The following is a 233,325-nucleotide window of genomic DNA, read 5'->3' as shown; positions in this document are numbered from 1 at the left end:
GTCAGAAGCGTGCAGAGTGAAATAGAGTGGTGAGAGTACAGTTCCCTGTGGTGCTCCTGAACACCTGGTCAGACACATGACTCTTCAGTCTGAAACTGTGGTCTGTTTGTCAGGCAGTGATCCAGAAGACCTGTGTGGAGTTACGGGATAAATTAAATGAGGCTGGATTCTTTAAGGTAAATGCAACAAAGCTATACAGATGGAATCAGTCAGAATTACCACAGAAGATGGATAAATGCTTTTCATGCACCGTTTAATGGAAGCTCATAAAGGATAATATCCCTATGCTTTAAGTATGAGGTCCTAAAAATGTCTCAATAGACTTCTTCAAAGTTCCCAATAGATACAGTGCTATACAGAAGTGCATGGAAGCTTGTGCTTGTTCAAGGATAAGATTGTTATTTTGATGCTGTAATTTGGGAAACATTTCTCATGAGCAGCTCTATCAACGTTTCTCAAGTGTGTGAGAAAGAATGAAAGTGAAGCAATGTCGTATGATTTATATATTTTTTTGCACAACTAAAATCAATAAATCTATAATGTCTAGACAGAAACCACCAGTTTATCAAAAGAGAGTTTAGACATGGAAGAGAAGAATGGCAAAAAAGATTCAGTGGTCTTTCAAGACTTAAAGTAAATTCTAACAGAAAGCCAACCGTGGTGTGGTGACCAATTCAGATTTTCACTTGCTCCAAGAATAAAGTGATGTCGCATCATGTTCATATGACTGTAAGATTTATCAAAAGGCATTTGAACCAGAAGGTTAAATGGGCTTTAAAAGGACAAACAACCTGTGTGTGAATGTCTGATAATAAACCAGAGTTAGGATTATCCAAACCGTTTCTTCTTGCTAAACGCCAAAATGATGACAGAAAAAATATATTTGAAACTTTTGTTTTCAACTGTATATGTTTGATTGGTACAATAACTGGCATCCATTAAAATACAATTTGGAAGCTGAAGTGTTTCATAAAACAGAAAGCTCAAAGGAAGCACCAGAACATGTTCTGGCCTTGTGGACATCTTGTGTGACTGCAGCAATTTTAAACTGAAAACGATATTCTTCTATTTAGTGAAACTTACAAAGAATTTGGAAACGTTGAGATAAGAAAAGCTATACTGCTGTAATCACATTTCATGTCAAACATTTTAATGTTGCTTTGTGTCATTCAGATAGCACCTATTGTAAGAGTTTTGTCACACCAATCCATCTGTTGTATTTTTGAACCTGATTTAATGCATAATAATAGTTTGATGTGCTTGTTAACATTTCAGTTTTCTCTGCAGTGAAAATGAACTTTGAAGGTATTAAAGTGTCACAAAGGTTTCCTTTTTAATGAGAGAAACCGCTGAATGTCAACAATCGGTTGCAGCTTTAACACTCAGGAGAATACATACTTTTTAATACAAAACAAGAATTAATATGTTATCCGTCCCAGCGGGTCTCCATGCGCATCTGTTTGTCGCAGATCAGAGGGAATATCTTCATGTTAAATGATAAAGTGAGTTGTCTCTGTGGGGGAAACACGTTTTGTTAGCAGCACTGGGGAAGGGTTCAGTCAATTAACCTGCCGTCAGTCAACTGTACAGCTAGTGCTCTTTCCTCAACATTCTGTCATGGTCATGGTGAGCGGTGGCAGCTGTACCCTTGTGCTCTCTGTCCGTCACAACCTGAGCTCCCTTTGGCCGGGAGTGGCTCCCCCCAACGGTGTTTACCATTCATGGGCTGGAACCTCGGAAGCAACCACTGAGGTGATGGAGTGACTCCCTAAGCAACAATTCTCATCTACTGTATGCATCCAGGGAAGGGAATACAACAGCCATCTATGCATGACCTTATGATGGGAAATTGATTTTTCTATATGAACTTTAATCTAACTTTAAATCTAATGTATTATGCTTTCGGATTTGCTTCTGAATAGAGCATCAACAGAACAGTGGTCGCCATCATCGCCTCCTCCTGCAACAAACGTTGCATTGCATTGTAAACCAGAGCAGCCGCATTGTAATGCAAAATCCAATACAACAACAAGGATTAAAGCAGCTTAGATGGCTATTGACAACCTGTCCAATCAATGCATGTATAATTTTAGATCTCAGGTGGGCCAGGGACAAGTTGAGACATCATGCCACAACTGACCCAGTGGTCCCATGAAGGAGGAACATGGAGCAGATGTGGACTACTCCTTTCCTTCATTTCCTTGTGCAAGATCTTAAGGTGGTAACACCAATAATTATCATACTAATTTGCCTGTTTACTTGTTTATGAAAAAAGTCCCAGGGAAATAAAAAAGCACATTGTTCTGCAAGCAATCAAATGGTCATAACTGAAAGAAAGCAGCATTAATGCTTATAATCTTTTGCTGGAACAAGCTGGAGCAGCTCCATCTTCATCAGTCTGTTATTCTGTGCTTGGTAGAGTTTCTTTCTTTCTCATGGGCAAATTTATATCTACATCACATCAGCAGAGATGGAATTGAATATTTACCTTTTAATCTAACCACTGCTATAAATACACATTTGTATTGTTAGTGAAAAAAGAGAAAAATGGTAATTAAGCTGTAGGATATGTGATGAAAATACATCAGGTGTGTTTTTTACAGACTAGTGAACACACACATGGGCATGTTTGAACATGTTTCACAGCTCTTTTTCATTTCTTGTGTAAAAATAACTTTAAAGTGCATCGAGAAGGTAATAAGATATAACAACAGCTGTCACGACACCATCACATGCAAGCAACTGCAGTGGAATTTAAAACACGTTTTTAGATTTGTTTTTCTGATCATTACAAAAATAAACCAATACTAAAAAGGATTTTTGCAACAGAAGTTGAAACTACCGAGTGCTAATAAACAACAAAGGTTGTGAAGTGGGGAGCTGCAGGGTGCTGCAGCACATCCTAATGGATACCAGGGAGAATGCATATACTCTCATTTTACTTTGCATCATGACCACTGTCACTTATAGACTAAGCATACAATGTTAGTGTAATGCTGCCAAAAGTCAGAGATTCAGGGTTAAATGTCGGAGTAACATTTAACCATGAGTGCAAAGAGAGAGAGGCACACGAGTGACTAACAACTGGTGAACATGGTTCTGTGAAACTTTGGATCATGTGACTTTAGTTGATTATCATACATTTTTTGCAGCCATGTAGTGAGAAAAATGTACGCACTGAGCTGGAAGTTTCAAAACTATGTTTGAAGTAACTTCTCAAACTTTTAAGGCTGAGTTCTGCTTAAAGTAGCCCACTATCAAACAACAACAGTCATTGTTACTCAACTAGGTCCTGGACTTTTCCTCTTTCAAAAGGAAGTACTTTTTGCTGAAATAAAAATTAAGGGATTAATCTTCTGCTGCGCTATTTCGCATTTGGTGGCAGCTTGATAGATGTGTGTGAGAGCCTGCCAGTGCCAGCAGAGCTCCGACAGGTGGCCGAGCCGTGTTGGAGAGAGTTCTGGAAATCAGTGGATCCAAGCCAGCAGAGCTCCGCCAGACAAAGTGTCTGCAGCCAGGTGCTGTTGCTTCACCATGTCACCAGGGGTGCTGATTTGCTGAATCCCACAAAAAAATCAAACATGAAATATTACGCATAATGGAGGCCAATTTTCTTGTAGGGTGTTTTAACACCTGATAGTTTGGTAGACTGGATCAGGGACCAAAGTTGCAAGATTTGCTACATTTTTTTCTTTTTTGAAGGTTTTGTTGGCTCTAGTGCCCCCCCCCCCCCCTGGAAGTAGTTTGATGGGTAGGGGGGCAATGTGAGAGGGGGAAGACATGCAGCAAATGTCACCTGGCCGGGAATCAAACCTGTGGCCACCACCACGAGAACCAAGGCCTCAATACGTGGATTGTGCCCTGCCCCTGCGCCACCACATTTGCTACATTTTTACCTGCTGCTTTCACACTGCACTTTGTCAAATGAAAAACCCTTTGAAGGGAAAATAAACAAAAACCTCTGAAGAAAACAACTTCTGTCGTCATAAAAAGTAAAAAAAAATATATAAAAATGGAGAGGCACTGTAGCAGTGCTAGCTTTTGTTTTGCCTGTGTTTACCCAGAATGCCCTGTGCTATAGTCTGCTTCTGTACCTTTTGTGAACCGGACCTCCTTGGCAAAGGAACTAGAGTTTGGTTTAAGCGGACTAGTGTGAACTGGTGTGAATACACCCTGACTGACTTAACGCAAAAAGAATATTAAGAAGCAACTTAATATTAGGTATTACTGCTATGCCTTATGACAGCAAACTTTTTTCTGCATTGAGAAATTATAGATATTTTCACCTTTGGACTGGGAAAAAGGGCTGACAAGTCACAGATGTAGTGCAGAACTAAGCATTTAGCTGTGATAGATGTGATTTTTTATATTCTTTTGCTGTCTTACATGATTTACTGGCACTTAGTGTCAGTTAGACATCAAAACAATTTGAATGATAAATTCCCAACCTTATGTAAGCTATTATTAAAATGTTTCAAAAAGCTTCCCATTCACATACTCACATTACACAGGCCACTTAGGCATCAGCATTTAGTTGGAATTTAGTATCTGTCCATTTGACGAATGCAAGTCTTGTTGACTGCCTTTTATCTCCAGTTTGGTCTACATCTTCCGAGTAAAATACACAACCAGTGTCTTTCTGCCAGTTCTTCCTCAATCTTTTGTTTGTGTGCATCGTGTCTAGTTTTTCAACCAGCACATTCAATCTCACCACATGCACAAAAGACATACAAGAACAAAAGTTCAACAACCTTATACTGATTATACCTGAAGATATTCTTGGTAATGTAGTGAATCAATAAAACTGTCACAACTGCAGCCATTCATCACAACATAACCTTTGAAATCCTTGAACTACAAATGACTAATACTTTAAATACCACACATATAAAACTCAAGGGTTTTCAGCAACGGATTTCTTTAAAGAAATTTAATCTTTTGAGTAATTTATAGTTTGAGAAGACAATAATGTCAGAGACTTGACCGTTAGAGTAGTTTGAGAATGTCATGTCTGGCTAGAAACAATTTGACAGCATAAACCAATTAAACCGTCAACCGCCAGTGGCCACCATGACCTTCACAGACACGCTCTGACCAGTGGCGTTAATTTTCTGTCACAGTTTATTAGGCAGTAACATTCATCATTTAGGCAAATAGATTTAATCTGAAGGGGACATATAGTTCAAGCACACAGCCTTTCACAATCACTAGATTTTCTTTATTGAAAAGAAGACAAAAAAACCAGCAAGACTGCCGTTTCATTCTCAAAAGAACCTTGAAGAATGTCGAAGCAGAAAATATGCTGCTTGATCTAACCCAATCAGAGTGTGTGGTCTGGTTGTAATACTTGTAGTTGTCTTGGGCCTGAAAACTTTTCACAATACACAGCCGGATACATGGAGTTTGACCTGTGTCCGTTTGTCTGTCGATCCATGCACATCAGTCAGTCTGTCCCTAAAAAGAGGGAATATAGTCTTTCAGCTTCTGGGTCCACCTCTGGGTCTCCTCCCAACATATTAATATAGCTGAGGTTAGAGAGTTTGGGTTTTCCTAAAGCTAAAAGACAAACAGACATATTTATATTCCAATAAAACTTGACTCATTTAAATGTTAGGCTTGTGTTTTAAAGTTATGACATAAATTATGTAGAGTGAACATGTAAATCTGCATGGGTAAATACAAACTCCCCAATGTTCTTGTGTTTATGTTTATTTATATGATCTTTTATTGACTCTGGTGTGAAGGAAATACTCTGAGCATTTAAGAGAAACAAGGGCAGGTGAAGATAATCAGTTCATTTACTATGGCAAGCTGATTGGTTTGTTATATACATATATCTATCGATATATAAGTATGTTAATAATGGTGGAGTAATTGTGACTGAAATTTGATCAGCTTGTATGTCTTCTTAAAGGGACAGTACCTACCCAGTAAATATGACAGGGACAGATAACATGGCTCTCAGTGGGGAATGAGACAAGCTGAAATGTTAAGGAAGTCCTGAGAGAGAAATGTAATAGAGCATTGTGTGCTGGCTAAGAATGCACCGACTCCTACACACACACACACACACACACACACACACGCACACACACACACACACACACACACACGCCCACACACGCACGCATGCACACACGCACACACACACGCAAACAGGTAATGAAGCATTGTAGTTGGCTGAGCCTGGCTGAGGCTGATAACATCCCATTGTGCCTGATGGAGCACAATGGGCCATGTAAATAGAACCACACTGACTGTGCACAAAAGTCGAACATGATTATCATCATCCCAACACACCGACCTGCCCAAAAAGATGGATTGATGTACCTGGCGTTAGGCTGATAGATAATAGGGCACCCTGTAGAGAAGGAGGTCATAAAATGTCAGCATCTCAATATTGGCAATAAGCAATAAGCATCTCAAACAAGGCTGTTCAAGCACCTATTGTGAATATTCTAAAAAGAATATCTGAGAACATATGCAAAGCAAGAAAGGACCATCGAAATATTTAAAAAACCATCACAGAAGAAACATGCTGATTTGGACATTCCCCTTTCTAAAACCACTTGCTGGTAAAGAAGCATTTTTTTATCTTATCCATTACCATAAACAATTTTGTTCAAGACGCCTTTTCTTTGAAACATTTCACGGTGCTTGTGTTTAGAGGGTGTATTTTACGCGACTCGCTAATTAGCAAGAGTGTAGGTCAACAACTCAACCTGGTAAAACTCCCTTCTGTTTTCAACGACATACTCTTATTGTTAGCAGATAATTTCCTGCCAGCACAAATGAGAGTATGTTGCAACTTGATCAGCAACACAAATGATACTGAAGGGTTTATCTGAGCGAGCAGATGGAGAACAAACCCCAGAAACCAGCAGCTCATCAGCACACACTACGCGCCAAGATTGGACTGTTCCTGAGCAGCAGTAACTTTTTAAAAAATGATTATGCGGTCTAGTATGTTTGGAATGGTGGTTTTGTTTGCAGGAATAATGAAGTGATACTGATATGGCTTAGGGAAAAGAGAAATACAAGTAGTGGAAATGAATTCTAAGAGTCAATTAACCCAAGACAGATGGAGGTTGCAATGCAGTGGCTTCCAGACATTGACCAGTTTTGAATTTTGGATCTTGCACAAGTAACCCCAAGGAAGAATCTCTGCTTTTCATTAATGAAAAGGCTGGCACCAATTCCACTGAGATCATTTCAATTATATAAAATAAACCAGCAATTTTCGATTTAAAGGAAGGTTCAGCATATGCTGGAATTAAAAGCTAAATTGCAACAGAAAGAGAAGATTAGGAATTACACGATGCATTTGATAATGCTACTCACTCAGTTCTGAAACAGGACAAACCCGACTGTCATGCAGTGTGGCAAGAAAACGCCTTTAGAAAACGCCAACAGATTACTTACAGTTTTGCTTTTGTGCCACACTTAGATGAATCAGATAAACAACTATTTTATTAAGAAAATAAGATATGCAAACCAACCTAGCACTAAATGTAATTACCTCCTTTGTGTAATCACAAGCTGTCATAAACCACATCATTTTTGTTCAACTTCAGTAGCAGCAACCAGACTTGATCACTAGACATCTAAATATTACATAAATAGAATCTGACACATTGAAATAGGCTAAAGATTTAAAAAAGCAACACAGCACATCCTGATCTAATTCAGTTTAACTCACAAAACAATACCTCGATGATCCCCAAGCACAAAACCTGGAACATTTTGTAAGTTGTGCATATTCTTACATAACCCTTCCGCACCCCTCTGACAGTCAAACATGGTGTTGGTACCATGATGGTCTGGTTCTGCTCTTGAAGAAAAATGTCAGTTTGTGACCTTAAACTCAAGTGCACTTGGGTTACGCAGCAGGACAATGATCCGAAACAGAACAGCAAATCTCCCTCTGGGGAAAAGATTTATCGCCTTCTGAATTTGATTTACTTCACTCTCAAATCTCTATTGCTATAATACGTAGCAAAGGTCAGGCAGGATATCTTAATAACTTGGTATATAAACAACAAAAGCTTCAGAAGGCTTTATAAACGCCAAATTTCATCAGAAATTCATTGCATATGGGAAAAAGATGGTTCTATGTCAAAGCAAAAACGTAACTATACTAAAATAGACCAAGTCATCGTTGTTGATCAATGTTTAATCTCCTACTGTAAGCCTTGTTTACATTAGTGGAATAGTTATGAGTCATAATAATGGATGACATGTAAAATTACAGCCAGCATGAAACTTTCAAAAGCCTCTACAGAGACCAAGAATCTGAGAGTAAAACCCATCAAGGGGCGTTGGACTGAAGCATTTGACATTTACTGACCTTTATCTGCATTATGAGGAACTCATCAGGTCAGACAAGAGAAGATTGGAAATCAAACTGATCTTTAACATGGATTTAACTTAATCTGTCTTAGAGTTGAGTTTATCAAAACATTTATGGTAGATTTAATGACATTAAAATTTAGGAAATGATTAATCAACAACAAATAATTAAGTATTTTAATCAGCATGAATAACATATGAGAGAGAAATTGTGTTTAATTGTTGTCATGAATTCTTTCACTCCTCAGTTTGAGAATAATTTAATGACATAAAAATTACTTTAATGTAAAATAATTACCACAAACATAAAGTGTTGTGTATGCAAGTTAAAAGCAGAGTATGAACACGTCCAATGAAAGTTGATTTTTTTTCAGCAGATGATAAAATATCACAGATAACACAGATAACACAATGTCCAGGGTAAAAGACAAAAAGAAAAAAAGAAACATCACCAATAACTTCTCATGGACCATAATGACCACATCTGCCTTATTCTTACCATTTTATCTATAATGTGTCTATATAGACACACTGAAGGCAGGTTGATGTGGTCGTAGAGCCCAGATATGCTCATCCAGCCATGTTTTTGTTCCACACATAATCTTACACCGACTGTTTTTCCTGAAACATCCCTGCTACAAGGTGGGATGAAAGACAAACCAATTACGCACCAAGAGGCAGGAGTAAAACAGCACAAGTACTAGACAAGGAAAGCTGTTATTCGGTGTCCTTCCTCTTGTACTTGTCCAGTCAAGGATGTCCAAAGATCCTCACAACAATGTAACACAGTTACAAGTATTTCTTGCTGATTTCTTTGAGAAAATTATCTTCAAATCTAACATCAAAATATGAATGATACATATTTTGTACATAGTCTGATCATAACTGATTCTCAGAAAGTTTTTTCATTCAAATTCTTTTAGTTTTTTTTAAAGAAAATACAAGGCAAACACAATAAATAAAATAACTTGAATTGTTTGCATCTTGCATTCTCTATCTCAAAAGCTTCCAAATCTTTTCTTTTTATTTATAATGGAAATATTATAAAATGATTTGTGTTGACGTATAATCATGAATTTACCTTGATGAGTTACAAGGAGCCTGGCTTTGTTCTGCGTTCCCTCCCCAGTGTGAGTCTGGCCTTTCATAGCTTGCTGGATAGATTTGCATAGGGAAGTGATAGCGACATGCTACAAGCTCTAACCAGGCTAGAAGACAGGAACCAAAAAGAGGAGATGAACCAAATGGTTGTTAATTTTATAACTTTGTCCTGGTCCTGGAGTTACAGACCAAAGCTGCTTGCTTCAAAGCGGACATCTTTGTTCTGTAATTTCAATAAAACCTTTTTATGACTACTGGCCTTAAAACAAAAGGTGATCAGTATTCAACAGAGTGGAGTTTGGGCCACAGAGCCCACAGTAAGACAGTCATTGGGGGGTTTATGTAGTAGGAGACACAGACAAAGAAACTTCAGATCCCAGTGGGATTGCCTTTGGGCAACACTGTATGCATGTTTGATGCTTGAGTGGATCTCAAAGATATATCTAGCATTTTGATAAACTTTGGTTGATTTTAACTCATCGACTCTTCTGGAATGTGCTGCATCAGCGAACCTTAACTGGAGACATTAAAGTCTCCAACAATCAATAAATAAATATGTTTATCAATCTACAGCTAAATCAAAAAGTGAATATTATTTTAAAGTGTTTCTTTAACCCAAACTCAGCTTCAGCAATTTGTTTCTCAGCATCATCAAAGATGTGATGCTAGCTGTTTATTTTCTTGCTCAGTGAAAGTAAAAGCATGCAGTAGCTGTGAAACGTCTAGATTTAAAATTTGTTTTGGGATTTTTTTTTCTTCTATTTATTGGGTTTCTTAGCTGCTCTTTTTCATTTTGCAATAATCCATTAAACATCTTGTAAAGTTCATTTCACTTTTCATAGTTCCATAGGTATAAAGCTGTAAGTCATTAATTTTTTACAATCACATAACCTCAGATAGTGGCCTGCTTCTTGGTCCTTTTTATATCCAAAAAGCTCTGAAGTTTAATGATGATCTTTAGTTAAATAGAAGTCTCCCTGCATCTTTGCTCCACCAGGCCTCAGTGCTTTTCACTTAAATATCTGGTAGTAAAGAAATGTCGACGTGCGCAGACTGCCTCCTGTTTTCTGCTTCTTTCTCTGTTTTCTCTGCCCTTTCCAGTTTTGCTCACTAAGCTCAGCCAGTAAATACCACGTCCCCCTCTGTGGGCTCAATCCCTCTTAATACCCTGAAATCTTTAACAGCAGTGGACAGAAAAGCCCAGACAGAAATTGACCCTTTAGTTTGAAGGGACAGGACTTCACAGTGTGCCATAGCAACAATAAATGACGGTCATCAGGACATCAAAATGTGAAGATGTTACAAAAAGTCAGAAAAAAGCTAGGATGAAGGAACTTTGTTGTGTTTTTTTTTTTTTTTTTTTTTGCAAAACCATGCAGCACCTTCAAAAATCATTCATTCCCCTTTAGGAACACATTGACATGTCACAATCACAAATATAAACATATTTAATTGGAATTTTATGTGATACACTTAAACAATGTAGCACGCAACTGTGATTGAAAAGTCTTAAGTAAATACTTCAAAAAAGAAGCAGCAGGTTGGGAAATAATTTGATGTTCTCATGTTCAAAGACCCGTCTGGTCTTAATGCCTCGCTGACTGACATGTTTCAGTTTTTGTCTTGCTTAAACACATTTTGGTTCAATCTGGCAGATCATTAACTACTTCTAACGAACTCTGTGACAACTTGTTGAGCTTTTTTATTTCTTAAATGAGATCATTGCTATAATGAGGCATTCCAAGGATTTTAAACGGCAAAAATGTTCTGGATATACTTTTTACTTTTATACTTACTTTTATAGGTTTACTATTTTAAAATATATATAATCTTTTGTTATATTTAATTAGAATTTTGTTGCGACACAAATGTTTATAGTTATCATTAAGTTTATTGGTGGTGTGGTTTGGTTTTGGCACACACCTGCATCTGTCAACCTAAATGTCTAACGTTTTTTTTGTTTGCTTTGTTATGATCACCAACTCCATACTTACACACTTTTACTTAGGTGAGGGCTTTTCAACATTTGCAGTAATTGGTACATTAAGTGAAAAGCAGCACACCTTTTGTTTGCTGTAATCACACGTACATGTTAAGTGATGGCAGCATTTCAAAACAGATTTTTGAAAGTGTGCCAAAATATGCTAACAGTGTAAATTCTCCACAAAAAACGATTGCTGCAGAGCAGGTGGGGAATTGACAGAAGAACGTGGTGGATGCAGAAAGAAGATTAAAGGCCAAACTTTAAGTTTGGTTTTATGCATCGTTCATTCACTTCAAAGAGCCTTACATTTAAAACATAAAGATAACTGTAAAAAGGTAAACATTGCATAAAAAGCCAAAAGTATTAAAATGCTGATTTGAAAATTAGACTCAGTTTTTAATAAACAGTAGGTTTTTTTTCCATATTAAGGTCTTTAGCCTGATCTGGTTAGCTGATTCCTAACCTGGCATCATTTGGGACAAATACAAACATATTTACTTTTTTTAATTTTATTTATTTTTTAGATTTTATAGAATCTATTTTCAAATAACAAATGACACAAAGAAACATCCTAACAATCCCACCAACTTTTTTTGTCCCAATTAGGATGACCAATGGTGTCCAATGCAGAGCTGCAATCCAGTGAAACCTAGAGATAACTTTTTGATGCATTGCTTTTTCGCCATTCAAAATCATTACCAGTGCAGTTTGTATGCATATCACATCTTCTGATCAAGATGCAGCAAGAGTTACTGAGGGACGGCAGACGATCCGTGGTGTAAACACAAGACACCTGGTCGAACACAAGTGCTGTTAAAACAGAAAACAAAAACAAAGTTCTCCACAAAACAAGAAAGATGAAGAAGCAGAAATGCAGAACATCTCTATAAGTACATTTAAAAAGAGAAAAAACTCAGGAATGAGTGGGAACTGGTGAACATGGCTGCCAGCTCGTGTGGAGACAGAAGTAGAAATATCTAAGCAGTGCATCGTCACCGTGTGCTGTGATGTAGGCATCCTACAGGAAAGTCAGTAAGACCTCACAAAATTGTGAGAGCCTATAATAAAAGAGTACAATACTGTATGTTAGCTCAAAGTTTTTAACAAAATGCCTCTCAGGGAGTCTAAGTCATGAGCAGAGACACAGGGGGTAGACTGAGCAGTCCAGGTGGCTTGAATGAAAGTTTTAAAAAGGCTCCAATTATGAAACTTTCTTTCAAAACCACGTTGAGATGAAAGACAGTCATCTGGGGACTTTCTGCCTCTGTATTAATAAAATTACTTTTTCTCAGATCTTACAATTCTAAGTAGTAGCTCCATATAGAAAATTGCCTTTGAAAATGATTTCTGGCACGTTGTAATTATTCCTTACTTTAAATGTCTTATTTAATAGCTTCGCCACGGAAACCCAGTTCCTGAGGAAAAGTGAAGAATTACAATGTGTTTTCATGCCACCAGCTGATTATATTAACTATGCCTGTGATCCATTAGTTAAAAATAGAGCAGTTTATGTTTAGTTATGCCGGCACACCTCACTGATTATGTTTCATTAGTATGGTGGACAGTTTAAAGAGTTTGCTTCCAATTGTTTTACTGCATAAAGGTAAAGGATCTGATTATCTTACAATTGTTGCAAAAAATACAAACTTCAACTTGTTGCATTAGAAACATTCCCAATGTGAGTACAGGGAAACGATGTATTTAAAGAGTCACGGTTTAGTTTTTGTAAAAGAAATAATTCATTCAGGGTTAAAAGTGGAACTTCAGGTTTTAAAACTGGGTTCAAAAACACAAAGAGTGATGAAAATGTTACTTAGGCAAAAACAAATGTTCCCCAAACGCAGGCAAAACATTTACAGTTGTTCCATCCATCCATCCATCCATCCATTTTCTTCCGCTTATCCGGGGTCGGGTCGCGGGGGCAGCAGCTTCAGAAGGGAGGCCCAGACTTCCCTCTCCCCAGCCACTTCTTCCAGGTCCTCCGGGGGAATCCCAAGGCGTTCCCAGGCCAGCCGAGAGACGTAATCCCTCCAGCGTGTCCTGGGTCTTCCCCGAGGCCTCCTCCCGGTGGGACGTGCCCGGAACACCTCACCAGGGAGGCGTCCAGGAGGCATCCTTACCAGATGCCCGAGCCACCTCAACTGGCTCCTCTCGACGTGGAGGAGCAGCGGCTCTACTCTGAGTCCCTCCCGGATGACCGAGCTTCTCACCCTATCTCTAAGGGAGAGCCCAGCCACCCTGCGGAGGAAACTCATTTCGGCCGCTTGTACCCGTGATCTCGTTCTTTCGGTCATGACCCAAAGCTCATGACCATAGATGAGGGTGGGAACGTAGATCGACCGGTAAATCGAGAGCTTCGCTTTTTGGCTCAGCTCTCTCTTCACCACGACGGACCGGTACAGCGCCCGCTTCACAGTAGACGCTGCCCCAATCCGCCTGTCGATCTCCCGTTCCCTTCTTCCCTCATTCGTGAACAAGATCCCCAGATACTTAAACTCCTCCACTTGAGGCAGGTTCCACAGTTGTTCCATTGTCTTAAAAACTCCACTGGACATCAAACACAAATGAAAAGATAAAACTTAGATTATGAAAATAAATATAGAAAGCAAAAACAAGAAGATGAGATGGAAACAATGAAAATAAATATCAAAAAAAGCATGTTAAAAAAAAGAAAAATATCTGAAAGTGGACCACACATGACAGGGTGCTGCTGAATGTGCCTCTTGTCACAAGCGGGAAACAAATCCACACCATTTATGGAAAATCTGAAAAAAATATCCATATTCATGACGGGGGAGAAGAAAGGTTTCTGACTGTGTGCAACTATGTGTGCAGGACATGCGATATGACTGTTCCTGATATAAGGCTGACATTTCAGTCATCACCAGGGGGGGGGAATTCATGAGGAGCAAGGCCAGCACAGCCCTGGACAGTCTCAAAGCTTTCCGCATGAATGCAGAGCTTTGCATAATTATGGAGCAAGAAGTGTGTATCTTTTTGTCTGACAGTGCTGGCGGGAGTTGGCACAACTCGAGGAGAAGGGCATGCACTTTCTTTTAAGGAAGTTATCATCACATTTTGTGATGTTGTGCTCAGAAATACCTGATGTGAGACAGTCAGTGTTTCATCCAGCAGGGAAATGCTGGTCTCTGCACGTTTAAAACGGCTGAGCTGATCCAGTGCACAGAATTGCATGGTGCTGTGCAGATTTTGACTTTGATGGGGATTCGAAATGTTTTCCGTCAATACATGTCAGAAACTTACATTCGCTCATCAAGGGAGTGACTTTGTGGTTTTTGATGGTAAATTTGAAAAGCGTTTTTTTTTTCCAGGTTGGGACGATAGTACAACAGGATACGTCTATTTACTGTCTAATGGATCTCCGGAAAACAAGATGGAAAACTGTTGAGTTACGGCCAAACGTTTTGGAATTGACACAAATTTGATGTGGCATTATATTTACTTTTTACAGGTTTCTACCGTTTAAATTTTAACGGTTTAAGTGCTTAAATACATACAAATACCTCATATTTGCAGTGATTACTCTTGTTCAGAACTTTCTGATCCCGAGTTTCATGATGACTGATGTTAACCCATTCCTGTCCACATTGTATTGACTACAGAGTTTTTCATTTAGATAATATTCTGATTTTTTACGCCAGGGGTCCAAAAATGTCAATCTTTAGATTTCTAAGAGCTTATTGTCTGATTTTTAATTCTTTCAATCATGGTAAATAAAGTTGGAAAATGCACACATCATCTAGCTTCTTTTGAACTCTTTATTGGTTGTGTTCTTTGCCAAGGTTCCAGGCAAATCCGCTCTTAGTTAAAAATAAACCACCAACATGGAATGCATCACAATGTGTTCTCGTAGGCATGGCAGAGCTCATTATTGCACAAGATGACAATGATTTTCTTCACTTTTCATCCCATTTTATCACGGATTGCTGGCTACTTAGAGTGATTTCTGAAATCCATTTTGACAGATTTGCATCTGCTTCTGCAATGACAATATTGAATAAAAGTAAACTTGACACATGACAAGCTAATAAAGCTTTTTGCAATTATTAATTTGCATCTAATTCCTCTGCACCATAAATCTTAAAACATTGTAAATTGACCTCACAAACTGAAGTTTCAATGTTTGTGGAACCCTTACCTTGTGTTACTGCCAAAGCTTTTGCTAATGACTCGAGTGGTTCAACAAAGCTAAATGTAATAAATTGGTCTTAAGCTATTTTTTTCAGCATTTTTAAATATATTTGAAATTAAATCAATTGCTTTCTGCTCCATTTGTAGTCCAATCCTTGCATTTTTCAAAGTAATATATTTCTGAAGCTATTAAACCCTGATCTGCAATTAATTCAGTCATAAAAATAGAAGTTTAAAGTTAAGAGATGAATCATTTTTTAGCTTCAAACAAGTTTTAAAAACCAAAGTCTGCCTTTGCTGATAGAAGGTGAACATATAAAACTCCAAATAGAGATTTTAGTCTGTTTGGTATCTGCTAGGACACTGAAGGTGAAAGTTTGAACCCCTTCAGCAGGATGGGAAGACTAACAGTGACAAGCAAAGCTAGCTGCTTCACCTAAGATCAATGCTTTGTAATCCAGGATGCTCACATGCATTAATGATTTCTACACCTCTTAAAACTTCTTCTTCTTCTTCCGTCATCCTCTTAATCTCTGATACAACCCATTCCTCACCACTGTTTATTCAACTTCCTGAAGAATAAAAATTCCAATAGGCCGTACGGAGACAGTTTGGCGGCCAAAGTGATGAAGTCAGCCTCCCACAGTGCTCTGATCAGTGCTCTGATAGAAACATGTTCTCCTTGACAAAAAATAAAAAAAATAATGCAAGGTCACTAAAAAGTTTGAAATCATTACCAACCAGGAAGTGAGAAGTGCATTAACAGAAACCAAAAGTAATGTGGCTGCCAATATTTCAGTGAAAATTGCTGCCAAGTTCAGAGTACCTCCTGTATATTCACAAAAATCCATTTGCCACTCCTAACATTTATAACTGTAAATGGGTAGTGGGATGTATTGCATCGAACATTAAATGTGAAACCAGTAAAGCAGAAAGAGGATTCTGAAAAAAAGGTTGCCTTCTATGCAACTAGTGCAGCGAAAAAAGGTAATATCGCCCTCTCCATTCTGGGGAAATTGAAATTTCCTTTGCAGTAAGATTAATCTTGACAATGCTCCTCAATGTAACGTTTGGCACATGAATAAAGTTGACATCTTAATGTTTTTAAATATTAACAACAGTGACTGGGCGCTGTTATAAGTGAAGGACGGATCATAACAAGCCGCTGCAGACATATGTTCTCATGAGGAACAGTGAAGGAACCGTTACCTGGGTGAGCAAAGTCAAAAAAGAAACACAGGTTCATTTTTTATAACTACTGAATCCATCTCTCCTCAGGCAGAGTCTACCACAAAGACTGAAGAAAGGAACTATAAATCAATTTAAATTCAAATAAATCTGAAAAATGTTTTACATATAGAAATATTTCAACTACAAATAATCAGAAGTATTTAATTTTCCAACCAAAATCTCTCAACCTTGGTTTCTACTTACTGCATTATTGACCAGGTCATCCAACAAACCAACACAATGTTTCAACATACAGCAGATAATTCTTAACATTTTGATCAGCAGGACTGTAAAAAAAACAGCAACAAAAAAAAAGCCGCTTTTTGTTTTGCTGATTTTACCAGCTGCAATGTAAAGAGGAGGTTGGAAAATCAAAGTGAACAAAACAGGCTGGTGGAGTGAGAAAAGGAAGCCACACTTTTAGGACAAAAGAGTCATTTTCTTTGCTTTAAGAAATATTCAGTTATTGGAAAAATACATTTTTTATCGTTTGAAAAAGTAGACTAAACCAATTTATCATATGGAAATGGAGAAAGAAATAAAACCTTTAAAAACTGCTGATGATGATAATTATGAGAGTAGTTTCAAACTATTTAAACTTGATAATTCTCCATAGAGAAATACGTTATCACACAAGCAGACAACATTCGAGACAACTGCTTCCACATGAAGTTGTCCTGTGTAACAAACTGTTGCATATCATGCTAAATCATGAATCACTGTACAGTAGCAGCAGGGCTGGGGCTCAGTTGGCAGAGACACGTCTGGTAAGATACAAGACTTGGAGTATGATTCTTATAAGCAGACAAGACCAGAGTAGTGGTCAGTGATGGAAAAAAACACCATCAAGTTTGGACAAAAGCAAACAGCATGCTAACACAAACCAGCTGTCAAGCATGGTGGTGGGGAGGTCATCCATTTGGTGTGTTTTGCAGAATATTTTGTATTCTGTTAACCAACAAATTCTACAGTGAAAGTTTAGGCCGTTTCTCTGACTTTTTCCATTCAGAATTTGGTCTTTAACAGGACAGTGATCTCAAACACACCAACAAATCTACAACAGAAAAGCTGGAAAGCAAACGAATCAAAGTGCTGCAGTGGAAGAGTACGAGTCCAGAAACACTGCAGAGCTCAACCTGATTGATGGTGACTTCTTCACAATGCTGCTAAATGTGTTTCTACAAGCAGTGATATGGAGGGAGAGAGGTTCTTTTTCTTTCATGGCCATTTTGAACCTTTTCTTTTCTGATGAGTGTAGGTACTGTAAAAGGTTGGAAATACTGCAGTGGAATTGGAGTGGGCCATAAAGTGAATGTGACTTATTACTCATTCTGTCCATTCACTCATATTGCTCAATTCGATGTGTTATTGCAGATATTGGTGTCAATAAATTGGATGTTTTATGCTCCGTGGAGCAGATAGGCCAATGTTTATGTAAAAGCAATCATTTGACTGCAACATTTTTAGAGTGTGAAGTTTTTGTCATTTTTTTACTCAGTTATGGATTTCTCAAAGAGATGGAAAAACAAACTGCTGAATTTCATTATTTTATTTTGTCCTCACGCGGAAAGTAATTGCAACAACACGATGCCGTTCCTTCACTTCATCTGTATGTGCTTCTTACAACAAAAAAAATTAAATCAACAGAAAGAAATTAAGATCAGAGTATTGTGCTGAATTTAACATGAAGGTGTTGACACTCAAAGTTTTGAAGTTAGTTAGCAGAGTGAGCAGCTATAGCTTTTTGTTCATGTTGTTCCCTCTATCGCTTAGAAATCCAGATCTTTAATTCATTAAATATTAAACCTTTGGGGATTACAGACCATTTTCATGCAAATAAAAAGGTTTTCAGAGAAGATCTCTAACATCTAAACAAAGCATTGCTGAAATGAAGTGAAACTGAAAGCTGTTTTGTCCCCAAATGGATTAGCAGCAGGGCAGTGGGAGCAATTCGTCTTGATCTCATGAGATTTCTAATGTATTTACATATTTTACGTCTGAAAATGATAGTTTATTTCCACAGACGTCTGAATCACTTAGCAGTTATTTTTAGCCGTGCAAACGATTTACTCTTTCAAGAACACAACATATTTAGTGATTAATAAAAAATTTTGCCCAGAACTGTTATTATACGGAGAATGGATTGCACATTATTAGGACGTCCTACTTACATCATAGTAAGTTCCTAAAAATGACTGCGATTTAAGAAAAATCCAGTTTTCTTATTCAAATTTCTATTTTTCAATTTCCTTTAAAATGTATGACTGACACATTGCTTCTGTTACTGGGAATGCTCTGGACACCAACTGCGCATAACTATGACTGAGTACTATTAGCTTTGTTCTGCATGAAAGCTGAAATAAGACTTGGGTCCTTCCTTAACTAGAGTTCAAAATATTCAGGTGGTACATCTCTGCTTTTCAGTGTGATGAAACGCCTCACAGGTTCTCAAAGGATCCTTTTCAAATTCAGAGTCAATCAGGGAGAAAATGAAAAATCTCACTGGGCTGTATTATTTATACATAGAGACTTTGCTTTTTCATGTGATCAGCATTTGGCTCTCATTATGCATTCGAACTTTTTATTGTATTTCTTTGCAATATCAGTCCTGGGAAACTGTACATCCACAACAGTGGACTGTTTATTCCGACCATTTTATAAAATGAAAACAAGTACATATTTATGAAGCTGAAGGCACATGACATGCGGTTTTTAAAGTTTTATAAAACAAAAGATTTTTAAAAAACGTGTGGCATTGATTTGCATTAAATCGCCTTCAGTCACATCTAGAGACTAAATTGTGTCCATTTTTCTCAAACTCAGTGAGATTGGAAGGCGAGTGTTTGCAAACATCAATTTTAAACTTTTGCCACATATTCTGCATTGGATTGATGACTGAAGTCTTATTAGATTAATGTCTGGTGAACTGAACAATGTTATACAAAATTTATATAAGGTAAAGAGCCTGAACATAACTGTATGTTATAATATTCTTTGTTTAAAAAACTAACAAAAGCCATGTATTTCATTCCTCTTCTGTACTTGGTGTGTGACAAACTGGGGACACTGAATACATTAGGAAGGCACTGTGACTTTCCTTTAATGTCTTAATTCATCCCTATTTCTTTCCTGGCTCAGCTGTGTTCAACAAAACTTTTTATATTTTATTTTACTTTTATGTGAAGCAACTTTAACTGACACTTTCATGAAGGTGAATTATCACAGCAATTCGTTTTATGGATTTGTCTTCCTGGACATGCACTTGATGATTGGAAAACAATGGAGGTGACAAAAGAAAAAAAAACAGAGTTTTGTAGGACTACATATTCATGCAGGAGGGTGTTAAATTTTTATCATAAAAGAAGGAGCCATCTGCAGACACTTAGAAGGTTTAATTATGTGGCGTTATACACCTTTATGCTTTGCTTCAAATGAGCTCTACTTTAATAAACCTTTTCACACCGTAGACACCAGTCGGACAGCTCAAATGAGGTCAACAAGGACACTCTAAATCATTTTTTTAGATTCACTTTATATATCCACTTCTCATAATCATGGAAATCCAAAGACTAGAGAAATATAGCTTGTTTTATCCTCTCACTGACCTTAAAGTGTCTTTACCAGTAAAGACCTAGAAAGGACACCTTTGGACTTCAAAGTGCATCGTTCATTCATTCACTCACCAGAACCACTGGTGATTTAAATGGGTCAGAAACTTTAAGCCAAGTGTCAGGCCTCGAAAGAAGGAAATGATACACTGAAATATCTTTATTAAACATATTCCTTGCTATCCTTCAGATCATGAATACAAGTTTACGAGAATAAATAATTACACAAGATATGATTTGGAATGGAGATAAACTCATTGAGTTGATTTTGGATAAATCTTAAGACAGAATCTCCATCCTAGTAGAGATGACTAAAATATACACCAGTTCTTTCTGATCCGATGCTGTTCAGAAAGAAGGGGCAAAATTAAAACTAGTTTAAGACTGAGAATAACAATTAGTAAGTGTTTAAAAATTCACAGGTTTACAATGCAAAGCCGTAGTGATGATAAAATATTATTTTGAGAAAGTAAATGTCATGTGCCTGATCAAAAATCAATAACCTATTGGACAATTTATTCTTTTGATCTGTTTTTATTGTAAAAAGAGAATCTTTGCAGATATATCTTAATATCCTAAATCAAATTACAGATTCTGTAAAAAAAAAAAAAACAATATAGTATGATAGACAGCTTCAAGAAAAGAAGTTTGGTTTTAGTCTGATATATTTTAAGTACTTTTAGAGAGTTTAAGCTGTGGACTCAGAAGAAAAGCCCAGACATTCCTTATCTAAGCAGTAACCGCCGGGATCCCTGCAGACATCACCAAGTACTTCCTGCCAAGATGGTTTCATCTAATCCCAACATGCCTTGGTTCTGCCCCCAGCTCTCCTGCTAAAGCCCACCTGCTAAATGCCTTCCAGAGAGGCATTTGATCCCAAATTCACCATATTTAGATCTGTTAAACACAAATATGTTAGTGTGCTGCGCTCACCTAAAGTTGAGGCCACAAACCCTGAAGCTCTTCAGACATGGTGGTGAAGTTTGCTCCATCTCTACAATAACAGTTCTTTCAGACAATATGCTTTCAGACTTGATCTGAGAAATCCAAGAAAATGTGACAAAAAGTCTCACATAAACACTCCACTGGCAGATTAAGTCATGTGGGAGAATGGAGAAAATGGCATACTTATCCTAGTAAATTTCTGCACATTGGTACTTTGTCAAAATTAATAAAGAGAAATGTCTTCAAAATATCCAAGCATTGAGACTTTAGTGACTCGGTGATCATCTTCTAAACTGTTCCTTTTTCCCCATGAAGGGGGAAAAAAACTCGTCTGTCTCTTCAATATCAATTCACACCGAGTCAAACAGCCTGAAGAGTTAGTGATGTCCAACACGCTCTGCCTCTGGGGAGAAGTTAGACACGATGAAGGAACGTAGGAAAAGCAAACTGCACATCACCAAAGCAGTGTGGAAATCTGACAGCAGGGATGGTTGAGAATAATCTTGTTTTATCCTCAACAACCATGAACAGAAGGATGGTCGATGCACCACGGGCTGTGCTCCACAGATTAAAACAGTCTTTTATTGCCTGGGGTGATCAACACAAACAAAATGTGAGCACAACGCACCATGAGAGCAGAATTTTATGGCAAGTTTCTAAAGGCATGGTTGGTATCATCCTAGAGGAAAGAATGCTGCAAGTCAATGACTCCATCCACTCTGCTGGGTTTCCTTGGAAGTTTTTAACTCTTTTGAATAATAAACTGAACTTTACTGAATTGTTTGAAAACTGGGAACAATTCGGACTATATGCAAATTATTCAGAATCTCTTTGTGTGAATAGACTGAATTAACTTTTGTCTTGTAAAGCGCCTTGAGACGTCATAATAAATGTTTTTACACTCACTAAAAAATAAATAATAACAGTGCAAAGTATTGAGCAGAACATAATTGTTCCAAGGTGATACAAGGTTGCAAATAAATTAGAAAATTGTGCAACGACAAGGCATTCAACTCCCTATAATCTGAAGTTGCAAAATCAAATCAATACAGCAAATTGAATTCAGCAGTCACCTAAAAGTAGTAAGTAGAATAATAGATTCTGTTTTATATAAACTTACAAGTCCAGATGTTCTGTGAAGATCTCAGAGAACAAACAGCAGGAGGAAGATCGAAGAAACACAGTTGTGAAGAAGTTTATTCTTCACAAGTTTAAACTTCACAAGTTTAAACTTGTGAAGTTTATTGTGTTTTTTTCTTCACAATATTTCAAGCCTTGAATGTTTCACAGAGTTCTGCTAAATCCATCATCTGAAAATGACAAATATGAAATTGCATTTGGATGATGTGACAGGTCCTGAAAAGTTTTAGAGCGAATCGAAGCCACATTTTTGTGTTTGCAGGATAATCAGTAAAAAAGATTTATTTATTTTTATTTTTATTTTTTTAAAGTCCTATGCACCTCACGTTACTGTCTGTGTTCATGATGTAGTGGTTAATTGCCCTTCTGGAAACGGATCCTCTGAAACGCATCACTGGAGAACTTTAACTATACATGAACGTATCTGTTGGCAGATAAAAGCAGTGATTCTTCTGCACTGCATACAGTGAAATATCTCCATCATATTCTGCTCAGCTACATTCAGGACCTGACTTTGGGGGCTTTGAAGGAAATTTTGAGAAAAAGAAAGAAGGAGGAGGGAGAAAAAGTGCAGCGTGGCCTGCAGCCAGAATCCGGTTGTCTTTAGAGATGAAGGAGACATTTTCCCTCTGAGATCCACATAGAAGAACGGCTCAGATGCTCAAAGAGCTTATGCAGTAAAACACTACCTTTAGATGAACTGTCATTGCTTTCAGGGGTTGTCAGCTGACAGGATTATTACAGAGGACTCAAACTATTTGTGATGTCTTTATACTTTATGACAGATATATCTGAAATATTAAATAAAGCTGGACTTGTGTGAATCTCTTCTAGATCTATAGGTTGCTTCAAATTGTAACTTTTAATATTCTTTAGCTATATAACAGAAGTGATGTCATAGGGAAAATAACCCATAAAGATAATTGACACTTATAATTTTAATAATGGACTTTGCAGAGGGACATGGTGGATCAGAAGGAATAATGAGTCATATCCACACGGTTACACCCCTATTTAGTTTTATTATTTTCAGATTTGCAAATCTTATGAAATGTCCAGCCATGTGACCAAGAAAAAAAATATATATTACATATTTATCTATATGAGACTGCTTCCTCTCTGTTTTGGACATCTTAACAAAACCATTTTTTAGCTATTTTACAAAACCGCGATATCACATTGTCTTTAAATAAGGAGTTCAAGTTTGATCAAAAGTGTTCAAAAACATTTTTAATCATGAAGAAAATGGCAGCTTAACAACTGCCACTCAAACTCAAAAGTAAATGACAGTAACAGTAAATGACAAAGAGATATAAAGGTCATCATGGGGAAAGGTTATCAACTATAAAGTGGGACCACCACCAAAAATAATCTGCAAAACGGTGAATTTTCTGTAAATAATTAGGAGCTACGTTGCACAGAAGATTTTGCGAACAAAGTTTGTGAATACTGAACCGTGAATATGCAGGATCCTCTGCATAAGCAGTCTTGCAAACATTTAAAAAAAACAATTGCTGTTTTTTTCCTTTTTTACCAGAGATCCTATGTAAGCAGTGATTCTAGGACGAGAAAAATTGCATAGAAAATAATCATCACTAGTAAATGCACATACCCAAATATTCCTCCAAAAATCAAAGTTCTTAGTTTGTTGATTCCATGAATCCAGAAATAAATAGTCTGTAAAAAATACTGTCTGAAGAAGAAATTATGACTCAGAAAGTCTTAACTTTCCAAACTCTCTGACTTCAATCTGACAGGGTTGCCCCATAGGTGCCTGGTTTTGTGATAACTTCAGTAATAAACTATTTAGTAGCAGCTCAGTCGTTTGCGTCTTCATAAAAAAGTTGCACAGTGCTGCCCAGTTTATTGCTATGGTATTTGGGTCATAATATCCAGCTTGTATGGGTAATTATTGTTGCTCAGGTCAGTTTCTATTTTCTGACCTGCAATCAGAAGGCAGTCAGTACGTGAGTGAGAACTATTACAGCTCAAAAATCAAACCTTTAAGGGAAATGGAGTGCAACTGTATATGAATATGGATCTCAGCTACAGGCCAAAAAAAGCAATAATGTGCTGAAAGTTTCTTGGAAAATAAAAGTTAAACTATTAAAAGCTTCAATCATAATCACGCAATATCGTTAAACTTTGTTGTAGACACAACAGTTTGGGAATTTGAAGGTCCAATGATTGTAAGTCAGAGTGCGATGGATTTTGTTTTTTCTAAACACTAACAGAAAAAATTCAGTGCGGAAGATTGTAGATGTTAGCTGCTGCAGAGCTAAGACACGCAAGTTCATATTTTACTTTTGTCTCCATTGACAAATATATTAAAATGTTTAATTAATCTATAATAAAGTACTTAATCCACTATTATGTCATGGTTCATATCTAAAATTAGTGCACAATGCAAACAATACTTAATAAACTGTAACTAATTGTTACGGTATAACAATTAGAAGCTGGTAGATTGAGTGATATACAGCCTGGTGAAGACTAACCATATTGCACAATATCCTGTTAGAAAAGTTTATATAAATAAATAAATATCCCTGACACACAGGAAAGGTTATTTGAAGGGGAAAAAACAAAGTCTGAGAAAGGATTCATATAACCTGCATTTCTAATGAAGCAGAAAAAGAACTAAAACACAATTTAAACCTGGTGAAAATGCTCTGCATATCATATTTTCAAGTTTTCCAATGCTGGTTGTTAAAGAGTCCAAGAGTGGGTGGCAACTTGTACCGATCATTTTCAGCAGCAAAATGGAAATTAATAATAGGCAAACAGAAAAAGTATAAATATGCATGGTACCATTATACTTTATTTAAGATGTTGCATAAAGAAAAAAACACCAGAGGCAAATTGATTAACTCGCACATATCCTGTGGTAATTTATCAGACTTTTACTCTTGAACATAACTAATTTATTCAGTTCAAGTCATGCTGGTTCCAGTAATACTGTAACTGCTGCTAAAATAAAGACAGTGGTAACAAATCACACAGTTTAATTTCCTCCAGGTGCCTTTAAATTAAAGGGGTGGCCTTTACTGAACCACCACCAACATGTGCTCACATAGAAAACAAGCAAAAGCACATTAGGAATAATAATCACTTTTTATTAAAGTTACTAACTTGAGTCCTCACCATACAAAACAAATGTTCTTCTTTTTTAGTTAAAAAAAATCAGTTTCTATGTTTTGAGCAAAGTCATTAAAGAATCATCAAAAATGTTATTTTTCATTACATAATGTAAATGGGTTACATAAAAAATGACATCTACATAAAATTCAAAATATATACTGTATATGCTGTAACTTATTTTTTAATTACCATCAACTTGTCCAGAAAGTACATGTGGAAATGAGCAATTTTTTTGCAGCAACCTGGTTCCATGCATCTTCCCTTTGAAAAGGTCAATGAAATGCTTCACATTGTCCCTGTACAAAGTAAAAAAAGGTCTGAAGGTCTTCTCCTTGTGGAAAGCAATAAAATATTAAATGTTAAAGGAATTTCATAGGCACTACAAATGCCATAGGACACATATTTCCATTCAGATTGTAAAGTATATTAAAGACTTAAAAATCTTTGCAATCTTTAAGGAAAATTTACCTCAAGCCAAATATTAAAACATTTTCAGAGACCCAATCAAAATTATGAAAATATCTAAATGAAGAAACCCTGGAGTGTTTATCCTTGTGAGTTTAAAATTCACCTGTGCATAACATAAACGGCAGATGAAGTTAAAATTAGACATTTACAATTTCCTCAAATAATTACTTTCCTAAGCTCCTATGGTAGGTTATGAAACACACGGGGTTCATTCTCAGTCCAGAGTAAGAAAGAGAAACTCTCCTTCCTGGAATTTGCTGCACTCTTCCCCACTTTAGGGTTTCATTTAGGTCTCATTATTCAAACTATGCATCACCTTTGGATATGGGTTTCATTTTATAATAGCATAACAATAAACCACACAACTGCTCAACCGTGTTGGGACAAACTGGAATGTCATCCAGGAGATCCTCCTTAGTTCTCTACATCAGTGTCCGGCTGAACCAGTGCTTCATTGGATGGCTAAAAACAAATCCCAGCATGCACTGGAATCATATAAAAGCTCTCTGGTTGGTTCAAAGGAACTATTATACAACATCTCTAGTGCTTCACATTAGATTTTTGATTAATTTCTTTTCTTTTGACAATTCTAAAATAACTGTCAGCGCTCTGTGTTTCACAATGACATCCAGTCTAAAGTGAGGAGGAAAAATACAGCGTCTAGAATCAAAGCACACATCATAAACTTTTCAATATCCAACATTTGTCCTGGAGGGATTTCAGTACAAATTTTCTGCAAAGGTCCAGCACTTCAAGCTGAACCTTTGTGTTCCTCTCATCGACAGTCAGGGCAGCTCCATTTGAGCACCTCTTGCTGCTGCCAAGCACAGCAAGTCAGCACAGATGGTATCACGAATACTGTTTAAAGTCATCATTCACTTTATTGTTGGGGCTGCCTGTCTGGGAGAGGTTGCCACATCAACTTCTCTCTGTCTTGCTCTGGACTCTAAAAAAGTTAAGCGTGTTTCTCTGCTGGCTTCCAACAGCCTGCTCAGTATGCTGCACCATGAGTGAAGGTCGGCATTCAGTAGGAGATTCCCTACAGTTCTGCGAGATATCAACCCTCTATGTGGTCAGCAGAAATAATATTATGTCCATCAGCAGCTGCCGAGAGGAGTCTCACAATGAGGAATGTCACAAGGAAAATCCTCAGTTTCTTTTTCTTTTATCCAAATACAATACCAAATCCAGCTTATGCTTTCGTACTCCTGCTTTACTGTAAAAAGTTTTACATCTTTGCCTGTGATTTCCTTGGGAAAATACATGGATTATCTACTTAAACTTGAATTAACCTTAGGTGTCTTTGTAACTAAAAACTGTAATAGGAACTTTCTTATGGTGCCACATGAGAGGTAAAGCAGCAGCCTAAGAAGTGTGATATTAAAGTGCAACTCGGAGATAATCCTCACCATGAAGTGATGATTCGTCTGGATGTGGAGCTTAAGGAAGAAAAGAGGAGGAGGGCTGGAGGGTCTTCATATGATTTTAAACCTGTGGCAAAAGGAACTAAAACTTTTCTGCAATTTAGCTTCCTTGCTGTTTACTTCATAACCAATATCTTTGTAATTTCTGTTTAAACCAAGAAATAAAATAAACTAAACTGCATGTGAAAGACAAACTCCTATCTGACGACTGATTAATGAACAGAAAGTGGAAGGAAAATGTTCTCTACTTGGGATCTCAGTTTTTGACCTGCAGTCAGAGCACAAACATGCAAATTGAAATTCTTTCTTTTTACTGACTGTTATGCAGAACATGTTTCTAGATCTATGTTTGTAAATAGATTATATAGCAAAATAAAGCTTAAAACTTTTATCTGAAAAAGAAATGAAAAGTTTCAGTCTACTATGTGTTGAGATGTAGCCTGTAATCCAGAAACCTGTCAAATAAAACAGAAATATTTATTGAAGAAAAATGCTAAAGTGCTGGAGTGCTGGAAACTACTTTTTGACATCAATTGTTCATTGTTTGTGTGATTATAGGGAAGCATCTTTACAGTCCCAAAGGTGACACAAAGTGAGTTATTGAACCACAGTTTAATTTCCTCCAGGTCCCTGTTCCCTTCTTTACCAATCCAGCCTCTCTCTTTAATCCCTGACATAATAAATAGATTCAGAGTGAACTTTAAAAAGAAGAATGCAGAAAGCAGAGAGACAGAGACAGAGGCAGAGCAAGAGGAGGAGAAAAGGAAACATCCAATACAACAAACATATTTCTCCCAGACCCAATCCTCTAGCTGTCCAGGGAACAAATAGCATAAATTACAGATATAAATCTACAATGTTCCAATACAGAGAAATTCAGAGGGCAACCATCTTTGCCTCCACCATTATTAACCAGAGAAATGATCATGAATGTACATACAGTACGAGCACAAGATAAGTTTGGACCCATTCATTTTGACTCAACAGCCAAAAGTTTTGCCTCATATTTTCCTAGTAGCTTACAAAGATCATTTTTGGGGGATAATCTAATTGCTCCCGTTGGGAATGTGGGGAAATCAAACATGCTAAATCTCTTTGCATTAGTTCTCAAAGAGCTTTAGAGCTGTTTTTTTTCCCTCAAAGTGCTGGATTCTTAAGTATCACAAGACAAGTTTTTATTACAACATCCATTAATACCACTGTCACAGTGTCATCATCAGCAATGCCAATGCTGGAAGCTGTAGGTGGAAGCTTGTAACTACCTTCCTAAACGGTTTCCACAATGAAAATAATATAAGGGAAAAGTACCAATCCCACCACTTTTAAAGTAATGAATCATGGGAGTTTTAAACAGATTAATTACCTGAAGCAGCTAGCCGTGTAACAGTGCTAATGCTCGCTAGAACATTAGTAGGAGCGAGCCAGAGTTCATTTTCATTTTATTTCCAACATCTCTGGTGCACTACTAAACCTGACAAGGGTTTGCAACGCCTCTTAGAATATTTAAGTATTATAAATCAAAATCTACTGCAATGAAGGTCATTTAAAAAAACATTTTTTTAACCAGTGTGGGGCAAGACACGAAATATAAATAATAAATAATAATAATAATAATAATAATAATAATAATAATAATAATAATAATAATAATAATAATAATAAATAGAACAAAAATAATTAAAGCAGAGCTACAAACTGCATCCAATATTTAATGGCAACTTGATTTGTAATTGTGGAAGTTGAGACTAGATATGTTTTGAATTTCAACCCAGTTTTTTCGGCACAAACAAAAGCAACTGGCCAGCTGATCTAACATTGTTTGTGAAACATAAGGATGATGCAACTCAGGAAGGGACAGAGCAGTAAGACTATTAACACATTTAAAAGCCAATAAAACAGTTTTAAAGTAAATTATTTGGCACACAATTAGCCAGATGAGGTAAGATAGAACAGCGGAGATACGTTTGTGTTTGTGTGAACCTGAATAAAGGTCAAGCAGCAGCAGCATTCTGGACGGCATGGAAGTGAGGCATGAATTGACCCAGAATTAAGTGAACTGCAGTAATCCGATCAAGGTGTGATAAAACACTGGATTATTATCTCCAGGTCAGGTTTTACAATTGAAAGAAACTTTTCTGCAAAACACTGTTGTCTGATAAATATACCATCAATGTTACTATAAGAATTCTTTAACATTCCTAAAAAGACATAAAGGTATTCCTTGCATAGAATTTGTGTTGGTAATTAGTAAAATAGAGAGGAAATAAAAATATTTGCTCAGCTCATCTTTAAATTAGTTTAGTGTTTGATGACCCAAGTAATAATTATGTTCTTCTAGGAGCCTCAGCTGCAAACAGCTTATACAGCACCAGCTATGCAAAGCTCTGGCTTCACATATTTGTGGACTGCAACCGTACTTAAAGATTCATTTGTCACTGTATGCACCAACATTAACCTCTTTTACAACACAGTTCATTCATAAACCCTCAAACAGGAGCAATTTTTCAGGGCTGCCTGTGGTTATCCATAATCCACCAACAAGGTTGCCAAAATCCTGCTCAAAGCTGAGCTTTCAAAAAAATAAATAAAAATCAAGGCAGCATGGAGGAATCAAAAGAGGTGCAGAGTGGGGCTAAGCATTGTTCATAAAATAAGAGTCAGAAGATTTGTAAATGCATAAACACATCAGTGATATAAACTGCTCAAAACAATAAAGGGAACACTTAAACAACACAATATAACTCCAAGTAAATCAAACTTCTGTGAAATCAAACTGTCCACTTAGGAAGCAACACTGATTGACCACGGGGACCCTCGTCGGGTCAATCAGTGTTGCTTCCTAAGTGGACAGTTTGATTTCACAGAAGTTTGATTTACTTGGAGTTATATTGTGTTGTTTAAGTGTTCCCTTTATTTTTTTGAGCAGTGTATTATACCTTCAGTTTTGCTCCATTTCCAAGCATAAATGCTGGTAAAAGAGCAGCTTCTGGATGAAGTCCAGTGGTCTCTTATGTAGACCATCTGTAAGTGGCACAACACACTTTTGAGTCACAAAACTCTTTCAGTCTTTAATAAATCAGCTGATTTGGGACGGCCAGTATGTGAGTCAGGGGTGTAGCAGCAAGACATCAAGTTGTCACTTCAAAGTCTGATGAAGGCTCTGCTGCTGTTTAACTGTCTAATGAGGAGAAGATTATCCAAAGATTATCCAAAACGTTTTATGAACAATTCTTCTTTGCACAACAATCTCCAGAGTAGACCCCAAAAAGAACCAACCTTCTTTATCAGGGAGTCTTTTTAAACCACTGGCTCTTATGTTGCTACCCCAACAGATGATGGCAGAAGAGAGTGAAGACAGTTCTGTCTTCACAGCAGGTTTATAGAAGTCATGTCCAGTCTGCTGTCCTTGTCAGAACTGAGGTAATCAGCTTCTTGTTCTACTCTGATACACCCTGCAACTGTGGTCATAAGACTCAGTCTTGTGATGAAGTCAGAAGTGTATGCAGCGAAAAAGAAAGGTACGAGTACACATCCTTATGGTGGCCCTGTGCTGCTGATCAGCTGGTTACACACATGAGCCTACAGTCGTAATCTGTTTGTAGTCATCCACATGCAAGACGCGGCAAAATATTGTGACATTTAGCCTGTTTTTCTTTTTCACATTTATTGCATAAATAATTTGACTTAAATATAAAGTTGTGAAACAAAAAGTTCTATTTTGTGTGGACAGTAACATCTGGCACTATGCATTACCCCATTACTGCACATTCAGAAGTCCTAATGCTTCATTGCTGCTCTGCGTTACTCCATTCATTTTCTGATCGTTCTCAGGGAATTGATTTATTAACTTTCCCTGTGCCAACAAAAGGCAACAGGTAAATTCCATATTTATTAGGATGAAAATTAAATATAAGGTGCTTGCTTGTATGCTACTTTTTCATTCTATTAAATAAATGTAATTTGAAGTAAAACTTTTCCTTTGTACCTAATTTGTAATAGGCTTGTGGGAAGGCAGCTGTTACCTTTTGGACGACATCCAGCAACTATACAAGCAAGGACTAATGTGTGTTTACTTAGATGTTTTTCCTTCGGTTGTTTCCTCTCTTGAGGGAATAAAGTGTGTTGGTGATATAAATAGTCACACTAGGAGAAAACACCGAGTTGAACTTGAGAATAATACAACAAAAACAAATGACGTCTCCTTCTATCTTGGACCCACAGTGATGCTGCTGATGAGCTGCATTCAGCCCATACAGCATGAACCCAGATTCAGCAAGAAAAACGGAGAAAAGAAGTAGCAGCAGAAGGTAAGGTAAGGGAGACAGGAAAAAACTGGGTCATGCTTGAAGTGGTTATGTTGGTGTATTGCACCACCATCAACCGTCTCTGCACTGAATAATTTACAAAAGCAACACCGTTAACACGTAACTAATGACTCTTCCCAAATTTGCAAGCTAGAACACAATGTGAACCTTCTCCCTAAAACCCAGACAAATGAATCTGACACATTGAAAACCTCCAACTAGACACCCGCACGTAACCTCAGTTCTCAACATTTTAAACTGACCGCTGAGGCACCCAAACAGAGATTGATCAGTTCTGAAAGCATCAAGGAGGAGACAATGGCGCAGAGTTTCCATTACTGGACTCCTAATCCGGTTACAAGTATATGCTCTTAATGGGGGTGAGCTGCAAGAGTTTTGTGTGAATGGGAGGTTATCCATCATGAATACACCTCTGTGCAGCCAAGAGGACAGCGGGGAAGGTTAATGTAAGCCCAGATCCGAATAAAGCTCACATCTAATCAGAATTCAAATCTCCAGTGATGGTCTTTATTCTGACTTTGTCGAGAAGCGAGATGTGTTCAGACTCCAGCGAGACGGCTGGCCTAACACCTTGCTGCAGCATCTTAAGCTTTTCCTTCCACAGTAACAGAAAAGTGAGGTGATGCTTACTGACACATTTCAATACACAAATCAAAAATATCTACAGGGGCAATCTTATGTATTTTTCAGGGATATAGTGCCATTCTGTAGCACAGTTAATAACTATGTTAATTTCAGTTATAAAAATATGTAATCGTTAAAATTTGGTTTTGTATTTTAACGCCTTGAAACTTGACCTCTGTTTCTTTACAAACTCCAGCTCTTTCTGAAACTTCGCCTTCAGGAAGTCATCACAACATGGCTCCTCTAAATCTCTAGCAAGGTTTTCACCAGCGTTGAACTGAAGAGCAGGTTGTATGATGAGCTCAGCAGGTGAGCAATTCCACCAGGTGTTTGCTAATTGCTGATGGCTAGTCTGAAGGGGCTGTTAGGGGGAGGGGCAGGAGGGCTGATCTTTGAGGAGGAAGCTCAGAAGTTTGAAATATGCAACTCCAAGGAGGAGCTAATACTGATGCAATATTTATCCCATGCAAGTAATATTTACTGATCATAACTTAAAATAAAGAATCGTTTCAAACGACATTACCTCGATGTCCTTTTAAGTCATCGAGGTATTACATGAAAATCATTAGATGTTTTTTACGGTCACAACTCCCTTGCGCACCAAAAGGACCTGGCACACACTTCAAAAATGAACAAAAGACAAAAATACAATCATGTGACCTACTGAGAGTTCTTACCTGTTTAATGCCCTGAAGCTATACACTGTGATGTGAACGTTTCAATAAGAGCATAAATGCTGTACAACTATTACCTGAAAACATGATGTCCCATATTTTTCACCCAATTTTTGCTGTGTATGTGGTGACCTTCTTTTGCTTATATCAGTGTCGGATCATGATTTTTCTTTATGTTGTGCATGATGAAAATATCAGTAATTTTATAAGCAAACAAAGTGTGACTGAAATATTTGCATCTTTCCAAGCCATGAGTTCTGATGTTCAAGCTTGAAATGCTTTCCTAATTGACAAAAAAAAAAAAAATCTCTCTAAAATGTTGCATCTGTAACAATAATTAAACTGTGCAATAATTTTTCCGTTCTTTGCACAATATTATTACGACTACGGGTCTTGTAATGTTGCAAATTAATGTTGTTTACAGTGTAATAATTTCGATGCTTTACTCTCCCACTCTCCTGAAACAGTCCACATATTTTACTAATCCATTCTTTGTTCCAGTCCATGAAAAAAAGAGACTTTTTCCAAAACTGAATAATGCTTTTATCTCTTCTGCATTGCAGACACAAACCTTCAAGCACCTTACCAGACGTGTTTGGTTATTGCAGCCGATCCAGCATTAAACATATACTGATACATAAATTGCTTGTGTTAAAGTCTCATATGTTTGTAATTTGCTAAGGCTGATAAAAGATTCATTTAGGAGTCAAAAAACCGAGGAGTGATGGCGGAAAAGTAAAACTGCACTAAAGAGAAATGACAGCCATAATGAGACCCCACGCCTTCCCACTGCTTCAGCACACATGATGCAGAGGAAATTTGATGCATTCACCAGCTCCACATAAATATGAAAATCTGAAGTGGGAACGGCATTAGAAAGATCTCACCATTAAAATTCAACCAGCATGACATGATTTCCGAGCATGGAGATGTTGCAATGTTTCTGAAAGCCTCCTCAGCGGTATAAAAATGATCGCTCACTGCTTTGATTTGCCCTAAGACATAAGCTTTATGAAAATAAACGGTGTATCTTTGAACCTAAATCATGGTAGAACGCTGCCTATTGAACTCGAGACTATTTTAGTTGCATTTTCCCGAGGTGATGTAAACAAATGTGCTATTTGTGAGCGTTGCTCCCTTGTGGGGTTTTTTGAACACTGACATGAACCCACATACAAATGTGCTGCATGCTGCTTTTATTAAACAAGAACTCCAGCCAAAGGCACCACTTGCTCTATTAATTGTGATAAATGACTCCCACTTTTAACTCCCTTCCACCTAATATTATGATGCTTCATATTCTGATGAGCAACAACATATCTGTCAGGCAACTGGGCGAAGAGAAATCAAATAAACCGAGTGCAAATTCTTGAGCCTGTATTAAGTCAAAATTTCTAAACAATTTTAAATAAAATAGATTCCCAGGTAATTTCACCTATATAACGTTTTTTTTAAAATTGCTTATATGCACAGTTAACAAATCTGTGTTCTAAATGTCAAAAATTGAGCAAATATAATATTAGAAAGTAGGATGTGTGTTGAAAGGAAGCGATAGGACAGGTGAGACATGCAAAGGAAAATCAATGTGGCAGCTTTTGATTCTGTGTCTCCATTGTGTTTGGACATCAAGCTGTTTGGCAGGTTTTGGATAAATGCTAAGATCTATATGGAGCATAATATATTTGTCTCTTGTTAACAATTACACATGCTTTACAGGATTCTAATATGCATTAAGAATAACATTATAATCTTAATGCATTTTTGTCATAATAAATGTGTCAGATATGTATTTTTTTTTTTTTTTACATGAACTACAAACAGGTTAAATTCAAAAAAGCAGTTTTCAAATGATGATTTTATTTCACCCAAATCAAACTGGTCCTGTGTGACAAAGTAATTGGCCATTGTTAAATTGTGAATTAACTGTCATTAACCACATTTTTCGGATGGATTTCATTTTCCACTCTGAGGGCTGATTACTGCCAGACCTGAAGAATTAAGGGATCACTTAAATATAACCTTTCAGAAAACATGAAGAGGCTTTTAAAGAACCAAAGAGAAACAAAGTCATTGACCTCAATCAGTCTTAAAAGGCTCACAAGGAAATGTTGAAGGCTGTGGGACTCCAGGGATCTGCAGTGGGACTGTCAACACGAGAGAACAGTACTGAGCCTTACCTAGAGTGGTCAGTATGTCAAAAGCACAAGAGTGCACTTATGACTCACCCACACCTCCTCTAATAACCTTTATACTGACAAGAAAAAGTAGAACTGTTTGAAATGTGCATGTCCTGTAACATCTGGTGCAAAGCACAACATTTCAGAAAAAGAACGTCATACTGTCAAGCATGGTGGTGGTACTGTGATGCTGTGGGCTACTTTGTTGCTGTGAGAACTGAATGATTTGTTTAACTCATGGAACCAGGAATTATGCTCCCTTGTAGAAGATATTAAAGGAGAATGTTGCCTAGTTCATAAGTTTAAGCTCAGATGCACTTATACAGTGAGACAGTGATATCAATTACACCAGGAAGCCCCATTAGGAATGAACAAATAAAATACGAATAAAAAGTAAACTATGGTTGGGGGATGATGTAAAGGTCAATCTTCATCTGAGAGGCAGTAGTAGACAAGTGTTCATTCTTAAAAACCTCAAATGTGGCTGAATTCAAACAATTTGGTACGAAGGAGTAGGCCAAAAATCCTTTACAGTGAGTTATGTAAAGGACATCGTCCAAGCCTGATGGAGGCATCATCAACCTGGGAGGCCCAGCTAGTTAGCATAACAATTCAACTATACAAAACTAGCAAATAATTAGTTAATATCCATTTCCAGACATTTTTCCAGTTAGACAATAAATGTAAATCTCTAGTCATTTCATATTTGCCAAAACAGATTTTTTTTTTTTTTATTATTTTTGAACAACTTTTGGTATGACAGTTTAGCACAAGTCTCTGTATCTCATAACTACCTGACTTGACAACCATCAGTCAAAGTCTGACAGACCACTTTCACAGATGAGCTGCTTTAGACCCAATTTAAATCCTGCTGAGCCATCAAATTAGTTCATCTAGCAGAATATATAACATACCTGCTCAGCACTGCTTTGCTTTGTCTAAGTCACTGCACAACAGCAATTCAAACAGTTGGAAGCACAAAAGTATAAACTTGATCTAAACCATATAAAATCCTGTGTCCAACTTTTCAGATTTCTGTTCATGGAAAACATAAAAATGTTTTGGGTGTGCAAACTTTTGCAAGGTAATGCGTTCAATAGGCCATTCTGCACATTAAAACTACATCTCTGATCGTCCAATTGTATTGTTTATGTTTAACTAGATTGTGAAAAAAACTCCGTTTGTGGAAGGAGTTGAAGAGAAATTAGGTTTTTAAATGGCTTTGGTTAGCTATTATTTAGCATAGTGTGGTGCAACTTACTAAAACATTCTCTTTCATACAAATATTTCATGACATTAATTCATCAACCCTGCTGTTTTCTTGTGCAGAAAGCATAAAATAGTGCCGTGTCCTTGGTAACCGAAATGAAAATATGTAGGATGGTTTTTAAACACATCATATAATCATACATCTACCATTCAATAAGAAAATACATACTGTGTTATTAGTTTATTAAGCAGTCAATCCCATCCACGTGAAACTGAAAATGTCTTAGTCACACAGAGAAATTATTCTGAAAGGATGCATCAGCTTCTGAACATGGCATGAAAAAGGCCCTTTAAGGCTGATTAATGCATTAACAAATTTCTGGGTAAACCCATTTGGGACTTGTAAAGTTGTTGCTTAGCTCTTCATTAACAGGGCCTCTGACTGTACCATGAATCACTGCCGTCAAAATGTCTTCTGCTATCAGCCCACAGTGGTGTAATGCGTGACAGCTGTGTGCAAGTATTCATGAGCAGAGCTCACCGGGGCCTGAGGTTACCTCTATGTTGGGTCATTTTTTAGGAGCAGAACGAATCAACATGACCTGATAAGGAGAAAAAGCTATTTCAGGTTTGGATATGAACCCTTCCTTTGATCAGCAGCTGCTATCAGCGCAGCATCCAGTGTACGTTTGCTCAGCGGCGTAGGGAAAGTGCGGCTCCCGCTGGACCTGCGAGCTCACAAGACAACTTCCTGAGGCAAAACAAACATCTTTATTTTTTTTTCTTTTTAAAGTTGTCCCCATCTCAGCCTCACTTCAACATCAAATGTTGGAGTTATCCTCCACCCTGAAATTCAAAACATCTGCCTCCAGTTGTGTGCCCTTTAATTCCCACAGGAGCTCAGCTAAAAGCAAAACAAGAACTGTCTCCTCTAATAAAGAAGAGTCGGTGAGCCCTCTATGATCTCTCGCTGCACTCTTGTCAGTCATAGCTCTGTCATGGTCTTCTTTGAGGAGAAAATGAAAGAAGATGAGACAGCAGAGAAAAGGGATAAAAAGAAAACAGAATTTCATGTGGGCATGTGGGTTAAAGGAAAAACTTTTTTTTCCCCCTCACATGGTTATATGTCCATTTTATGTCTTTAATCTTTTAAAGTTCAGTGGGATAAGAAACTCTTGAAGCCAGTCAAGATAAAACTATTGCCGTTTCATGTGAAATGGCTGAAGAAGGTAAATATTCAGTTTTCTTCATCTATTAAGTCAAACCATTTTACCTTAGTTCTCCTCCCCTTTCAATATTTTATTTAATCCTTAACTGATCTTGTGGCTACAGAAACCTTGCAGAGTATTAGGATGCATTGTTCTTTCAGCATTGTACTGACTCTGTCCAACAATACAGCTCAGTTAATAGCAGACTGACTTTCTGCTTTGCAAACTGCATAACTATTGATTTTGACACTTCGCTGTTCAGAAATCCTTTAAGCAATTGTGTTGAAGACTTCTGCAAATACACCAATCAGACATAACATTGTGGCCACTGACAGATGAAGAGAATAACAATGATTATCTCTTCAACTAAGCACCTGCTAGTGGGGGGGATATACTCAGACACTTTAGCCAGTTAGAACTCAATTTGCTTAATTGTCTAGTTGCAGTGATGACAACTGAGTTTAAACTGAGCATCAGGATAAGGTAAACAAGGGGTTAAAGTGACTTTGATTGACTGGCCTTGATGATAGAGAAGCAATAGCAGCTGAAATATGTACCCACTACTAACATAAGCTGTATGATGTCTTGTAGAACACAACACATTGAACCTCAACACAGAAGACCACACCACATCCAACTATCACAATGAGAAACACGACCTGGTCCAACGAGTCCAAATTCAGCTTCAGTTTTCAATTGGTAGGATTAGATATTGGTGTAGGCAAAATGAAAACATGGATCAATCCTGCCTGGAACCAACAGTTCATGCTGATGACATGTTCTTGACATACTTTGGGACTCTTAGTACAAACTGACATCATTTAAAGATCTCTTCCTGCCCAAGTATTGTTGGGAACCAGAATGGGCCCATCTTTTGCTGCTCCCTTCCAGCAGGATGATGAACCTTGTTACAAAGTTCAGATCATCTCACACTAAACATAACGAAGAGTTCACAACACCCCAGTGGCTTCCACAGATATCAGTCCAACAGAGTGCTACGGGGCTGTGGTGCAACAGGAGATGCACATGGATGTACAGCTCACAAATCTGCAGCAACTGCATAATGCAACCAAACTAGCATGGATGAAAACTCTGAGGAATGTTCTGATGGCTTGTAAATTTGACTCAATGAGTTACAGGCAGATCTAAATGTTAATGTGTTGGAACCTGACAGGGTCATCAATTCTGTCCTGATCCAGCAGATAAACTGGAACTCAGGTTTTCAAAGTAGTAAACGATGAGTCTGATGGAAACATGCCAGAAAACAGTCTTTAGTAACCGTCTGTTGCTGCGTAGCTGAACATGTGATGAAGATTATTTCCTGATAGTTGTTGTGTCTTTCAGTAGGAAGGGTGCTGCTAAAGGAAAATGGTTTGAGAACTTTGAGGTGTAGACCTGGGAGCCAAATTTCACAGATCTAAATCAAAGAGTCACTTGAAACTCCAGCATGTGCTACAGCTATGTGCAAACAACCTCTCTTAATATCCTTCCCTGTGAAAATTTGATAGATCCTAGTGCCACACATACTACAGCAAACCATTAGGGGTCTAGTGCAGTCCATTCCTTGATGACATATGAATGTTATGGGGTGAAAAGGTGAAGCAGTACACTGTTAAAAAGGTAGCTCTCATGTTGTTCACTGTATAATCCATAACTGCTGCTTGGACAGGCAGTCTGGAGACCACACATAATTCCACATCACATTTCTAATGGCTGAAAACACAGAGTGTTGAAAACATCTGAACAAAACAGAGTTTTCTTCCTCCAAACAACACTGTACAACATCTCTTCCAACAGCCAATGTGTCAGCCTCCAGTCCAGTGCAATCATTTTCAGTTGGACAAAAAAAAATGGGCCCAGAAGGACAGCATGGTTCTGTTCAGTAACAGTTCAGACAGGCAGGTGATGTTGAGGAGTTCAGGTGAGAAATGACAACTAGGTGCTGTAGAAAACGAACACAGCCAATGTGAGACTGCTCTTTAAAGAAACTCAGCGTCAGCTCAGCCATTAACAAGATGAATAATTAACCCGTGTCGTGTACCTCCAAGTTGAGTTCCTTTCACTGCTGACATTTCATTTGATTCAAACTGAATGTTCTTAATGGACCCTTCACCGGCGGAGCCACGACCTGCAGATGACTAGTTTGAATTCTTGGTTTTCCAAGAGAGCTCATACTCAGGGGGGCGGGGGGGAGAATGGATGCCTGATTCAGAAGCTGCAATGAATTCAGGTGAAAACATCAATGGCTTAAAGTCAAAGCTTAATGTACTCCACTCTCCATTCAGTGCAGGTGTGAATCATCTACCACCCTGAGAGCCGATTGGAAGGAAAACAAAGTGAAGTAAAACCTGAGTGATAAACTTTACAATTACTCAACTGTCAAGACACAGACAAGCTTGTAATGTTATGCTTTTGTTTTAAATTGTGATGCAGTTTATTCTCATAAGCCTGGAAAACGTGGACAACTGTGAATCAGCTTTAGAACCTGCAGTAAGGGCTCGTCTATGTACATACATGCCAAATGTAGGAGTTAAATATTTTTACCTATAGCAACATACACAATTTGTGGTTGAAACTTTCAGGCATCTTATCCAATATGTCCCTTATTTCAGTCTGGACATTTGTCCAGAGGACAGTAGGAAAACAGTGATGTACAACTGACACCTAGTGGCTAAAATGAGTACAGCAGTAATCAAAAGCCAGCAGCTGTGTATTGAGATTTCCACAAACTTCATTTCACTGGATATAGATTTAGATCTTGTAGTAAAACTGTGGATCTGGAAAAAGAAAAAAAGGAAATCGACATTTCACACAGAAAATCAAGTTAAGCCTGGAAATTTGTAGCAATGTTGTCGTTGCATCAAACAAAGGCCAATTTTAGATTAGACAAACGCATCGATCCATAAAATGAAATGAAGCTACAGGATTTATTTGGAGCTTTAGCCGCTTTCTTCAGGTGTTGTTGAGACAGAAAAAACACCCAGCCAATGTTCTTGCAGATGAGCAGAGAAATGAACAAATTAATCACAATGTCTACTTCTGTATTGAACAGGTTTAATAATTATCACAACAGATTCAAATCAACAGTCCGGTTCTAAGAGAAATGTGTCAACACAAAGTTAAAACAAATTTAACTTTAAAACTTACCCTAAACACAGAATTCCCTTACACATTGTAGGTTATTATGGATATGTATAGTAGTGAATACACTGATATATAAGACCCATTGTTCTGTTAATATTGCAAATACATTCTCAAAAAATTTAAATACTGGTTCTACATACCACATATAGTCTGTCTTGTTGGATTTTAAAGCAACAAGATTATTGAGACTATTCTCTGTTCCGCAATAATTTTTAAGTCATTTTATTGCCCGCAAACAAGCGCAATACATTTTTGCTCGCAGTATTTCTTGTGAAATGTGTTAATCAAAATTCCAATATACCACCCAACCAGAAGCGTTCTTGTATTATGAAACCTGTCTGGCCGACAAAAGCAAAACGCAGACGTTTAAGTGTGGTGGCCGCTGATGCAACACAATCCCTCAACCTGCAATCCCCCTCTGACGAACTCTGTCCCCTCCACAAGAACACCCAGATGCGACTAGCTGGATTACAATGTCACATTAAGAACCGTTGCAGTATGACATTCAGCAAAGGCTTCAGTTTTTTACCTCAACAGAATGTCTTATGGCAGGAACAATTTTTCATCATCGAATAGCAGCAGAAAAATTATTGCAAACAAAGCTGGAAACCCTCAAGCTTTAGACTTCCTGATGTTTCCCTCAAGTTGTTCATGTTGTCCAGAACTTCAGACACGTCGCTGTGAATCAAGCTTTCGACGGTCTGCCAATGAGTACAAGGGATGGGATGAGTGTAGGGTGAAAAACAAAATCCACCAAAAAACAGCTGCACTTCCATACTGACCATTCACAAAAGAAATATTTTAAAACGTTTTGGAAGTGATCTTTATCTCACCTGTGCAACATGGTGGTCCGGTTGCCTAGCAATCTGTCGTATGAACCACTCAGACAGCAGGTTTTAGATAAACGGAGTCTCTAAACCAGAAAGAAAGTAAGTATTGATGAAGCCTGAAAAACAAAGTTAACTTCCAACAGGATTTGGAGTTACAGCAATAAAAAAGCAAAAAAAAAAAAAAAAAAAAACACTTTATCAATGCTATTAAATGGGAGATGATTATTCTGTCCGATTGTTTTCACTCAAAATACTATGACTAAAAACTACTTATGACAAGATACTGACATGATTAAGGTTTGGTTTCAATTTGGTTGAAAGATTCATCAATTTTTGCATAATTAAAAGAAAACATTGCAATGTTTTAAGGGATGAAGGCTCCATGTACATCACTCCAGTCTTTAGCTCCCTACAGATTCTCTCACTGATTCAAAGTATAACTCCGTCACTTCCAATTACAATCAACATTTTGCTGAAAAAATAGATTTTATAAACCTCTACCAGGGTTACAAATACATTTATGCTTTGTTGCTTTCCATTTTTCACAAATAAACAATGCATCTACTGACTGTACTGGATTATAATTTTACTTTGTCTAAATAGATCTAAAATGTGTTAGATTTACAGAAACTGAGAACGAGATGAGCTGTTACCAACATGAAGGCCTCAAAATGCCTGTTTGCTTAATTATAACAAATAAAACAGAACAACTTCCAAATATAAATTTGGTGGATGGAATTATACACAAAGGAAAAAAAGCATCTTAAGATATTTTTGCAAAAAATAAAAATAAATCTGAGCAACAAAATGTAATAAAAGTGTCTTCATGCTTACCAGCATTAAAACTCTAACCCAGACTATAAAGGACACTTGATGAACTAAAAGCGTTCCATCCCACAGTTACTTCTTCGATTTCCTGGGGGGAAAAAACAGCAATGAGATCAGATAGAAAGAAATGAACTATGACACCACAACCTAAAAGATGCCATTTTCTATTTTTCTCCCACAGAGAGGCGACTCAGATGGCCCCTGTGCACAATGGGTGTCAACACATTGTGTCAGGACAGGCCTGCCGTGCCACTGCAACAGCAACCTGGGTAATGGTGCAACTCATCACTGCCACCTCCAGAGGGATACTCAAGACACAGAGACACTTTGGATATCAGAACATTTTCATTCATCCAAAAATTAAAACATCAACAAAAAACAAACAAAAAATCAAACACAATCAACTATACCGATTTTTAACTGGAGAGTGATTTGATGCTTTCCAGAATTTAAAGCTGCACATTTGTAAAAAGTGTTTTCATTAAGAAGTTGAAGAAAATTGGTCTCAAGGCCTTCAGTTTTTCTGAGCCACAAATAAGTACTCATTGATAAGTTGATTTAATTTGCATCATGAATTGCATCTGTAACACTTCGAAATTGAAAAAGAAAAAATTGTTGAAACAGCTCATTTGACTAACACTTCCACATGGTTAAACATTTTATTACCTTCCTAAAATAATGATCCAAGTCGTTTTCAGCCAAAAGTGACTTTTTGTTTGTTTGTCTGAATATTTAAGGAAGATGAGGATTTACAAAAACCAATTGGCTGTAATATAAACAGGAACCGTAAATAACAGACAGAACATGTATTTTAAAAGAATGTACAGCTCCTATAAACTTGAGAAAATGTGGAGATTAAGGATCCTACTATAAAGTAACATAGCTGAATATTCGCCATTAATTTTTGGGAATGGCACATCGAAGCTCTAAAGAAAACAAAGTGACTGGAGGCACACTGGCTCACTTCAGAGTCTTGAGGATGTTACACACTTCATCCTTTAGTGTTGCCTCTCCGGTATAAAGAGAATATTTAACTCCTACAGACCTTTAGAGACGAAGACGTTCCAGTTCAAGTCTGCAGAGCCGAGCCTTTGAATCTTCACAGGATTTTTCCTTTCGCTTCCCGACTCTACACTCCATAAAAACAGGAAGAAATCAGGCTCAATAGATTAAAAGATGTTCCAAGAAAATGTACAAAAAAACAATAAATTAGTTTAGCTCAGTGTAACATATTAAAAGTACTTTAAATGATATGTCAAAAAAAATGCTTGAGGAAGATGCCAAACACATTCGTTAAATAAGATCCCTGTTAAAAATGTATATACACAGGATCATTATGTTTATATGCTTTTCTTTAGTTTACATTAATTCTATGTGAAACGAGAAAAAACTGCCAGAGGCTACAGAGTGAGAAACCCATTATTCTAAGAGCTTTACAGAAAAATAAGAAAATAAATTGTGCAAATTGTTTCAAGTTAAACATGTAAAGATACTGAAGAGTAAAAACACTTAAGAGTTCCTTCTGAGATGGGAAAAGAAAAATCCCTTTCCTTAAACCTCTGGGGGAAGCGTACAGCAGCACTTTGAAGCTTCGGTCTCTGACAAAAACAGCTTACCACAAAACACTATGCAAGTGAAGGAAAAAAGGCTTTCTGTAATGGATGCTTAGGCCCACAGAGAGCCCTGATCTCAACAACAATAAATCAGGCTGGGAGTAGACAACGAGACAGAAGCAAGAGATACTTAAAGCACAACTGAGCAACCATTCTTTATAATTAATCAATCACGTGAATAAATTATGACAAAACTTATCAAGGAAACATGTTTAATTGTTTATACATCTTTTGTTTCTCTTTATGGATGGGGGTGTAGTCAGATGGCCCCAGCGCACATTTCGTCTCCTCATCTCGGATCGGATTGGGACGAGCATGCCACTGCAGCAAACACCCCAACTGATTAGTGCAACTCATCACTCTCACACCCACCATCCCGCTGATTTCATCTTGTACTAAGGAGAATTTGAGCCCATTTTGTTTGTACCTTGAACTCCATTTTAAGCCGACTGGACGCTTCATCCATTCAGCGCAATCCACCATGACTGCTACTAAACACTTTTCTTACTCCAGAGACCAGTTTCTTGTAATTAGTTGCATCTGTGAACAAATAAAACAAGCAGGTCAGCTAATGACAATGAACAGAGTGGAAGGGTTTAATAATTAATGTCACACAACAAAGTCTGATTAGGGAGGTTAAATATCCGCTAAATTAATAGGTCAGAAACTTACAAAAGATTATAAAACACGAGGTAGCCGAATTAGCTTAAGCGCTAGCACTCTAATGAAGGCAAACGTTTACTTCAAAATAACAGTTCTTGCCCAAAACCTACTTAAGTTTAAGATATATACATTATCTTAAATCTACGAGTCTATTAACGTCATACTGCAACTTTGAAGCTTAAAAAACGGGAAATTTACCTGCTTTATCAGTACAGCGTCCTTCTTTCGTTTTAAACCACATGGCTAATCGGTTCAAACCAGCTCGAGCCTTCTTCGCCTTTGTGTAACAAAGCGTGTGGCAAGCAACTTTTAGATGAATTACCGCCACCTAGCGGAAAGAAGCCTGAATCAGAAGGCGTATTAACCATGCATCGTTGCTGTTGTTCGCTTTCCCTTAAAATCCAGGCACATATTTGAAGACGGATTGCCTTAAATCACCCAACTACAAGCCGTTCACCATGTTGTGTTATGTTCTTTTATTGGACCGTTAAGTTTTCAAACTCTCACCAAAATCCCGTTGGTTCGCCGTCTTGCTCGCGAGAATACGTAATTTTTCTGTTTCTTTGAGCACCTAACTTTTTATATCGCAACTAGATAAAACGTCGTGAAACTTTCCAATAACGTAATTTTACCCACAAATATCTTATTATGCATATTTTCTTACAATATGCAACATTTAGTGCAACATTATATTTTCTTCAATTCAATATCAAAATATTCTACCATTTGAAACTGCATCAAATTTTAATCTATTCTAATCTCTTGGAACCGACATGTGAATATGTTTGTTTATCTTCTTTAAATATGTATAGAATTTGATTGCGTCGAATGATATCTATTTCCAGCAAAATCAGTAAATAAGTAATCCAAGAACTTTATAAATATTTGCTGCTTTTATTCTCTCACTTATGTGATATCAAAATGAAAGCAAGCGTGGAAACATTACATACTTCTCAAATGAAGTAATATGTACGACAATTTAACCCTAAAAAATAGAAAATGTTTTCATTTGCATCAGCTCAATTTGCTGGAGGGCTGAATGTAGTTGGAGGCCACAAAAAATTATTCTGCAAATTTCAGTGTAACTTTTCTTCTGCTTTTTATACTTTGTTTTATATTATACCAGGCAGAGATCAACAACCCATATAATGTAAATACTTTTTTTTTCTTTTACATGATGGCATTTTAAAATGCCATTTTTGTGACAAAAAAATAGGACATTTAGTCTCCATTTCTGAGATTTCTCCTGTATTATTCAACTGAAAAACAAGGCTCCTGTGAGGTAAGACTATTAGGAAGACACAGCCTTCTACAATTCCACAGATTTCTGAACTGAAAGGCATTTTAAGACTTCAGTTCTACGCTGATGAAGTTTTGCTTTTGACATAATTAGTCACAACCATGTTGAGAAGTATAATCCATTTTCTTTTTTCGTTTTATTGCAGATTTACCAATATTTACATAAATTTATTCTTTTAATGCCAAGTTTACATTTTTAGAGATCCAGAATAAATTTAGAGTATATTTTCATTAGACCATAATGCGACTTTGACCAAACCTAGATGTTTTCCTTTAGATGAAAATGGCTTTACCTTTCAAACCTACTTCATAGTTATGGAGAACATGACATACTAACAGATGCTATTTGTTATTCTTTAAAACATTGATGTTTATATTCTTCACTGCACCACAGAATGCATTTAAAACTGTCATTTTGTAACATTCACACAACAAATAAGACTGTTTTGATCTTGTCTAACTTGACTTTATCTAATGTAATAATTGAAAAGTATTGAAAATCCTCCTATAGCTTGTTCGAACATTTTGCCTTTGAATAGATTTTTTTCATTAAATTGTAGATGACATACGTTCCTTTAAATAAAGATGAGGCAATAACAGTTTTTTTTATCCAACCCTCACTGCATTTTAACAGTAGTGTGTTGACTTTTCATTTAAAATAGTTTTAAAAATACAGAACTTATAAAGATACAAAACCTGTTTTTATTCGTTTTAGGTTTTAGAGTAAAATCACTCATTTCTTCAATGAAAATTGCCTCACAATAAGTAGTAATATATATAAGTGAAACTTCCAACTTTGTACAAGTCCTCTCCATATTCATAGATTGTGTGTTACTTAAAAAAATAGAAACAACAAAAGCAATAATTTTGAAATCTAACGCAAAATGACTGGAAGAGAAATTTTGCACATTGTGTCCTGTTTTGGAAATTTATGGCATTCAAATGGAGGATTCTGGCAAAAGCCCACATTCTTATTGGATTTATAAATGCACACTCCTAGATCTTATATTTTAAGAGTCTCTCTGGAAGGTTAAAGAGCCGCATATTTCTGTAGAGCCACTAACAGCCTAGTTATAGAATCTACTTTGCAATGCAGGACAGTTCCTTTACGAAATTACTTCAAAATTATAGCTGATCGTGTTCTCTCTTCATTTCTGAAGAAATAAACCCAATGTAAAAAATGTAGTAGAAAAACTGAAAAGATGAGCGAGTCAAATGTTTCACTGAAATGCAAATGCCATTTTATATTAAAAGATAGCAAAGGAATAATTCACTATATCACACAACACAGCTTGTTAGTACTGCCAGGGAAATACATATACAGTCTTTTCATATTTACACATAAAGGACAACCAAAAAAAAAAAGTCATAAATACCTCTTTTTGTTAACTTTACAACAACTATATGTGACCAGTATTTCATAAGATAAAAGAGCACTATTAAATAACTGGCACCTTCCCTATCATTTACAAAGCTTAAAAACACAGTGGTTAAAATAATCCAGCAAAAACAGCAACAACAACAAAAAAAACTTTTTTCTCTCCAGTGAGTAAAATTAATACAAGTCTAAAAACGGTCATGAAATCCCTTTTTACAAAAGACTTTACAAATCCATTAACACAATATAAACAGAAACATTTGCTTCAATCCACATGGTAAAATATGTACAGTTTCTAGCATTTCCTGCAGCAGAGTTGGAGAGACTGTGAGCCGGGATGACTTAATACTGGGTCGTCACGATGCTCCAAAGGCTCCTACTGTCAACTAATCCTTAGAGACTGTAGTTATGTAGCTGCCAAGACCCTCTTCCATTGGCCTCAGTGCTAAGTCTAGCAGCAAATCAGCAAGATGCTGAGCTTGTAGCAGATACTTCAAAATACACGGCTCTATTATGTCTAAAAGATATATTTGTCTGTATAGTGATATAGGATTAAGTACTGCATTTAAACAGCAAAGACTGTAGTCTAACGTTAAAGCAATACCCAAAAACTGATTGGTAGAGAAATGAGAATCCTCACTGAGGAGGTGGGACTTACAGGCTGCACCGTTTGTTGGTGGCTCCTTTAAGGTTACAAACTGATAAACTCAGGTTGTCATTTTACCAAGCAACATTTCACCAAGCAAATACTTTCGTGCCAGATTTCTGACCCACTTGCATCTAAAATGTAAGCCAAGAACGCAGAAAGCCAAATCGAACTGTGATCAAGTTGCTGAAAAGAGCTTTAATATGATCATTTCCATACAGACATGGGAATACTGTGTAAAAACCAATGTATAATACATTTAAAATGGAAACATAAACAGAATTCTGAGGAGTTTGTTTTATCCTGCTAAAAAGTGAAGTACTGAATTAGTTAATATTAAAGAGCTTTACATTCTAAAAGTAAGTGCTACTAAAAGGTAATATTTAACCGTATAGAAAACCTCAGCAGAAATATTGCTCTTTTTTGGGGGAAGATCAAAGAATGATATGCTGAATGAGAATGACGAAGCTGTATTCAGATATTTGCATCTATCTGAAAGGCTAGGCAGCTCAGAAAAATGTCATCAACATTTTAATCAATACGATATCAAATATAAAACTGAAGGAGAAAGATTAAAGTGTTTCACTCTCAGGATTTTGCATCTTCAAAGCTTATTTTTCTATGTTCGAGGAAAAAAAAAAACATGTTCTGAAATATAAACTAAAAGACTTTCAGCTACGTTTGCAGAAAATGCGTAGACCATCTGAGAGTAGATCGCTTTTTTCCTGTTTGGAGGCTTTATGAGAATCAGGAGAAAATATCTGGAGTGAGGTTTCCAACCCTCAACAGCGAGTTTGTAAAGTAAGCGCAGAAAACAAAACAAAACAAAAATCTGTCCAAGAGTTTTCATGAATCTCAAATGCAAAGTGAAGGCGGAGAGGGAAGCATGGAGACCGTGTGAAGTCTCGCCCTTTGGCACCGTCATAAAACAAAAGTCCTGCTGCACAAACTGCTCACACAACACTCATCAAAAACCCACTCAAGTAAAAAAAAAAAAAGAAAAGGTTTATAAATAGAGTTCATATAGACATGACTGGCATCCGAGTGAGAACTGTTGTTGAATGAAATATGTAGCTTTAGTTTTGTCCCAAAAACAGTTCCAAAAAGTAGACGTGAGGTACACAGAGAAGCGTTCGTCTTGTTGAGTTTCCGTCCTTTAAATCGGCTCCAGGTAGTTTCAGTGTCTCTGTTTACATCCTCCCAGGAGTCTTTTGCTTTCTCGCACCGGCATGCTCCTTTAGTTTATCGCTCTGCCTGGAGGAAGTGGCACCGGGAGTTCTGCTGCTCGGTGTGTACGTGTTTAACCAGGACGGAGCTCCACTTTCAAAGATGTGTGTCTAACCGGGTTCATATGAACTATTACTTTACATTTGCTTCAGTTAATCTTTGAATCTGTACCAGCTTTGAACAAAGGTGTCTGCATATGTGTGTGTGTGTGTGATGAATAGTTGAGATGAAGCACAGAGGGAGTTTCTCTCACACTTCGCTCTCGGTGGAGGGTTTGCGTATGGAGGCCCAGCCGGTGTCGGGCAGGCTGTGCTGGGCGTGGCGCTGCGGGGTGATGGCTGAGGGGGTCAGTGTGGTTATGGAGGAGCACTCGGACGCCTCCTCCTGCAGGAGCTGCTCCGTCTCGCCGTCGTCGAGCGAGGCGCTGCTGGTCTGCAGGGACACGGTGTCCGTGCGCATGCAGGTGTGCAGGCCGCCTCGGGACGGCTTGATCTGTTTCAGGTCGTCCCAGTAAAGCTCCTCGCTGGACAGGAGGCACACACCCTCCACTATGCGGATCTTCTCCTTCGTGTAGCCTCCATCCACTCCACCCTGGATGAGGAGACACACTTTTGATGAAAACTGGTTGCCATAGCGCCTTCAAAGAAGCATCCTGCCCTTATATTTATGCAGTCATGAAGTCAAGGAGAAATGTTGGGTTTTCATTTTGATATAATTTTTTAGTTTTTGTGTTATTTACACCTATCCAAAAACAGGCAATTCTACTTCAAATTAAAATGTGTAACATTATGAAATACTTAATCTTCAACATGTTAAAAGCGCATTTTACTAGTTGGATTAATCAAAAAGCAGGCAGTTTATCACTCCAATACAAAATATAACAGGACTAATGGCTTAAAGCTGCAGTACGTGATCTTTATAAATTTTATTTTTTTACACATTTGTTAAAACTTTCACTGTCTTTACAGTACAATATTAGACGGATAGAAAAGGTTGAGCTCCTCCACCTCCTCAATGTGCCTATTGCAGTCTGAAGGAATACACTGCTTCTGGTCAAAACAACCAATCAGAACCAGGAGGAAAGTCTGAGTGCTGTCAATCAAACTTGTGAATATGTTGCTAAATGTGCTAATGGAGAAACCACTGAAACAGGAGATTTTTTTTATCTGCCATCATCAATGGCCATGCGTACTAGCATTAGTATACACCACATGTTCTACTGACGGGGAGAAGCTATATCATAGCACAGACCAAGGGGAAGGTGAGAAGGCGCACACAAGCCTGATTGACAGCGCTAAGACCATCCTCCTGGCTCTGATTGGTTGTTTATAGTTAGAACTGGGAGAAACCACAGAAGCATGATTTTTTTTCACAGATTTGTCTCACGCCATACTGTCATGACATAGTGACAGTTTCAACAAATGACAAAATATATCTTTTATAAAAATGATACACTGCAGATTGAAGGAGGCTATTGTTTTTAGTAATGATGCTTGTCCTTCTGTTAGTTTTTACCTTTCATATTAAGGTGCTACATGTTTAAGCTGTGTATTTTGCAACTGGACAATCTAAACTGAACAGTGAGATCTTGAGGAGATTCTTTTGCATGCTTCATAGAGCATTTGTATCCATTCAGCCATGTTTTATCTATGCACTATTAAGCTTAAAAACTGCACAAAAGAGGTGTTAGCAATATTTGGATAGTAGTTTTCATGCAGCAACAACCTAAGAAAAACAATCTAAAACCACTGGGACACCACTCCTTCATGCTGTGCAGCTACCTCTCCTTGGGACAAGTGGGTCAAAAGATAAAGGGGGAGAGAGAGTTGTAGGGATGAGAGAGCTGCAGCGGTGAAGAAAAGAAATGGGATAAGATGAACACTGGTGTCTGTGGCCTGTAAAAACCACAAGCTGCAACATTCAGAGAGAACAATCTGAACAGGAACATCAACGCTATCCCCAAAAATTCATTAGTCGTCCTTACAATGACTCCCCTGTTAGCATGGCCTTTACCTCTTTCTTATATCGAAGCTGGTTGTATATCGGAGGCTTCTGCGATGTTTCGATTTTGACCTCTTGTGTGGATGTCCGGTAGGAGGGGTTACTGTAGGTCAGATTGCTCACACCGGGTTCAGCAAATTTAGACTTTTTGTGTCTGTCGGTCCAGAAAAAATAATTGTCAAGTGTCAACATTATCTTTAGTTTAAGTGTATGCCTGGGTGGAGCAATAAGTGGGATACTGACCTGTAAATGATAAAAGCAGCAATCAGGATCAGAATGGCCAGGATGGTGAGAACCCCACCAATCACATAGCTGATATGAAGTCCTTCTCCTACATGTCATCAAATGAAAAATGCAAACATTTTACATCAGCACTGAGGCGTTTTATTGTTTAGCTACAAATTAAGTGATTTGCCTTTTTTTGTAATTTATAATTAAATAACAATGATAGAGTACATTTTCTACACAACAGATTAGCAGATTTCCTCAGTTCAATATTTTTTTTTCTTTGCAGTTAGCAACATTTGTGTCAAAGAAATTCTAAGGGATTTTTGGAAAAGATTAAAAAGACAAACAAATAAATTAGATTATAGGACAGAAAGAAACAGTTAACTTAATGCTAGAACCAGTAATGTGTCTCCCTGTAGGAAATATAAAAACTGTTTGAACTTTTTAAAAATACATATTTAGTATCACTGACAGAAAAACACAAGTATGATTTTTAGTTTATAGCCAGTCTGCAAAGATCAAAAGTATGTTTTGTTGTGTTCTCACCGTGAGGGGCTGTCACCACTGTGTTCAAGCAGCCTCCAGCGTTTAAATCCTTGTCAGTGCAGCTGAGGAAAATAAGAAGAAAGCCCAGCTTGTCATAATCCTGTCTCGTCACAAAAAAGGGTAATGAAGACATCTGTGGTGGTTTTTTTCTTTGGAAACCTTTCACGACTGTGTTTCAGCTTTGTAACTTTTATTACATCCTTAACGGGATGGTGACAATTCCCCAAGCACTTAAAAAAAGAAGCAGCTCTTTTAGACTCAGACCAGTGATAGCTCCTTACTACACATCAGAACGTTCAGTGTGGACCAGATGCTGCTCTTATCAATTCATTTCTCCTGAACTTAATTACATAGCTCCGATTCCCAACTAATGTCATTTCAAAGCTCTTTAAAGGAGAAACTGGTTCAATTAGCGTCAATATGCAATACAGTCAAATTGATGCAACTGAATCCAGAGCTAATGTGACTTGGTTTTTATAAGTATACATGCTATGCTGACATTCCTACTGTTCTGTCTTTCAGAACATTATGTGGAAAGTCATCATTTCCAAGCAGTCATACTTGCTAAGCGAGGGTCCCCTGTGCGGCGGGTCTGTCGGTCTGTTGGGAATCTTTTTGGGAACAGGAGTGCTGCTGGCACCTTTGGTAGGAGACGTGGGGATGTAACCTGCAACTGAAGCAACAAATGCACATAAGAATGGGAGTATGCAGAAACACACTGGAACTCATGTCTTCATTTTTTGGCTATTTAATTAACATAACCTGCATTTTGAACTGTTTGCATCTTGTTGTGATGATTGGCCAAAAATACCTTTCTGTCAAAATATTATGAACATATGTTCATGTCAAAACATTCCATGTTTTTCATGACTCAGATTTTAAAACTGCTCTTCCCTTTTTTTGACATTTTTAAAGTAATAACTAGAGATGTGCCGATCAGGTTTTCTTCTGCCGATTCCGATCACCCACGGCCAATCACCGATACCGATCACAAAAATGATTTTTTTAATCAAAAGCACTACCAGTTACATTATGTGGAAAAAGGAACCATGAATTCACCTTAATTTAGACAAAAACTTGTTTTTAATAACTTTTTCCAAGAAAAAAAAAACAGGCATTCTGCAAATTGTACTGCTATCAGTAATACCATCTATTACAGACTGAAAACATATGGAGGCTCTGAAGAGGCTAAATAATGCAAAGAGCCAAAATAAAACCTCTCAACATTGCCAAAAAAATTAAAGTATAAAACGTAACATTCAAAGGCAAATACAGGATCCATTACAATAAACAATCCTGAGTTACTGAATGAAAACTTCCTGATAGCATGGCGGCTAGCTGATTACTGCTAGTTCTGAGTGGCTGTTTCTGACTGAGCTGAGTAATTATGCAGAACAGGGAGGAGAACAGCAGAACAGCAAAAGTTTTAATACGTATGTAAAATGTATTTTTTAGGTTAGATGCTGCAGCTTTAAGCAGAGGTTCGGTGTGAGAGTCACTACCAGGTGGAGCAGAAGCGGCGCTCCGTCTGTGAAATATTACTACCTGTAGCGTAGCAGCGGTTCAACAGTGAGAGCAGAACCAGCGTCTTACATCGCAGCTCGAAGACTTAAATAATTTTGCGGGTTATTTGTTTAGCTTTCTGACCATCATGCTAATCCGGGTGTGTTTGTAGCTGTGCGCTGCTTTACCTGCTATCTGATAGCTCTATGTGTCTTTTTTACTGCAGTGAGCCTCGATGTAGCCAAACTCAGTCTAGTATGGCATTATTTTATGTCGTATTAAATTCGTCATGTTGATGCATTTTGACATGCTTCAATTTTCCGCCGCAACACGTAAACTTCCCCATTCACTCAGTGCGTTATAGTTCCACATCGCTTAGGATTTGTTGCTGCGCGTTTGCGCAGTGTGAAGGAAAGAGGAGACCAGCTGCACAGGCAGGTGATCGGTATCGGCAATAAGAGACCCTGATCGCCGCTCACTGATCATACACTTTTTCACGGAAATCGGCCGATTATGATCGGTGGCCAATCGATCAACACACCTCTAGTAATAATGCAAAAAAATCATTAGGAATCAAGACTATAAGATGGATGGAGACTTTTAAATAGTGAGACACAAAATAAAGGCTGACAGTCTATTCTCTTCATTCTTCTTTGTCAATACATACTTTTCATATTGCTATGATGATGGCTAAATTGATCAGTCTCGGACTTTGTCTTGTTGCTCCATCCCTACAGCTGGATCTGGTTGCTTTGCAGTTTTGGAAAAAACTTTTTTTTTTTTTATTGAAAAAAAGAATGAGGAATAATTAAAATCAGTGCTGAAGTTTTAAAGCAGCACAGAAAACGGCTGTAATTAATAATTAATAGCTGTCTCGTGTTTTTGTTGACCAAAATTGTGAATAAGGAAATCCTAACAAACAGTATTATGCCTTGGTGACTGTAGTTTAGCTGAGGTCTCTATGAAATGGAAACAGTGGACACTAACCCGTAGAGCAGGGTCGCCCATCTGGTTCGTCTGGGCAGGCACAAACAAAACTGTTGGTCTTAGCGAAGCAGAGGTGAGAGCAGCCTCCGTTATTTGCTCCACACAGGTTAGTACCTAACGGTCAGGAAGGAGAACAAGAGGCATGAAAGAATTGGACTTTATTATGAAAAAAAAAAAAAGTATTCTTTTTGACCAGTAGATGGCACTCCATTACTGTTATAGTTTCTGCTGCTTCACCACTTTAAACAAACCAACTGAGTAGAAAGCGGGTTTTGGTGTCTTCCTCTGAATCAGGAGAAATTCCTTACCTGTCTGCCTGTGTGGAGATACCACTATAATGTCCATCAGGCCCTCCACATTGGCCAGCACAGTCTCCTTATTGCGGCCAGTGTGTTTATCCACTCGCTGGATGGACTTAGTCTGCCAGTCCGTCCAGTAGATCCAGCGGTCTTGCTGCGAGAGTCGGGAGAAAGGAGTTAGAGGGGAGGACACCGGCTTCGACTGGGGAAACGGGGGAGAAGAAGAGAGGAGGAAAAACACAGACAAGGAGCAAGGGGGGTGAGAGGAAGAAAGGGAAGGTAAAGGGGGGGAGAGAGGGAGGGAGAGAGAGAGAGGAGGAAGAAAAATGAGTGGAAGGAAAGTAGACGAAATGGTTAAGTTGAATGAGTTCGCTATGAGGACGGAGAGGCAACAATGAGAATCACACGGTGAGCCGATGAGTCAAAGAGAGCAGGTGAGTGGAGGAGGCAGCCATGAGGGAGGGTCAGCCCTGTGATTCACAGCCGAGCTGAGGGGGCGCGAGGGTTAAGGCGTCTACCTGTGTAAGGGCGAAAGGATGCGACACGGGACTAACGAGGACCTGACGCAGCTTTCCGTTCAGGTCCGAACTCTCGATCCTGTCCAAGTGGGCGTCCACCCAGTAGATCCTGGGAAGGAAGTCAAAGAGCCATTAGGAACAACATGGTTCACTCCTGCTACAAAAACAAACTACAACACAGCTACACTGCATCACCAAACGTATTCACACTATAAATGTTATGAACACTTTCTAAACCAAAAGTTTTTTTTTTCCTGACTTGATTTATTAGGTCTAATCATTAATCTGACATCATTAGCAGGCTTCAGCATCATCTTTTTACAGATTTATAAAATAGGCTACACACAAAGCTCAAAAACCAGATCAATGCACAACGTTCACTTTCTCCCTATCATATCCCTCTGTCTAACAGGAGCAATGATGAAGCGGTAATTAGTATTATTTAACTAGCCTGTCAGTGGTCAAATTATATGCTGCTCAATGCAACTGACAAAACTATTTGCAGCAGCACAATAAGTTAATAGGTGAATCATTAATGCTTCTGTCTTCAGTTTCATTTGCACACTAATAAACGTCCTTTCCAGCTGGGTGAGATTTAGTCTCCAAGCTGTAAATCAAATAAACTAAAACTTTATCGTATCACGACATCAATGAAATGAAAGTATTTCAGCTGTTGGCTTCAAACCTTCTAGTGTCGTAGTCCAGAGTAAGACCGTTGGGCCATCCCAGGTCCGTGTTGATTAGAACTTTTCGGTCAGAGCCATCGAGATGGGATCGCTCAATCTTCGCAATGTGCCCCCAATCCGTCCAGAAGAGAAACCTGCAGGCACAAGGTAGAAACTTCATATTGTCATAAAGTTACATTAAAAAAAGCTGTAAAAATATAATGCAGTAAACTGTTATTCTTGTCATTTCTTTGTATTAATAAGGCAGCTGTTCACTTCCACTTTTTCCACGGACAGAACATTTTACAGTGTGCTACAGCACGAGGTCAAAGTTAGTTATTTTTTGCTGTGGTATGACCATTTTGTTTGCTTACTCACAATCACTTCCTGACCATCTTGGAACGCATAATCAATGCTCTTAAACAGTCAGTGACTGCCCCCTTCTGGCCAAATTATATATGCTAAAAAATGAATCTAAAAACTAGTCCAACTCGGCTGCCATGTCAGACATTTGGCCCAATGAGGTGAGCGAACCTTCAGACAAAAAAGTATGTCAGGATAGTATAGTTATAAGTTATTATTACATCATTGTTGTGAGATTTTTATAGCATTTTGTTTGACTAAATATGTCTCCAAGTTGTGACATTCATACTACTATACATTTCCAAATAAAACTCTTAGTTTACATATATGGCAGTATATCTAAACTGTAAAAATAAATGCTTACGCATAATTTTTCTAACAATTTGTAACATCTTATGGCATCAAAACACGTGATGGGATCACATGAAAAAGTAGCAACGTCAATATCAAAAGCATAGTCATGGCTAACAGGTGAAACCTAAGATTTTCATTTGAAAACGAAGCCTAGGCAAGTCTCCACTCTCACCCTTTGCTTGGGAACACGGCAATGGCTCGTGGTTCGTCCAAACTGTTGTTGACCAGGACTTTGCGGCATGTCCCGTCCAGGCGGGCCACCTCAATGGTGTTCCGCCCGGTATCAGTCCAGTACATGTTTCTGGCCACCCAGTCCACAGCCAGTCCATCTGTGGTTTTCAGGCCCTGACTGATGACTGTTTCCATGCCACTGCCATCCAGATTAGCCCTCCTAAAGACAATAAAAAAGTTATTTTCAGAGAACGATAATGAGTAAAGTTATAGTAACACGGCTCACTTCTCCATTTAGTTACCAGTTTGTTGTTAAATGAGCAAAAAAGTCATAGAAATTTTAATTTAAAGTGAGATATAATGTTTTTTTTAAACAGACCTAAGTGCATTTTTCACCTGATAACATCCAGAGTAACATCTGTGTAGTAAAGCTTTCCATCAACGCTGTCATAGTCCAGTGAGATGACATTGTGCAGCTCAGGAACTGCCACGTGCACGTCGGTGTGGTCGCTGGTGTCCAGGGAGATTCTGCGCACGCTGATGCGGTTGGAGAAGAGCAGGTACGTCTCCGGGGAGTCGTCACAAGACCTGCCGTCTCCTTTGAGCTGAATGCCCGTAGGGCACGCACAGGAAGTGCCGTTAGGACGAGGCAGGCAGAGGTGTGTGCAGCCTCCATTCCTTCGTGCACATTTATTAAAACCTAAAAAAAAAAAAAGACAGAAGGTTGAGAACAAAGGTATAATGACTCAGATGTACAACATAACATGCATGCTTCCATCTTTCCTACTAATTTACTTATGCAAATTCCAAACTTTTCCAGACAGAAAAAAGTACATTTTTAGACCATTTTGAAAGTTTAGGTACAAAATTCACTATGAATTTGCTGCAGAGTTTTTCTTTAAGATGTTTTAAACAACCTGAGTCAAAAACTGTAGGCTATAACAAAATGAAGGATGGATGTAGCTGAAATGATTTATAGTATTGGTCGTGATGAATCGATTATTGAAATAATTGTTAACTAATTTAGTAATTGATAATTTGTTGAGTATACAGACTCAAAAAAGGTTATTTGCTGAAAGATTTTGCATTTATGATAATAAAAAAAATTAAGAAAATCTATATTGTTGCAGTTTAGTCAATAAAGTGTATATTATATCATCTAAAAATATATATATTTATTTGCATATTTTAATGTATTTCTAATATTGTATAAAAAGTTTTAAATTATTAAATAAAAATCTGCAGAATTTGTATCCAATTACTTGTCAGAACAGTTAATTACTTAAATAATAGTTAGTTGCAGCTTTAGTTGGATGATCGATAAATAGATGGATGAGTAAATGTTGGTCAGATTGATTGGTAAAACCGATGGAGATGGAAATTCTTCCTGTGAGCTAAAATACACAAACTCTTCCAAAAATAGGAAATGATTTCACATCTCATCCTCAGTCTCACCTAGTGGTCTGTCTCTGTCCACAGCCTGGATGTCCATCAGGCCAGGCAGATTTGCTCTCACAGTAATGGTGTTGCCGCCGGTGTTCTTATCGGCTCGCTGGATGCTGCGGCTCTGCCAGTCCGTCCAGTATATATGAGAGCCCAGAAGGGTCAAACCATAGGGGTGTTGGACGGGAGTCACAAGGGTGCGTCGATTTTGCCCATTCAGGTCAGCTGCCTCAATGCGCTGCAGTGAGATGACGGATCATCATTATGATATCGTTATTTTCATTTTAAGACATCAGAAATGTGACCTGTGTGGCAAAACCATTACATTATATGATTTGTACAGAAAAGATCAATGCCATTAGCACTGACCTCAGTGTGAGCGTCGGCCCACAGTAACTGGGACCCGGCCGTGTCCACAGCCAGACCGTTGGGCCAACCCAGGTTGTTACTTATGAGGACCACACGGTCCGACCCGTCCATAGCTGAGCGCTCCAGCTTGGCATGCTCTCCCCAGTCCGTCCAGTACATGTAACTGGAAAGCAAGCAGCAAAGAAAAAACAGAAAGTAGGTAGGTAAGAAAACATTAAAAGTGAACATTGAAATCACAATCAGATTCCAACAGCAAGTGCAGAACAGTGTAGCTGTCTCACCCCATCTCGTGATAAAGGGCTATGGCTCTGGGACTGTCGAGGTTCTGCCACACAAGAACTTTTCTCATTGACCCGTCCAGGTTGGCCACTTCAATACGGTTGATTCCAGTGTCGGTCCAGTAAATCTTCCTGCCAACAGCGTCCAACGCCAGTCCATCCGTCGTCATCAAGCCTGCGGAGAGACGAAGGTGCCGTAACCACATGACGGAGTGGAGATGCACTGTAATGTGTGCTGTCTGCATACCTGTAGATATGATGTCTTCATGGGCTGATCCATTAATGTTGGCTCTGCTGATTTTCTTTAGTGTGCTGTCAGACCAGTAGACTTTACCTACAACAGACAACACATGAAAATACTCACATTTCTGCACCACTCAGTCTGATAATTAGGTATTTAGAAAACATCGGAGGGCTCACAAACCTTCTTTGGGGTCAACACCAATAGCAATAGTGTTTTTCATTGAGCTATTGACAGCCAGAACCACATCAGCAAAATATGGAATGTCAAGAGAAACCATCCTGATGTCCGTCCGCCGAGCAAAGATAAGGAAGCTACTCATGCCTGTACACACATGCATCAACAGTTTTGTTATAAAAACAGGCGACACAGTTTTTTAAAGTCACACATGCTGAAAAAAATATACATTTATGAGACATTTTGTTGTTTTTATTTGCTTTCTTTTTACAAATATACTTTGCATACAATAGCTTATGAATTTATGAAACAGTATCAGCCTGTTGCAATCAATCAATTAATCACATGATAAATTAAAAGGATCTTGATAGTTTCCATTTGCATCATTGGTAGGAAGAGGGAAGCCCTAGAAAAACAAAGACTGAGAGACAAAAGTCCTGAACCTGAACCTATTTTTGAATACTTATTATTTCTCAGTGAATATGCCAACTGGAGCTCCTCTTGCTATATCACCTGTTTAAATATTTTTAGAATGTAACCAGAAGGTTTTCCGTACCAGGTGTGCAGGTCTTCCCGTCGCTCTGTAGATTGATCCCTGTGGGACAGGAGCAGCTGGAGGCTTTGGGAGCAGGCGCCAGGAGACAGAGGTGGCTGCATCCTCCGTTATTCACTGCACACGGATTATTCACTACACAAAGACACACAGACAGGCTCTGAGCACCCAAAGACCTACTGCTAATGTATGCTCAACAGAGAAAGAATTCAGTGGCAATTTTAATCAAAACAAAGTGAGGCGAGAAAACAGAATAAAATCTGTTACAATGTCAAGAGGGAACACTAAAATAAAAGAATTGAGAACCTAAAAATAATTTGCCACAAAACATAAAAAAAAAAAAAAAAAATATTATATATATATACTTTTTTTTATTTGTTTTTGCCCCAGGAAACAAACAAACGAAGTGCCAATATGCAAAAAAAATAAAAAATAAAATAAAAATCCTTCATTTAGTGGGGAAGTCAAGCAATTTAAATTAATTTAAGAACTCACATGGAAAATTTTGCACCAGGATTGAAACTTGGAACATTTTTAAAAATATCTCACATATGCTCTCCAAATCTAATTCTAACAGATAAACAAATATTAATCATAAGCTGTAGCTCCAATGCCTAACAAACCCTGTAACACAGTTTCAATTTAGACACTTTTCCAGCAGTAGTTATTACTGAGGTAAAATAATAAAATCACTCAATGGCATCGTATAAAGACTTGTCTACATGTCCAGGTTTCACAGACTGACCGGTTTCCCGGTGCCGATGGAACATGTGAATATCCATAAGATTTTCCAGATTTTCAGCCAGCGTGTGGCGCTCCAAGCCAGTGAGTTTATCAGCACTCTGGATGCTCTTGGACAGCCAGTCAGTCCAGTACAGCTTGTCTTTGTGCACAGTGAGCCCGAAAGGGTGAGGCAGCTGACTGCCTATCAAAACCTAAAAACATAATATTGAAGTTATTGAGATTTAACAGGCTAAATAAGTTTTCAATAATGCTATTTTCTAGAAAAGTAAGCATATGTTACCTGTCTGTCAGAACCATCAAAGTTGCCATATTCAATAGTTTTCATGCCTGCATCGGCCCAGTACAAGCGTTTGGTCTCGTAGTCGATGGCGAGTCCATTGGGCCACGTCAGATTGGACGAGATTATGACAATCCGATTGGAGGCGTCCATTCCTGCACGCTCAATCTTTGGGTTGGCTCCCCAGTCGGTCCAGTACATGAAGCTAACCAGACAACAAAATATTCAGTATGCGCACGTAATATCTGAGCTAAAATAAAACATTTCATAACATGATTAATGTTCTTACCCTCCCGTTGGGTCGACCACTATGTCTCTGGGTCGGTCCAAGTTCTCCCAGATCAACACAGTCCGCATGCTGCCGTCGGCATTGGAAACTTCGATACGATCCGTACCTGGCATCAAAAGTAAAACAGTTATGTTCTCTTGCAATGCACCATAATACTACTTATTCTACATTATTACGTGAGAAATATTCTGCTACTTGAGGCATTTTACCAGCATCAGTCCAATAAAGTTTGTTGGTCACCCAGTCAATTGCCAAGCCTGCAGGGCTTTCCAGGCTTGTATCCACCACCACCTGCAAAAAGGGAAAACTAGTTTGATTTTTTTTCTTCTTGCTACACATTTTTATATCAAAACTATAGTCTTTCCGAATTCACATTCAGTTTTATAGCCAATTTTTGAAGTGCCCACTAATAACTTTTGCTGATATTTTGACGGTGGTCAAAATATCAGCACATATGGACTGACATATAACTAGATGATGAACATAAAATCATGTATATTCTAGTGGCAGATGTCCAAATAGATGGGTGGGAGGTTGTATGAACAAATTAAATAAAAAGACGGCTGACCAAAGAGATCCACAGATGGATGCCTGTAACCCTCTTCTTGTCCGACAGATTTAAAATCCAACAGCATTAAATATATATGTTATCCTTCAGGTAAAATAAAATCTTGTGAATATATTGGGCTTATCTTCTAAGGAACAAAACCACTTGATGTAATTTCATGACACCTCCAGCAGATGGAAGTATTGCATAAATTTAATAGAATCATCTTCTGCAGCTGCTCTCACCGACTGCATTGTTGAAAGGAAGAGTCACATTTAGAGTTCAGTCAGACTGGAAATGTCACTGACCTCCTGGTTGGTACCATTCCACAGCGCTCTGTTAATGGAGTCTGTGGTGACGTCCGTCCAGTAAATGTAGCCATCTTTGTCGTCCCAGTCCACCGCCACGGCGTTGCGCACGTCGGCCAGGGGGATGACATCATCGGACATGTCCTCGGTATCGAAGCTGATTCGTCGGATGTCCGTCCTTCGGGCAAAAAGCAGGAACTTGTCAAGACCTGATTAAAGACCAAAGGTCTTCTGTCAGTCCTCTAGGTTTAACAATGAGGTCAACAATAAAACAACAACAACAGCATTACCACAGACATCAAGCAGCTCTTAAAAGGAACATTTAATTAAACAAACTTATTAGCATCACAACATAATTACAGAGGAATGACCTACATTAAAAGCTAGGGGTTGTGTAAGAATATGACATGAGATGTTTCTCATTCAACTTGTGAAATTAGCTAATAGAAAAAAAAAAGATGAATTATAAGCTTATAAAAGTAAGATTTATTTTCGGTCAGCAGTTATGAGACTACATTGAAATGTAAAATGCTTATTACATATTGAATAAGGTAGATATCTTATTATCTGGATGCTCATTTGTCCTCTAAAATTTCATTTCTCGAAGCAGCACACACCTCAGCTCTCGGGTTGATCCAATTATGTGACTGTTACATTATTACCTCTTCTAATTTAGCTGCCCAGCATGGACTGTTTTATTATAAAACTGTCAGGGAGCAGAGGCTGCAAAAGACCAAATCAAATATTTTACATCGTTTGTCACCTTCTTTAGGATTATATTTTTTCTGGGTAATAAATCTGTCAACAACACAAATCAGTTTTATGTTTGATAAATGTAGGTTTTGGTGACAAAAATAGCTACTGATAAAATATCAGTTCATGTGAAGTACATTCTATAATTATTGGTTGAATTATGTCATATACATTTCTGATGGTATTATCTACAGGTGGGCGATATGTCTTGAAATTATCATAATATTTTGTGGAACAGTTGTGATGACTATTAAACTGACAATAACCATTTATTACATCTTTTTTAGGCAACTGTGTGACTGTGAGTCACAGCAATTATAGCCTATAAATACAAATACCAAGAAGAAATGAGCATTTTCTTCTTTAGCACATTAAGTCACACTTCTTCACATAAAGAAGTGTGACTTAAATCACTAAGCTGCTCACAGTAACTGCATTTTCAATGTCACTGGTATTTATTGATGCGATCAGGATCCAAGTAATCGTGGTGATTTGTTTTTGTACATATAACTTATTTTTTAATATGGGCCAGGTTTTCCTAATATTTAACTGTCCTTAAATTAAAGTCTAGCTTTCTCAGCATTTCTAGTGAAAGATTATGCTGCTGTAACAAAGAATACGAAGCTCTGCAGTTGGAAATTGACTCACTGTCAGCACAGTTGTTGCTGTCCACTTTTTTGAAGCCGGTGGGACAGGCGCACGTGTAGGTCTTGTTGCTGGGGAGACACAGGTGGCTGCAGCCTCCATTGTTGGATCCACAGCGGTTTCTGCCACCTTCAGGACAAGAAGTCACACAGAGCTCATGTTATAGTTGGTTTGTGAAATTTGACAGAGGCCATATTTGCAAACCTTTGACTCTGTCCTCACAGTTTTCCATAGTATTCTAATTGATACAAATAAACTTGTAGTCAAAAATCAAACGGCATACTTTGGAAAACTTCCTTTGTGTTTCACCCAAAGTACCATAACCAAAGAACTTAGAATGTCAGGTCCTTTTAGAATGAAGGTGAGTGTTTGGATTTTACTGGAACGCCACACTGTCTGCCCTTTACTTGGTCTTTAAGCTCCACAGCAACATGAGCTCAGATGACTGACAGAACATCATCTAAAACAAAAACACCAGTGCCTGACCTCCCTCTGGCACTGCAGAGGCAGCTCACAGTTCATTTTAGAGTCAGACGGTAACAGTGCTGTTAACAGTACAAACACAAAAACTTTCTCTTGGCTGCATGTCAAGTGCAACATGGTTTGCTGTCAAAGAATACAAGCTTTTACTGTCATTTTAATAAAACCTTCGCAGCTCACAACATAATCTAATACTACTGCAGCAGATTATTCTGTTGTCTGTGTAAGGAAAGCTTTCTCATCCGCACGGTAATACCTCAAGAATTGTACCTGTGTACTGCTGATGCTTATATTATTTCAATATTGTCATTTTCTGAAAGCCACAAGTGACTTACCAATATTGATGTCGAAAAAACCTTTTCCATCATAACTTATTATGCTTTTAAATAAAGGAAAAAATACTGTCATGGGATATAAAAGACCGATTATAACTTTTATTAAAACTTTAAAATCTTGAAAGATGCATAAATCACAGTCAGTCTTTCCATGGCTCTTTGGAGAGAAAAAGTAATGGGGGAAAATAAACCACTTTTCTAACTTAGTCACGTTGTCTAAAATAAAAAGGCACAACCATATGCCGATGACGATGTAATGTCTCCGCACCATCTGGGAGGCTAACACTCCCTGACTGCAAACAGAAAGCACCATTTTCTTAACCAAATAACTTCTTAGTGAGAATATATCAAAAGGATGTTTGCCCATTTGTTGCCAACACAGAAAAAGGCTACGTCTGCAACAAAGATCATCTATGAAAGAAAGATCCATGGAACAAGGAGAGAGAACAGATTCCTCCCAATCTCTCTGTTCGAAACACATTTTACCTGGGATTATTCAACAACTAGAATGTTGGATTTGATGGAAGGACAAAACACTTTATGCAATGGCTGTGACAGAAAGTTTTGTGACCGAGTCAACAATCAGATCACTGACACAATTGCGGGTGTGGTTTGCAAGCATATGAATGTCCCGTAATAAAATGTTTTATTTTACAGGGATGTTTACTTTTTATGTTTCCTTTGTCCGCATAAGCAGATTTATTTATTGAATAAATTACCAACTGCTTTCTCCAAATGTTATTCCTGAACATTTAGCTTTGATAACATGACGCCAAGGCAAGATTGCTCCGCCCACGCAGAAGTGTAATGCAGGTAGAGTCTGACAGAAACGGTTAAAAGGCAAAGGTAGTAAAGATCACTGAAATGTTACCTGAGGCATTCGGTCAGACATTTTTTGGCAAGACTTTTTTTTCACCAGACAACATTGAGGAAAAGAAGACAAGCAAAAAAAAAAAAAAAAAAAAAAAGTCATACGTCTTGTTCGTAAAGTTATTTATGGGAAACCACAAAGAAATTGATGTCAAAGCCCAAAGGTCTGATCTTAAAGGATTCCACATAAGGAGCGCTAAACTGCTTTTGCAAAAAATGAACGTTTCACACGAGCCTGTAAATTCAACTCCGTTTGAATGGAATAAACTTTAATCTGGGTAAATCGTATCTTAACCTTTAAGTGTCTTTTTGGGCCATGTTGCCAAGGGAAACTAAACAGACTTGATGGTATCTTAAGCATATTGTTGTATGCTTATTATATTGTAGTAACCTTTACTATTAAAACACAGATATGTGCAGGAAAGTCAGACATTCACTGCATGGAGAAATCGAATAGAGTAACAATGCTGGTCAGAATTGGAGCAAATTCTGCAAAGGTTGATCGTAATGCTTGTGGAAAAAAGCCACAGAGATTTTAAATCTGTGGGTGTGGGGTGTTCATTTGTTAGGTCTCTAACCTAGTGCTCTCACATGACGCCATTGTTGAGTTGTTGCTTTTCAGCAGATAAACAATCATACATCTTCAGGAATTCAAATTCAGCTTAGAGTTTCCTTCTACTTATGCTCTTGGCTTCTTTGTGCCCTTCATTGCATTTCTAAGCTGTTTGATATATTTCTCAATTGTTAATATGGAAGCTAATTTAACTTGCCATTGGCAGGTTGCCACTGGCAATCTGTACCTTAAAACCAGCAGAGGGGGGTGTCCTAGTTTTGAGTCTCATTAATAAATCTAACATCTCTTCAAGCTGTAGGTTGTTACAAAGATACAGATTGTTCATATTGCGAATGTGTAAACTAACAAATATATAAAACTTGACCTCAATGGATTGTAGAACATGACAGACGGCCTAACATAAAATTTAATTGGATGTGTTTTGCAATTTCTTATTGTTTACCATTTCAGAACTGCCATTTCAGATTGCAACTAGTGCAAATCACAAACTGTCCATCATCTTTAAGTTGAACAGGTTTTATCAATGCTAACACCACCTTCATTAACTGATTTCACCTCCATGTATTTCACTATGCCACCTGTTAGAAGGAAGTCATGCAAATATTCTTCTGCTCAAGTTGTGTACTGACCTGCAGGCTGCCTTTGCGGGTGAAGGGTGTGGATGTCCATGGGAAAGTGGAGTTTATTGCGGATAACCTCCTGGTTTTTGCCTGTGAATTTGTTGGCACTGTTGATGCTCTTGGTGTGCCAGTCAGTCCAGTACAAACTGTCCTCAAAAACTGTGATGGCAAATGGATGCGGAAGGCCTAAACAGAGAAAGATTAGGTGAAAAAATGCTAGTAAACAAAGCAACAACAATCAAAGCTCATTTTTCTAATAAAAAGTACATTTTTTGTGAAAAGTTGCACATAAATGTGCAAAAAGATCGACGTCAAATTTCGCACCTTCTTAATGAGCAAAAATAATGACTTGTGTTGGCTTAGTACACAACAAACAAACTGAACGATGCTACAATTGGTTCCATCTATAAAAATACTCCCCTATTCAGTGCCGTGGTTTTGACTGATGTCATGCTGTCTGTATATAAAACTGCTTTCAATTACTTAGCCTCTCATCTGGCCAATAGCTGGTTTTGTTGTGGCCAATCAATCCAAAAACCAAGGGCATTGCATAATCTGACTTCTCTGTCCAAAATCTGACTGTAAGATCAAAGGCAACGCTTAAACTGAAGACAATAAGACAAATAATGGCCAGTTCATTTCTAAGTCTGCCAGTGCAAATTTTGATGGAAGATCTTAATCTCAACAGTAATAAATTCCAGATTTTCACCACAGTCTTCAAGACATGCATATATTTTATTTGGGTTTCGATCATGAACAGTTACCCATGTTATTTAGGTTAGATGATGGTCTATGTGCTGGTTAAGGCATGTAAGCCACCAGTTTTTCAACTCCATTTTGGTTTAACATACAGCTGCTTGGAAGCTAGTTATTGCTGAAAGAAATCCTAGAAATGAGGAAAAGGATGCTCCAGCCAGATAAGGCAAAATGTAACATTTTGGTAAACACACAACATAGTATATGTGGAGGAAAAGTAACACTCCCCGTCACCCTGGAAACACAATCCTCACTGTGAAAAAGTGATACAAGAGTCATGCTGTGAGATGCTTTTTTTTTCCTCAGCAAGGGGAGGAAAGATGGTCAGAGTTGAAGGAAAGGTAAATGGAGTTAAACATGGGAATCCTCTATTTAGCTGCAATTTATTCAGATTAAAGCAGTGGCTTCCATTCTACACGTAAGTAACTCTAGATGCACAGCCAGAGACACAAAAATGGCTTAGTCAAAGTCCTTAGGTTTGGAACACGGTTATAATTGTTTTAGGTTTTTGATCATGGTTTAGTTTTATTTCGTTGTGACTTTTTGTTTGTCTAATTCGGTTATTTTTAATTAGTTCTTAGAATGTGTTTGCTAGTTTATATTAGTCATATATTTAGTTTTAGTTTTGCTTTTATTAGGTTTTGGTTTTTTCATACTTTGGTTAATTTTTAGGTGCAGAATTCAAAAAGGTCAAAAGTGTTGAATCTCAGCAGAAAATGTATTAAATTATTGTTGAACAATTAACTGACTAGTATTTTCTACCAACTTTTGCCGTCGTCATTTTGCAGACTACAGTAAGTGCGTAAACACAAAAACGAAGGACTTATTTATATAACTTCAGTATGTTTTAGGTTTAAAAACACACAATATAGTTCCATATAGCTCCAGTTATTTCAGATTAATTAACATTAAAAAAAGTTTTCTCAATTTCATTTTATTTAGTTAGTTTTAGTTAACTCTGATAAAAGTGTCTGGGAATCAGCTAAATAAATCTTAAAATCGCTTTTTGCCTGCTGCAATATTTGTCTCAGAGCCCTTGAAAAATTCAAAATTGAAGATTCTTGCAGTCACTTTTTCTAATTACACAAATGTCTGAGCGAGACACGGACCAGAGGAGGGAGGTATCCCAGAAAACGTGTCAACTACTCAGGACTCTTGTGCCATGCTGGTTCAGTTTGAATGAATTTTTTCTCCTCCATCCTAATCCTTCTGCAGAACTGTAGCTGAAAAAGCAGTTGGATGGGATTGCTGAATGGATGGAAAAAGTGATTTCTGCTTCACAGAGCGGCTGCGGTGATTGAGGCGGGCATGCTGGTGCTTAGCTTTTCAAAACACCACGGCTAGTTTAATGACAGTGTTTTACGACACAACATAAATGTCAATTGCTAAATGGCCAAAGTAGGAGGAAGACTGGAATGATAATGAGCAACAAGAACCAAAGTGACTGCGTGTACTCGAGTGTAAACTCAGCAAAACAACAGTTTCATTGTTTCAGTCGGCATGCTTTGCAAGGTACAAACTTATTTACCCAACAATACAGATGAATGTACGTAATTTAGCTACAAATTAATACAAATTACTTTTGCTTCTGAGGTCTCAAACTTTTTACAGTCTTTATAATTAAAAATGCCCCCCAGCCTCCTGGATCCTGAAGCGATTCTGATAAAAATGTGTGTATTTTCTGGTCTTATTGCAGCGTAACGGAGACAACATGTGCACCCTCTTTGCTCCTCCCAAGTCATCGACATCAATGATGGCGCCTGGTTTCGACACGGTCACCTTCTTCCTTATCCTCTTCACACCCTGCTTTTCCGGGACAGCTGGAGGAGCAGCTGCAGGCGGACAGGGGCATCAAACGCTCCAGCAAGTCTTCACAGATATGTCACCTTTAACCTACATGAGGCACATTCCTGTCCTCAAACGCCTCAACAAAATCTGTCGCACTTTGTTTCAAGAGCTCATCAGAAACACAGCGTCGCCTCCAGCTGGACAGAAAGATGGTAGAAAAGGGCTGGAGTCGTTTTTGTTGAATTTTTCATTTGTGGATTTCATTTCGCTTTGAGATGAATTTCCTCTGATGTGAAGTAGCTTAATCAAAAGGAATTTTGATAGGAGAGAGATCCACAGCCTGCTGCTCTGCTCGTATTCCCCAATGTATCATAACAAATTATGTCTTGGTTTTAGCCTCATTTTACTTACAAAATGGGAAATGAAGAAGCAAAAATGGCACCAAAAATGTGACAAAAGCAGAGTAGTGACATCTGCAGTAGGTTTTCACACATTACTGGCAAACGTGTGAATAGTATTTTTTAATTTATTTACATTTTTGAGTGTTGCAAAACTTGGTAATCCATGACATGTTTCTCTATGGTATAAATGTGACATAATAATCTCGAGTCCCTCTTCAAAATGACAATATATAAAAACATGTTTTGGATTGGAACTGTGGTAAACGAGGCATGTTGGGTGACCACATATCCAGAACCATTTGATGTCCACCAGCTGACCAGTGGGAGTCAGAGCTGTCATGTTAGGAATTTTTTCTGTCCGAACTTCACAAACAAAAACGTGAGTAGTTCCTTATCAACCACCGGAACCTGACGTTACATGAGATGGTAGATCCATGATGCTGTGGGCCTGTGACTCATTCAAAACCCCAAAGATGCTTGATAAACAGCTTCGCATAACAAGCCTTTTGTAATATCGCAGTATTGTAAATTACAATCTGGAGACTTGCACCAGAAAACTGAAAATATGTCATCAATAAGTGTGTAAACAGGATGATGATCATCCTTACCAATAAAATTAACCATTCCTCAGCGCTGGAATGGATTTTCTAAAATATTACAGTGAAAAACTAGGGTGCATTTATAAAAGATGATCTTATCTTCTAGAGAGTTGGAGAAAAGAAAAGCTGGGAAATAATTAAGGAGTGAGTTATTCTTCTGTTCTGCCATAGTTCCTTTAGGTTTTTATAGTTAAGTTTTAGACACCGACAGCCTTAGGTTACATCTTAAGCTTATGCTATGTGCATGGATTAATCCTGAATTAAATACTAAGAACTGTTCAGGTATTGTGCATTCACAAAATAATAAATAAATGACATAAAAGTATACATTTGAGGGAAAACATTTAGAAGTCATGAACATTTCCCTAAATCTACGTCAGTCAGCCGGTTATTGTGCAGGAGACAGTTTTGTGAAACCACAGCTGGACGTATTTGCTCTCTGGCTGAGCTACTGTATGATCATGACAATGCACAAAAATAACTAAATTAATTAATAAACACTCCCACAGACTTGCGGAGACAACCAGACTGTCCTTCCTGTCCCTCCACCTCCAGCTGAACAGGTGTGCAGGCCGGATAGCGCCACCATCCGTGACACACACCACAGGGGGCTGGCCCACATCCAGCCAGCTCCCTCACACACACAAACACACACGCAAGCCCACATGCACATCTATAGGTGCAGGGGGATGAGTGCTCGTTAACATTCCTGGGCACAGCAGCTCAGAGTGCAACACACCCTCTTGCGCACACGCGCACACACACAAAAAAAAAAAACGTCCCATTTGTCCTGTGTGTTGTCTGAGCAAACACAAGCTGTGGAGGAAGGACAGGGCCAATTACAGCCTTTTATCCTCAGAGCACACATCATTAAGAAGAGCTCACAGGAATGATGCCCTGCACACACACCCACATCACACATTCCCCCTGTCCTCTTTCTTCCCACTGTTTAACACCCTGATCATCACTGATGGGCTTCCACCATCTTTCCACTTCATCAGAAAAACACTCCAAAGTTTAGAGGCCATTCTGGCAGACAAAAGTTAATGCCCACACTTCAGATTTCTTTGTGGAGTATAACTCACAAATTGATCCATTCGCACGTTGCGTGGACGGATTTCATGACAGATTTGTAAATTGTGTCTACACAGGGCTGTAACACTATTAAAGACAAATTGGTTTCTTGGATGAGTTCCTCCTGATAAAACCCAAGATAGTTATGTTTTTGTTCCAACATGCGAGTCTCCCAAAAACCCTTCTGGAGCTCGACTAATGGATTTTGTTTAAGAGAGAACAAACTTTTACTAATACAAATTGGACTTTAAGTTAGTCACATTTTGGCAGTAAGAGTTTACAAAGCAGAAGTTGGAAAGACAACATTTCTCCACTCCTTAAAGTACAAATGATTGAGTTCTGGCCACTTTATTGGTCAATTTAAGTATCAGAGTTAAGCTCCCCAATGCAGAACAGATATAACGTTATGTCTTAGGTATAGGTACTTATTGTATCATTTCTCATGAAAATTATTTAATATTGTCTTCATATATTTTATTACTGATGTTAAATTTAAAAAAATAACTGAGAATTCAGAAATATTATTTTTGTTATTTTCTCCACTATTTTGTTCCAAAAGAGCCACAATAAATGTCAGTCAGTTCAAAAATATGATTAAATGCAGTCATTGTGTGCAGGTTAGTGATACAAATCACACTTCTGAAAGTAAAAGTCATCCAGAAGGAGCTCATTTCAAGTGGGACTGTTCATCACAAACAATATTTGTGTTTGTGGTTTTGTGAATGCTGCACCTACAGCCCTGAAAAAGAAATGATAAATAGCTTTTTACTCATTTTTGTTGTTACCACAATAGTACCAAAGAAATATTGCAATATAATATGTGTCAACTATGAATTCCTGACTGTCTTTTCAATGGAACATAATTTCCTGGAACCATCTCTTCTACCTAGGCTGTGTTTTATTTTGTGCGTTTCCACTGAGGGGGCCAAAAATTGAGCTGCTTACGTAGAATACCTCCCCTAACTTTGAGCAGCTCCCACCGCTGGACTGCCACTGTGTTCTGGGGACACAATGTCCAACCACCGCAACAGCACAGTCCAGAATGTGATTCGGATCCTATTAAAACTGCATTAATCGACGATTGTTTCATGGCGTCGACGGTCCGCAGTTCCAAGATTTATAAAACGAAACGGGATCAGAAAGTGACAAATCCAATCTGATCTCCACCTAAAAGCTCTTTTTGTGCATTTCTCTTGAAAAGAAGAGTGGCTGTCCAGTTCGGTGCCATTACTCCCAGTTCCAGCATCACTGTTGAATTCAATGGTTTCACTAACAACCTACTGTGATCAGAGTGTTCTGCCTGGCTGCTTCTTTGCCAGCCGAGAAACACTGAACACAAACACACCGGGGAACCACCAATACTATCATAAAAACCTGAGAAACAAACATGTCTGTTTTCTTCTATTCTGGCTCAAGTGTGTGTGTGCGTGTGCGTGTGTGTGTGTGAGAATGAGTGTGAGTGGCTTTCTAAAAACCCGATCTGTACTTTGATGTACATCAGCACATTTCTCAGCAGGGAGCAGCAACATGAACAGAGGCATGCACTTTGCTCTTTGTTCTTATTTATGCTTTTTGTGCCTGTGCATATCACTGGTGGACACATGCATGCTCTTTAAGGGAAATACGGCACTAATTAACTCCTCATGGAGAAGTGCAGCAGTGCTACATCATCTGTGAATGTGTGTATGTGTGCTTCTTTGCATCCGAGTGACATTATTTATGAGAATTGAGGGGGGACCTGAACTCTGGCCTGACCCCTTTTCTACCTTGTAATCAGATTTAAATTAAATAAAAATAGATCTCTTTTAAGATTCTTGGAGAAAAAACTAAAAGAATGTGGAGTATAAAGGTAAATCTTTCCAAAGAAAACAGGGAACGGTTTCTACAAAAAGACAGTAACATGATCTCTGTAGAATGTTTTCCTGCATTGCTTTTATTTTGAATTAATTTAAGCACAAATTGCAAATTAGAAACACTTTGCATGTTGCTTTAAATTAACTTGCTATTTGACTATATTTAAAATAGTGTAAAAGATGCAAGGTTTCTTTTGCATATTGTTTTTTTTTCTTCAACCATGCTGAACCATGAATCCAGAATCGAGTTATGAACTGAAGTATGGCTTGTGCTTATGGTCACAACCCTGGCATTACTTCATGTAATCACACCGTCAGCTTAAAGTGTGTCAATAAGTATTTATAGATGTGTGTTTCCTCTGAACATTCATTCATTTGTAACAGCAGAATAATTCTTTATGTTTGAAATAGAGACATGAGAAAAATAATATTGTTCTCTGCTGAAAAACAACAGAGCAGGTTTTACAAGAAGTAGTTTTAGTTTTTAAACTGTATTCTTTTTTTGTTAACTTCTTAGTAGTTCAAAACCTAATATTAGGATATGTTTTGATGAGTAATTATTCTCAACTCATGAAGATAAATATGTGTCTGCCTTTTTTGAATGAGAGGTTCTCTTTTCTTTCCCATTTTCAAAATTGGCTCAGAGAATCAGTCACATCATATTTATACCTCAAGGAAGCAGAAAGAAAAAAAAAAAGAATTACAACTTGGAAGATTCTAGAAACTTGGGATTAATTTTTAAAAAATGCTAAATGTGCCAATAATCGTGGTACTGGTGATTTTGTAGCCCTTGTTTTAAGAGGGGATTTTTTTTCCTACTGTGTAAAATGTACAAAAACCAAATGTTTATTCCCTTCTTTTCTACTTTACTACTGAAATAAAACATTAATTTATTTTATATATCTTTGGCAAGTGTGTCACCATCTTCAGATCATAGAAACTGCACACAACCTGTGCTATAATATTTCAGGGGGTTTTATGAATCAGGTCTAGTCAGCCATAAAAATGTGTCGTCATCAAGCAAAGTAAAAAAAAAAAAAGAAGCATTCAACGTCTCCTTCAGTCTCGCAAATAAATGCCAGTATTCTACTTTTCACTCTGGATCTGAACTCGTCCTTACATCATCCGAAGCCTGAAAAAACAAACGCCGGCTCGGTTTACCTTGGCTGATCACGGCTTTGCGGTTGCGTCCATCCAGGTCCGCTCTCTCGATGACGTGATGCTTGGCGTCCACCCAGTATATGCGGCGGCTGGCGTAGTCGATGGTGAGGCCGTTGGGCCAGAACAGGTGTGTGTCTGCGATGACCCGGCGGTTCGAGCCGTCCATGTTGGCGTACTCGATGCGTGGCGTGTTCCCCCAGTCCGTCCAGTAAATCTTACTGAAGGGGAAAATGGGACACTCGTGGTGAGTTTCGTGCTTGTACAGCTGAAGCTGGCATACAACAGATTGCTGTCAGGATTTCAGACGCAGCAGATGTCTTGATTTACCAAACAAGTTTTCTTTGCCTCCAACATTTACGTCCTCCTCACCGTCACTCATCTGTTATGTGTAACCTCAGAAACTTTTTCCCCCCTCATTTGTTAATTACCCTATGCTAATGAGCTCTCTAATATGCCGCACGAGTTTTCCACTTTTAAATTTCACTGGGGCTTTTTAGGAAACTTTCTCCTGCCACCGCACAACATGAAACCAGGCAGGAGGACACAGTTAGCTGCTGCTGCTCCTTTTGTGAAATACTTGTTCCACACAGATGCTCGCCTGTGGGTAATGCCGTGCTGCCAAACTTTAATCGCTGCTCTGCTGCTGCTGCGCTACAACTGGGACATGTCCAGAGGGGATATGCATATATGAATGTGTGTGGATTTGAAAGCATCTGGGGTGAATTATGAAGTGTGTGTCGACTCGTACCCCTCGATGGGGTGCAACGCAATGGCTCTGGGCTTCTCCATATTCTGCCACAGCAACACTTTTCGGTGCGTCCCGTCCAGATTGGCCACTTCAATGCGGGACGTCCCGGAGTCCGTCCAGTAAAGCTTATCGTGGATCCAGTCTATAGCCAATCCCCCTAAAGCAGAGGAAAACAAGTCGTTTTACCTAATTAAAATGATTCAGTTGGATTCTGTGGAAATATCTTGGCAACCACACATCCTGTGAATAAAACTAAACTGTAGATTAAAATTACAGGCCTCTTTTTTATTGAGCATGTAGTTTATGTTATTGGTAGCTGAGCAAATAGAATTAGTATTTTTACCCACTGCATCAGTATGACGAGGACTGGACAATATGGTTAAAAAACTTATGACATAAGCTCTTCATTTCAGTAGGTATAGATAACCGTTGATCTTTATTGTTTTTTTTTTTTCTTTTAAATATCTGAAATCTGCCAAACTGGTCGTGTGACCGCTCCTGTCTTATCGACAGCTTTTACTTCACCCTGTTTCTTATTTGTAAGCAGTTATGAGGCACGAAACTGAAACTGATGCTGTGCAAGTAATTCAACAGGTTGTTGCTAGGTAACCAAAGAGTGAGTGAGTTGCTAGGTAACCAAAGAGCATGTGCTTAGCTCACCATGAGAGGATGAGCAGCAAAAGCCTTTCCTCTGTATACATCTCCCAGAATGCTGTGTTGTTCTGTATCAGAGTTCAATGACTATTCTATCTATTGAATATTGAATACTCTATCAGGCGTATTGTTTATTGATATTGATCACGGGTATATTGCGATATATATTATTGTTGATTTATTGTCCAGCCCTAAATATGACTTTGATGAAACAGACTGTCTGATCCCCATGGTGTGAATGCAACTTAACATTAAATTGCAATCATATATGATAAAAATTTTCTTAAAAAGCCGAGTTCCTAAGGGGGAAGTAGAAGACTGCATCAGAGATCGATAGAAATAAATGTGACTGTACTACAGAATCATAATGAGGCCTGATGTAGAGTAAAGGAAAAAGCTAAAGTTTATTTGGCTCAGCTCCAAAATGAATAAGGTGATGGATGGAAGGGAAGATGCAGGGCTGAGTATCGTCAGACAGAGAGAAGCAGAGTTGAATAAATTGGATAAAAGATGAATGATGCTGCTGTCCCTAAGGTGAACCCCATTAGCTGCCACACCCACCTGGGCTCTCCAGACCAGTGGAGATGACCTCCTCCACATTGGAGCCGTTGAGGTTGGCCTTCATGATGCGGTCAAGCGTCACGTCCGACCAGAAGACGAGCTCTCGGCTGTGATGGAAGTCCAGTGCGATGGCGTTTTCCAGGTTGTTGAGCAGGAGGGTGTATTCTGAGCGGTGCGGCAAAACTTGTCGGATGTCAATGCGGTTTGCAAACAACAGCACTGGCTCTGGACCTGAAGAAAAGTTCGTAGCCAAAAGAGAATAAAACACTTAGGATGCTTTTAATAACAGCAGGAAATAATTTCAGCTGAGCTGAGGGTATGAGTTGTGGCAGCTGCCTGGCAGGCGCTCCTGACCCAGGTTTAACTCTAATCTGCAGCAGATTGATGGCTTGCTGCAGTAGACCTGCACTCTACCTCTGGAGCACGGCTAAATCGTCCTCAGAAGCCCCAGAATGAGACAGAGCCCCCGGAGCAGCTCAGTGGATAAAGTTACAACTTAAGAAAAGTGGAACCTCTGTGCAACCAAACTTTTATTGGAGGTCAAGCCTTGAGGAGTCTCCGGTGATACGTCAGGGGAGAAAAGCAGAGTAGTGATTTTTTACCCAGAGCTTTGCAGCTGCGCTTATCAGGCCGAAGCTCGTAGCCGTGGACACAGCGGCACAGGAAACTCCCCTCCGTGTTGGTACAGCCCTGGCTACAGTAACCCTCTTCCGCACACTCATCCACATCTGGAAAAAACCACAGAAGGAAATATTGACTGTGGCAATAATTTCCTTTAGGGTTAAAAATAAATGGAAGAGATAAATTGCCAGAAATAAGTTCAAGGAACAAAATAATCTAACAGTTTTATAACAATTGAGCTGGAGATTTGAATTAATTTATTTCAAGCATCTAATCTTTTGACTTCAGGAGAAGTTTCTACTCTTGGAAAACTCCATGATAAGAAAATGACAGATTAATATGACCACATCTTAAAGTTGCTGGACATTTCCTGGACTGCGCTTGCATGATGCGGATGTTCCGTTGCATGACATGCTCCTGCTAATGTCTTCATTTTATTCAGTTTTTTTTTTGGGAAGCAGTAGCTGCATTTCCATCCCAAATGTGTAAAAAACTTTAACAATCTGCTGTTTGTTGGAGCACAACTGTGATGAAAAAACACAATTTTGTAATTGCAGTGTTTCCATTAAAAAAGAAATTTAATCAAATAGGTTTGTTCATATAAATCATTAAAAACCGTCATCCTCCAACTACTTCCTGTTGTTGTCTTCTGCGTCTTTTCCGCCAGTAGCAACATCTGGTTGTTGATCCTGTAACTCGTGCGATGCACAAAAAGTGCTTCCATTGCAGTTTTGTGAAATAGACCAATTTCAATAAAGCCAAAAAAGCAAATCATCTTGGCGCTAAAACATTTGATCAAAAAACAAGAGATTTCCGAAATGTCCATGTTTCAATTAAGGGAATTTATTTTTGAAAAGTCAAATTGCTCTATTATACAGTCAATGGAAACGCAGCTACCAAAACATCTAAAACATGCCGTACTCTGGATTTTGAGTTCAGTCACAATAACATCTTTCATTTTAGTCATTTGGTTCTGAATATACATCTACTGTTATTTTCAACCAGACCAGATTCAGTTACAATGCCTGGTGCACAAACAGCTAACATAGCCCAGTCAGCATGGTATTGTATATATTCCTTCTGATTCAGTTTCTCGGAAAAGAAAAATGACATTTTCAACCATTTACTTATCAGTTGTGCTGGACTTTCCCCAAGATTCTCTTGAGGATATAAATGAAGATTTCATAAGTGGGAGGTAAGAGCGGCACCTCATGCAGATTAATGTTGGCTTGATGTCACCCCCAGGAAGTCAGTGAAGACAACACATAGCACTTGGCAAGTTGTCATAAATATTAACACCCTTGCTCACTCACTTTCACCAGCAAACTCTGTCACATTGTAATCCACGCCCCCGGTGCCCCACACACCACACACACACACACACAAAGACAGCAATACCCTGGCAGGATTTGTTGTCGTCGGTCAGTCGGTATCCGTTGTGACAGGTGCACTGGACCAGTCCTCTGACCATCTGACACTTCTGTAAGCAGCCTCCATTATTCTGGTTACAGTTGCCCTCACTGGAGCGCGGCCCTACAGGAAGTGCAGAAAGATTACAAGGACATAAACACAGCTTGCTGATTCAGTAAAAATGTGAAAAGCATCTGGCACATTTGATGTTGGACCTGGAAATACTTTTATGAGTGAGGCGTGAGGTTACTGAACGTTATCAACACAAGCAGAACATTCTCCTTCAGAAATGTATTTAAACATTACTGAAGCCACATATAGGACTCTGCCGACACCGTGACCTTTCTTTCATTACGAGAGTCTCAATCTCACCTTTGCTTGAGCCTCTTAAGATCCGAGTTTTTTCAGTGGCAAAAATATTTTCAACAGAATCAGCTGACTTCTGGTCTTAGGCCAACTCCAGACTGCTTGGAAGACTAAAATCTGGTAGATCATGAATGGTTTTGAAGAGGCTCCAAGTAGGTGGTGAGAAAACTATTGTTGCTCGACATTTCATAGCCAAGAAAAAAACTAAATGATGTTTCTTTCTCTTAACCAAACACTTAAACTTTTAAAGGTAAAGATATTGCAGTAACCTCCAATATCTTTAAGGAAATTCCATGTGAGCAAACCATCTAGAGCAGACGAAAGTACTAATGTTGGAGGTCGTTGAGGTATTAATGTGGTGTGGACAGGGCCTTACGTTTATTTGAGAAAAAAGGTTTCAAAACAGAATAAAAGACACGGCAGAGGGACAACTTTCCAGGTTAAGAGGAAAACATTTTCATAGGAAACTGATAATCAGAAAACATCCATTATGTAAAATGAAGTGACTAAGAAATTACGGAGTAAGCACTGAACCTAATGTGGTGAATTCATGACTAATTGCAATAAAAGGTGTTGATTTTCTTGAAACACTTACTGCAGTCGTGGTGTGGGTGTTCATCTGTCCCGTCACCGCAGTCGTTGACCTCGTTACACACTTTTCTCTGTCCGATGCAACGGCCATTCCCACACTGGAACTGATCAGGAGCACATGGAGGACTGTCTGCAAGGAGGTGTGAAAATACAGACCATAAGGTACGAGTCACTGTTTTTAGTAGACATCTATTGTTTGTAGTTCCTTTAAAATACGGGGATCTTAGTTCATATTGTTATTTTCTGTACAGTTTTAATATTTCAAAGAGGATGGCACAACTACAGAGTGAAAGGGAACTTTTCAAATTGCCTGATTCCCCCATCAGGATGTCATTTCGCCCTGCAGAGGTCATTCATTTCCTTCAGGTGTGTTGGGAATGCATCTAAAAGCTGCAGGATCTGGATCAGATCTGGTCTCCTGGTTTACAATTTTCTCCTAAGATTTATTTATTTACTTTTTTTAAATAAAAAGAGTTTCTAAGAGTGAGAAAGTCTTTTTGTGCTTTTTCACAATACTTGTAAATTGTTCAAAGAGCGTCTCGAGGAACATAGTGTTCATCTTACATCAACACGAAGTCAAAACAATCAGACTGTTTTCTAGAAACAACTGCACTTCTCATCCAAAAGAAGAAAAAAAACAGGGATTTTCTCAGTACAGGATGACTCTTCACAGCCGTTGTCATGACTACATTTTAAAGTGAAGATTATATTTAGCCTCTAAAACCAAGATAACTACAAGTCTTACCAGTTTTCTCACACCCTTCTTCATCACTCCGATCCGTGCAGTCGTCCTCGCCATCACATCGCCATGACAACCGCACACAACGTCCAGTACCACACCGGAACTGGTCAGCTGTACACATTGACGAAGCTACAGGGGAAAATAAAACAAACAAAAAAAAAACAACTAAATATTTGTAGAGTATTTCTAACAGAATTTATCGATGACCTTTAGGATCAGCGGATTCTTACTGCAGTTCTTTTCGTCCGACTGGTCGTCACAGTCGTATTCGCCATCACATCTCCAGCCGGAGTTGATGCACATGCCGCTACTGCACATGAATTCAACTGATCTGCAGGGCTGATGGGAAGCTGTACAAATACAAACAGAGAGTTTAGCTCTAAGAGCAAGTCCTAAAAAGAAACAATATTCAGGTTATTAAGGTTAAGATTAAATATTATGTTTTTTTTTAGACTAAAGATTATGGTCAAAGACATAAACTTCTTTCAGAACGAGCTTCATCAAACTACCAGTGGAGAATGCAATCTGATCAGCAATAACAATATGTTTCATTATATTTTCAGAGATGCCCATCTCATTCCCAATAAGAAAAACTTCTTGGTTGACTGGCTGAATTAAAGGATTTCAAATGTAAAATGCCGAGGTTATTAGTAATCAGAGGCTTAATCAAACATTTTCAAAAAATGAATGAAAATACCAGTTTTAACTTTAATTTTTACTAATTCAGGACCTTTATATTGTGGTTGGGCTTGCTTGTGCGTTTTCTTCTTGTTAGGATGGATAAATCTAAAGGGTCCAAACGTCACGGGGTTTATTCAAATTAATTATTATATGTACATAATTTAAAATAATTTATGTACATATGATTTAGAAAGGCTTCCCATGAGGTTTCCTTTTATTAGGTTATTAAAAATGGACTTGTAGAGACGCCTTATCCTCATGCTGCCTCTGAATTTAATCCTTCAGTTTCATAGTTTAAAAGTAATTTCTAAAACCAGCAATATTTCCTCCTCGCCATCATTAATTATTCCCGTTTAATCTGTCTGTTTGCATGATTATCTGAAAGCAGATACTGGCTGTTCAAACTTTAAATCTCTCTCCATCTTGCTACATGCGATGAGATCAAAGTGAAGCCCAAAATGGCAGCAAGAAAAGGATGTAGGTGGATGAAAAGATTAAAGCTGAATCAAACGTAAGCATCTTACATCCTCAGCGTGTGTGAGCTTGTGTGTGTGAGTACGCCTTTGACATGTTTCCTCTTGACAGCAGGAGTGAGCTCCCATCGAAGCGTCAGCGAGAGCGCGATGGAAGGGGAACGAAATGACAAGCAAGGAAATGTAGAGGAAAAAAAACTGATGTGGAGCTTGAAGCTACCGTGTGCACGCCTATCAGCTGGGCAGGAGAAGAGAAGGATGATCAAAACAGCAGGTGGTTTTCCCCGCAGAGAAACCAGCAGACAGAGACGGAGATGGAAAAGTGAGTGAATCAGTGTGGGACGCCGAGGAGAAACACACGGACGCCCACTCGTACGCCCAAAGAGCCATCCGCAACTTTCTCCCTCACTGACAAACACACAACTCGCAAACAATTCCAAGTTCATGTGCTCAGCGATGAAGCCAAAAGCTGTCCCCATGTGGTAATGATGCATGCAAGTTGGGGTATTTTTGAGAATATCGATGTGTGTGTGTGTGTGTGTGTGTGTGTGTGTGTGTGTGTGTGTGAAGATTCACATGAGCCAAAAGAAGAGGAGAGAGAGAAGGAGAGCAAGAGGGAGAGAGAGAGAGACTTCTCCTCTAACAAAGCACCCTTCATGTGTCTGGAGAGTGGATGCCAAGGAATGCTGTCTGAGGATGGGCTGTCTTATGCCTCTGAGGAATGCCTCCTCTGAGGGTGTCAGTGTGTGAAAGAGGGGGAGTGTGTCCACAAAATATGAAACAGAATTCACTGGAAGCCCCCCCACATGGATGAATATGGGCCAGAAATAAATGCAACTAAAATAATGTGGACAGATTGAGAGTGAAGGACAGCAGAAAATTAGCAGAGAGAGGTCAGAGCGAATGTCAGGACCTACAATCTGCAAGCAGGATGCTGAAATGTTGTTCAACAATTTGAAATGTTTGTTTTTCTTTTACATTTCTGTAAACCTCAGAATTTCCTTCTGGATTATGTTTCATTACAGACGTTTCTGATTCCTCAAAGATTTTCACACAATGCTCCATAACTGTGTCTTTAAAAGATGTGATACACCAAATGGACATCTTTTCTAAGAAATGTCTTTTTTTGTGTCTTTTACTGTCAAACATTGCTAATCCAGCATTTCATAAGTATTCACACCCATGGGTTTCTATTTGTTGAATAACTTTTCATTGATTTTTGCTGTTTGTTTCTACCATTTATTTTGGGATATCAGCTCCCGTTTGCCTCTGCGGATCCTCTCCATCCCACTCCGTTTGGATTGGCAGCGTTTGAAAGCTGACATTTTCAGTTGCATTGAACTCTGGGCTTTGGTTAGGCCGTTCACATGTGGAGATTTTCACATGCTTGACCTGCCGATCAACAGCCTGAGCTGATCCGGGGATTTCTGGCTGATTTATGTACCTCTACTGATGAGTGATCAAATAGCAGTGAGAAACCTTGAACCTGTGGTTATCATGCTGAAGATAAACTCATCAAAGGCATGGAACCGCCTGTGTTTGAGTGTGTGTATGCATGAGATAAGGTGGAGCAACATGAAACAAGAGTGAATAAGAGGAGCATAGAATATCCCACATGGGAGATCAAGGACAGAGAGCAACAGAAATTTCTGTAGGAGGATTTTTTTCTCTCTGTAGGAAGGAGAATAAACTGACTATGACTGACAATTTAGAAGCTAACTGCATTGCAAACATGTGTTCTTACTTTTACGTCACGAGAATTGATATGCTTCAGTATGCAAAAACATGCAAAAAAGCAGTAGCAGTTGTCAGATGTTTTAAAGCAGATCTTGGAAACCCCAACTACAGAACGGACTTTGAACGAATGCACCTCGTCGTCCTTCTGTCTCTCTGCTACGCTTTAGCTCAAACTTCAAGGTCCTTCCCTTAAGAGCAGCCTCTTCATGCAAATGCAGGCTAATAATTATTGCAACCAAATAAGTGCCACTGAACCACTTTACGCACAACACTTAAAATGGCCCTTTGCGAGTTATTGGGATGTTATTAGTTTGGGGTTTCAAAGAGTCCCTTGGAACTTGTTCTTGTCCCATCACTGCATTTGGAACAGGCTTCCTGCTGATTGAAATAACAGCGCATAAATAAATAAATAAATAAATAAATAAATAAATAAATAAATAAATAAATAAATAACATGGGATGTTGCATTTCGTCTTTATTAAAGAGACATAGCACCCGGAGGCAGTAGCTGTTTTTTAATTTGAGAGTGGGACTGTGAGCAACTGGCACACTGCAGCAGGAAATAATCACATCAGATCAACAACCTACAGGAGACATCAGAAGCTTAAAGCAAGAAGAGAATAACATGGCTGTCTTACTATAAAAAACAAAATCACTATTTACTTATAGATCAGAACTAGAGATCAATTAATTGAACTAGAGATCATTTAGGTGTTTCAATGCATGTTTATAATCAAGTTTCCTCTAACAAATCTGATTTCAGTGGATTTTTAAATGACAGGCCTCTACATAGCCACAAAAGAAGCTGCTGAGGTAATTCTGTTGCTTTAAATCACGTGTTTTGGAGCAAAGAAACATCAAACAAGCACGATGGTGCGCCTTAAGGGCCAGGTTTGTGGAAAATACCCCATCAGGACACGCACTGTTGATCTCTCATCCTGCTCTGATATTTTGCAGAAGGCCACCACACACAGCACATTACAATAGTGTATGTCAAGCTGATTCTGGGCCCAAGAGGGCCCTGAATAAATCCCAATAAAACCCTGAAGAGGACCTAGACATGTTGAAGTAGCTGTTATTGGCCCTTGAATCCACTTGTGCACCTCCTGTGGTAGAACAACGCTTATGCAGCCATCAAAAGAAGTGTGCTCTGGCCTTTGACTGCCAGAGAAGTCAAAGGCCCTCAAAGGCTACTGCTTTTTTGACATCTGATGTTACCAAGTGTCCAGGATAATTTGGATCAAGTTAGTTTAATTCACACATGGCATTCAAATCTACCCTATCCACTCAGTGTTCAAAACGACCATCAGCAAGTCTGGTAAGTTGTTTAATCACAAACACATTGAGTCAACTTCAGTAAATTCTTCTGTAGATATTAGCATTGTTGAGATTCACAAATGTTACATTTTGTTGAATTATTTCAGACACCCGACTCAATTATGGCAGTATTATGTATTTTTTTGGGCACATACTGCCATTTTATCACAATTAAGTGACTATGTTAACTTCTTATATATAAATGACATAAAAGAAATCTGACTTCATAATTTAACATCTTGAAATTGGTGTTAAATTATGTCTGTTTAAAAACTTTTGCTGAACCCACAAGCAAGTCTCTTGTTTTACCGGTCTATTTACATTCCGTCCCTCACCAAAGTTAAGATTTAGAGAAAAACTAGAGTTAGCCTCAAGTATTAGTCTAAAGTAAATCAAATGTGCCCCAAATGGTGCGTCGTTATAAATGAGTAACGACACCGGTGCCGGTGAACTCACAGCAGTCCGACTCGTCTGACCAGTCTCCACAGTCGTCATCTCCGTCGCAGTGGTAGATATCCAGGATACAGCGGCCATATGCACACTGGAACTCCTCCACGCTGCAGGTGGCCGTCATCACATCTGAGGCTGCAGCAGCACAAAACAGCATGTAAAACAGATGCTGGGAAAGGCGCTGCAGCAGTTGGCTGTCTACAACTCTTTGAAGCTATGACTCTATTCGGCTAGCAACTAAAGATGAAATGTAGGAGAATCATACATCTCTATTGGCCTGTTAAACTTTTTGTTATGCATTGCATAAAGTTTTTAGTATTGGATCACAGACGGCCACAAAACAAAAATCTCTGCCTCCTATGTAGGCTTTCAAAGGGTCGGCCATTTCCCAGACAATTTCCCTGAAAAGTCAGATTTTTGAAACTGGCAACCTTACAATTGAATAATGGGATTTCCTGGATAATTGACTGAACACTTGAAGTAATTAAGCGATGGAATGAAACAATTTAATCTGATTAATTAGAAGCTTCATAATGAATTAATCACAGCTCATCTTTTAATCTCCCCTTCATGTGCTTTTTCAATTCAGCTTTTCGTTCAACAATATTGAGTAAAATATTGCTGTCAAGACCCAATCCAGTCAACATATAAATAAAAAAAAAAATCATTTTTATTCAGACTTGTAAAGCCAAGCTTCTGCATTTTAGCCCAAGCTTCTCAAGCTGCAGCCTCTTCCAGGATCCTGTCAGCATCCTACAAATCCCCTTCCTCAAGAGTCTTGGATTTGTGTTCTGACAGTACTCCCAAACATTCCAGCTTATTCTCCCAAAATTTGTAAAATTACATCAATCCCCATTGAAGGTTTCCAACTGTGAAAATTTATTGCATTTGTGCAGTATTTTTATGTCCCAAGAAATATGTTATTATAAATCCCGAATCAAAAGGGAGCCAGTATGTCTCTGCACGTTTGGTGATGAACTGGAGAGCTTTAAGGGAACTAGCATCAAAAGTGCACCACAGTGGTCGGGCCTGCAGGGTACAAATGCATGCTCTAGTTTCTCTGCATAGGTTCAGATCAAGATTTGCCCAAGTTTTTAGAGTTTGCAGAAGGAAGAAGAAAATTTAAAAGACTAGTTTGATAAGTTAGTTGAAAGTAGGGGTGGGCTATAGCAGTCCACATCTTCACAGCAGTGAATCCTTAGTTAAAAGCAAATGTTTTGGTCAAATTTGACAATATAATTCCTGACAGGGACACACAAAGCTATGGTAAGGCTGCTAAAAGGGATGATTTGGTTTTTATTACAATAAAAATACCAAAATAAAAAGTTGTTAGTCGTCTTCATGTTTCCAGTAAAAAGACTAAAAGCTAAACAACTGATTTTTTAATCACATCAGTAAATAAATCTGGTTCTCATCAGTGTGGGAGTAGACATTGTTATTTTGACGATTATATCCAAAACACGAGACCTTATCCAAGTAGTAGTGCAGAACCTCATATATAAAAACCTCCCATGCTTATGTCAGTTTCTATGTTTTCCTTCTACCACGTCAGTCTCTAGTTGAAAGGTTATTCCTCACAGTTAAATCTACAAAATTATTTATTCATTAATTTCATTACTTACGGCAATTTTCCTCATCTGATCCGTCCTTACAGTCCGTGTCTCCATCACAGTACCAGTGCTCAGCGATGCAACTTCCATCTGTGCACCGGAACTCTTTGTCTGAACATTTGCGCATATCTGAAATGAAAAACAACATATGTTACAGACGAAGGCTGCACAAACTGATTTCTGCTTGTTTTACAACACACCAACACGGAGGACTCACCGCACTGCTCGTCACTGTTGTCACCACAATCATTGTCGCCGTCACAGTGCCAGAGGCTGCGGATGCAGTAGCCATTTTGGCACTGGAACTCATCCTCTTCGCATTCTCTGGGAGCTGCATGAAGGAAAGAAACACTTTAAAAAGAATAAAAATACAGATACAGTGTTCTGCTGACAAATAGCTAAAACCTCTGCCTCTTTTGTACGATTCAGAGGAAAGCAGAGAAAATACATTTTGTCCCCCAAAACTGATCTGGGGTTCCAAAGGAGGGCATTTAGCTGATCAAACACAGAGCTAGAATGACTTTCAATGAAAGTTAATCTCAAATAGTTTGAAAAGAAAAATAAATGGACTATCTTCAAAGTCACTGACCTTTAAAATATTATTGATAAAGAATTATTCCTGGATTATCGACAAACGCGGTACGGAAAAACTGAATTCAATATTCAAAAAGCTGAAAAAACTGATATAGATCATTTTGAACAGACTAATCTAATTGCACACCAACCAAGAAAAACGGTGATAATGGGATGACAAGAGTGTTCTTTAAAAGGAAAAAGTTTACATAAGGATAATTAGATTATAGTGTCAGGTGAGCAGTGTTACTTGCCTTAAAAAAGGAAAACAAACCAAAGGGTCGCTTCTGAACAGACAACAGATGCGTCAGCAAATCACAACCCTCTTCATCTGTGGAAGTCGTCTCCTATCAAGCTATATCTATATTTCAAGCTTTAGCTGCCTTTGGTATCAGTGAGGCTTTCAAGAGTTGGAGGAAGCACAGAAGTAGCAGTAATTTCTACAATAGTCGAGACATTTATGATTCATTTAGGCTCCAACTCAAACAGGAGGACTTTAGCAGAGACCAGGAAGGTTTAAGATATTCTAAGAAAGTTGCTCCGTTTTATCTTTTACATTTGGTTTGACTTTTTTCATTCTGGCTTCATTTCTCCCCCTGATCCCTGTACAAAACAGTGAGGAATCTGTGATGTGTGTTTTTGTGCACAAGGTAAACGGATCTAATTTTAAAACTTGATAATTTACAATATGAATTACTCTTCTCTTGGATAACCTATAGATGATGATTTAAGATCCAACGATGGAGCAAAATGGGAAATGCAACAAAGCACAATGCCTACATGCTCTATACATTAAATAGTCTAACCTATGGCATCACATTACTGCCAAACACCCTGAGGAGCTTATTAAGCAATAACCACAGGGCATTCATTAATCAGTAGAGTGCAAATCCTTGATTGGGGGGGATTCCTATTTATGTGTGGCCCCTGAACTGAGTTTTTTGCCACTAAAATGGTAAAACACACTCACTCCAGTAAAACTCCATTTGCTCTGTGTGTTGAGGGCAGATCAGTCGACTGAGCTACGACCCTCAACAAATACAGCAACTAAACACAAAGTGAGCACAATTTTCTGGCGACAGAATACCGATGAGGGCGTGTTTTATGACTCATCATGTTGCGTACATTGTTGTTCGAAAAGGAGCCATGAGCTCAGTGTATCAGTACATCAATTATCAAAAGTCCTGTACTCAATGAGAAATCTGGTTTCAATTTCAAGCCACTTTGAATGACCAACCAATTAACAGAAACTCTACCAGTCTGTTTACTTCTCTTGATCAATCATGCTAAATGTGAGGAAGACATTTTCCAGGTAATAGGTTAAATTTAATCCACAATGAAACACTTAGGAAGGAATTATTATATCCTCCTGACTACCAGGAAAAGAAAATATTGTCCAATCACCATTTTTTTTAAATCCCACAGACTTTGTAAGGTAATAAAAGGTTTTATGCACTTACTTTGTCTCTTCCCATGAAATGTGTTATTACTGATGAATGCCATCTTTATGAATTAGAAAAAGGTACGTACAAAAGTCCCACCCCTTCACATGTGGTATCATTGAAAAGCCCTAATATTCAAGTTTAGAAATATCCTCTACAGAGGACAAAAATGAACTACTGGTAGTCAGGAGGATATTAGTGATTTCCATTGCTGATCTTCTTGCCACTGATTAAGTTTCTAAAATCACTGCTGCCACAATCAATGGCGACCCCCAGCTGTGGGCACGACGGGAGCCAAGTTAACAGGTTCATCAAGGAAAACCAGTGATGGATGGCAACCAGAAGGTAATCTTTTATTTAACACCACTGTGTGTGCATAAGAGACAGACTGACGCAGAGTCGAAGAGGCAAAACCAGCAGGATGCCAAAAGATTGGAGGAGCAAACTGGGAGGAGAAAGTTCTACTGCAATCCTGTTCCATGTTTCATTTTATCCTCTGGTGCAACACAACATTGTGCTAGCAGACCTGAGAAGCACTGATGCACCGGACTTTTGAGCTCAAAGACATAACAGGAGGGCAGAAAGCCAAACACATGCTAATATTTTATTTATGTGTCCCTACGCATAATATAATGTGGATTATGTCTTCATGTTGTACAATGGTTTAATCACAACCAAGCAACATAAGTCATATTTGTTAATAGTACCAAATATGACAATGTGCAATATTTTTGTTATCTCAAATAATTTTATTTACAACAAGAAAATACTCAAATTTAGTTACAATTTAAAGACAGGTAAAAAAGCTTTTAGTTTTAGTTAAGTGTATACATTTTAGGCTTTTATTTTGTGTTTTTTTATTTGAGTTTCACTTGTTTAAGTTACACTTCATTTTTATAATTTTTTAACTTAAACATATTTTGTCAAACAAAGTCAGGCCAACATAGCAAATGAATAAACTTATATACTTCACTACTAGGTTAATGTAATATTGCATCTTTTTAGTATTGTGTGATCTTAAGATATTTACTTTTACCCATGTAATTTCTGGTTCCAAATAATCAAAAAATGAAATTGTTAAAAAATTCAACTTTGCAGCTGGTGTGTGCCGTCTTGCCTTAAAAATCAAAGCAAGTTAAAATAGCATGTAGAGAAGAAGAGAAGCAGTGAAACATTCCCCTAGATAAATACAATTGTTTCAGGATCTTGGTGCGCAAAAGATGTTTGAAATAACTTGTATTATTTATTACATGTGACAGATGTTACACGACATTGGAGATTCTGTTTTTGTTTTACATGATAGACTATTTTTTGTAAATCCCTTTCAGTTATTTTAAGCAAAGGTTCAGCAAGATGATGGAGAGAAATTCATGTTCAAGGCAGAGGAAAGAAAAGAAAAGGCAGGTGCATTTATATGCTTTGTGGATCTTACAAGGTCTGTCATAATTAATGTTTTTGTTTGCTTTCTATTAAAATCCTTTAGGTACTCTGACACTTTTATTGAAAATCAAATGCTGCATATATTGGGAGCCATTTACACATAATAAAAACAGGTAGTAGTATCAATACTTACTATCAAAGCTACCGTGGGTTCAGACATTTTCAGGATTTCCTTGCAGCTAATAATTATGAACGTCAAGTAAACATTCTGCAAGAAATTGCTCTTTCTTGATTTGCGCTTTACATTAAACCTGGCCGACACCAACCCCTGTCCTTTATTAAAAATAAATACATTTCAAAGCACAGACGGCCTTGGGTGGGTCCAAATTAAAATTTCATTTCCTCAACACAATTGACAAATGCTCTCATTTGATCTATTATTCAGGATGCGAGACAACAATTGATTTGCTCCTTCTTCTGTCTTTTCCATCATCCCTCTCCTCCGTCCATGAGGTAAACAGAGAGAGGTCAAAGGTCAACAAACCCTGGAGACGCTCATCACTCACACAGCAGCCAAACGTCAAAGGGCAAAGGCCACTGGGAGTCGTTACAAGGCCCCCCAACATGTGTGTGTATGTCATGAAATAGTGTTTTTTCTTTTCCTTTGTGAATTGCCTTTTCAAACTTCATGAATCCAGAATATCTCACGTAGGAACACACACCTCAACACAGAAACAACACACCTCAGACACAGGTTTTTGTCTGGAATCTTGAAAACTGCTTTATCTCCAGCCAAGCGTGGAGGATCGTCTCCCCGTCTCTAAATAATGAAATAAAGCCGATTCGTTGTGGAGAGGGGAGAGCAAAAATAAGGGGGGAATTTACTGGGCATGAGGATGAAAAATTCATAGCCAGCCTTGCCAGGAGCAGACAGACCCCCCATCAGGAAGTGATTCAGTGTCTGGCGGCAGATACAGTATGTGGGTCAGGAGATATCGCTGGATGATGGATAAGAAACAGCTTTCAGAGGACAAAGAGGCAGCCTGTACCTGCCGTAGAAAAACAAGAAGTATTGCAGAAAACACTCAGTGACAGCTGTGTCTGCTGGCTTGTCTAAGAGGTTTCATTTTTACTCTTAATGGCCGAAGCTGCTTTTTAATTAAAGACAAGTTAATCCCCCCTTCCATTCTGACAAAAGATGACAAAGTAAACCAATTTGTGCAATTCTCAGGTTAAACATAAATGACTGGCTCTGAATCAGATCAAACAAGGGTCAAAGTAAAACATAAATGCAAACATTATGCTGCTTTGGAGTTCATTTCAGGTGTTTTTGGTAACCAGAGAATAAATCCTAATGACGCTGATGATCTCTGAGTGTTTGTTAAGTGCTCTTTATCAGGTCAAAATGTCACCATGTCACTCCAGAGTAAATCAAACACAAAACGCTTCATTATTTTGCTTAATGGCTTCTTCCAGCAGCACCCACCAGCAGGCTCTTGGGTTACAGCCACAGCAGTCACAACTGACCTAATGGCTTCAGCTCTGAAAAGCCACCTCCTCATTTAAGATTTTGTGATCTTCTCAAATTCCACGTTGTCGTAAGTAAGTAAGACAAATTGCTCTGAGCTTGTAGACAGGAGCCTCAGGCAGCCGCTGCCAGTTAACTCCCATTGCACATAGTCCTGGATTCAGCATTAGCTCAAAGAAAAGCAAAGACGGGTTGAATAAGAAGTGGTCTAATAGGGAGAGGCACGGGCAACTGAAACTATTGAGATTTGAACATATAAAAGAACAAACTCAAAATTAAATGTCTAGAGAGACTTGTGCATAAATTGATTCTACCCTCTACCCTTTTGTATATCAACTGTTCCTTATTCATTTGGGCATGAATAAAGTTCATGATGTGGGTCATTGTAGATAGAAAAAACTGAGTAAATTTCTCAAAAATGTTCTTGAAAAAAACTTGTAAATTATCTCCACCATTTAACCATCCAGTAAATGATTGAATATGATAATTACAAAGCATTCAATATATCATCCAATACCTGTTGTGTGCCAGGATTACTGGCAGCAAAACCACACAGCATTAAGCTGCCACCACCTTGGTGCAATAAGCTACTGTGCTTCTAGGTACAGAAAAATGTTCAACAATATTGAATCCAGTCTTGAACCTTATTTGTGATCCCATAGCTGGAGTTAATAGTCCAGATGTTTCTTGGTAGGATTTGGCTGCAAATGTTTTTATTAATGTTTTATCATTTCTAGAAATTTTCTTGAAATATTTTGGAAGATGTCTGCCTTCTCAAAAGAATCCTAACAAAGATGGAAATGTAGCAGCACACATTGGCCAGGCAGCGATGCACTGATACATAAATACCCGTCTCAGAAATAGACAGTGCTGACTTCACCCATTGGGTCCACTTTTGCTTGGCTGACAGCTGGGGGATATTTTGGTGTAGCCTTACACACAGACACACACACACACACGTACACAAAACACACACCATGTCAAAATGGAAACAGAATAAGGACTTGTTTTTAGAAGTATTGTCTGTTCAGTGATAAACTGCTGGATTTGCACCAATAAGTAATAAAACATACATTTTAGTATGCATGCCTGTCCTAAGCATTTGTCCACTTCAATAAATCCCTCCTTTGCACTCAAGAGTGTTAAAAAAGTTAGTATGAATCTGTGACTAAACATGGAGTCAACAGTAGGCAAAAGCAGCACGAGGCGAGTGTTGTCGCTGAAGAGGATCTGTACTCACGGCAGTCTTGTTCGTCTGAGTCGTCTTCGCAGTCGTTGTCTCCATCGCAAACCCAGGAGCGACGGATACATTTCCCGTTGTCACAGTGGAAGTCTAGCGGTGAGCAAGTGGGGAGCACTGCAGACACACAAGTACAGAAGACCAGACTGTTAGCAAGGCGCGAACAAACAGTCCAGGAGAGAAGGCACAGATGGAGCTAAATGCAGTAAGATTATGGAAGAAAACCTTGAGACTTTAACGCAAGTTCACCTTCTATCAGGACAAGCAGCTTAAGAGATGAAATAGAATATTCAGGTCAAACTTATTCATGTGTTAGCATCGCTCTTTCAAAGTCTAAACTTATTCCCAACTGAGAATCTGTGGCGGTACTTGGACACTTGCTGATCACAGATTCTCTTCATCTGACCTGAATAGGTTTGTGAAACTTTGCAAAGACAAATTGGCAACTATTCTCTGTTTGGCAAATGTACAAAAATAGTCAAGACATAACCAAAAGGACTGAAATCACAACACAAGGTGCATCTACAAAGTACTGACTCAGAACATATAGAAACCACGTTTAAAATTTCCAATCTGACAAAAAAATCTGAAATCTGAAACACGTTATGTGGTTCCATCTAGTATGAATTTGAGATTTGTCGTTGTAAACAACATAATTACTGCTTAAGATCACATTCTTCTTTATTGACTGAAACAAACCCATTTTTAGAGGGAAAATATCAATGGCGACAACCACTCAGTCAGGAGCCTTATTTGGCCACTGGCTGCCTTGGTTGGTGTCAAACTTTGACACCAACAGTCTAAATGCAGTCAGGTTCATTCTGCCTGACCTCAGCTCTTTCAGAACCAAAGTCTGAACTGGACCCATGCAATCTTCACCTTTTTTTAAACGCAGCGCGCTCAGCTCAGCGCATTCCTCCCTAACTTCGTATCCGCTCGAAGTGCAGCTACTCGCCATCTAAGCTGACCCCAAATGACTGGCCCTTTGTCATTTGCAGACAGAGCTAATTAAATTACAGGCCAGAGAGGGACAGAGAAACAGGGAGGGGAGGAGGAGAGGAGCAACAACCCCCCTTTACAGTAGACTCTCACTTGCCTGTCGATTACTGATATGAAATATTGACCAAGCGACACAGACTATATGAAAAATGTATGATGTCATGCAGACAGTTAACCAGCGAGGCAGACAGGCGGGGCCGAATTAACTGTATGTGAGTGTAGGTGTGTGTGTGTGTGTGTGTGTGTGTGTGTTAGGTTGAGGCTCTGGTTTTCAGGAACAATAAAGCCCCACTGACCCACATAACCCTGAAGGGATATGACATCAGTACCAGAGAACCAAATGAATCAGATGTAACCAAAGAACTTCCGTCTGGAAGTTTCTCTTTTATTTACAACAAAGATCCGAGTCACCTACAGAAATATTGGGTTAAAGATGCCTGTCTAATGGCCACACTGACACTTTAGCTAAGCATGCGTGAAATTATATTTCTGCAGCCTTTCTTTACTTCCCGGCAGCTCGAGGATTAATTTCATTACTAAAGGTTAACCATTAGTAATCTGAACTACGACAGCCAAGGTTTATTCAGCTACAAGAGTTAGTGGGTGGCTTCTCTCAGGTAGACTTTCAAAAACTGCACATCCCTTTCAAGAGTTTGTATCTTAAAATTGTGTCGAAATGTCCCAAGTAAGTAGTTTAGTGAAAAAGGTGATTAGATTAAGGTGTTATCTGAATTTAATTCGTTACATTCACTTTGATCAGAGAGACTTTGATTTTCCAGACAGGGGTCGTTGTAGGACGATGGAAACCCGTTTGCCGTCTGTCCTTTAGGGTTAGTCTTTGGCTGTCAGATTAATCTCAGTTTCATCAACATGAACAAGATTAGTCAGTTATCTGAAGTCAAGCATCGACTGCTCATAACCTCTCAGGAAAATCCTCCTTCAAACTAATCTAAACTGCCTCTGAGAGTTAAACGTTTTACTAACCAACACAGGGGATGCACGGACCACGATATTCATAATACAAACCGTCATTGCCAGCATTAAATGGTGACTTAAATAAAGATATTGTCTCTCCACCTCATTTAAACTCTGAGTTCAATAGAAATCAAACACAGGCATAATCATAAATTTTCTGTTTGATTAAAAACCATCACTTTCAAGGAAGCTTTTGTCTCTTGCTTCTTATGGTATAGAAGTAGAAAAAGATGGAAAACAGTCAGAAAAACGGAATTGGCTGGTTACGCCTTAATTAAAATTGAATTTATCAAGAAATGTTTGATCAGTGTATCTCTAGTTTTTTTTGGTGGGGGGAAAGTGATACACAGTCTAGTTTGTTTCAAACAAAATCACTACAGTTGAAAACTATCTGGCTATAATATTTCATTTCAATCATATTTGACTGCAAAATAAAAATAAATTATTTTTACCAGTTAGTTGAACAATTTACTACAATTTTAAGATTTTCACCTTAAACTACAGGCAAATAGTCTAAGTTAGGGGTGTGTGTGTGCGTGTGTTTGTTTAAAATGTGCCAGGAATTTAGATGCTAAAGCTTAAATATTTGATCAACTGGATTAACCTCCTTTCACAAAATGGTGAAAATGTGTTTAAATATTTAATACAACAAATATTTTAAGCATATAATTCAGACTACATTTACCTTTTCACAATTAAATGTCAAAATTATTTTGTGGGTTTTACTTAATGCATTACAGTAAAATGTTCTTCCCAGGTATATATCGGGAAAAAAAAATCCTTTTGAAAAGCTCGACATAATAAATTTCAGAGTTGCTGGGAGTTCTTCCCAGAGACGCTAGTAGAACTCCAAAACACGTAAAATTTGCTGATTTATGATCCTCTGCAGAATTTCTGCTGAGATGCTGAGAGCATTCTCTAAGCCTGAGAGTGAAGTCGCAACACTTACGCTCAACTCTGGATAAACTGAAGGCGTTCACAACGTTTTGGATGTACGTCGGACTCGACGTCAGCAATGTGACGCCCTTAGCCAACAAAACCTGGGAAATGCAGAAACTCGGTATTCCAATAAATAATTCAGCTTATCTGCAGAAGAGAGTGCCGAGGTAATAAGCACAGACAGAGCTACTTCTACAAATATACGTACAAAAATGTTGCTGCAGGCTCAGAATCATCCAGAGCAAAACTGCTTAAGCACAAGCTGAGCGATGAAGAGATGCAAAGGATATAAATATTTCACTAATTCAGATCCAGGAAGTGTTTGGGTTGTTCAGGGTATCAGGTGGATCAGAGAGAAGCAAACTGGAAGGCCAGTGACGTCTCTGGGTGCTTTGATCTCCTTTATCGCACAGATTCTGGTCAGCTCAGCGCTGCTCTTCTCACTACCGGCGCATTCCTTTACTTCTGAGACACACACATAAATCTCACTCACCAGAGCCATCCAAGCACTAATATTATCCTCTGTTTGCTGCCCAGTACATCCAGCAATGCCTTTACACTCCTACACACTCCACCTGCCTTGTTTTTTTTTAACCAAATTTACCCACATATTTAACAGAACATGCCGACTAATATTAAGGAACAATCTTTACAGCCTCAGATGAAGAATTAACATCAACATTAATGATGAATTTTCACAGCTGGTGTACAAACATAGAGCTCTGCTCCACTTCCTGCCCACGATTCTCAGTTAATCAGACAGCCAAAATCAAAAGCAGTTGTTCTAGTTCATTAGCAATAATCAATAAATTGTATTATAAATTAAAACAAGCTCAATAATTTCTGTTTGCATGATTTATCATTTTTCTTTTTTCTCTAAAAACTGGATGATGGAAGTCTTCAGATTGGTGCTTTGGTTTCAAGTAGCTTTTTTCTTACAGAGACTTCAGTGTCCATTTTCTTTGTTATATTTTTTTATTCATCTTGGATATTTAAAATGTCTTACAGTTTCAGTGTTAAATGTTCACTAGAATTTAAAACTTGTTGATCTTTGAGAATGTCTCATTACTTTTATGTTACTTGAAATGGTCTCAAAATAAATCATTTATCATAGTAACTTCTAGGACAACTGACCGTCCAGCAAAACCTGTTACTGTGACAGGCCTGCTTCACGGTTTAGGATGACGCTCTGAAGTGATGCGGTAACACAAACATACAAAATGTTTTTATTTTTTGTCTCGTCACACTCCGAGGCCTTTCCCAAACACTTCCTGTGAACAATTATCCCCCGAGAGCTGCTGGGTTTACATGTGTCAGAACACACACACAGACAGCCTAAAAACACACTGACCTTCACCGGTGGGTTTTTCTCATCTGAGCTCCAGAATTCCCACATGCATTCCATGGCATTTCCCACAGAAACAGGCGCAGACACCTGCAAGTCCCATCATCACAAGGCTCTCTTATCTGATACACACACGGCACACCCAGCGAGGAAAACCGGACAGACCCTGGAGAAGCCGGGATTTACTTGGTTATTAATGTCAATTGTGCAGGCAGAAATAATTAACCATGACTGCAAATTTACAACCAAGTAGTTATGCAGAAATAAATGCACAAAGCCTGTGCAAACTTAAATTACCATTTAAGTTTTCTTAAGTGAGAAGAATGGCACCAGGTGTGGTCTCTTGTGTCGCTGTGTCCCAGTATCTACGTTGTAGCAAGTCATTACTTGAGCTACTGTCTGCAACTCATCTTAACCCTTTTCACTACGCCGTTGCGGCTCATTGGATTTTATCTTTTGATCATTTGTTTGGAGACTCAGGAGACAGTTGTGAGTGAAAGCTTCATCAGATCAGCATCTTTTTTTAAATACTCAACTAGCTGGTATGAAAAAAAAAAAAATCAAAAATACCCAAAACTTCAATAATTCTTAATTATCATCAACTCTTCAATAATTTCACTGAAATTTGAGCAAAAATTGCACAGGATTCTGAGGGGATGTAGGGAGAAGAAATGCTTTAGTGCAGGATGCTTCTCCTGCACAAACCTGGGAGGCATCAACCTGGACAACCAGGTTGGTGGCATCAACTAACTCACTGAATCCTCACTGACTACCTAGAAACCACCTAGAAGGACTCTCAATTATTTGCCGATTTTAGCTGTTAGAGGACGGTTGTGGTCCCTTAAGACCCGCAAATACCGGGAGCCACTGTATTATTTTTTTTATACATTTTTCAAAGCTGATAGCACATCAGTGAAGGAATAAGGACTTATGGTTTTGTAAAGTCTAGTATTTCCTTAAAGCATGGTTAGAAACATTTCTGAACAAGGAGTGAATCTGGCAGTTTTCCTCCAGCATAAATACTAACATCCAGGATAAACAACCTCTGCTGCACTTTTAGTGGTTTCTGCAACCTCTTGGGTACCATTTCATTTCAAGATTCTATATTACATCGCAATGGTTTCAATTTTATAGACCCAATTTCTTGTTTTTGAAATATGTTTGAAAAATAAAAAAAATCAATAGACTCTGCAACCAGAAGGAAGTTTATTTATTTTAGGTTTATTAACTCTTCTAGTTTTTCTTCATAGATTCAGATTTTTGTGTGTTTTTGGCACAAGTACATTGCTATGTGCTTTAACTTCTTCATTCGTCACTTTCAAAATCAACTAATTCAGATTTCTGCAAGTTTCCTGTTATGCGCATTACAGTCTGGATAAGGAAGCACATGTTCGATGCACATATGCTTGAGCCTGTCGGTCTTTAGGAAGATGAATGTGCTCATCTCTAAGTGGCCTCGAACAGCAGAGTTAATGGCCTCGCCTTTACTACAGAGCAGCTGAATCAAGTGACTCTAATGGGACCAATATATCTGCCTAGGCGTCGTTTAGCGCCCTGGCGAGGAGGATGGAAAGATGGACGGATCAGAGACGGTGAGAAGTAGATAAAAATAACAGATGCGACTTCAGGGGATGAAAAGAGATCTTCGAATATAAAAAGTAGTAATGTGTTCACAATGTTGGAGAATTAAATTAAAAAAGGAAGCTTTCTAATTATACAGATGCAAAAATGCAGGTAAAGGCACTTTTAGCAAAAAGTAGATTATATGTAGTCAATTTCTAACTGGGAAACTAAAAACACAATAAATGCTTGAATATTTTTTGATTAAGACTGCAAGAGTTTAAAAAGAAAAAAAAAAAGAATCAAAGTATTTCCCTCATTTCACCTCAAACTCAAACTAATCCTCTCTATCCCTCCATTCCCTTTCAGTTTCTTTTCTTCCACTCCCTTCTTACTTCCCTCTCATAGTTGATCTGGACAGAGGTGGCTTATCTGATCCTGTGCAGCTCTGGTCAGTAGCCAGCACATATTTCGCCCCGTCAGAGTGAAGGGGTTGTGCCTGCAGAGTTTTTCTTGGCGCTGTGTCCAGCAGCAGCTTTGCGACAGGCTCTCTTCATCGTCTTTCACATCAACGATAGGCAGAGCATTTGCTCTGCTTTAGCCATTACTCCACCGCCATTGATGTTTAATAATACCAGTGTAATTACATTAGGCAGCTTTTGAAAGGCTAACATTCACATTTGTTTAATCTTTTATCCTTTGGTCTAAAAACAACAACAAAAATATACAACAATAAAATAGTTAAAGTTAATCATTTAGATGCCACCGTGACTCCATAAAGTGAAACCAACAGCTCACATAAAGCCCCACCATTACCAACATTGTAAAAACAATAAGTTTTAACAGTCAATTCCTGGTACAGTTAACAAAAACAGCTTGGCCGACCTCAAAAACTAATGTTCTTACATCCTTTTATAAGATCTAAAGAACCTCGGATCTGAAAAGGATGTCACACCCAAGCGGAGCATGTTTTAGATTCAGAGAGACGGTGACATAAAATGAGATTGATGGTTATATTTATTATGAACAGCTGTTAAAAGTTTACAGCCCACTGTAGCAAAATGAGGCTTTTAAATGGGATCAGAATCAGATTCAGGAAAATATGGTCATTGCCGTTTAGAAAATGGAAAATTAGTGTTTGTTTGAAAACAAAGGAAAAGAAAATACAGCTGTTTGATCTTGTTTGGGTGTTTCTTGCACATGAGAACTCAAGTCAAAGACGACCAAAAACAGTAAAGGCAACTCAAACTCCTATATTCTTTGTATAATTCAAACTCTACAGTGCAACAATGTGACCACATATTTGGCAGGATACTATATTTCAAGTGTAACACCAGCTGTAATTTGATAGCATATTTGGTCATTTGGATGGACTTTGTCTGCCATTCCTGTCCAAATCTGAATTTCATCATGTATCACTGTAAGGTGTGCTGGGCAGCTTTAATGTGGCATAAACCTGTTTAATGCGACACGTTTGTGCCTTTAATTATTTGTGCTTCTAAATAGTTACAAGCACAAGCCTGCTGTTTTGTGTTGTTGACTAATATAACTTAATATGTGAGTAATGCAGGGACTAAAAGGAAAACAAGAAAAAGTTAACAATCTGCTTGTTACACCTTATTAAAAGTTTAATGAATTCTGAAATGTAATAATTTTTTCTCCAGAACCCCTCAATCTGAAATATTAGCAACAGAATGATCTCCCCAAGAAGCACTCTGACGGTGGTGACGGATTAAGGTTATAGGATTTACTTGTTGCCATGACAAATTTCTGCTGAGGGACTTAAACAAGTAGCACTTAAGTGCTGTCATCTACAGAACCCACCCACACTAAATGACAGTAAATACTCTGATCATGACATTATTAGACTATTAGGATTGTATGTCAAAGCTGAAATTAAGTCATTTGTTCAACAATAACTTCCCGTGATAGTGCAAACCCACCTACAGACGATGATCGACACATAATACCGACAGTATTGTCCCATTATTGGGCAAGAACAATTAAGTTTTATGTATAAAATTGATCCAATCTCATCCCGACTGCAGCTAGAGATAAAAGTTATATCTTAATTTTAAAAGTTGGATTAATTATCTTCTCAGTTCTTTTCAACTATTTTCTTTTCTTTTTCTTTTTTTAAATATTCTTTTAAGATCCTTAGTAAATTATGACCAAACAGGATCAAACTCAAAAACACAATCAGAGGCGATTATCTGTTTTTGTTTCAAATGTTTGCTAATCTATTCAAGAATGCAGAAGATGTCCTTTTGTGTGAGCATAACTATCCCTGAGCCAACTGGAGCTGAAAATACCGAATCTGTGTTCAAGTTCAGCTTTGATTTAATACAAAAGGACAAGTCAAGAAGAGCTCAAGCAAATAATAAAACAGGCAAACAAACGTCAACTGTGGCAAACTAAACCCGATTTAACTAAAGCAAACACAGCTGTGGTTATCCGTCTTGTTGCGAGACATCAGATGAATGAGCTGGCCTTCTTCAGAGTTCGGCAAAGCCAACGTATTAATCTGCGTCATGGCAGTATACAGGTTCATTTAGTCACAACAAAAAGGAGCTCCACTGCTGCTAAAACAGAAAATCCACAAACCTGTCAGTGGAGGAAGAACGCAGACACATCTGCAATTTATGGGTGGATTGGCTGTTTTAAAAACTCTCTTTTTATTTCTTCACCAAAACAAAACTTATATTTTTAGAAAGGCAGTCATCTTTTTTGTTTGTTTGTTTGTTATTTAATAAAATGTGGCTAATTAGCAGCACATAACTGGTAACCCCCACCAAAGTTACGTGTTCTCCCTAAACTCTAGCCACAACCCCACATGCTGTGTGTTTACAGCCAGTCGTCTGGCTTTTCAATTATATCAGTGTTGTCAAAGTAAACGGGAAACACTTTCTGCCCCTCACAGGCAGCCTGCATGTCTTTTCAGGGCATATTTGGAAACAAATGGGTACATTTAGAGATATAACTGACGGTGTTGACATGGTTTTGATGCCACTAAACCCAATAAAATGTGGATGAAATGTCCATCTCTAAATCTGCTTAAGTAACCAATAGGAACTTATGACACATGAACTAAAAGTGTCAGAATGTGTTTTCCAATCACATAGTGCCATTTTATAGCACAATCAAGTAATTATGTCACCTTAAGTGGTCATAAATATGCAGTTTATATCAAATATAACTTAAAAGAAATGTGACTTTGCAACTTGATGCCATGAAATTAGCCTCTGTCTCTTTAAGAAGCTCACAATCTTTCCGATACTCCGCCTTAAGTAGGTCATCACAACAATTCTACTCCATTACCCCGTTTACAACCATTCTTAGAAGCATTGGACAGAGAGATAGTCCGCATAATAAGTTTAGCAGATATGAAGTTCCACCAGGTGTTTGTCAATTCCTACTGCCGCTAGTCTGAAGGGGTTGATAAGGCGTAAGGGAGTGGTACTCTGTGAGGCAGAAACTTGGCTGCAAGTACTTAGGTGGCCTGGAATAGGAATAACATTATGACATGGCATGAAGCCAAAAAAAGTCACTTTTACTTTTAAAGTAGCTGATGCTGATTTATTTGATTAGAAATATTTCTGATCATAAAAAACATGAGCAGTCATGGTGTGGAAACTTCAATGACAGCATCCATGGTGTTAAGCCAATGCTTTTAAAGCCGGTGAGCTCCAGAAGACATGTCTGTAAAACAGCTGAGCGGGGGCTCTCCACCTGGGTGGACAGCCCAGTGAAATAAGTTTATCTGGCATTACTCAAAGTTCACAGCAGCCTTTATCTGGAAAGCTTTGCTTAGTATTGGCTTTAATAGATCTAATAAATATTTCTTCAGATATTGTGGTGAAGTCTGTATCAAAGTAAAACCCATATGGTGTCCAGATCACTCCTAACTTTTAAAACCAAAATATCCTAATTTAGAAGCAATAGGAACAATTGTTGGCTTTAAGATTTAGAGAAAAGTAATTAGATCATGATTTACATCTTGTGTAATTATCCTGGTACTGTGGAAGCACTTTTTTTACTCAAGGTAGGGAAAAAAATGCATACAGCTCATGTTTATTTCTCAGTGGGATATAAAAAGATTGTATTTACTGTATGCCGCAGTTTCAGTTTTATTTACTTAGATCTTATTCGAAACCTACTCAGGTATATAACTGCATTGATTAAGGCAGAAACGTCTGGCCAAGACAAAAAACTCCTGGTCCTGCTTTTGTGTTTGTCACTTTGTCCTCCATCAACCCCTCGTGTCCTCTTCTATGTGAACAAGCGTGCCCAAGCTAATTTAGTGAGAAGGAAGTAAATATTTAGGAAGGAGGCGGAGGAAAGCACTGAGCAACCTTTAGATGGGGAAACAGACGGGGGAGGATTATGCTAATGTGTCCAAACAACTACGTTGAAGGTTGCAACAAAAAGAGAAACAACCAAAGAGGAGAAAGAGGCAAGAGAAAGGACAGATGAAAAGGAGGAAGAAATTCAAGCACACAGTGTGAAATAAATGAGAAAGTCTGGGGGAAGAAGAAAAGCGAGTTGGTTGTTCGGGTTTCCTGTGGTCCAGGGGCAAAGAAGAGAGGGATGCAAGGGCAGAGGGAGGAAAAGATGAAGCAACACATGGAGAAGGAGCGAATGGGGTCCTAATCTTCTCCGCTCCTGCTTTTAGATCAGCTGAGCTCCTGTGGTCCCAGCTGCTTCCTGATTGGCTGCCACAGAGCAGGATGGCGGATTAAAGGACAGAGGGGGTATGCTTCTTTTCTGGTGGTTCACATTGGAGTGTGAACCTGTGAGAGTCCATTTTAACGCTGGTCATTCTCTCCTAATGCATCTAAACGTCTGAATGCTTTTATTTAGGTTTTTGTTTGGTTTCTCCCATGAACACAAGACATTGTCAGGTGCCAATGTTCAGATGATTTGAAAAAACAAATATCACTTGCCAAGTCCTTGCCATGTTTCTGTCTCTGCATACTAAGTGTATGAAGTTCATAGCTACATCTAAGAAAATCTTCAGTTACAAATCTAATTCAGATTTCACAGCTAAGTGGTGAAAATTTGTGAGCTTTCAGAACGTTTGCAGTTACCATGTCCAAACCAAAGTAAGTCAGCATTTCAAACAGGTTTCTATCATTCCTGTGTTACACCCAACAAGTCCTGCTTTCACCTCACTGAAGTCCAGAGGTGCATCTCAGCAGAGTACTCACAACGGCAGAAAATATCCCCGTTTACCTGAGAGCTGTTTATCTGACTTCAATACACACTCATTTCCCAAAGCTCACGGACGTCTGTGAGCCGACAGAAAACCAAACCTCACATGGTGCTTTTAAAAATCACAGAAGACGGAGAGTTTCCTCTTCCGTTTCATCTCATTTCCACCCAGTTCAAGTCCTGCTGGGCAGAAAGCATCTGAGGTCATCCCTGATTAAATTATCCTACCCAATGTAGAAATGGACACACACATTAAGTATACAAGTGGCGGAAATAATTAATCAGATTAATCGTGATTAATCTGACTTTTATTTAAAATCATCTTCAACAAAGCAAGTAAATGATTCAATGTTAATTCGAGTATACAAACTCAAAAAAGGCCATTTGGTGGAAAAAAAACAAAAAAGACATTCATAGAAGTAATAAGGCTAAAAACTGTACAAAAATTATTGCATTTAAGACAAAGAGCACTTTTGTCTGTAAATATGTTTTAACCAAAACTCATAAAGTGACATAGTTTTAGCTTCAACTTATTCGCATTTTTTAACCAATTAATCTATTAATGATCAGAATAAGCAAATTCACCAACTATTAAAATAATTGTTATAAAAAAAGATCCTTATGTTTCAGAAATTGAAAAGCACAGTAAAATAAATAAAAGGATGAACTGATGGATGTGCTGCAAGGAAAGAGAAGGTGAAACATCAGCAAATAAAGTGCCTTATCTGTATCTGTTGCTCTCACCAGTTTTTTTTTTTTTTTTTTTTTTTACATCTGTCTGGATAGATTAATTGCACCAACTTAAAATGCATCACTATGGGGATATGAGTACACCCATTTTGCCCCAGAAGCTATTTCTGACTGCACTGGAAGCAGATGCAACCAAAATTATATCCAACAGAGTCGGTGCTGCAACATCTGACCTGCAGAATGTTGCAAACATGCAGCAAGTCTGGGCTTACACCAAAAGATCCTGACATGAAAAACGTATGAACCGGGCCCAGGATGTTGCTAAGCCCCTCTGGGACAGATCATCAGACCACGGGAGTTTTTCCTACCAAAAAAAAAGATGTTGTGTGATAAACTGCTGCCGGTGCTTGTTTGATCCACGCACCATTTCCTTCTTCACAAACACCAGAACCCCAGAAAAACTCTGTAGTCTAAGAGTTGGCTCTATTGCAGCACCAACTCTTATAAAGACCTGCAAAAAAGAAATACTCTTAATATGAAGGGGTTGAGAGTTTAAGAACAGCATTTTACCAAAATGACATGAATTTCATGTTCATAAAATCCTGTAATTTTCACTTTAGATCTGCTCAAGTTTATTCTATTCAGTTTATTTGAATGGAGCCAATTCACAACAAATGTCACCTCAAGAAACCGTTCTAGAAAAAACATCCAATTTATACAGTATATCGAGGTCAGTTCAGAAATACTCATTAATTATATACATTCCAATTTGATCCTCATTGTTATAAAGTGCAAAAAATGCTAAATTAGTTTACAAAGCCAGTTGATAAAAAGTTACATTTAGTCACTAATGTCACAGTAACCCCTCAATTTGAGCAAGCATGTGGTGGCAATGGGAATGACTCGGAACCGAGCCCAGATTGAATCACCACCTACTGGACTGACTGTTTGAAAAGATGGACCAGAGACGTAAAAACAGAAACACAGAACACTGAAGCAGTGGTTCTGGGATATTAAAGAAAACATACAGAGTTATTTATAGCTGCAGTTTTAGCAGCTTTTCTGAGACACAGAGTTAAACAGAAGATCTGATCATAGCTGAGATTTTGCAATAGGTTCTTAAATTGCCTTGTTAAGTAGAGAGACATGATTAGACACAAAGTGTCTCTCACCTTTAATAAGACACCATAAAATGATCTGCAGGACTTTATCAGTCAATGGCTCCCTCCAACAAAGTGACAGTTAAACAGAAACAGGACAGCAGTGTAGAAGTGTGTGTCTTATAAAGAGACACACCTTGAACTTTAAAAAAAGCCAGATTATTATTGAAGTGATATAAACTCACATTCCCTTAACAGGATGGAATTTGATTTGGTCAATGTGAAGAAATAATCCTGGCTTACAGTGTTTTCTACTGAATTCATTCCCAACTTTGTTCCAAACCATTGTTTATATTTCAATATCATCAGGTATTTGACTTATCCTGCTGTAAATGCTCAGTTCTCCCTCATTTGTACTGCTTATGGTATTCAGAGATTAGCTGGACAAGATAGTGAAGCTTTCACAAACACAAAATGTTGTTTAAAGCAGCAAAAAAAAAGATGATAAGAGAAATCTGTTTGCAGGGATGGTGAGAAAGACATTTGTGATTTATGGAGTTGCCTTCCACATACTCAGAATACAGCAATCCTTTACCGGATGAGGCGTTTGACGTGGCGTACTGCACTAGCTTCTATGGCTGTAGAAAATCATTCCAGTTCTGTTACAGAACTGTCTTTAGCACCAGTCTTGGTTAAATAAAAGGAGCAGCATTACCAACCAATACTAATCAATCCTTGGGGAGGTTACAGCAACAAACTTCACCCTTCCAGCAAGAGAGGCAATGTTTACGGCTTTCTGGTGTGAGGTAAGCAGCTGATCACACTTCTGCAGTCCTGTCTTCCGTCCACGCAGATGTACAGGCCAAAGAGCTGACAGTCTAAATCCAAATAAGTGCCGATTCAAACCAAGATTCCTCACTATGTCTTCTGAATACAGGACAGCGAGATAAAAAGATGAAGAATTCATCTGATCTTATCCAAGCCCATGCTCCCATAAGTCCTCCTTCAACCCAAAACAACAGTTTGAGCAAGAACAGAATAAGGACAGTGGTGAAACATTTAGCTGAGAGCACTAACCATTACATGAACCAGACAACGTTCTGTCCTTCATCACTCTCATTCCACTTCCCCGCGCCTCACAGGCCTCACCATGATTTCATAAGATAACCAGACACACGCAAGCAGCATGCAGTCTTCATTCTCCTTATGGAGGTTTATGGATGTGGTGCATACTGCCAAGAACATAAACATGTCCTCCTCTAATTAAGAAAAGCTTCAAAGCAAAGCAAAGCTCATGTGCTTGGCCAGCCGTCAAATATAAAAAGGCCCTCCTGTATGCCATCCAGCTGTATTTGTAGAAAAAAAATATAATGTAAAGATGGCAAGGCCTTAAATTTTTGATGAACTGCATGAGTTATGTCTTCAATAAATTTAATCAAAACTAATTAGTCTCTTGTCCTTCAGGTGTGCAGCCCAGTTACAAGAGTTTTGACTAGGGAGGCGAAGAAATCCAAACACTTCGATTAACTTTGTGTTGTTATAAATATGTGAATCATTTCAGAAACCGGAATGTTTAATGAGGTGCTCACATTTCATAGTTTTTCAATTTGTTTATCTTGGTTGATCTTTATATCCCTAAATACCAAAGCGAACTCTGGATTGTTGGAACAAGCTGAGAAAGTAAACACAAAAAGTCTGACGGGGTTTCAGACGGTCTACAGTGTTCAGGCACACATCTTTCAGATCAAATGTATTTTTAATGGCACTATGGTGGGTACCATAGATTTTACAAAATTAGATGAAAAATTTCACTGAAATACAGAGATACCTCACACTTTTATACACAGTATATCCACCTATTTAAAAGCAAACTTCAATCTTCTCCATCTTAAATCTGTAACACTGAGATTATTCAATTCTGGACTGAAGTATTGTAAAGCACAGGTCATTTTGATATCTTCAAGTTTTCAAGACTTAAAAAAAGCTGTGAATTGCAGTTTAAAACCTCACACAGATCCAGTTTGAAACTCTGATCTCAGGACGTCTAGATGCCAAAAAAGCTGCAAAGTCAACTAAAAATATCTTAACATGTTTATATGAGAGTTCATTGCAAAAAACAAAAAAAAATCTAGTTGAGATGTGGTAATTGAAAGATGAAATGATGCACATTAAATATAAAACAGAAAGAATAAAGTTATTGTTTAAACATTGTGACTGTCTTTGTGTTTGAGATGAATAAGAAATGAAGTCTGGAAACAATACATCTTCCCATGATGGAGAATAGAAGAAAGTTCAACAGAGATGTTTTGATTTTAATTCTCTAACTTCAACAAACCAGCTTCAGAAGCAACATAATCGGCCATCATTGGTTAACTTATGGCTCCATTCAAACACCACTGATCTACCAACTAACATACTTCATGTTTATTTGGATTTTGCTCAAGTTGAAATAGAAAAAAATATAATTTTGTATTTAGTTTAAGTCAACCGTAAATAATTATTTTAACTGCAATACTGTCAAAGTGTCGCAAACAGTATAACCCAGAGCTAACACATTTCCTCCATAATACTAAAGGTCAGCAAGAATTTAAAGCTAAAAAAAATTGTTTTCTTTTCCTCCTTTATACAACAATAAAAGGATTGCAGCCAAGATGCACACCCTGGAAACACATCGGTATGGACCCTTAAGTTTAAATCGTCTGCCTGAAAGGGTAAATTTATGGCCATCAAGCAAAGCTCTCTGCAGCCAGTGTGGTCCAGTACAAACAGGGCCGACGGTACAGGAGGTTTACGGGGAGAACACATGGCTGTAAAGTCCATTTCCTCCTCACCCACCAGGAGCTCTGAGAGAGATGGAGTATGCTAATGATCACTGTTCCAGATCACTATACTTAAAGTACATTTGCACACACACACGCGCGCGCGCACACACACAACATGATGAAGATTTTTAAATAGTCCTCGTAGTCCCTCATCACCCTTTTTTTCCAATCCATCTTCGGTCTCTCTACAGCTATGAAATTTTATCTGGTAGAACACAAACACAAACACACACACACACAAACCACATCTTTAAACTGCACTATTTCCACATGATTTCCACATTGTAATTAGATCGCTTCATAAAGACGGTCAGCCTTTGCTCCCATCCTCCCCACTTCCACACACACACACAAACACACGCATTCCTGCTCTCTGTTTCAAGACAGTTGTACTCTGTCTGGAAATTGGTAAATTGGTATAAATGATAAACATATTAAAGTTCAAAAAAAGTCTGGATGCCACACACTACACTGCCTCAATTCAGCAGAAAAGACACGGCCCTCTGTGCTTCCCTGTGTGTGTTCATTGTGATTGGATATTCTCACGGTCACACAACTTTACCGATCAGCCTTGAGGAGAATCACTCTCCATCCTCTGAACTGAAGCTGCACCTCTGAAAATTCAATTCTTCCATGTTTTTACAGAACCTTCCTGAAAACCATAAAATTTAACTCTTCACTTTTACGATTGGACTCGGTTAACTCAATCAGTGTGATAGAAGCCGTTTCCTCAAAAATACTCACTTTTCTGTGCTCTGCGATGTTTTCGCAGTGAACCGCACAAGCAATTTCTTTCATTTTCAGAATGCAAAAGGAAATTAATTTAACCTTTTTTTTAAAATCTGCAAATATACACAAGCTCAGTTAAAATGTTATTCATGAATTCAAAGATTTTAGTCGGAAATTGTATTTTCTTGTTTATACCGTCCACAAAAAATTTAATTCCATACCTAAAACATGCTTAGGTGTGTTTGTTTAGATCTATTTATTTGAAATATTTCCATTCTGGAGCATGAAGCTATTTCATAGAAAATTTATAAAATTATTGTTTCCACTTTTGTCTTTGTTGTTTGTTGGCATGTCAAAGTTTTGGTCTTTTGAAGGTTCTATCTCATTTCTTTTTCTATCCTCAGTTCCCCAAGTTTGGAGTAAAACAGACTTCAAATCACTTCATTCACTTCAAATTAATCCTTAACAAATGTTGCGTTCAAAGCCAAGAAACCTCCAATACTCACAATCTACTTAACAAGAAAAAAAGAACACCTGAAAGCCAATAAAAGAAGAATGTTTAATAGTTTTACTGAGTAAATTGAGCATTAAAATGGAAACTACTAATGGTCCCAGGCTAAACGAGCTCAAGATTTTGTTCATGGAAAAAAATGTTTATATATAGCTTGGACTCGAAGGAGTTATCACTAATTTCTTCAATTGTTTGTTGGCAAGCATAACTTGCTGAAGATTTTTTTTTTCTTTTCAGTTTTACAATTGTAACAATGAATGTAATAAATTCTGATGGGTATACTGCTGTGATCAAACAGCATTACTGAGAAACAGAATGAATGCCTTCGACATGAGGGCTGCTGTTACAAGATTGACTGGAGTCGTCCAAGCGAGTGATCGTCCGACCACGGAGCGATAAAGCAGGGAATCGATCTTACAGTACTAATGGATTAGGAAGGTCTAGGTAGATGCCCCGATATCTGTCAGCTGCTTCCATGTGTCTCTTTAAATAAGTAACGCACTGCAAATCAATACGTGGCAATCGGACTCACTAAACATTCAACTGGCCTGAGATCAATAACACTTAGCATTCCCTCTGCTAAATCCTAACAAGCTTAATATGACAGAAGAAGAGTGATGGAGAGAGAATACTGATCTGCAAACTTCTGAGAGGTCGAGGAAGTGCCCAACAAAAAAGGGCAGCATCTACCCATCTGCTCAAAGAGCGAGCAGCGACGAGAACAAAAAAGGCCCTCGCATCGACGTTTCCCATCGATACACAGAAGAGCAAAAGAAGAGCACCGGAGATCTCCTCCACTTGACAAACTGACATGCTCTGCAAGAAAATACTCCCGTCTGCCTCCGCTGCCAAGACTCCCCTCCAGCCAAAATTTATCTGGTGCCAGAAGTCACTCAAGCATTTGTTTTGTGTGCGTTTTGTGCATCCACAATCTCCCTTAGAAATCGTACCTTCCAAACCAGTCAGTGTTTTACTGGGGAAAGATTGGATCAATATCAGGTCAATTTCCATATTTTTGTTAATGTTTTTTTAATATACTATGTAAAAAAACGACTGAGCACATTTTCATATGCACAGCAAATTTAAAACGTTGCCAAGAACAGCCAAGTCTAGGCAGTCTTGAGGTAGTTTAATGCCTTGCTCAAAGGCCCAGTACATAATGTTCCAAAGAAAAACGCAGGTCGCGTCGTAAATATTTCACATTTAATTTAAAATTATACCAAATATCTCAAGTAAATTTAGCATTAAAAACAGAACTGGGGTTCCTATAATTTCCATTTTATTGTTTATTTGCATAGTGATCAAAATTTGCCTGGTACCAAACAATAATATAAAAAGCTTTGATCATCAGATTTATTTCGACAAAATCTTCCACATGCACTTTAATATGCAGATATTCAAAGCATTTGTTACAAAAAAAAAAAAATTTTGAGCTAGAGTTTTTGCGTTTTTAACAGCTGGACTAAAATCATGATCTGGGTTTAGTGTAAGCAGAAGCAATACAAGAAAGGAAGCTTCAATTTAGCACCTAGAACCCACAACTGTGACAACTAGTTCCAGATTTGTGATGTACAACATTCCTACCAGTAAAATTATCTGGAAATATTAGTTTCATCTGTTTGTTTCTGACAAAATTACACTGGGAATGTGCCACTAATCAACTGATCTGCCAAAAAACAAACAGGACAAACTGATCCATCTATGAAGTATCTGTCCAATACTTTGTCAAAACGTCCTGTACGTTCTGTTCTAACGATGATCAAAATAAATACAGAATTCATTTTAACACAATAAAACTAGCCAACACCAATTAATCAGATTTTTGTTGCATTTCAGTCCAATATATAATCATCTCATCCTACTTTTGATATTTTATGCTTAGGGTGCTGCAGCAAGGGCTGCAAGAGAGAGAGAGAGAGAGAGAGCCCAGAATATTGCAAATACATCATCATTGTAAGATTATTGTGTGCAATATTCACATCATAAAGGACTGTTTGGAGAGCAATAATTGTTGGCCAAGACATTCCAAGTGTTATGAACATGTATTTTACACAGTAATGTAACATTTAGCCAGTTGGACATGGTCTCATGGCAGCAGATGTTCATACAGGACATAAATGACACTCCCCGAAATAAAGCGCACAGAGCGAAAAAGCAGACATGAGAAAGAGAGGAAAGAGGAAATTAGGCGTACGCCAAGACTTAAGACTTAAGTTGAACCCATTTAGAAGAGAAAGTTGGACCACAAGCAAAAACTCACTGCATCCGTCCTCGTCGCTGTGGTCTCCGCAATCATTGTCTCCGTCACACTGCCACTGGGCCGGAATGCAGGTACACTCCCCGAACGCGCTGACCGCACACGTGAAGTGGTTCCTCCCGCACGAACAGTCAGCACTGCCCTGAATACCTGCAAAAGACCAGAAATAAAGGTTACAGTTCATGCGACATGAACAGGAGATACGAATCGTTTGCTTTAGTCATAATTTCTAAACAGTTTGACTCTGTTCTACAAACCATAATGAGTGAAACAAAGGAGTTGCAGAAAGCATCAGACGTCAAAGATGTTTAAAGTTACAAGATGGCAGTAAATCTCAATAATATTGTAAAAATTGATTTTTACCCTCCTCTCCCCATACGACATGTTTTTATCTGAAGCAGTAAACAATTTAATAACTCTGCAGAGGTTCATAACATCCTGATTTATGACATCTGCAGTTAGAAATTTCTGAAGAAAATCACAGATGTTTTTATGAATTGATGCTTTCTAGCAAAAAACATTTATATTTCTCCAAAGGTGCAAGACCTTATCTGGTAAATGGACAGATGAGCAACAATTTCTTGCCTTAATTAATTTATTCGTCATAAAGAAATGATCAAATATAGAATTTTTTTTCTTTTCTGATCTAGCATAAAATTAGATTTATGTTGGTAAAGAAGTGTCTTTAGAGTGTGTTGTTTTTCAGGGAGCCGCACCATAAGTAATAAACGTAAGCATTAAATGTTAACACTTAAGTCTTCAACGTAAGTGTAAAAGAAAAGAGTTTGGTTTTATTTGAATTAGAGATGTAATGAGAGATCTTGCAATATTAAAAAAACAATATTTGTCAGTCTGTCCCACAACGGACTGTCCAACTGTGATTGAATCCCAACTATCCAATCACAGTCAGGATGTGACATCATCATAAAAACAGGTGGACGCTCCTGTTTTTATGCTCCTGTTTTTCACTTTCTTAAGTTTAGAAAGTGATGCTTCACACTTGACAGTCTGATGAAACTCTTATTTTGAAGATAAGGATGTTCTCAAGTTGCCGATACAAACTTTTAGAAGCATTGCCCAACAACAACACTGAAGCAGAAGGCACCTTCCACTGATCTGCTACGCAACACTGCAGAAAAAAATAACTGACAGACACCACATGAATTAACTGTCAGCACTGTGACATAAACAGTGTGACAATACATGTGGATGCTGCAGATGCTTTTCCAGATGATGTGCCTTCTGAGACAAGATGAAAAGCAGCACTTGGTGATTTACAGACTTTTTTCCCCATCTTAAGCTTAATCATTGCAAAACAAAAACAGAAATGTAGGACAAAACGGATGGCTTACAGTGACATAAGTGACAATTATTAATGAGCTTTGAGTGTTGCAAATTTATAAACTAAATCAGACTGCAAGTCACTGACATGGCCAATAAATGATCAATGAATATAAATGATCAATGAGTAAAACAAAGCGTAAAACCTAAAAGTTCTTTCTAGTGTGCAACATCAGGAGGATTCTGCTTTTAGGTAATCTAGTTTTAGATGTATTTTCATTTTTAATGCTTGAGATTTTATGTATAGTTTGTCAATAGAACTGTATTTGTCAAAAGTAAAGAGTGAAAAATCCTGAAAAATCTGTCAAATTCAGCGTATGCGCCATTTCCATGTGCAGCAAATCTATAAAAAAAACAGCAATTGTGTAATAAGCAATAAACATCCTATGGTATACCAGTTTTGTATGTGCAGAAATTGAACAGCTTCCCCCGAAATGATAAAAAAGCCAAATGCACACCGATGGTTCTCCAACACTTAGCCACAGCAACAAAAACAACAACAACAAAAAAAAAAACACCACATGATCACACACATCACAGCAATGCTAGACCATGAGATGGAACAAATAAAAGTTTCCCCGTTTTGCTCTCACTTTGAAGTCCATTAATGGCCATCTGTGTGTGTTTGAGTGTCAGTTTAGCTGAAACTGGCCGGCCACAACCCAAAGTTCTTGGAGCATGTGTGTGTGTGTGTGTGTGTGTGTGTGTGTGTCTGTGTGTGTGTGTGTGTGCGTGTGTGGTTCCTGGCCTCTTCACAAAGGCATCAGTCAACCCAGGAGGGCCTGGCAGGGAGAGCTCAGTAAGCTTCAGATCCCTCCCACAGCACTAAATTAATGGCCTCTTTCTATTCATTTCCCTCTCTCCGTCTCTTTCTCCTCTTTCCACCATCCTTTCTTCACATTTGCCCCCCACCCCCTAAGTTGCCTCCCTTCTTTTCTCCACTCCCCCCCTCTTCCCGTCCCCTTGTTTCCAGAGTTCCCCACTAATGGGAGTGAAACGGGGATGGCGTCATCGGAGTCTTCCTGTCTTTAAACTTGTCTTTCTAATTTTCTAGCACAGTCTGTAATTCCTCAAGTCTCCGACCCTCGGGCCGTGGCGTTTACCTCGTGAGAGACAACAGAGGACTAAGAGACAGCACTAACGTCTCCAACAAGTTTTTGGCATTTGTCAGCACAGCCTGTTTAGCTTAGACCGTAGAGTAGTAAGCTCTGCTCAATTTGTAACGTTGAGCTAAGTGCGTGTGGGTTTCATAGCGCTAAATTAGAGTCTGTGAGATGGAGCAGAAGTCTTGTCAACATGAAGCCACATCACATGACTTGCATTTGTCAGACATGCTTTAAAAAGCAGAGGTCACTAGGTCTGACCAGAACCAAAGAAACCTACGGAGCCCAGCAGGAAGCCACCAACCACACCGTGCAAAAAACGTACATTAATTATTCTAAAGCGGTATGGAATCATTGTGGCGATATTACAGGATGCCACCTGCCAGAGGGAAAACTCTAAACACTTTCAACAGAGAAAATTGAAGGATGAAGCACTGGTTTTCCCCACAGCTATAGTGGGAGGTAGAGTTAATGATTCTTAAAAGTAAAAAAAAATAAAACAACCAACAAAACTAACAGACGAGTCACAAGCACAACAGCATCAGAGAAAATCAGAGGTGATTCAATCCAATTTTTTTATCACAATGTCAGAATTTAAAGGACAGCCGATAGAACTTCTAAATCAAATCATCAAATGTTCAATGACATCCACATAAAAGCAGGTTGTGGAAGACCCACAGTGCTTCAGAAACACATAAATACAATTTCAAAGTCGGCCTTCTATCACCTGACCAACATTTCCAGGTTTAAAGGACTAACGTCCCAAAGAAGGTCTTGAGGAACTCATCCATGCGTTTATCTTTAGTCAAACTGATTACTGCAACAGTGTCTGCCGAAAAGGTCAATCAGACAGCTGCAGCTGAACCAGAACGTTCTGCTCACATTCTCGCCGTTTTGTGGAAAATAGAAAAAAATTGAAGTTGCAAAAGAAAAGAAAAGTGGCAAATTGTCAGAAACTGTGACATCATGGTTCGGTCTTGAGACTTTATTAGAAATAATTACAAGTAATACAATTAGAAATCAAAAAATTCTAAAAGGACCAGAATATTATCTGCCACGACCGATAATGGGAGAAGAAAATTAACACAGGAAGCAAAAACAGACAGTTTGGGCATACATTTATAGTTTCCTAAACCAGACAGACATACCTTTATCTTTATTAACGATAACTAAAAAAAAAAAAAAAAAAAAAAACAACTACTGAGAAAGCAAAGGGAAGATTATCAGCACGCAATAGATTGTTACGCAAGGCTGCAGACACACAGACTCTGCAGCAGCCAGACCCGGCAGCCCAGCGCCTTTGGAGAGCGCCAGCGTGACAAGCCTCTGATGCATCACAAAGATAACAGATCACAAGCGAGGCTTTTTTCGTAGACACAGGAGGTCACTTTGTGCTGTAAATGCAGGTCTAGCAACAAACTATCGAAATATCAAAACACCGTTCACGTGAAACATGAACAGAAGAATTGCCTCAGCTGTTTGTTCACTGATGCGATGTTTGGATTTTCTTTTAACAAAAGAAGGTGAGCTGGGAGAACTGAAAGTAAGGATCAGAGACAAAGGCCCAAGGTACGGCATCAACACCGTATCTTTTTGAAGTTGTGTTTTTTCCTTGTCCAGTTTCAAAACGGTGCTAAGAGAAACAATTCCTCTTATGAATTTATTTTATCTTTACCTTTTTGTTCTGCTTACATGGTCCAGATCATTGAACAAGTTTCAATATCAGACAGTCTGAGTCGATACAAATGCATCTTTCAAGTTACGTCATTATAAAGGGTAGCAGACTAAATAAACCAACCTGGCACAATAAAAACTTGCTCCCTAAATCTAATTCTGTAAGTGGCTGTGCAAAGCTTGGCAGCACTAACTGCCATCAAGCATTCGTGGCAATTACCAACAAATATTTTGCCTTTTTGTGAAGGAATGCTGTTCGACTTTGCAGAATTCCTCAAGTCAGCCATTCTGGAGGGTTAAAGCATAAATTGTTTGATTAAGGGCAAGTCACAGCATCTCAACCAGGTTATGTTCAGACTCATCCTGGTCCTCTCCAAACCTGCACATTGTTTTTGAGGGTTGCTTGAGCAACTAAGAGGTGGACTTGCTGGTGTTTTATGGACATTAATCATCCTCATAAAGTAACAACCAGATACTGTTCTTCAGGATGTTATGGCAGAAATTCATGATTTCCTAATTATAATGAATGAATTTGTTTCTCATTCTTTTCTGATTTTCTTTAACTGGGGTTTGCCTTGTTGTTCTTCATTAAAGTTTTATCCCACGTTATCGTGTCAGACGGGTTCTATTTAAGGAAGTTCTTGATTCTACACATCTGACTGTAATCAAGTATTTCCGTGGCTAAAAATGTAACCAAAAGTTACATAAATCATGGCAGTTGATGATTTATGCAGCAAGTGTGGCAAATATGTGCCAAGTTGGTTTGAATGGCTAGTTTACCTTTAGCAAAAAAAATTAATAAAATAAAATATCTTTGAAAAAATGCTTTCTGTTTTGACTGGCTATTTTGTTCCATACTAAAAGTCATTTGATTTCAGGAATTAAATAGATTGTGTTTGATTTTAAATCACCAAAGAAGTTGTTTTTTTTTTTTTTTTTTACTAGTGAGTAACGTTATGCCACCTGAATGCCAAGCGAGTTTAGAAAAACGCTGACAGAAAACATTTGGTTTCAAAAAGAAATAAGCACCAAGGAGGTGGGCTGACAGCAACCCCAGTGATATATTACACTAATTTCTCCAAATCCCTCCTCTGCAGAGCCCAACAGCTGGACAGTAAGGCCCAATGCTCACTTTCAGTAATTTGCTAATGCTCACTGAATCAAAAACACATAAGAGTGAGTTTGCATGTTTGAGACTTGGTGTGTCTTTATCTGCTGTGTGCAGTCACGCTTTAAGTTCAAGACAGCATCCAGAGGTGAAAAAGAAAGCACAGACCACCAATGATCACTCACTTCTCCTTCTCAACACCCTAAACTGTCCGACCAGGCCTGGTGTGAAACAAGACAGGTGGTCTCCCAAAGGTTAATGCAAAAGATGAACCCACAAACCCAAACTGACATCACATTTAAACCTGACCCACCGACAGGAAGAGCCAGAGTTCTTTGACTGAGACCAGCCTGGAGCTGCCACGACGTAGGAGAGCTAACCAAATGCTATTCAAGGTCTGTTCCAGCATTTCTTTATTTGCTCTGGCTAAATGGTTAAATAATAAGTGTTAAGAGTTGAAGAGGGAGCAAGGAGGCCAAAAAACACAATGGTAACCCAGCCCAGAGAGCGGGTGGCCACACGCTTTAAATGATGTCAAAAGGCTGCCAGTTAATTAGGCATGGACCTCCCGTGAGACTACCTGGAGGGTCGGCGCTGCGTCTCCCCGACAGCGTGTCAGAAGACTGCTGTAAAAAGGTGATAAGAGGGAAATTTCAGCATCAGGGACAATGAGAAGGCAATGACAGGAGCACGGAAGGAATGAGTCAACCCTTTTGTCTGTCCTCCATCCTCTGCTGGCATTGAGCTGTAAAGGCGTAGCTTCAGAGAGAGACAGCTGCATCTCAGCGTGTCAGCAACTGCTTGGCCCTCACTGTCCCCAACCTGCTGCATTCAGCCTCACAGCACAGCGTTGCGCAGCGCTGCACACCGAGAATGGACACAACTGGCGTCCCGCGTCTCTGTCGGCCAACAGTGTTCAACATTCGTCACTTATCGCAGCGTGAGTGTGCTGGCAAAGTGCGGCGGATGGCCGAGCACGTCGACAGGAAGGCTGCTCACCTGCAGTAACCGTCACTCACAAACCATAATGAGCCTGTGAAATTCTGTGTTTCAGATTTCTCAGCCAGAGACCAATGACAGAATTCACACAAGATTTCCATTGTCGTTTTTTAGGAATAGATTTTGCAAAACAGCACAGGCACCTCAAAGAAACAAAGCATTTCATTTGGAGGTTTCATAAGAATCAAGCAATGGAAATCACAGCAAAGCAGAAGAGATGAAACAGCACTGGGGATGACCCGATACAAACCATATGCCTCTTACAGGTGTTGAAGTTTGCACAGTGTTAAGTAGAATGTTTACTTTGGGAGAAACATCTAATTTAGAACTGTACAACTGGTTGTCTAAAATTATTTTTGAAAAAAAGATGTTCTGAGACAGTGGTAATGTGGAATAAATGAACATGTAGATGAGGAATTGATTGTTTTGAGCTCTACTTCTTCCACCAAAGGCAAATAAACGTGACGTTTATTCATCTGTTCAGATCTGCTTTGCTATTTGAGGGGCTTTCCAGAAACCAAATTTGTTTTGTTTTTTTGGAAACAGTTGTTCAAAGTATGCACAACCTAGATATCTGTATCGACTAAGATATTAAGAAGTGTATGCTTCAAGATCAGTGATAGGATTCCGTCATATCATTCTCCTGCTGCCTTGTAGCATCACAGTGATGCCCCTCCCCCACCTGCTGCTGCTTACTGCTGGTTAGTTGGCTGAGATAATGCTACAAAGTCAAATTTCACAGTTTAGAAAAATTAGTTGTACGTTCACACAAACATGGATGGTCATGCTATGAAACCTGAAGATACTCGTTTTTCTTCTCCGTTTTAAATTAAAAATGAAATCAAGTTACACATTTTTGGCTTAAACTTGCCATGAAACTCAAAATCAACAGTGTGATCATCTAATTTTGGCCCAGGCCAAAATCAGAAGTATAAAACAGCTCTTAAGCATTCACTCATCTATACAAATGAGTAAAAGCACATGGACATGTTTTATAAGAACAAAGCAGAAGTTCTTAAAGTATTTGTAACCATTAGGTTTTAAATAAATGTGGCAGAGTAGAAAACTGCTTTGAGTTCTTCAGATATTATGTAGACCCAGGGTATTGCTCATTATAACACCTGCAAGCTGATTCCGACACCCACATTTTCCAGTAACTAAATTCCTTGTGGTTGCGATGTCTGGAGGTTAGGCTGACCTAACAACAAAGTATCAGCCTAACGCACTTAGGAGCTAAACAGCTCATCCTTCCTGCCAGCCCCCCTCCTCTGCACCGGCTCATCTCCACCTATTAATTTAGCCAGTGAAGGTTAAGCCACCCTGATGTGATGAGCCAGAAACCACAGTGACACATGTTGAGGTTCACCGAAGGAAAAAAATTAATAAATAGAAGACACGACTTTGAATAGAAAAAAAACAACTTAAAACTTTAAAGAGCACATAAACAAAGAACCAGTCAAACGAGTTTAGAGCTGATACCAAATCTTCAAAGGACTGTAAAAATAAATTCCATTGCTGCCTTGCCATGACAACCTCCTCCCTCCTGGTGTGCTCCGTTGTGTACACACACACACACACACGCACGCAAACACACCAGCGTCCGATATTTGAAGGAGTCGATCCAGCAGCAGGGTTCTTTTCACGCCTGCTCATCTCAGACTTTCATTAAAACTTCAGCCTTATCACACTGCAGGACTCAATCACTTCCTAACAACATAACTCAGCAAGAGAACATGACCGTGTGCGCGTGTGTGTGTGTGTGTTGCTGGCTTGCCTTTTAAGGCCAGAGCATAGCAACACTTCTTTAACCACAATGAAAACCGATTCACGTTGCTTGATTAACTCAAGTAATGACAAACACCTTTAAACAGATCAGTGACTATTAACCCAAGTCCAAGTCAGAGGCCTGAGAGCAGATGCTTTTTTATTCACTTGAAATAAACCAAAAGAACATAATTACGCACATGGCGATGTATCATTATCTTGCTGCTGAGGGTTATAAATTAAAGACCAATAAACAGGAGTTGTATACAAGTTAACATTCATACACACACACACGCACGCACACACACACTTTGTTGTCCACAGCCAGAGCCGCCATCTCTCTGAAGTCACTTCAAAGATAGCAGTAAGTTGGCCTGAGTTGACTGAATGGTTGCTGGACAAACATGTGGATCGGCAACCAGAACAGAAATACACAAGAGGGAGAAAAAAAATTACAACTCTCAAACTTGCAGCTTTCCGAAATGTTTATACAAGGGGGGGGGATGAAGGCGGGAGAGGTGCAAACATGCACCACTAAAACGTTTTATTTTCCTCTGCCGTCAGCCTTTTGTGATGACTCTGGCAGCTGCCCACTGTACTTTTGTGGCTCTGGGACTTCCATGTGTGCCTCTATGTAATATGCCCAACTTGAATGACACAATAAATACTATGCATTTATAATCTAAAGGGTAAAAATGCACAAAGTAGATGCATCATAACTGCTTCCATTTGTGCTCCCAGAGTAAGGCTGGGAGTCGATCAAAGGAAAGGCTGGCTGGTCAGTTGTGATGCAGATAATGACGGTTCAACACAGGCAAGAAAGATGAAGAGTCATAAGCCAGTTTGGGAGAGTGGTAGTGGTGGTTCTATGGAGAGTGAGTGAGAAAGAAAATGTTCAGAAAGGAATCAGAGTTGTGTTGGGTGGGCAAAGAGACCCTTTATATGAACCACTGAGATGAAGAGGCTGCTTCTGGGGGGGAATAAAAAACAGCAGAGTATTAGAACACTAACAAACAGCTAAGCATTGAAATTTTAACAGAACTCTTTACATATCCTCCAGATTTACACATCTTTACTGATGAAGTGTCACTGCAGATCTGCGAGGAACCTGAGACATTTGGAGCATAAATCCATGTATTGGTTTTGGTGCGTATGGGATTGTTTATGTGTGTGGGTGGGTGTCTGTGTGCAAGAGGGTGCATGCATGCATGCGTCAAACCCCACAATGTAAACACAGCAGAGCTCTGAGCTCTGCCTCTGGCTGTGAACATTAGACTTGCTGCACAATGTGCTGAGTGAGCACTTGGTGTCCGAGCTCTCTCTAATCCACAGATTGACTCTTTGGCCAATCGACTCCCCAACACACACACACACAAGCAGAGACATGCGCATACAACTTTCCACCATCCTGGATTTAAACCCCAAATTCCACCAGCCGAGGCCTCTGTTCGGGGCCAGAGCTTCCTCAGCTTAGTGTTTTCATTCACAGAACAGCTCACATCCAGATCAGACGCAGCTTTCAAGTTGCTCGTGTCATTTTTGGGCTGATAGAGATCATTTCTTAAGATTATAAATAACTAAAATTCTTTTTTTTTTTTACTTTGTATTCATTTAACAGTTGATAATACAATAAATGTGGTGAAGGATTCTTGACAGAGGCAGGACTAGACCTGTTGCAATAAACAATAAATCAATTAATCACAAAATAAATTAAAACAAGCTCAATTTCCATTTCCATGATTTATCATTTTACTCTTTTTTTTCTCTTTTCTTTCTCTTCCAAAACTTTTTTTGAAGGACAATTTTGCATGCAGTGGTGTCACAGTTGATTTTATTTGTCGTTTCTGTTGTTCCGTTTATTTATTTTGGATATTTCAAATGACTCCCATTTCCAGTGTTAAATGTTCATTAAAATGTAGTTTATTGATCCCTGTGAACATGATCTGGCATTATTATTATACCATCATATCACCTGAAAAATGATCTCAAAACAACATTATTGTTAATCGCAATAACTTCTGGGACAATTCATCATCAAACACAATTTGTTGTCATGACCAGCCTATCGTACTTTTGAATACAACTGAAAATCAAGGGATTACAATATTATCACTATTCTATCGAATAACTGAAAATGTCCCTAACCTCTGATTGTTTTGTAAATGTAGGTAGATAAAGAATATAATCAATGTGATAACGTCACTGGAAGGAGCTCCAATAGTAGCAACAACAAGAGTGGAAGGTGTTGTATTTCTATTGGTTATTTAAAATCCCTAGACCCTTTTGGCATCCTTCTGGCCATTCATAAATCCCACGTGGAGACAGAGATATCCCCCACAGCTGAGTTTTCAAATTAAAGCAAGCGGTGCAGGACGGCAGGAGGTGCCATGTAGTATCAATGTCAGAAAACCTGGCAGAAGTTTCCCCGTATCACCGATTTCAAAACTATAATAGTATCTCACCTTCTCACTCTTCTCATAAGACATAATTTGAGTCCTGTTCACAGCTTTTAAATCTTGCTGCTGGATGTTTGTCGTACCTACACCCCTCCTCTGACCAGCAAAACGGGCTTGCCCCTATGCAAGTTAGTTGATGCGGGCGTTTTACTTCCTCGCCTGATGAGTCAGGCTGACTTCTACGCTTTTTGTCACTTTAGAGAACACAAGGAAAAGGCAAAAGGTTGTCTTAACCCTGCCTCCAAGTAGCTTTCCCACATACTTTATTCAAAAGCAGCACTGTGCTCTGTGATCGAAACACTACACATTTAATTTGCTGTGTCAATTGTGATTTGATATACAGTACAGCTCGACTAGCAAGGTGTACCTAATAAAATGGCTAGTGCGTCTAACCATTTTCCAAAAATCCTCAACCAAAGCCTAATAATATAATTCCCTAATACCATAATTCTCAAGAAAAACAGGAACAGTGGTCCAGAGCAGGTCTCATATGCCAGAGGAGTATCAGTCGTGTAATTTAGTCCATGTCTGTGAAGGTGAACCCACAGTGAAGGGATAAGTGTAATAAGAGGAGATTATTCCATGCGGGCAAGCAGTAACTCACTTTATGGGTTTTGACTGGTTGAGGAGAGCAGGCACTGGGGTCCAGCTCTGTAATATCCAGTTATTAACTGACACAGCATGCTCCACAGTTTTAGCCTTCCCTGGTTCAGCACAGGACTCCCAATGCTGTTAACATGTGGAATTTAGGGTAAAAACTGAGCTTATAACTTTCAGATGTCTAAGACAGAGAATGCCAGTTCCACAACATTGACCCGTTATTTTTTTTGGTTTTGTTTTGCTTTACATCAGTCTTGCAGCCAACGGTTAAAATGACCCAACTGTGTAAAGTGGGCACTAGCAGAAACATGTAAAAACATACTCAAGTCTGCCAATTTCTAATTGGTGTTGAAAAGCTTTTAGAAGTAGAAGTCTTACAAGTAAAGAACAAGATGTGGCCATCCAACAAAATTTAAAGGCAGTAAGATTTTTACAACCATCGTAATCGTAGCAAATTCGGAAAAAAACATGCACTCCTCGGGGTGGAATAAAAAGAAAAAAACTAAGAAAAATACTACTACTACTAATGAATATCTGAACTGCTTATTCTTGCAACCTCATTTTTTGTTTTCTTTTCCCCCCTCAGTACGACCCTAAATCTCCGCTGTAGCTCAGACATGGACAACCTGTGATCTTAAAATCCTGACCGAAATTAGTAAAAATGTGATTTCTTTTAGAAAAATAAACACCACAACGTCATGGGAGACAGAAATAAGAAAGAAAAAGTTGTTTTTATTCTACCACTAGAAAGCAGAACTCCCCGAGAAAAAGCCAGATCGGTGCACATCTGAAAATCAGTCACACATTCCAGACCATCCCACATGGAAAAGATCAAATTCTCAAAATTTTTTAATCAAAGTTTTGTGATTGTTCGGGGAACAGCTTTGACACATACACAATCTTGTAACTACTTTATTTTCTGTTTGACTCCAAATTTAGCAGTTAACCAACAAAATTTTGTTCTTTTATGGTTAGAGTTTCTTTCTTTCAATATTAGAATAGGGAAAAATCTGTATCAGTATGTCAGACCACAAACAAAACCACAAACTAGTCATTAAAATCTGATCAGTGGTTCTCTGGAAAAATGTGTAAAAAATGCTATCCTAATTCAAGACGAACAATTGCATTTTATTTTATGTCAAATTAAAAAAACCGGAAGAACTATTGCCATGGACGTCTTCTAAGAACACATTAGCAAAAAAAAAAAAAAAAAAACAGGATAACATTTGCATTGTAAAATTATAAAAATCTGAGACAGCCACCCTGGTCCCCTACATAACAAAATCCTGGAGCATTCCTGTGATAGTGGGAGGGGAGAGGTTTTCAGGGCGTTGGGGGTGGAGAGATGTTAAATTGGTGACTTGGAAGACATAGCTTTCCAGAAACGAAGCGGACAACCTGTGGTTGGGGTTGAATTCCTTCTCTCTCTGGCTCCTTTTAGAAAGAGAGGAGAAAACTGCAAACACAGACCCTTCCATTCAGAGTAATTTATCCCTACGGCCAGGCCTTCTTTACCGGCTGCAATAGCCCCCTTCCGGGGCTGCCCAGCGGGACGTCTGCGAGTGGCGTGTGAAACTCTCCCGTCTCCTTCAACTCTAAAGGAGAGGATGAACAATGGCCCTCGCCAGGCAGTGGCTCTGAACAATCCCTTCCCCTGCTTCACTCTGCCTTACTTTCCTTATCCCGAAAACCAACCACAAGCTATTCCTGTAAAACCTACATTCGCTCACCCATCCAATGCTTCCCATCATATTCAACAGTTTCTTTTTAATCCCCTTTTCCCCCCTTTTCATAAATCTCTACAAGACTTTCCATCAGTGTTTGTTGGCTTCAACGTTCCTCAAGTTTCCTTGAGACAGAAAGATTAACATTTTGGTTCAAAATAGAAAACAAGAAGGGAATAAAAGTTTTCAAGATCCTCAGGGCCTCATTTTACCGTGCAAATGATCAAAAGATCACCATACATCAGCCCAACCTTGCCTAAAAGGGGCCAAACAGACACTAGATGAACTGTTATTGATTTGAATGGTAGCATTTTAGTCAGGGTCGAAAATGCAAATTACTTTGATGTAGTGTATCTGCAACATTGGTACAAAAGAGTAAAAATACATATTCTTATTTTTGACAGTGAGACAGCTTTATGTCATTTCTATAAAGTTCACCAGACATTTATGCCCCAGGCAGATTGTTCAGAGAAATCTGTTCATATGGCAGGTTCAAATGGCGACCGATTGGCTTTAACTGAGAAACAGGCAAAATATGACTCAAAAAAAAAAATATATATATATATATATATTTTTTTTTAAATGGTTCTGCTATCCTCTGTGGGAGTCATCACTGGAGGGAAAAGAGATGTGGACAGATTCCATGTCGGAGGAACTTAAGAAACAATCTCAAGAAGCCATTTTTCCCCTCAGCCATTCACCAGCGACTCCTACAGAGCTATTGAGCATTCACGCAGCACCTCCACATCCTCGACAAGCGCAACAAAAAGTGTTTTAAAGCAACACTCCCTGCAGTTCCCACACTATTTCACCTGTCAAACGCTTACAAAACAGTCAAGGGCCCAATTCTCCTCAGGGGTGCTACAGCACACCTCTTGCCAGCCTTAGCCCCACTAAAGATGTTGTTACTCCTCTTAAAGAATAAACTATAAATCTTACCCACCTACCATCGTGAGGAACAAATCTGTGCATCAAGCTCAAGCTCCAGAGCGTATTTTCACCTTCACACACATTACCAAAAGACAAAAAAAAGGCAAAAAATGTGAAGAAAGCATTTCCTCTTGGAGAAGGATTCCAAGAGCAGGAGGATGAGTCATCTTGGGAATTATGCAGGGGAAGTCAACAGAGACCAAATGTCTGTTTGAGGTAGCAGATAAGAAAAAATGCAAGGAGAAGATAGAGCCAAGATGTGATGTGTTGTGTAAAACCTCTACAGCTAGAGTTTAAATATAGGAACCAGAATGGTGCACAAAATTCTTGTGTCTTGAAAATTTTATGTTTTTTCCTTGCTTGCATCTGAAGCATCTCATGCACAACAGCAGTTTCCAAAAATTCATAGCCATACCCATCATATTATATCCAATACTTGTCTGTTTTACATACAGATTTGTTTGAATTAAGGTGTAAAAATAGGACCAACTTCTAACTTGGGTAGCAGCAGCCATTTATCTCCCTTCTGTAAGAAATTATAGATAAATGCTCAGTAATTTAACAGTTTTCTAAGTAGGAACCAAATCAAAACTCCCACTAAACATACTTTTTCTCCAATTTTCCCCTGTGTGTGTGTAGGTTGGAGAGGTACAGCTTCACTTAGGCTAATTATAGACCATCTCCAAAGTCTCTAGTTTGGTTGCTATGGTGCACAAAATTTATCGCCTGTGTCTGATGACTCTTGGATATTACAAAAAATAAAAAAGGATACATATAGCATGCTTCACAAAAGTTGGCACCCCTTGGAAAAGATCTGTATAATAGCCTTAAAGAAATGGTTGTTATGGAGACTTGATGACCCGGAGATGCCAGTGTTGGCTAATGTTTTCTACAGGAAAGTTTATTTGCATCTGGCTTAAAAATCCTCCATAAAATGAAGTCCTCCGTTGGTCTCATTTACAAATACATGTGTTTTTTATATTTTTTATTATGTTTACAGATGAGGGCAAGCCTAAGAGAGCATTTACATTTCCTGACATATGAAGATCAATGAATGTTTGCAAAAATATGAACGTAAATTTTCCTTATTTTCCCATTTATAGAAGTGACTAGGAGACGTGGGCTTGTTTAAATAAGTGGATCAAAATAAAAGAGTTTTTCAGTGATATTAATCTACTGCATAAGGAAAGCTTTCCATGGGTGTCAATATCTGTGGAGGCGACTGTGCAATATTTGAAGCTGATATTGTTAAATGTCTGCAAATGAGGCACTTATGAGCTTCTGTCCCCTAATGTAGTTACTGATGTGTGCTTGGCTACACTGAAACACAAGTAAGATCAAACATGAGATGTTTTTTTTTTTTATCTCTCTACTTGCTGACTCTGCTTTCCATAACCATCTATAGACATAACAGAAATACAAAATAAGATAAGCTGCAAAAAGGATAGAGTTACGCATTCCCTCTGGGTGAGGAACAATTATCCTGAAGGATAATAACTCTTAATGGATCATCAAATGCCAGAAGGAGGTGGAAACATGACACTCAGCAAAGTCTAATTTGTAGACGCGGCAATCACTGAATTAAAAAACAATTTTCTAGTTAAGCTGCCCACCTTGATCAACTTGTAAGCCAAAAAACAATTAAGATTGTGCTTATGTGCTTATGTTTGTCAGATTTTCAGTCCCAATCCATTATCTGTTTCAATTCTCTCTGCAATAACATTCTCATTTTAGACTCTCATAAAGCGAAAATCCGGATGTAACTGAATGAATGTTAATTTGGCCCAAGGCATTTCAGAGAATAAAGACATCAATCCTAATGTAGCCACAACCCAACCCAACACCCCCCCACACACACACACACCAAATAACCCATGTGAGACAGCAGAGTGTGACAGAGTCATTAGTTTCATCAGCATTAAAAAAATGAAGCTCTCCATTTTACAAAAAGAGTTATAATTTGTGCCGAGAACCTGGCTGTTAAAAACAAATCCAATGGGATGGAAGAGGGAATAATAACAATCACAACTTTAAAAAAAATTCCAATGTGGCATTTATTTGTAGTAGTAAAACAATAGAGTTGCACAAAATGATGCAATCAAGTGACAATACACATTTATTGCTCCTTCCGAGTATAATTAACTGTTTGATAAGGCTCCAGTAGTTGGTTCTACTGTTTACTATCACATACACAACATCACATAAAACTTATTCTTCATTTGTTATGAAAATAAAAAGGGCATATTACACAACCTTCCTTTTTAAAATGGCTAATAATAAGAACATAGGCAAACTATTGTATGTTTTGTAATGCAAGTTGAGCAAGAAACTGTACCAGGCTTTTCACTATTTTAATGCACCACAAAGTATTTCACTCTAAGCTTAATGTGAAAGGCTAAAATTCCTTCACACATATCTACCCCAACTTGTTACTGCGCACTGCCAACCAGCTGGATGAAAGTCACACTTTTTTCTCACCAAGAAGGAAAATACTGAAGTGGCAAAATTTGACACATGTCTGCATTCTTATTTTACAGACATGTCTGTTTTATGTCTTTTTCCCCAAGTATGCATGTAAGCAGTTTTTAGGCACACTGTGCAAGAAATTGGTGTATTTGAAAGGCCACATGACGTAGATGATAACCACACAATGCAAGAAAGGTTCAAAGTAGGCGTCCATGCATCAAGTTGTTTTTTCCCTTTTCTATTACTCACTGAAGCTTTCCCCTGTTCTTTCTTTCCAATATGTGTGTGTGTGTGTGTGTGCGTGTGCGTGTGTGTGTGTGTGTCAAAACAGGATGTAATTTTACCTGAAGTGTATAAAGAACTGTGCACAGCTGCAGGTGGAGGCTCTAATTGTCTGTCTTGCAGCAACACAACCTTCACAAAGCTTCAGGCCTTCGAAATAAAACGTTTAAAGACAAAGATCGATCGTTCTCATTTTTTAACAGTTTTCTCTTTTTTTTTTTTTTACTCTTTAAAAAACATTTTAAAGAACAAATGGTCAGATGACCACTTGAAAAGTAGAGCGATTTAATTCTATATTTGTCCTTGGGTCTATGAATCAAGATGAAATTGCACAAGAAATGCTGTTTCTATAAATATAATTATACATTTCGGCATCTGGAGCAATTTGTATTCCTTTTCTGTTTAAAAAAAGATATATTTAAGATTTTGTTTATATTTATTCTGGGTGGTTAAAGATCTTAGTAACTTACTGTTTACATGCATGTCAACTTCTCAGTCAGCACATCCTTGATTTGAATAACTTTGTCTCAATGTTGTTCTTAGGGTCATTGAACAAGTTGACTCAAAAAGTGACATGGCCTGAATCATTTTCCCCAAGCTATCTGTTAATATTTTTACCGTACATTCATGTCGTTGTCCAGCTTTTCGTCCCAGTGATCCCTTATTCCTTTTCACTAAGCCACGTTCCTCAGCTTCAACAAATCCAGCCGTTCTGATTTAAGCCCAGTTTGATTAAAAGACCCAACCTGCATGGGCCACTTTGACAAAACACACATGCTAAAGCGCTATGCGGGAAGGATGATAAGAGCTCAGACTGTAAAAAACACAGACGATAGGCTGCCTGAGGTCAGATCATAATGTCGGGCCTGCTAAGACCTGCCTGCTGGCAAAAAAATAAATAAAATAAAAAAGACAAAAGGAAGCACAGAAACGTAACCTACAGAGCTGCTGTGCTGCCATCAGTGAGCTGAACATGCCTAAATTAATTTGATGAGTCAAACTGTTACAATCCGCTTATGGTTCCATAAAAGACACACAAAAAAACTTCTCAATTCATCTTTAAGCTGTCAGCTATCTAACAATACCAGAGCTGTACTGCTTGGAAAAAAAAATCAAAATGACCTTCAGAAATGTCAGAGGAATAAAACCTTTAATGATTAAAGAACTTTTGGGTAAATCATTGGCAGCTTTGCACGGCGGTACTCTTTGAAGGTGCCTGAATGCTTTACAACACAGCTTTAGTGAATCCACTTACATCCGTAGCGCTGACAATCACAGGGACAACAGTGACTGCTTACACGTACTAAAGTTTAATTTTAAGCAGGTGTGTGAAATCATCAAACTATCCTTTAAAGACAAAATCTGCACAATCAGTTCATCAGTTGGAAAACAAAAGGCACAAAGCTTTCTTTCTAAGCATGTCCTCTCAGACTCTGAGATGCAGCCCATTTAAGATAAAATAAAAGGGGGGGAAGCACAAGATAAGGGCTGAAAGAGTTGCAAACCCCCTTTGCTTTAAAAAAAAAGTGGAATGTGGAGCAGAAAGAGTAGCAGCAAGAGAGAAACGTTGCCACTGATAGAATATTCTAGACTTTGATTAAAGGATCAGAGCAAATCCAGTGTCTTGCTTTTTATTCTTCTGCTTTTATGCTACCAGCTCCCATCCTCGTCATTTTTATGTAACATAGGGAGCGAATGAAGAGGAGGCACGCACATTTTGCAAAAGAAATCTTTTGATAATTCAACAATGAGCTGGGAGATCTGATTTATTCAATGTCGCAGCATCTGGAGGAGCTGAACGGAGGAGGATAGCAGCAATAAAGACGGTAAGACGAGGATGGTGACGTGAGCAAACTTGCTTTCTCTCTGAGATGGTGCCATTTCCGCTCTGACAAGGTTTTCCTGAGATTTTCTTTATTTTCCCTCTAATGGCGGCTTTGATACAAAGATCTGTAATCTTCATCAGTGTCAAAGCAGACAAAACCATCCATCTCTCTGCAGTCTGTTGAAGAACATGCGTCTTTATGAACAACCCTAATCAGACCTGCAGAGGGCAAAACTCAAACATTTCAAAAATACAGTGAGGCCGACCTCCAAATGGGGGAAAAAAAAACATTTAATGATTAGAAAACAGAGTAAATCATTCACTGCTTTAAATGACCAAACACACTCAAACAGAATAAATCACTAACAGTGAACATGGAGCAGTGGAAGAAAGAGAGGAAGGTCTTTTTCAGTTTTCTTTTTAAAATCCCTGCTAGTAAAATGAAATGGCTTTGAGGCTCATTAGGAGTCTGGATTCAGCTGATGTCCCACCCCTTACCAAAACACAAAACATAGTTTGTTCTCATTAAAGTTAAAGACATGCATGGACAGTAAAAAACATTAAAGATTCAAGATGAAAATTAAAATGCTCTCTCTTTTTGCCTTTTATTGCATTTACTGGGATTCTGATTCAATTAAGAGGTTTGAAGACGTAAGGCACGACCGCCAAGAGATTTGGAGGAGAAGCACACTAAGAAATAATCCTGTAAATTTACAGCCATTTCTAAGAGAAGCAGCTGAGGATCCACATAAGGGTGTGAGCAACGATGTAAAGGTAAAATTGTAAATGAAGAAAAAATAAATATTTAATTTAAGGTGACTCTAAACAACAGTAACATCAAACATGAACAACAACTGAATACAGAAAGCAGAAAGAACAGGCCCCAGAAAGAAAAAAGTGTAACTGCTAATAAGAAATGCTAAAGACCATTTGAAAATTTCAACTCCTGACTTTACTTGCGTCTTCCTTTGAAAATAGAAGTAAAATCATATTTTACAGAGACTCACACAGACTGAGAAAAAAATCTCACAATTTCTATATCTTCTTAATGCATATTGAACTTCCAGAACAGAATCGGCTTAAATCAGTATCGGCTGGTCAAAGCTTTACAAAAACTGCCAACTGGAAACCGGACTAAAAAGTCAAACACAAGTGCATCTCTTTGGAGTGAAAACGGCTTAATTTGTTGCGTCTATTTGACAATAAATGCACACAACTGTGTAAGCTTGTTTCTGGAGTCCTGTTATTTTGTCATGTCAGCTTCACACAGGAATGAGAACAGCAGCTGCTCCACAGACCAGTAAAACGAATCCACCTTAAATCAGTTTCAGATCCAATGATTGCAAGCTTTGCAGATATTTTGAAGGGACAACTTGACCTTAAAACGCATCATTAAATCTTAAACATGTGAAAATATGGGTAAATTCAGGGAACAATGTGGCGTCAGAAGTTTGAGCGGGAGGAAAGGCTGCAGGGTGCTCAGCTGGCTAACGGGTATCACACTGTAATCTGGCTCAGATACTTAACATGTGGATTAAGCAAATTAGGCTGAGGCCTCTTTGGCTGTCCACACACTTCACCACTGAGCTGAGAGCAATTAGCCAATTACAGCGTTTGTGGTGAAACACACACACCCGCGCACACACACACCTCTTACACATAAGAGGCCCTGTAACATGTTCTCCCTCGCATATCTTGCACTCACAAAATCATCTTTTGCAGGACACACTCATGCAGTTTAAGTCTATCCCATTACAAGAGCCCCCATGCCCAGTTTGCCGGCTGAAAAGACCAATTTGTTTATTCCTGTGGGGATTATGGGGACGGGGGAGGGGGTGAAACGCATCTAAGAGAGAACAGGGGCCCCTCTCCAAAAGCTCTTTAATTACTGCTCCTCTTAGCTCCCTCTACACCCACCCCACTCCCACCACACATCCTCAACCGGCGATGTCTCAACCACTATGAACTTGAGAGTTAACTCCATGGCCACTTTCAGGATGTGCAGATGTCTGTGTGAGAATAATACAGACTGAAAGAAGAGGGGAGAGATCAATAGCCCAGTTCCCTAGCAGGGTGATACTTTCTCCCTTCTGCTTCCAACAAGACATTAAAGTCCTGCAGGTCTGAACTGGGACAATACAACCATCATCCATCTGATTCTTACTGCAACAAAACATCACCTGCACCTGTGCCAAGACAGCAATATCTCTTCATTAATTTTATGAGAACATTGTTTTTGTTTAAGTAAGGTTCTTCCAAGCTAAATCTACGCAACAAAGTGGAGCAACTTCATTCATCAATGCAGTTTTTCCTCCTCCATCGAGACTCATGCGACTTGCATGGAATAAAGATGCAAGCATAGCTTTTCTAGCCGCATGCTGTTTCTTAGTTCTTATTTTTTACGAGTTGAGTGCAAAGTACGCCTTGCCCCAGTGATCGCTCATCACCTTGACAACCAAAAAGTGACGGTATTCTCTGTCCGAAATCAAATTGAATGAAATGTGACATTTACCAGAATATGACCAAATCTAGTAGATAATTAGAACCGATATGTATGCAAATTAATTCAAGTCTAAATACAGATGTCCTGTCCTCAAAGTATTATTAGACTGTTACTGTATGCAACACTTAAGACATTATTAATATTAAACCACTAGATCAGTGGTTCTTAACCTGGGTTCGATCGAACCCCAGGGGTTCAGTGAGTCGGTCTCAGGGGTTCGGCGGAGCCTCTGCCGCGGAGGTAAAGATACACTTGTGTAAAGTCGTGATGACGCCCCGCTTTGCCATCACTAGCTGCAGAGGATCACGTTACATTGCTTAGCCAATCAGAGGATCACGTTACATTGCTTAGCCAATCAGAGCTGCGGAGGAGCACTGATTGAAGGAGTTCCACTCTCAGCATGGATTTGAGCTTGTGTCTTTCAGCAAAACTTACCATTTTTACCTAATTCTATAGTCTATATCTGCTCCTTAGTCGCATCTTTTCGGGGTTGCTACTGCCTCTAGTGGTGTGGGAGTGGTAACACAGCTAATATAATTAGATTACTAAATCAGAATACTGCAAAGTATTTTGTGTCCCGGGTTCGGTGAATGCGCATATGCAACTGGGGGGTTCGGTACCTCAAAAAAGGTTAAGAACCACTGCACTAGAGTCTTATTTAATGATGAGATCAAATTTTAGCTGCATCTGTTATTGGTCATTGCATTTACCGCGACATGATGTTATTTCACAAATAACATTTTTTACCTCAAAAAAATATATATATATATAATTTCTGAAAGGGTGTTGAAAGCTTACAAGCGTCAAGCAGAAACCTTCCACAGCCACCATGTTTCATAGGCTTGACAGCAACATTCACTGCTGTGACATGTAAGAGAAATGTGAATAAGCACAACGTGATTTTTGGTGAGCTGTTGATCACCAGGTGATGTAATCATGAATTATATACATCATACAGGCCTGAATGAGTTTGTGAGCACCATTATATCAAAAAGTGATATGTTTCTGACTGACTGAGCTTTTGATGAAGCAATAAACAGTATATGTGACCAAAGAACCTGGAAAAAGATGACAAAAAAAATGTACTTGAGTAACAAACATGCTTTTCAAAGAGCGACCCAGGGGTCCTTTGTGACAACCTGACCACAATTCAAGAATGGAGTGGGTTGATGCAGATCAGCAATTTTTAGGGTGAAATTTTCTTCAAGTAATAATAATGATAAAAATCTTGGGGCTAATGTTTTATTAATCACATTTCTGTTTTCAATTTATCTTTGCAGGAAATAGAATCCCAAACATCCCATGGCCCTCTCCTTGATTAAAGTCTGAACAAGGCAAACGTTGACCTTATCCCAATGTTGTTGCAAAGCCTACATGAAAAGCTTATTTTAGCCCAGAAAACAAAAATAATTAATTTGAAAATGTACAAATCTCATGCCTGCATCTCGACATGGTGATCACACAAGACCCTTTTTATGTTTTGAATAAACAATAAGTTACAGATTCCTTTTCTACAATAAATATGCTTCTTTTGATTACAATTACATGAGTAGAAAACAGAAGCACTTTATTTTTAATTTAAAAAATTAAATAAAAAAGTGGCCCACAGGCACTCATAGCTAAATAATTCTGGCCTTCAAGGCAGAAAATTGTAGACACTACTGATTAAGATTTTTAAGATTTAGAGTTTTATCACATCTGTTGAACAATAAAAAAAGTTGGTCGAGTCTTATTTTTTCCAGTTTTGGCAAACGATTACATAAATTTGCAACAACCTCCTTGCTGGCTTTATGCAGCTACCACAAAGCCCAGTGGGGATCGTCAGGTTCCAAACAAAAGCCCCCAGGAAGCCTGGATCACCGTTCGACATGTTTGAGAAACACTGGCAGAACTCTTTCTCCCTTTTGTGTTCTCATTTCTTTCTGCATTTTACTCACTTTTCCTCCTTTTTATCTGAACCCCCCACAAACACCAGCAGCTTCGCCTATTCACGTCTTTGGATGTTCAGAAGGGAGTGAAAAAAAAAAGTCTGTTACCAGCAGAAATGAGATGAGGGGAAACAGAAGGTAGCGGGAAAAGGGGGGTTGATGATTGATTAGAGGCAGAGGAAAAATAGTGGAGTTTCAAATGAATTACAGAGGCAGCTAGAGATGACTATTCACGCTCATTAAAAGACAGTTTTTCTAGGCATCCTTCACAAACACTTAAAGACAAAAGATTGACCCTGGTTAGAGGAACTCTGAAATACAGAGCAGTTTTGTTTTGAAGCGTTTCATCTAAACATCTCCTGGATCACCACAAAACACTTTTGATGCTGCCATCATATAATTGCCTTTCACTTGACTCCTAATAACTTGAAAGAACCTGGGGCATATAATTGAGAATTTTTTAAAAGACTAAAGGGACATCAGGCATAAAAACAACCTCTGAAGGCAACATTCAAACTGGTGTTGATGGCCTAGTGTTGCAAAATGACATTTATATGCCAATTCTTACCTTTGAGGGCAATTCTAAGGTTTATAAACCCTCTTGAAGAAAAGGCTAAATATGCACCGTGTGTGGGAAACATTGTGTCCCCATCTTCAATACATGGCAACCAGTAGTCCGAACTACCCAATGCCAGTGTGCCCTGTCCATTCATGATGGAATGAAAACAGGTGGTACAGTGGCTCCAGACGCATGGGAATGCATGTTACCATCAACACCGAGGGATTATGGCGTGCAGAACAAACTGTACCAAAAGCCGCATCTCATTTCCTTTACCAAAATCATGGTCATGCATATACGTTTCCCCAACTGTCTGTTTTACATTTTTAGAACGATACGGATAAAAACCTGGAAAACTTGGTTTTTTGATGTCTTTTGTGTAGAAACTTTTAAACAATGGTTTCTGTAATTGCTATGAAGGGAAATAAACAAGCTCCAGAGGAACTTTGTAGTAAAAAAGGAAAGAAGGAAAAATTACAACTTATGTTCAATCTTAATTCCTAGAAACTGGAAAAATATTTCTGGTATTTAAAGTATTTTGAAATTAAAATATTGCAAAAAATGGTACATAAAAAAGTTTTAATTTTTAATATGGTACACATTTTCATAATTCCCAATCATCTTTAGCGTTTTTCAACATAGCATTTCACTACTCATCATCTTTCATCTCAAAAGAAAGACTAAAGTATTACAACATGCACTGTATCCCCCCCCCTAATATACAGACATATGGTGGCGTCCGGCTCAAAGAAAACCCATCCGACTCTGAGACTTGAGACTATTTGCTTCTTAAGTTACAAGACAGACGATTGTTTAAGCAGAGCTCCACTCCAACCAGCCCCGGCTATAAATCTGGGCTGATTTAGACTGTAAAGACATTTTCCTGGATGAGGCCAAGGCTACAGGGATTCAATGAGATTTGATGGGGTCTGACGGTATGACCAGAGTTTAGCCTCAAGAAGATGAGAAGTGAAAGGCAGTTAGCAAGAAACCCAATGTCTACTGTGCGTTTAAGAGGAAACCTCAGCTAACAGAGTATTAAATGCAGTTAAGATACTGAAATTGAGTCTTTTCTATTGTTAATTTTGGAAAAAATAGGATACTATTTTTTGTAGTTTAGTTGTCATTTTTATTCATGCATATTTCAAAATGAATCCACAGTCGAGTTAGCCAGTGAAAATCTGATGCTCATTTGTCTTAATTGAGATATTTTTTCCCCTGATTCACCAGCGCTCACGTTATGAAACAGTATTCCAGTTCCATTTGTTAAACTTCCCACTTCTGCCATCTATGCAGTTTAAAACATTCTAATTATAGAATGACCTAATAAAACGCAGCGTTTTGGATCTCATCCAAGTCAAGGAGATAAACAACAGGATCATCACTGAACCCACGGAGTCAAAGGCTTGGAACTGATCTTCACTTACTTGTTTACCATTTCTTTTAGAATCATTCCCATTTTGGGGGAAAATTGAGAAAAGAACTTTACATAGTATGTTACCACTAAACAGTCTGCCTTATGGATAACAGTCCAGACATATTTCAGACAACAATCCAAGCAGAAGACCATTTCAAGGGTTATTGTATCATAAATAGTAACAGTGAGTTTTATTCATTCTCTAAACTATTTTTGTTTTTTTAATGTATTTTCATTGAAATGGACCAAAATGTTGAACACATATTTTAACCACCTGCAGCACAGATGAGACAATAGCAAACTGAATTACAGTCACCTTCCAGAATTATTTCAAGACAGACTTGACTGGACGTTGTGGCTGAAACGTGTCACAATATAAGCATTTTATTTCAGTCAATATTGATAATTGTTGATTAGCTTTTTGTTTTAAATATCTGAAGCACTGCCAAACTGGTTACATGGCCTTTCCTGTTTTATCCAGTTTTCACTCCACTCCATTTATTTTTAAGCAGTTATGAGACATGGTGGCAAAATCTTAAACTGTTGCTGGCAAGTTACTCAACAGGTTGTTGCTAGGTAACCAAAGAGTGACTGAGGTAGTTGATCCCACCCACCTTGTCTAGCTCACCATGAAGAGTTGAATTCAGAGATTATGTATATTGAATCTAAGAGACATGTTATCTATTGATGTTGCTCATATGTCTATTGTGGTATATATTGTTATTGATTTATTGTTCAGTCTTAACTGGAACTAACTTTCAATGGGTCGAAATAAAAATTTCTCCAAGTCATCTATTTGGGACCAACTGACTTACCTCAATTTCACCAAACTTCGAAGTCATAATTAGTGCATGTCTCTGCATTTTGAAATGGTAAATATAAACAGCTATAAGTAACCTGCTTGAATGAGTTAACACATCTTAATAATTTGAAAGAACCTGATGGAATTTGATTGTTTTGGACTAAATATGGAGTCACAACATTAATTCTTTATAAATATGTATCTACTGGCTATAGATGTGTGAAACTGTAAGCTCTTTGTATCTGGAGAGAGCATCAGGGCAGCTACAGAGCTGGTGAACGTTCTTCGAGGAGTTTTGGGATCAATAGGCCTGCCAAGAAGCATTAGTCCTCCAAGCCCACAGAGCCCGTCTCTGGACACAAGAGCACAGGGACTTTAACTCTGATCTTATTTATGCGCACACAAAAGAAAGCACAAGGGTTCTTTTGGTGGGGCCTGTTCAAACAGAAGGCCGATGTGGATGGGTCTTTAAGGGGGCCGGCCCGCATTGACTCTGGGGAAGGGAGAGCGGCTGACAGGTCAGTCTTAAAGCCTTTAAAAAAATGGGGCCCGGATCAGGGGAACCAAAGGAGGGGAGCACGATGGAGCTTCAGCCTCTCCCTCTGCTCCCCAGAGACCAAAGCAGCCCTAGAGACAATAAGTCTGTGCCGTGGAGCTAAGAGGAGCCAAGAGTGAGAGTCTGGGCTCAGGGGAAGTTAAGCCAGGGCGGCAGGCAGTTGACGCACAGGGGCACGACTGATGGGGAAAGGCTCTGGCTTTGCCCAGCTGTCACCCAGCTATCAGTCCAACGCTAAGGCCTACATGGATCTGTGTTCCACTGGATAAAAGAAAAGTGTTAAATCAAACCGCAATCCAGCCCCTTTCAAGGCTGGCAAGACGGCCACTGATTTCGGGGGGATGAAGGGCAAAAGATCAAAGCCCTCAGGAGAGGAACACAACAGCTCCATCCAGCTGGACGCTTCCCTCCTGTCATCTCAGAGTGGGGGTGCTGACGAGGGAGTGCTTTGCAAGGCAGGGTAGGGGGTTCAGCATCATAAACTGCAAACCAGCAGGCACTTGGCTGGATAGCATGTGTGTAAGCGTCTATGTGTGTGCCGTTAATGTGTAGGGGGATGGCTAAAGTCAGAATTGTCACAGTGAGCAGAACTGCAGATCTATCACAGTTGTCGTTCTTTAGCAGTGAAGTGGATAAAAAAATCTGGGGGCAAAACAAGATTAAGTGGAAAAATGGCAAAGGAGTCAAAGTGAGACAGATGAAAACTATAAAACCCATGTTGTATGTCTTCTGTATGTAAAAAAACACATGCCACGCAAGTATGTGCATGCATATTTCAGTGACATGTTAATGCAAAAGTTTTAAAAATCTCAGACAAAATTTGCCCAGTTGCTCCATTTATGGCTGCCACAACCCAACAATGACCCTTCACCCCAAATCCAATGACCTGGAAGTTACGTCCATTTGGGGAAGCCATTTCCTGACTCTATAAAAAGAGGCAGCGGAACTGAAAGAGACGGAGTGCGAAAATGGAGGGGCAGAATCATTAACTGCTAGTACAATGGCCAGAGCTGTGTTTGGGTCCAGCCCCGTGTTTTGGAGAGGTCAAACTCAGCAGATCTGAGGGCTGAAATTGAATTGGCACGGAGGATGAAGAAAAAAAACAAAAAAAAACACAACCCGTTGACAAGCCTACAGGCCGAGGCAGAGAAAGTCTATAAACAGCTGGCTGCTCACAAACAACAAAGAGAAGAAAGTGCCATGGGTTCTTTTTGGTTTTCCAGCAAGTTAAAAACAGAGTCAAGCTGAAACAGCCTGCAGCGCCGTGAAAAGTGTGCATGATGATACTGGCAGGTAAGGCAGGCTAATCCAAGTAAAGACAAAAAAACATAGGTCATTGCATAACCATCAATTGTTTCCCAGTCATAACCCTCTCATCCACGTCTTTGCCTTCAACCCACTGAAGGTCAGCTACAGTTGCACAGCTCAACATCAGTTCCCATGAGATCAAGACATTTTGGAGGCAGAGGCTCTGATCAGAGTGCGACAGTCTGGCTTTGTTGGCCCTGACAAAGAACAGATGAAGAACTTGACGTTCATCTGTTCAGCAAACGTCACATTAAAGGCCAAACAACCAAACTTCAGTGAGAAAGCGCGAGTCTGGAAAACCTCTAGTTGGTTTTTCATCACAATGTAAACTGCAGCCCAAATCTGCAGAATACTCGATCCAAAGTCCACTTCGCTAGATAACATTCATGCAGCTCAATCAACAATGTCGCCTCAATGTCTGTAGACACTAAAGATTGGTGCTTGCCAATAGTTAAGATTAGCCTTTGGGGAAAGTCAACAGTGTGATAAAAAAAGTAGGTGTGGGTCGGAAGTACATAAGTAATAAAATGCTTGAAAAGAGAGTCTGCAAAGGGGAGAGTTTATATGATTGTTTACATTTGGTGGTAAAGGAAAATTACTTTTCCCCATCTTTAACTTGGCATTTTAGGTTTTCCCTTAGCCATTTGCATATGGAAATAAAACACCACAGTGGCTGATGATAAAGTTACTGCGGTGTTATATATCTGAATAAGAAATCAATTTCCACATAAAAAGGCATCGGATAGAAAGTGCATTTCTATGTCAAGCACCCTCTCAGCAGAATGAATCAGTTACACATTCTTCGCTCAACCTCCTCTCATCAAGCCCACACTGTGAGATACAGATGCACATGAAGAGCCAAAAAAGGGATGAGTATATTTAGCATCTCCCCCTTTTGATGTTCTCCCCTACTCCTCCCCTCTGCCTCCATCTCTCCTTCTCAATCCACTCCTTTCCAGTGGCACTGCTCTGCAGATAAGAAAGTGCTTCGCTCTCCCAAAGGAGTGGAAATATCTGCAAGGGCATTGTAAACACAGTAAACAGGGCACAACACCATTAAGTCGCACATGACTCATGAGTGGCACAGAAATCCACGGGATGCTGCTTTCAACGAGAGCTGCGAACTTGAGAAAAAAAAAAAAATCTAAGGAAATTCAATCAAGAATGTGAAGCCTATTCAGAGGTGTCTCTGCTTTCATGTCAAATTAAGTCCATCAATAATTTCTACAGAGAACATTTTGTTGCTACTCTTTGTTCTCGCTGACCTGTGAGTACTTTCTGGAATATGACAAGACTGCACATCATCGGTAAAATAAAATCTCCAAAGGTCAAACTGAGTCACTGGAAACACAAAAGCAATGAGACAAATAAAGAACTGATGGTGTACTATGGAGCTGAAAAATATTTCTTTGTCCAGATGGCTTTCCTTTAAGCTGCAATAAAAAACTCCACACATGCAATTCAATGACATTTGAAACATAAGTCACATGGCCTTTTGTCCTTCGGTTTTCAAAGGATAATTTTATTGATTAAAGCAAAAAATGTTTTCTTAAGCAACATATGTGGAAATATAACTCAGGAAAAAAAAAATCACTTAAATAGAACCCATCAGACAACAGAAAGTAATTATGGAAAGACAGGAACATCTATCTGTCCGAAAAAGGTTTACAAGCCACTTCGAAGGCTTGGAATAGTGGTGATCGTTTTTCTAGAACAACGCAAATTATAGATAATTGAAAAAGTTTTCTGTCATCTTTTTTAAAACCACCTGACTGATGGTTCTTTTAAAAATACAATGAATGCAAAAAAAACAACAAAAAAAACATGAGAAACTAAACCAAGCAAATACATGCATGCAATTTCATACAGCGAGTGAACCTAATTTCTGGTGAAAATATATAGACTTTAGATAACTTTTCAACTACTACCACACTTTAGATTTTATTTTTCTACACTTTAAAATTTGCATAACCACGTAAAAACTACTTTTTACGTCCTGCTGTTGTAAACTCATGCTGGGTTCATGACCCTCACATAATTAGCCACGTTTGAAGTGAATTTTAACAAATTATGATGGTTCAAAAGTGCATCATGTGTTAAGTCTATGCTCTGCGGCCTGCAGCTATACTGAATGGTGGCTCTGTTACAAAACAGTTTCAAGCGCTGTCTGACTGATACAGAGGAGCACGGGATCAGCTCACCATTTTGCCTGGATATTGTTCTCGTAAAACTTAAAGGGGCTTTTCGTCATTTGGTTTCTTGTTGGCTCAAGATAAGTTTCCAAAGCATACACTTGCGGCACAAACAAAACCGACTAAGATTTGTTAATTGATTCAAGGTTTTACAACTAAATATTCAAAAAGTGTAGAGTTTGTATTCAGCCTCCCTGGCTTTAGAGAAGCAAGTCTTACAGTCTACAAGTCTTTGGAGGTATGTTTCCATCAACCTTCCACATATAGATGGCTTCAATTAGCTGATTAGAGATAAAGTGTATGAAAATCAATATATTTTAAATATATATTTTAGGCACAGACCTACAACTGTATTTATGTCTAGACTTTGACTAACCCATTCTTGATCTGAACCTTTCCAGTGAAGCTCTGGCTGTACGTTTCAGGTGTTTTTGCTGCTGAAGTAAACTTCTGTCACAGTTTCAACTATTTTTTTTCTCTTCTGGTTTTGCCCTGTATTTAGCTGCATTCATCTCTCCATCCACTCTGACCAGCTTTCCTGCATCTGCTGAAGAAACACAACCTCTCCATGCTTCCACCTTAATATGGGGATTGTGTGTTCAAGATATTATCCTTACTGCATTTTTCAAGTAGGGATAAAAACTTAATTGTAGTCTTGTTCTTGCATAAAGGCCAGATTTGTGGAGTGGAGGACAAATAGTTGTCTTGTCAACAGGTTCTCCAATCATACTTTTACTTCTCTGCCCATTTCTCTTAGAAAATCGTCTTCCACATGTTTGTAATATTTTATGGCCAAATGCTGCTTTAAACATTAAGCTTTTCTTTGTCTGGTGCTTTTTTTTCCTTACGATTTTTTCAGTCCATCTAATATTCTCCAGCAAACCTCTGAGGTCAATTTCTGCAGTTGGTTGTATTTAGCTCTGTGAATGTCTGACCTCAGCTCTTTTTCCCATGTAAAAAGTGAAATTAAAGCCATCTATCATTTCAGTTCTTTTTCAGTAAAAGGTTGACAGGATATGAATACTTTTGAGACACGCAGTCCATATTGAAAAACATGCCAGCTGTTTCACGGCATCAGAAGGAAAATGACGACGGTCACATCCATCCACCCGTTACCCCAGCTATAACTCCTTTCCTGAATGCAAACAAGAGTTCAGAAGCAGTTCAAGGGTAAGGGGGTAGATGTGTTTGCATTCCAAAGCTGCTTCCATGCTGCCTAAATAGCCAGACAGGTGTTTGTGTATCCTGAATGCACATGACCTCTGCGCCCTCCTCCGAGGCGCAACAAGTCACCTGATGCGAGGAGGGGGGTGAGCGCTTTCAAAAAGAGCAGTGAAGGAGTGTAGTGATGAACACACACACTCCTCAGCTAAGAATAGTCTTCATAAAAAGCCCTGCTGATGAGAGGAGGAGGTGGGACAGGGTGCTGACACTCTACACCCGTCACTGAGAGAAAGGTTGGGGGAGTTTCCAAGTTGGTTGCCATATCTGACCTTCAGTTTTCAGAGGAAAACACTAGAATGGTGCTTCAGATTTATTTCCAATAGATGTAGCTCCAAGTTGGTTTGAATTTCTCTTTAAAAGACACAGAATAAACAAACTGTCCAATCTAAAAAAAAAAAAGAAAGTTAAGTCAATAAAATACTTAAAAGACTGACTTAATATGCTTATTAGACTTAGAGGGGCCATAAAATCTGAAACGCACACATAATTCTAAGTGTATTTACAGATACTCACAGCACTGTTAAGAAGTGAGGGGAAGCAAACAGCAGAACAAAGCCGGGCTGCGCAGCGCAGAGCAGAGCAGAGCCGGCTGGACTGCCAGGTCCTACTCATGAATCAATTTTGCTCAGCCAAAGTGCCAACATTAAATCCAATTAGACACCGGCTGGCACCAATCACTTTGATGACAGCGTCTAACTTAACCCTCAGGGAAAGACAGCAGTGCCAGTGGTGCCAGCTTCAAGAGCGTCAGAAAAAGAGGAAGAGGATCAGCACAGGAAGATGCCTTTGTACTTCCTTTGAAGTGCATGTGTGCATTTGTTGCAATCAACAGGGTCAGTTGAGTCGCTACCCATGCTCAGTGTGTGTGTGTTGGGTTGGTGGCACGCTGCCAGAGGCTCATATCAGAGTACAGCATGATAGGCTGTTACAGGCGCCAGCTGAACCCTTTTTTATTTCTGACTTCTGCCGCAACTGCCGGGCAACTTGACAGCATCCTGGCAACTGTCTGACATAGATACACACACCCGCGACATAAAGGCACACACAACTGAAGGAAACCAAATGCATGGAGCATGAAAGAGACACATTTAAGCTCCAACACCTGTCAGGGATTTACTATGACTGACTATGAAAGTACAAGAGGGAGACACCTCTGATATCAGGAAGTCGTGAGTCATGACCTCTCCTTTCCTGCTCTCAAATGAAAACTCATCTCTCATTCAGCCCATCTACTAAATAAGTAGTGAATTACTGCATTGCTCCTGACAGATGACCCTCAACTGGATGCACAGCAAGAAGAGAGGCAAGGAGGGGTTAGAAAAATCTATTCATGCCTAACTATGACCCTAAAGGTAAGCATATTGTCGATGTGAATAATGGAAGGGCATGAGGAGGAGGAAAAGCCTTGAGCCTCTTTAACCGCTCTCTTAAATGAGCCCACACAGCTTTCTGGTTGAATAAATAACATCTGAAGCAACTACACTTAATAAGAGTGTGTCCCACCCTTGTCTCTGACTGCCAAGGTTAGAGCAATCAATCTGATACAGCAATGCAGAAAGATGGGTAGTCAGAAAGGCCGTTAAATTATACAGAAAAAGAGCCATAATCACTGAATCAATGCGGTGTAAACAAAACAAAAAAATGCAGATACCAGCTGCATTTCCATTACAAATGAGAGAAAATCTTTGTTTTTTGTTTTTGTTTTTTTGGACAAGCAAAACTATTTCTACTAATGTTGAAAATTCTATTTCGGCATTGCAGTGTTTCAATTAAATACAAATGCAATTAAAATCACACGTGAATTCTTCAAGCAATGTCATTAAAAAAACAAGCCGCGATCCTACAATCCAATTGAGTAAGCCATTTTATAAAAGAGAAATTATCAATATTCTGGTTTCTAGATGTGCAAAGGAAACTTGTCATAACTGAAACGAAACGCAAATCTGTCAGTGAATGATTTTAAAGCCATTTATCAGTTCCTTCTGACTTCACAAATATGAGTAATACAACTTTTTGAGATTTCAGAATAATGATTTGAGACGTTCAATTCTAAATAAAGTTTTATAACTCTTTAATAGCGCGGAAAGCGATTATATTGCGACGATGCAATAAATGATTGTACATGACAAAGGAATATGAATGAAAGGGCCTTTTAAAGAATCGGGTCAGGGCCTTTTAACAGCCTAACCTGGTGCTCCAACCCACATCCTGGCTTTCAGACCTGGGTCGGATTAAACCTCTCTCCAGATTTCCTCTCCCTCCCAGGCCAACACCTGGATAAGATCTACAAGCGGCACCAGCCATCCATGTCTGGACAAAAACATTAATGCATGTTCCCTCCTAATCACTTTCAAACTCAGCCAACAGGCTGCTTCAAATGCAGCAGGGATTTGTTCCTTTGTTGCATCTGAGCAACACTGAACCGGGGCATGATTTACAATTATTGATGAAGTTTATCCAAGAGTCAGCAACAAAATAATCCCTTTAATGCAGAAGTAGTGTGGTACTCTGTTTAAGAAAACCACAACGCCCCCCACACCCCATCAATTACAATAATTGTGTCCAAATGGAATTATACTGTCCCCTATACATAAAAATAAAAAAGAGGTGAGCATCTTTCAGAGTAACCTCTGTGGGCCAGTGCTGAACTAAATCAGGTTCTCTAAAATAAATTAGAATTAGGGCGATGTGAAGCAGCGGACATTGCGCAGCATAGTTGGATTAATCTCCAGTTGGCCAATGCAATAACTTAAGTAGGTGCTTCTTAGAATAGAAACCTCATGGATCAAGCACCAAGCAACAAAAGAGGAAAATCATGCTGACCTAATTAATGCAGGCTCTTAGTGGAATATTTTTGTTGCCAGCTTCGATTCACGTCTGACCATGGAGATGAGTCTCCTGGTTCCTTTTGTGGAGTTATGTTGTCGATATCATTGTCTTCAGTTTTGCCTCTGGGTCTGAAGAATAAATCTGGCCTCTGGGAGTGGCTGCAACAGTCCTGAGGCAAAGTCACCGAGGCACTCATTATTCATCCTCTTTACCTTGTTACTCTCTATGCTCTTTCATTGACCCTCCTGTTTTCTTACCATTTAAAAAAAGAATGAAACTTTGTCTCTTAAATGCTAAAATGTTGCTTTTGTCTGTTGCTTTAATAAGTGTGCACCTCCTTTGCTTTTTTAAGACCCATGTGATCCAATTCACATCCAGCTCAACAGGTTTATAACAAAAGACTCAAAGAAAATGCTGCACCAAAGTTGTTTGGGTGAGAGGCTGTTGCAATGCAGAGGAAATCATCTGTACATCAGCTTCTTTATACGTGATGCATTTATGAATCCCTGAACCTTAATATTAGCTCTGCATATTTAACGTTTTTAAATGTTTGAACCACAGACATATTTGTCTCCGCTTTTCATCCACCAAATTCAGTGGGTCTACTCTGAACTCATCCTTCTCTTAAACAGTATCAATATATTTCACATGTTGTTGTATCCACATAAACACTTCAACCGCTTCTCCATATACAAGACATGGAGAGGGGAATTAGCTTGTTGTAGTTTGGTTTGTATGCAAACATTTAAAGTTCAGTTGTACAAGTCAGTGGCAGGTTTCCAAAGTGTTTTAGTTGTGTTCCATGTGAACCACAACTGAATCACATCTGAATTTTCTCATCGTCAAGTTGGCAAGTTGTGCAGAAATCTAATAAACCATTATTTTAAAAATTAGGTCTGATCAAGGATAACTATTTACGCAAAACTATTAAGAACATTTTAGCAGATATCGATATCCAATATTTTATATATAATACCCAACACCTTGTTGTGTTTCATTTAAGCTCCCATAATGCTGCGCTGCATCACTATCACTCTCACATGACCAAACAAAAAAGATCTTCCTACCACCAACTATGCATCACTTGAAATTCTAGCGCCAAAAAGTAAAAAGATTTCTATTTACTATCCAGCCTGATTCTTACCGCCTGGTCCACTTTTAAGTCCGGTCAAATAAAACACCTGTAAAGCTTTGGGTTTTGCCATATGCATCGGCTCGCTATGGATAAGACTACAAAATATTAGAACATCTTACAATGGTGAGAACATTAGTAAATATTGTAATAACTACATCAATTGCAATAAGTTCTAATTTTCTTATTCCTTCTCCATCTCATCTGTGCTTCCAATGTCATTTGTGTCCAGTTTGAGAACCTGCTGCCTTGAGATGGTCCAACCGGCTATTACATTACATTAGCATGTAAAATGCAAGTTTATAATACATTAGACAACAATTATTGCAGTCAATGCAGTCCTTTGCGAAATAAATATTGCACAAACTGATAGTGTGATGACCGTATGCTTTCCAGCTCTAGCTGGGACTCAGAGGATCATCCAGCCCAGGTTTTCTGTGGCCGCGCTCAGACAGTGACAAGACCTCCACTCAAAGGGTGATGCCAGACATACAGAGAAAAACAAATTAGTCAGATTATATGCACAATAACAACAAAACCAAAGTTTATTTTTCAAAAATCTGAATCTGCCAAAAGTTGTTGTTTTCTTAATATGGATCATTTTTCTCTCAAGAATGAACAGGACACAAAAACTGCAATGACATCCCGGTGTGAAATCAATTCATTCTTTCCTCCTCCTGTCTTTTGAGCAGATGGCATTCAATTCACCACTTTATGAATTGAATGGCATCTGCGGTTGAAGTGACAACTATACATCTCTGCATGTAACATTGTGGCTTAAAGTGAGCATTCAAATTCAACAGCATGGACATAAAAGATAATTTGTTTTTAAATGTGTGGCCCCACTTCATGTTTAGTTTTAAAATCACTTCTGAGTTCAGGTCTAATATCAGTTTATCAATTGTTTGATCTGCTACTTATAATAAATTTAAAACCATAAATGTGTGGTTTTATGGTATTGACTCTTGATAATTGCACTGCAAATAGTGTATTCAACCAAACCTGGGTCACTATCGGGCTCAGAGCTCAAATCTATTCTGAAGGTGCCATTATGAAACACTGAGTGGGAGCTGTAGTATTATACATAGCTGCCTGTGTGTAGGCCAGCTCTTTAATCAGTGACTGTAATTGCTGGGATGGACTTTGAACCACAGACATATTTGTCTCCGCTTTTCATCCATGGCTAAACAACGAAAGGGAGGGAGGCAGCAGCGAGCGCCCGGGCCCGGCCATGCACGGCTCCAGTCCCGGTCCCTGCGAGCAGCCAAGCATGGAGGAGGAATAGAGGGGTCACAAACAGAAGAAAGAGTTTTGGCTGAGAATGGGACGAAAAGCTGGAGATGTGGAATGGAGGGGGTGGAGAAAAACAGAAAGGAAAAAGATTTAAAAAAGCGAGGAAGAAAAAGGCGGCGAAAGGAGAGGACATGATGGTACACAAGTCCCCCAGTGGCAGATTGAGAGCTCTGAGAAGGCCAAACAGGAGTCTCTTCTGAATACTAAAACCTTTCATGGAGGCAACACTGCAACACAGACACAACTCCAAAACATCTCCTTTGAGGCGCCGCAATATACGAGGCTTTCAACCGCTTGTTCCAGAGTTGGTCTAATTGGGAGCCGAGGCAATACAAGGAGGGCTTAGGGAGGTGGGAGCAGAGGAGCTAAGGAGAAGAAGAGAGGCAAGGAGGGGTGCTTGATTTAAGAGGCCATTGTTTCAACAAGTACATTCTGCCTCCCTCTCCTTTCTCCTCATGGCCTCCCCTTCAGATGCCCACACTCCACAGAGTCAAAAGGCGGCGTTTAGCCCCTCTGAGCGAAGAGGAGCTGGGCTTGTTTTGACACTTTGTCCTCCTTGGCTTCTGTGAAAAGGCCCCGCTTCTATGGGACACTCAAGTTCATTAGAAAGTACAGCGCTTTCAGCTGCTTCCCCATTCCAGCTCCAGGCCTCAATGGGGCCTCCAAAGCTCCTCGCTGTTTGTTTAATAAAGACCCCCACAACCACCACCTTCATTTCCCTCATTGCAGAAGTAGCTGAGTTACAGCCTCCTGGGTCTGGGGAGACTGATCGAGGATAATGTAGAGAAAATAACAGGGGGGAAGAATTAGCTCAAATGGCCCGTTTTATGATCTTCATGACCATTTCCCTTTCAGTTTGTGCTTATTGCTCATAACAGCAATTATTATTCCAAGAGAGTTGAGAAGTATGTAAAAAGTGTAATAAAATCAAAGCAAAGGCAAAAGCATAATAGCACCCAGTCAAAAGTCGTTGAAAAGCGACAACGTCACAGGAAATCCAAAAGTTAAGGACTGGGATTACACAGTGGCTTAATCAACTATGCACAATTAAATGTGGAAAACTTCACAAAAACTTTAAAATTTAACAAGGGAAGTGTAAACTGTACGTATCAAAGTATGAAAGATCCGTAGGTTTTCTGACACCAAGGGATGAAATATGCCGTTTTCAAGCATAAATAGACATTATAGAAGAAATAGCACAGAAAAGTGCTTCACCTGCAACATAGCAGTGAAACTCTGAATCTGGAGTGTGTATGTGGAGAGTCAGGTTTCTGCTCTCACACTTTCAGGTGACATCAATGCACGTCAGTAAGAGATGACACTCTAGAAGGGCAGAATATAAAAAAAAACCCACGGAAGGCTCAGCTGCCCCACTGTGGCCCGATCTAAATGTAAATCACTATGTGAGTAAAAAGTAGGAAGACTTCATACAGCTGTAGTTTGTTACATTGTCCATTAGAAATGCATCATATTATCAGTTTACTATAAAAACCAAGTTGAACATTGAATGTTTGAGAGTTTATCCAGAGGCTGTTGAGGGAGTCCTTTCCATGCTGCTCTAAAAACACGAGTTTAAGGCAGAATTTAGTAGAAGGCTAATATTTTAAAAGGCCAAACACATCTTGAGTAATTAATAAGTAGATTTCAGTGAGCCCATTGAGAACATGTGTCAAGCACAAGAAGACCGGAAGCTACATGCCTCGCATGAAAGTACTTATATTATGAAGTGAAAAGAAACAGTGACAAAAACATAAAAATAGAAAATACTGCATTACCCGAGTAGCTCATTTTTGAAGTTAGATATGTCAGAAGTTTGATGCATCATCTTAGCATAATGCAATATAGCAAAAGGTAATATTAGCCATTGTTTTGGCTAAGTTTAAGTTGTTAAGATCAGCATCCAACAGTGTGTCAGAAAACAGGACTGGCAAAACATAGCGATAACCAGTTAGCTTAGCGATGCCAAATGTATTTTTTTTAAGAAAAATAAAGTTTCCAAACTCTTGTAAACAATGGCAATCAGACACAAAAAGAGAAGATAAAAATTCACATCATGTACAAATCACAAACCCAAATCTAGATGAGTAAACAGAGAAATTATGAAGACGATCAGTCTGTCATAAAGAAGCACAAGCGGAATGAGAGGATTCATATAATTCATCACAAAACCATGTCCCCTCTGCTTTCATCATCTGTCTTAAAAGAAGAGTAGTTTATTGTATTTTTGGACATTACCACATAATCAAGTGGATCTATAGATTAAATCTTTGGCAGCCTGATACATATCCTCTTTGCTATCTGATAGGCCTATGGGTGTAGTCCATCAATAAAATTTCACATTTTATTTAAAAACCATCCTGTACTTTTTTTAATGCTGACTTTTTCAAATCTCACCATGCTGACTCTACTGGTTTTCGCTAAAATAGTTATCGTTTTCTGTGAGTTCTTTGCAAACAGCATCATTTATTGTGATAGAGACAATTTACTAACACTTTTGTAGATTTGAAGCGATATTTGTTTGAACGAAAAAAAAAAATCCTGATTTTGTTAGCAAAACAATAAAGAAGATGCAATGCCATCTACAGGCTTTAAAAACGTGTACATTTTTGCGGCAACATAATGAATACATTACGTTTAATTGATACGTTGTTGTACGTAGGAATGCTGAACTACACATGGGTCCAATTATAGCAAAAAGTTTCCAGTTATCCTCCCCAACGTTGTCATCAGCATTGCCAAACATGTGAGAGGCACTGTAACCTTTGGACGTCAGAGTCACATTCAGGAATCCGTTCTGTGGGCATGAGATTATGTTTCGGCGATGTGAATTCAACTCCACGGTGCAGCAGCTTACCTCCTACTGGTTTCAACAGCCAGGGGGACATCAGATCTTCAGCAGGTGCTTCCCTGCAGTTGTAGAACCCCAGTGAGGTGTGGGAGGAAAACGTGACACTGATCTAACACACTTCTTTCAGCTGTTGTATCAAAGAGTGCAATGCACCAAAAAAAATTGTATTAGAGTGTAGCTTAACAATGGATTCAAACTAAATTGTAGCTTGTCTTTTATGTTATTTTTTTCTAAAACATTCAGACCCAATAGATTCGTTTCTATAGTTTGCGTGAACACAACAAGGACAATTCATTTCATGCTACTGCGCACACAGACGGTTATTTAATTTACTGCTCGAGACTCACAAGTGTGCTGGTAAGCAAGTGCAGAAATCTAAGAGTGTGTGGGGTCTCTTTCAAATCATATCACATTCTAATCTTATCTGGAGCTGGAGATGGAAGCTGTGAGTGTGTGTTCCTAACCCTGGCCTGTGGCTGTGCAGGCCGTTTGTGCATGCTGGTATGTTGAAAGCCTTCATTCAGTCACCTTTTGGAGGTAATCTGGGAGACAGCTGCAAGCCCCCATGTGAAACCCTCCCACAGATGAACAGAGAAGGTGGCCAGGCTGGTTTGAGAAGGCATCTGGACTGATATAAAAGAAAAAGGAGATAAACCTCTGAATGCAAAACAAAAACCACTAAAGAAGGTAGGAACGGCTATGTGAAAAATATATTCAGAAATTTGGCATTGATTTTGCAGAGACAGCATGACTGGGTTAAAATGAACAAAAAATGGAAAGTGATTTAAAAAGTTTTTTTTAGTAAGGCAGAACCCATTTTATGTTATTAGGAGAGAATTAAATTATTTTTTTTATAATTATTATGAACTGGATTTATGTTTGGATCTTAACCAGGCCAGTTCTTTGTAATGTTAAAACATAAATATGCTTTGTGATGTGAATCACTGGTTAAATTCATCTGAGCAAAAGCGTTTGCAACAAATGTATTCCATGCTTCCACGATAATTAATCTGCAAAAACAGAAGTTAACATTGTCAAGATGTCTCCCTGCCAAACCTAAAACTGCTATGAGACAAGGGCTCACTTTTCTTGTATTGTTTTATTCAATATTTTAAAGGCAATTTGACATTTATCACACATTAATAAGATGTTTTAAATCTCTTACTGCACCATTTAAACCTGTGAAAGCATACTAAAACTAAAACCATGACCTAAATAATTAGCAGATTGAAGTAGTTCCTTAGTCAAAGTCATCAACTATGTTTAAAACCAGAGTGTGGTGGAATCCTGAGCAAAGGCCAGTTGGGTAAATGTTATATAAATAGACTACTGACTTCAAACTTGGGATAGAGCCCTTTCCCACATCAATAGTTTTCATTTGCCACGTCGGTCTGCTTGCTTTATTTCTCCCTCTTTTCCTCCCCCTGTGCTCATACTCGCCATAAGAATGTATCACGACTTCTAACACCGGCGGGCTGAAGTAGGACGACCTTCTTTTCCTCGCCAGTTGCCATGGTGAATTGTGTGTAGCATCAGAGCTCCATTGAGGATTCTATGAGTCACAATACTCCCAATTCAGATGACAAAAAAAAATAAAAAAAATGAAAACTCAGTTGACTCATATCAGCTGTTCTGAACCCCAAACACAGCCCTTACCACATCTTAAGGTTTATCAAATGAGAGTTAGCCTCACACATTGTTAAATATTTTCATTGGGACGGCTCTAAAATTGGTCTGACTCATTCTTTTGATGCCTTTTTTTGGCAAGTTCACAACTGTTTCATGCTTAGCAGCAGTTGTGAGCTACTTAAATCCAGATTATCATTTACTTAGAGAAAGGAGAGGACATCTTTATGCATGTGCCATATTAATTCAGCGTTGGTGGGCTTAGGACGACTCTTCTGTAGACAAACAAAAAGAGAGCAACAGCTCTGACATCAATTAGCAGAAAAAAGCCTCATCCCCTGCCTTCAACGAGGCTCCGCTAATAGCAGTCTGTTTGCAAGCTGCCACCCAATCGAGTAAAAACCATATATGCACACACAAACCCATTTTGTCCATAACCTCCTCAGAGTGTACTGAATTAAGCTTTATCCAATTAATGAAGAAACATGTCTTTCTCTGGCTGCAGCTATTTGAATCTTGAACTTTCAGCAAATCTGCTTCTGTCAACACTCGACAATCAGGGATGAGAACAAAGGCGTTAACGGAAAACAGTGCAAGCAGATTTAGCAAATGTTGCTTCTCTGTTGCCTTTAATGGGAAGAGCAAGTCTCTCCGCATACTCCATGAATGGACCAAGACCACTAAACATTTTAAGCAGCTTTAATCTACTCGTGCCTATTTGCAAAAGCTCATTAGAAGTGGTGAGTTTTTTTGTTTTTTTTTTAAATGTCAGAAAAATTACGTTTGTAAGATTTAGCAGACGGCAATTTATCACTCAAGAACAGAGTCGGTAGTGCTGAGAGCGCATTTCCAAAACGAGAGTTTATTTATATCTTTCTGTAAGCAATAAATGTGCTGAAGTGAATTAGTGTAGAAAAAAACAGGGAAGAATTATTTACCAAAGATTTGAGGTATGGATTGTCCACTTAGGAGTATTATTTTAGACTCGTAAATGAAAAAAAGCTGCTGTGCTGGGATAGAGAGAGAAAATTCATATTCCACCTCACTACTTATGAAAGGTAGCACGAAGGACTGCCAAAGCAAAACAGGATGAGAGCACAGAGCTTGGCAACCACAGACAATCTGGTAACTTTGTTTGGAATATTACAGTTTTAAGTTGCTCTTCTGTGATTAGGGGGAAAGAAAGGCAGTTCAGATAAAATGTTATTCATCGTTCCAAAACAATAGGCACATCACAGGCTCTACGTCGAACTTGAATTAAGAAAAAACAAGGTACAGTGTGATCCTAGCCGTCTATTGCATTGAATCAGTTCCTTGATAACAATTCAGGTTAACAGGAGTTAAACAGCAGCAGGCGTGACCCTGTTTGCTAAAAACACAGAGTATCTGCAAATACCAAAAACAGAGAAGTCTTATGAAGTCCTCGCTTCTTAATTATTAACATGCTTATCAAGATAAGCCCGTTAATTAATGTTCTTAACAGATGATCCAAAGCCACTCGTATAGCTGCAAGAGTAAGTTTAATTAATAAACTTATTCTCAAACAAAAACTGACTTCAATTAGCAAAAAAAAACAAATAAACAAAAAAACTATGATACCCTCTCTGACACTGCTGTTTATTTCTCTATAGTGAACTCTGACCCGCTTCCCTCTCACAACTAAGGAACAGCATGATGCTGCCAGCACCGTGTTTCATCTGCTGTGATATCAGGGTTATTAGTTTGCTCACAACACGTCTAAAGCTTCTCCTGTTGCACTCCACTACCAATAAAGCTAATATGTCTAACAGTACTGAGACCTCTTGCTGTTTTAAAGCAGGTTATCTGAGAATGTTCATATTCACATTTCATTTGATTACGAAAACAAGTTGCCTTCCTTCTGAATGATAAAAAAAGAGAACAAGTTTTGTCTCTATGAACATAATCACACTGAATGCACATTTTAAATCAGAGCTACATAATAAAATTAGATTGCACTGGTACAAAAGAGTCAGATGGACATTCATTTACAAAAACTAATTGTAGACAGTTACTCCCCAAAACAATAACAAAAAAAGTTGAGTATGCTGCAAATTGCCCTCATCTCTCAGTTCAAACAATAGCCATTCAAACACTTCTGTCATAAAAACATTATCTTTGTCCTCAAATACGATCCTGTGATGTCTTTATTTCAAGCTGAGACAACAAAGAGAATAAGTGGCTTATTTTTTTACGACTAAAACCACACTGGGGACGGAAAGAGGCCCTTTATCTCAACAATCCCCTGATCGTCCTCTTGCAGATATGCCCCCGTTTTATGGAATGTCCCAGGTGAAGCTTTCCTCTTTAGTCACAAAGTGAGGAGATGCCCTAATGAACAATTAAGTTACTATGGATCTCTACCTGAGTGTGTCCTTCAAAATGCCTTTGTGTCCCTGCTCCCCCCTCCACTGGTGTGCTCAGACAGCGAGTCTCCAGACCTGCTTATCTTTCTGTCCTCCACAGCAGGCCCCCGCTGAGACGGAGAACCAGAGTTTATTACAGTTTCCAATAATCTGCAACCCCCAAGGAGCTCAGAATGACAGTACTTGGTGTGGAAAAAGGACAGGACTCCATTTCACTACCAATCCTCTGATGGGCCACCAATATGATGCATGACCACTAGTAAACTACAAGAATTATGGCAAATCTTTGCTTTTTTTATTATTATTCAACCGAAGCTAAATTTTTAAATAAACTCTGACTCTGAAGCGAATTGTGTTGTTGGGTTTACACGTTCAGAGACTTTCATGCACAACATTGACCGTCATGCGCACCTCTGGCCACCACCTCTGGGAGCATCAGCGACCTTCCACATAACCGTAGCCAGAGCAACCAATGAACTAAATTTCAGGTTATCCAGGGAAAAACTAATCCTGTGACTCCCCAGAGGAGTCACTTTCATTTGTTGTCCCTGGAGAGACTTTTAAAAATACACAGTAACTTACTTTTGACAAGGATTAAGGATCTTAACATTTTAAATTTCCTTTCCAATTACCTTGGAAGGCACAAGAACTAATGACAAATGTGTATTTTCATCTTGTTTGTAACTAGCCTGAGGAGGATGATAAAATTAAACTTTGGCAAGCATTTCTACTGGTGGCTCATCTATGTTACAATGAGAACAATTGTTCTCCAAAGTACAAGCTGATGGTGGTTAACTTTGTTTGTCTGTTTGCTGTGTGCACTGAAAGCTGACATCTGTGACAGATATTAGAGCAGTGAGCATAATTGAAATACGCCCTGGGGCCGCAGATTCATGTTCTGAAACCAGAAACAATCCAGAAGAAGAAAGCACGCCCAGGGGTCTCTGACAGAGAAAGCCTGACTTGCAGAGTGATGGCCAGGTGATTTAGAGGAACACGAGGAGGGTAGAGGTCTGAGGTCTGACATTTATCCATCAGAGAATGTTAGAGGGAGAGCGGGGGTGGAAATCAAGTAATCATAGTTACCTCCACTGCTACCTTGGAGGTGCAATTCCATCCCTTCTGAAGAGACACACAAAGCACAGCGGGGGTATCGGGTGGCCTGTTCCCCCGTCCTCTGGCGTAAGCAACAGCCTGGCCAATGCCAACCTAACCATCAAGACTAGAAGAGGGTACAGAACATTTATACCCTCCCAACACAGGAGCTTAAGTCTTACACATCCCAATAAATCTGGGCTTTTTTCACCTCTTAAGCCCCCTAAAACTCCTTAACATAGGCTAGGAAGCCAGAATGAAAGGTGAACACGCACATGTGCCAAAACAATCAGATTCAAAAAAAAGAGAAAGGAAAAACTTGTTTTATAGAAACTAGCCATAGCTACAACCTCCAGGTCAACATATCCCCATGAGAGAGAAATACTGTGCCCTAGATGGATCTGCACCAAAAACAATACAAAGAGTGTAACAAATCTCTCTGTGGACTGGGTTAGTCATAAATGTCAACCTTGCAACACTATTAATATCAACACAATTACTCTGAGGATACTTTATTAAATGTGGCTTGGAGCATTTCTGCAAGACAAAGTCATAAATTTACATTCTGAAGCTTGCTGTGTATGCACAACCATGCCTGGATGTTCAGGAAAAAAAAAAAAAAACACTGGTGTGAGACTGTTTTAGACCGTGTATCGTCAGGGGACTAATCAATCCAAAGAGAGGGTATAGCAAGCAGGAAAGGGCACAGCAGGTGGAAGCAACCTGAACCAAAGATCAAACTTCAGTCTGCCCTCTCCAAGCCACTTAGCTTGAAACTTAATTCTACAAGGACAAGATGTTGCATCTTGTTCACTCCAACAGTCAGTCAATATCTAGTGTAGTTATAGGTGCAAAAACTACAAATCAAGTATTTTTTTTCCTCATTCAATTTACATCATCAAATGCAAGTTAAGGGTCGTAGAGTGAGTTGGTACCTTGTTCTTCCGTTTTTGACCTTACCAAAAGGTTTTCGATCAGTTTCTTGCCGTTTACCAGCAATTACGACAAATCTTTTACAGAAAAAGCTGCAAAAAGACGTCAAAGAACATGTTATGCAAAGATGGTCTTATTTCACTTATGTCTCTGTTTAGGACACCGAGTTTAGGCCAAATATCCAATTCCAGGACTCTTAGATCAGGAAGAGAGAAAGGAGATATTTTGTATTTAAATTAACATTTCTGTTTTTCTTTTGTGTTACATCTTATTCTACAGTTCAAGCATTATTGTGTAAATTGTACCTTTTACACCTTTTGTAAGATATCAAAACTAATTTCTGACATGCTTTCTTGAAAATGCAAAGCATGGAATGTCTTCTTTGGGACAAACACCTGGCACTCCAATCAATAGCCGATCAGTGAATGAACAGGGGCCCCTGTGGGAATCACAGGAGAGGGTGAGGAGAAGCACCGTCCCACAGCACACCATTAAACTGTGTAACACACTTGCCAACATGCCATTAGTCCAACTCAGCCTATTACTGCAAGGCCAGTGGACTTGGCTGAGAAAGCATTTTGACCTCACACACATATTAGTCATGAACACCACACAAACACACACACACAAACAAACACAGTTAAATAAATTATAGCTTCAGGCTATGTCCAGTCAAATGGAACCAGCAGCTGACTTTAATGTTGCCATTTAGAAAAGGCAACTCTAAAATTATGGTATTACTCTTGTTTTTCATCCTTTAAGCCAAACAACATTTTTCCTTTTTATTAAGTTAAATACTTAGAAAGTACCTCACGCTGTAGAAAACAGATGATCAGCGTGAATAAGTTGGCCAGAAACATGGCAAACTTCAAGATCATAATTTTAAAATTAAAGGTGAACACCATCTATCTGCGGTCATCACATAAACAGAGACATTCACTGTAGCTATACAATTTATCCTCCACTTAAAATGCCAGCGGTGACCTATCGCAATCAGAGACAACAGACAAAGACGTGTTTGATACATGACACACGCCCGGCAGACTTAATTGCTTTATGACAGAACAAGACTATAATCAAACCAGCACGGCTCCCAGCCCCAGATAACGAGGGGTTGGTGTGTGCGTGTGTGCGTTTGGGGAGCGGGACATTAATAACTACATTTGAAAAAAAAAAGATGAAAAGCCCAACTATTAATAGGATGTGGCTCATCCATCGTACCTTTTGTTTCCAGTTGAGATATTGACTCCTATCTGGGTGACATTTTGAAGACGGTGTTCTGGTGACATTTAGGAGATGTCACATTTGCTCCAACCTCCTTTTGAGATCTAACCAGATAATTACAGGTGTAATTTTGGCTTGGCTGTCAGGTAAATCTTCATGATGTGTCAGAGAGCACGGCACCGGGCATCCATGTGTATAATAATGCTAAGCCCGGTCTCTATGTGTGTGTGTGTGTGTGTGTGTGTGTGTGTGTGTGTGTGTTTGGGAAAAGCAGTGAGTCCTCGCATTCCAGCGGCTGTTCTAACATGTTGTAAACACAAGGTGTTGGAGAAACATTGGACAAGGGGTGGTGGAAAACCCTCATACTTCTGACAAGTGCTACTAAAGGGGGTTGGGGCACAAGATCTAAGCTATCAGAGATAAACACATCTCTCCACCTGCAATGAAAGCACAAAAGGTTTATGAGAGATTAATCTCATGAGTCCCCCCCCCTTTTCCCTGGGAGAGGGTACTCAAAGTAGTGCTCAGAACTTTCTAGCTCATAGAAAACACACAAAAACAATGTGAAAATCTTGGACTTCCTGCATCTGACGCCTCATTTCCAGCATCTATGAAAGTAAGTCAAGCAAAGGCATTCTGCCCGATTTAGGAAGGGATAATTTATTCCTACATCAGCTTGTGCTGGTAAAAATCAGCCTCGGGACGAAGATCTGACAGCACACTGGCATACGCACACACCTCCCATGCTGGAGTAGACTGGATGCAGATTCCACACACCAGAAACTCGTTTTATCAAAATATAATGCGCTCAAATGCGGGAAATTCTGCGCAAAACTTGGAATGTACTGTTGTGGTCTAGCATTGGGCTACAGCGCTGGCACAATCAAATGCAAAAAGATTACAATAAATCAAAGTGTTGAAGCTAACAAAAAAAAAAATGAATGCATTTTGCAAGTCATATTAACATTCATACACAAAACTGAAAGTCTATAATCTGACCTGCGCATTTTTGGTTGTGAAAATACCTTGTAAAGGGAGAAATCAAACACATTTCACCAACCCAGTGTCCCCAGTACGGGAAGAAGTTAAGTGTTGTTGGATCTAATTATCTGAAAGTGCCACAAACAGTCCAATTCACAGTTTTAAAAATATTCATTTCTGTCCACCTCTTCCAAAACACGCTCACATGCAGTTTGAAGCCCGCGTCGCTGCGTCGCCTCTCGGACTCTCTTACCTGGACTCTGGCTGAGGAACAAAGTTGCCAGGACGCCCCACAGCACCGCGGCCAGCTGCATCTTGCACCCCACTTTTCTCTCGCTCTTCTCCGGGCTTCTCGACCCCCTGCTTCCCCCTCTTCTCCCTTTATTCTGTCCCCCCTCAACACAAACAAATACCGACGGGCTTCTTTCACAAGAAGACGCTCCCCCGGCTCTCACCCTAACCTCTTGGCATGACTGACTTTTTCTCCCCGTCTGTCTCCTCGACCTCCTCCGCCTCCTCCTCTCTAGTGATAAAGCAACAAAACCGGGATTAAAAAGTTAACTCTGAGAGGAGCGGCGCGGCCACGGTCTCCAGCATGTTGTGCACTCGTTCCCGACGGTGTGGATACCAATAGGAGCCGAGGGCTGTACCACCATGGAGCCGGGAGGGTAGTTGAACTAGCTAATGAAGTAAATGAGAGCTAACATTGTAATACATCAACAGCAGTAGGGAGTGGTTAACTTTAGAAAGCTGTGAAATAAGGGAATATATATGAAAGTGGTTTAGTGTCGTGTTTTTCTAAGTCATGTCTCATTTCATGCCTGTCTGTGTTCCCCTGTCCCTTACAAAATGGGCTCGTCCAAAATCTCTGCTCTTGTGTCATTTGTTAAATTACGTCTTTTAAAACGCTGGTGGTTCGCAGAAAGCACAGCAGAGCATCAGAGGCATAAATAAACAGCCTGTCTGCTCTGCAAACTTCTTCTCTTACTTTCTTTGGTTTTTTGCACAATGAAGGTTGAAAAGGAGAAGAAGTGGAGCATAAAAAACTTTTTTGTTCTCACGTAAGTAAATGGAGGCAAATGACAGAGTGGCGGTTTTTATAGTGGAGAATAATGACTAGAAGATGAGGTCATTACACAGTCATTCATCCCGCAAATTTACACAAAACTACCAAAGGGATCTGGTGGTAATATTAAAATCTAATTAATTCCAACAACGTTGCCATGCATGGCTTGCTTTCCTAGAATCGCACAACTTCCCTTTGAATGAGAATGACATAACTGTATCACAAGTTTATGCCTGGCAGTGAAGGCCGAAAAGATCCTGCTTTATAACAAAGACAAAAAGGTAGACCCAAATATGGTGGTACTGATCTTTACTTTTCACCCTTAAAAAACTACAAGTTTACTCATATAGTCTTTGTCCAGTCAGCATTTGTTTGATTATCTGAAACATGTAAGTGACAAAAAAGCAAAAACAGAACAACTTCTCTCCCTGCTCCTGCTGTGCACACACTGTAAAAGTTAAGAGCTGTAATTAAGACCATTTCTGGGTTGGAGCACGAATTAAATAGTTGTCTGGAAATTAACTGATTTATTTTTTGTCTTTTAGCAGAAATACTTCCACAAAAAATTTAAATATCTATCCATGTGAAATGTAAAATTGTCTTACAAATAGCATGTTTTTTTTTTACCAGCCCTGTTTTCTAAGAGTTATGTGGTCGATGGCTTTGAGCAGGAAGGGTCTCCTGTAGTGGTCTGCATTACAGCACATCCAAACCAACTTCTGACTGAAGACACTCTGTTGTTGTATAACATCCTCATGAAGAGTTTGCTCAGAGTTGTTCATAAGGTTCTTCATTTTACGAAGAATTTTTCTTTGCACAATGATCTCCAGATGTTCCAGAACCAACTCTCTCTTTTTGTCAGGTTGTTTGACCTTTTTAAATTCCTGGCTCTGATTCTGCTGCCCCAGCAGGAGAAAAGAGCAGCATAGATTACACTCTCCACAACAGACATGCAGAAGATTATGCAGCATTTTTCTGCCACCACTGAATAACCTAAGGTTACAATCTGCTCTGTCCCTGCTTGAAGGAGGCTTTAGTGTTGCATCTCCATGCAGTCTGTTGTCCAGGTGAACGCTCAGGCATTTATCCTCCACTACCTGCACTTCTAGTGTTTGACCCAATCCTGTGTCTCTTGAATTATAAAATCATCTCTTTTTTTGATCACATTCGGTATAAGACGTTTTTTCAAGAAGGGTTAGCGGTTAATTTAATTAAAGCTACTGTTCAAAGGTCTGGGATAATAACTGCAACCATACAGTACATCCATCCATCCATCCATTTTCTTGCACCATTGTCCCTTAGTGAGGTTGGGAGGGTTTGCTGGTGCCTCTCCAGCGAACATTTCGGGTGAGAGGCAGGGTTCACCCTGGACAGGTCGCCAGTCTGTCGCAGGGCAATACAGAGACACACAGGACACACAACCATGCACACACACACTCACACCTAGGGGCAATTTAGACAGACCAATTAACCTGACAGTCATGTTTTTGGACTGTGGGAGGAAACCGGAGTACCCGGAGAAAACCCACGCATGCACAGGGAGAACATGCAAACTCCATGCAGAAAGGCCGGGGCCCGGAATCGAACCCAGAACCTTCTTGCTCTACCAACTACAGTACATTCATGTTTTATTCATTCAGTGTTGTTACACCAACCTTTATCAGATTTTGAAATTAGGCTTTTTCTTTATCCACTTTAACAAAAGATAATTTAAGGAGAGTGGAATTAAATAACTGTATATTTCCTCCAACAAACAAAATCATATTTCCATTTATTTTACTTTACCTTTTTTTTTTGTCACATTTCTCAAAACAATAAACTGTCTTAGAAAAACATCTCTGGGCATTTGTCAAAATAACGGTGCATATCTACAGCATGGTAACCATGAGTAAAAACTGCACTGTTTATAATACACACACCAAAGTCTACTTATTCCTACTTATTCTTTTCGGTGTAAATGGAGCTGCAGAGCCCACTATCTAATTATAGGGGAGCTTTAGTTGGGACAGGAGCTTCCACGTTCCTAAACAGGCCATCATCATTCCGCACACGCCTTTCCTCCACTTTCCTGTGGAGCGTCCATCGGAGAATTACATTTCATCCCAACAGAAGTGGTTTGTGCCATCATGTACTCCAGATTTGATGCGGAGCATTCTGACAAACAAAGCCGTGGCCAAAGGGCTGTAATTATCCTCAGCTGAATAAAAAGAGCAATTGTTGATTGAGATTGATTGTTTTTGCTTTGTTTGGCAACAATAAAGGAATAATCATGAACAGCGTGAGCACCATATATCTTTTTAAATTCCATTTTCTAATATAACATTTTTTGTTGTCTATAGAAAAGTTATTTTTATTTATTCCTCACTCACTGATGCACATGTGATATTTGTAGTTTCTTTCTAGTTTTTGTCTGATTTGAACTCTTTTATGAGTGTGAAATAATTTTAACTTGGACTTTTTCTCTCTGTTCTTTGGTATAAGTTTGGTTGTCTTGTAATTGACTGCAACAGAATATTTCTCCCCTTGCAGACCAGCAAAATATTCCTCTATGATATGTTAGAAATAAACATTTGTTGCAGGGAGATTATTGTGGAAGAGCTTGACAATGGAGATTTGTTTGCAGAGAATGAAAGTAACTATTTTATGTTATGCTTAGATAAGTTCCCATTTAATTAAACGTAACATATTACTTAATTGATCAAATATTACCAATTAAATATGTTTTGCTTATAGGATCAGGACCAGTTAGGCCTGGTCCTTCAGAGAGCCTTGAACAATATGTATTTTTTGTTTTATTGCAACTTGTGGAATGGAAAAGTAAACCTGTCGCTCTGTAATTATCAACCGTTTTCATTTTGCTTTTGTGGTTAGGCTCTTTCTTCAAAGCTAATATGAAAAGAGGCAAATATCTCTGTTTAATCAATTTTCTTGATATTTTTTCAGACTTAGTTATTTTCAACAACCAATTCCACCAGAATTTTACAACTTAAAAAAGTCCTTAAAACAATTAGATGGAGGTGAAATTGTAGACTGTTCTGCAGACCAATAAAATACATAGATTTATCTGACAAATGGAAGAAGACATCGTGTTCTTCATTAATATAAGAAGAGGCTTGCTGTGGTTGGAGTAAAGGGGAGTTGTAGAGTTCATTCTTTTCTTCAGTAAACTCAAATATAAAACCAGGACAGTAAAATACAATCCCAAAGTAAAAAAATGTAAGCTAAACTTGTTCCTTAGAATAAAAATTCAACTTGGCAGAAAAAACTCTGTGAATTAGCTGCTTCTCAAAACAGGTTTCAGTGCAATCAACATTTCTGTTTTATTTTTGTTCTGTACTGTGCCTTTTAGATTGTGCTAAATAAAGATAAAGTGAATATTTAATTTTACATTAATCCAATTTTCTGACATGAACTTCCAGATAAGTTTTAGGATGTTGTTGGAGCCTGATGTGGTAAGCAGGGTCACATTTTTGGTTTTACCTGCAATATTTTTTTTGTATGTTTTTACTGTACATTTTAGTCAGTAAAAGCATTTTTTTAAAAGAACGTTTATTTTTTGCACTGTGTTGAATGCTGATTTTCAAAACTCAGCAATTGCGCAATTTAAAATGCTGCAGAGACAACAGATCTGTTCACTGCATTGGGTGTATGGCCCATGTTCACTTTTACATGTAATCTAAAATAAAAACAAATTAATTTCTATTTTAAATGAAGAACTGACCCAAAGTGGAGCAATGGCATTTTTCTAATTTTTTTCAGCTTCCATAGCCAAATAAAAATACAGTGAAAGAATTTAATGTAAAAATAAGTCAACATTGTTTCCTCATATGTCCTTACACTCTATTTACCTTTGATCATTGCAACAAAAAACAACTAAATGGGGCTAGAAACATTTTGAAATAATGTTCTTGTGGATCACTTCTGGGTCATTTCCAATCTCGACCCTCTTGGTTGGTTTAAAAAGGTTGGAGGTTTAACCTCTACCTCACCTAATGGTTCGTCGTGTAACAGTTGTCCTTTTCCACACACACGTCTTTCTAGACTGTGTGGTAAAGCCTGAAACATTTCCCATTACATTGGAGTCAAGTCAAATAGGTGAAAATGTTTAACTGTTAGATTTAGTTAGCAAGACATAGATTACAGATCCACCTGTAATCTATGATCAAATGATCATTCATTTTCATTTGAAGTGGTAAAAAGTTGGAACAATACTTAACTGACTTGTATAGCATCTGTTACTTTATGACACTTATGGTTTCTGGCACTTTCTGGACGGTGCACAATTTGACTGCTAGAGTAAATTAAATGTGTGTGTGTGAGAAAAAGAGAGCAAGAAAGATGTTGAGAGAACAGCTGCTGCTGAATCACTTTAGCTTGAGCTGATAAATGAAAAGGTGAGCAGGGAGACCAGAGCGGCACCACAGAACGAGAGTCAGCTGAATGTTGGACGTATTCAATGGTTTTTATATATTTGCATGTGTTTTTGTGGGGTAAAGAACAGAGACATGACCTTTCCTCTTCACCACTCGCTTAACCAAAATATCAGACATGGTTTCATTAATTTTCTGAGGATTTTTTTTACCCCCCCTCCTCTGCTCCCACAAATGTTCCCTCTTTCACAAATGACATTTAGCATAATGAGTGTGGATGGGTGAATTAAAGAGGGATCACATGTTTCAGGAAATGAAGAAAACATTCATTCTGGTTTAATCCCAGCAGTTTTCTGAGGTTGACTTATAAAGCCTATGCATTGTATTTCTATTTCTTTGCAAACTGAGTTCTCTCATTCAACTATGAAAGTCTTCCTCTGATTTAAGCAGCACTGTCAAAAGTTTTCCCATATAGTTGAACTTAGAACATAAACAGCAATTCAGTCTGAGAATAATAAAAAAAAACTGTAGTATTTTTTTTTATTTTATGATTAATTTATTAAATGTTCTGATTCCCAATAAAACCTGGAAGCTAAAAATTCACCACCACAAAATGAAACGGATTCCATGCAGCACATCACACATAGTGAACAAAAACTCAACATGTAATTGTTGGAAGGTTTGTTTTAAAATTGCAAGTTGTGAGAGAAACATTTTTCCATTTACCTTCCTGAAAAACATTTAGTTTAAACTTCCAAATCACACATTAGACCAGTGTGTGTCTTCTCCTCCTTCTCCTTCACATCTGGGATGAGCTTTGTTCCGGCAGCAGCAGACTTTATAAGACAAGTTAATTGATGCTTTCCACTTTACATATTACAGCTTTGGGTGCATTTCTGGATGTGTCATCAAGCCGTGTTGACTGACGGTGATTTTCCAAGTTACTCTTGATACCTTCAGGCTATTTTCGTTAATATTTCATCAAACTTTCTCCTGATTACTGAGGGTGTGACGCTCACCTGCATCCAGCTGCTATTTGCTGCTATAAAGTGCTGAACTGTTCTGCTCAAAATGACTTTGCCACTGGCGGATGCGGTTTTTATATCAATTTCGACAACCTTATGTGTCTCCAATAAATCTGTTTATTGGTTTTCAAAACTATTTTTCCCTCACTTTTTTCCTACCTCATATAATTCATGAAGTGTGTGGCAAAGTCTATTTAAATTAGAAAGGAGAGGATGCAGACAATTACCTTAATTGTTCTTTAATATGCAGGGGAAAAAAATGAACAAAACGTTTAAAAGACAAAATTTGCTGTAATTGATTTGTAAATAAGTTTTAAGTATTTGTGAAATCCAAACTGTTTGTGAAAATGCAAATGTTCTTCCAAATACCTTTATTGATTATCACCTAGTTTGCATTTTCTTGTTCTACAAACTTTAATTGTTGCCTCAAGTTTTCTTCCCATGCTTTTGATTTTTGAAGATGATAGTACACTTTAATCTCAAAGTGCAGAAGTACAAAAGTAAAAAAAGCAAATGTTGGCTTTGACATGATAACTCTAATCATTCATCACCTGGTCTGCCTAGGCATAACGCCAGACTAAAATGGCAGCTATGACTTTTCCTGAATACTTGAGTGTATTTATTTTTTGAAGCAAAAAAGCAAATAAAATTCCTGGAAAATATGTTTTAGCTCTCTGTTCTTAATTGTTATTTAAATGATTTACATGGACTACTTCCCTTATTATCCTGACCTGGAAACTTGTTTTCTCTTAACATGTCGTGCTAATTATATGTTAAAATGATCCCACCCTGTGAAGAAAACAGCACTAAGATAAAATATTTCCAATAAAATTCAATAAGTTTCTTGAAAGAAAGAACAAATAGACATCCTCCCTGACAAACAAGAAATCAATGTCTTTTATTTGGAAAAGAGTTAGTATCTCATAGCCTTTAGGGCCACAAAGTTGTTGTGTTTTTCTCTTTTTTTGTTGTTTTTTTTGCACATGAGAGTGGTTTATCTGCAGCTGGAACTTTCAAGCACACCGAGTGGTTCTTCAAAAATGTCAGCGTTGATGCAGGGATCTTTTTTTCCCCCCGTTTCCTTCTCTGTCTTTTGGTTTTTCTGGCCATGATGTAACCAGAGGCACCCTTATTAAATTTAGCTGGGGAACCCAACCACACCACAGTCCACATGGCTTGCTGCACCACACACACACACACACACACACGCACACACACACCCTTTCTCCATCCTGCTGCGGTGTGGTTCGGAGCCTAGCAGCCTGTTCTGTGGCCTGGATAACTACAGGGCTTTTCTGTGTACGGTTTATTTTTGTGGATGCTCTGCTCTCTTCTTGTTCTCCTTGTACAATGGGCTCCACACATGTAGTCTTTTGCCTTGCTGCTGACCTTTCATAGTGTGGAGACTTGGGTTTTGACCACAATTTCCAAAGAGGAAGGTCTTCTTTCCTAAAAGTGAATCTACCATAATTTTAGGCCCAATCACAAACTGTCTGCTTTGTTTCAAAGAGTCATGCTAGGATGAGCTTTTTGTGGTGGCTCTTATTTTATGTTTGTGAATAAAAAAACTATTCAATTAATTCTTTTAAAAATGTTCAGCTGCTCACTTTGTTACTTATTTAGTAAGTGAAGTCTACTACTTGTGTAAATTAATTTTAGTATCTAATATATAACACTGTTGCTTTGTGAAGGCCTCAAAAGTTTGTCAGAAAAAAATCAGTCATGAAGGCCAGGAAACCCAGCATCAAGGATATATTCGTTGAAAAGTGAAAAGCGGGACAAAGTTATAAAACAGTCACCCAACATCTCACAGAGCAATATTTAATCTGTCAAAGAAAAATGGGAAGATTACAAACCTGCAAAGACTTGACCAGCCACCTGACAGGAAGTGTTTCATTTAGAGATCCAGGACGTGGATCTCTAAATGAAGCCGATCCTAAACGAACATCCACAGCTACAGTGGAACTGCTCAGATGAAAGTGTGCTCATATTTTGCAATGGCCTAGTCAAGGTTCAGCTGTAAATCCAATTCAATACTTATGGGAACAATTGAAAATTGATCTTTACAGATATTCTCCATCTAATCCAACTTGACTCACAAACAAGAACACATACTATTTGCAGTCTCTAGATGTGCAAGTAGAGATATGGGGAAAGTGGAAAGTTGTTCTCTTGAGGAAAAAGCTGGATTAAACCCCCGACGCTATAAAATAAACCCTGTATCACAGTCACCCACTTACAAATGGATTTACTTTCACCTGTTAAAACATCTCTTGGAAACGTTTGCTTGGTTTAAACTGAGTTTGAAACGGATAACAGATTTTTTTTTTCTCAGTAGCAGGATTACTCTTAATAATCAGCATGAATTATGTGTCATTAATATTAGCAGTTGGTGTTTGAGAGATTTGCACATGTTGGTTCACTATCATCACCTCCAGTGCTCGAGCAAACACAGACACTTGTTCCTGCAGGTGTACATGAGAGGGAATCTGCCTGGTGATGCTCAAGTAAACACATGCACATGCTTGCAAAATGCACACACACTTCCAGACCTACGCACGTTGCCAAACACACCTGGCCTGTTTTAAATCCTCATACAAAAGACGTCAAATCTTCTATGTCACTCAGAGCTGGAGGCACTGGTGATACCAAAGAGGGCAGCTTCGGAGCTGCCCGTTAGCTTCACCATGCGCATCTGAGCCTGCGAGTGTTGGAGTGGGGGAGGCTCAAACCTCTGTGACTTTGGACTTTGGCTTTGTTAAAGAAAAAAAAAAGAAAAGCAGCTCAATAAGAAAGTGCAGCCAGGAGCTTTGATCCCGCTTTATGAAGAAATATCTCTGGGAGGAAGATTAAAATCTAAAATGTCGATAATAATGAGCTAATCATCCTGGCTCTTTTCAAAGTGTTTCACCGCATGATGTCCTCTGGATTCCACTTAGAAGCAAAGCTGCTAAAGGGAAGAAGAGAAGTTCTTGCATAAAATATGATTCTAGAGCAATATAAACTACAAGGTGAGAACATTTCTTTAGGTTTGATATTTAAAAGGATGAAAAGTTATCAAACAGGTTATAACATATGCGGAAAATGTGCTAAATAAAATCTGCCTTGACTCAACTATTTTGAAAAGTCTGTTTCTGTCTTGAAACTTTTAGATGTGTCCTTGTTCTAGCACATCTGGATCAGATGAATAGATTATCGCCAGGCTTCTGCAGCGCTTGATGACGTAAAGAGGATGTAGTTCAGTCTCCTGATTCAGGCACATTGGAGCATCTAAAGGTTTACAGAACAGAGATTTATGAGGTGTACTTTTCATTTGAACTTCATTCATAAATACCTTCATGATATGCTTTTGTTTTTCAATGACTGAACCTCATTTGTTCCTCAGTGTGAGCTTTCTATGGTGCAGTTTTATTTCTTCATATAATTAGGTTACTGTGGTTGTGTTCTTGTTTTTACAAACTGATTAGGGTTTAAGCATCAAACTAACTTGGATGTGGTTTCATATATGTTTTAACCAACAAACTGCTCCCACTGAAGATTTAACATCATTTGACCATGCTGACAAGCAGTGGTGGAGAAAGTACTTAAAAAATTTACTTAAGTAAAAGTACAAATACACAGTCAAAAATGTACTTAAGTAAAAGTCAAAGTACCACATTAACATTTTACTTAAGTAAAAGTAAAAAAGTCCTGGCTTTTAAAAATACTTAAGTATTAAAAGTAAAAGTACTCGCTGAATGCATTACCTAATCGCTAATATCATTAAGTGTGCCGATCGTATTTAATTTTAATACATCAGAAATGTGCCATTTTAATTAACACTACCACAGATTAAACATGTTCTTATTGTGTTTATTCTCTGTAACAGTTTAGACTTTGATATGTGATTCTATGAATCATAATTTCAGGGATGGAAACATTTTCTCTCCTGTCCTAACATAACATGAACTTCATTAGTCACATTTATTTAGAAAGAAATCTAACTGAAAGGGGATGTAAAGAAGGTGTGGGCGGGGTGGAGGACATGCAACCAAGGAGCCATGTAGCAGAGTTGTAGTCAAGACCACCGAACCCGAGACCAAGACCAGCGCCCCGCGCTAAATGACACAATAATATTAAGTTTACCTATCAAAATTGGTTTTCAGATTGATCTGAAAGATCCACATTCCCATAAAAACACCTAGATATTAAATACTAGAATGAGCAGAATGAGCACCGTGACTGTTTTCATCCTCCCTCCCACTGCGATGTTTGCCACCATGACAGGAGACGAAATCAATCAATGAGCAATGAGCATGCTCTGTGTTCATACGTTCAACTTTTACTTATTCAGCGATTAAATGAATGTATATATATATATATATATATATATATATATATATATATATATATATATATATATATATATATATATATATATATAGCTACCGCAGTGTACACAAGAACAAAGAACGGCTCTCAGTGAGGCTTCAGTCCTTAGGACTTAGTAAAGATCCGTCCAGAAGAATCGGATCGTTTCTGAATGTCATATCACTATATTGCAGACTTTGGTCACAGCGTTGTCCCATATGACACCTCAGTCAACACCTCCACACAATAATTCAGCGCATGAGTGACAACCTTTTTTCATCAGATGCAACATGTGTCTCAGTACAGCTAGCTTTGCTAGCACAGATCTTACCTTTCTTTAAGCTTTCCTTCCAAGTGACGCTAAAAGTTGGACGAAGTCCCACCGTCTGTGAAAGCGAAGCGCTGCTGATTTTACATGTCGCCATATCAATTTATGCAGCGCTATTATATTATAGACAAACATCTCCTCCCGCTCAGAGGAAACCACTGCGCATGTCTGGAGCTCCGCGTGCGAGTAAAGGGGGAGCCGATGGGTGACAACAGACACTAAGTCACGTTATTGCTCGGATTTTACGGCGCCACCTTAAGTCCCTGAACTTCACATTTTAACGGAAGAAAAGAGCAACGAGACTTGGATGTAACGAGTAACGCGACAGTTTTGTAGAAATGTAGTGAAGTAGAAAGTACAGATACTTACTGTAAAATGTAGTGGAGTAAAAGTAGAAAGTCCCCATTATTAAATCTACTTAAGTAAAGTACAGATACACGAAAACTGTACTTAAGTACAGTAACGAAGTACTTGTACTTCGTTACTTACCACCACTGCTGACAAGGTTGTTTTATAGCCCAGAATACATAAAGGTTAATCTTACAAACACATAACTTTTTGTCAAACTATTTTTTTTATCCTGCAGCTAAGGCTAAACACTTCTGGCATTGTCTTTGGTTGCAGAGTAGCGCAACAAAACGACTGCGTCCGTTTCAGCCTCTGTGCTGGATGTTTCTGTGTGCTGCTGACTGATTCCCGCCATAATTTACGCTCTGAGAATCCCCCCAAACTCTTCAAAATCTTGCCAAAATTGGCAAGTTGACAATACTTAGGAGCCAGCTATGCTTTATGCTACCATAATTAAAAATGCAGAACAATCATATTGTTAATTTTTTTTCTTTTTACTGTATCTGCTCAGCATTAAATTCAATATGTAATGTTTTGAGAAAGAAGTAGAAAAGAAAAAATAATCTATGTCAGATAGAGTCTCAGATATTACCTTTAGGAACCTGGAAACTTTTTTTGCTTTATTATTATTATCCATCCATTTTCTTACACCCTTGTCCCTCAGTGGGGTCGGGAGGGTTGCTGGTGCCCATCTCCAGCTGACGTGCCGGGCGAGAGGCGGGGTCACCCTGGGCAGGTCGCCAGGCTGTCGCAGGGCAACACAGAGACACACAGGACACACAACCATGCACACACACACTCACACCTAGGGGCAATTTGGAGAGGCCATTTAACCTGACAGTCATGTTTTTGGACTGTGGGAGGAAACCGGAGTACCCGGAGAAAACCCACACATGCACAGGGAGAACATGCAAACTCCATGCAGAAAGACCGGGGCCGGGAATTGAACCCAGAACCTTCTTGCTGCAAGGCAACAGCTTTACCAACTGCGCCACTGTGCAGCCCAGCATTATTATTATTATTATTATTATTATTATTATATTTTTTTTTTACAGTTGATGTTCTAGAAAAGATTTTTATTTTTTTCTTAGCAACTAAAGAAATTATTATTATAAGCTTTGCTGTACTTAAATAAATGAATGACTAGTACAATAAATACATATTGTGTTGTACCTGACATTTTCCATTTAATAAGATATACATTTGAAAATCTCATCCTAGGGAAATCTAAGTGTCTGTATGCGAATGAGTTATGGTATTTCCTCTTGTGCATACTGGCATATGCTGCCACCCCTGAAAAAATCCCTGCCCCCCTCTTGCCACCCCATAAATATTTTTCTAGATCCGCCCCTGTGGGGAACTAAATGCAATTCTGCATAAAGGACTTTAGATAATATGCTGAGCCAGTTTTCTAAGAATCACAAAGATAAGTGTGTGGCACATAAATGTTTTCACAATAGCTGATCTGGAGCAGTAAGACAGCAGTGCATCGTGTTTGCTCGTGGAGTGAGTATCGAGGCACAGCAGCTTGTTTGTCTGCTGACTGGAGATCCTGTGAGGAGCTGCACAAATCCAACTCGGTATGAATGAATCGCAGCTCTGACCACAGGGAATGGCTCCAAATATTAACATCCAATACTCACAAACACTCATGTTTACCAGAGCTGCTGATTGGCTTTTTTTTCTGTCCTCTGTGGAAGCTATTCCACCTCCACGAAAAAGAAGACGACGTAATTTCCCCCAGTCAAACATTTCAGGGATCCATTTCCAATCTGGTTGATAACCAAAGTGTAATTTACTGGACAGCCCAGTTTGTAAAATATAAAGTTTTATGGTGTCTCAATCTAATATTTTACAGCTTTGATTTCTAAGAATGTAGGTACTTAATACTGCTGTGCTTATAAAGAAGTCAGATTACACATGTGAACTACATTTACAGCCTAGGTGACAACTAGGAAACTTGCAGTGAACTATTATGAATTATTCTGATTCTGCTCATAATAAAAGCGGAAGAGTACAAAGAGATGCCACTATTTCTAAATTGTTGTATAATTTTCATTCCACTTTATAATTATGCAATATTATGTATTTGTTCAACACATAATTTAAAAAAAAAAAGCAAGAAAGTGAATGCCATGACTGAAGAAAAGTTCAAAGGCTATCAATACTTTTGCAATGCTCTGTTTGTGTTGGGGCGATCTCTTTGTGAGTCTGTGATTCAACGTTTTATACGTTTCAGATTCCATCTTTTCATACATGATTGCATCGTCTAAAACTCCCAGTGATTGACGTGCACTTCATTCAACCCTCTTTTCATTCTTTTTGAAAGTTTGTAATCTTTACAAGCTCTCACCAAATCAAGCCTTCCACTTTCCAACAAAATGATAGGTCATGTGCTTAACAGGGTGTAATTACGTGACAATTTCTTTCATGTGCATGTTCCATCACAAACACAAAGCTCTGAAATGCCCAGAAGTTCCCTATAAATACGGCTCCTTTTATCGGCCAGTCCGCCGCTGCTTTCTCTTTGTGCTCCCCCGACTGGAACTTGTAATTGTGTGCCACTTATTTTCTAAGGCAACGGCATTTTTTTCATTTTTTTTAATGCAACAGCTGGGCAGTGACAGCACACACAAAGATCACACGCACATAATCAAAACCACAAAGCTGCAGTATATACATCAGCATGTATGTAAGAATGTGCCGGGGCATGCATGTACACACAGATTCTCAATTTCTCGACTAACAAAAGCACCGAATCCTCTGGCGCTTATAAAGGCTTGTCAGGTTTTTGTTTGGCTTCTTCACAATATCTTCTGCGTGTCAGGGTTTTTCTTTTAGCTTTCATAATAACAGATTGCAAAGCATGTAGGCTGCAATGCAAGCTTCTTTTCTTTAGGCGATATGGGCAGAGGGTGGGGCCTGCAGCTGTGTCAATAGGCTACCAAGCAAATCTAAAGCAGCCTCAAAAGCCTGCAAAACTGCCTTTTATGTTTCCCTTCTGTTTAAAAACCGGCCTGTTTACACTTTGCTCTTTCTATAAAGTGCAACACCTGCGCTTGGAGAGGGAGGCATGGACAGTGGTTGTGTGAAGGTGTGTATCCGTACATGTTGAGTGACGAGGAGCACCTGTTGGGTAAGAAAGGACCCTGTGAACTTTTGGCAAGTCTTATCTCTAATGGATTGATTTGAACGGTAGTGGAAGGGAAGGAATCTTTAACATTCCATGCGGATGTGGAAAAGGTTTATTTTATAACTTTTCAACAAGAAAGCTGTCATTAACTGTAAGAAAATGGTTAGCATGTTTTTTATTTACTGTAGTATAACAGGAAACCTGCTACACTAAATTAGCAAAACACAAGATGCACTTAGCTAAATTAGGTAACTTAGTTTCGGCATTGGAATCAGATTCCACATAGTTTCAATATATTTTACACATATAACATGAAAACATTAGAGAAAGAAGGTGATGAACCTATCTGTAAATGACAGGCTTTTTCACTTTTGACGCACAATTGTAACTCTGGTAATATTATTGTAATATTGTTAAGAAACCTGATTTGATTCCAGGGCAGGGATAAAGTCAAAGGACATTCCCAACAGATGCTGCATTATCATAAAAGCAAATATATGTATTAATAAATACAATGCAGCTGTTTGTTTACTGTATCCAGGACTGAACTGCTCTCAGGATTTATTGTTTTTCCTAATTAGTCAAGAAATTTAATTTAATTAAATCTTTATTTCTTTGAAACACATAAAAATAAATATCTTGGGAAAAGAAGAAAAATAGAAATAATGAATAATAATTATGCTTAAATGATTAAATAATAATCAGACATGTAAACAAAACATTGCCGTGTTATTTAAAGACTTCATTGTGCTTTGCTAGAAAAACAGTATAAAATGATTAACATTCAATTTTAGTTTTTTTTTATTTGATTCACTCAATAATAAATATGAATAGTTCAGGTTGCAACCAAATAAAATAATGAGCAGAAAGAAGAATTAATTTATATCTGTCCTCCTACTAAAAAAAATTGTTATTCAGCTCCGGAAACTATTACAGACATATTACATATACATAAAAATGCAAACAATATATGCACAACATTGTCCATGACAGTTATAGCAGTAATCCTCTATTTTACAAAAATGCAATATTTTACAAAAATATTGTAAAATATTTTTGTAAAATATTTTTACTAAAAACTTTGTAATTTTTTTGGTAAAATGTTACAAATTTTTACAAAAACATTGTAAAATTTTTGTTAAATTTTACAATATTTTACAAAAATATTGTAAAATTTCTGGAACCACTTCCGTACTAATAAATGTGCAGTGGAACCCATCCAGCGCAAATAAAACACAATTTTATTGTAAATGCTATGTGTGTCTTTATAATGTAGAAAAGCAATTTGCATCCTTGCTGACTCAGATTAGTATGACAAAAACTATTTATTACACATATCTCAGCTATGTAAAACATTTCACATCTTCTCATGTTTCATAGCTTAACTGACAGCAATTTCCAGATCTGATAATTGTTGTGGTTTATTTGTGGCATGCTTCACGAAGCTTGATAAGTATTTATTGTTTCAGCAAAAGGGCATGGATTGACTGGTAGCTCAGAGATATGTGAATATGTGTGTGTGTGGCTACATTGTGCTGTTCTCGTGGTTACAGTAATGACACGCTTAGAAAGACGATGGCGCCAGACAGCTCAGCAGACCCCTACCACACTTAAAATTTGAGAACATAACTGTGTCAGTCCAGAGGCTCGACACAGACCAGCTTTGATAATTCCACATTAATTCCAACAGGCCAAGCAAATGGTGTGGGCTAGAGTCCATGCTGATGAAATGTTTAGGAATTTAAGGGAACAATTTGCAATATTGGGCATTGCAGACAGTGTGTAATTACTTCATATGTCCCTCTGAAGAATTTAACTGGGCTCAGAATCTGCAGAGAGGCAGCAGAAGCAAAACTGAAGTTGACAGAGCTTCATGTTTCATTGAGTTGATACATTGCAAACTTTGCAAACAACCAAGGGAGAATGTTGGAGGTTAACTGACTGCCGCATGGACCAAGAGACAGAACATTCATTTAAATACGGCAAATGGAAAGATGTCTTACTGAATCCTCTGAAGGTTCCTCTAAACGTTGATCCGAACATATGAGTACAGTAATAGAGAAAGTAATGTCGAAATGAAATAAATATGAAATTGCTAATAATATATTTCTCATAAAATGTATTTGATAAAACTTTCATATGACTGACTGACTAAATTCTCTGTATTTTATTTTTTGCTGCCTCTTGGCCAGGACCTAATTGGAAACTAAGTTTTTAATTTCAAAAACACAAAAAATTAACTGTTGCTAGATGGGAGTAAAATTCTGCAAGTTTTTGGAAGCTACAAGTAGAAATCTGAAAAGTGTGGCATGGATTATAATCAGCCCTAAGAGTCAGTCCACATTTAACTGCCATGAATGCTGCATATTGCGGTGGTACATCTCAACATCTAAAGACTGGAAGTTTGGTCCATCATCTAAGCTTATCACAGAGGTTCAGTTAGATATCAATCTGGACTTTGACTTGACCATTCTGACACATGGATGATTTTTTATGTTGACACTGTCCAAATTGTGTCACTTAATTTTTTTGTGTTACAGCTCTTCTTATTCCCCCCTCAAAAGATATTGGCTTTTGGCAGGAGACAATTGTAAATAATAAATTTGGTGTAAAAATGTGCATTATTCTAATTTATTTCATTGTTTTCTCTCTTTCTTTCTTCTTTTTCTTTTTATCTAATAAAAAAATACAATTCCCACAGCAAGATCAAAAGTGTGATCATCCTCATACTTTCACATGATAATACCATAGTTCAATGTTAAATATTTTTGTGACTTTTGTTTGGCTGCATTGCAATTGCATGCGACATATATCAGGATTTTATTTGCAAAAAGATTGGAAAATAATATAAAATTGTAGTTTTGCTTCACCATTTTGCACTACTTTGTATTAGTGCACCATAACCCCCCCCCCACACACACACACACACACAAATTAAATACAATGACACGATTGTGGTGGCACAAAAAGTGAAAAGGTAAAAGAAATGTGAAAATGTTTGCCATGCTCTGTAATTATTGCTCAACAGGAGGAATAAAAAGAGCTGGGAGAAGATTGATTTTGCTTTCAGTTTGTAGCACAGTTGGTAGCTTGAGAAAAGTTTCCAGCACAGCAGAAAAATAAATGTGATTAAGCTGTCGTAAATTCTGCGTGACTCTCTCCGAAAGCACCAGAGTTATTATTATTATTTCAGATAAAAAGAATTTGGGGTTCGTTAAATGTTTGCACGCCACTTTAACATTTTAAAAGTTTAAAAAAGACATTTCTTGTGCTTCACTACTCCTGCTGGGGGGCACACTCACCAGAAACAAAGCCGGCGACATATTCAGCAACACTCAATACCCTTAACAACGTCTCTGGAGTATGTGGCCTCTGAAACAAAAGGGAAGAGAAGCACAAGCTCAGCTTTGCTTACAGGAAGGTTGGTTAGCCCTGCAGATCTCAAGGGCACAGCTATTAGTGCTTGAATGCTTAACTTTCCTCTGTCGGGATGGAGGCAGAGAAAGGATTGCAGGAGTCATTTTGTCCCAGAAATTGGGACGTGAAAGGGAGAATGTTGTAGAGACCAGTGTTGGAAGAGACAGGGACCCAGCCAGCTCCTCTGTTGTCTCCAATCCCCCAGAGTCTCATTTGGCTTTATTTCTCCTAACAGCTCCACCTTCCTCCCTCCACCACACCCTGACAGATTGGAGGAAATGAATGCCTACAAATTGGCCTGATTGGTGAGGCGAAGGCGCCTCGGAGATCCTGCCGGTTCTGTGTTCCAACCAGCTGACTTGGGGTCTCTTGTCCAGCTTCTCTGTCTTCAGAGTTGAATTAGCTAGAGAGAGCAGCTTGTTTGGACCCAGAGCTCATTAGGATGTTCAGGCTTTGTGTTTTTAAAGGACCACATACGAGTGGCCATTATTTGTTAGAAATAATGGAGCAATATGTAGGCTGGAGGATGAACTACTTCTTGTTTCAGGGACCTCCTGTGAATGTAAACCTCATCTTTTATTTAAATTGGTGAAGCTTGAAGCAGGGGGAGAGATTTTTAAATGCTGGTACATTTTTCAGACCATAGTAAGGTTTTCTTTTAAAGGCTATTTTAGAGATGATGGTATCAAAAGGAATTTGAAAGAATTAGCTATGTGTGCACATTCGATTTGTACGATTTGCAGCTTTCCATTTGTAATGTTTGCTTAATAAGTGTTTGCATTTTGTTGCCGACATGTCTGTCATGCTTAAATTTTACAATTGATTAAAATTTTGTTTTAAATGAAAACTTAGGAGACACGAGAAGCAATAGGTAGATTGAGGTAAACGTTGAACATATTTCCAGCAGACGCTACAGCGAGAGCATATAATATTCTTAGTATTTGACATATTTAGCCTCATGTTTAAATCTTCCATGCGAATGGGTTCTGGTATTTCCTCTTATGTATATGAAGGTAACATCTGATAAGTATTAAATACACCTACAGTTTCTGTATATATTGCTACAACAAAGGAATTTTATGTGCATCATGCTATCTATGCTGTAGTATTGAACATAAATCACATGAAAAAGTTTATGTAAAAATGGACATTCAACAATAAAAAAATAAGCACAAACAGAAATAATCTGATGAAATTGACAAATCTGTTTGTTTTGTTCTACAAAAAGCATTATCGTCTGAAAGTTAACCAGATCACTAACAGGCCTGTCAATCAGATTTGTTTGGTTTTGATTCTTGCAGATATTAAGCATACCTGTCAAAACTAATGCACTGCGAAAATCTTTACAATTTTTCTTTTGCATGGATAGTACACACAGCAAAGTTCTGTAAAACACAACCAACTGGCAAAGCATTTTTTCCAATTCGCCATTTCTGCTACTATATGCGTTTTGTGACTGGCCTTATCAAAACGTTTCAAAATAAAAAAATTAAAAATTATATATTATATATAAACTGCTCAAAAAAATAAAGGGAACACTTAAACAACACAATATAACTCCAAGTAAATCAAACTTCTGTGAAATCAAACTGTCCACTTAGGAAGCAACACTGATTGACCCGACGAGGGTCCATGTTGTCAATCAGTGTTGCTTCCTAAGTGGACAGTTTGATTTCACAGAAGTTTGATTTACTTGGAGTTATATTGTGTTGTTTAAGTGTTCCCTTTATTTTTTTGAGCAGTATATATATATATAAATGACTTGCTCAAACCTGAAGCATCCTAATGTCTAATCAGTTTCATCAACAGTATGATAGCAAGTGTCAATGTTAAACATTCCTGTTTGTTTTTGCTGCTGCTTTCTTCCCATTTTGCTCTCTACGTGTGGGATGAAGTTGTTGAAATACAGAAATTCATAGATGTCTTGTAAGGACCTCAGGCTAATTTTCTCCCACTACTGATACATTGCACATTGCAGCTTCTAGTACCACCAGCATTCCTCCCATCCCACTGCTCCACACACACACATTTTTGAGAACCCTCATGCCATCCAACCCCCATTATAGTCAATTGATTGTCCCACACATACAGCAGCCAGATCTGCTGGAGGCTCCACGAGACCCGAGTCTGAACCTGCCTCAAAGTGAGCGTTTTGTTGCAAAAGACCAGAGAGACAATGAAGAGAAATTAAACTTTCCCTCCCAGTATTCACAATTCATAAATCCATGTTGTGAGGAGAATTGAAGAGGAACATCAAAGAAACAAGAAGCGGTCATCCCTTGATCTCTTCAATTGTGGACTCTTCAATTTAATGTACTTTAAAGCTTCATAAATTACAGTAAATGAAGTTTAATCTCGTTTACAGCCATTATCTCTGACAGAACATTTTACTGGATGTCAGTATGCAAAATGAGGTGGGATTTTATTGAACAAAACAAGGTGCTTGTACTTTTCCCACATAGATTTCATATTTTAAATTTGTTTTACGTTTGTTCACATTACAAGTGGAAAGCAGAGCAAAGCATTGATATGTTTCCCTGTACAGTGATAAATAAGGTGTGGAAAAACTTACATAAACTATTTCAACTGTTATTTTAACTTTAGACTAGGAGTTCTTGTACAAGCAAAGGTAATGTCTTCAAGGTCACCTTGTTTACTCACTTGAATACTTTTAGATAAGTTAGGATTATTTTTATCAAGACAATATGTTTTTATGTAATGCAAGTCACTCCAGTTATGGCTCCATCACTTGCTATGACATATAAATTCACCAGCAGGTCAAGATTTAGTTTCTGTTTGAGGGTTGTCTGCAGGAAATTACTTTAAATTACCAGTAGGAGAACGGCAGCCATTACTGAAACAGAAATATTTCACAAATGTGTTTATTCTCATAACAGTAGACGAAACCACATCCAGCGCTAAAAAGAGACCAGAATCCACATTTGAACAAGAACCGCTTTTTATTGCTTCATGTGGATTTATTCGCTTCACTCTTGCCCAGTGTGGTGGCGATGAACGATTTGAGTCTATGAAAGGCTTGTGGCATGGAGGGCAGAGCAGGTCGTCCACTAATTGGAAGGATGTTGATATTGTCCCTGCAGACGACCCCACTGTGCTCAGTGGTGTGTGAGTGTCTATGACTGAGGAACGTGCCTAATGTACACCCGAAAAAGCCCTGAATGAATGGGTGTTAATGGATGACTGTGGCTTGTAGTGTTTTGTGCTTAAAGGGGGTAAAGAGACTAGAAAAGTGTTCTATGAATAGAGTCCATTACCTCAGCAGCCCCGTGTCCCTCGTGGAGAAATTATTTTAACAGTGTAATATTCACAAATAATATTTTTAATCCTTAGTTCAAATCATGAAGAATTTATTTATCCAAAAGAGAAAAAAATAAACTATTATGGACATTTTCTGCTTTACAGCTGGGCTTCAGTTGAGGAAATTAACCTGAAGGCAATTTTCCACCAGCTACTTTATCTGACAAGGTTCTACTTGAATGCATGTCTCCCAAAGCAACACAGAAGATGCTGATTGGCCCAGAAGGTACTCACTGAGTCAGTTAATCGGAACGAGCCAGCATACCTTTTCAATAGATCCATTAAGCTTTATCTTTTGTTGGAGATAAAATCTTTATTTATTTATTTGATGTGACCTAACTAAGCATTAATGCACATGAAAGCCAAGCTACATCAGGTAGTGTTTTACAGTGCTAATCACACGCATAACTATGTGTTTGATTTAGAAAAACTGGCCATGAAGATGGTCCCATCCTTCAGGTCACAGATGTTCATAAAATATTTTTGAATGATCTGCACATTTCATCTTTTAAACTTTAGGATCCCCAAACTGACACATTTACAAAATAAATTAAAAACATTTTCATTGGAGATGAGCCTTTTAGCCTCTTGGACTTGTATACAATAGTGTAGTAAAGGAAAGATATTTTTCACAGGACTGTGGTTACCGACTGTAGGAGTAGTCTACTGAATCCTTTTTTTTTTTTTCCCCAAGAATTTATAGGCTCTTGATAAGAAGAAGCGAGTTTCTTTGCTTCCATGGGGAAAAAAGACTGGAATATTTTGGACAACACAAACAACAAAAGTGTTGTCAATATTTCTGAATGTGCTACGTTAAAATGCTCATTGCATGCAACGGCACCGAGCTTGAACAATTCAACCAAGAACCCGAACCTAAGATACAGAACTCGTTCAAATTAAAAGTGACACATGCACTGGTCAGTTAAAAGCTAGCTTGGCATTAAATTCACTGCAAACATTTAAAAACAAAGAGCATTTGCCTCTATGAAGCTCAATTGTAGACATTAGTGTTTATGGGTTTTCCACTCAAGAGGCCTACACAAGTGTTGGCAGTGTTGTTTCAGTGATTACAGATGGAACCAGCCCGGAGATCAGCTCCCGAGGGGGGAGGATGTAAGGGAACTAACAGATACTTACAGTGGAAAAGTTAAGCATCCTTTCACTTCGGTATATTTGTCATCACTGTTAGCGCTGCCATGTTTAGTGCAGGGCATGCTGTGATCTGCTTGAGATATTTCACGACTGAAAACGCTGCATACAGTAAATATGCAGCACATGGACTTGTGAATATGTACAGTAGGTGTGAGCGGCCATAATTGCCAGGTTCTCACATCAAATGCTTTTCAGTCTGCACTTCATTATTGGTGTTCTCCAGCAGCTGAGAAACTCAGTTTGTGGTTGTGTGAGTTCTGGGTGTGTGAGAGTGTGTTCAGGACTGCAACCCACTTCTGTTAAGAGCTCTGAGCCCTATGAAAACATTTCCACTCCTCAACAACCATGACTTTCGCACTAAATCATCTCTAAATCTCCCAGGCACTCCTCCCTCAGAAGTCTGTGATCGCATGCTCTCTTTTCCTCTTCAACATGTGTGATTTACACACGTAACTGTGAGTACAGGGTACATTTTAAAGCAGATACAAAGTAAGAATATTCCATATACAGGTAGCTCACAGAGAGGATTTTCCTCTGAGAAATTAAAATTACTTTATTTTACATAGATTTTTTTCCTTTTTTGCTGTTAAGTTTAACTTTGTTGCAGAATTTGACTGTCTAAAAAAGTGAAACGAATAAAAATCGAATTTCCGTAAATATTTCTGTTACTGAATGCCCTCTAGTTTTACAAATGTTTTCCTTCCTAACATTGTAACCTTGCTTGGCCTTGCAGATCTCTGCATATTTAAAACTTGATTTGTTCTTGCAAAAATGTATTCAAATCCACACAAATATGAAGAAATTATGAATGCAAAATAAACGTCCGCTTCCAGACAAAGTTTCACATTGTCTAAAACTTTAAGGGTTTTAGACAATGTGAAGGTCTGAACTGGAACAGTTCTTCCAAAATAATAATAAGAAAAGACATATTTTTTAATAAAAACAACTATGCTAAGGCAATTTTCTTTTAATTTCCTCCCCACCTGAACAAAAAGAGACAAATAATTGGACAGCTTAGTTCCAGACGCCACATACAGAAATGGTGACACCATCAGATGACTTTTCTGTTACTTTCCAGATTTATAGCTAATGTGAGATTTTTTTTTTTAGGTTGTCATTTCCTCCACATCCTTTCATGGTCATAAACTGTAACAAATCACAGCTAATAGAGTCTTCTGCTGTCAGACATGGAAAAATGAGCAAGACAGGAGACAGGTTTGTTCAGACGGAGAGCATCTGAACAAAATGCAAGTGAACAAAGACAGATTGAGTAACAGTGGTTACTGTGACATTTCAAAGAAAAATTTGATGGAGATTTATTTCTCTGCAACACCTCTGTCTGCCTTTAAGTTCAGTACAAGACTTGCTGAGGAAAGTAGATCCTTGAATGATATAAATTACTGCTTAACTTTTGAGGATTTCAAAATAGTTTGATAGAGGCTAAATCTCAGAGAGGCTTTCTTTACATTTGGAAAAGCTTGAGGTTCAACCACTTAGCTTTTATGTCCTTCCTGTATAAGTGGACAGGTTGAAAAATTCTGCATTGCATCCCAGACTTTACTATAAACTCATAAATATGCATTTTTTTTTACATTAATATACTTGACCTGTTCAAAACACACAGACTGAAGGTAAATGCTTCAATGTGGGAGTTTTTCTGAGCATTCACAGAAAACCTTCACCAACAATATAACGCTAAAACAAACTGCACTTTCTCTGTTTCATGCCATTTAGAATTTCTTTGCTAAATGAATACTAGATGTATATTTTTTCTTCAAATTTAGAAAATTGATTTGGGTAATTCAAAGTACTAATACTGTGTGCATTTCCAAAGTATAACGTAACATTTCTTCTGTTGTTTTTGAAATATTGTCTTCTTCCTCGCTGAATGATGTTTCAGGATTTTGTTTCATTTCTGATAAAAACTCTGGATAATCATTCAGCGTTTTAACGAGGCCCTTTGCTCATGTCCTGGGGTTGAAACACACATTTCACACCAAAAGAGAAATGTTCTCTGGGACACCAAACTGATCTCATGACTTTGTTTCATTAACATCCAATTTAAATGATGTAAAAATAAATTGTTTTTCAGAGCAAACCTCCACCAGAGAAACTCTTTATGTAAATGCGGGAATGTTTACCTGAGCATGTCAAATGGAAATTATAGTTAATCTTTAAGTTCATTTAAATATTCAAGCACACATCAACTTGGAGATAAATTAACTAATTGATTTTTTTTTTCTCATTACATTCATGCGTGTGAAACAATCTTCTATAAGAGGGTTGAAAAAGCCAGAAGTTTAATTGATCACATTAATATTTGGAATATATTCATACACACTGAACGACTTTCAAGTATCATTGCTTCATAGTGCTGCTGGACATAAACTCCTTCAGCCACAGAACATTCATATTCATTGGTGCTGTGATGCGTCCGCCATTTTTGTCTTCTTCCCTAAGGTGAGGTTACTTTGGAAGGGTCTGTCACACCTCAGTGCCTCTCCCCCTCCAAAACATGGCATGAATTAGCCTTGAATCCAGGACACCAACCTTGAAACAGTAGAGGACAGCAAGGACACAGCTCCAACATGGGTATATGTTCTCAGGTTTTCACTGTGAGAGTTTGAAAACTGAAAGCAAAGAAAATACATACAACTGATCAGAATCTCAATACGTACGCAGAAGCAATCGGATATTATTTTTTTTTGTGGACAGTCATGGCACCTTAAAATGCGGATCAAAATGTAAACTGGCAAAACATCAGGATTAGCAGCTCCCTCATGCATGGGGACTCAATTTTGTCGTGTTTAATTAGTCTCTGATGGTTCATCCGTGAAAAACCAGGTGCAACCAGGAGATATGAGTGCTCTTAGCAGACTCCATGAAAAGAAAACCATCCTTATAGGGGACAGTTTCTCCTCTCAAAGAACACCAGAAAGAATATGAAAGCTGGAGAGCCTTCTTCCAAGGGAGGAAATGGGTACAATCAGCCTAAATCTTGGTTTTCTCTGACACACAGCCAATGGGTTCAACAGTGTGATCTGTAAACTGCAAAGGTCTTTATTTTTATATCTAATGTCAGTTCTACTATAATGAATAATTTAAATTATAAGTCTACTATTTATTCAACATGTTGCAGAAAAGCCATCAACATGGAACCAAAGCAATAACATATTTACTGCTATTACTTTTGTTGCTGAAAGGGGCAATGTGATGCTATTGCAACCTTTTCTAAATCAGCTGAAATAAAATCTTTAACTTGTGAAAAGTCTTACGATGGCAAAATACCAAATCAGCTTGTTGGACTTGACTGCAGGACAAAAGAAAAGCCAGCAGTCTGTGTTTGAAAGTCAAGCCGTATAAGTGATCACCCTGTTCATGCTGAACTGGATTTTCCACATTGCACAGCTATGCTTGTAGACTTGTTTTTTGATGAGAAGGCTTCTGGTTTCAACAGGCAAACTAAGACTCCTTAAGCTATGCATTTGTTGGCTTTGATATTTGCTTCTTTTACAGTATATTTTGTATTTTTCTCACAAAATCTACAACAACCCACAGAAACTCCTCTTTGTCGCATTCCACATTCCTATTACAAAAGTGATACTGCAAAGTCATGTGAAAGGACATGGGAGCAACTTCCACTTCTTCAGTCGCACAGGCAGCCATCAAAAGCCTGTGACCTGATGCTCTCCTGACGGATGACGGCTGCAGGATGTTTAGTCATACCACCATTAGCCTCATTAAATCTCACCCCTGGGTGCCGTAAAGACAGAGAGGATGATTAGTCTGTGTTAAGGCCATGGTTCAGCTTCAGTCTCTGCGCACTGCAGGGGGGCTAGCTTCCTCAGACTGCTACTCATCAGCTGGTTTTCTTTATCTTGGCCTGGGTGACAATGTCAGAGTGATAATAGATCTTCACTTACGCAACAAAACAGTAGAGAAAGACTGTTGCTTTACAAATGTAACATCATGACACCACGCTAAAGTAAAATACAAACGGTAAAAAGAATAAATTCACATTTGTTGCAGAATCCACCTGGGCTGGTTCAACTGCAATTCAATACAGTTGAACCCTTTGCTAAATAAAAATAGAAAATGTTTTATTCCTGACTGCAAGTATATGTTTTAAAAATATAACACAGATAATGGATAGTTAAAAAATACAAGCTACTGGAAAGAATAAACAGAAATTGTTGCTTATCCTTGAGAGTAATCACATCAATTGATTCCACGCTGGGATGCTCAAGAAATAGTGTTATTCATCCTGAGATAAATAAAAAAATTAGATCTCCTTAAGTGTCAGCAAGATAACACGCCAATTAGAAGTCTGAAGGTCCAAATGTGATGGAACAGATTGTCAGATAACCAAAGATAATGGAAATCTATTTCTTTGTCCTGCAAAGGAAACATAGCACCCGAGTACTTTCACAAACCTGAGCTGTGAATGTAATACATGCAAACTAGCTGCATATCATTTCAAACAGTATTCTAATCAGTGCCCACAGATGGTCCTGGAAGGAAATAAACATTGCAATGTTTTAAAACGGGGCAGACATAAGGGTAAAGACTTCAAGAAGAGGAAAAACTTTCCAGTCCTTGCCTGAGCGCAAAATATTAGCAACGATCTGGTGAATTCAGCAGTGGTGAAGTTAAAAAAGAACACCTTTCCAGCCGCGATGCAGCGGAAAGCCCAATAATTTCATAGAATTAGTGTATTTTTAGAGCAAGAATGAGTGTACGTTTAACAAATGAGGCACTAGAGAAATGAATGAACTCTCTTTCGACCACAAAAATTCCCAAAGAGCCAAAAAAAGAGAAGGGTTTCCTAAGTCATACGTATGAAGGTTGGATAAAGTTATGCCTCCGACTTATTTTAGCAATCTGCAACGGTAAAATAAGTATAAAAAGTTGGGCTAATAGATATTGTCACAAAATATCAACTTAAAGTGGAAAAGTAGCAACAAAACCGACAACTTCTCTTGGCAAAGTGAACGGGAGGGGAAATCAGTACACAAAAAAGCTATAATTACAGCTTTATGCTTGGTATTCTTAGACTTTGTCAGATTTCTTCAGTAAAGGCAATCACTTCAGCTTTACAGCTCTGACCTTTGCAGGAGTCAGTGACCTCATCTGTAAGGCACGAACACACGCCGGGGGACAGAAGGCAGCGGGCCTGCTTGTTGGGAATGTCAAGTGTGAGCTAACATTGATCAGAGTTGCATGCCGTGGAAGAAGAAAACTTCTTTAGGAGTCCTGTCACTTCAAGAGTCGTTGCCCTTGTGCCAAAGTCAATGTTGTCTTAAGGTCCCGGGTTCTACTGCGGGAAAAGAAAAAACGTCTTTCCATGCTGAAAAGATTTGCAGAAAAACACAAGTTGTGGCCTGCAGCTCAATTTAAAACATCACTTGTGTAAACAGATGAGGTTTCATCATGTGGTTGAACACTCTTGTCATCCTTGTCAAATTTTTTGAACCTGTCACTTTTGATCTTCATGTTTCCAAAAGAAGCAGGTGCGTGTTTGGTACAAGAGGCGTATGGACAGAATCTCAGTGTTGGGGTACTTTATGCAGAACTACCTCATGTTTCTAATCACCCAATAATCCTAGAGCACAGGTGTCAAACTCCAGTCCTCAAGGGTCGCTGTCCTGCAGTATTTAGATGTGCCACAGGTACAAAAGACTGGAATGAAATGGCTTAATTACCTCCTTCTTGTGTAAATCAGTTCTCCAGAGCCTTGCTAATAACCTAATTACTCTATTCAGGTGTGGTGTAGCAGAGGCACATCTAAAAGTTGCAGGACACCGGCCCTTGAGGACTGGAGTTTGACACCCCTGTCTAGAGGGTACATCTAACATGTGCCTGAATGTGTTTTATGTCCCTAACAAGCCCAAAACATCCAAACAAATCAAGTTTGTGGAAAATGAATGAAACTCTTTGGAGCGCTGGGAGGCTAACAGCTAATCAGAGGGAATGTACCCATCTTAGCTAATTTAAGATTTTTAAAAGTCAGATTTAAAATGTTCATATCCATAGGATACAGAGTGATATTAGCATATACTGCTGGTTTTTATAGACTTGACTAGATTTGTGTTGTTTATATCCCATCCATCCATTTTCTTTCACCCTCAGTGTCCCTCAGTGGGGTCGGGAGGGTTGCTGGTGCCCATCTCCAGCTAACGTTCCGGGTGAGAGGCGGGGTCACCCTGGACAAGTCGCCAGTCTGTCGCAGGGCAACACAGAGACACACAGGACACACAACCATGCACACACACACTCACACCTAGGGGCAATTTAGACAGACCAATTAACCTAACAGTCATGTTTTTGGACTGTGGGAGGAAACCGGAGTACCCGGAGAAAACCCACGCATGCACAGGGAGAACATGCAAACTCCATGCAGAAAGGCCGGGGCCGGGAATCGAACCCAGTGTTGTTTATATGACAAAGAAAATTTCCAGTTTCCAAATTCCAATCCAATTTTTGGACTTTTATTTCAGAAATGGTAGATATGAAAAATAATCACATTGTGTAACTACTTTGGTTATGTTATATAATCCAAGTATAAAACACACAATAATCTTGAAATGTTGACAGCTAAATATTTCCATTTCTTTAAATATTACTTCTAAAATTTGCCCGGCATAAATTGCACATTGCAACATGAAACAGCTCTACAGTTGTGTCCAAAAGTATTCACAGTTAGCAGATTCAGGTCTGAAGCAGGCTTTTAATTTGACAAACATGTTTCTTCTGAGCAGAAATAATAATACAGTTTTGTTTTGTCCCAAATTAACTGAGAGAATCAGTGGAGGCAGCAAAATACTCAGGTTATGACTAAGAGATCCTATAGATTTAAAAGTCAAACTGAGAGAATCTCATTTATTAAAAAAGGTTTATGAAACCCAAACTGCCTCTATACTTAACTTTAACACTCACAGCTGCAAGCTACCTTCAGGGAGATGTTAGATGTATTATTAGGGGTTCTTTGATAAAACTGAAAAATGATCAGCGTGTAGGGCAAAATGCACACTCATACACTAAACAACATCTTTGCCCTGGTACCAAAATACACCATCAGTATTGGTTGACATTTAAACGTCTTTGAATTCAGAAGTTTCAGCTACTTGCACAGACACAGGTGTGTACACACTGCCTTTACAAACATTTGTGAAAGCACGGCTCACTCTCAAGAGGTTGATGGATTCCAGTCCGATACTGTGATAAAATACAACAGTGGAACAAATTTGGGTCTGTATTAATTGTTCCAGAGTGAACTGTTCCGGGCCCAGCATGGGGGGGACCGAAGTCGAACTGTCAATGCATGGTCATGTGGTTTAGCGAGGTTTGTTCCCCTTCAAGATCTGCAGGACACACTGAACCTCTTGTGTGGTTTACAACAGTGGTGATCACTGAAGGGAACCACTTTTACAATTCTTCAGAGGAGGAATTATTGTGTGATGCTGCAACATCTTTTATTTTACATCAGAAAAGAACAGAAGGCGTTGGAGGACGTTCGCCTGCTACATGCGACCAGAACTGAGCAGAGGCAGTTGAGTGTTTGTTTATGTGCAACAGTACAAACTTCCTCACATACGTGTTGAGTTGCGTTATCTTCTCAATCATTGTTAGCTGCTGTATTTTATTTTTTATCCACCAGTCTACTCGTACTGAGGTTGCAGCTCATCTTGACCTACTTTCTTTAAAAATATCTGCACTGTCAGTGACTCTGCTTGGTCTACAGATTTATCTGTTTTCTCTATCCCAAAAGCTGAGCAGAGTATAAAAATTGCATCCACATATGGTATTCCCTCAGCATGCAACTGTGTGGAAAACCATTCTGAATCACCAGAAAGTGGTGGAGATGAATTCTAAGAAATGTTATATGGCTGGGAGACAAGCACATCTTTCTGCAACTGATGTGATTATCACCGAGGCTGCAGAGGAGCCAGGATTTTTCCTAGTCAGGAACATGCAGTAGACAAAAGCACAGGACAGGAACGTGTCCAAGAATATTCAGGACTTACAGTGTAACTTCAATGGATTGTGAGTGTATATCCACTAGTATGGTACGAATATTAGGAAAAGCTTGAAGGGGATTGTTCTATAATAATTACTTTTCTATAGATAACAAAGGCATCATTGGCCAGGCTGGGATTCTTCAATATCCAGTCAGACTTTAACAGGAGGGATTGCACCACTGACTCCCGTCCTTGGAAGTCAATAGCTAAACAACTTCCCCTTTATGGTTTTTTTTATTGCTAGCAGAAAACAAAGGGTTCTCTTTTTGGTAGAGTCGTAAACAACACGGTCATGTTGACTATCTGATATGTTCTATGGCACGGAGTCTTGCAAGTCCTGTAAAGCACCACTTTCACAATACCAAAATCAATACAATGCATTGTGTGGTGGCCAAGACAGGTGTGTGATGCATTCCTTATCTTTTTTTCTCCCGAGTCAGCAGTTTGGCAGAGACAGAAACAAAGCTGTGAGGATCATTACCAGTCACTATGGTGAAGCAGGTATTGATTTACCCTTGTAGGTCTGTTTGTGTGCAACTGTGGCAAACAGCAGAGAAACGTACTGTAGCAGGACCTACAGCAAAGATAAAAGATAAAAGCTTCTCTCAGCTGGAAAAACCCCACATAAACTTAGCTATTGTATGCAGAGGGAAAATCAGAAATCAGTCCATGTCAAATTACTTGGCTGCCATCCTCTCTTGTCCAATTGTGAACTGTGAAAAATATTGTGCTACACACAAAAGCTGAGGCTTTTGTGCTGCAGGATTGACCAAGCTTTCTCTGATTTTACTCATTTACAAAGAAAGACAACACAGAAGCTGAAAGTCAAAGGTTTACTTAAACATAAGGAAACCCAAAACCTACAGCCTAAAAAATGAATCCAGATGAATAAATCATAAGGAATCAAACTGGTGACGCAACACGAGGATCTGACAAAGAGCCGGCTGACTGGGAGATATTTATGCAGGAGAGCTGATTGCTGAACAAGGAGCAGGTGGTTGATTAGAAACTGGGTTCTGCTTTGAGACGAGGGAAAGTAGCTGAAGTTGAACTGAGGAAAATGGATAAATGGCAGCAAGAACACACAGGGAACATGGGATATAGCAAACCAGAGACACAACTCAACATGAAAAATGATTGGGGTGTGCTGTGGTGGCACAGGGGTTAAGCATAACCCACATATGGAGGCCTTAGTCCTCAACACAGCTGTCACAGGTTCAATTCCCAGCCTTGGTGACCCTTGCTGCATGTTTCCCCCCCTTCTCTCATTACCCACTTTCCTGTCAATTAACTATCAAATAAAGGCCACTAGAGCCAAAAAATCTTTAAAAATGATCAGGATTCAAACCAAGAGTCTTCCAAGAATTTTGGTTTGAAATAAACAAAAAATCCATTTCTAAAACAGACCAGAACTAAGATATATAGCAGTCGTGACTTATACACTCAAACAGCTTTCAAAGACTTTATTTTGACTTGGCTGCAGTTTGCGACTTCAACAACAGATTGTAGATCTATGATTTTATTAACTTTGGTGGGTCAAGTTCAACCCGCCTGCCAACTCCCCTCACCGTACGCCGTCCGTTCCATGACCAGAACTTCCAGCTGACTGCAAGGCACGGCACAAACCTGTAAATCACTGAATGAACACATGATTAAACGTGAAATTTTAACATCTTATTTCCAAAATAAACATCCTCCTCAGTTTCGATGTAACTATTCAACGGGAAAAATGGCGAAGGGAATTTTTTTCCCCTCACAAACAGGGGGAATACCAGACACTGGAATGTGTATTTGTAACTGCCATATTGGATTTGTTTTAAAGGTGTCAAAAAAGACACTGTGGAAAAATGGTAAGTCATTGAGAAGATACAGCAAAAAGCCTGTGCTTTACAAATGTAGGTTTTTGGTCTGACATTTATTAAAAAGATGTAAAAACCGAATCATAGAAATGTTACATAAACCCTTGTTTTCAGACTAATGAAAAGAGTGTAGATGTCAAATGATTTTTTTTCCCCATTACAGTCAGACTTGAACCAGATGTTGAACGTTATTTTTCTGAGATGTATGTAAGATTTAGTGTGGAAATATCAAAAGATAAATGCTCTATTTTTTCCCCCCACTTACCTGGTTGTGCAAGAGAGGCGGGGTACATCATGAGTAGTTTCCACTTTTCATCTTAGCTGAAGAGAAGGAATGTTCAGGAACCCAAGAACACAATGAGATTTACTGTCTGCACATAACTTGTGGCTGGAACTTGGCAAAAACATTATCAGAGCTCGTGAAGTCTGATGAGAGTTAAGTGATAGATTGTACTTTATGTTGGATTCCTTTGCACAACTCTAAATCTCTTTAGAAATCTGCATTGCCCTCCACCACTACATGTCCTAATTGCCCAATCAACATGTTGAATCTGTTGGAAAAGTTGAGAAATACAGGAAAGAACGACTTGCAGGCCTCTTATTTACACGTCGATTAGAGATCCAGTTTGTCTACAAAGTTGTTTAAATCCCTCCATCCATCCAGAAGGGGCTGATGTTGGATTTCAATTTCAAATGTCTTTTCTTTATCCCTTAAAAAAATGAAACACTCTTTCAAAACTTGGACATATATTTTTCATTTTTGTAGTCAACCTCTTTTTGTTTGCTGTTGCCTGTTGCGTTGAGGCCAAACTGAGTTAAATTTTTGCCAGAAGAAGCACCTGTTGCTTTGCTAGTTTCTCTCTTTATTGTAAAGAAGGTTGTGATATGTCCTCCACAGCCAAGCAAGAACAAAAAGGCAGAATCAAGAAAGAAAAAAAACCTTGGGCGAAATTCATATGGCTGGAGAAAAGGAATTTATGTCCCACATGTGTTAACATGAGCCTAACCAGCCAGTGTTGCTGTTACAGTTCACATGCAGGATGACCTCATTGTTTTTGCCTCGGGCACTGCTCCTGATTCACTCAGTCATTGGTTAGTGTAATGAAAACCCAGTGTTTTTATTAATTCAATGAAATGAATCATTTCCATGTCCTTCGTCTCTCTCTCTCTCCTCGTGCTTCAAGCTCATGTTTTTTCCTCTTTGATCCTGCTGCAGAAGGTCAGGTTGCTCGAAGGAGGCATTTGAAGGAAGCTTTTCATTTCTCCCTGTCAACAACACCAGGAGCTCCTGCTGCAGAGTTTAAGCAGCATGAGCAGAACCCGGTGTGACATAAGGGCATGGTGGCTGGTTCAGACGACGTTAGTTTGTGGTGTTAGTTGAACGTATTAACTCCACCAGACCCTCTCACGGGAGAGAAAGTAAATGTTAGCAAAACGTACTGAAAATAAGCAACAGTTGTTAATATTAGCAAAAGCGAAGTGCAGAATTTAATTGGGTTTTTGAAAAAAAATAAATAAATTTGTCTTAAAGCCAGTTACCAGAGAAATGTGACCTTTTAAAAACACGTCATTTCAACATGCAGTGGCTTTTATAGGTGAACACGCCCCTGTTAAAATGCCAGGTTCTGCTGTTATAACTAACACAAGAGACTATAGTTCTGTTTCCATTGACCATATAATTTCATAAATTGAAGTTACAAAAATAAATTAGCTTCGTGGAAACAGCTAATCTTTTGATAGGTGTATTTTTGGCTGTGTTGAAATTTGAGTGTTTTGCAAAACTGCAAAGGAAAAATGCTGACATTGCATAAGTCATGTGGTCAACAACAGGATGTTACTACTGGCAGAATATGAAGAAGAAGACGATGGAAGTGGAAGGAGAACGATGGCCTGTCGGTTTTTTATGACTTATTGTGTGAACAAACTTATTCACGTGTGATTTTAATTGTATTTCATATTTCGTTACAAAATTAAATTGTTTCCGATGTCAGAGGAGTATCAACAGAGTTTTGTCTTTATTTGTTTAGCAAATATATTTCTATGTTTGGAAACACAGCTAATGACAAATAATAATGATTATTCGTCAAAAATAATCATCTGAAAACTTTTCTAGATAAGACTTGAATCATGAAATACAATCAATAGAAAAGACACCATTGAAAATGTAACAATACTGGAACTTATTAGTTCCTGGTTCACCTGAGTCTTTGTACTGAACCAGAAAATCTCAAATTCAAGGTCAGTATTGACCAAAATGATATGAGCAAAAAGACTTAATTCACTGTTTGTGCAGACAATACCAGTAACAATCATACTTGTTCTTTTTAAAACATGGTGTAGGAAGACCTGGTGTTTTATCAAGAAAAAACTAAATGTTGGTTTCAGTTAACTTGATTATTTTTCTCATTATCCAGAGTATTATTTCCTTCATCTGGCTCCTCTTTGAATAATGATACCATTATGTGGTGCTGAAAGTCTGACTCAGTTCTCCTGAAGTCTTTTCAGGTTTTTAAAACCATTGATGTGTGTTCCTGTAAAACAGGTGGATCTATTATGTGATGAGCAATCAGTAACATACTGTGACATCTGGAGTCAAGTAGGCAGTGGCTGGCACAGACTCTGCCACAATTTAAATCGTAGCATCAAAAAAGCACATGGAGTCAGTGGCGATTTCTGATATGGGCAAACGTCGTGGGGGGCGACATGAGCGTTCCCGTGGCGTCCATACTTATGCAACTGGATTATTGATTTACATATACATGTATATATTAGGGGAGCACCAAATTATAGACACCGATTTCCTTAATTTTTAGAGATTGGCGATTGGCTGATCTTTAAATGTGAAGCCGGTCTGATCCCCTGATGTTATTTACCTCAGCAAAGGTCTGAGAGGTTTGACTGACAGACTGGCCACTCTGCATGTTTGCAGTTAACAATAGTCACCAAACTGTTGACAACTCAGGAACTTTCAAACAAACAAATTTGATATCGGCCAAAATTGGCAGGTCAGGCTATTCAGAAATTGGTAATCTCTAATATATATATATATATATATATATATATATATATATATATATATATATATATATACATATGATGTTGAGAATTTGTTTTGGGTACTAATTATTTGGGATATTGTAATTTAATATAACTAACTATTTTAGTTGCAGTTGTTTCATAGATTTAGTTGGCATTTCATAGTTAGTATCTGGATAGAAAGCGGACTATTTGTGGACCTTTGGCAAAGCGGACTGCGTATCCCATGATGCTCTGGAACTAGTAGAGTAGGAGCCTGGATTTAGGTGAAGAAGAAGAGTTTTTTTGGCTCCCTCCGAAAAAGAGCTATGTTAGCATGTTAACTGAGTTCTGACTCTCTGTCGTGTATTAGTACGATTCGTTCATTCTTTTTATCCACAAAAGTTCATCTGAACAATCCATCCGACTCCTTTTTGTCACTGAATCAGTTGAAATATATATAAATAAATAAGAAATTTTATGTCACCTTTTGACACCTTGAAGTTGGCCTATGTGTCTTTATAAAAGTAAAGCAACGAAAGCCCAGAATTTCTTCACCTCACAAAAACAACAACAAAACTCTAAACAGAGTTGAACAAGCAGAGTTGAAAACGGCAGGATAAGAATACAATCAAATTATACAGTCAGAAGGAGAAATTGTCCCCAGACTTAGAAAAGTATCCTGCAACAAGCTTTTCTTTCAACCTATCATCTCAGACGGGAAGGAAGGAAAAGTGAATCCACTTGACCGAATGTTAACAACTGTATAATTTCTACTTAAGGCCTAAACTAAACTAAACTAAACTAAACTAAACTAAACTAAACTAAACTAAACTAAACTAAACTAAACTAAACTAAACTAAACAAAAACAAACTAAACTAAGATAAGTGTGCTGGGATCGTTTTCATTCAATCAGAGTACATTGATGCAGGCAAAATGGTGTCTGTGTGTGTTCTCTTTATAGAAGCTATAAATGACTTTATAGGTAGAATAATCAGAGGTCTGGTGAAAAGCAGTAAACACTCGGCACTCATGACTCAACCATCCTGCTTTCTTCTGCTGCCAGCCAGCTGTAGTGAATCACCCCAAACATAACAACAAGTTCAACAACAGCTTTCATTCTGCGTCCACTCATCTTTGACACCTCACAACTAGGACTAGCGGGGACTTTGATTCTGCTCTGAACGCCAGTCATGCAGGCTGTGCTGAGAAAGGAGATTAATCGCTTCCAACATGTATTTTAATTGGTCACTTTCAACGTCACCATGGCAACTTAAGGCTTTTGAGTGATCTCTGTGTGGTTTAATGCATCAGTCATTGGAACCCGGCCAACATGCACACCATGTTCATAGCATTTCGAGAACATGGTAAACTGAGGGGCCTCTGAGTTTGACTTCTTGTTCTACAGTTCCACAATCCAGCCCAAGAAGATGCACTAATAATGCCAGTTTTTGTAAATAATAATAAAAAAAAATAAGTGTAAGATTTTTAATTCATTTGGATTTGGACGGATCAGTAAGTTGGAGCTTTGACTGAATGCTTATTGTTGATGTCAAACTCCCTCCTAGTCTTGTTTTTTGCTGCCTCTAAGGGTTTTGTTGCAGGACTGCAGTGGATTTAGCTCCTTCCAACTTGACCAGGTTCCCTCTCCTGACTGAACTGCATCCACATCATGATGCTTCCTCCCCCACAGTAGGGACTGTGTGTTTAGGGAGATGTGTTGTGTTTGTGGCCACACAAAGACTTTTATATGTTAAGGAAACAATTCCACTGTGATCTCACCTGAACGGAGTTCGTGATTCCTACATGATTCCATTTTAAAAATGGTTTTCTTCTTGTCAATCAATTATCTTCTTTCTGCGTGAAAGTTTAAGACAAAAGCCATGTCTTGGTAGGTTTGCAGGTGTGCCAAACGTTTTCCGTTTTCAGGTGACGGGTTTAAAATAGCTGCCTTCTCTCTGAATGGGGCTTTAGGTAGTGTTGTGTCAGCTCATTTCAAGTCTTTAACTATGTTTGTGTTGCAGCCCTCAATTAATTAACCTTTCGACCTAACCTTTTAGATATTCAAATTTAAATCACTGGAATTATTCTGCAATTCATCAGAGTGTCATCCTGGGTTCCATGTTTTGGAAAAGTCTTATTGTATTTCCACTCAAAGGTGGTCTTCCCCCATTTCCCAGAAAATCAGGCTTTTAAACCCATGGGAGAGCTGACAGCCAAAGTGGAGACTGTCTCAACGTTTCATCTGGCCACAGATCAATATTTTCACTGTAATTCCATCAAGTTTCATTAAAGCCTGAGCTTTGAGGGGACAGACGGATGGAGAAACAGGACAGCTTTAAAGATTACTGAAGCCATCCAAGGGAATTGATATTGTGCTAAAGCAACAGTTTTATATCCATGTGCTCAAAAGAAACATTTCTGGTGCTTTTAAAGTGTCATTTTTCACTACTAGAAATTAGCATTGTGGAAATCTTGGCAGAAGAATTCACAAAAGTCAAACAAATTTATGAACAAAACTCATAAGGACTATTTATTTAATCTTTAAAAACACAATAAAAATAAAAAAAAGTTAAAAAAAATTAAAAATCCCCAAATTTTGAAAATGAGGATACTATTTAAATTTAGTTGGATGACTTCTAGCTCTATTTGACTTTTCTGCTCTCTTTCTCTCTGTATGTTCAGTTTCTCATTGGTAAACAATCTCATACTGGTTTGGTTTTATTTGGAAACTCCACATTCCACTCAGACAAATCGGCCACTTTTGGGAAAAAGTTGGGGTTGCTGAATCAGGTCCTGCAGCATTTAAATTATAAAGACCAAAGACGCCTGCAAGGCAGTGAAAGCAGGCTGCTTTTTATGGCCAACACACAGACCATAGTTGGAAATTATGATGGAGAACCCGGTTGCAAAACAAGAGATTGACACAACAAAAGAAACAGAAGAACTAATCAGCACATAAATAGGTGGTGATTCATCAAGGATTACAGTAAAGCCTTTGTGATTAACCAAACCATACCTGAAGCACAGTCCTAATAAAGTTAATTTTATTTGTGTGACGCAATACATACCCCAGGCATAGACTCTGTGTGCTTGGAAACAGATTAAAGCGAAAATAAATACAGACCCTAACGCAAGTTAGAACAGAAAGTTTTTAAAGTTTTACCTATGGTGGTTAGCACAGCTACAATTAAGGCCCTCGGTTCAAATCCTTTTAGACCATGAAGCAAGCGTCTGTTTAACTGCAAACCTTATATTCTTACATTTGTGTCCTTCATATTCCGTTTCATTAAAAAATACTTGTTTTTTCTGAGGGAGCACATCTTACAACTTGATTGATAAAGACCCAAATAAAGTGAGAGATTTTGGAATAAAACAGACAAAAGTAGATTTATGAAAAGCTAAACCGTAGCAACCTGGAAGCTCAATGCATCTATTATTAAGCAGCACTGGCAAATACTGATAAAAACATAGGTAAATGCAGACAACGTTTACAGACTGACATGCCCCACATAGCCTAATTTGATTTAGTTTTTTTTAATCAAGACACATCTGTAAGTTTTTTTTTAATATGACATATTTTGTCCTTTGAAAAAAAACATCTCAGATCCTTTGACTTGGAAAAGCCAGACTCTTACCTTGTCAGTGTGTTCATTTGATGGACACCTAAATTACATATATACATAAAAAAGCTCAATAGATATTTCTTTAAAGACAATGTACTTAAATTTACCTCTAGGCAAACCATAAGTGCAAACAAGGAAAACATGATGCTGCCGTCACTGTCTCTTTAGGAAACGTATCTAAGCATCTGTCATTACATCTCAGAAATCTTTTATGACTTTTGTCAAGCATAAACTTTAAAAACTGCTTTTCCTCTGAAAAGATGTCAAAAATGTCAACTAAAAACTTCAGAAGCAGAAACACAATAGTACTAACTATCTGAAAGATTAGAAGAGGTAAAAAATTTTAATATTCTAAAGAAATAGAAGAAAGATGATACTCATATTAAATTATTTTATTTCCAGTCAATGTTTGGAAGTTATTGTTCTAAAAATGAACCCACAGTTAACTGGTTCTTAAATGAGACGACATGTTGCATAAACTATGCAACAGAACCTGGAGGATATAAAAGTGCAAAAACAAATAGTAGAATCTCAATGTACCAAAAAGTTTTGAGACATTTTGTATATAGTCTAAAATACATAATTTAACATTTGTATTGTGACTGTGATCACAGGAAAAATGTTTAAACTAATTCAAAAACACATAGAGAAGCATATTATTGTGAAAAACATGGTCTGGAAGGCCACTGTTCCCAAGGAAACCTTTCGATTTATTCAAGCATTTGACGACTTCAGCAACTTCCATTCATCTGCACTTGGTACTTTTAATGTTTATGTAGCCAAGAATTATACCTTGGATACAACTTTCTCTCTGTTGGCTCCTTATTTTGTGCAAATTTGTGAGAGTTAAATGAAAGCTTTTGTGTAGAGTATTGCTATATACAAACCAAAGAATGATTAGTACTTGAACACTCGCTCTCATCTCAGGTGAATTTGATTCCTGCAGAAGTGTAGGCTATTGTTAATGTCACAAATCATATAGATCTGTCATTGAGTTTTCTGTCTGTCATTATGGTTCTTTCATGTTTTCTCAAATCAGAAAAGAAACACACACACACACACAGACACACACATTGATAACCCATAGCTTTTGTTGCTAAATCCAACATAAGAGATTGCAGTTGAGGACATGGAGCCACACTCTATATAATATTGATTTTAGCTTAGGAAAACTGCCGTCTGCAGACAGAACGATGAAAAGGAAGAAGGGTGACTGCAGATGGTGGATGGGGGTGGTGGAGGTGGGCTGTGTTGGGGGTGGGGGGGCGGAGTCAAGACCAAGTTTTGTGGCTGACGTCAGGAATGAGGGAGTGCAGCTGAGGAACAGTCCACATGGGAGACATTTTATGAAATGTGTTGATGTATTTCAATCCCGTCGATGCAGCAATTTGTCATAATAAGTGCAGCGATGTGGGAGGCTGGCGTGGGGAAGGTGACTGTGGTGGGGAAACTGTCAGCTGTTACACACCAGACTGCAGCTTTCCAGTCAGACTCCTGCTAGTCTTGCTCAGCTGCAGTAAATCAAGTAGTGATTGATTTTATATCAAAACACTATCTTTAGTCACTATCTGAACAAAAGCAACTGAACAGCGTTGATCATCCAACTGCACAGGCCTGAAATGTTTTGCCTTTCTTCAAAAATACAGGCTTTAAGTCCGCTCTCGCTTTATCACTTTTGACATTTTTAATTCACAAAAGATGTAGAGCAACATTGAAAAATGTTCGGAAGACTCTTGGATTCCCATCACAACTCTTTTGTATTCAACTGGAAATGATTTGGCTTTTTCATTGTTACTGTTTTACTTTTTGGTAGTTTATTAGTTTTTATTGATCTTTCAATTTTTTCATACTTGGAGAGTTACCAGTTTGGTGAGGTTACTGATTAAAGTGTTTTAACTGGAGGGTTGAATTATTTTTGTTCATAAACTCTTATGTTTTGGACGTGTGTAGAGCTTGCTGTTTAGGAACTTCAGTGCAGAACCGAAATCAATCATTTAATACTTAAACCTTACTAAGCAGGTGTTCATTAGCAATCACTGCAACTCAAAACAGTTTGACTTTGATTTCCTGATAATAGGGTACTGCAGGAACTTCATAAAGCATTACTATTAACTAAGTGTAATGCTTTTGACATTTCTAAAAGCAAAACTAAACTTAAATTATTGAATCTTACATTTGACAGCATCATTGAGCCATTGCATGGTGGATTTCACTGAGTGTATGTCATCATCCTTTAAGTCAGGTTTAAACTAGTTTTAATGTCTCTGCACAACTCCCTGGTGTCGTACTACATTTCTTTCAGACGGCTTATAAATGCCTACCGTGATAGTAAGCGACAGCCATTCCTTGTTTCTTTTTCATGCCCTCGCATCACTTGACCTCCTTTTCATTCAAGAACGCTTTGATGTCCTTGATGGCTTTGGGTTTTAAAAAAAACTGCAGGTGGTTTTGGAAAAAAACAGATTAATCTATATAAAAATTGATGCATTCAGAACAAAGCTCTGTCAGTCCACATTTATCATTGCCAAGTGGCATTAGCTAACAACCTTAGCCTAGACTTTGAAATGACCCTCTTTTCAATAAAACAGCAATATTTCTGGGATTTTTCAATCTTGAGTGAGGCAGATGGATGCATCAACACTAGTTTGAGAAATAACCAAAACAGTGTTTATTGTACTCACCACAAAATGTGTTTCATTCACTGGATTGCTGCTTTCTTCATTTTACGGTCCACTAGACTCAGTTTGCTGTTGATCACAGAAGAAAGATAAAACAAAAGATATGAGGTTCAGCAGGATCAACTTTCACCTGCTGCGTTCATCATCAGTGATGAAACAATTCAAGAGGCCAACTTTTCACTCATTTACTTTGTTGTTCATCAAACCAGTTTTGTCTACTTTACTTTCAGTAACGCCGTCATTCAAACTCTTCCTACACAGACACGTCTTGCTTTATGGCTCTCTTTTAATGTAGCAAGTGTCTTGTCTTTGCTAAGTTTAGCTTGGCCTTGAGGTTTATTTCCATAATGCAGCTATTACCGTTTTAGATGAGCCAGGATGCAGTCTGTGTCCTAATTCACATTGAACTGAATGGTGCATTAAACCAGGTGTGACTGTAAAGATTCAATTCCTGAACGATGAAAACATAGGTCCATGTTTAGAGTTAAAGTTTAGGAAAAATCTTTAATGAACATTAGTGGTGACTTCAAATATTGTAGTTCAGAAGTTGTGAATATTTCAGATTCCAGTCATATAAATATTTTTCCTCTTATTGACGGCCTCATTATTGGCATAAACACTGTAGAAGTCTGTCAATTTTCTCTGCATATCGCACATATCTTACACGTTGCCATTTTTCCACTGGTTCACCAGTCCCACCCCCTCTCACCATAGCTACCACAGCTTCTTTGCAGCATTTGCATTGTAGCAGAACAGCCTTGCTTCATTACCTTCCATCATCCCAGACAGCACTGGACCCCCAGGTGAAGAACCATGGTGACAACGTGTGAAAATATTTCTCTTTTAGTGGGGAACAATTAACCCAAGCAACGCCTTTAGCATGTGGTTTGTATTTTTGCAATATTTAACATGCAGAATGGATGTAATATCCCTCTTGTTGTGCCTGATTTGCTTTGCTGTGTCGGTTTTTGGCAGGTTTGGTTGGAATTAATGGTCTCTAATGTCTTACAGATGTGTCTTGATTAAAACTACAGCTCTAATATTCCGCATGTGCACATGTGCATCTGTACAGTGTGCTTACCAGCTGATGAATGTTGGAGCCATTAAAGAGAAACTTAACACAGATAAAAAAAGGCAATAAACAAAGGGGGAGAAGAAGAAAGACAGAGAGCATGAAAGAAGGAGTAAATGTGGAGGTAGGTTGTGTCGGGAAACCTTTTCATTGTGAATGGCTCGCACAAACTCACTCATAAGTTGCTGGTTATTTTCTTTTTTCAGCACATTTTGCTGAGAAAACATTTATCCATGAATGTTCAACTGTTGTTCCCATTCTCACTGAAACTGTGCTGCAAAATAAAGAATTCAGTCTGCTCCTATTTTCTGCCCTCACTTTGTGATTCTTGGAAGTTCCTTCTGTTTGACTAAAAATACTTAAATGAAATTTGAGCAAAGGAGGCAAAATAAGGAACAAAGTGCAAGTCTTTTCTGACTGTTGAGGTTTCATTGTGCCCAGCTGGAGCTCAGATAAACACGTGTGCAGCATTTTGTCTGAATGTGAAGGCTGATCTTTAACCTTTATTTGGCCTCTTGTCTTCAATAAAGAAAATCTAAATAATGGGATCAATATTTTTTAACAAACTGGGCATCCTTCAAAGGAAAGAGCCGAACAGCTGCAGAGATTTGTTTTTGGTTCACTGATAATCAATACGACACTGACATCAGGAAACTTGGCAGGCGTTTTATGAGTTGATTTTTTTTTTTTTAGAGCCAAGAAGTATGTTAATATTTCTCAACGTTGCATTTGAAGCACTTTTGAATGTATTTATCTATTGAGCTAAAATATGGGTTGATATTGTATAAATACATTTAGTCTGTGCTAGTAAACACGACTATCCAATAAACAGTAAAGCAATATTTGACTTAATGAAGGTCATTAATTATGTATGTTTTCATAGCGTTTGTTGTCCACATGGTTCCTAAAGTTCAAAGTGTACAAAGCCTGAAGGCTGTTTATCTTTTATTGTTTGTTGTGTTGTAATACATCACCACTATAGCACAGACTGAAAAGAAACGTTATGTTTTATCTTCTTTCAAGTTAAATGTTTCAAATTGCTGATGTTCTTTAAAATAATTGCGAACAACAAAGAACAATAAAACTGCTCATATAACAGTGAATTAAATTAAATGCATTAATCAATTGATGTCTACCAGCTAATGAATGTTGGAGCCAACATTCATCAGCTGTTGATGATGAATGAACATCTTTTTATTTCATTTTTATTTAACCTTTATTTATATACGTTGTCTCACTGAGATCAAAAATCTCATTTACAAGAAAAACCGGTAAGACTTTATTTGAAGGGGGTGAATAAGGCTGACATGACACTGTCATAAACATGACATAACTCCTGTCATGAACATGAATAAGCCTTCATGAATATTTATGACTGTTGTCATAAAGCGTCATTCAGTAAATTATGACACTTTTAATACAGGTTGACATTATTCAAAATGTCTTTGTTATGACAACTTTACATTAACCAATAAATCATTACTGATATAAATTTGTTATAAAATCATTACTGATTGCACTTTAAAAATTAGGTAACTTATATTAAAGGTAAAGTTTAAACAGTAATGATTTCTTGGTTAATGTCAAGTTGTTATAACAAAGACATTTTGAATAATGTCAACTTTGTATTAAAAGTGTCATAATTTACCGAATGGCGCTTTATGACAACAGTCATGAATATTCATGAAGGCTTATTCATGTTCATGATAGGAGTTATGTCATGTTTATGAAAGTGTGATCATTTTTATCCCCAATTGCAAAGAAAATATTGGTATTAATTTTTAAGCAAGGTATTTTTGAGGAATGTTTGAATAAATGTGGACATGGGAAATGAAGTCTGTTACTTTTTAATACTCTGATTTATTGCTCAGGGCAATCCCACTAAATGTGGCAACATGTCAGACAGAAGTCTGTCCAAGTATTACAGCAACCAAACTACAAATACTCAACATTTATCATTTACCTATAAACAACCATAAAAACTCAACTTTTCTCATATATATATATTTACACATATATTTTACCTTGTGGGGCGTGGCACTGACTTCAAGGCTTCAGTGAGATAAAGAAAATCATCTTCCACGCTGCTCTTTGATGTTCTGGTGAAGGCATAAATCACCGTAAGAAACCATTGAAATCTGTGTAACTTCAGAGTTCAAACTAACTTTTTCCTGTTCCTTCTTTCCAACCGTCTCCTCCAGCCTCCTGTCAGCTTTTGAGGACATGCAGATAGCTGGTGATGAATAGTGATGAGCATATGGAACAAATGTGTATGCGAGTGCATCTATATGGTTGCTAATGCGAGACCAGGAGCCCTCTTTAGTCTCTGTCTCTCAGTGTGACACTGCCAGTAACCCTCTGGGAAGGGGCATCCCAGTTCTGTCAACAACACCTACTCAGGGAAGCTCTACCCAAAACTCTGACCCTCGTAAGAAGAAACATATGAAAAGAGAGTTTGAAGAAATGTATCAGTAATGACGAAAAAAGAAGGTCTAACTGTTGGGTGGAAATATTATTTATATTCGCATTTCTACTGCGTTTGGATTTTTTTCTCATGGCACAGTGTCAGTGCAGCACTCCAATAATGCACAAATGTCAGGGAGACATTTTTAGTCATAAACATTTGCTTTAATATAACGACATACAGTGGAGCTTTAATTCACCTAATAGCTTTCCAGCTTTGGAAAAGGGAAAAGGCTTACTTTATGAAAGCCATCAATCTATCTCGTGTGGAAATGAAATTTAATGGAGAAGCATCCACTAGAATATCTTAAAAGAGCTTTAAACACCCACAGCAACATCAAACCAATATTATACAGCCAAAGTATTCATGTGTCATAAATGTTTTCCCATTCTGTTTTTATTGGGTTTTGGTGTGATGAATGGACACAAAGTTATGCACGACTGGGAAGAAAAATGATACATGGTTTTAAAAATGTCTTACAAATTAAAATCTAAAAAGTGTGGCATGTATGTGTAATCAGCCTTCTTGAGTGAACTTTGAAAAAACACATTTTGCAGCAATTACACAACAACTGTTCTCTGCTGGAAAGCTGCAGTTGTAAGACAATGAAAGTTTTCATAATGAACTGAATATGTCTGCATTATTTTATAATAAGGATTGAATTGTAATGGATTTCATTGTCTATATAACTGGACTGAATTGACTGAATGTGTTTTTCAAAAATATTTTGGAAAAATCTGTCTGGATTTTTTGGGATTAAAAATCTTTTCAGATAGGCTGTATTAGCTTAGCTTTCTGTCAGAGACTAAAATCTGAACCCAGAGCATTAATAACTGAATTAGATTTAAGACTTATGAGAATTGTAATTTGGAAAAATGTTGGAATCATAATGGAAAACTGTTTTTTTTATTTTTTTTATTAAAAAACCATCATTAATGTCTAAATGTTATGACTTGAAGAATGCCACCATTTTCACAGCTCCCAAGAAGGAAGCAGGTTAAAAAAAATCAGTTAAAGTTTGATTAATTTCAATAGATGTTTTATGGGTTTTGATATGTAATTTGCTTTTATTAAATGTGGGAAAAAAAACACATACCACAGGTCTTGATATATATGTTTTTTACACTACGGCATAAAGTTTTGAAAGATAATTTTCTTGATGGAATGAAAATAATTTAAACTTCAGATCTGTTAGATATAATTGTGACTTTATCTGTTTATGTTACATTTCCTACTAAATTATATAAAACAGCCTAAGGCCAAAATAAAGATATTAGTCCTGCTGATATTATCAGAAAAACAACAAAACATGAATTATGTTTATTATTTGCTACAGAAGTAATTAGATGCACAGATCTCGGGACATAGGTAAAAAAAATACACTGAGGATTTTCCTTGGTAGCCTAACAATGTCCACAAACTCATACGACTATGGAGAATTGCTGCAGAAGAATATTTGTCTAACTTGCTGAAAGCGTGAAATGTATCTGATGATGTCATCCAAAACCTTGAGGAAGACAAGGTAAATTATATCTCCTGTCTAATTTCACATTATTTCCTCCTGTGCATGAGAAGCCAACTTGTTTTTTAACCCAAGTCCCCCTAGGGGATCTGTGCTATTAAGTATAAGCTTAACATCAAAGAAAAAATATTGTATGTTATTTAATCAAGTCTAACTGGAAGACAGGTTTCTCTGTGTGAGCAGACATTTCATCATCCTTCCAGCTTTACATGCAGGACTAGTTTTACTGGATTAAGCTCAAAGCTCCGATATCATTGGTTTCCAGTACTGAGAAGCTTTTTGTATCAACAGCTCTCCTGTTACATAATCACAGTAAAGGCTTTCCAACTAAGAGCCTCTTTGTTTTGCAATGTAAGCTCTTTTGATTATAAGTGAATCCATTAAGCCCCAATATGGACACATTGATCAACAGCCTAAATCAAGTGCCTCAATTAAACGGTTTAGTGTTTCTCAGCAGGCCCATCGTTCCTGTAAAAAGGACAGATGAGCCTTTGTTTACCTGGATTAATGCATTTCTATATGTGCTTATATTGTCACAATTTTTCATCATCCTTTTGTGTTTCGCAGGACATTAATGGTTTAGACACATGCTCATCTTCTCTTGTTAGTTACATTGCATTTGAGAAGGTACAAGAGCTAGATACAATACATATATTATGAAACCATATAGGTTTAACCCAGATGTTTAAAACTTAATAAAACTTTTATAGCAAGCTCACAGTGTCTCTCTTCATTTGTGTTTTTTTTTTTGCTTCTATTTTGGATGCTTCTATTCAAAGAAGCATTCAATCCTGAAAAGGGGAAAAAAATCCTTATTTTTTTCCTGTGAAATAAAAAAAACCGTTTCTAACGATGTTTCTCTGAGGTGCTGAATGAAGAAGAATGATTCATCGCCTTTCAACTCTTTGACACAACTGTGAACATGCATTGGTGCCACAGGTTTGACAGCTTGCTTGATGGACTAAACAAACTGTATAAAGCTTATTGTTCTCCGTTTGTCGGCCTTTTATACCTTCAGTTGGCAAGTGATCCCTTGGGTATTTCTGCTTAGCATCAACACCATAAACAGTGTAAAAACACAATTTAAACTGGCTGATTTTTTCCTATCTTTTTACAGTGTTATATCAGCTAGAAAAATGGAACAAAAAAGGACTTCATTATAAATCACAATCTGTGCTCCACACAAATCCAGACCTAACATGTGCCCTGCTCTTTAATTTCTTTGGTGGATCAGAGCACAACTCAACTGTCTTATGCCACTTCAAGTGCAGATTAAATTCAGAAATGCAGTACAAACAGTATCATGTTATTGCTCCAACATGTGCATAACCAATAAAAAAGTATGCAACTTCTCATTTTTGTTTCTTTCTGTGACTGTTTATATTTCAAGGTACGGTTGTCAAACATGTCCAAAAATGTGTCAGTGTCGTTTTCCACAGAAACCCCAAAGTAAAATAATCAGTCAGAAGAACAATTTACTCCTATATTATGCGCCTAGGTCCTAGATGTGTTTGTTTAAGTCATTTCAAAAATCCTGTACTTTCTCACCAGTTTCTACCAGGGGTTGGCGTACACATTTAACCACCATTGTTTCTTTTGGCACCAAATTTTCCCTTATGCTCACATTCACAATTGGATTTATTAATATAAATAAACTGTTCATAGTGGGAACCACTTCAAATTATCCTGTTTCATCTGTACATGTGGCTTTTGTTTTTCTGCAGATTTTCTCCAAGGACTTCAGCCTTGCTATCACAGTATTCGTCTCCTCAGGACAAATAGCGAAGGTTCAACATCATGGACTTCAGTACATTCAGTCTTTCTGACACTAGCTTGTGTTAAACAGCACACACACCTTGTACAAAATACATATGAGAAATTAATTGTTGGATTTTGCTGTGAAACCCTGGTGATAGGCCTTCCTATTTGGACTTTTCTTTATGTGGGATAGCTACGGAAGAAGATTAGGGCCACTGGAAAAAAAATAAAACAGTTCTGACTTTAATCTCAGAATTCTGATATTAATCTCAGGATTCTGAGAAAAAAGTCAGAATTCTGACTTTAATCTCAGAATTCTGAGAAAAAAGTCAGAATTCTGACTTTAATCTCAGAATTCTGAGATTAAAGTCAGAACTGTTTTATTTTTTTTTCCAGTGGCCCTAATCCTCTTCCGTAGATAGCTGTAGCTGCCAACTACACAGCTATATTTTGCCAATATTTTACTTTTCCAGTAACATAAAACGGTCATGATTTGCTTGTTTTTAGACACAATTCCACACTTAAAATCTAACCATAACCAATGTTTTTTTTATTTTATTATTGGTGGCTGGCAGCACAACTACATTAATATACAAAACGTATATGTAGTATGCAGACTCTGATATAGAAGATCTAATTTCTTTAATATTTTTTAAGACATTATTACTGAACATGTTTTTTTTTGTTTTTCTTACATTCTACATTTGCTTGCAGTTTTTTTTTTTACATCTCCCAATATCATTGAAAGAATGTATCAGTACATGCCTTTAAACAGAAAGCCTTTCTTAATTTTTATCAAGCACATACTGCTTTTTTTAGTTTAAAGTTGTTTCATTCACATAAATGTTTTGTTTTTTTTAAAATGGAGAACTAACGTGTAACCAAATGCAACTGTAAAAACGTAGCATGTTCAAGTAGAAAGCACAGGAACACAGAACTCCGACTTAATTAATTGAATTACAGTCTGCTGTTTAAAAACTTCCCATTTCCTCGGTCAGCCAGACAGGATGGAGAAAGAAAACATTGATTGGATGAAAGGTTTGTGTCAATAGTATGAAGCCAAAAGCATTTAATCTGAATACAATAGCAGGTAGAGTTAGTTTATTTCCCATGCTGTCACAGTCCTGAAAATTGTGCCTCAGCAGGATTATTGCAGAAGACCCTCATAATTAAGGATTATATCTTTCTCAGCTCAGGCAATAACATCTACTGAAAGAGACGCCAATGTGTGACAGTCTGAAAGTTATCTCTAACAACTTGACAGCAAAAGTTAAGAAATATCTTGAACCAAATACAGAAATTGTGTCAAGTTGACAACAACAGCCTTAAAAATGTGAGACTGATTCAGGTTTTACACATGGAACATACAATAACATAAAAGCTAATTTTATAACGGTATTGTAGTGTACTAATTGAAAAAAAGAGAAAAAAATCCATCTTTCCTACCAAGCAGTAAAACATGAGGACAAACTGACTGCTCCAGCATCCCTCTGATGAACTGATACTTGGAAAAGAAAGACAGTCCAAAGGGGGAAGAATTGGCCTCCAACCACCAAATAGCTGCTTGCTAGGTTTCCTGATATTTACAGCAGTACAACACTTTTACTCATTCTGTGCTCTTTTGCTTGACAGGTTGGCTACTGCCGGGGAAGTGACCTGAGAGTCAAGGATGTGGGCAAGAATTTACAGTGGGCAGCAGGAACGCTTACTGGGCTTGTGGGACAGCTAAATATGCTGAAGTAAAATGGGAAAACATCTGTGTGAAACAAAACAAAGCACCACGTTTTCAGTAGTGACAGCTCTCACCAAATATTTAGTACAAAACTCCTTTAAAACACGACTGTAAATATGTGTGAAATAAAATGGCTGACCGTAGTGATCCTCTGCGTTGGACGATCAAAAACAATGTCGACTCATTGAAGGAAGAAAAATGTCAGAGTCTGAGTTGGAGGCGCTCCAAAACGAGGTTGAGTTAAATGTACAATCTGGATAGAGTTATAGTTTATGTGCAGAATCAGACTCTTGATGTAACATAACGCTTTAAAGGGATAATCAAAAAATATTATTGTACATGAATACAGAAATAGGACTTTGCTGGAGCACTTCAAACGTTACTCTTGTTATATTGACATAACTATAACTAATGGAAGCACATGGGCACTACAAGGTTCGGTAGAAAACCTGGAAACTGTTTAACCAGCAAAAAACAGGAAGCCACTCGTTTAAACCACTGACAAATAAATGAATTTGCTCACCAAGAAGCCATGTTGCACCAGCTGTAGTCTGTTTCCAATCATGCTCGTTTAATGTTCTTCTTTTGTTTCTGTCCATGAAAAAAAAGCTTATTTAGTTTGCTTTACCTCTGGCAAATCCTTTGACAATATTTAGAACAAAATGTTTGTGTGCTCTAAGAAAAACTTCCACTTTATTTAAAGAATTTTTTCCCCAAAGGAACATGATCAGAGATCTCAGACAAAATCTTTGTAACTCATTTAAATGACAGATAATTTTGAGGAAAATCTTGGAATTTCTAAATGACCTAAATCTAGCAGGATTCATGCTTTCTTACAAAAAAGGTGCACTAGTGGAGTTAAAAATATTTTTAATCTTCAGCAAGAAAACATATAATGGAGAGAGGGGTTGGATCAGGGCAAGGAAGAAAGTGAAGCACTAATGAATTAGTTTCAAATAAATATTTTTAAGCAATCATTTTAAAATTAGGGCCATTACTCTAACAATAAATTTAAATCCATTATTCACAAACTCATGTCAAATATGTCTTGTGAATCATTTCTGAAACCAAAGCCTTTTGGTATGAATCCTGCTGAGAACGACTTGTCTCTAATTTTCCTGCCAGTCCTGATCTGGATTGAGAACAGAAGAAGAAGAGTAAAAACCTGGAATGACACCAACTCTAGAAAGGTGAACTCAAACTCGAACTGCTATTGTAAGACAAAAAAAGAAAATAAATTATACCCTGGATCAATGAATCATGTCATAATTGGACATAACCTTCTTTTTTTTTCATTCCAAACAAAAACTCCTGCGTCTTGTAACAGACCAGTCGACTCTTAAATAATCCCTCTGATCCTTTTTCTTCTTTTCTTTCCCTTCTGACTTCTCTCAAGTAAAGAAAACCTTGTAACTAAGCTCTACACTGTCTTTGACAGCGACCACAGCCACTTCTTTTCAAATCAAGTATCCTAATTAGTGCTTTAAGTGGATGCAGATCCGTATGCGCCGCGCCATATGTGGAACTGAATATTCATGCAGTCAAGGAGCTCACCGTCCCTGCTCCAGTCCAAATGCTGAATTTCTATTACCCTCATTATCCCAACATGCTGACAGAGAACAACAAGGCAAAGAACAAGAAGGAGAGAGGAAAGTCAGTTCCTGGCAAAAGTTCACTACAGACTTAATGACACTCAAAACTAGAGAGAAAACAAAGTACGACTTTGTGTCATATCTGTGAAAACATAGAAGTGAAAACCTACAAACATCTAATTTTTTACTGCAAATTTTTTTTTTTTTTTTTTTTTTTAAGATTTAATTTAGAAATGAATAGTTGATTTCATTCATACCTGTGTATGTGCAACATCATGAGAATATATGTTTTAAAAATAATCAGCAAAGATATCAGGACTAAAACTATAGACCTCCACCAGTCTGGTTCATGCTTGAGCACAATTTCTAGATGACTGAAGGTGCCACATTCATTGGGTCAAACACTTTCATAAGTACACACACATTAATGTGTAGACTTGCAGCAGAGAGGCCAGTTCTTTGTCGCAAAGATGAATGTTTCGGTGTGAAAACCGTTTATTAACCATCAAACAAGAGCAAAAGAGATCACGAAGATCCTATGTGAAGATGGTGAGACAACATCATGATGCAGTGAAACCTGAGCTGAAAGGCCACTCAGCAAAGCAGAGGCCATTACTTTTCAGATTAAAGTTTGCAAATGGACAGAGACAAACACCTTAGAGCAGTGGTCCCCAAACTACGACCCGCGGGCCACATTTGGTCCGGCCCCCTGAACAATACCAGAGAGCATTCAGATTTTTTTTCATATATTGTATTTTCCGGTTTATATGTGGATTTTTCTTCAACCACCAGGGGGCTCTTGAGCAGGAAGTGTGTCCTGTAAACTGTGGGTGTTTAGTTTTGCATGGCGCATTGCTGCCATCTGTTGGACTTTAAGGGAACTGCTTGACTTTTATGTTATTTAATCAGTACGGTTGTTTGCTAGCGGTAGAGCAGATGAACATGTGTTTGTTATGAACGCCGCATTCCAGGTCAAATTCTTTGAAGCAATGCCTGTAAGTAGCAGCTTATACTTCAAAACAAGCTTTTATGTTAACATATGAGGAATTCATATGTTAAAGTTACTTTATGTTACTTTCCCTCAATGGAATATATACTAGTCAGTCCCAGTGACCGTTTCACTAACGGTTTTTGTCCATGTGCCGGCAACAATTTCCAGCAGCGCAGGTGATAAACGTGTAACACTTTTTCTGTTACAAACTGACTCCGGCCCCCCACCAGAGAAGGGAAAAGTTATGTGGCCCTCACAGGAAAAAGTTTGGGGACCACTGCCTTAGAGGACTGTTCTGTCATCTGATGAACCTAAAATGAAAGAGTTTGCTCTTATTGACTATTGTGACATTTAGTGAAAAACAAGGTTAACTTGAACATCTGAAAACACCAAATGTCAAGACATCAGCCAGGAAGGTAGAATTTGCCCTAATATGCTGTCATACAAAGCTCTGACGTAGGTCTTACAAAAGAATTTGTGGGAAGAGCTGGAAAGCTGTGTGAAAAAGTGGGAATACTATGACAACAACCCGAATAACAAATATATACAGATTATAAAAGTCTCAAAATGAGACTCATTTGCTTATATTTGTCAGAGGCTGTTGGCAGAGAACTGATCTCAATAAATATGTCTGCCAAATGAGCGTCATGTGTCCTGCAGAATGGTCACAAACACTGCATTTTGATTTCATTATAGAAGTTTGAACAAGAGAAGTATCCTACATCATTAACGCGACTTATTACACAGCGTATTTTGACTTATTCATTGTAAAGAACATTATGCAATGGCCACTGTGGTTTCCCTCCAACTCGGAACGTTTGTTTGATCACGGCGTCAACAAAAGAGCAGTGTCACTACAAATCAGAGGCTGTGGCAGCTGTAACAAGGTGAGATGTGTGTGACGATGTGCTTGAGCAAAAATAATTGGCCGAGTGCCTCTACTGGAGCTGGGATGTAAGGAGAAGAAGAATGAAGAGCCGAGCAATGAGGCAGAGGACTTGCAACACTGACAGCTCTGTAGCTGATGTTCAGGCTTCAACACCTCCAGCTGCCTTTCGCTTGAACGGGTTCCAAGTGCCGCCAAGGTCAGGGGAGCACTGTCATTCAACACCACTATGTGTGTGGAAGGGCAGCGTGTATGGTATGCGTGTGTGCCTGTGATGGTGAAAGGGAGAAAAGAAAGCTGGGCGTAGGGAGATGCATTAAAGATAAAACACAAGGCAAGACGTGTGTATTTGTGTAGGAGTTACTATGGAGACTGCAACAGACAGCAACAGTTGGGTTTGTCCTCTTATTAGCCGTGTTTAGCTTTGTGCCTGTGTGTTAAAATGTGTGCAGTCATGTCTGTGTGTCTCTCTTACAGCCTGACTAACAATCTGCATCATCCACATTCTGCGGCCGTATCCGTCTCGGCGAAACCCAAAACAGGGTCATATAAACGACAAAATATTGTGACATGCGTATGCAAACATTTATATAGAACATATTTACATAAACCGAAGTCATCTTAATCCACTTATGTAATTACCATTAAAATTAATATATCAAAAGAAAAAAAAGTTACGATTTTTACTTTCAGTGACCACATTTGAACTCTGAATTATTTCAGAGAAGGATTTGAATTAGTTTTTTTTCGTTAGTCATCATTCATTGTAAGCAATTTTTATGTAAAAGCGACTGAAGCAACTATGTGCATTACTATGAACGCTGAAAATTGTAAAGACCCTCAAGTCTTCATAGAAGCAATTTGATGCAACTCAAAACATGCATTTGAGTCCAGAGTGAATTAAAGAATTAAATTATGTATGGGGGGGAGAGAGACAGAGACTGTGGCGGCAGCGAGTCGGTTGGTCCGTGTTACCCAGAAAGCAGTTGGGCACAATATCGCAACACCAACACCGTGAGTTAAACGACTGGGGCAGCTACTATATAAAGCACTCGGGGACCACTTCTTTAAAATGTGGATGTGGAATAATAGATTATGGAACAAATTGGCAACCCGAACTGAAGCGTCTATTTTATGCGCCTTGCATATGAAAAAAGTTTTAAAATAGGCCATTCATTGAAGGTGCGCCTTATAATCCGGTGCACCTTGTAGTGTGGAAAATACGGTAGTCACCACGACAACCCTTGTAAACGAACAAACAAACAAACACTCAAAATCTAAATTTCTGGATATGATTTAACAGAAACGGCTCAGTCTGTAATGCATTATTACTTCAACGACATATTATTTTAGACAGTTCGTTTTTCAGCTTGAGAGTTTCTGTAGAAGCCGGATCTCCTTCAGTTACAAAATCCTGCAAACTAAACATGGATCTCTTTTCCCTGTCCTTATACACAGACTCCACCGAAAAACTGTCTGGTGTCTACAGTGAGTGAGTAGACAGTGGTTTGGCTTTGAGAAATGTTTCTGATGTCCATCATCCTGCTTTGTTTCTCTGCTGTCATCAGAGTGAACCGTTTGTGGTTAAATATTTAAGCTGCAATCATCTCCTTCCCTGGCTTTTGATTCTTCTCCTGCTCATTTCTCATTCCTCTAGTCCTTTTCATGCCCACTTTTCTCCACTCAGAACAATCCATCAAGCATTCTGTTCCTTAAACACAGGAACTATTTCAATACCGGAGTTTATTTCCTGTTTTGAAGGTGCTTTCCATAGATCTGTGGTGATTTTCGTTATTTAATTTCAAGAGATTGTGATCCAACTTGCATTCTGTCCTCCCTTACTTAAATTTCCGTCCTAGAATACCACAGCTTTAAGTCTGACCTTCCATCTTTATCTTTCTGTTGTCAGAAACACCTCCTCCTTTGGTGGTTTTACAATCTGAAAGGGTAATGAGAGGAAATTGAAGTTTATCTGCTTCAGAGTCAGACGAGGGGGAGAGAAGTCAATCTTCTCTGACCCTGTGGAGGAAGAGAAAGCTTAATATAACTATTTCTGGGAGCTTCAGCCACTAATGAATACATGGACTGTTTTGTGGTGAATCCCTTCTACATTCATGTGGAGAAATATAAAACCCTAATAAGAGTGTTTCTGTCACCTGAGGTGAAGGAATATTCCCTTGCTCAGACTAATTCAGCTCTCAATATGGTTTTGTTTAGCAGTGCAAGACACAGAACAGCAACTTTCTATGTCTTGCACATAGATGCAAACATATTGCAAGCAATATGTTGATTGCTTGCATGAAGCAAGCAACATATTGCCTCACCGGTAGCACAGAACAATCAGCACACTAATCCAGTGTTGCATCAATGTATTGAACAGCAGATATGATTCAATCTGACCAGGCTGCGTCTTTAAAATTGACCAGAAATATTCATGTGAATGTTTTTTTTCTACAGTATTTATTTAGGTCTGAGTGTTTTAGGTGGCCCACCTTACCTAAACAACTTATGTATCTACCATGCAAAGCATTCACAAAACATATTTTCTCTCTCTCTTCTGAATTCTTGCAGTTTTCTATTTATGTCTTTTCTTTGCATGCGGTGGGACGTTCTCTTTACAGCCTTTGTTTTCTGGATTATTGCATAATAAGATTGTTGATTGGATGCACATGCATCTCCCAAGCTGCTTAATTCAAATCCTTTGCAATCATAAATTACACATGCATTGTCCCATGATATTTCTATTTGTGCAACTCCCAAAAGTGGTTCTGGTTGTTCTGGCTGTCAGCAGAAAGAAACTTGTAAAATGTCAACATTTCTACAGCAGAGGTGTGAAATCCAGGTTTCTTAATACGCAGAATATAAGTGACGATAAAACACAGGAATGATTGAAGTACTACATAAACGGTTAACAAATTGTGTGCAGTTGTGGTAGCCAAACAAGTATGCCATGATTAATGATGAAAATTCGCTTAATGCCAGCACTGCCAGCTCAACACTTCTTGCACCTGTTTCACATTAAAAACCTACAAACGCTATTTCCCAGCTGAATTCAGTTAAAGTTATTCCATCATTATGAAGAACACAGCAGGGTGTATATTCTTAAATAATACATTTCTTTGAAGGGTCAGCTTTTTGTGAATATGAGGGTGCATATATTTTTGTCAAATTTGAGATATTATTTGTTGGAATATTGTGACCAAAGTAGCCATAAAACAACAAGCCTCTGCTTTGATCATGTTTTGATGGGGAAGACCCCAGAACCTTATGAAACTTAGATTGGTTGACTTTTAATCTTTAAAATTTTTTTAAATGGAAGTTTTTCTGTTAGAAACAAACCCGGTGGCTCATGTCCATCACTAAATCCGCCTTAAACAACAACATTCTGCTCTGCAGAGCGGTGTGCAACCCCCCACAGCTGTCAACTTATCAGCACAACAGGAGGAATAAATAAGTAATGGGTGTGTTTGCCCCGTAGGCTGAAATATCTATTTTTTTTTCTTGACAAAGCCTTGAGGCATCACAAAGTCAACCCTGCTAGCTCGGGACTTCCCCTAATCAGCTGCTGTCCATCACTGCTGCCTCCACTCTGCTGCTGCTGCTGCTGCTGAGCTTGTCGTTTCAGCGAACAGGTAAAGTGCACAGGCTGCTTTCCCCAAATCACCAGGGCTGGCAAGACTGCTGCCATACTTCCTTTAAATATATACAAATTAGCCACATTAGAATGGCATGCTCCAGGGTATCTTTTAATTGGCACCGAGTGAATGACGTTCTCTGCTTTTCCTTGTCTGCCAGTCAGATAGAAATAAACAAAGACACCTTTGCTTTAACAGGAATAATTAGGCCATGTTATTCCCAACCAACACCCTGCTCATTATATTCATTTATTTAATTCTTCTGCTGCACCTGATTGATGTTCTGCTCAGGATTTTGCCTGAAACCACCTAAAAATAGAAACATGTATTAATGTATTCTTGAAGAAACTGTTTTTAGACATCTGCTGCTCATTCATAACATTTCCACTGCTGCTAGTGATTAACTTGATTGTATATGCTATGGGATAATGTCAGACATGATGTTATCTTGCAAAAATTCACAGCGAAAAGTGGTTTTCCATGACACAGTGACTTCATTGGTGGGGTATAAAATTAGTTTATACCAGGGGTCTGCAACTGTTACAAACCAAAGAGCCACTTTTGTCTTTAGTCAAGCTAAATAAAATGTACCAAGAGCCACAGATGTTACATGACCTTTTGAAAAATGGTGACGTACAATAAAAAAAAAATTAAATAAATTATAATATGTATGTATGCATACATACTATAGGAAATTTGAATACCTATTTTTATTTATTTTTTTAAGGAAAAAAAATGGCAAAAAAGAGGATCGATAACTTTATCATTTAATTATAGAAGTCAGTGAAATTGTTTTATGAAAACAACGTGAAAACTGCTAAAACCTTAAATAATAATTATATCTATATTTTCAAGCATGAGTTGGATTGTTATCATTTTTAGTGAATCATTTTGGACGGTTCCAACACCCACCTGCAGCCCTGGAGCTGCAGGTTGCGGCCCCTCTGGTCAGACCCATTTGACCAGAGTGAATAAGGTTTGTATGGTTTCTAATCCACATTCAGCAGAAGACGCTATAAGTATTTTTATTGTTTCTACAGAAACACAGCTTGAAGAGAAAGCACCGCTTTAACTTTTCCCAACTATAAAAATGTTTATACTTTCTTGCTTTTAAAGAACAGAATTGCACATTAAAATAAATTGCATTTTCTAACTGTTTTGTACAAATATCAAATTTAAGTTCCAAAACAATATATTTTTCTGCTTTAAATGAAAAAAAAAGCCTTTCCAAAGTAATCCCAGAGTCTAACTCGACTTTGATTGTTTTTATTCAGTTCTTATATGTGGTAACAATTTTCTAAGCAATAATACTTCTGACATGAGGATTATGTCTTTATAGAATAGCCAGTCTCCTTATACACAAACACACACAAGATTAAAGTGATCCCAGGAGATGCTTTTCAAATGCCTTCATTCAAAACACAAAAGAAAATAATAAAATAAGAGAGAGCGGTTAACCCCGTGAAAGTTTCCCCTGATTTTTTCTTTTTTTTTTCTTTTTGTCATAAACGTTAACATGTCTGAGCATGTCCTCTCATTTCACACAGTTGAAGTGTAATCACCTGTCATGCCTTGATGAGCTCATTAAGAGGCAGTTAGCTGATTGTAGGAGAAGCGGAGTCGATGTGCGGCTGAATTGGGGAGTGTGCGCGTTCACTGCTGCTATTAACCATTAAGGGTTCATGCTGGGCTGACCTCATACAATGTGTAAGAGGACAAAGATGTCCTTTATTCCTAAGAGGAAAAGCCACATTAATAGAGATGGAGGATCCTCATTCTCTCGCTGTCCATGAGTGCAATTGCTCCACTCATTACTCATCTGTGTCCCTCGTTTGTCTCCCATGCTCTTCATATGAAACAATAAACTGACCTCTTCCTCTCACCCTGAGGTGTTTCCTATGGGGAGACGCAGGGGCCTCTGAAAGACAGAATGCAAGTGTGTGTGATGCTTTGTGTGGGAGTGTATTTGTGAGAGGGGTAGAGTAATTAAGTGTGCAATATTGTGCGTGTATGTGCATGTGCAATGGCCTGCATGTGGATTCACTCGTCTGTGTTTGTGATTTCATGTGTAAATTTGATCACAAGTGTGAGTGTGTGTGATCTGTTTCCAATTAGCCCTCTTGTGTCCATGCATTGCCTGGAGGCATGACTAACGTCTTAGTGGGCTGAAGCTCCAGCTGATGAAGCTGAATGGGCTTCCATCTGCTGCGACAACATCACAATGCAGTGCAGGACGGTTGGACAGAGGACAGGGGACACAGAGGGACAAGCATCAAAGAGTGGAATTAGCTATTAAGGACAAACTGTGCTTGAGGGTGGAGATGGAGGCCAAAGTCTGGTGTGTAGACATGCATATAACGAACAAACCATGATGTTCTTATTGGTGATGCTTCCACAATTTCATTCTGATTGAAAACAAAACAATTCTTTTGTAATCTTTATGCTTTATTTCAAATTATTTTAGAAGGGTTGCAAATTTCAAGTGGTAATTGCGTACTTTTTTCCTGGACAAAAGTAAAACAAGCACAATGACGTCTATATGCCATTTAATGTCAGTGTCTGTTTAATTCAGGAAAGTCAAATGTTTAAGTAGATTTCTATGATTTGCATCCAACAAAATGCAACATCACATTTTAAAAACTTTTTAGGCATTTTCTAAAAATCAAAATAAGTGTAAATCTTCTACTAAAACTTGACATGTTTAAGCATGGCTTAAAAATACCTAGGGAATAAAACAATGTTCAAATTCTCATTTAATTTTTAATTGTTTTTTTTATACAACGTCAATGATGCAATCTGGCTGTGTAAACTTTTCTTCTTACGCTTTTGAGGTGACAACAGAAACATTTTTACAGGTTTCTTTACATTTCTTTATGACAAAATTCATTGCCAGGACACAGTTGTATAGTTACTATGTCCGCTCCAAATACAAAGTCATGTCAGTTAACAAGGGTCATACAGAAATGAAGAGCGATTTGGACAGCTGAGCTATTTCTCTAGTTAACACCCAGTCAATCCCTCTGACGTTTGGAGGGTTGTGTCTCCACTGACACAGGAGCTAAACTGGCAGCCTGCAGCCCACTGAGATGTAGTCAGTAGGACACTGAAGCATGAACGAACGAACGAACGCACACACACACACACACACACGCACACACACACACACGCACACGCACACACACACACACACACACACACACACACACACACACGCACACACACACACACACACACACGCACACACACACACAGTTTAATCAGCGATCTGATGTCGTGACTGCCAATAAATTACTTAGTCGTTTGGATCACAGCCTTGGACATAGCTGAATGGCTAGCCTATTTAAAGACAGATCACTTAAAATGGATAACATTTTTGTCTTCTCCTAATTGTTTGTGCATCTTGAGACCTTTCTTACACATGGACAAAAATACAGAAGCCAGTGGTCAAAAAATAGAGCAAGAAAAGGAATTGAACCTGCGACCCAACAGGAATGTAGTTTCTACATATGGTACATTTACTCTATTACCGAGCCACAAAGTTTTAATGTTACTGAAAAGACTTTCATTGACTTTGTATTTTGACTTATTAAAAAATAAATAAATAAAAAAAATATATATATAATCATGTGAAATGATTATATGGATATATTGCCATGTATATTGAACATATGGGTAAATTTACAATGTTCTGAGTGACAGAAACTTAAACAGATTTGTCCTTCATTGTGACAGTTGATTGAAATATGACTGAGGATGATGGCTGAAATAATCCGTCTTACTGAGCAGATTTTTTCCACCACAATGCTCAAAACACAGCATGTGTAATCACATTTTAAAACACTTACAATACAAAAGATCTGTGTGCAACGCACCACATCCTCAGTCCTATCAAGAACGTCAAAATCTTCCCACATTTTACATGCTTTGTTTTATGAACTGTTGATTACATTGTAAATTATGTTGCTTGACGGTAGGAATTGTGCAATAAGTAAAATATTGATTTTGTCTTCCAACACAATGCAAGGCTGTTGCGAAACAGCCTTCCAGTTTGTATCAGTTTCTCGACACAAAAAAGTATCACAAGACTTTTGAGGCATGTTGGAAAATCAGAGAATTTGGCCGGAAAAGTGTTTCTGGAAAAAAAAAAAAAAAGATTTGTTTTTCCATAATTTATGTAGTTGTTCAGGTTTACTCAAGGTAAAAAAAAGAGTAGAAAATAAGTAATAAGGTGTGAAAGAAAAGGAAGTTGGAGACAGACTTAAACGAAAAAAATTGTGGTTTTCTAATGTCTCTCTTTTTTCCACATATGTGTGAGCTGTACAATTCAAGTAAAATTGAATTGAAGGTAAGACTTTATTTGAAGGGAGTGAATAAGACTGACATGACACTTTCATAAATATGACATAACTCCTGTCATGAACATGAATAAACCTCCATGAATATTTATGACTGGTGTCATAAAGCGTCATTCGGTAAATTATGACACTTTTAATACAAAGTTGACATTATTCAAAATGTCTTTGTTATGACAACTTGACATTAACCAAGAAATCATTACTGTTTAAACTTTACCTTTAATAACAGAAAGTTACCTAATTTTTAAAGTGCAATCAGTAATACTTTTAGAACAAATTTATAACAGTAATGAGTTCTTGGTTGTCATAACAAAGACAATTTGAATAATGTAAACTTTGTATTAAAAATGTCATAATTTACTGAATGACGCTTTATGACAACAGTCATAAATATTCATGAAGGCTTATTCATGTTCATCACAGGTGTTATGTCATGTTTATGACAGGTGTTATGTCATGTTTATGACAGGTGTTATGTCATGTTTATGACAGGTGTTATGTCATGTTTATGACAGGTGTTATGTCATGTTTATAACAGGTGTTATGTCATGTTTATAACAGGTGTTATGTCATGTTTATAACAGGTGTTATGTCATGTTCATGACAGGTGTTATGTCATGTTTATGACAGGTGTTATGTCATGTTTATGACAGGTGTTATGTCATGTTTATGACAGGTGTTATGTCATGTTTATGACAGGTGTTATGTCAGTCTTATTCACCCCCTTCAAATAAAGTCTTACCCAATTGAATTGTAAGTTGTACAATTAAATTTTACTTGAATTGTACAACTTGCACACCAAGCTGTAAAGAGTAACATTGCATGAAATAAATAAATAAATAAAAACCTGCAATAACCTCATTTCAACAAATGAGCACACCATAAACAAATACTTCTATGAGTATTATTTGAATCAATTCCACCTGCCACTTGTTAAAGATAATATGGTTAACCTGAAATCAAATCGAGCTGAAGGATTTTCCTAACATTTGCTAAAACCAGGAACTAAAAAATATATAGTGTTGTTTTTTTTGTTTTTTTTTCAAAATGTTTCACTGATATGATTATGCTACGAACAGGATTTCTTTTTTTCAATTCCACCAAAATCAGTCAAAGCTCAAATAGGTTAACTTGCTACGTAACAAAGCATATTTTGGATCATTGTTTTGAGTATGTGTGTTGTGTCAGGTGTCAATGAAATGGATGAAGAGGAGAACAGGAAGAGAGCCAACAGAACCACATCAAAATGTGCCTCAAGTCGATGCTTGTGCAACATCGAATGAAGTATTAAAAATATAAGTATGAATTAGCTGTAAAGAAGATTTATGTTGTTGAAAGTCACTTGCGAACACGTCTTTGACTTTACTAAACATCATTATGAATGGATGAATGCCTTATGCAAGAGTTCCAGGTTCTGTGGAGGACAGAAATGGGTCTCAAGCGGGAAGCTTTCCCAGTTACTTTACAGCGTGCACATCCCACTGTCACTTGAGAATCTTAAAAAAACTACTGAGAAATATGTTATTGGGACTTTGGTGCATTCTAGGTTGTCAGCAAAGTTCTGTGAAACCCATTCAGTTTGTTGTAGCATTTTAGTTTATGTTGTTTATTATGTTGTTTTATACATTTCTGTGCTAATGACTGAACATGTCGCTAGTCTTTTAGACTGGCTAATATTTAGAGTCTCCATGCAACAGAGTTTAGGAGCAAAACTTATTATTCATGTTGGGTGCGGAACATTGACGTCTTCGCTGCCTTAAAAATCAGGCCCAACATGTACCTCAATAAAGAACTAATATTAACTATCTACTAACACGCACATCTTTTACCAAATATCCTGTGCGGAACAAGTTTTATTATGCTCACATTGTTTTATGGTTTTCTTCTGCAATTAAGTTTTTTATGCTGTCGAACGTGAAAAAAAATAAAATAAAATAAAATTACCAGCATTTTAGTGCAGTGCTTTTTTGTTTTTGTGTATTATTATTACTTTCTGCAGGACTTTTGGCTTCACTTATACCTGAACAGAGCACGAATTAAATTTGACAGCAAAGTTTAAAATAAATGTTTTTTCATTCATTTGCTTTGCTTTACTTACAATTGTTTTGTGATGCTGACATTATCCAGTTTTAAGGAAACAGAAGTAGAACCCTAGGTTTGGAAAAATAAAATCATGATCTACATTAAAATGCCAAAAATGTATAGATTTTTTCGATCCGTAATTATGAAAGGATTCAAAATACATATCGACTGTTATAGAGCCTCAAAGTTATTCATATTCAATGGACACTTAATGGATCCCAATCATTTGGCTGGACAAAATAACTATGAATATGATGAGAACCAAGTCAATTACAAAAGCTTGTGCAGATGTTAGACATCAAATGATCAAATGTGTAAACTGTGACTGGAAGCATACAAGATACTTATCAGGACTAATTTCACTCAGTCGCTTATTTTAATAACATGATCATATTTTATTCTAAATGAAATAAAAACAGTGAGTATTTCTAACACATTTTTCCAACTTTACAGCAGAGAACATGTAATGTATACAGATACAGATGTGTCCATGCTGATGATGTGTATATTTGTGTGCACAGTTTCCCTGAAAGCTCTGTAAACACAGATGTGGCTCTGGTAAATATAGCGCAGTGTTTGAATTCACAAAGTCACGATAAGGTCAGACACGCTTCCGTCCAGCATTCCACCTTTGTTTGGGCCTTTTCGTCCAGGTTTGTGGTGGTTGCAGTGTTTTAGTGGATGTGCTGGTGATGTGGGTTCACCATCAGACTTTCATGACTGATTTCTAGAATGTGTCAAGCTGTGCATTAAAGCTGGAGGAGCATAGTTAAAACTGCATGAAATGTCAACATTGTTCCTTGCACATAAAAATTTGAATTTGTGGTGTCTTGACCATTTCTTAGTAATCTGCATATATTCGAAATGTTGGTCTAATACCTGCTCATAAACTGTTGTAGAAGCCTCGTGTTATCAATGCCTATTTTAACATGACATAAAATATTTAGAACATAAAACTTTACAGTATTGTGCATTGGTAAAGTGGAGGTTCCAGAAACAGGAGAGTAAAAATAAGCTGAAGGTAAGAAAAAATGAAAGAAAGCATAAAAAAACTGACAAATAGCAGCATTCAGGGAAAATCTGAAGCAAGAAATCAGTGCATGGAGCTGTGCAGTGAGACGAGACACAGAGGGAACATAATGAGTAAATCAGGGAATACAGAAAACTATCTCTGACAAATCCTACTACGCACTAACAGAGATGGAAATATAGGACTACAGAGAAATCCAACATACTACGGCCCGTGACATTACCAAGACACACAAGAGGAATCAAGGAAATAAATGATGGAAAAACCAAGATACTAAAACACAGACCCAAAAGCACAGGGTGTCTTCAAAACAAGGAATTAACTGAATACAGAAAGCCAAGAGAGAAAAATCTCTCAAAGAGTATGACACATATATATATATGCTTTATTGTTCCTCAATAGTCTAATATATGACATCACTGCATGGAAATATGTAGTAATATGTATAAAACCAATTGTAAACCTATTTATATGGTACAGAAGAAAAGTAATAAAATATATATTCATGTTTAAAGGTTATAAAATATGTTCATATGTTTCAAAGTTGCAGCTTTACAATTCTATGATTCGACTGAACTTTACACTGCACTGGTGACGTACAAGACACATGATTTCCTCCTTTCTAAATAGATTCAGAAATTGTTGGATATTGAAAACAAGCAAAGTACAAGTTTCCCAGAAAATTCATATTTAAAAAAGTAAATAGCATATATTAAAAGAGGTACCAGAGTTTACAAGAGTAAACTTGTGGAATAACCAACGAGGAATAAAGAAAGAATCACAATGTAGATTTAAAAGAATTATAGAAAAATCAAGTTAAAAACCAAACAACACAAGCTGAGGTTTGAACCTTTTCATGTCATCTGCGTTAATCATTACAGTCTTTTGGAATTATTTCTCTGTTCAGTTTTTCTCTCCTTTTTTTGTATTGGTTAAGCGAACTGGATTATTGTGGCTGTAAAATGTGAGCTAACAAATCCGCCTCTACTTTTATAAAATACAATAAGTAAAAATGTCCCCAGTTTTTATATGTGCATCTCCCTTTTATAAAAATTCACAAAATGGAAATTCAGAGGATCATGTCATACTAAGTCACACACCTAAAAATATATTGTGATTAAGCAGATGTATTTATACGAACGGCCTTGCATCTGGCTACATGTGTTATGGCTTGTGGTTGGAGGACTTTCCGACTGCAGGCCTCTGAAGCCCAGCTGCCTCTATAAATACCGTACAGAGCTCTACATAAATGTGGTCGTCATTAATGTGGAAAGCTTTCCTGTAGCACCAACTCATATTTAGTGTAACTCACAAATAGCCTCGTCTTAAGTTACAGCTCATCAGCCAGCGCAGTTGTTCACAAGCTGATTTTTTATTTAAGGATGCATAATTATAGAAATAAATCATCCCAGCACTCCAAATGATGAATTCAGTCACATAAGGCAGGGATCCGGGGGTTACATATCTAAAAATCTGCTACTTTTCAAGTTATGGAAAAACCCACGTCTGCAGGTTATACAAATATACAAAAATCATTCTCTGGGTGTGTCCAGTTTAGCTGTTAAATAGCATGCATAGCAGAGGTGGGATTTTCTTAGCATGGGCCACATAGCTCACAATTCCTTAGTTTATTACAACTTCATCGAAGGGAACTGTCTGCATCTAAAACACCAATTTATCACAATCTGATACAAGCTACTGGCATTAGCTTATGTATTTACTATTAACAGTAATGGCTAATATAGCTAATTTTGATTATATGCACTTCCATTTAATGATGTAATGCAGTCAAGTTCAGTGTTTTCATAGCAATAGCTACAAGTTGTTGTTTTATTAATTGAGCAGTCTTTAATTGACGGCTCAAAAAAATAAAAAACAGTAAAGAGTTAATGACAGCAGCATCTCTTTTAGTGGTTTCATCTGAACAAAGTGACACAGGTAGTTATTGTTATGTCACTGAGATATAATATTTCTTATTTTGGTCAACTGTGCAGCTGAAAAAAAGAATGTTATGTAAACCAGATTATTATGAGGATGTTAACATGTGATGTCACGGACGACTCACAGGTTCTTCATGTTGTCACTGGAGGTCAATTCAATGCCAATCAGTGACTCAGCAGTTTGTTTGTTTTAACTAGTTAACTCCTACCCTACTTCTGCAACACTTTAGTTTGTTGTAAGTGTCTTTATTTAAATGTTCCCCTATTATGTTTCTCTTATTACTTCCTGTTATTACTCTATTATTTTCTGTGTATTCCTGTTTTTTTTTATACAGGTACACTACCTCATGCAGTCCATAAACATGCGAGATTGACTAGTAATTGTAAATAAACTGTTGGTATAAATTTATGTTTCTGAACTCTGGCAGCCTGGCAGCTTTTTTAGGGTGCACCAAGCTTTTTGCACACTTGTACTGATAGGCTCCAACAAACTTGATCAACCTGCACACAATTAATTAGTTCAATTGGCTATGAATTTATATCTCATCCTATAAATAAGCACATAGTTAAATAAAATAAGCCATCGAGGCCCCTGAGCATCTGACTGAGTCCCAGATATACGTGTCGTCTTACTTTCAGCTCAGACTCACCTTGCATGTTATGTCAAACTTTGTACTGCAAAAATGTCCAAAAGTATTCAAAGACACTAAAAACAGCAGGTGGCAGAGAGAGAAAAAGAAGAGGAGATGAAAGGAAACAGAATGGGGGAACATCAAAAGAAGAAGTGAGCATGATGGAGCAAGCCTTGGGGAGAGGCAATTAAACACCCCCCTGTCGCACACACGCACACACACACACACACACACACACACACCCCCACACACACACACACACACACACACACACACACACACACACACACACACACACACGCACACACACACACACACACACACACACTGAAAGTGTGTCAGTCATGTCAGAGAGGAGGGCAAACCCCTGTTGGAGATTAATTACTCTGTGCCATTCACCGGGAAAATTTGGGAATTTTTCTCCTTTTTCCCATTTAGTACATTGCACCTCTGCCCCAGGGATGCTCAGCGCTACATGAGCAGAGCTCCCACAAAAAAAATCCACAGGTTCCTTTTCCAATGACTGCGAGGAAAACAGATGCTATGTTTAAGTTTAAATGTAATTAGAAGAAAATAAGTTGATAACACGTTAGCTTTGAACTTCGGCTCAATTGAATGCAAGTACAGGCACAGAGGTCTTTTTTGTTGTTGTTTTAATTCAAAACAAAATGCATTCTGTGACACATTTCTTATTTCTCAATCTATTTTTAACTAAACAAATCTAATTGAGCTTAAGCTGCACTCATAAACCCACATACATTAATTTACAAATATACAGTAACCCTCCATGAAGTGATAGGACACATGAAATCAGAAAGTTAGTCAGTCCTGTGGTGAATGTCGCCTAAATTCACCAGCCAATTTTTTACAGATGCAGTAGCAAAATTCCTCCAAACTTCATGTGGCTTTATCTAAAGAACAGTGTGTCTTACTGAATGGATTTCAGTCTGGCATTCAACTAGATCAGTCTAGGTTTGGTAGTTGTCAAATTACACTTGGTGTAAATCTGTTTTCAGGTGCTGGGATTACAGAAACTTAACACTAAGACATTCTGGGTAATTTCACGCTCCCAACTATGGGGAAACTGTTTGAAAAAAGTGTTTTCACTGCAGTTTTGTGAAATAAACTAATTTCAATACAGCCAAAAAAAAACCACCTCATCCTATCGCCAAAACATTTGATTTTATTTTAGTTTTTCAAAATTATAATTTTGTTTTATGTTAATAAAACAAAATTATTTTCAAAATGTCAAATTGCACAATTATATGATCAGCTACTGATACCATAGAATTCAGAGCTCTATATATCGCATTAGCATACAATATCTATTTAAACAATTGTATACAAATCTTTTTGACAAGGCTACAGTAGTATTCAACACATTCTTTACTAAAACATTGCAACAGGAAATGCCCGTCTTAGAAATGAAGTGTGACTGAAAATATCTGGTTATATTTTACTGTTAAATTTAAAAAATAAATCAAAAAGTGCTCCAATCATTGGGGTTGAAGCCTTGGATTTGAAAGGGGGCTTCACACACACACGCACACACACACGCACGCAGACATACACACACGCACACAGCTTGTGACCTCATCAACCCCAGGTCACACAACATGAGAGCACCAGTATATTTCTCCTCCTCCTGCTCCTTCCTTGTTACCTTATTGTTTGAAGTCTACACCTCCTTTCCATACAGTAAGGAATCATTTGCAGGTGGTATTAAACCTGTCAGCTCATATCTCTGCACAATAAAGCTGGCCCAAGGCCAAACATGTGTGGGTCTCTTTGTGTGTACATGATTGGAGCTCATATGTAAGGTAGCAGCGAGGATATGAGTTAGATACACTTCGGCACAATGGTGCTTTGTGAGCGTGTCAGACAGGAATGTGTATGATGAGATGGATAAACCATGCCAGAAGCAGCTCTGAGTCAGGGATGAAGTTTGCTTTCATAGTTCTGTTTTTCTCTTTGTTTCTCTCTTTTTCTTCCAGGATTTTCTCTGCCTTTCGTCCACCACTTCTTTATTTTCAAGTTAACTTTTCTCATTCGCTGTCTCTCCTTTTTTTCTTTTTTATCCCTTTATGTGCCCTCCACCATCGAGAAGGAATGTGACCTGTGGAGAATTGTAGAGCAACATTGGAGTATGATGTTACAGCTTTGACAGATATCCCCACAAGGGCACATAAAGGTGGAGGGAGCTATTATGTTTAGAGCCCTGTGGAAGCTATTTTGAAACTCAAAGCTTGGTATTAGAGTTGTTGGGGCTGAACCAGCTAAACAGTTGAGAAAAGAAAAATTAACTCAAAATACATTTCTTCTATAATAAGAATGTAAGAGGGAAAAAACATATTATTTTGGTGGGAGGGGGAAAAAAATCTTTGAAAAAAATTATTGCAATAATTTGTACTAACATGGCGCTTTTGAACATTCAAGTACTTTTTTGCATGATATATTTATTTTGACAGGCGAGTTTAAGCTTTTAAAATAATACAGGTTGGTGTAAACTATTTTAAGCTTTTTTCTTTTTTTAATCAATTTCACTCAACAGAACTGAATTCAGAATGAGAACTTGGTTTGCATCAGCGCCAGTAAAATACAAAACTCTAAATTTATCTCACCAATTTTCTCAAGGTTTTTTGGCAACAAGAAGAAGATACAGAACCTGACTGTATCATAGCAGCATCTTAAAGGAGCACAGGCACTCAGGCATGACAGACCAAAACAAAAAACATGTGCCAAACCATGAGGGACACATGCAGCTGTAAATACACCTCTGACATCACGGCCACCATTTTGTGTTTATGTACTAGTGACTGTATAATTCCATTTAAACTCAATATTTTTACAGCTGGGCTTCACCACACGTCACTTCTTATAAAACAGCAAATGTTGTCACCAAGTCCCAACCTGGAAGTTTTGTTAAAGAGATTACTAGTTATTCTCATTACAGCAGCTCTCACTATTTTTTATTGTTCAGTTTTTTGGATATTTTGTCATTTTTCAGTGTCTTACCTGCAACACATACTGTACCTGTTCAAATAATGTGAATTAACAGAAAGAGAGCTGGATGGGAGAGTTTTGGTAACGACTTGTCAGAGCTGGACTGGATTCAAAGGCAGATTTCTGCGTTAATGGAACTTTGATCTCTTAAAAAAAATCCTTTAAACCCTATTTTATGCATCTTTCAGTCACATTGGTGGTCCAAGTGAAAGACATGATGTTGCATTGCATATTAAAAGCTGTTTAATCATTTAAATAAATTATATTCACCCCTTGGATGTTTTATCTTTTTCATTGCTTTTAGAAATCAACCATACTCAACATTTGGCTTGTCTGACAAACAAATTGCTCCTTAACGTGGAAGTGAAAACTGATTTCTACAAAATAATAATTAAATAAAAACATAAAACATTAAAAAAGTGATTGCATTAATATTCACCCCATTTAAAATGACTGGCTTAATTCAATTGGATTAGATGTCTAACTAATTGGTACTAGTCTCATAGCAAGTGTGTCTCAAGTCTCAAGTCACTGTAATGTAAAGACACCTGTGTCTGGAAGGTTCATTCACTGATTCATTAGTGTTCCTGGCTATCATTACAGCATGAAGGCAAAAGATACTTTAAACAAATCAGGTACAAGTATAGGTAAGCTTAAAACCCCTTAACCTGCAGCGGAATGCCAGCGTGCCGGTTTTCCGTTGTATTTTCCGAAGGTGAGGGTTTAGGAGTTTTAAGCTTGAAAAGGTAGGAGGTAAAATGAATGCAGCAAATATTGGGGAATCCTGGGGGATTATTTGTTTCCATCTGCAAGAGATCATCTATTTTCCAGCAAGACAACGACCCGAAGCATACCACTAAAGCTACACTGAAATGATTTGAAGACAACGGGGTAGGTGATCTAGAGTACATAAAATGTATTATTAGTTTTTAAACCAAATGGGAACTCCAGAAGATAGACTGTGTTTTCCCTCAGCTCCTTTTGAATTGGGTGGTATGTTTAGGGTCCTCAACCATTTGGAAGATCCGTGTGTGGCTACACTTCAACTCCCAGGCTGCATTTAGATGTTGCTACAATATTCCACACAATTTCCTTCTGTCTAACTTGTTCAGTGTACAGTTCCTAAAACGGACACCTCACCCTGTCACCTCTCTGCACTTCACAGGTTTGCAAGCTCTCTGATTTTTTTCCCTTCAGATGTAACCATGGTTGTTAGGATCAAATACTTTAATTTCAGTTTTATCAGACCACAGGACATATTTCCAAAAGTTAAGGTAATTGACTCTGATCCTGTTGAAATAATGTCTTCTTCTTCTTTGATTGTTTTTTCAACCCATGTTGGAACACGACTCATTTCACTATACCATGTCAACATCTCCACATGGCCTTTTGACTTTGTCACGTGGTTGATAAGTACTTCACACCAACACACATGTATCAATAGCCTTCAGAACTCGTCTCCTCTTGACTGTTGCAATGGTGTTTATATTGCTTGTTATGGTTTGTGCAGTTTAACATGGCATCTGGAAATTGTACCAAAGAATGAATCAAACTGATGGATATACTCAATTCCTTTAATAATATTTAATCAAATGTATTATCTTTGTTTCCATGATGTCAAACAATAAACCATATGTTTGATGCGTTGCCCGAAAGCACATCCACATGTTTGCCTCCAGTTAACTAAAACTTTGTGAACATATCAAAAGTTTACAAAGCCATTTTTATCAACATGGCTTTTACTAATGGATTTAAAGTGATACTAACGTTAAAGTAAATAAACTTCTGAAGTGACAAACAATCCTCAAAGACAAAATGTTCTCATGAATATGGCAACTACCAGATAGAAGGAGTTTTGGTAAATGGCCTAAAACAGGAAATATTTAGTCAACTTCAATTTCAGGAAGTGTGTGTGTGCATATGACATATTAAAGTATGACTGATAAGATAGCTTTCATTCCTCAGCTACATTAATTAAGAAATAGAAATATATGTTTTTATGCCTCTTGACGTGTGTAGTATGTATAACGTGGTGCAACTTTAAGTTTTGTTTTAAACACTCTGCTGCCATCATGTGGAAATTGAGAAAGGTGCACTTGGAAGGTGGGTTTTATTTCTTTATTATGGGGCTTTTTTGGCAAACTTTACTCCCTGAAAAAGATTCAATAAGATTTGAATGTGTACAATAAGCTCTATAAGCTTACAGGAAGATTTCCAGGTGCACAACATAATTCACAAACACGTATAACACAATGCATAAAAGCTCATCATATACTGCTTCTCAAATGTACAGATTTCAAACCGCACACGTAGACTGGTTGTGACCCAGAGTCCGGAATAATGCAAGAAATGGATCAAGGCCTGCAGACCTCATGTCCAGTTGAATCACACTGTGATCAAAACGTGCTCGTCTGCTCAAAGGTGTAGTAAACATCCCATTTTTGGACATAACGACAAACGGACCTCAAATACTCTGGTGCCATCATGTGGTGACTCCGAAAAAAAAAGAGTTTTCTCCACTTGCACTCAGAATTTACTCCTCAAAATAAGTCAATCACCAGTTTTTAAACTCTTAATATTTTTACACTCGGAATTTGTTGCTTATAAATAAATGTCCATTCTCTTGACACTTAAAATAAATCAAAGTATCTATTGAAGTTTAATTTCTACATACATTTTGCTACATTCCTGCAGGTGGTGCCAGTGTATCATCAAAAAAAAATTCATGTCTTCAGTCAGACATAAAACATTTGCTTGGAACATTTGCTCTAAATCAGTCAGATGGCTCATTTAGAATGCAGAAGTTGACCAAGCATGTGGTGGTGTCCTGTTAAATATGTCAAGGTCCTCGTGAAAGACAGATTGTATTCTCATCAATGGTGGAAAATTAAATATTAAAGAAAATTTCATGTTGGTTAAGACATAAGTAGATACTTTGTTCCATGGTGGACTTTGAAAGACATACTGTATTTTAAATGTTAAACTTTATTTCACACACCCACAAAAAAATCAATACCAACACCAAAATAAAAATAATAAAAAAACATTCTACGGTTATACAGTAGATTTAGAGTCTTACAGGTTTTGGACAAGACTCAAAATATTAAAGATAAAAGCAAATTTGAATAAGCAAATTCAATCTGGAGAGACTGAGACAGAGAAAGAAAGCGACAAAAAAAAAAATCATGACAATTAAACATTAAAGTCCTTTGGTGTTCAGGCCCCGGCCGAGGACGTCGAGCTGGAACTTCGATAAGCTCCATAAACATTCCTCATGCTGCATAGGAATGTAATCCCCCCGGGGCCAGTACTGGTGGCGGAGGTCGGAGAAGGATGTGGCCTGAAGAGCTGGGAGCTGAAGGTGGAGATGGGGCGGAGGTGGGTTGATCGCAGCTGGTAAGCGGAGGAGGCCATGGATGAAGGTCCTTATCAACTGGAGGTTGATCGATGATTGGCCATGATCCAGCGTTGATAGGTCCAGGGTGATGAGAGGGAGGCGCTGATTAATGAGGCAGGTGAGTCTAGAGAGTCTTCCAGATTGAATTTGTGCCAAAGATTCATTTCACAATTTAAGTAAAACATTTCCTTGGAAGCAAAACTGAGATAAAAACTTCACACAAGCAAACAAAAACGTAAAAACTCCATAAAGTCAAACAAAAAATAAATTACCAAAGGAATCAGAAAAGGCTTCAAACAACCACATAAAAAAACCCAACAACAACAAAAAGCACAAATATTAAATGTATTAAAAACACCCTGGCAGTTTTACATTATGTCATCAATATATTTTCATTATTTACCCAGAGGTCTAAACTTACTCAAAAGCAAATAAGAACGTAACTTCTATGCTTTATTTATTTCATGGGTTAATTTCCACTGGAATTAAACTTCAACAATTAGATATTTTACCTTTACATTTAGCCGACTTCTTCATCTAAAGAGTTCAGTCCTTCATCTGTTCACTTCATCATCTCTTGATAAAAGAAAGTCCAGGCTTTGTGACAATATCACGGTTTGTTGCTTCTGAGCCAGGGTGTTCCTCCCTTTGATCAAACAGGTTGCTCTTCGTGCTCATAGGCTCTTCCTTCGTTTAAAGTGCCCTGATGGAAGTAGATGGACGTTTCCAGTTTCTCAAACTAATATGACCTTTTGGCCAAAATGAACTACATAATCCAGGGAATTGTCACTTAACTGTTTAGCACCTTCATTAACATTGATCAATAAAATCATGACTTGTGAGAAAATGTCTTTTTCACTGAAGAGAACTCCAACAAAAAATGTTTTTCTTTAAAAAAAAATCCCCTATTCCGGAGAATACTTCTAGATAGCTTTTTTTAATCTACAGCTGATCTATTAGCAGTGCTGATAATGGAAATACTGTTCACAGAAAATAAAGTTGTAT

At 38.2% G+C, this 233,325-nt stretch overlaps 1 protein-coding gene, 1 long non-coding RNA gene and 2 other non-coding genes across 6 annotated transcripts; all 4 read right to left on the bottom strand.

Annotated features, from left to right (window-relative positions):
- Nucleotides 1-40,796: 40,796 nt before the first annotated feature.
- Nucleotides 40,797-45,337, bottom strand: LOC103462903 (uncharacterized). The gene is made up of 6 exons (XR_533406.3): nucleotides 45,036-45,337; nucleotides 44,602-44,714; nucleotides 43,607-43,690; nucleotides 42,568-42,649; nucleotides 41,737-41,816; nucleotides 40,797-41,604 (listed from the first exon to the last, which is right to left on the bottom strand). It is a non-coding gene; the product is annotated as an uncharacterized LOC103462903 (long non-coding RNA).
- Nucleotides 42,746-42,857, bottom strand: LOC145551240 (small nucleolar RNA SNORD67). Its single transcript, XR_014087078.1, has one exon. It is a non-coding gene; the product is annotated as a small nucleolar RNA SNORD67 (small nucleolar RNA).
- Nucleotides 44,427-44,541, bottom strand: LOC145551239 (small nucleolar RNA SNORD67). Its single transcript, XR_014087077.1, has one exon. It is a non-coding gene; the product is annotated as a small nucleolar RNA SNORD67 (small nucleolar RNA).
- A 2,017-nt stretch (nucleotides 45,338-47,354) lies between the features above and the next one.
- Nucleotides 47,355-159,166, bottom strand: lrp4 (low density lipoprotein receptor-related protein 4). Of its 3 annotated transcripts, XM_017304055.2 has the most exons (39): nucleotides 158,779-159,166; nucleotides 111,423-111,569; nucleotides 92,282-92,398; nucleotides 86,336-86,449; nucleotides 86,131-86,247; nucleotides 84,515-84,643; nucleotides 80,081-80,200; nucleotides 79,854-79,979; nucleotides 79,113-79,238; nucleotides 78,140-78,274; nucleotides 76,723-76,848; nucleotides 76,121-76,351; nucleotides 74,906-75,062; nucleotides 74,158-74,375; nucleotides 66,535-66,711; nucleotides 63,650-63,775; nucleotides 62,249-62,457; nucleotides 61,603-61,684; nucleotides 61,394-61,499; nucleotides 61,108-61,309; nucleotides 60,829-61,018; nucleotides 60,087-60,218; nucleotides 59,537-59,677; nucleotides 59,360-59,446; nucleotides 59,116-59,287; nucleotides 58,835-58,997; nucleotides 58,478-58,703; nucleotides 57,419-57,722; nucleotides 57,024-57,242; nucleotides 56,155-56,289; nucleotides 55,470-55,578; nucleotides 54,961-55,153; nucleotides 54,653-54,766; nucleotides 52,724-52,835; nucleotides 52,163-52,224; nucleotides 51,632-51,719; nucleotides 51,401-51,542; nucleotides 51,169-51,230; nucleotides 49,869-49,978 (listed from the first exon to the last, which is right to left on the bottom strand). In XM_017304055.2, exons 1-38 carry the CDS (start codon nucleotides 158,837-158,839, stop codon nucleotides 51,189-51,191), a joined length of 5,457 nt encoding a protein of 1,818 aa, XP_017159544.1. In that variant the 5' UTR covers nucleotides 158,840-159,166; the 3' UTR covers nucleotides 49,869-49,978; nucleotides 51,169-51,188. The 3 variants fall into 3 exon arrangements, with proteins under 3 accessions (XP_017159543.1, XP_008404167.1, XP_017159544.1); XM_017304054.2 differs by lacking the exon at nucleotides 51,169-51,230 and having other exon boundaries at nucleotides 47,355-49,978; nucleotides 158,779-159,156; XM_008405945.3 differs by lacking the exon at nucleotides 51,169-51,230 and having other exon boundaries at nucleotides 47,355-49,978; nucleotides 54,961-55,105; nucleotides 158,779-159,154.
- Between the last annotated feature and the right edge of the window lie 74,159 nt (nucleotides 159,167-233,325).

The sequence above is a fragment of the Poecilia reticulata genome, chromosome 3 (genome assembly GCF_904066995.2).
Source record: "Poecilia reticulata chromosome 3, P_reticulata-male-v2, whole genome shotgun sequence".
In the NCBI taxonomy this organism is placed as follows: Eukaryota; Metazoa; Chordata; class Actinopteri; order Cyprinodontiformes; family Poeciliidae; genus Poecilia; species Poecilia reticulata.
Note: the sequence above shows the minus strand (reverse complement) of the source record. Positions and strands in the feature narration are given on the sequence as shown.

What these genes read in the sequence shown, in the direction of transcription:
- lrp4 (XM_017304054.2), bottom strand. Translation starts at nt 158,839, where the DNA reads ATGCAGCTGGCCGCGGTGCTGTGGGGCGTCCTGGCAACTTTGTTCCTC. An exon ending in GCGCAGCTGCAAAGCTCTGG is followed by an intron (nt 76,352 to 76,722) that starts GTAAAAAATCAC and finishes ACTTTTCTTCAG; the next exon opens with GTCCAGAGCCAGTGCTGTTG. An exon ending in ATCTCCACACAGGCAGACAG is followed by an intron (nt 54,767 to 54,960) that starts GTAAGGAATTTC and finishes CCTGACCGTTAG; the next exon opens with GTACTAACCTGTGTGGAGCA.